We start from the raw sequence: 219,085 nt of genomic DNA on the forward strand, positions 1-219,085 counted from the left end.
TTTCCTTAAAACTCCGAAAACATTTCGATGTCTGGAAATTCAAAGCAAAACCGTGGGAAATGCATACAATTTTCGGTGGAAGAAATGGTTCATATTTTCATATATTTTTTTTTTACATTCTAATGAATTTCTTCGCCAAGTTCTTCCAAATCTTCAACAGAAATTCTTCTTCATTTCCAAAAATAGTTTTTCGAACATTCTAAGGAGTACACTTCAAAATGTTCAGTCTCCAGTTAGCCTTGCGAGCAAAGGCGTAGGATTGCCAAACCCGAGATGGCGAATTCGATTCTCGTTCCTGTCTAGGATGTTTTTTGGTGGGAAACATTCTCGACACCCTAGGTATAGTGTATCCATCGTACTTGCCACACAAGATATATAATCGTGCAATGGCTGGCATATTAAATCATTCAATTTATAACTGAGGAAATGCTAATAGAATATACTGAGTTGAAAATTAGACCAACTTCCAGTTGGAATGTGGAGCCATAGAAAAAGAAGAAGACTTCTAAATATTTCAAGATAAAATCTTCTAAATTTCCAAGAGATATTAAACAGCCAATGCCACATGAAACACTTTGATATTTCCGTTGATTTTTTGTTTTTGGATTTTTTTTTTCAAATTTGGAATTTTGAAATGAAAATTTCCCGGGATTATTTTTACGCTCTTCTATTGATTCTATCACATTTTTTTAAATTTTCCAAGTATTTTTTTATTCGAGGCATTATTTAGAACTTCCACGGAAGAAGTCTTCAAAAAATTCTTTGGATTTTCAAAGAATAAATCTTTAGAATTCTCAAGGTTTATGTTTTTTTAATTTGCACCATAAATTCTTCCAAAATTTCATCGGGAATTCATTCTTCTTCGGGAAGTCATTGTAATTTCTTTGTAGGTTCAGCTAAACATTGCTTTAAATCTTCACCATGCAAAGATGCACAGGAAATGATTCAGAAATTTTAAGGAATTTTCCAGAAAATTACCTAATTCATCAGAAAATCTTTAAAATTTTGATTTAAATTTTTAAGGAATTCCTACTGGAAATGCTTCAAAAGTACAACCTTTACAAGTACTTAAAAAGTACAATTTTTTCGATATTTCTACTTGAAAAAACATCAGAATTTTCTTGGAAAATTCATTATTGGTGTTTCAGATGAACTTTTTTCGATTTTCTACTGGAAAATCTTAGGAATTTCCATCGGAAATATTTTGGCATATTCCGAATAATTTCTTTTGGAAATTAAAAAAAAACAACTGAAAATTTCTAAGAACTTCGTTTGGAAAATGAAAAAATTTCCATCGGAGATTTAGAAGAATTTTCTTTGAAGATTCATTAAAGTTGCCCAGGATTTTAAAACAATTCAGTAAAAAAAGTAAGCTGGATTTTTTTTACCTAATTTATACTGGAAATTCTTCGGAATTTGATGTTTATTGGAATTTCCTTCTACGGATTCTTCTTTCTATCGAACATTTTTCGGAACATAGAATTTCGGAAAAAAATGTTGTTGAAATTCTAAAAATTTTTGGAGACTCCAAAGAATTTCTTGTCAATATTGCGAAGGGTTTCCCTTGCAACTCCAAAATATTTATTTTTTTAAATTCAGAAGATCTTGGAATTTAAAATAATCCAAGCAATAAATGTAGCCAATAATTTAGGCTTATGAAGCCTAGTTTTTATGATATTGAACAATTAGGATAATTGATAGAAAAATTAAATATTGTACCTAAATGTTCTAAATGCACAAAATTCTAGTACTGCGTATAAAGAAGCTTGCATTTAAAAAATCAACATGAAATTCTAAATAACGCTTTTTAACAAAAAAACACGCAAAATATAACCAAAAGTCCAAAATACATCATTAACCCTATATCCAATCACTATTCACTAAGCACACACATCTCTACCTGTAGCGACCTCTTGGGCGGCGCGCCGAAAAATACGGTGCAGGTACACTGGAGTCGGTTTTACGCGGGGGATACGTTCCGCGTAAATTCCAAAAACCGCGTAAAAAACGGCTTCACTAAAAATCGATTTATTGTGGTTCTCACGTGTTTCCCAACTTTTTTAAAAAACCGCGTAAATCGCGTAAAAAACAGCGTAAAACCGATTATTAATCAAAAATCGGGTTTTCGTGATTTTTACGCGCACCCAAAGGTCTATCGACATGTTTCAAATATGGTGCATGTTCCGTGTGCTACATAAAATAGAATGTGTACAAAGCATAACTTCTTGGCCATCCAAGAAATTCCTGGAGTAAGGCCTTGTGGGCCTTTATTAGCCGTGCGGTAAGATGCGCGGCTGGGGCCCTCCATGACCTAGGGTAAGCTACCCTGCGTGCCAAATGGACGACCTTTGTATCGCACTGCTCTCTGACGGCAGCGAAGACTTCGTGACGGCATTCGTGACCTCGTCCAGTTGCTTGTACTGGAAGGTCACTTTCTTCCCCCAACGACCTCACTTCGGCGTCGTCACCCAAGATCTCTTGGGCCAGTCGTTCTGCTAGCTTGCGCTCCACGTTTCAGCACCATTTCACCGGTCTTGGTGCGTCTGACGTTTCGCGCGTCATGTTCCAGCGTCGAAAGCTTTTCGGTCGCCTGCATCGACGTCGACGTATTTATCCTTATCAGTTTTCACCAACAAGGCCTCTACTCTGTCCTTAACTTGCTTTGCGGGTCGAGATGCGCTCGACTTCCGCTTTGAGCTACTGACCAGCTGCCAGGGATTTTCGGTCCCTTGTGCCGATGGCACAGGCCAGCTGGTACCCTCTTATGACCCGGCGACTTGCGTCTGGTTGGTACCTTTCGCTTTTTTGGGCCGAGATGTCTCCGTCTTGGGACATCGCCCTTCGGGCTCCACTACACCTCGATCTGCTCCGTCAAGGCCAAACGTCTTTATGGTCGCCTACTGTTTGGCTTTGCTCTGAGGACCTTCGCCGGTTTGCTGCCTGAGCCGTTTTTGGTTAGGCGCAGTCTTTTCCTCGTTTCTCACTTATCACTTCTCGCTTCTTATTTTGCCCCTATCACATCTCACATCTTTATCTCATTACTCACTTTTTACCATTAACTTGTCCCCTCTCACTTGTCACTTCTCATTTCTCCCTTCTTAATTCTCACTTCTCGCCTCTCACTTCACACTGCTCACTTCTCCCTTCTTGTTTCTCACATCTCCCATATTACTTCTAATTTCTCACTTATCACTTCTCACATCCCACATATAATTTCTCACTTCTCACATATCATTTCTCAATTTTCACTTGTCAACTCTTCTCGCTTCACACTTCTCACTTTTTACTTCTTACTTGTCACATCATTCTTCTTGCTTCTCACTTGTCACATCTCACATAATACACCTCATTTCTCATTTCTCACTTCTCACTTCAAACATCTCATTCGGCCCTAACGGCTGTGGCCAAATGACCTTCGGAACTGACGGCCTTCGCTCTAATGACCCAGCATCGTACCTCCATTAAATACTCTAAGTCAGTGATCCCGCGGCCCGCGGGCCGCATGTGGCACTCCAAGCCTTTTTCTGCGGCCCGTGAAGGTTTCCTGAGAATACACTACGTGTCGCCCATTGTTAAACATTATATGAGACGAAAAGCTTTTTATCATACCCAATATCTCGATGTACAGGGGAACCTGTCAAATTCACATTACTATGATGTTGAAGCACGATTTATATATCGTGAATAGTTGTATTACAGTACTGACCCGATTTTGTCACTCCCCGATTTTGTCTACCCCCGATTTTGTCTACCCCCGATTTTATCACGTTTTCGACCCGATTTTATCACGTCCCGATTTTGTCACGTTTTCGACCCGATTTTGTCACCCCAAAAAAATTTGTCATTCTTTTTATTTTTGTAAATAATACCAAAAACAACATTGATTTTCATGAAATAACTTTCACCGCCTGTAGTTTATTACGAACGACGTCTGAGTACCTGGGAAATATTCTGTAAGCAATTTCGACAAGAAATAAAGGGTGCCGTTCACGCATTTTGCCTTTCCAAGGCATAAAATGATTCATATTTGTGGAATGAATTAAAAAAAATGAAAATATTTTTTTTCCAATTTTGTCACATACCCTGTTTTATCACCCCAAAATTCACCAGGGGGGTGACAAAATCGGGATATTACTGTATTTCATTGTATCATTATGGCTCATGAAATTCATAACTTCATACATAGCAGTAAATACACTGCTATGTTGGGTTATGATAATCGACGCCTCGGGTTATGATAATAGCAACTTTTTTATTTAATCGCAGATTTAAAGGAACACAAGATATAAAAGCAACACAACACAGGTAAAAATAATGTTGTTATACACTGCTCCGTAATAATAACGTTTTTATTTTTCAAAAAATTAACTTAAATTTACGAGTTGGCCATTCTGCCCCCACTCGCATAACAGTCCCATTTGACTTTCAATTTTATTTGACTTTGACATTTGACATTTGACTTTAAATTGACGTCAATTTTAAGTTAATCCGTTTCGGCCCGGGCTACGATTTCAAATTATAAAATCCACCGTTCTCTTGTTTTTCAACCGATTTGCATGAAATTTGGAGGAAAGATGCATTAAACCCTATATCTTTGTGTAGATGTATTGATTTGGAGATTGGGTCCTTGGAGACGGTTTTACAGAGGGGGTCCCTTGGGTCAAATGGGGTCAAAAATAGGTCAACTTCCTTTTAATCGTAGATAACTAGTAGTAAATGCTCTCAATAATGATGCAATCGTTTTTATTTATCATTTTGCAATAGTGGAAATGGAAACTGCACATTTGGACCTATAAAATCCGGTTACAGATGTTCCGGGATCCTGGTTCCCCTAGGGAAGTGGTCACCTTTTGATTGATTCTGAAACCCAGCTTGCGACACATTAAACTTCATGATTTTGCAAGGCAAATACAGTAGAAGACATTTGCAGAACATATGAACGCATTGTTCACTTCCGGAGGTTCCCTGGGAACCTGATGCCCTCAGGGAAGTGGTCACTTTTTGAGTAATTCTGAAATCCAGCTTGCGACACATCAAACTTCATGATTATGCAACACAAATACAATAGAAGGCATTTGCACATCATCTGGGCACATCTGCCACTTCCGGAGGTTTCCTGGGAACCTGATGCCCTCAGGGAAGTGGTCACTTTTTAAGTTGTTGGGGACATAGAGTGTAATGTTTCTCGAATAATAAACAAGGTGGGCTTGCTTGATTGTGGGTATACAACAGTAAAGCATCCGAGAGATATTCAATTTGCAAAAAAATAGCTTTTCCGCAAACGTGACCTTTAAGTGGTCTTGTTGTGTAGGGGTTATCATGCCTATCTAGAGAGTAGGAGGTTGAGGGTTCAAGTCCCTCCAAGACACGTGAATTCTTTTTCGCAAATATCATATCAATTTGTCCATTTCGAAACATGTGCTGTGCATATGCACAGCCAAGACATTTAACAAAAAAGAAAATTATTTTCGTACGGCCGAGTTGCCGAATAATATGCAACTAATAGCAATACAAACAAAAATTTAGCTCGATTCAAGCCAATACTATAGTTGAATCAATCTAACATTTTCATTGAAATTTGAATGCCTAGTTTGAAAACACAACTAACTTAATCTAGTAGATGCAAACCAATGTTTCTTTGAAATAAACAAAAATATTAGTTTGTTCTATTAAAAATCGATATTATGATTATCGAACTATAATTATAATGATTATCGAACTATAATTCATCGCTCAAACACATTGGACCAACATTGACTGCGCCCCCAAGAAAACGCAAGTTCAACTTTTGGCAAGTCATTGAATTCAACTGAGTTGTTCAATTCACTTGCCCTGTCAAAACGTATAATTAGAATCAAGCAGTTTGAAAAAATAACCAACTTGTTGAAACTGCTATCAGCATCCATCGAAACGAAAGTGTGTCGCGGAAATACTGAGTGGCACATCTCCTTTCTCACCCCTTGAACATAGCCCAGAGTCGCAGCGAGTATTTTAAACAATTAGGTATTTATGAGAGTCACAAGCCTTAAATATGGAACCGTCAGCTACAATATTACAAAGGTGAAGAAACAGATGAAAATCGAAAGACTTTGCTTTCCATCACGGGTGGGGAAAATGTTCTCGCAGGTGATTTGAGGAACAAGGCTTGATGTTAAATTTACGTTCCGAGCTGTAATGAAGCGAAAATTCAAGGAATTCGCCCAAGGCTGCCGAAAAACTCGAATCCGGATGCAGGCTATAAAACAGAATTTTACAACCGAAGAGCTGGGATTTGCTGTCACGGCCAAGAACAGAAGGCCATCGAGTGGTTGTAAAGGCTGCCTTACACCTCGGGAAAATTTTCCGCCGGAATTTGGTCCTCGTGTATTTTAAAGGGGGCCGGGATTTTTATTTTCCGTGCCCAAATCCCGAAAACATTGCAAATGCAAAAATACCTACATGGGGAAAAAATCCGCGAACCAAATTCCCGAGGTGTGAGGCTACACGCAAGAAAATTGACTCCTTAAATGTATGTGTAATTTCTCATACTTTTCTAAAAGACGCCTTCTCATTAAAACTATTTGATGCTAATGGTCACCATACGTCCGGCACTAATTGAAAGTCCCCCAGGCATTCACCGACCAACCGACTGACAAGTTGGTAAAAACTGGCGTCCTGTGAAAATTTTCATTCGAGTGCGTCAGTTGACTAGCGGATCCGTATCGTTTGCGGTACAGTTTTGTTTGATTTGGAAAGTAATTCAATCTAATCATAACTAAGTACGGTTTGAGTATTAGTTGTAGAATTTGTTATTCTAGGTGCCGCTATTGGCATACGCCATACAAAGTTAGTCGGAGTCATCGATGGAATCTCTTGTGCGTCTCCAGCGTGCATTCCTGCTCTGGCAAACAGTTTTTCATTGAGAACAAGACAACTGATGCCAATATCGATGCACATAACCGTACGTCTTCACGTACGTCCCATCGTCAACATCCAGCAGCTTCTAAATGTCACACTACCGGAACTTGCAGATGTATGCATTGTACAGCCCATTGAACAACTACAGGCACTATTAATATTCCAGAAATTGATGGTCATGGAAGCACCACGAAGCACCATTTGCATACCATTTTTTTGTTGCATAAAAACGTTGCTTCTCCGTCGCATGACTCGCTATGATGATCGGCAAAGGTCCCTTCAAAAACTTCAATGAAGCAACGTAATGAAACAACCTTCTCAGATGCAAACAAACATTTTATCAATAAATTATCGGTCGTCTTTCACATTTGTAGTTTCATTAAAAAAAATCAAATAGGGGGAATGACGGCTTTGGCAGGTTTTGTTCTATTATTGTCTGGGGGGTTTTCTATAATTATTTATGCGAAATTTCATAAAATTTCGTCAACAAAAACCCCCCTGACAATAATAGAACAAAATCTGCCAAAGCCGTCTTTTTCTCTATTTCAATAACAATCCAGTAAAAACACAAAAATCCAGCGATAAGAATCATTTTCCTTACGCATATACTCTATAAACTGAACTTTTTAAAAGTATGTGTTAACTTTATAGATTCTATTTTGTTAACCCATGTTTTTAATATCACACATACTTATCATGAGTACAATTCCATTGCAAAAATCCATGTGGGTTGGCTCATGAATTGAATGAACTTTTTTTTTGTGTATTTACAGGTTCCATGCGAATATCTAGAAATGCCCACAAATCTTCAATGTTCCTTGCATATTATGCAAATAGTCAAAGAAGAGCTTAGCTTGATTAACTGTACACATAGTAGTTGCTAATCGTGATTGGGCGAGAAACAGCAAATATGCAGTATGCACAGCTCACCAATTAAATAATATTCTTGGGGTACAACAAAGTAATTCTTATTGTATACTTGCTGCCCAATAACGATGCTGATCACGTTCTTACAGTCAATTTAGGATTAGGAGAGGAAAATTTATTTAACATTTATTGTTATAAAAGACCAAGGAATGCTCTGCATCTCCGTGAGCGCTACGGGAAAGGTATCAGTAGAGAAGGTAATTCATGTTAAGCCCCTTGGTAACCGACTAAATATTTATTGTAAACGAAGTTATTTTGAAAACAAGAAGACGAAAACTGTGTTTCAAATCAATCCAACGCAAGATCAATGTGCATCGTTTAATAAGCTTCTACAATACGATCAATTCCGCACTAAATATGTTTGTGCTCTTGGATGCAGACATTAGTTATATCACTTCGCGTTCTCCCACACTAGCTGACGTGATCAGCATCTACAAGATCGATTGTATTACGCATTGCAAGAAAAATTTGGAGCCCTGGAAAATCCAAAGAGCCAACAATGAATAGTTTCCAGGCTAGTGATCAAAGCAACTCAAGACAAAATTTTCAAAACGACTTATCTGCTTTTGTAAACAAAGATTCAAACGACGATTTGACGAATCTGATAGCTCTCCCACGCAAATCAACACCATCAACAAGTAACGGAATCCTTCACCTACCGATTGATGAGATTCGTCAAATCGTCGTTTGAATCTTTGTTTACAAAAGCAGATAAGTCGTTTTGAAAATTTTGTCTTGAACTAATGCTATATTTGCGATGTTTTGTTTATATTTATAATTATGACATTACTAGAAAATATGCTTTGCTGAACAGAAAAACCCGTGATTTAATGAAATGTTGTAAAGCTTTGAAGTTTTGTGTGTCACAAGAAGCATTGCGCTTTGTGGCGGCCAGGCTTCGGAATTCTCACTCATATGAATAAAAACCTGCAATTAATCCATTTAGCGGAGTGTGATTTTTCATGGTCCCCCTGTGAGGAAGTATTCTCACACAACATTTTTATCCGGATAGAATGGCGGGTGATAAATTCGTGAGCGCCGAATCGCCGGATAATTTAATTTTAATCCACAAATTTTCCTTCTCGTCGCCTCATCAGATAAATTTTACAAGCATATTTACAAAAATTTAGGACCGCAACGGGATTCGAACCCAAAACAATTTTAAAATGTTCAGAGCGCCCACTAAAACCACGCCACCGCATAAATTGATTGAAAGCAAAGGGAAAACTGCTGTATTGAACCTTCTGCTTATCGTGGCGCATCGTCAGATTCAATCAGCTTGGAGAGGCAAAGCAAGCGGCATTTGATTTTCGCGAAACATGGGAAGAAGGATAACAATTTTTCGCACCATCGCTTGTGCCGGAGTTTATCGCATTGTAATTTATCCGGATAAAATGCATGGTGGAGTGATCAGTTGTCGCGTGAGTGAGTGAGAAATCCGAACCCTGGTGGCGGAATTTGACTACGGGCTCCGGTAACCTCTAGCAAGGTGTTTCTGTATGAATCTGAAAACTGGTTCAACTAAAGCGATATTGTTTCGCTCAGAAAGCACTAATCCAAATCTTAGTAATGATGGGTCTCTTAACAGAACCGACAAGAAGACCAATAAGCCGTCGATCAAACCAATTATCACGAACAGTGTAAGCGCCTTGGAACGTGTAATATGAACATTCTTTCAAATTTGATATGAAGTCGAGATTATGTAAAATATTTTATTGATTAGCTTCCCAAACCATAAGTAACTGAACCACTGGAAATACAATTTCTGTAAAGAAAACATCAATAAAGAACTAAACTGCGGTAAAATTGATGTTGATACATTAATTAATTCAATTTAATAAAATGGAGAGTGCTAAACTCGTCTTAGACGGTTGAATACATTCCACTAAAAAGAGTTTAAAATAATGTTTTTCTTAACGATTTTGTTTAGCGGCGCAGCTAAAATTTTTGATAATATAAAGAATGGTTTAAGTTTAAATTTGTTTCGAAATTCCACGAAATTTCGTTAGAAGCTAGTTTTTTTTAGCGAAATTTTTGCAATTTTACGAAACGAAACGAAATCAAGAAATGAGATTTCGCCATGCTCAAATTCCGCGGAATTTCGTTTTGAGCCAACTGAAACGAAATTTTTCGAAATACCGCATATGCTTAATTGAAAATATTAATTCAAAACCCTGATTTAGATCTGGCAAATACCTTTGCGACTGGAAGCTGTTCTGAAGAAGCAGCTTTGTCAGCTGAAAAGGCACTCGGGATTTTATGCCGCAACAAATTCAGTAAGCCGAGGATGTGTGGATGACGGAAACAGAACAGAAGCAAAATTTTGTGGATGAGATTCCCGAGCTTAATTTTTCTGTTTTTCTATTTCCCGTGCAAAGGTCGCATTGAACGCACTCTTCAGAGCATCGCAGTTAACTTCACTTTTGTTTAAACTGACGGCAGCCCAAAATAAAAATAAACCAATGACAGATACTGCTCTTTCGCAGGCACTTTACAGCAGCGGAAAAGAGAGACAACTATCTGGTGCAAGCGAGCAGCCTAGATGTAAAGAGAAAAAATAATCCCGTGTAAAGTGGTGATCGGTCGTGCTGCTAAAGTGTTTTGTCCGTGCTCGATAATTACGAAAATAGTGCAAATTCCTGCACATTTCTGGCTTTTGCTGTTGGATTAGCCGTATCTTCGTTGCAGGTAAGACATGTTGACGATGGTGGTAAAACAGAAAAGCATAACAAACGGAGCAGAATTGCGATGGAAAATGTCACAGGTGAAAATTTGCTTTGGTTCCCCTGTCCTCGCTGCTGTGTGACGAGAAGAAGAAAAATGTGATATAAAAAAAAACTTCACCACACAGGGAACCTCCGTCAGTTAGCGGGTGGAGAACGGCTGACGGCGATCTCGGAAGAGAGGGTGGATATTCCATCGTATGTGTGCGTGTGTGTGTGCGGTATCGTTCGGGCAAAACAAACGAGCGTGCAAGCGGGACAGCGAATGAGCAGCCCCCGCCTGGTGGGTGCACTGTTATCGGAGAAATTATGCAAGAAATTCGCCGTGATTAGATTAATCAGCGCGGCTTTCGAGTGGTGTAAGCCCTATTGAAAGCTATCGAATATTTATGGTTGGTTTTATGAGGATTCAGCTGGCGATAAATGCAATGGGAGTTGGCTTTCGTGGTATTTTTATTTATTTATTTGGTACAGGAAGTCCATCTCTGTTGCTCTTTCCTGGTCCTGTACCTATACCGATGTTGTTGTTTTGGTGACTATACATTTCTTCCTCTCAAAGTTCAAGGATATTTTGTCCTGAAAATCCTTGTGATGTTATTGTCCTTTGTTACAACATACTTATGACGAATTTGAAAAGTTTAATTAGTAGCTATTATATTCTATTTTTGGTATCAATAAACTCATTTTGAAAGGAACTCATTAAAATGTAAATTCAGGAAAAATATACTCATCTAACGTATATCATTAATGTTTTCAGGGATTGCGCAAATGGCATGTGGAGCTCTAAGCAATATAAAACTATGCAAGGCATAACGTGTAATTGTGAGGGAAGGCGATGCATCAATCAACTACATATGTTCCGATTAACACAATTTTGTGTGAATATGCAGTATTTGGTGACTTGACTGTTGTTTCATTTTGAAGGCATGAAGAAAACAGTATCGCCAATCGGCCAAGATAAGTGGGGCAACGTCCAGAGCTAATCGCTATTTGACGACAAGATACTCACATCATTAGACAGCTTAGAATTAGTACTCGTCGATAGAAACACTTTTTGCATGGGATGATATATGACCAAATAGTACCACCTTTCGTTTGCCGATGAAGAGGGATTAATTCCCATGCTAATACACCTCCCTTTCAGTTAAAAACTTGACAGAAAGAATTGTCGTTCGTTTGTTAACCGAAAGTACCGAGAAATTGTACATTTAAGCTTAAATAACGGTATTAGCATGTTCATGACACATTTCACTATATTTCAAGTTAAACCGCGATCTCAAATAGTAATAGAGTATGGTGACCTTTTTTGCAGTATCTGTCCAAAATGTCGAAACAAACAACTTTGCAGTAGCAAGTTTTGCTCTAGGGTGCTTTTATCAAAGGATACACAACTTATCTTGATGAGATTCAGCTATCTTTCTTTTTTTTTGCTTTTCGGTTTACTGGAGATACCGAATCATTTGAACGTATGCAGAGTCCAATAAAAACAGAAGTCTGCTTCAGTGCGTGATGTAAACCTACAAGCTGAAGCAAGCCAACAAATGGAACTCTTTTGCAGATACAAAATTAGGATTAAGAAATTCCACAGATGATTCGAAGAGAATGCACTCAATATAATTTCCACTTTTTTCCACTATAAAAAGTTATGTAGACTTTAAAATTTGAAACTTTCATCTCACTTACTTGAATCAAGTAAAACTGAGTATGAATTAACTTTCTATTCCATTTTTTGACCCCGTCCGCTTCTAGTGGACGGGATATTACTTCACTAACGTAGGGATATCATAGAAATGATTTTATTAAAGATTCACTTAAATTCATCATGCCATGACCAAACAAAATTTCACTTCAGCTTAATTAGCTTTTTTAGTGAATTAAGAATATTCAGTACCATCGCTAATGATTCATTTAACGTTTACATACGAAATCAACATTTAATATTTACAAGTCATGCTCGTTCTGCCTAGAGATGTGCACTGAGTCATTCCTGCCGACATTTTAGCATTGGTGCGCCGCTGCACAAAACTGAACGCTGGCGATATAGTTTATCTTTCTAAATCAATATTGTAAGAGATAAAACCTATACGAAAAGAAATCTGTTGCACAACTTAAGAACAAATTAAATAGTAAATTATTTACTAAAAGAAGTTATTCAGAACTTCAGACATAAAAAATGAAATTACGATGACTTTTCTTTGGAAATTCCAAAGAATTTCTCTTTGAACTTATGAAGTACTTCCCCCGAAGAACTTTTCTCGGAAACTTCCGAAGAATGTCCCTCCGAAAATTCCGAAAAATTTCCCCTAGGCATTGCAAAGAATTGATCTATACGTTGAGGATTGAGAACGACTACTGAAAAAGGCATGCTGACAGAACCGCAGCAGGGGCGACGAGGTAAAATTTAAAAAATTAATTTGCAAAATACTTTAGGCATAACATGTTTAGGTATTTTAATACCAAACGAGTAATAATTTGTTATGCTTTTGGTATTGTAATAACAAACTATGTTTGTTATTACACTAATTTGGCAGCCTTTTGCCAGCTACGTCTGAAGCTTTTCCCATAATTTGTTAAATTATTCGTTTCTTAGAGATTCCTTTTAACCAGGGACCAGTACTTTGCGATCGTATGGAGCTCCGGCGAATTTGGGGGGTTGGACTCCTTCGTGACAGTATTAACGCTATTAGCAGCGTACCAGTTTTGAGCCAGTTTTCCGTAGTGACAAGATGCTAGACCTGGCCAGAACAGAACTGTACCTTAATGTTTCCGAATAAATGGCAAGAGTCGTTTATTCAGATATTCATCAACGTACATTTGTGAATTTATTGTACCGATTGTGACGAAAATGTCGCTTCTGAGACCGCAGTCACATATTGCTTCCCATACGAGAAATTTATTTGGAACTACGACAGTTTTTTCTGCCTAAAATGTTCTGCGAATACTCCCCTTTGCTTCGATGTATAAAACAGTTATCCCGGATTTAGAGATATTCAACGACTTTGCAATGTCGCCGTGCGACATACCCGGATTTTCCACCTTCTGTGCAAAATGAGTTCGCGCACGTGTCATTGATTCGACGCCATTTTTCAAAACAACAAAGGCATGTTGCAAATGACATTTTTACCATTTAACACATACATTTAACGTACATTTAACTTCATATTGTGGTGTTGGTATTAACTTTGTGTGTACTGACAAAACTGTGTTGAGCAATTTTCGGTGACTACTTTTTGCTGTGCACATTATTTTCTCCTTCTCGGGCAGAGCAGCTTCCACCGGAGCCACGACCAGTACTGCAAAAGGTCGTAATCGTCATAAGACAAAGATTGAAAGAATCCATGGGACACCATGGTCTCGGAGAAATGAGCGAAAACGGAGAGCTGTTCGCAGAATTTTGTGGTAATAACGACATGGTGATCGGGGGATCGCTCTTCCCTCATCGACCGGTTCACAAGGTCACGTGGGTCTTCCGTGACGGCTTTACAGAAAATCAAATCGACCACATCTGCATCAGCCGAAAATGGAAACGGAGCCTTCTTGATGTACGGAATAAACGTAGTGCCGATATCGCGTCTGATCATCACCTCCTCATCGGCGAAATACGCCTGCGCATTGCGCGGATTCGTCGGCAGGAGGAGAGAGTTGGACGACGGTTCAACACAACACACGCCGACTGGAAAATGTCACGGTGAAAAGGTCCTTCGTTGAAAAACTGGAGACGCGTGCTGCAGATATTCCGGAAGGTGGCAGCGTGGAAGACCAATGGACCGCCATCAAGAATGCCTTCATCGCCACCAGCGAGAACAATCTGGGCGAACTGTGCACCCAAAGATAACAATGGATCACCGATGGGACCTGGAGGAAGATAGAGATGCGAAGAGAAGCTAAAGCCGCGAAAGAACGATCAAAAACCAGAGGAGCCAAAGTCTAAGCCCGTCAACGATACACGGCTCTTGAGAAGGAAGTAAAACGCTCATATCTACGGGAAAAGCGAGCGTGGGCAGACTCTCTGGCCGACGAAGGAGAGAGAGCCGCCGCAACCGGGGACATTCACCTCCTCTACGATATCTCACGACGCTTAAGCGGGGCGAAGATGAATGCAACGATGCCGGTGAAAGACGCGAATGATCAGTTATTCACCGACGCAATTGATCAGCTGAAACGCTGGTTCGAGCACTTCGAACAACTTTTTCAAGTGCCAGCCAGGCCATCACCACCTCGGCATGATCTGCCTAGGATCCGACGTATAACACGTGTCAATACCGAAGCTCCATCATTGCTAGAGATTCAAACAGCCATCCAAAGCATGAAATCGAATAAAGCCCCAGGGGTCGACCGCATATCAGCCGAGATGCTCAAAGCTGACCCCATGACATCCGCTCAACTACTACAGCGTGCTCTTGCCTACGCAATGCGGTCGGGTCTGAGCACTTGACACTTGATCAGTACAGTTGCTGATGAAGAATGTGTATAGCCGCCAGACATTCTAAATACTCACGCTCCTCTAATGTGGACGTGTACCATACACATGTGGAAGTATTGGCTTGAGAAATGGATTGCGAGTGATTTGACTATGCATCTAATATGGGAATCTCGAGCTTGTTCAGTAGCCGCTAGGTTGCGAAGGCCGACGGAGGTCCTTCGTAGCTTAGTTGGTTAAAGCACCAGTCTAGCGTACTGTAGGGTCATGGGTTCGAGTCCCATCGAAGGGAAAGTGGTTACCTCCAATACATTTTCCAAATCAATATCTTCCTCATAACGTACATATTCACATATGAGTTTCATAATATTGTAAATTAACGTCCAAGTCGGGTGGTTTAATCCCCGGAAATAGGCAATTAACTTTGATTGTACTGCATCGTTTATTTCGTAATATCTGGGATACCGGAACTTTCCCGGTCGACTGGATGCAAGGTATCTTAGTGAAGGTGCCCAAAAAGGGTGACCTGACTGTATGCGAGGCATAACTGGCGAGGCATTATGTTGCTGTGTACCGTTCTCAAAGTTCTGTGCAAAATTATCCTAGCCCGTGCCGGAAGATCCTGTGTGGACCATATTGTCACGCTCCGCATCATTCTGGAGCAGGTCGACTAACTCAAAGAGTCCCTTTACTTGGTATTCATTGACTACGAAAAAGCGACCGTCTCAATCACGAGAATATGTGGGGCGCCCTGAGACGCAAAGGGGTTAGGAATGGGCGATACCGATACGATATATCGGGAATCGATATTTTCGCTCCGATTAATCGATATTTCGTATCGATTTTTTTTAAGTTCGATATTTGACTGTATCGATTTTTTCTAGCGGATATCGGATTTCGATTTTTTGAATTCCAAAAATATAGCACATTAGACACAATCTGTTAAAAACTGCGAAACAGCGAAACTGTGATGTGCGACCTGAAATGAAAAATCTAAACTAACCCTGTTTTTTTTTTTTTTTTGCTCGTGCTTTTAATTTTTCGGGCGTATCGATATATCGGAATATCGATGTTTCAACGCCGATATTTTTCGGCATCGATTTTTCGACAATAAAAACATCGATTCGGCAGTATCGATATTTTTCCGAAAAACGCCCATTCCTAAAAGGGGTTCTTGAGAAAATCATCGGCCTCATCGAAGCACACTACGAGGCCTTTTTGTGTAGAGTGCTGCACAATGGGATCCTGTCCGACCCTATCCGGGTCGTAGCTGGTGTGAGGCAAGGATGTATTCTATCACCGTTACTGTTCCTCATCGTAATCGATGAGATTCTGGTAGATACGATTGACCGTGAACCAAACCGCGGGCTGTTATGGCAGCCCATAACCCTCGAGCACCTAAACGACTTCGAATTGGCGGATGACGTTGCACTACTCGCGCAACGGCGCTCTGATATGCAGAGAAAGCTCAACGACCTTGCCGATCGCTTCTCCTCGGCAGGTTTAGTCATCAACGTCAACAAAACCAAATCGTTGGATGTAAACACAGTGACTCCTTCCAGTTTCACAGTAGCCGGGCAACCAGTGGAGAATGTTGATATATATATAATATATCTTGGTAGCCAAATGGCGTCAGACGGCGGTACCAAGATCGACATAGGCAAACGGATCAAGAAAGCAAGGGCTGCCTTTGCGAGTTTAAGAAATATCTGTAAGTGAACCAAAATACGAATTTTCAACTCTAACTTGAAATCTGTGCTGTTATACGCTAGCGAAACATGGTGTGTATCAGTGGAGAACACTCAACGGCTGCAGGTGTTCATTAACAGATGCCTGCGGTATATAATTCGGGCCTGGTGGCTTACAACTGGATCTCAAACAACGAGCTCCATCGTCGTTGTCACCAGAGGCCGATAACAACAGAAATTCGGGATCGGAAGTGGGGCTGGGTCGGCCACACTCTACGTAGGGGCGGAAACGAAATCTATAAACAAGCATTAGACTGGAACCCAGCGGGACATCGCAGCAGAGGCAGACCCAGAGGCTCGATCTCTAACCGAAATCTAACCTGGCGACAGGTTAAAGCGATAGCCGGGCATCGCTCAGGATGGAAATCTTTCAAGTCGGCCCTTTGAACCACCGGAGGTGTACGGGATCCATAAGTAAGTAAAGTAATTGAAAGAATCGTGGGTTCTTTAATCATTTTTGCATGAAAGGCAGCCATGAAAGGATGTTGAAATTCCAGCACTGGCCACGACACTGCTTAATCCGATTCTATTTCTGCTGCTGTTGAACCTTCCAACTATCTATCTTGCTCCTCTCCAAACGACGCCATCATGAGTAGTGAACCCGCCATAACCATAACCAAAATCATTCAACCACCAACACACTACCGAAAATACCGCTTCTAATATTGGAATCGGTTTTCCAGCCTTAAATACTCCCAAAAGGGCACTTGATCCCAATGAAACTCGCTAGTTCACGGATCAGGTATCTGAGGGTCGTATATCGACTGTTCCACCTCATACACATTCTAAACAGCAGTCTTTATCTCGAAGCAGGAGTTCAATAAAGTTAACCTCCCACGGATGTTGCGATGGACTGAAGAACAAAGCGGAATCAGAACACAGGAGGGAAGATGATTGTCTAACTACCACTGGATCTCTCGAAAGGCGAGGCATGACGGTTCCTTTGTGAACCCGGGGACGCATACAAAACAAAGTTTGTGAAAGACTCACGATTCAAGGGCTGCCACTTCCTAATAACTAACTACCACGGTTTTCTACATACCAATTATCAATGTTTATTAATGACGTCACATATGGTTACTTGCTGTTTAGCTAATCGTTGCCGGATCCGGATCTGGGCTTGTGATGACCGTTGCGAAAGCTTTCGATGGTAGTTGTAATCGGGAAACCAGTGGTCCTCGTGGTACCGTTCGTGGCATTCGAGAAACATCGGCCGGAAGTTCGTGATTAGGCCGGATGGAGGGTTCACTTAATTAACAATGGGGTATTGCACGCCGCACTCGAAGCTTGGTCGTCCTGGCACCATGGGGAATCCACGATGTCGAAAGACGGATTACAATGGCGGACACGACATCGCCGAATCGGGGTATACACAGGAGTCACGGTTCGCTTACCGTGCTTCCGTTGGCAGCCGCTCGAAAGTTGACTGAAAAGTTAGATGCGATGCTCCGCCAGGATCCACCAACGGAGAGCTTGAAACGAGATTACAAGAAAAAGGCCCCTTGAACGGACCTTTTTCTTGGCGTTTCTAACATGTATGTTTTGGATGATTCTTTTGTTCGTGGTATAATCGTCTTCTTACATCTTTTTCTTTTGGTACTGTGACTAACACTTCTTTTTGCTTTCTGACTTAGCAACTGGACCTAAATATTAGAAAATAACAAACTTTAATTGTAAGACTTCACAAACTAGAGGTATTTGAATTCTAACCTCGAAACGGAAATTAACCACGCGCGCACTTCAACTCCGTTCGAGAATCACGGTTGGAAAGGAAACTTCTCATCGTACCCCCATCTTTTATATGGAAAACCGTTTTCCCGTCAAACCAAACTTGTATCTTCAACCCACATGCTAACATCTCTCTTGCTGCCGCCTCCAACGAGTCAAAATTCTGCTACATTGCTGCAAATCCCGAGGCGTCGCCTAATCCGGATAGAAGGGGCACCTTAGGACTGAAAGCCATACTCAAGCAGCACAATCAAAGCTAATTTGGTTGCTGCGGCTTAATTGTGACTAAATCTGGTCATATAGGATTTGCAGCGATCGATTTGAAATGTTTGTGTTGCTCTGGTACCCCAACCGGAACCTTTGGGCCGACCCCGGCGTCCGAGGATGGCCACGGACAAGCACTTTCGTGACGCCCTGGGTAGTCGGGACGCCATGACCCCGCCGGAATGACCCGAGCGACCTGCAGTGGAGAAAGATTCACGACACAACCCTTTTCATTGTGCGGACGTCATTCCCATACCGAAACTGAAAAATATTCCTCGGCACCGGGAGATAGATAGAAGAGGGACGCATTATCCCCATGCGAGCAATAATGCAAGCACAAGGTTCCAAGGCGATGTTTCTTCGGACGGCGTCGCGGCAGTCAAGCGATTCCTGTGTGGCATTATCGGAACGCTTTGATTTTGCCCGACGACGGACGCCGAAGGATGTAAGGTATCGAGTAGCAGTATGCTGACTGATCAACCAGGACCATCAAGCAGTTAGATCTTCGGATGCTGTGAGTACAATGAGCTTCAATTGGCATCCCGGGTCCTCCATTCCTGGTAAACATACCTCCAGTCGATTTCCGGGCATCCCGTGGACAACAACCCGGGTTATATGTCTCAACAGACTCATGCGTTAAGAAAATTATTTTGAGCTTTTTAGTGGAATGTCTTCACTTGTCATAAGACGAGTTTGTACAATCCCATTGAATTCCACCACTTAATTGTATCTTGACAGATACGTATTTCGACCTCAACAGTAAGGCCGTCTTCAGTGTCTCGTACTTGACTCGACTTAGACTCATGCGCTCAAAATCTAGTTCAGCTCCATTTGTCGACCCTGCCTATGGATTTAAAGGTCATCTAGGTTTGATAACCCGAAACACTGCCGCCGTGAAGAGTAGTACCCCTCCAGAAACCACCGATAGTAATCACTCCCACTCCAAAATCGCTTTCTTCTCTTATGATCAGTGCAGTGCAAATGATACGTCATCATCATCGCACCTAACTGCGTCAGGAATGGATCAATGCAACCTTCTATTCTTCTTTTCCACCCCTACGCTTCCACCGGACGTCAAAATCTGTCTTCAGTGGAATATTTAATGGATTTGGGAAAACCTGTTGAGCCGAATCTCACAAGCGTTCCTTCCACCACGTTCCTTTGAAGGCCAGTGGTGGTGATCGGAATCTTTCAAGAGATCCCCTTTGACGTACATCAGTTTAGCGAAGACCTCCCACACGCTGGTGTCCTTCACCGAGGTAGCATTATAATACGCGTTGTGCATGCCTGGTGAGTGACATCATCAGTGAGATACATCCGCGCCTTCTCATCTTGGGAGATGAACGCCTATCACCCGATCTGAGGAGATACAAGGTCGAATACCCGTGGTGTAGCATTACTTGAAGCTTTGGAGGTGGTCCATCTTCTTTTTTAACGCTCATTCTACTATCATCATTGATGGGACCACCATCATTCGGTCCCTTTTACCCGTGTTAAAGTGACAGGTTGCCTCTGACCTGTATGATAACCATTTCTTAATTCAGCGGCTCCCTCCGAGATGTTTCCTCCGAGATACCTTCCGCCGTACCTCCGGGCTACGGATCCTACTTTACCGGATTCTGGGACGACCACCAGGATGCCTTCGAGCAGGGTAAACACGCAGACTTAGTATACCTCGATTTGACGAAGGCCTTCAACCGTAAGTGGACGCCGTTAGTGTTGCAGCAGCTAAGCGAATGTGGCTCATAATAATGTTATGACGTTCGTGTTGTAATCATGTTATGACTCTCAGGTTATGACGTTCGTGGAATATATCAATATCAAATTTTCAAAACGACTTATCTGCTTTGGTAAACAAAGATTCAAACGTCGATTTAACGAAACTGATTGTACTCCCGCGCAAATCAACATCACCAATAGATAGCAAAAGACTTCACCTACGATATTGATGATTAACTGGTCGGGTAGGCGCTTCTCAAATTAAGGCAATGATGAATGTCACCTCTTCTTCAAAAATAGGCGTTTGCCCAGATTTTGGCAACGATACTGTTGGATTCGACCTTGCCAGAGGGCAAAGAGCAAGGGTCGGACCGGCTAGTAAACATAAAACGCCTCAAGACATACATAAATTGTGTGCAAACATTTTATTTCTTATGCGCTATCTGCTCTTCATCAATTTCCCCTGTGTATCTCAACTTCTATCCTTCCTGCCTGCTAATCTTCCTATTTCTGTTCCTCTACTTCCCTTCTTCATTCACATTCACTTGTCATTTGCCTCCACATCTCGTGGCTACTCACGCCTACAGCTTCCCTTCATTTGACTCCTACGGCCTTCGACACGGCGTACGGCTACCTCGCGAACACACCGCTCCATGAGCCCGTGCATGCACTGCTCCCGCTATTGATGCCGACTAGGGGAAAAACTTGGACCGCACATCGGTCGCCACTTTGACTGCGTCCTGGAGTGCCTTGGTGCACAGCGCGGGTGTGATCCTGTTCCCGGACTGCAATCGTCGGGAGAGAATGGCTTGCTGCCAAAATCGCACCTTGAGTCGCTCGTCGATCGCACCTTAAGCCACCTTTGTTTGCACGGCTTGATCCAGTCGGCGCCGAGTGCCGTTTCCACCAAAATCCGCAACGAAATAATTCCCAAACAAGAGCCCTGCCTAACGGTTTATGTCAGATATGTTTTATCATTTGCGTTTCAGATAAAATTACTCCTAGGAGGCTCTCTTTTACGGCGAATGTTTGATACGTTGGCTACCGGTCGCTATCCGTTGTGGTAGGAAGTTCCCGTATACTGGATCCTATGCACGTTCTGCCTATATTTCGGGATTATAACGGATTAAACGCCCATCCGTGCATTATTGTCTCACAACTAACCTGGCTTGCTCAATGAGCTTCGCTCGAGCACACTCCGCGCGGGGGAATTTATCCGCACCCGTAACTGTGGAGAAGTTCCTTCCGTGCCGCCTCAAGTCCTCTGCTGCTCTTGGTGTGTGTCCTGCTCGGTCTTATTCGGTCACGGCAAACCGAATGGTCAACCCTTGTCTGGAAAATGCCGAAATCGAAACCGATATTGGTCTGCTCTTTACGCGACCGCCAAATAGACTAACCTTGAACTATGTTTGGAGTTTCCTCTCCTGATGATCTGGCGATTTATCGGCTGCGTGGCACTTTTTTCCGTCTTACGAAACACGATGGGTTCATCCGAGGCCTCGCTTTCCGGCCCAGCCTTTTGTTGTCCAGGAGCACTCCACCGATGCAGCGAGCGTGGCAGTCGGAATCTTTTCTTCGTCCCCACTGGTGACCGTCAGACGGTATGTGTGTGCCGTGAACGGAAATGACGAATTTTCGTTCAGTCACGAACGACAGGAAAATTCTTTGTTGCTTTTTCGGATTCAATCCTAGTATCCCTTGCAGCATAACATTTGATCTGCAAGGTGACATAACGGTCATAACACTGTCATTGGCTGGGTGTTAACTAATGCTTCAAGGTTTGTTTTTGTATTTTGGTTTGCACACCTAACGTAATAGAGTGAGCTAAGCTCCTAAATTACGAACGTAACAATACCTTTTTCAAAAGTGGGCGCTTGCTTGGATTAAGGCAATAGTGTATGTGATCCCTTTTTTAAAGGTAGGCGTTTGCCCGGAATAAGGCAGTGCTGAATCTGATTCCTTCTTTAGAAGTAGGTATTCGACTAGGATACGACAATGATGAATGTGATCTTTGCTTTGGAAGTTTGTCGAGTTTGTCCGGAATAACTCACTTGTAGATATAATTCCTTCAATGAAAGAAAACAGCTGTCCAGTATGAGTTAAAGTGATATAAATCTTTTGCAGAAAGCAAGCATTGTTTTGGCATAAGAAAAGAATTCATGCTTTCGTAACGAGCACGAATTTCCAAGGCAATGATAGATATGAATCAAGGACCCTCCATAGCCATGCGGTAAGACGCGGGGCTACAAAGCAAGAACATGCTGAGGGTGGCTGGGTTCGATTCCCGGTGCCGGTCTAGGCAATTTTTCGGATTGGAAATTGTCTCGACTTCTCTGGGCATAACAGTTTCATCGTGTTAGCCTCATGATATACGAAAGAAAAAAATGGTAACTTGGCTGAGAAACCTCGCAGTTAATAACTGTGGAAGTGCTTAATGAACACCAAGCTGCGAGGCGGCTCTGTCCCAGTGATGGGATGTAATACCAATAAGAGAAGAAGATAGATATGAATCAATCTTTGAAATGAAGTCTGCGTCCGGAATAAGGCAAAGTGATATGATATCCATTCGTTAACATTTTTTGTGTATTATGGAAGTATTTCTTAGAAATAAAAAGAAATTGAATAGAATACATCGTTCCAAAAATTGTCTGTTATGTTAAATAATCCCTTTTACGGAAATGAATTATAGAAGAACCCTTCATTACTTAATCATGCCAAATATCCGTTATGAAAAATTATCTTCACTGTTGTCGCAATTCGAAGTAATTCCTAATGTTTCATATAAAAACTTTATGCCGAATGACTCAGACTCATGTTTCTTTCTCTATTCTGTAACTACCAATAATAATCGGAATTTCCTGTTTCCTGTTTCACTGTTTCTGACGAATGGCACATTCTGACATTTTGTTCATTCTGGCAAATTGGTTTCTGACAAAAATGTCATACAATCCATTAGAAGGCCGCAGCTACGTAAAAGGTCAAAGTGTTCCTCCGAGGAAGGGTCCATTGGGTCAGCGAAGACGTAGTTCACCTATTGTAGGCCGGTAACCTTTCGGAAATTTCTGTTTTGGAAAATGTTGTATTGAAAATGTTGTCCTTGGGCAATAAACGTATCTTCGTGTTAACTTTATGGTATACGAAGGCAAAAAAAAAATAACTTGAAAAGCTTGCAGTTAAGAACTGGTATCGAATCTGCTTGATGAACGCTCAAAGTAAGGTTACAATGTTCCATGCAATGCTAACAAAACATGAAAAGAAGGAAATTTATGAAGAGCATCAAAAATACAAAATAATCATCGTGTTACATTATCAAACAGCTCACCTTCCCGAACAAGAATACATAACAAAACTGTAACTAGGGAAGTTATTCATATCAGGAAAATATTGTAACAAAATTTGTTTTAAATTTGGCTGGTTATAGTTGTTAAAATAACAAAAATCCCTCTAGCCGTAACATAATTTTTACAGAAGCTGGTGCTTTTTATCAACATTATAACAAACGTTGATATAATTTATAATGTAGGAAAGTAACTTTGTTTCAGCCATGTATTTTGAACGGGGTTCAAAATTTTCTGAAGCTTCGACTTTTCCCCAATATCTACCATTAGCGTTAGCATAGAACAATTCGCACAAATTCGTAGGTGGTACAAGCCAAGACTATTGTACGAGAGTAGCATCACTTTCATCCGTTACCACAGATAATGATTTAGGACTAATCACTATCTCTTGGATGGAAGCCATGCACTTTCAAATAGTCGAGATCTGTCCTGACCACGTCCTTGTGATTGCTGAGGAATGGGGAAGGATGGTTAGTTGGACACCTACTCAAGAAAGATGCAGAGAACTCTACGACCTCTCATAGGTGCCACGGGAGGTTTTGGGATTGTAGAAGGTTATAACAGTAGGAATCGTTTTGGTAGAACGTGAAACACAGAAAGAATTAAGATAGATATACAAAGTAGGAAATGAACGAGCCTGGAATTGAACCCACTACCTCCTGCTTATAAGGCAGAAGCGGTAGCTACTAGACCAGGGCTCATCTTCGACTTTTTCCCCAATATCTGTGGACAAAAACAAAATTAAAGCCTGTCCACGTTAAATTTCGGACACCCATCTAATAATGCGATTTTTGAAAATTTTCACAGTTTACTGAGGCGATCAATTTACACAACAGCTGAATCTGTCTGGTTTATGTGCTGCTTTCAGCATATTTTGATCACGCCCAAATTGATTAAACGACGACAGATCGATTAGACATTAGCTAAGTGTCCGAAATTTAACGTGGACAGGCTTTAGGTTCTTTCGGAAAAAAATAAAAACAACCAATATTGTTAATATGTTAATATATGATATGCAATTAAACTGCAATTAATTTTTTTTCAAATTATCTAATTATTACACACGTTGTTTTTAATAACAACCATTGATATGTGTGTTAGATTTTTGATATACCTTGATGATCGGGTTTGTTTTACAAGACAGTTTCTTACTAATATTTGATTCTCGCCAAAAATGAAACAAATTCCTGTAATGACGCACTATTTATCTTCCTCATTTGCTATTGGTAGCGCAATTATCTAAATTTTGACAGTTTGCGCTTCCACTAATGGATGGATTTTTTGCGCCTTACACCTCTAAATCAAACGCAAACCTTTAGTAGTCGTAAAATTAAGTGTACCCCTTTTGCGTTTTTTTTGTTGTTGGTTACTCTCTTGCAGTAATGATGATGATGGGGATCGAGTTCGATATAGCCATCGCTTGAATAAACCGGTCCCGTGGATTGGCGTTTCGACGCGTTTCGTGGCTTCTGGTCTTGAGTAGGGTAAACGATCCGTTAGTTGCGATTCGATCTGGTATACGATGTAATTCATAATCATGTGGCATGTTAGTCTATTGATAGTCTTCTTTAATTTATCGACTTTGTGCATAACCTTCGGGGTCTCGCATGATTGAGGATAGATTTTTCATACATAACACCCAACCAAAAATTACGACAGTTATGCAAACAGTTTAACAATGGTTGAAGGTGTTTGTTAAGGTCAAAAACTCACATTTCGCATGAGTGACAGTTTTCCTCCTCTCAACAGATATTATTTGATATTATTTGATAAGTAGTATGAAGTAGGGCCACTTGTTCAGTACCACCACTATTGCCTCTTTCTCCCTAACACGATTTTCTCTTCGAGAAGTAGTTTTTTTCGGTTCGAACGTCTTACTCTATAAGACACACAGGGATTAAACTTTTGTTATTATTTTTATTAATTCTTCTGTCCGACAGCTAGCGAGAGACGGTCATTAAATCCTTTGTGCAAGTTTATTGTTCCCATTCATCACAATGATGGGACAAATCGGATTCGAGTGCCATTTAGCATAATCGATGTTTTTTTATGTTTCGATGTTTGGAAGAAGATACAACGTAACGCAAACATTTAAATTTCAACTGGTTAGCATTAGCATTGTTACGGTGTGATTCGTAGATTGAACACTAGTGATACTCATGTTTTACTTTTGAGATCCTTATCTTGAATGCTATCAGAAATCAAGAAGTGGAGAGGTCTTTGATTCCAGTCTTAGACAAAATTAACAAAAGCATGAGGATTACTTATACTGGCCACGCCCATCTTCACTGTAACTTGGGAGAGGATGGAAGTGTTGATGTGGGCAGGCTTGTAAAATGTCATCTGCATGTCATTTGAATAATTTATTCATAACTTTCTTCGGAAGCCAAATTTACTTCAAAATTTTAGATGCACGCATAACGCTTGAGTGGTGCTATATTCTTGTCCAAAGGTACATTACTCTAAATATAACATCTGAGGCTAGAGAGTGAAATCTCTCCAAAATGTCACGTGTCATTTGATATAATGTCATTTGAATGACATTTTGCCTCCCATGCCCCAGATTACATATTTACAGAAATTTCTTGTTCGCCATACTTGATAGTTGATAGCTAACTACCGAAAAAAGTTCTGGGAAAATTATGAAAAAGAATGCAAATGACATTTTACAACACTGGATGTGGTACTTACTTTACGAGAGGCCACCGATTTAGCGACACCCTCATAAGTACCATGGAGTTGAATAATGAGGAAGGTATTCGTTGGGTCAGGATTTGCCGGTAGCTGGCATATGTAACCGAGGTAGATCTTACCCCGTAACACACCACGTAAAGGTGTCAACCCGGCTTGCGGGTTCAATATAAATATGTCCTACTAGTCTCCGAAAAGTCAAGGGGAGGGGGGGACTTCGTATGATGGAGAATAAATATTAAAAAAAATCATCGGATTTGTTAAAGAATGTATTGAAAATCTTCAAAATTCCACGGAAATTTTATTTTTATCCCCTCAAATTTTTATTTTTGGGCAAAGTAAATCCGAGATGGAGGAAGACATATGCTTTAAAATGTTTGCATTGGCCTTATTATGGAGCCATTCATTTTTTAACCAGAATTATTATGAAAGGCAGTACTTTGTACCGCTGAATGCGCAAAACCGATCTATAAAAAATAAGAAACGATTCGTAAATAACATCTGAATGTTCCATAAAGTGCGACCATAAATAGTTCAGAAGGAAATAAAATAGTTCAGAAGTATCCATAAAGAATAATTAGAAGATCCATAACTGCACTAAATTTTAGCAATTAATTGGAAAATATATTCCGTTAGACATGATCAAAAAAAAAACGCATGATAAATGTTTCATGAATAATATATATTTCGATCGTCAGAAAATCAAATGATTAAGTAAAATGATTAAAAAAAATAAAATAAAATCACTTGAACAAAATATGGATCATCATCACGATAAAAATTGCTCATGCAACTCGTGGTTCATTCGCCTCCTCCACGTACCGTCCGCCATCTGCATCCCACCATAGATGGTACACAGCACTTTCCTTTCAAAAACTCCCAGTGCGCGTTGGTCCTCCACGAGCATCGGTCAAGTCTCGTGTCCGTAGAGTACTACCGGTCTAGTATGGGTTTTGTAGATTGTCAGTTTGGTGCGGCGGCGAACTCTATTCGATCGGAGCATTTTGCGGAGTCCAAAGTACGTACGATTTTCTGTCATGATACGACTTCGAATTTGTCTGCTGGTATCGTTATCGGCGGTCACCAGTGAGCCCAAGTACACGAATTCTTCAACCACTTTGATTTCGTCATCACCGATAGAAAATCGTGGTGGGTTGCTTACATTGACTTTGCTTGAGCCTCTTCCTATCATGTACTTCGTCTTCGACGTGTTGATGACTAGTCCAATCCGTTTAGCTTCGCTTTTCAGTCTGATGTAGGCTTCCTCCACTGAAATCCGTTGGAATCACTATTCGATAAACATTAATAAAATTCGAAAAAACGCGGCATTGTCCTAGCGTAGCTTACTTAGATAAATTCCTGGACATTCCAGAACATTCAGATAAATTCCTGGATTATCTTCCGGAGGATTTCCTGGAGGAAATAACGGAAGAATTCCTGGAAAAAAATCCGGAAGAAATCTTGGAGGAACTTTCGGAGGAATTCTTGGCTGAACTTACGGAGAAACACTAGAAGGCCTTTGGGATGAATCCTTGGAGGATCTTCCGCAGAAATTACTGGAAGAGCTTCCGGAAGAATTCCTGAAGGAACTTCCGCAGGAATTTCGGGAGGAAATTCCGGAGGATTTTCCGGAGAAATTCCTGGAGGAACATCCGGAGGAATTCCTGGAGGAAAGAACTCGTGGAGGAACTTCCAGAGGAATGTCTGGAAGAACTTATGAATGAATTCCTCGAGGAACTTCTTGAGCAATTCCTGTAGGAACTTACGGAAGAACTCGTGGAGGAACTTCCGGGGAATTTATTTATTTATTTATTTATTTCTTCGTCTTGAATTATAAAACTCCTCAGACTGCTTCTTATCTAATATTTCTTATTCTATTCTTAAAAGTTTAGACACATTAAAATCAAAAACAGCGCCTGCACTATTAAACGACCGAAAACAGTTTTCCAGAGGGTTGTTAAAACCATATGACGTCCTGTGACGCTGAATCATAATAAGATCGCGTTCACGCAGATGCCGAGAAGGAGCGTAAAACGTAACGTTTTGCATTAAATATGGACACTGCACGACATTTTTTAAAATATCAAAAACAAACAGCCTTTGCAGACGTCCGACGAAGCGCAAGTGTCTCCAGGCCTATAAGTTTGCAGCGGCTGGAATAGTCCGGGAAGTTTACAGGATCATTCCAGTGAAGCCGAGGGAGGGCGTATCTGATGAAACATCGTTGAATCAATCAATCCTGATAGATTGTGTCACGTGGTATGGGGACCACAGACATACTGCATACTCCAAGATACTTCGCACCGTTGAACAGTACAGTGCTTTGAGTGCATAGATGTCCGTGAAGTCCTTTGTATATCGACGAATGAAACCCAATGCAGCAAATGCTTTCGCTGTAGTCATGCTGATGTGCTCATTAAAACGAAACTTGAAATCGCGGATCAAATCTACACTTTCTAATTGAGTGGAACCTATCGTATACCCACTTTCGATACGTGTATTTCGTCGAGAAAACGATATAGCTTTGCATTTGCTTATGTTGAGAGCCATTCCATTTTCCGAACACCACAGTTGGAGTTTGTCTATATCGGCTTGAAGCGCACAACAATCGAGATGCGATGAGATTACTTTAAATATTTTTAGGTCGTCAGCATACAGTAACTGGCCCGATTTTAGCCGACTACATAGGTCGTTTATAAACAGTACAAAGATTAAAGGTCCAAGTACACTTTGGAACCGGACGTAATGGTAAACGCGCGTGAGCGAGAGCTATTCAATCTGACGAAGGCCTTTCTTCCACTTAAATATGAGTGCAGCCATTGCGTTATCAAGTTGGGAAAACCCAGATATTTGAATTACTGGATAGTGAGCTCGTGGGGAACTTTGTCGAAGGCCTTTTTTTTTGTTGGGGCGTAGAACCACTGCGTCCATTGAGTTGAACTTGGTATAAAGGCCTTAGAGAAGTCGAAATATAGGTCGAATATAGGCCGAAGGCCTTAGAGAAGTCGAAATATATTGCATCTACTTGATGTCGATCCTCGATCTGTTTCGAAATATAATTCACATACGACATTAGGTTCGATGTGGTCGATCGCTTCTTCACAAAACCGTGTTGAAAATCGGATAGCAGTGGCTGGGATGCGGCGTACAATACGTTATGGACAAGCTCTTCGAAGACTTTTCCCAAGCAGCATAAAATAGATATACCTCGGTAGTTTTCGACTTCGTGTTTGTCACCCGATTTAAATATCGGAGTGATGGCGGCCGTTTTCCATAGTTCAGGGAATGATCCCTCATGCAGTGACTTATTGAAGATCACTGCCAACGGTGCCTGCAATGACACAGCGCACTCAATGATGAACATCGGCGAAAGCCTATCCCTACCAGGTCCTTTTGAAATGTCTAATTTCTTCAATATTGCGAGGACATCGTTTTGCGAAACTACTAAAGGTGGTAGATTTAGATCGAAAGCAAGAATGTTTCCTAGACTTTCAGGAGCGAAATTCGGTGAAGAAGAACAGTGCACTCCCTTAAAATAATCGGCGAAAAGGTTTGCAGAATTTTCCGGTGTATCAGATGAGCGATTTTTTAATGTCAAGTCAGTCGGAATGGCATTTGATGGCCTACGATTGCGTATGAACGACCAAAACGAGGACGGATTGTGTTTAGCAGTTTCTTCCAGGCGAGCGACATAGTCACGGAATACGGCTTCTTGACGTTCGGTGTAGCTTGATTCTATTGAGCGGAGGCTGTTCCAGTTGTCTGCAGAACGTGTGCGAAAGAATCGTTTGCGAGCTTTCCGTAGTGCGTTCCGGAGCTGTTGCAGCTCTGATGTCCACCAGGGATGTTTGAAGGAAATTGACTTTCGTCTCCGCGGTACGTACTCGTTTAAGATACCATATAGTTTGTCATAGAAAACGCATACGGTTTCATCAGTGTTCTTGCCATTGAAGGAGTCTGTCCAGTCGATAGACAAAATGGCGTTGTTAAGATCAGCAAAGTTGCAGTGTCGGAAGTCAAATCCGTCGTCGTGATTCGGAACATCGGTATTTCTGTTGTTGTCATTCACACTGATCCGAAGAACAAACGGTTTATGATGGTTGTCGATACGAAGTAGGGAAGTAGGTGGTTCAAGAAATTCAATTATGTTGGGCTCGTTAACGAATGCCAGGTCAAGAATACGGCCATTTGAATTATGCAGGGAGTTGATCTGATGCAATCCAGAGGCAACCATCGATTCGACAAGGGCAATCTCTTGCTCCGATGAGGCGTTAATTGGAAGTAAAGTACTTATGTCTTCGTCGAATGACCACGTCAACTCAGGAAGATTGTAATCACCTACGGTGACAATTATGTCGGAATCCTGGGCTTGATTGCAAATCTGTGATACGGTCGCTGAGTGAGATAAATAAAGAGCAGGACTGGAATTTGGTCGGAGATAAATACCACAGGCGAAGATCGAAGAGGAGGGTAGTTTGATGCATGCGGCAACTTGTTCAAGATGGTCACTGTCGATTAGTTTAACGGATGTGCATTTTAACGTTTCCTTCACTGCAATAAGTACTCCGCCGCCGCGAGTTAAATTACTTGTAGCTGCGTTGCGATCACAGCAAAAAACAGAGTAATTGGATGCAAATTCGGAACTGGAAATGTCAGGGCGAAGCCATGTTTCGGTGAGGACTATGATATCATAGTCACAGCTGGACAACTTAAGATACAATTCGTTGGTTTTGGTACGCAGCCCTCTTACATTCTGATAATACAGTGTCATGGAATTCAGTTGATTACCGTTCGAAGTTAGTGGCCTTATTAGTGTAGTCGGCGACGATTCCGTTAAACTGCGTCACGGAGGAATTCGGCTCTGTGGTTGTCGTTTCCATCTGGATGTTCGGGACGCTCTACAATCTGGATTGGAGAGGCGGTTTCAAAAACCTTACGTGTAGCGTTTCTTTCTTCGAACTCTCGGAAAGAAATTCCAGAAGGCCATGTAGATGGTAGCATGGCTTTGTGTTTGAATTGTGATGGTATCCCAATTTTGAAAGACACGAAACTCAATGATCGGCCATCTTTCCCGCGGGGCACCAGTTTTATGACTTTCAAATCAACAGCTTCTACTCTTTGATGAACTAGTTCCGCAACACACTCATCAGGGGTATCAGATGAAATGTCGGACAGATATAACCAGAATATATCGCTGTCGCTCGAGGGGGCAGAAGAGGTTGATGGAGCGGAGTTGTCTGTACCACGGCGTAACTGAGATAATCTCTTCGGAGTCGGCTCAAATTTCCCGTCATTTTCTCGCTTCCGTTTTCCCGGGCCGAAAAATATTGGGGTTGAAACAGGAACTGGGGTTTTGGCACTGCTTCGATCAACTTCTTGAAATTGGTTTGGATTTCAAACTTGATTTCGTCGAGAACACAGCGGCGAATCTCGTCTTTCATCGAGTTGAAATCAATCGTATTGACTGCGTTCGAAGAAACTAAAGCATTCTTAAATCTCGCGTTCGCCATCATTTTGCTGCAAGCCTTGCACATCCAAAATAGGTTTGGATTAATGGAGACTCCTGCGCAGACTATCTTATGGAGGAACTTCCGGAGGAATCCCTGGAAGATCTTTCGGGGGAATTGCTAAGGAGTCTTCCGGATGAATTGCTGGAGAAACTTTCGAAGAAATTTTCTGAGGAATTCCTGGAGGAACTTCCGGCGGAATCGTTGGAGGAACTTTCTGAGGAACTTTGGAAGAACTTCTGGAAGAATTCCTGTGGGAGCTTACTGGGGAAGTGCTGGATGCTTGCGCAGATTTTTTTTTGTTGAAAATTATCCCACGCCGAATCATGCGCGACACCGACACGTGATCTATCACGCCGCCACCGATGAAATTTCAATCGACGCATAGGTCTAATAAAATACGTTTGGCCGAATAGATCATTTTGTCAAATACGCAGTTTGGCCAATGAGTGAAAAGTGGAAAGTAAGGAGCCAGAGTGAAGCCCGTCACTTTTTACTTCGAAGTTCTCACTTTAGTGAGTAAGGAGTAATAAGGAGTGAGAAGTAAGAAGTAAGGCGCCTCACTTCTCAGTCCTCATTTCTCACTTCTTACTTCTCACTAGGAAAACGGAGAAGTGCGAAATAAGATGTTAGAAATGAAGTGAAAATGATGATATAGAATTGAAAAGTGAGATATTTCACTTTCATGGTTTCTAGTGACTAGTGCGAAGTAAAAAATGACCAATGAGAAGTGAGAAGTGAGACGTCTCACTTCTCACTTATCACACCTCATTTCTTACTTCTCGATGTGAAAAGTGAGTAGACGTCTCACTTCTCACTGGACATTTCCATTCCTCATTTCTCACTGTGAAAAGTGAGTAGTGTGAAGTGAGAAGTGAGACTTTTCGCTTCTCACTTCGCCTGATACATTTTTTACAGTGAGAAGTAAGAATTGACGAATGAGATATTTTCACTTCTCACACCTCATTTCTCACGCCTTCTTTATCACGCATTATTTGTCACTTCTCATTAATCACCATAAGAATCGATAAATAATTAGTGAGACGGCTCACTTTTCACTTCTTATTATATTCTGTGTTGAACTTAATCCTAGAATTAAAAAAACACATTAATAAAGCTTAAAAAAAGCTTCTTATTATAAAAAGTGAGCAGGGAGACACCTTTGTCTGACACCAAACGGTCTTTCCCCATTTTTCGAAACAATCAGGTGTTGTTTATGGATAGTATTTCATTTTTTATAGATCATTCTTTAATATTTATATACAAACGCATGTTTTGCCATTATGAAACGTTTCACCTACTATGAGGATGATGGGCATCTGGGACAGGGATGACAGATACATAAGTCTGTATAAATCTTAGCAAAATGTCTGTTTTTGTCTATATGGTGTTTGTGTTCGGTTTAACATTATTTTTTATCTTTCTCCGTCAAATTCACAAACTCTTTGTATATAATCACTGCGAATCCAAAGTCAATTCGAATAACGAGAAAATCTTGCAAATCAACTCAACTCATTTTTAATAATATGGAAAGAAGAAGATTTCTTCATACCACAGATCTACAATATGTATAAGAATCGACTTCTTTTGGGTTTACGAACGGAGATCTTTTGAATTTCGGAACGGAACTATTTTGGGCTTCTAAACGGAATTATTTTGAACTTCCGAACCGAATATTTTTGCGCTTCCAAACAAAATCTTTTTTTGGATTCCGAACGGAATCTTTTTTACGCTTTCGAAAGATATCCCAAAAGTATTCTGTTCGGTATTCCCTATACAGAATTAGAAAGAGATTCCGCTCAGAAACCCAGAAGGCTCCACTTGGAAGTCCAAAAAGATTCCGTTCGGATGTGCAAAATAATTTCGTTCGGATGCCCAACAATATTCAGTGATGAACTTAATCAAATATTGAAGAATCACTCTGATAAAGAACTAAAAAACCAACCATACTCCGTTACGAGGTCCAAAAAAACTTCATCTGAAATCCCTAGAGGTTTCGGTTCCGAAGCCCAAAAGAATTGGAAAATTATGTTATTCGGGAGCCCAACAGAATTTCGTTCTGATATCCAAAAGGATTCCTCTCGAAAGCACAAAAGAATTTCGTTTAAAGGCCCAAAGAAATTTCGTTCGGAAGCCACAAAAATCCGTGTGGAAATCATAAAGATCATATGAATGTCTTTAGGGCTTAGGGGGAACGGAGATCTTCTTCAACCCGGACTTCTTTTGGGCTTTCAATCAGATTGCTTTTGGGCTTCCGATAGAATAAAAAAAGGATTCTGTTTGGAACTCAAAAAGAATTCCGATCAGAAGCCTAAAAGGCACCGCTCGAATGTACAACATGTTCCCGTTCGAAAGCCGTGTAGAATTCAGTTTAGAAACCCAAAATTTTTGAAATGACATATGTCTGTAAAAGTCTATAACATCAATCATAAATCTGTTTAATGGTTGTAATCTGTAGTCTGTATGTAAGACCAAATGTCTGTATGAATGAATACAAACATGTCTGTATGTCTGGCACCCCTGATCAGGGATCCCATTAGTTGAATGACATAATCCTGGGACATGACACTAGCTGAAATCATTCAAAAATCATCTGAACATATGTTACAAGATAATAGTTTTTAAACCTGGGAGCAATCATAGCAATCATAGAATAATGAGCAACCAAGGGAGCAAAGACTGAGCAATCCGGTCGTAGCCTACTAAGTTCTTCTCTCTAAGGCGAGAGATCATATGGCCTTCAACGAATTTTGCATATACACATACAAAGAGAGTAAATCCACAGATAACAGATATTTAGGCTAGAAGAAATTTTATTGAAAATCCTGTGTAAACTATTGAATTGATATACGTTGGCCCACTACTGCCATCTACTCAACTGATTGCGGCAGTATATACGGACGCAGCTGATTAACAACCGTCGAACGCAGCCAATGCATTTGACAGTCGCAATCGGGCTGCGTTTTCAATAGTAATGATCCTCGTGCCATCTCCAATCGATTGCAAAACGCGGTCCCAATTTAAAATACATTTGAACTAACGGTTGCGGATATTTACACACGTTTCGGATGCCAGCCTCAATATCTGTTATCTGTGGTAAATCGTAAAAGATTGTTGCATGAATTCCTACACGTAAAAGAATAACCATATATGTTTTGGCAAAAAAACCATTCGAAAATACTTATACTCTTTATTATGCCACCTAATGAATACTCCCATACGAAAAAGCTAATAACATTCATAAGTTAATAAAAAGTATAAGTTTTGGAAGGCGATGTATAAGTTTTTTCTCATATATATCATTGAGCACCTGCTTTGGCGAAAAAGTATTAGCCATCTTAATAATAACTAACTTTTTTTTTACGCGTGCACTCAAAAAACGAATCTTACAACTATTGTTTTAAACCTTGGCATATGCAATCCTACAAGGTTTCAATACAAGAAATGTAAGCTTTTCATATAGATACTGTATTAAAATAATACAAAAATTGTTAGATTTCCTTACATAACGGTTGTATTGAAATCTTCCGAAATTGTATATTCCAAATTTTTTTGGACAGTTTCTGTACGGTTCTTATGCAGAATTGTATCCAAATCTGCCATCAACTGGATGGGTGCAGTAGCTTAAACTTGTGAGAACTTTTCTGTAGCTCAGCCTAGCTAAATTTCCAAACCATACTAAAAATTTCTATATGATGTAAATATCATTGTGGGATGAAAATCAAATTTATTTATCTGATTATGGTATGCTGTGACAGCAATAATCATAATTTGGATTAGCTCACATAAGCTGCCATATTTCATAACACAACTAGATTGTTGAGGAATAAATTTTAAATTCTAAATTCGGTGTCAAGTTGTGACAAGTCGAATCACCATGTTCAAGTTGTCCGATCTTATCTTGTTTTCAACTAGATTAGTGTCAAATTTGTCCGAATAAGCCCACCACTTAGCGCACTTGCTAACTCACGTTTGTTTCCTGGCGTTTTTAAAAGAAACTCACGTTCAACACTTCATCTCCATAAACAAAAATGGCAGGATCTAATCGAGATTGAAGAGAATGATTAACAAAACACAAACACGACCAAATGACAATATAAAAATGCGACTGCATGCGCAGTAATTACCCCGCAGTCAAAAGCATCCAGAGAAGCATGCAAGAATAATTCGTTCTGCCAGCAGATGACGAACTCGTTATTAGCCCGCAATCAATCCATCACAGCGTGTCGACCGTGGTGGGCCAGTTCAGTCAAACTACTCAGTCACTTTAATATCGCATTTGAGGAGCCGAACAAAAAAACAAATCGCAGATTTACTGCAGTTCAATCACCCCAGGGCCAAAATTCGCCACACAAGAGCACCATATAAATGCATCCCCGTTCCGGCTCGCGGTTGCACTTTTTTTTCTGGCAAATCATGTCGCCGCCTCCCAAAATCTTGAATTGTCTGCAATGATCCCCGCTGCACCATTCCCTCCCCAAAGCGGGTGCTAGTTGCAAGCCACATTTACATATCGTAACGTGCAGATCGCCGAATAAAAGTGCGCACACCGAAGCCATCCCGTCTATAAATGCAATTTAATTAGCTAAAACTTCTTAAACGAAACGAGACACCGAGCGTTGACTGGATGCAGCAAAAAACAGTTTATGGATATGTCGGCGATGACAGCGACCCATTAATGGGCCAGAATTAATGACTGTTGAAGCCATCACTTTGTGCATACGTACAATGCAATGTACTCATCGGATCGCCAGAATTGGTCAGATGATGCCGCCAAATCAGATTTCGAACGAATGGATGCACGTTTCGTCAAGTGCTCGTAAAATCAGTCATTAAACAATGAACCAAAGACGACAAAAAAAAACCTACATTGTCGTCGGGCTCATGCGGATCTGATCGATCGGGGATTTTGAGGTACTCGAAACATCCAGAGGTCTTCAAAAATAGCAAAGATAGTGTGATACATACGTACTAAGCCCTGTTTACAGCCAAGCCCCCTAACTCGCAGAGGCCGTTGGGAGGGGTCGTAAAGCCCTTGGTCATAGTCCCTGCTGCCTCCAAAGTTTGTCCGAGCAGACGAAAATATCTCACTAATAGTAAATCGTGAAATGATAGCAAAATGAGATATGGACATAAGAGATAGCAACAATATCAAAATTTTGCTCTGAAATATCATGCAGATATCAGGTCATGCTTTTTGTAAGAAGTAACCAATATCAAGAGCTATTGGTTTGTTCTTAGCAATAGCATATCTCGATATTAAAACGATATTTCGGTACGGAACGTTGTCCTCCTTGATGATGACGATGGCGCCCATTTCGATGGTGACGGGTGGATTGCAACCCTTACTTGCATGGGACTGCGGGTTTTGCAAGTACTCGAGGTACCAGCGGCACCAAATCTGCTGCAGATGCTTCTGGGTGCGATCTCAGTGGTTTAAATGGTTGTAGGTGGTCTTCTTCCAGTTGGATTCCGGTACCGGTTGAAGAATGCTTCCAACAAGGAAGTGTCCTGTGGTCAGGACGTCTAGGTCAGTTGGGTCCTCCGGTATCAGTGTCAGGGGTCAAGAATTCAGACACATCTCGACTTGTGCCAACAAGGTCAGCAGATCTTCGTAGGCAAGGTTGACGTAGCTGACTACCTTTAGCAGATAAATCTTCGCCGATTTGATTGCGGCCTCCTAGATGCCTCCGAAGTGTGGTGCTCGCGGTGGAATAAACTTCCAGGTAATTTCGTTTCCGGAACACCAGTCAAAGATTTGTTTTCGTTCGGTGACTTCAATCTTCAACATGCGATAGACTCGGTTGAGTGCATGCAAAGCTTATTTGAAGCTAGTGATGTTGTCCGAATGGAGTTCGATGATCCTTCATCTGCGGGCGACTAAACGACGGAGTGCGGCTAGCTCGCTGGAGTCGATAAATCACTTACTAGCTCGATGTGGACAGCCTTGGTCCAGAACCAGACGAATATGGCCACGTAGACTCTCGTGGGGTCACGAGTACCTACTGCTGACTTCATGAAAAATGGTCCACAATAGTCGACACCGCAAACGGAGAACGAACGCGTCGAAGACACTCGCGATACCGGCAGATCGGCTGAGCTCTACTGGACCAGAGTGGACTTGGATCGAAAACAAGTGTGGCATTGTTGAAAGACGGACTTGACAAGATTTCTGCCGCCAAGGATCCAGAGCTTCTGACGGAGAGTGGCTAGCAGGAGTTGTGGCCATGCGTGTAGCAGGCTAATGTGAGGACTGCTAGCCAGTAGAGCAGACAGCGGGTGTTTGCCGGACAGAACAATCGGGTACTTGATTTGCGATGAGTGCGGCATTGCGTAGACGCCCACCTACGCGAAGAGTACCGTCTTTATCCACGAACGGTTTCAGCCACTTTTCATTCATTCATTTAGCTAACATCTCAACAGATAACAATGAATCAACAATTTTACGCCACAATGCACGGTTCGAGGCCGCATCTCTCCATCCTCGGATACGCCCCACGCTCGCCAAGTCGTTTTGCACCTGGTCTGCCCATCTCGCTCGCTGCGCTCCACGCCGTCTCGTACCTGCCGGATCGGAAGCGAACACCATCTTTGCAGGGTTGCTGTCCGGCATTCTTGCAACATGCCCTTCCAGCTTTAGCTACCTTCTGGATACTGGGTTCGCCGTAGAGTTGGGCGAGCTCATGGTTCATTCTTCGCCGCCATACATCGTCTTCTTGCACACCGCCAAAGATGGTCCTAACCACCCGTCTCTCGAATACTCCGAGTGCTTGCAAGTCCTCCTCGAGCATTGTCCATGTTTCATGTCTGTAGAGGACAACCGGTCTTATAAGCGTCTTGTACTTGACACATTTGGTGCGGTGACGAATCTTTTTCGACCGCAGTTTCTTCTGGAGCCCGTGGTATGCCCGACTTCCACAGATGATGCGCCTCCGTATTTCACGACTAACGTTGTTGTCAGCCGTTAGCAAGGATCCGAGGTAGACGAATTCCTCGACCACCTCGAAGGTATCACCGTCTATCGTAACACTGCTTCCCAGGCGGGCCCTGTCGCGCTCTGTTCCGCCCACAAGCATGTACTTTGTCTTTGACGCATTCACCACCAGTCCAACTTTTGTTGCTTCACGTTTCAGGCGGGTGTACAGTTCTGCCACCTTTGCAAATGTTCGGCCGACAATGTCCATGTCATCCGCGATGCAAATAAATTGACTGGATCTGTTGAAAATCGTACCCCGGCTGTTACACCCGGATCTCCGCATGACACCTTCTAGCGCAATGTTGAACAACAGGCACGAAAGTCCATCACCTTGTCTTAGTCCCCGGCGCGATTCGAACGAACTGGAGTGTTCGCCCGAAATCTTCACATAGTTTTGCACACTATCCACATCCGTTTCGATCAGTCTGGTAAGATTTCCAGGAAAGCTGTTAATTTTCCATAGCTCTATGCGATCTGTACTGTCGTATACCGCCTTAAAATTGATGAACAGATGGTGCGTTGAGACCTGATATTCACGGCATTTTTGAAGGATTTGCCGTACAGTAAAGATCTGGTCCGTTGTCGAGCGGCCGTCAACGAAGCCGGCTTGATAACTTCCCACGAACTCGTTCACTAATGGTGACAGACGACGGAAGATGATCTGGGATATCACTTTGTAGGCGGCATTAAGGATGGTGATCGCTCGAAAGTTCTCACACTCCAGTTTGTCGCCTTTCTTGTAGATGGGGCATATAACCCCTTCCTTCCACTCCTCCGGTAGTTGTTCGGTTTCCCACATTCTGACTATCAGTTTGTGCAGGCAAGTGGCCAGCTTTTCCGGGCCCATCTTGATGAGCTCAGCTCCGATACCATCCTTACCAGCTGCTTTATTGGTCTTTAGCTATTGAATGGCATCCTTAACTTCCCTCAAGGTGGGGGCTGGTTGGCTTCCATCGTCCGCTGAACTGACGTAGTCATCTCCTCCGCTGCCTTGACTTTCACTGCCTGTACTCTCTGCGCCATTCAGATGTTCCTCGTAGTGCAGCTTCCACCTTTCGATCACCACACGTTCGTCCGTCAAGATGCGCTCCCATCCTTATCCCGGCACATATCGGCTCGCGGCACGAAGCCTTTGCGGGATGCGTTGAGCTTCTGATAGAACTTGCGTGTTTCTTGAGAACGGCACAGCTGTTCCATCTCCTCGCACTCCGCTTCTTCCAGGCGGCGTTTCTTCTCCTGAAAAAGGCGGGTCTGCTGTCTCCGCTTCCGTCTATAACGTTCCACGTTCTGCCGGGTACATTGCTGCAGCGCGACCGCCCGCGCTGCGTCCTTCTCCTCCAGAATCTGTCTGCCACTTTAGTGATGATGATTTGGCAACACGTTTGCCATTCGAGAGATCCGACAGCTTCTCAGCGAATGTTTCCTTCTGCGCTAAGCGACAGAGCAGGCGTGCTGGAGCACGAGAGTGGTGAGTGGTACGATGGGCGATGAAATGACTCAGCTACTAATGATCAACGAAGGAACAGATGAACCGAAACTAGATGTAACTGGATCGCTGGATGTAGCGGTCGCAGAATGCAACCACACGACGTAATTTGTTGTAGCGAGAGTAGCGAGAAAAAAGATCTCTACAGAAATCTGCTTGTGCGGCGGTCATTGCCAAAATCGGTGCTTTGCACCCTTCTTCGGACGCTGAGGGGGAGTTCTCCTGGTTGATGAAGGTCTTGGCCCAAAATTCAGGTGACAGTGCGAGCCAGGAAGGGCCGTGCCACCAACGGGAACAGTTGATTATGTCTGTAAGGTTGCGGCCGCGCCAAATGTTGTCGGCTGGATTTTCGGAACCAGCTATGTGCCTCCAGTGGTCTATGGTTGTGGTAGCCTGGATCTTCGACATGCGATTAGCGACGAATGTTTTCTAGCGAGTTGGAACGGTGCACAGTGCGTATTCAGCGAGGCATCCCACATCTGACAGCGGCGCGACTTTTGCCTTCGATGTCAGCAAATGGACTTATATACCTTCTGTGCGGACAAAGCAGCAAGCTCCATACGCAACGGAGGATGCATCGGCGAAGAAATTCAGCTGGATAGAAGCACCGACAGACGAAGACACGAAACGAGGAACTTGAACTGCAGCTAGAATGTGGAGTGTGGTGTGGAACTGCTTCCACTCGTGTTGTAGCTGACCCGGCAATGGAGAATCCCACTCGCAGAGAACACCGCCATGCTTCAATGTCCATAAACGCTGCATGAAGAGCTTTGCCTTTATGTTGACCGTACCCAATAGGCCCAGTAGTAGGTCGAAAATCTTAGCGATGTACGACATTACCTTCCGATTGGTAAGGATGGCCGCCGGGAGAGGTACTTCTTTCTTGAATCGAAGGTCGTCGGCCTTTTGATCCCACAATAGGCCAAGCGTAGATATCATCTGCTCCTCTTGCGGATCATGGAGAGGTTGGATGATCTTTTAGCGGAGGAGAAGCCAGATCTTTTAGCGGAACAATCTGGAGAACTTCTGGAGTGTTCGACGCCCATTTCTTCTGCGTAAATCCAGCAGAACTGAGCATGGCAGTGACTTGGTATCGAAGTGCTTTGGCGGATGCCACGTCAGATGTGCCGGACAACAGATCATCGACGTAGAAATCTTCCAACACTGGGTTGACAGCAGCAGAATATAACTACGCCTGGTCGACGGCAATCGACTGGAGTGTCTTCGTTGCTAGGTACGGTGCGCTAGCCGTATCGTATGTCACGGTCGAACGTAGCGATCGTATCGGACGGACATCTGCGATAGCGGATACGAAGGAGAGTTGTGGTCGTCATGATGATGCAATACCTGCCTGAACATCTTCTCGGTGTTTGTTACTATGGCAATCTCGTGTAAATGGAGTAGAGGTCTAACAAGAAGCGTGACGTCCAAAGAATAGCCTGACCTTCGTTGACGTGCTGGATTTCTTGAGGCCGACGTGGTGGGGGGGTGTATGAGTGTTCAATCCGATCATCTACAGGCTCTGGTACCTCCTGCATGTGACCAACTTGTAGATACTCCTGCATGAATCGGTGGTATGAGTGCTTGGTAGCAGGATATCTATCAAGTCGCCGTTCCAAGCTCAGAAAGCGACGATCGGCAATCGACCTTGATGCTCGGAATCTTCAGTCCTCGGAAGACGCACAATGTACCGCCCTGTGGAATTGCGCGTCATAGTAGCAGCTTAGTGTTCTTCGCATAGACTTTCTTTGGTAGATCGAACTGGTGCCATAGAATTGTTTCCATGTCTCTTTCCATGCTTGCGGCTTCCAGTCGCATACATCGTCAGTAGTGGAGAGGTAGCAGAACCGTGGAATTCAGGTAGCCGAGCGAGATGCCGGACCAGTGACCGCCCAACCAAAGAGAGTTTCATCTAAAGTCACTAGATATAAAGTCTGGCGGAGTGAAAACCGTGGAATTTTGGCAGCCCTAGAAAAAGTTCAAGCTCTCGCACGATTATTAGCTTTTATAAGTTGCTTTCACAAAGTTAAATACTTTTTCCACATTTTATTCGCGAAAAATTAAAAAGAATGTTGTTCAACTAGTAAATCCAAGAACAAATTCCTTTACATTTTTCTTCGGACTTTGAAGCTTTTCATATTTTTAGAATAATTTTCCAATATATTTATCAGCACTATCACAATACTCTCCATTGCTTCAAATCTGAAGCATCATGTTCGATCTGATCCCGCAAATGACTGTTCGATTGGTGACCTGTCAGTGTCTCCGCCAGACTTTATATCTAGTGACTTTAGTTTCGGCTACCAACGGAAAACCTTCTCCTAGAGAAATCTTCCGTCCCGCGTGGAATTCCCAGTACGTTTCGCTACCAATGGCGAGGTCTACGTTTCCGGGAACATTGAACTGTGGATCTGCTAGCTCAACGCTTGGAATTTTCCGCGACGAAATATCGATCAGCGTAGTTGGCAGCTCCGACGAAGGCTGCTTCAGTACTGAAAATTGCAATTTTATCGAGATCGTTCGATCTCCCGGCTCGATGGATGCTATAATGGCACTACTGATTTTCTGTGTGGAGGATCCGATGTCTGCGACGGATACGTCCACTGTAAGTAGACAGGCGGCTGAAGAGGTTCTTCGCCAATGGCTTCGAAATAAAATTCGACATCGATGCCGAATCGAGAAGAGCACGAGCCTTGTACTAGATGTCGTGGTCGTCAACGATGTTGAGAACAACTGTTTCAAGTAGCTTCATGGTGCATGTAGTTTGGACTACCATGCTAACTTGGCGAGACGTGAATGGAAGTGGTTGCTGAACGGAGGAACTGTAGAAACAGCGGGTCTCGGCGACACAGCTGGCTCTTTTGTACTTGCTTGGATTGCTGACGTAGCTGATACCTTCACTGGAGTGAGCGGACAGGAGTAGCTGGGAGTGAATAAGGGTGATACATTGGCCGAAACTTTCTGTTTTGAAGCTTTTCTGCTAGAAGCTGGCCACCTTCGACGAGACTAATTGAAGACTGTCTGACCTGACGAAATTCTGTATTCGCACCCGCTGGTATAGAAAATCGACCAATTCTTCATATTTCACATTGTCCTTGTAGCTAGTATCCTCCTCCTAGGCTTGAAGGTAGATAGGTGGCAAGCTCGAAGGGTTTATTGGCTCTATTTTCGAGAGATTGGAGAATGTATTGGAGCTTGGTGACTGTGGGAATATCGCCGTTCACGTGGATCATCGATGAGAACGTGTCCCGGAACGAAATCCAGCGTGAAAGGCCCCATTGAACATCGGTTGGTCAATTTCCGGTAGACGGAGGTGGAAGTTTGCTTGATGTTGCTAAGGAGCGTGTACCGAATCGTTCAATGCCCACTGGTTGGGATCCCCGGCGTGCTTCGAAAGAAGGAAACCCTTTGCCTTGCAGTACCATTGCTCGCATTCAAAGCGTTCACTCTGCGAAGTTTTCCTTAATATTTTCCAGTAAATCAAGCCGCACTCACAAGTGGAAACTGCCCTAGTAGCACACATGTTCCACATAGGTTACTGCAACTCCTATGTGACCAGATTTAGTCACAATCAAGTCGCTGCAACAATTTTTGTCCGACTTTTGCTGCTCGGGTGTCACGATCATGATCGTAATCATGGAGGAACCGCTCAAGCGCATCATAAACTTTCAACAGTCTCTTGCGGTGAAGCTACCAGGCAGCAGCGTATCCTCTTTAGCAGGCATCACGTCCGAAAACGAACAGAAACGGAGACGAGAAACTAACCGTTTCAACACGAAACCGAACCGGCGAGGGTGATACACAATCGAAAGATTTTCTACTTCCGGTCACGGGGAAAAAACCTTTCGCGAAGGTTAAAATTTGACAGAAGTAGACCGTTTTATATCAAATCGACCTCTCCTTCCCGTCGCGAACAAACCCAGCCACCACGCGCGTTTGGTCACTTACTTACTTACTTAAGGTCCTCTACACCTCCGGTGGTGCAAAAGGTCGACTTGAAAGATCTCCATCCTGAGCGATGTTCAGCTATCGCTTTAACCTGTTGACAGGTTAGATTTCGGTCGACTTCTTTTATTTCTTTATTGAGGCTTCGCCGCCATGAGCCTCTGGGTCTGCCTCTGCTGCGATGTCCCGCTGGGTTCCAGTTTAATGCTTGTTTACAGATTTCGTTTCCGCCGTTTACAGAATTCGTCGACCCAGCCTCTCTTCCGATCCCGAATTTCTGTTGCTATCGGCCTCTGGTGACAACAACGCTGGAGCTCGTTGTTTAAGATCCAGTTCTGAGGCCACCAGGCCCGAATTATATACCGCAGATATCTATTAATGAACACCTGCAGTCGTTGAGCTGGAAATTCGTATTTTGGTGCATTCACCTATCTGCCTGTTTTTCCAGATATTTTTTAAACTCGCAAAGGCAGCCCTTGCTTTCTTGATAAGTGTGCCTATGTCGATCTTGGACCGCCGTCTGACGCCATTTGGCTACTAAGACATTGGAAGCTTTCAACATTCTCCACAGATTGCCCGGTTACTGTGAAGGGGTCAACCGTGTTTACAACCAACGATTTGGTTTTGCTGTTGATGATGACTAAACCTGCCGAAGAGGAACGCTAGGCAAGGTCGTTGAGCTTACTCTGCATATCAGAGCGTCGTTAAGGGAGGAGTGCAACGTCATCAGCCAATTCGAAGTCGTTTAGGTGCTTGTTTCACGGGTTTGGTTCACGGTCAGTTGCTCTCACCAGAATCTCGTCGATGGCGATGAGGTACAGTAACGGTGATAGCATACATCATTGCCTCACACCAGCTACGACCCGGATAGGGTCGGACAAGACCCCATTGTGCAGCACTCTACACGAGAAGGCTTCGTAGTGTGCCTCGATGAGGCCGATGATTTTCTCAAGAACCCCCTTGCGTCTCAGGGCGCCCCACATATTCTCGTGATTGAGACGGTCGAAAGTAAAGGGACTCTAGGAACTCGACGACGTGCTCCATAATGATACGGAGCGTGACAATATGGTCCACATAGGATCTTCCGGCACGGAATCCGGTCTGAGTCGCATCGATCTTCTCCTGAATCCGGGCTTGGATAACTTTGCACAGAATTTTGAGAACGATACACAGCATAATGCCTCGCCAGTTATCGCATACAGTCAGGTCACCCTTTTTGGGCACCTTCACTAAGATACCTTGAATCCAGTCGACCGGGAAAGTTGTGGTGTCCCAGATATTATGAAATAAAAGATGCAGTAGTTGAGCGGATGTCATGGGGTCAGTTTTGAGCAACTCGGCTGATATGCGGTCGACCCCTGGGGCTTTATCCGATGTCATGCTTTGGATGACTGTTTGAATATCTAGCAGTGATGGAGCTTCGGTATTGACGCGTGTTCTACGTCGGGTCCTCTGCAGATCATGCCGAGGTGGTGGTGGCTTGTCTGGCACTTGAAAAAGTCGTTCGAAGTGCTGGAACCAGCGTTTCAGCTGGTCAGTTGGGTCGGTCAATAACTGATCATTCGCGTCTTTCACAGGCATCGTTGCATTCATCTTCGCCCCGCTTAGGGGCGATTCAAATATGACGTCCACGACTTTTTGAGATTTCTAGACCCCTCTCCTCCCTCTGTCACGCTTTTTTGTATACCTTGTATATGTACTGTCACAAAATCTTAGACCCCCTCTCCCCCTAAAACCTGTGACATTTTTGTTGGCATTTTTTAACGACCCCTTAAGCATCGTGAGATATCGTACAGGAGGCGAATGTCTCCGGTTGCTGCTGCTTGTCCCGTCGACATGAGCGTTTTACTTCCTTCTCCAGTGCCGAGTATCGTTGACGGGCTAAGACTTTGGCTCCTTTGGTTTTTGATGGCTCTATCGAGGCTTTGGCTTCTCCTCGCACGCGCATTTGGTCAGATTGCTTTTTATTGCACTGCCGCGGGAATCACTTTGTGGTATGAAATGCCTTCAATCCGGCTCGAAGGACCAAATGATCACGATACTCGCCGTGTCATCACTCGAAGGACTTGCTTCGCTAATTGGTTATAATCCCCGAAGTGCACCGCGATTCAAAGCGCTCCAAACGAGCTACCAAATGCACTAAGTTTCGCCTGGGACTGTAACCGATTCTCAACACTTAGAAAAATTTTGTCATCTAGGGATCAAATAACCGACCAACCTTTGTGCTTTAACGTATAATTTGCTACTGACTATGTACACTATTTACGGTTTGCTGTTCCTTATCGTAGCCGGGTGATGGTTGACCATCGGCTATCGTATGCTGTCGTGCATGCGAACTACTCTCATATTCTCTTCTGCTTCAAAAAAATTGTCCATGTCATTTGGAACGGTACAAGTTTGGGTTCAGTTAAAACGAATTCAATTTCAATAATTATGCTTAAACCTAACATATCTCTTATATCAATCAAATCCATATCATGTTTCGTTATTCAGTTCATGGTTTATGCCGAAAAAATACGGTTGATCATAAACTCTGCCAAAACTAAATGCCCGGTGGCTGGCAGAGAACGTGGCAGTCCAAACGGTGTTGGCCCCGAGGTTCAAATGGATGATATGCGATTTGAGGTAAGGTCTACGAATTTATATATCTAGGAACACTCGTTAAGTTAGTGTGTTCAGCCGTGGAACATGGACGTTTAAGAATGTAGACTTCCGAATTCTTGGAGTGTTTGAGCGGACAATGCTGCGTTCAATAATATACTTGGGAAGTGGTAGAAAATGATGAATGTTGTTGTTGTTACAAATGATATCCTATGCATAAACATTTTATTTGATTCGCAATACTAAATAATCGAATTCTTTTCTCTTCTAGGTAGGTGGACATCTGAACCACGTTGATTATCTCAACCATTTCGCAAAACAGTAAGTAGCAACTTTTATTGCCTTGGACTTTTATTGCCTTGGGTGCCATATACAGACAAGTCTGACTTGCGTTTAGCAGCAGAATAGGCCTAGATTTAAACTTGCGAAAACAAAATCATGAAAAATGCTACGCGGAAAACCCGTCAAAATTAAATGCATTGTTCTTTGATAATCTCATTGTTAGACAAACAGATTTTTGAAGACAAGAAATATTTCTATGGTAGTTTGAGATCCCTTCCCCCTCTGCAGGGGAAGGGTGTCATACAAATGAAACACAAATTTCTGCATAACTCAAGAATCAGTCAAGCAAGTGGAATCAAATTAACATTGTGGAGGTTTTTGGAGACAACAATAGTTTCAATTGGTGATTTTCTGAAGGGCTTAATGAAAACGAATCGCAGAACAAACGCCTTAAATTTTTAAAACGTAAACTTTGCATAGAAAAAAGTGCTATCTAATCCATTTTGGGCGAGACGAAGTCGGCGGGACAGCTAGTCTCAATAAAAACCAAAAGCAGCCATTCGGTCTGATACGATTTGGGACCTCGGGAGTGACGCTTAGTCCCAGAAGAGGACCAGCCTAACCCCAATCTGCTGGTCTATATCCAACGGCAGCCTCCGGGGTGGGCACACAAGGCCTCTTTAGTCTGCCTTGTCCCAACGCGTATCCTCAGGGTCGTATATATCTACGGATTGGTCTCCGGGAGGAATCTTCTTCCCTAACTTACCTTAAACATTCAGTAGAACTCAAAACAAGAACAAAAGGGGACTAGACAATTCGGCTCAAGCAAACAATTTACAATTATACAATACATTTTTTTTAACAATAAGTTTATTTAAGGACGATAATGGGACTTAGCTGTCGTTGTGGCCATGATGAACGTTGGTCGACATGCGGTTTTCTTCGGACTTCACGATGGAGGGCAGTGACTAAAAGGTGGCGTTTTGTCTTCTGCTGGTGGGTTTGGTGGGTTGCTTTTAACTCGATCCTTGAACACGGGACCGGTTTTTTAATGTGTGACACTAGGCCTGTTTTAACGATTGGCCGACAATTGTTCCGCAGATCCGGGAGTTGTACCGAGCGAGCACTTTCTTCTGTGGTCAGAAACCCAACCGGGTCACGACACTTTTCGGTTGGCAGGTTACAGATTTGGCGAATCATCACACGATCCTCCGGCCACCGGAAAGGACCTAACCTGCCACTTCTGACCAAATTCACAATAACTGCGGGTATACCCCGTTAGGCATAAGTACATTAGGCATAATGGACAATAGGGATAACGGACCTTAGGCATAATGTACGTTAGGCATAAAATGACCCAAAGAACAGCCTATGACATAAAGAAGGCAGAATTATGCCAAATGTCCATTATGCCTAACGTACATTATGATCAACGTCCGTTATGGCTCTCGTACTTATGCCTAACGTCTTCATGCCAAACGTACTTATGCCTAACGTCGCGGACCCCTAACTGCAGTCTTTCGCACCACACTCGCTTGGTCACTGGGTACGTTAACGAACTTAGCCGACCTAACGCGACCAGCACTTGCTTTTGGGCGTGTCGTTCACTGGCAGTTGTGGTGCGGTCGAACTAAGTTCCGTACGGAATAAACTATAATGTCCATGTCCAATTATCTTCGGTGACGATACCACTGTTCACTTTGGCCGGATGTTGGTGGTTATTGGTGGTTACCACTGGTTATGGAAATGACCAACCACACGGAACTACCGATACGCATAACAGCAGGCGTAAACGGCAAGGTCACAGATCTTCACTCCTCCGGATCGAATAAAAAACTTCCCTCCTCTAGACTAGACTCCCGCCATTGCATTATCCCTTTTAGTTTTTTCGCTCAACCGCCATACCAAATCATTATGGAGGTCGAAGTGCAAAGCGGTTGCTTTTTTGCGAAGCTTTCTGTCATTTTTTAAATATTTCTAAAACTATGTGAATATTATTTTAAGGGGAGTCTTCCCTACGGACTTTAATGGAATTGTTACAGTAGGTGAAAGTGTTAACGAAGTGTTGGGAGAGTATTCCAATTCCTCAATGAAAACGCTCCGGTAGGGAAGACGGTCGTTTTCTATGACGAATTTGCCTTTAAATGGTGTTTGTGTTAAAATATAATTTATATATAATTTATATAATATAAGTTATAATATATATAATATAATATAATATAATATAATATAATATAAACTATATAATTTAAGTGGGATTTTAAAAGAAGAGCAATGGTTTAAAATTGTGCCGTGCAGGAAGATTATCAGGATACTTTATACGATGCATTGTCAAAGCAATGAAGAATTCTGTTCCGAATTAGGTATCTAGAATGGTGTGAAGTTTCTCGAAAAGATGATCGGAGTTTTGCGTAGGAGTTTGTTTGCCTTCGGGCTTAAGAATTTTGTTGATGGGTGGACAAGTTCCTGAAATAGACGACCGACAAGACGTCCAACAGTCTACATTGAACCTTGCTGGATTAAAACCTCCTAGTACTATCGGTGCATCACCCCGACATGGAGATCTACCACAGTGTGAAAACCCCTTGTTCTGAATCTTCCCGCCCAGTCAATTCAACACTGTTCGCCAGGAATTTTGGGAGTAAAGGCAAGTTAGGTAGGTCATTCAAATATTTTTTAAGTTCGATAAGTTCGGCAGCCAGATTGTGCCTGGTGAATTTACCATTGTATTTGTGAATTTGTGTATTGTATTGTGTACCACGTATTGATCCGATTTTTTCTCAATTCCTAATTTAGTCTATCCCCGAATTTTTCACGTTTTCGACACGACTTTGTCATCAATCAAAAAACAAGGCTCTATGTTCGAGTACACTCTTTTACGATTTTAAAGGACCGCATTGAGTTTTTCAATCGAGATCGCAGCGTCTCAATTATGTGTTGATTCTACAATTTATCGATTCTATTCTTCAATTATAAATCTATTCTATGTTTAAAATCATTTGGAGGACAATTTGTTGTTTTTACAAGCATGAATATCTATAGTTATCAGCTACCTGGATGAATAATTTGATTCACAGCACAGTGCCCTCACCACATCATATTATGTATAGGGAAAATAAGGCCAATATGACCCTCTAGCGATCCTATGGATTTAGGGGCGATTTCATCCGAAAATTGAATTTTCAAATTGTCTAGCATAGTAGTTACAAAATGATCCAAACAATTCAACAATATAACATGCAAACGGTTTTAATCCAAAATTGTGTATTTCCACCTAAAATGAACGATGCTTGGTCTCCCTAAACGCCTCCCTGAAAAGGCATTCCAAATATGCCAATATATTCCACTAAAATTGTTTCACTATTCTGCACAATCCTTCACATTAGTCAATTTCCGAGATTGATATTGATATTTTTTCTCATCTATGAAAAAGCGTTGAAGAAAGGAACCACAAATTAATTAAATCAAAAAGAAGTAAAAAACTTTTTTTTAAATATTTTTGAACATATTTTGACCAATTTACTTCGCATGAAGGCCAGCGTTGGTAAAAACTTAAATTCTCAAATCTCATCCACGATTCAAATCAAGCGCGAGGCAAACCTCACCCGACTCATGGCCCGGAGAATCCTCCATGATTCGACTCGGGATTTGCATCATTGCGTGATTTTTGCGTGTTCTTCGTTGAATTCATCGGAATAACTATATTTGCTTAAAATAATGGATAACAAATCCCTACCTTAACATAAAATACACTTCGATTGGGTATTGACACTCTTTGGAGCAAAATCATTTTTCGGCGAATAAGCGATACGATACGATTCTGTGTGAAAAACTCATGCGCGATGCTCTACATATAGAATCGCAAGCAAGTCAGCTCGCGCATGAGGCTTCGGTGAGTGAGATTTGAGCATGATTCTACCAACACTGATAAAGGCTTTAAAATATTTCTTATTATCAGCCGCTTTCAATCTTGTGACAAACTTAGGATTATTGATTTAAAAAAATAGTTGGTGCATTTCATACAGATCATCTCTACTTTTCAGTTTTTCGGCATTTTTGGAACAAACAAAAAGTGAGAATGCGCGTCCGATTATGTTTGAGCTAGCACGCAGAACGGTGCGGGTGCGTCAATTAATTTGCAAGTAAAACAATTTAGTGTGCGTTTGATTGTGTTTTCTTTAGAAAGCATCGCGATCATCGAAATGTTTGTTCTGCGACGATCGCGCAATCATCGAAATGTTTGTTCTGCTTTGTGTGGATAAGTTAATTAAATGGCAAGTAAAAAATTGAGTGCGCGTCCGATCGTGCTTCCTTTAAAATGCAAAACGATCGCTCGATCATCGAAATATTTTGTTATGCGTTGCGTGGGTGAGTAAATTTATAAGCAAATAAAAAATAGTACGTATTCGATCGCGTTTCCTTCAGCTTGCAGAACGATCGTGCGATCATCGAATTATTTTGTTTTGCTTTGTGCGCTTTGTTTAACCAACATTTTCCTACCCATTCCTTAATTGACCTGCATTCGGACACGGCCGGCGCTGGTATTGCTTGATTTTGGGTCACCAGTTCTAACACATTGAGGATACTGTTAGTCGACAAACATCTATTGCAGGTTGGTGGTTCTTTTGGGACTGGAACCCGCAGAGCACAAACAATTTAGTACAATATTTACATATGGCTGACGAGACGAACATTTAAATTTAAATCTTAACGAAAGAAAAAAAGAACGTAATATATACATTTAATTTGAACATTAATCTACAAAACTCAACATCTGCGTCAGCCAAGGGCCATTAAATATACAATAAACGTTCACTCAAACATGAAGACACGGAGCCTGAACATTTATTATACACTAGCGAAAGAAACCCAGCTTTGCCCGGTTGTTGCAAATGTCATTATGAACTATTTGCAGCACCGCGCTCTAGATCAAATTTTTGCTTTTGTTTTGTTTCCTCAACAGCTGACCCAAAAATTGTGTTCTAATGATTTTTTTACATTTCCCTGTTAAATTCACCAACTTTTTGTATATACAAGCCTTGCGAATCTCAAAACGAATCGGTTAGGAAAAAAATCTTGCAAATCGATCCCGTTCGCGAGTTAAATCGTCGGAAGGAAATCTCAACTCATTTTTGCCTTTCTCGTACATCAAAGTTGTACCAGAAGGCTATAATTTCACTCCAAAAGCCAAATTTTGATAGAAGGCTCGGAGACCCATAGTGTTATATACCAATCGACTCAGCTCGAAAAACTGAGTAAATGTCCGTCTGTGTGTGTGTGTGTGGATGTGTGTAGCCCCGGGAATTTTTTAATGTTAAACACGTTTCATATAGAAGGACTTGACCGATTCGAGTGCAACTAGTTTCATTCGACGGAGAATCTTGCCTAGTTGGACACTATTGTTTTTGTTTGTTAATAACTCATTCGGTTTGAATAATATTTCTATTTTTCTTTTAACAAATACGCTGTTTACATGCACACTTTAAGTCATTAATCAATTTAGCCGTGACGCAATCCATTCCTCTCATAGTTGAGTAATTCTTAAGTAGCGTGATATAATCGCATCAAAGCTTTTAACCGCTAAAATGTAGGCAATTTACGTTGCATTTATCATACTAATTCGAATTCAACACATTGAATCGAGTAAGGCATAATCACCACCGGTGGATAAATTTGGGTTTTATTATATAGATAGACATTAGAGTGGGGTGTCATGGTCATTTTTTCAAATCAATGGTTTTTCGAAGCCATTCTGGATCCTGAACAACTGTGCAGAATTTGGGACCGATTGGTTGCTTCCTCGCTTTCCGCATCGCGTTTGAAATTTGTATGGAAATTAGTATGGGAGAACGTATATTTTTGCATTTCTACTACTAGAGGTTTCAGTTCATCGTAAACCAAGTGGCACATTGTGTTAAAGTATAACCCAAAGGATGCCGAAAAACTTTGCTGAAGAAGGCACGTTGCTGGAATGTCCACGAAAAAAGTTATAACGGTTCGAACATTGAGTGTTCAAACCATATGCAAAAAATCGTTTATTCTGCCAGCACTGCCGTACTACGTAGACCAATAATTTAACTGAGTGTTATTTCAAAATAATTAATCTTATAGGGCTTTAGAGCTAATGGGAGCTATCCGGAATTATTTCACAAAGAAAAAAATCCGACAAGAAGGAAGATGGGTTTTGCCCTTCGATAACCATAGGTTGCCCGGTAGTGCTGGCAGAAACATTGATTTCTTGCATATGGTTTGAACAATCAATTTTCGAAACGTAATAACATTTTTTGTAGACCTTCCAGCTACGTACCTTCTTCGGCAAAGTCTTTCGGCATCTTCTAGACTATATGCTAACGTATTGAGTCACGTGATTGATGATAAACTGAAGCCGCTAATAGCAAAAATGTAAAAAAGTACGTTTTCCCATACTAGTCTCCATGTAAATTTAAAACGCGATGCGGCATGAGAGGTCGCAACCAATCGAGCTCATATTTTGCACAGTTGATTGGGGTCCCAAAACGATTCAGAAAAACCTTGATCTCACTTGATCAAACGAAGTTTGCGTTTTTCCATACAACTGCGCCCCACTCTAATAGACATTTACTTACAATATGACATAAAAAAATACAATCTTCTTAGTGAGCCGAATTGACCAAGTGTTTAAGGCAGTAAATTGTAACCTAGGAAAGTGACTGGTTACAGGTCATGGAATGCAGGGCTATTTTGTAGTGTTCGTCCATCGCGAATATAATTTTATGAAAGTATAATTTCCTCGTCGTGTTAGTACACAACTATGTGAGATATAACCATCGATAGGCCGGTAAAACATTCGAATTTACGAAAAGTCTTAATTTTCAGTTTAGTGAACTGTGGAGACTAACATGTGGCACGATTAGTAGTTACTAGATGCAAAGTTGAGGTTGACTATTCTCCGATGTTCTGGAACATGCATTTACATATGAGTCATCTATCCTATAATTGGTTTTTACGCGAACAAGGATCCGCCTCTGCTTAACACTGATGAAGAAATCGCAAAATTAGGAAAACCAAGTGTAATGGGTTTCATTCCTTTGTTTTTCATAGTAGAATATGGTAGCTAGAAAACAGAAACCAGAACAATCATCCTGATTATTATGTTAATGAAACTCAAAAAATAATATTTACCATTCATTAAATCAACCGAGTTCAATAAAGTGATGAAAAAATGAATTCAGTTTCCGATCCTCTTTTGATCGCCTCGCTCCGCCTCCACATCATTCAGACAGAAGCTGATTTTGCATTTTGCATCTCTGTACGCTGTCTACTGTTGGGAGTTACGTAGGTACCTACATGTTAGCAGTGCTGCAGTCAATCAATACCAAATTGAAAAAGTTTTTGCTGCGAAACTGTTGCTGCCACCCCCACGTTATCCGAACCCGACGACGACGATGCGACGTTTGCTGATGGTTATAGTGATGAATTATTCTGTTTCTGAACGATAATTACAAAATAACTAGCGACCTACCGTCTGGAATGAAGGAGTAATTAGGGTGAGAATGAATGCACTTCTTTCATCCAGCGAGTTTTTGACTTCTCAAGTGTATCAAAATTACAGACATCTTTTTTACTATTTTGTACAAGCTAAGAGACCTAACAGTCGACTTATCAATTCGCTTACTTCTATTAACGGTGGAGACTACCTATAATGTTTAGTTTCCTAGCTCTATAAAGTGGAACGAAACGAAAAGAACTTGAGCAATTTCTCAAATTATTACGTACTTAAAATATTTTATAACTATTTTTTTTATAAAATAAAGTCTACAATCTACTTGTGCCAAAAAAAAAAATACTACTGTACATATTGCATAAACTTTAATGTTTAATGCATCCTTATCCCCCATTGCAAGCGAAACTTTACACTTCGCGGTTCAAAGTCGAATAATTTCCAATCCAAATACAATATTCAACCGGCCGGAAATTGAATCCAAAACGCTCCGGTGCGATCTTGTTGGCTGTCAAAGAGTCATAGAATTATTTAAGGTTTCTGCTGATGGATCCACGCTCCCGAACACGAGCTGCTGGCTGCACTACTCCAGGCAGCCAGTGGTGTTTAACCCCATCGATCTGCGTTCACGCTTCTCAATTCCGCAGATGCGTACATAACAGAGGAGAGCGCACAACCGAAGTGCATGCATAATATCGCTCCCCTGCTTTTTCAGAGCCGTGTGCCGTACTGTGCACTGCAGTATCGCTAATCGGCACAGAGCGTGGAGACTAGACCGGTTCGAAGGATGGTTGCAGTTGGTTTCGCACCTGAAATTGTATGAAAGAAAGAGGGCGTAGTTTAAGATCAGTGAATTCACAGTTCACGAAGCTGTGTACTGAAATTAATCAACCCCTTTTGATTCCCTGAAATGTTTGTTCAAATTTGTTAAAAAAGGGACAACATAAGTAAATGTTGAGTAAAAAACTTCATTAAATGATGATTGCACTAGAATAAGGGTTTGTTGGCAGTAAATAGTGCAGGTGTAGGGTTGAAATATGTCAAAGTCAATGCAGTGAAAAACATGGATCTCAGCATATTCTCCGGTCAAACTCATCGCCGCAGTCGTGAGTGCGACTGTTGGGCAGCCTAAAAATCATTCCAGCACCAATTTCTCTGCCTCTCTTTGAATATCTATTTGCAGGTTCATGTCAGTCGTTCTCCACATATGTAAAGATTTCTCAAACTGTACAATATCAAGTGCCGTTTCATACAATCACCATTCTTCAGAATTTTGAAAAATCATTTTTTGTCAAAAGTTTCTTCCATCATCATATCATCAACAGGAAACCAAGGAGTGTAATTGTCGCTGAAAAATTAAAAAAAAAAACAAGCTACGACAGAGATGATCGATAAGACTTTGTCCTCACCTGCAGAGGATGAAGACAATGTTGCGTTCTATTTTATCTGCAACAAACATGGAGAGGTAATTGTTGTGAACTTTTTAAACTGCGATAACTTGTATATTTCAGAAGTAAAACACAAATCATTACGAAAATTATTTTGAGCTAATAAGTCGAGTCAAGTACTAGACACTGAAGGCGACCTTACTGTTGAGGTCGAAATACGTATCTGTCAAGGTACAATCAAGTGGTGGAATTAAATGGGATGGTACGAACTTGTCTTATGACAAGTGGACACAAATCATGTTAACAGATGATTAAGTTTAGGTCTGTAGGGATGTTGGGCCGTTACCTTCGATTGGCACTGGTTCCGGTTGATTTTTGGGTTTCGGTTGGTAAGGTTTTGGGTTTCTTGGATGGCTCGAGAATGCTGGAAATCGGAGGAGTTTGCTATCCGTTCCTCAGAACGGCACACAGAAACCAACAGTCTCAGGAATAGCACCAAAAAACAACACCATTTAACTTTCTCCTGCCCCACAGAAGGAAGAAACTGGTCTGTGAATCCTACTCACTCACGACGAATCGTACCGACGTACCAATGTTTCATCTACTTCATGCCCTCCAACGTAATCAGGATCGATTTCGGATACCAATAGAAATCGATTTGGTTTCACAAAATAGGTACAACTGCACACCTTTACTGAATGGTCGACCGAACGAAACACAAAACGTTGGAAACCCACAACACAAAACGACCGTACTATCTCTGCACGCTATCGGTGTTTATTTTGAACTGATTTCAATTTGCATGTGATGATGGTTCCAGAGAGCGCTGAGTGTGTAACCGATCAGGGTTCCTTCTTCGGTTTTTTCGCCTTGCACTTTTACACTGCCAAAACTACATTTATTTTCTCACGATACACAACATTTATTAATTTACAATTCATTACACATTTTAGACATTTAACTCTTAACATTTATTTCTTCTTACAGACTAGACATTTAGGTTTGTGCTATTCGGTTTTTTTTGAGTGGTGTGTTCGTGCTACTGTTTCGTCCCTTCGCCAGTTACGTAGCCAGTGACCGATTTTCGTCCTTCAGGACCACGAGGCTTCCAACGGTGATCTCAACTGGTGGTCTCCGACGCTTTATCCGGTTCTGTAGTAGCGACTAGTACTCCGTTCTTCACCTATGCCAAGACACCTGTACCCTTTGCTGAATCATCTGGAATTGGTTTAGTCGTTTCATTGGGAGGTGTAGAAGGTCCAGATCTACCAGCTTGCGAAGCGATGTTCCAATTAAAAACCCAGATTAATCCACCTAGCGGTGATGGCGCCTTTCTCGCGCAAAAAGGTAATAAATGTATCCTTTACGCTTACATCTCGATGATGTACAAGAAAGGCAAAACAGTTACACCGTCTAATGTTATGATAGAAAATTTACACTAGTAGACGACAGATGGCGCTGCCAAAAGTTTATCGAATTTCCTATGTTCGAATTTTGACTTTCGGACAACTTCATAGTACTATGAAACTGAACGAAGAGCATACCTACGCCTAAATGCGTGCAACACGAGCATCTTTATAGTACGATGAAACTCTTAATGGGAGAAATATTCATAGATGCAAGGCATTTTTCATAGCACATTATTGTTCTATGTGACTATGTCTCATCACTATTTTAATATTATCTATTTTTTGCAATTTGCAATTATTATGAAATTCAATAGTGATCAACAGCGTTTCAGTCTCTGTCGGATGCAACTTGTTGCAAGAAAATCGGTTAAGAGTTTCTATGTGAAAATTTGGCTAATGTTTTTTTATGGCATTTTGTGCACACACACACACACACACATACACACACACACGCACACTCGGTCATAGATACATTTGTTCAGCTTATCGAGCTGAGTCGAATGGTATATAACATTATGGGTCTTCTGGACTTCTATCAAAAGTTCGATTTTGGAGTGAAATGATAGCCTTTCGGTACAACTTAGTTGTACGAGAAAGGCAAAAATGGCCAGGTGTAAGTGGTTCAAAGTCATTCAGACAAGCCTCCACCTGCACCAGAAGAGTGTTAAAGTCCTCGATCGTCGCAGGGTTATCACCGATAACTTTCAGGAAGTGGATTTTTGCTGATCGCACTGCTGCCTCCCATAGGCCTCCAAAATGGGAAGCAGCAGGAGGATTGAAGTGCCATTGTATGCCATCCTGAGCACTGTCTTGGCTGACTCTGTCCTGATGATGCTTACTGCGAAGTAGATCGTACAACTGCAGCAATTGATTTATTGCCCCAACGGAATTTGTGCCATTGTCTGAATACACATCAGAACAATAGCCTCTTCTTCCAATGAATCTTCGGTACGCCTGGATGAAACCATTGGTCGAAAGGTCGGATACTAATTCCAGGTGAACATGCAGACGAAGAGTGCAACATCTAGACCAACATTTGCAAAGGGCGTAACGGCCAAAATTTATTCCTTCTGATTCTTTGTCTACATACAGCTTTATATGAGGGCGAAGAATCAGAAGGAATAAATTGTGGCTGTTGCGCCCTTTTCAAATATTGGTCTAGACATATCCTTTCACTGCGTGTGTCCGGGGTCCTGGGCGTATATGGACGGGGCCGAAATAATCGACACCGGTCTTCGAAAATGGCCTTGCGACTGTGACTCTTGCCGCAGGCAGTTCTCCCATGAATTGCTGCACCGCGGTTGGCTTTTCTCGAAAGCAGCGTTGGCAATTATGGACAACATTTCTTGCCACACTGCGCCCCCCTAGAGGACAGTATTTCTGCCGGATTGTTGCCAGTAGCAATTGAGGCGCTGCTGATATTGTTGGATTAGCATTCTGGTGAACAGATGACGAGCAGGTAGGACCATGGGGTTTTTGGCGTCATCCGACTCCTGTGAGTGACCCAATGTCCCGCCGACTCGGATTACATTGTCCCTTGACAACTTCGGATTGAACCATCGTAGTGATAAGCTCTTTGGTATTGGTTTCTTCAGAGAAAGAGATTTCAATTCGCTCGAGAATTCTTCTTGTTGAAGTTTGCGTATAATTGTGATTTCGGCTTCATCTAACTCCTTCACTGTTAGAAAACCGGTCGGCTTCGGATCCTTCATCCGCAGTATTTGAATCAAACGCTGCCAGATTTCTATTCTCAGCGTATCTGTGTACGATGGGAACTTGGAAATGTACCAGCCCACAAAACCTTCGGGCTTTTCATTAGCACAATGCGCTGTTGAACGAAACTCTGCTTCAACATCTTGTGCAACAGGAATTGCTGATGAACTTGGCCAATCATCTTTCATCTTCTTGAGCCAAGGTGGGCCTTCCCACAATAGTATACAGGTATGGATTTGATCGGGTCCAATACCTCGGGATATTAGGTCCGCCGGATTGTCCACTCCGGCAACATGATTCCAGGAATATTTCTCGGTAATTCGTTGGATCTTGGCCACACGATTGCCAACGAATGTTGTTAACGTTGAAGTATTTCCCTTAATCCATTGAAGAGCGCAAGTTGAGTCAAGCCAGAAGAATACATAGCTCCAGCCGGAGAATTGATTGGCGCCTCAATGGTGCCACCTTAGATTTTGACGTCAATAATGCAGTCCAAACTTTTCCTTGGGATTCTCACTCCGGATGTACGCACAAGTTCCATATGCACGCTCGGAGGCATCGGAGAAGATATGCAAATGAACCTACACTGCTTGTGGTAAAACAACGCAACGTTGTTTGATTAACTCGTTCAGCCGTGGTTCTGGCAGCAGCTTCGGGGATAAAGGCTGATCCCAGCCTAATCGGTTTCCTTCCTCATCTTCTTGCGTCCAAAGTAATTGCATGAACAGCTTCGCTCGCAAGATGACCGCTCCGATCAAACCAAGTGGATCGAATAATGAGGCTATTTTCGAAAGTACCTTCCGTTTCGATAGATTCTCATCAAAATTGGGAAATCCGATCTTAAATCGGAATTTGATACGATCGGTACCTGGTAACCAAACCAAACCTAGGGTTTTCACGGACGGCGTGGGATCTAACGATACTTCTTCGGTATTGGCGATCGCTAGATTTTCCTTGGATATACCAACACTTTTGAGCAATTCGATGCCCATTTCCTTAACGAAAATCCACCTTTGGATAGCATCGAATCGAGTTGGGTCCTGAGCTCCACAGCTTCATTTTCGGTGTTCGTACCAGTCAGGACGTCATCCATATACACGTCCTTTTTGACAGCCCTTGCCGCCATAGGGAATTGGAGTTGCTCATTTTTAGCTAGTTACTGCAGCGTGTGCGTAACTAGGGAGCAGGTTTGATACCGTAAGTAACGGTGGTTAGCTCATACCATTGGATTTCGGTTGGAGATGGTTTGGAGAGGAATGTCGTTTTGACAGATGAGAATTTAACGGAACATCGACAACCAACATAATGCGAACCATACGACAACGGAGGATTATTGATCGTTGGTCGTTCTGGATTACTGGCCCTACCAGCAATGCATCGTTGAGAGACGTTCCTGAACGTGTTTTGGATGATGCATCGAATACATCTCTAACCTTGGTCGTTGTGCTGTCCTGTTTGACGACTGGATGGTGTGGAAAGAAACACCTTTGGAGAGAACCCTCTTTTCCAGTATCGACCACCTTGCGCATGTGCCCGAGTTGTTCGTTTTCCATCGTGAACTGCTTGTACTGTTCGTGTAGCTCTGAATCCCTATCCAGTCTACTTTCCAACTTTAAAAGTCGTCGAAGCGCGATGTAGGTACCTTGACCCGCCCAATTTGACTAATTTATCCTGGTTCCTTGGATACGACTCGGTGTACCGTCCATTTTCGGATCTCCACATGGTTCGTTTGAAATGCCACTCGCATCTCTCCTCCTCTGGGGAATAGTTGTTGCTGGTTTCTAATTCTTCGCAGCTCCAAAACCGATTCCTCGAAACCGGCAGCCATTGCTGTGCAGCAGGATTTTTGGACTACAGCACCGGCATCGTTGACCACACCAGAAACAATCCAGCCAAAAAACAGAATCATTCAACGTCGGGAGCTCATCCCCTAACGATATCTTTCTGGATTTTATGAGATCGATGAAATGTTGGATACCAATAACCAGATCGACAGCAGCTGATTCGAAGAAGGATGAATCTGCCAGTTCTACACCTTCTGGTATTTTCCAATCTGCACGTCGGACACTTGTTGTTGGAAGCTTCGACGTAACGGTCGGAAGAATGAGGAACTCCATCCTCTGCAAGATGTTAGAATTCATTTGCTAGTAATCTAAAAAGTATTTAAAATTGCAATTCATCTATAATTAAACTATATACAAAAATATTTACAAGAACTATTTACACTTATGCCCACTCAGGGTCATTCCGGGAGAATCGTTAGGCAGACTTAAATCCCACACTTGCATTCATTCGCGACAACAAAAGCACGGCAAAAGATGGTGGAAAGGAAATAAAGCGTTAAATAATTTTACTCTAACTCTAAATTGTAATTAAGATTATAGGTTTTTTTTATTTAAAGGATAGCAAAAGTAATAATAAGGAGGAATTTGGGTTTATGATACCACTGTGCACTGTTAGCATTCACCTGATAGTGTCTGGTGTGACGAGCGGCTTCGGGGTCGGGATGACGTCTCGGATCAATCTCACCACCGTCGGCGGCGGCTATATCGACTTCAGGTGTTGGCCTTGGGTGACGAACGGCCGTGTGCTCTGCGATGGCTGCCGAAAACCAACTTGGTCACGTGTCTTGGCTGGGTCCACTCGTTTCGCCAGCTGGGCACGGTAGGACAGGGTTGTCTCCAATGGTCGCACTACACCAAAAAGGGCGTTCACTTCGAATGTCGATTTTTTTTCACTTTCCGGTAACTGGCGGCGGTTTTTCTTGGCTTTTACGCGGCACTTTCCAATTCGTTACTGTGGATTATAATACGGGGTTGAAATAAAACTTTCGAATTAACCACTTTGGAATTCGTTACCAAAAGAGGCCGAAACCTTCTCCTTCATCCCTATTTATCCTCTTCCGAACCGCATTCTAGCTCAGGTACAATTTGCTTCCAAACAGTTGGTGTTTTGCAGAACTGTGCTCACGGCGAATGGGGGACAATGGATTGGACTGAATGTTTGATACCAGGGGGTATTTTGGAACGGGATTTTTTTCAAATTCAAATTTAAATTCTTTTTTTTGGTATACTGGTATCTTAGGACAAGGAGTTCATTTTTTTCATTTTTTTTAGAGTAGAATTATTAGCTAGGTACAACAAATTAATGAACTATAGAATAATATAATAACAAGTGTGAGATTGTGACCTTAATAAAAGGTAACAAAGAATGGTGAAACTCGCGACTTGATTCTGGCTTCAACGCGATGTCTCACCTTCATATTTTACTGTCCGATTCCCACATCGTTGATGTTCGAGTGGTTTCGCTTAATCAGAGCCTGAATCTAGGAGCGCCTGAGTTGGAAAAGCTACTCCTTCATCGTCCTCCACTAGAACGATGTCGGTGGCCAGCAATACTAAAGCTGAATGGTTGATCGCCTTATTGGAAAATACTGTTGTATCGACTGTGTTGAAATAAGTCTCACTGATGAACTGTGCACTACTGGTGCTTGGTTGATCAGCAGAGGCACCCCTTCTTCTAGTGGTATTTTCAGAATGGAAACACACTAGTGTGTGATGCTTTCCCTTGCAGCTACGGCAGACATATTTCAATGTGCACTCGTTGGCCTGGTGACCACGTCGGAAACAGTTTCTGCACAGCGAATGGCTCCGTAGCAGTTTATCTCGAGATGACACAGACATCCTCTGAAACGCTGGGCATTGGAAGAGTGTGAGATTCTGAAAAGGCTATGCAGCGTAACCCAGTGTTGTAAACTGCATTGTGCCTCGATCGGGTGAGCGATGGTTTTCGGGAAGGCATCTTCGGTGTATCTCTTTTCTTGGAGGGTCTCAGCGGAAGGGACCCAAGAATCTTGATCCTGGTCTGCAGAAACTCGATCAAATCCTTCACCTTATCCTGCTCCTTTGTAGCAGAATTCTCCTCCCAACAGCGCTTTGTGGGGGGGGGGGGGTCCAATCAGGAGCACAGATTTCCACCGACAGCAAGTCCTTGTAATCTGCTGGCAGGATGATTTGATCCAAAGTTTGGACTTCTCCAGTAACGATTGAAGATCGGATGCAGACTCCTTCCCAAGAGACGGTAGTTTGAATAAGGTTCGTACCTGACAGCAACTTGCTGTCGTTGTACCGGTTCATAAGCGTCTTCCAGGCTACTTGGTAGTTGATATTGGTGATGGCTAGCGGATCTATCAACGACTTGGCATCCCCACCAAGCAGCCCTTCAGATAATGGAACTTTTCGGCATCAGGTAAGACCGCTTTCAGGTGAATCACGAAGTGTACAGGTCACGAAAATTGAGCCATTCGTCAATGTTCCTATCAAAGGTATGCAGCTTGATCTGCGGTAGACGCACGTTTTCCGCCACATCATTCATCCCAGAGACCAGTGCTCGATAGGAATGGACCTGTCTAAGTTGCTCTAGCTGCTTTAGTCAATCCAAAATCCTCGCTTTGTAGTCGTAATAGCGGTTACCATACTCTGCACGCTCCTTGCTACAGCTTTCGTCTCCCTCGGGATAATCATCATGGGTTTCGATTGCATTCAGCGCCTCGTTGATATTTTTCCAAAGCCCGTCGAAATTCTCCATTCGAACAGTCAGTTGATTCGCTTTAGAGTCTGCACTGATTTGATCAACGAAAGTGCAGATTTCGTTGAAGAGACACTGATGAGACTTCACCTTGGTTAACAGGATTTTCATCGACGGCAGCTTAGGCATGGTCACGAATTTCACTTGCACCACAGACACAAAGAAATAAAGACTTCGGTGTAATAACTGTGATTCGTCCTAGCTTCGACAGGACATAAACTGTAGAGTTTCTATTTACCTTCGGAAACAATTCGGTGCACTGCTCTACAGCTATGTCGAATGAATGCTGATGTCAATCAAATCTTCCTCAATGCTGCCGTCCAACATCTATATTTTACTTTATGCTGACGATATCGTAATGGTCGTCCTCGGAGACACATCCTGGCGTACCCGGATTAAGACGCAATTCGCAATACACGTAGTATGAGACTACATCAATTTGGAACATCCCATCACTAACCGTAAAATCGTAGAAGTACTTGATTCTCCGCCAGGTGAAAGTTTCCGCATCAATCAGTTTTATCTCGTTAGAATAAATGTTGCCCATAGCACTTGTATCTGGTTCAGTGACTTCCCGAGCAGCACAAGTCAAGCAAAATAGGTTGCAGCAACTTGTTTGTGACTAAATCTGGTCACATACGAGTTGCAGTAACCTAAGTGGAATATGTGTGCTGCTAGGGTTGTTGTGGTTTTTAATCGGTTGGTTACTCACTGAAGTATAAATCGATGTTGATACTTCCTCCATTTGGTAATCCAAATCATTCTTGAATTAAGATCTTGGGGGTCTACAAGACCAACAGAGTGATTCAAAGGTAACTCAGCTTATGTGTTAGTTGTAAAAACCGCATGAGACATCATTACACCAGTATATGAAAATTGAAACATTCCAAGAATATCTACGGTACTCCAAACGATTTTTGAGTTCAGATATTGGAGGTCTACGAGGCCAACAGAGTGAATCATAGGATCCTGAGCGTGTGTGTCAGTTGTAGAAACCCCATGGGACATCAATATACCAGTATATACAAATCATAACATTCCCGGAATATTTACGGCGCCATACATGAGTTCAGATATTGGAGATCTAAAAGACCAACATAGTGATTCATGGATTCTGAAGCTTGTTTGTTAGTTGGAGAACCATCATGGAACATCATTACACCATTATATAAAAATCTTGTTAGTTGGAATTGCTCAAATGGACATCATTACGTACACAATACGTAAGTACGAAAAAAAACGTGTTATTGTGATCACAAACATCGCATCCACATTTTTTTCGTTCCTTTTATCATCTATAGTGTTATATAGGGGCTCTCCTTAGCCGTGCGGTAAGACGCGCGGCTACAAAGCATGACCATGCTGAGGGTGGCTGGGTTCGATTCCCGGTGCTGGTCTAGACAATTTTCGGATTGGAAATTGTCTCGACTTCCCTGGGCATAAAAGTATCATCGTGCTAGCCTCGTGATATACAAATGCAAAAATGGTAACCTGGCTTAGAAATCTCGCAGTTAATAACTGTGGAAGTGCTTAATGAACACTAAGCTGCGAGGCGGCTCTGTCCCAGTGTCCAGTAGAGCTATTCCAACTCATAAAAATAGATGGGATAACGTAGATCAACATGAAGATCGATTTGAGTATTGAGATCTGTACTCATGGACAGTTTGGAGTGTCGTCGATGTTCAACGAGTTCTGTAATGTATCTACAATGGTGTATCGAAGTCCCGTGGAGCTATTTCCACTCATAGAAATAGTGGAGACCTCAAAGATCTTCGTGTTGATCGATTTGAATATTGAGATCTGAGCTCAAAGACAGTTTGGAGTGTCGTAGATGTCTAGCGAATTCTGTGGCGTGTCTCTAATAGTGTAACCAAATCCCGTGGAGCTATTACAACTCATAAAAATAGTTGAGACATCGAAGATCTCTATGTGGATCGTTTTGAATATTCTGATCTGTACTCATGGATAGTTTGGAGTATAATAGATGTTCAACGAATTCTGTTATGTATTTATAATGGTTTAATGAAGTCTCATGGAGCTATTCCAACTCATAAAAAGTGGGGACATCAAAGATCTTCTAGTTGATCGATTTGTAAATAGGGATCTGAGCTTGTTTGGAGTTTGGAGTGTCGTACATGTTCAACGAATTCTGTGGTGTATATCTTACTGTGTACCGAAGTTCCGTGGAGCTATTCCATCTCGTAAAAATAGTTTAGACATCGGAGATCTTCATGTTGATCGTTTTGAATATTAGGATCTGCGCTCAAAGACAGTTTGGAGTGTCGTAGATGTCAAACGAATTCTGTGATGTGTCTATAATGGTGTCACGAAATCCCGTGGAGCTATTCCAACTCATAAAACTAGTGGGGACATCGAAGATCTTCATGTTGATCGATTTGAATATTAAGACCTGTACTCAAGGATAGTTTGGAGTGCCATAGATGTCGAACGAACTCTGGTGTGCCTGTAATGGTGTTACGAGGTATCGCGGAGCTATTCCACCTCATAAAACTAGTGGGGACATCGAGGATATCTATGTTGATCGATTTGAATATTAGGATCTGATCTCAAGGAGAGTTTGGAGTGTCGTAGATATCGAAAGAATTCTGTGGTGTGTCTGTAATGATGTTACGAGGTATCCTGGAGCTATTCCAACTCATAAAACTAGTGGGGACATCGAAGATCTTCATATCGATCGATCTTAATATTAGGATTTGTACTCAAGGAGAGTTTGGAGTGTTGTAGATATCGAACGAATTCTGTGGTGTGTCTGTAATTATGTTACGAGGTATCCTGGAGCTATTCCAACTCATAAAACTAGTGGGGACATCGAAGATCTGCATGTTGATCGATTTGAATATTAGGATCTGTACTCAAGGATAGTTTGGAGTGCCGTAGATGCCGAACGAATTCTGTGGTGTATCTGTAATGGTGTAATGAAGAACCGTGGAGCTGTCCCAACTCTTAAAAATAGTGGGGACATCGTAGATCTTTTTGTTGACCGATTTGAATATTAAGATCTGAGTTCAAGAACTGTTTGGAGTATCTTAGGTATTGAAAAAGATCTGTTATACTGCAGGACAGGTGCGGGATATTATCATAAAGCATTTCAATTTCAATTATTTAATCAGAATGTGGTAAAAAATTGTGTTGATTCCTTAGAACATCAAAATTAGAACTCAAGGATAGTTTGGATGCTCTAGATCATCCTAGTGACCATAACCTGACCTGGGCAATATTTTTCCTGGATGGAACAGTTAATTTTGAACATTTTTGCTGAAGAAAGCAAGGCTCTATCTCTTAAAACTGATTTTCGACAACTGATTTTCGTCTTTATTTGTATTTGTATTTATTTAGTAAATCCAACTGACCACCAGGGTCTTATTGAAAAACTTATAACTAAAACATAATAAAGCACATTAGCAACAAATTTCATTATTGTACATTAAAGTCACAAACTTTACAATTCATTCACAATTTACAATCAATTTACAATTTACAAACTACAATCTATCGTTTTACCACAGCAAATTCCATAGGTACATTATACATTACACATAACTATATACATTCTCAAAACAGTATCATTACATTTTTATGGTTTTTATGGTCTTGGGTCATATATGACCCATCCGGATTGAATCGGTAAACGAGTAAAACCAAACCGTGTAAAAAAAAAACCTGGGTGTAATATTTACATGTTTCCTTCGCAATTTATGTGTTGCTTTCGAGAGGTCTCTTTCTTGGGCATTGGCGTAAATAGGGGGGGGGGGGGCTGGCCCCCTCCAGACCTACTTGTGCCCCCCCCCCCAGAAAATTTTGAAAAGTAATTCCAACTTAGTCAGTTTTATTTACATATTTCCTACATATTTCTTAATTTTGATTATGAATTCTATAAACATATTTTTTGTTGCGTTATCACATCTATGACCATTTGTTCAGCAAAGCATCGAAATATTTAAGTTGGACCCCCAGGAACATTTTCTCGATTTTTAAGCTAAAATCAATGCCGCTTCTAATTCAGTTGCTAGCTTAAAATAATAAATTTGTTCTGCATTTGTTTGACTAGTATCCTGGTCGCAGAAACATAAAAACATAATTGTATTAAGATATAAATATTTCTGTTCTATTAAACTACCATCTGCTTCAAAATGACTGAAGCAACTACATCAAAATGAGCACATGTACACAAATCCGGTCAATGAAATTTAGAACGATCTTCTTTCGAAAATCTTCGAGTTAATCGCAAGGTATGCCGCAAAACAGTCAATCAAATTCGTATGAAGCTTTTTGCTCTCGCTATATAATTCTGGCACAGAAAGATATAAAATTATAAAACTTAAGAATCTTTGTTACAATGACAGAAAAATCAACAACGCATTCCATGAAAGTATTAGGACAAAACTTAGGCAACCTTCGCACTCATAACAGGGATTGCATTAAAGAAATATTTTTATAATCCTCAAAAGATCTTGTTCCATTTGATTTTTTGGCGATTTTATAAGGATCATCGGAAAACTCTTTTGTGCCTGCTTTAGTTAGAATTTGTTTTTTAGGATAAAAAAAATTAGATTTAGAAACCAGTTCGTATCAGAAAACATTTCTTTCGCAGCACAATTCAGATCGATTTGGTTGCTTCTCAAGTCTCATTGATTTTTGCAGAGAAATCTCTCACCTATTCAGAAAACCATAATAAAGCCTCTTCCTAACGTCAGTAACTACAAAAACCCTATGTTATTCTGGAATTTGATTTATGACTCATGGAATTTATGACTCATAAAAAACACTTTAGGATTCCAAATTTGTGTTCATCGGTACTTAACTATTTCAGCACATAGCATACATTTTGGAATTGCATGAATACTTTTATTGATTATGACAAAATTTCGTAGAATTTATTCCACATCTAAAGAGTTTCAAAAAAATCGAGATCTTTATGCATTAAGTTATCATGGATATGCTTGAAAACTTTCAGAAATATACTCATATCGAATTTCATTTATAGATAATTCGAAGAAGATTCTTGAATCTTAGATTACACAGTTATCCACATTTAGTAACATGGAGAAGACAAGTTGACACAGACACAGCGTTTTGAAGCAATCACAGCATCATTGGAAATCAATTGTATTATTCGCGATTTTTTTTATGTTACTTCTAGGACGAATGAGCGATAAACTTAGTCAAACAATTTCTATTGCAATCCATGCGCACAGTGCTTTAAATCGCCTTTGAAAATTACATCCCACCAGCTGGTGCCATGCCCCCCCCCCTAGACCGAGACTCTAGTTACGCCTATGTAATCTCAAATTCGGTTCCTGTTATAAAAGATAATTATGTTTGATGCAGCAGATGGAAGGCTTAACCAGGCTTTGCACTATTTCAAAAAATTCAAATCTCGTTAGATCGGTAGTTGTATTCAACTGAACACCAATGTTAAGCGTATGGACCCGTCTAATGGAGAAGTGTATAGATTCCCGCAATGGCACAGGAAAGCGAAAAAAAAGAACACACTGAACAGCATTTGCACAACAAACTAAAATTAATCTTCGTGTTGACCCTGAACTTGACTTGCCAACCCACCAGGCCGGCGCGCGGCCAGCAGCGGTGTGCCAGTGGTAGTGGAGCGAGCGAACGCGGAGCGTACTTAGCGCAAAATGATGGATACCCACATGCATGCATTTGCCCCGCTGCCGCGTGCCGCTTGACTGCCACTGCCACCATCGGGAAGCGGCGTCGCGTCGATGAGCAGCTTGCTTTTGGGGTTAGGACGTATCTCTCTACATGGAACTAGTGGCAAGTAGTAGGAACCTGCAACTACTCTTCTCGATATTCTCCGGTCGCCAATTTGGTTTGCCGGTCTCAGCGGATGGGCCGTGCATTTATCAGCGGTATTCACTCTCGCTCGCTTTTTGCACCACGTTGATGTGCATTTTGCTGGATCCTGGTGGTAGAATGCAGGAGAGGATGATGTGAAATGCATCTTTTAATGTTTAGATTAGGCGGTTCAAGTCATTTGATTTGATCGTAGATCAACGCCTGAACATTCTCATGTAGATACAATTTGTCAATCTTTAAACACGATCATCTTTTGACAAATTATTAGAATTTATCTGAGAGAATTTATTCAATTCCAAATTTAATTTACACACTATGTGACACTATGGAATCATCAACTATAATCTAAGAATTGCAAATGGTCACACAGTTTTAATGATTTACGGAAGTAGCCGTGATAGGAACGAGCAGTTTCGCTTAATAAATGTATTTACCACCATTCTCCCTCATTTAATCACTTCTCTCTGTTAACCAAACTTAGTTTCAAAATTCAATTGAATATGTAAGAACTACACACTAACTTTTTCTTTCTCGAGCTCGGCAAAATCGGGCACCGCTGTAGCTCAGTAAATTTCAGAACTGAACTTCGGCATTATATTTGGTTTATTACTGATTTACGGCAACATATTTACCATATCTCAGCAACTGAAACGTCACTTTTACTGAGATCTCGGCAAAAATCATGTTTGCTGAATGTCGGCGGTGCCCGGACAATAAACGGTGGCGGAAAATAAACAAAAAATGCTGAGATCTCGGTGAAAAAAAATAAGTGTGTACTAGGTATCTATTCACAAGATGTAATAAAATAAAAATTACATATTAGTGCGCTTCGGCGTTTTTGTTTTCGAACGCCTTTAGAGAATCAATAGACATTGGAATAATCAGAAAAAAATATTCTAAGCTCTTTTAGTGGAATGTATTCAACCATCTAAGACGAGTTTAGTACTTTTCATTCAATTCCACTTCGTTTTGTTATCTTTTCGGATGCGTATTTCGACCTCAACTGTGAGGGCGTCTTCAGTGTCTCGTTCTTGACTCGACGTCGAAGTCAAGACGGCTTCACAGTTGAGGTCGAAATACGTATCTGCAAAGATAACAAAACGTATTGGAATTAAATGGAAAGTACTAAACTCGTCTTAGATGGTTGAGATTGGATTGATGTTAAACCGCATTGATTGATTGCTCAACGAAAGTTTTATTTTTTTATGTCTTTATTCGTGTGCTTTTTTTTTTTTTAATTTTACATTAAGTTCAACACAAAGCTCAACAAAAGAATTTGGGTAGATGGATCTTAGAATAAATTTAAAACGTAGTTATCTTCTGCAAGAAGCTGAAATTATGTTCGTTAGAAATGTTTGTACATGTGTTAAATTGTAAAGGAACCAATGTGCATTATGTACATGTGTCCTGCAAAACTAATATGCATCCTACATGCGCTACTGACAGTGACACAGTTCTGTTCTACGTAATGATGGCCTAACGATGATAATGATTATGATATTGAAGAATCACGATTCGGAATGGAGTCGATGTAATGTCAATAATCGGGAATACGGACTGTTTCGTAGCTCCCATCTACAAATTCATGATGTAACCAACCACAATCTCTTAAACGGTGCAACGCAGCTGCAATTATATTACGCGTTGCTTTTCGAGCATAGGACCTTTTCCGAAAATACTTATTTCTATCATAGCACATAATTTCAAATGAAATTCAAAGCTGATTTCATATGGATAAATCTTCAAACTCCCTCGCAGTTTTTGGAACCCCTTTGACTTTTAAGGTAAATATTGTGAATATCACTAACGAGCGGCATTGGATGGGAATCATTTTCTCATATATTTAGTTGATTTTTCCCAAAATTCAGAAGAAATGTCCATTTTTTATCAATTCTGAAACCTGGTTTGCAACGTGTCAAACTTCATGATTTTGCAAATCAAATCCATATAAACGTGTTCTGACTCAGATACTTTCGAAAGTATTCCCAATTAAATGCCTGGGAATCTTTTTACATTGCTACCGCTGAGCAGCCGCTAATGAATGAAGATGAAGCGCCAATATCATCACCCCTTTTCCACTTGACGAAACAAAAAATAATGTGAATGCCATCTCTTTTTGACGTGTACTGTGTCAAGTACAAAAGTGTAATCGTCTTCCCTTTGTAACCAGTTGGACCACGTCCTGTAGATGGGCAGCCAGTCGACAAAAAGGTAATTTTTGAAAATACTTTTTCGTTAGTAAAAACCATAAGTGTTGTGTCCAGTCTCGCGTCGAGTTTTGTGTGTGTGATACAGTTCTTACGTTAGCACACATCTCAAAAAATAAGTGAAACTATGGCAAAAGTCGCCGTAAAATAAAATCGATCAATGTTGAACTCAACCACAATCTGGGGCGAATAATAACTCGTTACATCAGGTCTCCTTTTCACGATGCATTGGTGAGCCAAATTTGGACGACACTGTTGACGACACAACTTCCGGTTAAGGACGCGCAACAACACCTAGCACATTGGAAGCCTCGAAGCCCCCCATCACTGTCAAGACCATGCAGCCAGCGTTCATCAGTCGTCCTGGTCCTGTGTATGGGCTAGGTCTATGGGTCTTCCAGCATGTGCATTCAGGCAAGTCTCAACAATTTCCGAACAATATCTGCTCTGATGAAATTACTGGCCACAGCTCACAACAACCATCTGCCAATTTTCCATCACCGGGATGCTCGCTTGCAAGCCGTTCGGAAGCCTCATATCCCCTCGTCGTAGTCGTGCCTTTCCAGTCAGCGTCCGACAGTCATCTCGGTTCTGTGTTTGAGAGGGATAAAAGGGGCTTCCAAACTCAACACGCAGATCGAACAATACTCTAACAGTAAAAATATCAATTTCAGTTGTCGTCGGAGCAATGATCCGAATGGATCTTCGGCTGCAATCATCTCGTGACCTGTCCTGTCCTCATCGTGAATTATATTGGCTCCTTTCAAGAGGCTCGGAAGCCTCCTTTCAAGAGGCTCGGAAGCCTCCTTTCAAGAGGCTCGGAAGCCTACTTTCAAGAGGCTACATTAAAGGCTACAATTAAGCAACAATATAAAAATAATAATAATAATAATAATAATTGAAATTGAAGTTGAAGGGCCAAGCCGGCCGATCACTGTACATGTTTAAAAATAATTGTAGAACAAAAAATGTTTAAATAAAGAAGAATTTTACTACTTTACTACTTCAAGAGGCTCGGAAGCCTCTTTCCAAGAGGCTCGGAAGCCTCCTTCCAAGAGGCTCGGAAGCCTCCTTCCAAGAGGCTCGGAAGCCTCCTTCCAAGAGGCTCGGAAGCCTCCTTCCAAGAGGCTCGGAAGCCTCCTTCCAAGAGGCTCGGAAGCCTCCTTTCAAGAGGCCTGGAAGCCTCCTGTCAAGAGTCTCGGAAACCTCCTTCCAAGAGGCCTGGAAGCCTCCTTCCAAGAGGCTCGAAGCCTCCTTCCAAGAGGCCTCAGAAGCCTCCTTCCAAGAGGCCTGGAAGCCTCCTTCCAAGAGGCTCGGAAGCCTCCTTCCAAGAGGCTGGAAGCCTCCTTCCAAGAGGCTCAGCCTCCTCCAAGAGGCTCAGAAGCCTCCTCCAAGAGGCTCAGAAGCCTCCTTCCAAGAGGCTGGAAGCCTCCTTCCAAGAGGCCTGGAAGCCTCCTTCCAAGAGGCTCGGAAGCCTCCTTCCAAGAGGCTCAGGAAGCCTCCTTCCAAGAGGCTCAGAAGCCTCCTTCCAAGAGGCTCGGAAGCCTCCTTCCAAGAGGCTGGAAGCCTCCTTCCAAGAGGCCTGGAAGCCCTCCAAGAGGCTCAAGCCTCCTTCCAAGAGGCCTGGAAGCCTCCTTCCAAGAGGCTCGAAGCCTCCTCCAAGAGGCTCAGAAGCCTCCTTCCAAGAGGCTCGGAAGCCTCCTTCCAAGAGGCTCTGGAAGCCTCCTTCCAAGAGGCCTGGAAGCCTCCTTCCAAGAGGCTCAGGAAGCCTCCTTCCAAGAGGCTCAGAAGCCTCCTTCCAAGAGGCTCAGGCCTCCTTCCAAGAGGCTCAAGCCTCCTTCCAAGAGGCTCGGAAGCCTCCTTCCAAGAGGCTGGAAGCCTCCTTTCAAGAGGCCTGGAAGCCTCCTTTCAAGAGGCCTGGAAGCCTCCTTTCAAGAGGCCTGGAAGCCTCCTTTCAAGAGGCTCAAGCCTCCTTTCAAGAGGCCTGGAAGCCTCCTTTCAAGAGGCTCAGGAAGCCTCCTTTCAAGAGGCTCGAAGCCTCCTTTCAAGAGGCCCGGAAGCCCTCCTTTCAAGAGGCCCGGAAGCCTCCTTTCAAGAGGCCCGAAGCCCTCCTTTCAAGAGGCCCGGAAGCCTCCTTTCAAGAGGCCCAAGCCTCCTTTCAAGAGGCCCGGAAGCCTCCTTTCAAGAGGCCCGAAGCCTCCTTTCAAGAGGCCCAGAAGCCTCCTTTCAAGAGGCCTGGAAGCCTCCTTTCAAGAGGCCTGGAAGCCTCCTTTCAAGAGGCCAGGAAGCTCCTTTCAAGAGGCCCGGAAGCCCTCCTTTCAAGAGGCCCAGGAAGCCTCCTTTCAAGAGGCCAGAAGCCTCCTTTCAAGAGGCCCGGAAGCCTCCTTTCAAGAGGCCAGGAAGCCTCCTTTCAAGAGGCCAGAAGCCTCCTTTCAAGAGGCCCGAAGCCTCCTTTCAAGAGGCCCGGAAGCCTCCTTTCAAGAGGCCCGGAAGCCTCCTTTCAAGAGGCCCGGAAGCCTCCTTTCAAGAGGCCCGGAAGCCCTTCTTTCAAGAGGCCCGGAAGCCCTTCTTTCAAGAGGCCCGGAAGCCCTTCTTTCAAGAGGCCCGGAAGCCCTTCTTTCAAGAGGCCCGGAAGCCTCCTTTCAAGAGGCCCGGAAGCCTCCTTTCAAGAGGCCCGGAAGCTTCCTTTCAAGAGGCCCGGAAGCCTCATTTCAAGAGGCTCGGAAGCCCCCTTTCAAGAGGCCCAAGCCTCCTTTCAAGTGGCCTGGAAGCCTCCTTTCAAGAGGCCCGGAAGCCTCCTTTCAAGAGGCCAGGAAGCCTCCTTTCAAGAGGCCAGGAAGCCCCCCTTTCAAGAGGCCCAGGCCTCCTTTCAAGAGGCCAGGAAGCCTCCTTTCAAGAGGCCCGGAAGCCTCCTTTCAAGAGGCCAGGAAGCCTCCTTTCAAGAGGCCCGGAAGCCTCCTTTCAAGAGGCCAGGAAGCCTCCTTTCAAGAGGCCCGGAAGCCTACTTTCAAGAGGCCCGGAAGACCCCTTTCAACAGGCCACGAAGCCTCCTTTCAAGAGGCCCGAAGCCTCCTTTCAAGAGGCCAGAAGCCTCCTTTCAAGGGCCCAGGAAACCTCCTTTCAAGAGGCCCGGAAGCCTCCTTTCAAGAGGCCCGGAAGCCTCCTTTCAAGAGGCCCGGAAGCCTCCTTTCAAGAGGCCCGGAAGCCTCCTTTCAAGTGGCCTGGAAGCCTCCTTTCAAGAGGCCCGGAAGCCTCCTTTCAAGAGGCCCGGAAGCCCCCTTTCAAGAGGCCCGGAAGCCTCCTTTCAAGAGGCTCGGAAGCCTCCTTTCAAGAGGCTCGGAGGCCTCCTTTCAAGAGGCTTGGAGGCCTCCTTTCAAGAGGCTCGGAAGCCTCCTTTCAAGAGGCTCGGAAGCCTCCTTTCAAGAGGCTCGGAAGCCTTCTTTCAAAAGGCTCGGAAGCCTCCTTTCAAGAGGCTCGGAAGCCTCCTTTCAAGAGGCTCGGAAGCCTCCTTTCAAGAGGCTCGGAAGCCTCCTTTCAAGAGGCTCGGAAGCCTCCTTTCAAGAGGCTCCGGAAGCCTCCTTTCAAGAGGCTCAGAGCCTCCTTTCAAGAGGCTCAGAAGCCTCCTTTCAAGAGGCTCAGAAGCCTCCTTTCAAGAGGCTCAGAAGCCTCCTTTCAAGAGGCTCGAAGCCTCCTTTCAAGAGGCTCAGGAAGCCTCCTTTCAAGAGGCTCAGGAAGCCTCCTTTCAAGAGGCTCAGAGCCTCCTTTCAAGAGGCTGGAAGCCTCCTTTCAAGAGGCTCAGAGCCTCCTTCAAGAGGCTCAGAAGCCTCCTTTCAAGAGGCTCAGAAGCCTCCTTTCAAGAGGCTCAGCCTCCTTTCAAGAGGCTCAGGAAGCCTCCTTTCAAGAGGCTCAGGCCTCCTTTCAAGAGGCTCGGAAGCCTCCTTTCAAGAGGCTCAGAAGCCTCCTTTCAAGAGGCCTGGAAGCCTCCTTTCAAGAGGCTCAGGAAGCCTCCTTTCAAGAGGCTCAGGCCTCCTTTCAAGAGGCTCAAGCCTCCTTTCAAGAGGCTCCAGCCTCCTTTCAAGAGGCTCAGAAGCCTCCTTTCAAGAGGCTCAGAAGCCTCCTTTCAAGAGGCTCAGAAGCCTCCTTCAAGAGGCTCGGAAGCCTCCTTCAAGAGGCTCAGAGCCTCCTTTCAAGAGGCTCAGAAGCCTCCTTTCAAGAGGCTCAGAGCCTCCTTTCAAGAGGCTCAGAAGCCTCCTTTCAAGAGGCTCGGAAGCCTCCTTTCAAGAGGCTCAGGCCTCCTTTCAAGAGGCTCCGGGAGCCTCCTTTCAAGAGCTCAAGCCTCCTTTCAAGAGGCTCGGCAAGCCTCCTTTCAAGAGGCTCGGCAAGCCTCCTTTCAAGAGGCTCGGAAGCCTCCTTTCAAGAGGCTCGGAAGCCTCCTTTCAAGAGGCTCGGAAGCCTCCTTTCAAGAGGCTCGGAAGCCTCCTTTCAAGAGGCTCGGAAGCCTCCTTTCAAGAGGCTCGGAAGGCCCCTTTCAAGAGGCTCGGAAGCCTCCTTTCAAGAGGCTCGGAAGCCTCCTTTCAAGAGGCATGGAAGCCTCCTTTCAAGAGGCTCGGAAGCCTCCTTTCAAGAGGTTCGGAAGGCTCCTTTTAAGTTTGAAAAATTCCTATTCAATACTGACTTATTGTCATTTTCAATTTCCAGGGATATTTTTTTATTTTTCGTTTAACGAGTTGGATAAATATTTTAGAGTGACACATTCATCACTATTACAGACTATAACCATCTATTGAATAAGGTTACTTGTAGAAAAATACTGAACTACAAATAATTCACTCTCCAAAGGTAAACGAACAAAAATACGGAGGAACAAAATATTAATCAATTTTCAATATTATAAAAAAATAAATGTGTAGAACTTTAAAAATTGACTTTAAACCACATTTAAACATGCATTAAAGTTTATATTATTGATCAAGATCAAAAACTTTTCGAAATCTGATCAATTAAAAGCTACAAAAACTAATCAAACCACCTCGTCTAAAGAGGGCTTGGGCATTAGAGGGTTAATGGTAAGTAAAGCTGCTTGATAGTTTTTTTTGACGTAGGACTTACGTCTCTCTTTACTATACCGGGTGTCATTTCAAAATATTCAAATCGACCGCGTTACGCTATGTTGAAAGATTTTAAACGTTAATAGCGTTCGGCTCAGTGGACGAATTTCCGCGGTAAGCCCCTAAATCGACAGATTTCAAGTATGCCTTCCATGTCCATGCTTGATAAGACCCGAAAAACTTGTTTCAATAGGCATGAAACTATTTTCAATGAAAAACATTGAGATCAAGGGAACCTATAAATATGGGTACCGCATAATTCTTGCATCATTCCATTACCACGTTCTGATTGGTGCAGACACCAGCGAATGAGCAGCCGCTGGGTCTGCCGAGAAGCCATCAAATAGCGCAACGCGATTTTTTCCTTTCATTCTGACCGGGACAAGCGAAGCAACCGCATCATCGATTGAACAGCACTCACACCTTTTAGCAGGGAATGAAGTCTGCACCGACTTTGCACCGCTTTTTCGGCTCGACACCATCGAGGCGACCATCATCAGCCGAAACCTAGCCAGTACATCAGCAGTCCACCCTATAGACCCGACAAAGCAGCAATGCTGAGCAGATACCGGCAGCAGCAGCAGAGTCGAGCCGAGACCGGCCGGCATCGGTGCTGAGCGGAGACAGGCTGAAAAAGCCACATGATGCAGCATGTATGTCCAAAAACAAACGGTTCTTCAGAGAGCCAATAATAGAGATCAATATCAATGCTTTCAATACCCTTCAGGATAGAAATTGTACTTGGGTGCCAAATCCAATATTCTAGAGATAAAATTTTATGCGTGATTTTCATAAATAGCGTCAAAACTAACAGTGGATAATTTTTCTGATTTAACCGCGAAGTGGGCGAAGGACTTCGCTTGACCATGCCTTTAAAGATTCATAAGATGTCCAAATCTTTCACATAATCTTATTTGGATAAAAAAAACACCGATAACAGCTCAAACATTAATAAACTCTCAATCGATTTTTCATCAAATGTTGGATTTTTTGGCATTGATAAAAAAATATGTAGATAAACATTGTTTGATACTGACCGCACACAAAGCGAACGTGACTGAATGATTGTCCCATGTTACCAATTCTAAATCTTATCACCCGAAATCCCATGTCCGAGTGTTTCCTTCCTTCTACTACTAACAATGTTGTCTCAGAAAAGAACACGTAGGGACACGGCAGGTATTTCCGTCCATCGTCGTAGGGGCTAAAACCAATGAAAGCAACGTACATTTGCTAGAACTCCACTATAGCAGAACGTTTCTCCTGAGCCTACGATTTGGTACGTATGAGTTTTACAAAAAAGCGTCTCTTTTATTGGTTTTCGAGACTATGACGAACAGACGAAAATACCTGCCGTGTCCCTACTTCCCACCTGAACTGCAATTCTAAGCTCGCTTGCCCGGCTTATTGGCCTGTATCTAGCGAAAAGTCCCGTTAGGAAATAGACGCCAGCAGCGAGCAACAAGCGTAAAAAAGAAGAAGCCCTTCTCGAACGCGTTGATGATGATGACGCTTTGGCTGACAAAGAAGCGGGATACAAGACACTAGCTGATTGGCCCACCAATTGAGAAGAAGAGAAGATTCAAAATAAGGTATAAAAGAAAAGTGCATTCGCTCGCAGAGCATTCAGTCTTTTTCATACCATCACTAGAAATTCGCGGTTATTTGAAAATATCGTTTTCTTACTTTTTGCACTTAGCCGGAGCAAACAGCCTTTTTCAAGGCTCTAAGAGTTAAAAATAATGTTCTCCTTCAGTCGTTATCGCACGGATTAGAAGGCTCTTCAGTGAAAGGGCTGAGATACAGTCTACATCCCCTGCTGAGCCAACTTGTGGTTTATTTCAGGCAGTCCTTCATTGGGAAGGTTGCCACTGTCGAGGCTAATATTTCGTGACCGGACAGATACTTCCTGAATTTTTTTGATGATTCTTGTTCGAGGTAGATTTGATTTCTGTGTCGGTTTGATGAGAAGATTTTGCCAAGGAATGGTATGCAACGCCGATTATGTATCCAAAATAGTTGATGTGAGAAATTTGACATATTATGTATCTTAAAGGCATTGTCAAGTCAAGTCCTACGTCCACTTAGCGGTTATGTCACAGACATTACCCACTGTTCGTTTTTTTCTTGTATTACAACCCCCACTGAGACATTTCCGCCTCGCAACTCGCTGTTTATAAAGCACTGTCACTGTTTTCAACTGCGTGGTTTAAATCCATGTTACCATTATTGTATACTTATCATTCATATGAGGCTTTCACATGACCTCTTACGCATATCAGTCCTATTTTCGCTAAGTTTTCAATTCATATGGGGCAAATATGTGATCACAGCCAACATAGGATAGTCGAAAAAACTTCCTAGACCTGACCGTAGGAATCGAACCCATCCTTATTTTAGCACCGTCTTGCTCTGTGGTTGTTCATCTTTGCGCTAGCCCAAAAGAGGCCCTCTGGGTCCCCCAACCAGCAGAATATAGTGGAAAACGATTTCGCCTTCATCGCCACAGGTCGCGTGAGTATTGTAATTGTCAGTTAGTCAAACTCTAATTCCGCACTCATCATCCGATCTGCATGACAGCCATGAAAATATTTACACGCGATAACAAATCATGACTGACGTAACGCAACGTCCAAAACACGTCCAAACTGTTCGGCCGGTATCCAGTCCAGCCAGCAGCCAGCGGTACTATCGTTCGTATGGATCGGATTGGGCGCCCGGCCGGAGACGACCCCACAATCGGAATGACGCGACACAGAGACGACGGGGCAGGAATGGGGAGGAACCACGAACATTTGCCAATTTTTTGGCGTGATGTGTGCATCCGCAGTTTTTGTTTTTTGTTTTTTTCTTCTTCAGTATGTGCTGCATCACAAAGCGAGGTGTGGTGTGACTGGAGCACAGTGGGGAGCGTTTATATGCCATTTTTCTCGCAGTTTGAGAATTTCGAAGTCACGAAAATCAGTGTGAAAAACGTGCATCAGCATGGTTCGTTTGTACCAGCGAAGGGGATAATGATCCAATGTGAACCGTTCAAGACTCTGTTGTGAAAAGTCAGGAATTATAGATAAAAAGACAGCAAAAAGTCGATTATCTGAACAACGCTGATATTGAAGATGGAAGAAAATGAATAAGTTACACTTATTTATTTGTGAAAGGCATCAACGTTTAGTTCTAATTTTTATTTTTAGACCATCGTCCTCTATGCATTTTATTCCTCAATCCGTTCAGTTTCTGTGAAGAAACAATGCACTGCTAACACAAAGCGGATGCCGAAGTTAGGGTACGGTGCGGTCGGTGGGGGCGCGAAAACGGAAAGGTATAATTTCGGTTATTGGGGTTTTCCCGCCAGTAAGCCAATTACAGTGGATGATTTTATGCTCTATCGATTGAAATTTCAGTTTTCAAATTCAATTAGGCTCGCAATTATTGCGTTGTAATCCTTTGCAATACCGTCAATGGGATCCTGAAATACAGACAAACAGCTGTAACGATTTTTGTTCCACACTTTGATAAAATGATGTCGGGTGCCACGTGCAAACAGTTATGCAAGAATTGCGTCTAAAAGACTAAATTTTTAATTAGAATGTATTACACCCAAAATCTGACAATTATTGTATAAAATCTGGGGATATACAATTATGTAAGCTTTTTATACAAATATTGTATTAAAATATTACAAATCTGTGCTATTTCAATACAATAATTGTATTAAAATCTTCCGAAATTGTATATGCCCAATTATTATACAGTTTCTGTAAGGTTCTTATGCAGAACTGTATTAAAATCTGCCATCCGCTGGTTGGGAAGGAATCTAATATCCAAACAGTATTTTTATCAAATCGAATTACTTGTTCCTTCTATCAGTAGTGAGTAACTATTTAAATTAACCATGAATATTATCGTATCAATTCAATTTAACGACTGCTGTGCCAACATCACAGTGCTGCGAATAGTTTTGCAAAGCCTTAGAAATTCCTATGCAGCTTGCAATTTGGAATTGATAGTCTGTGTTTTATGAACAGAGTAGGTATCTGATTGAATTTGTTTCTAGAGGTACTATCTGCCCCATCTATTTGTCGTAAAACAAGATTTTTTTTCTTCTGATTAGCAACGCCGCAAATTGTGTGAGTACTCACATGCAATGATTTAGAAGGCAAGATTCCCCACGTCTCGGTTCGCCTGCTGCTAAACTTTTCGGTGAATTTTTCGCCCGCGTGAATCTCTTCGGAGAAGAATGTGGTGGAACAACAAGAACCGACAGTCTGGCGATCGACGAAGACGACAAAAAATGTGTCAGTGTGTTACCGTCAAGTTTACGAGCGCGTGGAAGCTTTTTATCCACCACCGAACTGTGGTGTTCTTTTTTGGACGATATTATGTGATCTGCGATTGATAATGGCGGTAGGACAGAAATGGAAAGCGGGGAGTACGAGTACTTCTAATGTGGATAAATATGTATAAAATAAGCAAAAACGCATGTCGCATTGTCGCGTTGCATATATCAGTCCCTGCAGACGATGTAGTTGGCCTTTCTTAGCTCGTCCATATCTGTGAGCAGAAGGAAGAACATGTTTTCCACATTGATAGAGAGCAGTATTCAATGCGCAACTTTAAATTGGGAATTCGGTATTTGGAAGCTGTAAAAGCACTAGAAATTATTTCCATTTTCCACCCGAAATTCAGCTACGGATTTTTGACGTAGGACTACGTCTGTGTTTTCTATATTGGGGTACACTTTACGATTGCGAAAATCGGAGACCGTCACGAAAATATGATAGACTTTAAACTTTAATATCTCAGCCATTTCTCGATGGATTTTCAATTGTTTTGGACCATTCGATCAAGGATGAGTCAACGCTTCTTTGTATTTATTTGAAAATACTGATTTTTAACTATTTATTATCGATAATTGATAAAAAGTTTAGAAATAGGTAAACTAACCAATCACGTACATGCATCACTTGCACAGACATCAAAAATCAATCACTTGCGGGTGTGGATCTAATCCTCAGTTTGAACAAGATTTTACGCATAGCAGACGCATCAAAGCGATCGTAGCGCAGCGGACACAGCATCACGGAGGCGCTAAAAACATTTTAACCCTTAAAGGCGCAAAGCGATTTTTTTAGAAATCGTCGGAAATATTTTTAACGTAAATAACCATTGAAATTATTAACATTAAACGTATTTTCGGTTTGTTGTTTTAAAACAACATTGCGCATTTAAGGGTTAAAAGAAAACCCATCGCATTTGTGGTGGTGCTCGATGTGTTGCTGCAGATCATTCAACCTCAACGAACCAGAATTTCTTATGGCGGAAAGGTTAACCATAAAAATAGCACTGTGGCGACCCGCACCATCAGTGCCGATGCTGAAAATTTATTACAAATTGTGGTGTTAGTTGTTTGGAAAGGAACATTGGGAAAAGAAAATTGGTTCTTCTCAGGAAAAGAAAGAGTTAATTGCGAAAATGAACTGTTTCGGTGGCATCGGGTTTGGCGTGGTAGCTTGGTTGCTGTTAGTGATCCCATCCATTAAAATTCACTACATCATCTCCCTCCGACGCGCTATCAAATTCGCTATTTACGATTGAGTTTTGAACTTTGAAGAAAGTTTATTTCGGATAGTCGGATCAACTTTCTTTTGTATAAAATCAATGAAGACGCCACCTTTGTGAAAACTATCTACCTACAGCAACTACCCATTAGTGAACGTCGCTTGGACAGACAGATGCCGAAAAATAATGTTGGTAATATGAAGAAACTTCGTCTTTAGTCAAATTTCGGTTGTCATTCCTCGCAACAATACGCATCTTAGATAAACAACATCTCATAACCAAATTCAGAATCTTGCGAGAAAGTTCCATTGGATTCTTAGAATTCATCATTCTCCGAACGGTCCGTTGTCTGTGGAAACCCGATCGAAATGGCTCGTGCGCGCCGAAAAGCAGCTTTCTTATATCTAATGAAGTAATTCCATTAGCCCCGCCCCTTCATTAATCGTTATGAGTGCACATTATATTTACATCATATCAGTTCAAAAAGGGGCGGGGCTTACGGGTTTAATTTATTAAATACAAGAAAACTGCTGTTCGGCGCGCGCGAGCCATTTTGATCTGGATCCCACAGAAGGCGGTTCAACATTCGATGCAGCGGAGCGGACACAGCAGCACGAAGTGGGTGGCAGTGTGGCAATGCTGCAAATTTATTTCAACCTTTGGAGGCTCAGCGAAAAATCATCAAGTGGCTGTCGGACAGATGCAACGCAAGGTGTCGACAAGCGATTGGATGCAGTTAGTTATTGGACAGAAGGCGCATTGGGAAAAGAAAATTGGTTCTTCTCAGGACCAACATTTTATGGAAAGAAAGAGTTAATTGCGAAAATGGACTGTTTCGGTGGCATCGGGTTTGGTGTGGTACCTTGGTTGCTGTTAGTGATTCCATCCATTCAAATTTACTGCATCATCTCCCTCCGACGCGCTATCAAATCCGCTATTTACGATTGAGTTTTGCTCTTTGAAGAAAGTTTATTTCGGATAGTTGGATCCTTCTAATGTATAAAATGGTGGCTTTTGTATAAAATCAATGAAGACGCCACCTCAGTGGAAACTTTACACAGCAACCACCCATCGGTGAACGTCGCTCGGACAGACAGATGCCGAAAGATAATGTTTGGTAATATGAAGAAATTTCGTCTTGAGTCAAATTTCTGTTGTTACTCTTCGCAACAATACGCATCTTAGATAACCAACAGCTCATAACCAAATTCAGAATCTTGCGAGAAAATTTCATAAGATTCTTAGAATTTGTCATTCTCCGAGCGGAGCGGACACAGCAGCATGTAGGCGGTCAGACAATTTCAACGCAAGGTGATGTCAAGCGTTTGGATGCAGTTAGTTATTGGAAAGACGCATTGGGAAAAGAAAATAGGTTCTTCCCAGGACCAGCATTTTATGGAACGAAAGAGTTAATTGCGAAAATAGATTGTTTCGGCGGCATCGGGTTTAGCGTGGTAGCTTGGTTGCTGTTAGTGATTCCACCCGGTCAAATTAATTGCATCATCTCCCTCCGCCGCGCTATCAAATTTGCTTGTTACGATTGAGTTTTGCACTTTAAGGAAAGTTCATATCGGATTGTCGGATCAACCTTCTTTTGTAAGCATAAACACCTTTTTGGAGGACACCATCCTCAAAAATGGCCGAAATAAAGGAGAAATAATCAGAATCAGAAGTGGCGTGAAACCAAACGCAAATAGATTTATATGCAACGTTTGGTTTTCGCCCGCGATGTAAGCGCTCGTTACAAAGTAAGGATTGTGATGTCCCCGACTGAAAGCCAGTCGAGTAGCTTCAGCGGCCAATAAGTCATGTTAATTCCACGGTTAGAGACTTCCATCCAGCTGGGAACAACTATTCGATCTCTTGATTCAGTTGGCCTCCGAGCAGTTTGCTTAATGTTAATAAAACGACACAAATTATTATGGCAAATACTATCAATTTCGAATAGCTACGTAGTCCTACGTCACCTTTGCGTACAACCCGATTGGGCTGCACCTTTGAGTTTTTTTTTAAATCTTGCAGTGGAAATTCTTTTGAATTTCCAACAAAAAATGCCTCGAATTCCAAAAGGAATTTCTTCTGATTTTCCAACTGAAGTCCTCTGATGAAAATTCTTATGAGTTTCAACAGGAAAGTCTTCCGCGCATCGGCTAGCAATTTCAACAAAAATGCATCTGAATTTCAACTGAATGTTCTCCTGAATTTCAACTTGATTTTTTTTTCTGAATTTGAAAATGATATATGGATCGAGGTTCACCCACGTCATTTGACCGAACAAGTCGATCCGCCGAAAAAGTAATTTAGCCGAAAATGCTGTTTGACCGAAATGTTCGTTTGGCATAAGGGCCATTTCGTCGAAAATATCGTTTTGCCGAACAGATCATTTGATCGAAAAAATCATTTGACTGAAATACTCGTTTAGGGCAATAGATTATTTGGCGGAAAATGCCACATGACACGTTTGACCAAATGGTTTGAATGGTCGCTTGGCGGAAAATGTCATTTGGTCAAACGTTGTAACCGTTCGTAGCTTCAGCTCGAGGTTTATGATTGAACGGTGGCTTAAGTGCCACTTCCGGGATCCGGAAGACCACCGGTCGAGTTCTTTTGCCCGACTAATACTCGACTTCTCTCCTCAGGGGTCACTCGAACGCTCGCTAGCTGAAACTTAAAATATTGCTTTGCACCAAGTGCTTCTCCAATTTGGCCACCTCCCAAGTTACGTTACCCTCAAACTCTTCCAACCCGCCAATAAATCCCGGCAGAAATTATGAAAAGCGAGTGATCAACGTAGTCAACGGAACGGAACGGAGTGATCTCTCAGCGATTACTGCAACTAAAAAAAACTACTCGATCTTCTTACTTTCAATTTGTAGGGTTTATTTATTTCAGGTTGAACACATTTGGAATTGGTACGGATATGGAAATGTTTATCTAGATCATGACCATGTCTACAAACTAGTCACATACCTGCGCAGGTTTTCTTCTTCGTCGACTTGCTGGGTCTCGTCGGCGCGATGGCGGCGAACCTGTTCGGAACGATGGCGTCGAACCTGTCCGTGGCGATGGCGGCGAAGCTGTCCTTGACGATGGCGGCGACAGAAGAATCGCCTAGCTGCAGGATGGTGCGCAGCTGATGAGCCCGTGCAAATATGGCCGAACTAAAATTGCGAAGTGGGTGGCGGCTGGACGGAAGGCCTCCGATTTTCTCGTGAGAGCTGCGTCGACGGATGTCGCGCTTCCCGGGTTGATTTTCCCCTCTGGACAAGGGCCATCGTACCTCCGCACGGCTTCGCTTTTTACGGCTATGATCGCCCGTGATGAAATGAACCCACGCCTTCGGTTCCACTCCAATCACTTTAATTACCTCGACGAACTAAACTTTACTCAAATTCTCTAAATAAAACTCTTAAACTCGCAAAACTTCTAACTGCCAGCCGTTTCACAGGGTAACAAAATTTAACTTTTTGCGGGTCCTCAGAACCAATTGATGTGTCTTCAGTAGATTTTGGCTCGCTGAATCCGAATCTGTTCTTAGATATGCTCTAACACGTCCAAATTTTGAGATATAGCTAGATTAATACCGCTAATTTGAAGAAATTGGCAGTTTTCGAAGGACTTTCATGAAGCTTATAAACATAATTTTAGATCAATCAATACCCTAAACGGTATAAGCACATTTGATCTGATGAATTTCCATCAGATTTGTACGTTACAATTGTTTTCTATTCGGTTTTCCTTGAATTTACGTTCAGTGAATTTAATTTAAAAACATTCCATGCAAGTCCGTTTCAAAAACTTGCATGCAAACGCCATCAGCACCAGTTCGAAGCCACCAAAAATTCAACAACATGCGGCCAGAGGAACTGGGATATGAAAATGTTGAATGAAGTATAGAGATACTAGTCAGTTTGTAAATATACATATGTTTCATTCGACTTTTGATAAAATATACTTTTTTTCCATTTTATGCTCAACATTTCTCCTAAAATGTTATTCTGCTCGACTTCTGGTTCTTTTCGATCAACTTCCAATAACTACACGTAATCTGTTATCATGTTGCAATTGTGTTGTGCTAGAATATAGTGCGAACATGATGATCCAGAAAGTTCCTTTCTTTTAATCAACAAGGAAACAGATCGGATTGCAATTTGAACAAATTCAAATCCTCTACTAGATCCCCTACCAGAGCTTTCAAGCCACATAGACTAATAAAATACATTCCAGCACTCGGAAAATAAGTTGAAACTTAAACATTTTGTAACTTCATCGTAAATTTTCTCATACATGCCGTTGTTTTGTTAAATTAGAGAAATATCAGAGTGCAGAATTGGCGGAGCATTCAACCATATGCTCGGGTAACTGTAACATGTTGAACAGCACACAAGTGGAGCAGAGCCCAATTTTTTTTCTGGTGCATTACTTTGCGTCTTAGCACATAACAAAGCTTGATAAAAGTAGTGAACTTTTTCCCGTTTCACTGTTATAAACTGACCATAGATAAAAGAAATTGCATTGGAAGCACTGACCATAGATAAAAGAAATTGCACATCCATGCAGCATTTTCAACGCGAATCAAATAAAAAGTTCCCACGCGCGAGTAGGTTGTTGACGTTTTCCGGTTTCTGTTGCGTAGCCGTCAACGTCGCTTCAGCTTGTATGCAATCATACACAAGAACGATCGAATGCAACTTATCGATTCGTTGATTGATTTTGCTAATTGATAGTTTTCCACCCAAATTTCAATCATAGGAATATTGGGGGGTGCTTGGTGGCTTTGTGTCACTGCTTCTGCCTCATAAGCAGGAGATTAAGGGTTTGATCCCAGGCCCTTTCCAATTTCCTATTAGATAATTTTCATTAATCATATAACTCAATCTCTTTGCAAATCAAATTCTCATTGCTAGCAAGTATGATTCTAAATATAGAATTGTTATAAAAAAAAGCTGCCTGTTACTTAGTAGCAGTAAATAAAATGTAAAAATAGATTGGTATTCATTTGTACCCGCATACGATTGCTATATACGGTCGCTATGCTCATGCAGGCCTCATACAAGTAAGAATGTGTGAGGTTGATGTGCGGGTAGCGATGGTATGGTAGACGTGTGCGTGGTATTAGAATCCAATAGCATTCAAATTCTAATTGTAAAAAATGAATCCCATTAGAATTCACTTTAATACTTTCTCATTACTCTAGTACTTATAATTCTCATTCATGTATTCCTATCCCATAGATCGCATCACTTACCAAAGTGAATCCAGATAATATATCCCTTCATACTAACACAATATCCTATTCTAAGACTATCGTGGAGATGCAGAGGTATACTCGGTCTCTAGTAGCAACGAGAGTTGAACTAATAATCCTTCCTTCCCTTGATGACCGTAAGGACGTGGCCGGCGCCGTAATTGACTTAGTAAAATGCATTGAATTTCCGAAATTTGCACATTGAGAATGATAGCTAAACCCAAGCTCCATTCAATTGGTTCCCTGTGCAATTTCGCAAGTTCCAGTCAATCACGGAGTAGCAACTACTAATTGTACGGTTATCCTGCTCATGCTCATGCTCATGCTCAAATTTCTATCGTAGGAATATTGGAATGATCATAAATAGCAGGAATAATCAAAACATATAGAACTGCGTATTGTTCTCGTACTGGCTTTATTCGAATGAACATAATAAAGGAGCTTCAATTGACAGTAATAACACCATATCACTTGAGCAATTATTGAAAATTTATCGCGCCAGAGGAAATACAATATCATATTTACATTCAATAGAACATACTTAAATGAAACCATTTTTTTTTTGCTTGGACAAACTATTATATTGAATTCTTTTTACTTTCCTCTCAAAACCGTTCACAGATAATTACCAGGCTTGTATACAAGTCTTCGAAAAAGGCTTGCATAAAACATATTTTTAAATAACTTTCACTTACTAAAATTGTAGATAAATCACACTTATTATGTTTAACTTGTTCAAAATGCACCACATTTCGAAAGATTAGATGTTTGTGATCCATTTTGGACCTTGATTGACTAGTAATTCTTTCTATAGGGTTAACGATGGCTTTTCTAAAATGCTCAAAATCATTGATTTTACGACATTTATTGAGGTATATCTCAAAATCTCGACGTGTTAGAGAAAATCTGAAGTCAGATTCGGATTCAGCGAGCAAAAATCTACTAGGGACACATTATTTGGTGTTAGGGACAAAATATTGTTGAGCTGTGTTATGGAAGCGAAATGACCGAGTTTGAGTTTAATTGTTCTTGAGCAAGAAACCTTCTACAACAATTAACCCATTATTTAGCAATTGCGCCAATTTAAATTTCAAATGGCGACATAGAGTTCGCGCCTTCGGAAACTTCGAGCTAACTTTACTACATAGAACATTACAAAGTATCGTTGCCATATTGAATATGGCTGTCGTCATAGTACTCAAACATCACAACATTAAGTCGAGACACAAACCATGTCGACGAATTGCTTTCTCGTTGACACGTATCGAATTTAATTTGAATTTGAACATTATTTTACTTATAAAGAAAAAAACGTCAAAAACTACAAATATTAAATTCAACTAATATAGACTATTTTCAAAAACTTATTTACACTTAATTTTGCTTAAAAAGATAAAAACGTCTGAAGCAACGGAAATTTACGTAAATTTAAAACGGTGGAAAACGTAAAACGTTACAACGTGTCATATGGTGAAAAGTGTTGATTGGCCGAACAGATCATATGGCCTAAATTGTCGTTTGGCCGAACAGTGGTGAATGTGAAAAAATGTGATGGGATTAATGACAATTGATAAATGAGAAATGAGCAGTGAGACATCTTACTTCTTTTCTTCCCATTTCGGCCAAACGATTTTTGCAGTCAAATGACCTGTTCAGCCCAGCAATATTTTCGGACCTGATCGGCTAAACGACATTTTAGACCGTATGACTTCTTCGGTCATATGAAATTTTCGCCCAAATGACCCTTCTACTGAGCGAGCATTTCCGGCCAAATGACCTATCGTGGCCAGAACGAGGTTTCAAAGCTCGACCGTTCGTCGCAACAATACTCAGCAAACTGAACTCTGTTGTCGATCTGTTCTGACACGAACGAAAAACCGAAAGCATTTTTGCGTTACCATGGAGCTCAAGTTAGCCCTACACGGTGATTAAAAACAATCAATAAATCAGTACAAATCGTTACAAGGTAATAATCTTAAAAGAATTTTGTAATAACTCCTCATTCCAATCTTATCCACTACATTCTTTCCCTCCTCTACTCTGGAGGTGTATAATAAACATAAAATACCATAAACATAAAAAAGAAATATCATTATCGATTCCTTTTAAATCAATATTGAATTACAACAATGAAGAAAAATATGCGAACGACTCAATATAATCCTAAACTAATTCAAATTGTATTCAAACCCCAAATCTAATCTAAATACATTCAAAATACAATTCATATCCAATCCAAATTCAATTTAATTTCAATCCAAATCAAATCCATGTCCAATCTAAATCCAATCCAAATTCAAACCAAATTCAAATTGAATTTGTTCGCATAAAATTCAATTTAAATCCAATCCAAATTCAACCCGAGTCCAATCTAAATAAAAAAAATCGATCTAAATCTAATCCAAAATCAATCTTAAACCAATCCAAAATCAATCTAAATCCAAATCCAATTCAAATCCAGTCCAAAAACAATGCAAATCTAACCCACATTTAATTCAAATCCAATCCAAATCTATTCCAAACCCAGTCCAACATAAATGACACTCCAATCCAAATCCAATTCTAAACAAATCCGAATCCAACCCAAATCCAATCCGAATTCAATCCTATTCTGAACCAAATTCAATCAAAATCCAATCCGAATCGAATACAAATTCAGTCCAAATTCAATCCGACTTCAATCCAAATCCAATCCAGATCCATTCCAATCCACTCATAATCCAATCTTAATTCAATCTAAATCTAATCCAAATCTTATTCAGAACCAATCTAAATCCAAATCCAATCCAAATCCAATCTAAATCCAAAACTAATTCAAATTCAATCCGAATCTAATCCAAATCCAATCTAAAACCACTTCAAGTTTAATTCCGAACAAATCTAGATTTATATTCAATCCAAATTCAATCCAAATCTAATCCAAATCTAATCCAAATCCAATCCAAATCCACATCCAATTCAAATTTAATGCAACTCCAATCTAAATCCAACTCGAAACCAACCGAATCAAATCCAATACGAAATCAATCCGAACAATCTAAATCAAATCCTAATCCAATCCAAATCCGATCCGAAACCATTTTAAATCCAATCCGAATTCAATCCAAATCCAATTCGAATTCAAATCCAATCTAAATTCAATCCAAAATTAATTCAAATCAAATTTCGAAACAATGGGAATCCAAAAATTCAGTCTCAATCCAATCCAAATCCGTTTTAAATTCAGTCCAAATTCAATGCGACTCCAATACAAATCTAATTCAAAACCAACCGAATCAAATCCAAATCTAACCCAAATCCGAAATCGATCTGAACCCAATTCAAATCCAATCCATGTCATATCTAAATCCAATTCAAATTCAAAAAGAAATTCAGTTTGAATTTGTTTGCAAAAATTCAATTAAAATCCAATCCAAAAATTAATCTAAATCCAATCCAAATTCTAATTTTGTCTTATGTTCGTTGTTGTTTTTTTTTGTTTTCATTCCGCCAACTTTTTGTTTCTTCATTTTAAAAACTCTCTTGCCTTTTAGATTCATTTTTCTTATTTTGTCTTTTTTGTGTCTTTCATTTTTTTTGTCACCCGGCCTACTCCTCTGCCCTACTGCTGGAGAGTCTACCGGGGATGCTAGCAGTCATTTGCTTTTTTTCTTGTGCTTTTTTTTAATCTTTCTTTGCCACTTTTATGTTTTGTGCCATTTGTTTTGCACCTTTTCTTTGCCACCCGGCCTACTCCTCTGCCCGAACTCGAACCCGACGGGTTCGGGTCGGGTTCGGGTTTGGAAAATTAGAACAATGTCGGGTTCGGGTTGGGTACGGGTTTGTGAGATAATAAAATGTCGGGTCTTGGTCGGGTACTAGTTTAAGAAATAAAGTATTGAATATTTTTTATTCGCTTCTGGTAATTTTAAGGCTTGTTCGTTGTTTGGGCCTATACACGCTAACTTCCACCTACTCAGTGACTGAGTAAAATTGTATTGCTCTCTCTTTCTATACCACGGAAACTTTACTCAATTTCCGTTAAAAGCAGGACAACTCAAAACTATGAGTAATCCTGCTTTTTACGGAAATTGAGTAAAATTTCCGTGGGAAGAAAAGAGATGGCAATAAAATTTTACTCAGTCACTAAGTAGGTGAAAGTTAGAGTGTATCCTTTTGAGTGTAATGAGAAATTAAAAATATCTAGCTTGAGTTTTCCGCCAAAAAAATTTTTCGGGTCCAGCTCGGGTTTAAGACTGCCAAAATTGTCGGGTACGGGTCGGGTTCGGGTTTGATAAGATTTTTCATTCCGGGTTCGGGTCGGGTCCGGGTTTGAAAGGAATTCCTAAATCGAGTTCGGGTCGGGTTCGGGTTTACAAAATGTGAAACCCCGACCATCTCTATTCGTCGCAACAATACTCAGCAAACTGAACTCTGTTGTCGATTCGTTCTGACACGAACGAAAAACCGAAAACATTTTTGCGTTACCATGGAGCTCAAGTTAGCCCTACACGCTGATTAAAAACAATCAATAAATCAGTACAAATCGTTATAAGGTAATAATCTTAAAGGAATTTTGTAATAACTCTTCATTTCAATCTTATGCACTACATGACCTTTTTGGCCAACAATTTATACTCGCTAGCTAATGGTTAAGGAACCCAAGCAGCACACATATGTTGTAGAGGAGTTAGAGTCACTCATATACAACCGAGTTCGGTCACATTTGAGTTGCTGCAACCAAATCAGTGTGGATTGTGCTTCTTGGGGAATCTAAGGGGCAAGCCAGAGTAAACGCGACGTGCGATGCGACAGCCTGTTGATAACTTCCGGTCTACGGAGAGTCCGTAAATCGTCCTCCACCTGATCGATCCACCTCGCTCACTGTGCACCTCGCCTTGTGCCCGTCGGAGCAGATTCCCAGAGGCTATAAGCACTTTTCAATGGAACCCTAACAATATGGGTATTAATCTTCATGAAATGATCTAAGGGCCTTGTTTCTCATCTTAGCTTTTTTTTTATCTATCATACCACTCATTGATCTCTGTGACCCTAGTACAGGGTTTGCAGAAATGGCTCTCAATAGATAACGAGCAACGATAAAAGAGAGGCAAAACTGTTCCGAATCATAACAAGCCATGATAACAAATTTATCAAACTTGTATACAAGTGCGAAAAAACAGAATCGGATAGGCCGCCTCCACAGAAAAATGGTGATTCACGCTTTGTTTTCGCTACATTCGTGTTGGTTACTGCACAGCACAGGACTGTTCAGTTTATAAAAAAAACACTTTGTATTGTCGATGCTTTTAAATCATCAATCTTTTTCTAAATCTGTTTTCTTTTTATTGAATATATTGTCTGGCCTTCTAGATATGGAATCCAATTATCAACGAAACAATACTTACTTAAAAATTCGGGATATTCATAAAAATCTAAATTTTCTTCAACCGTTTATATTCCGTGTTTAGGCTGTCACAGGCTCTACTGTTTCTAGATATCGACAAATCATTGACAGTATGTTTCTTTCCGATCTTTTTGATGATTTTGTTGACATGCCGATTTACAATTTTCTCACAAACTGCTTGACGACCGACTGGCAAATAGCTTACACAACCTCACTTGATCAGTACCGTTGCTGATGAAGAATGTGTATAGCCGCCAGACATTCTAAATACTCACGCTCCTCTAATGTGAACGTGTACTATACACATGTGGAAGTGTTGGCTTGAGAAATGGATTGCGAGTGATTTGACTATGCGTCCAGTTTCAGAATATCGAGCTCGTTCAGCAGCCGCTAGGTTGCGAAGGCCGACGGAGGTCCTTCGTAGCTCAGTTGGTTAAAGCACCAGTCTAGCGTACTGTAGGGTCATGGGTTCGAGTCCCATCGAAGGGAAAGTGGTTACCTCCAATACATTTTCCAAATCAATATCTTCCACATAACGTACATATTCACATATGAGTTTTCATAACATTGTAAATTAACGTCTAAGTCGGGTGGTTTAATCCCCGGAAATAGGCAATTACCTTTGATTGAACTGTCAATTTTGCTTATAAAAAATTCTGTTCGGAAGCTTATGTTTACGTGAAATTTGAGAAGTTTTGACAATTGGTGCCATTTTGTTGGATTTAAACTGTTTTATCTCTTTTCAAAAAGTACGGTTGATTGACAGTATATTATTATATACGATAAAGCAAACTTCATCGAAATTGATCAATCTATCTGCATAATATCGTTATGCAAAACTGTCCTCTCAATAAACTGAACAGTCCTTAAGTAGAACAAGTTCTACCACACCATCTACCACAAAAGTTCAACTCAATGGACGCAGTGGTTCTACGCCCCAACAAAAAAAAGTAGAACAAGTTGAAATGCATCATCAGAGCCAGTGCTCCTCGCATTTGCAGCTGTCTAAAAGAAATTTATCATGGCGAATAGCCTCCCGAATCAGTTCTCTATCATGACAGCTTGTGAAAAAAAGTCTCTCGCGGTATGCTACATATCGTATATGTATACAGAGATGATAAGTGAGAGACTTGTTCTTTTTCTTTAGGATTCAATCCCTGCCCTAGTAGTCTTCCGGAAGTTCTGGAATATCCGGAGAACTAATCGATTATTCCCAGTAAGATGCAGCTATTTCTAATCATTGACCTCAGGTTGCCACTAATAGGTCCTCCGGGAGGACATCCGGAGCATTGTTCATTTTTTGAATAGCAATATGAAGGCAAACTCATTTTCAAGGACCACCCATTGATCCCCGAAGACCAGTAAATGATCCTTCGGTAATTCCGGATCATCCAAAGAAGTTGCCGATTCCAATAATTTGTCTTACAAAACTGCGACTTTTTAGAAATAGAGTGTTGTAGCATAAGCGAGAAAAAATCAATACAAGGACTCATTTATTTCGGATGGCCACTAAGTGATTCTTCGATAGTTCTGGAACATCCGAAGAAATGATCAGTTGAACAAGTTGAAGCTGCGATTTTTATAAATCGATAATTGACGTAATGTGAGAGCATAATCAATGCATAGAACGACTCATCGACTCTGGATGGCCAATAAGTGGCCATTGAGAAGTTTCAGAACATCCGGAGAAGTGGAAAACGCTGGAATTCCGTCCAAGAAAACCACAACTTCAAAGATCCCTTATTATAGCATTGTGAGAGCAGAATCCTTGTAAGGACAACAAATTGAACCCGAATGGGCATCAAGTAATCCTATGGAAGTTCCGGATCACCCGGGGTAGTGACCAAATCCGATATCGTCCTAGATTGCTGTGACTTTTTATACACTATTTGCTCTAGCATTCCGAGTAAAGGACAATTTTTTAAGTTTGTCTTCAAAAAGTAGTGACTGGCTCGCAGAACAATTTTTGTATCAAAATTAGAGCAACATCTTTGCAAAAACCATCCATCCATTCTGGAACATCTGGAAATGTTATCATTTCTAGAAACTCGCTTTAGAAGGGATGCATTTTTTTACCGTGCTAGAAAGTTGTGCGTTTTTATAAATGAAATATTGAAATAGGAACGAAGAAAATAATATTAATCACATTATTCATCGCAGTTAATTCAGAACGATTCCTTAAAAATTATGGAAGAATTCCTCGAGAAACTTCCGGAGGTATTCCTGGTGGAACTTCCAAAGGAATTCCTGGAAAAACTTCCGAAGGAATTCCTGGAGGATTTTCCGTAGGAATTCCTGGAGGAACTTCCGAAGTAACTCCTGAAGCAACTTCCGTAAGAATTCCTGGAGTAACTTCCGGAAGAGTTCCTGGAGATCATTCCGAAGGAACTCCGGGAGGAGCTTCCAAAGGAATTCCTGGAAAAACGTCCGAAAGAATTCTTGGAGGAACTTCTGAATTTCCGGAGGAATTCCTGGAGGAATTCTTGGTGGAACATTCGGAGGAACTCGTGGTGGAACTTCTGGAGGAACTCTTGGTGGAACTTCCGAGATGGGATTCCTGGTGGAACTTCCGAAGAAATTCTCGGAGGAACTTCCGAAGGAATTCCTGGAGGAACTTGACAGGGTTCAACCCGACCAACCGCATGCTATCTATTGCATACTAAGACCTGATGGTGGCAGAATAACTGGGCGTTGGATTTACCAATAACATAATCCAAACCATACCATCTGTTTGTCTGTGCGTTCAGTGTTGTTACGATCACCCTAGATTCCATGAAGACCTACGAGAAGAAGATATCACTGCATCATACGATCATACATAGTCTATTTGTGGTTATAGCGATAATAATTTCTATGGCTTACAGCGCCACGTTAATCACTAGAAAATCTGAGCATTTTTAATGTTTGCATAATAATATACAATCTCCGCGAAAAGCAATTGATAACGTATCAGCATCTTGTAAAAACAGAGCGAAGTAGTGCCGTGTTTAGAGAACCCTTGCGATCGGCTCCTTCATTGGTGTAGGCACGGAAGGTGCGTACGCACGGTCGGAACAGCATTGACAGACAGCTGTTGATCGATTGTTGATAATCGGCAACGTGATCTGGTCGCGGTTGGTTTGCCATTCGATTGATTGGTTATTTTCGATAATAGCTCGTGAGGGTTTCAGAAACTGATATTAGCCAGATTGCTGATAATGTCAAACTACTTTGTAGTTTTTATTGGCACTAATTAATTGGGGCAGGCTTAAAAGATTTGTGTCAAACGATCGCATAAGGCAACGCCTATCTAAATCTGATTCACATCGTATCATTTAGAAACAGCTGGACGCTTCCGTCAGATCAATGAAGTTCCAAAACCGCGTTCTTGCATTGAAGCTTCGAGGATTTAGAATGTGCAATAATCTCAATTACCCTAAAACCTGATTTTCGATAGAACGATTTTTTGCTGCGAATAGCTGATACGGGCTTAGATTCATTTTTTTCCATGCAAATGCACGAGTAAAATGAAAGAGAGATACAAACCACAAGGCAGGCAAAAAAAGATTAATGACTATCGTTTTTTATTACTGTCGGATTATTTAATTTTATTTATATATTGCGTCTGCCGAGTCTGGTAGACTATATAATGTATGTACATGCAATTTGGATATATCTTTCCTTACGTTAGTCTCCCCATTTCCCTGCTACTGTTGGTGGACTTCCATCATTTGCTGCTGCTTTTTTTTCCTCAAGTCCATCCGGATTTCGGGTGAGTGCGTGAGTGAGAAGTTGGGCGAATTTACAATTCGAAACGATCGAAGAATGTGGGGCTCGCCTCCAGCTGTTCCAACCCGGAAAGCTTGCAGCTCGGGATAAACATTCAGATCGATTCTGCCAAATTGTTAATGCTATGGAAATCATTTGTACCGAATTTGGGCAAATTCAAACGGCTGCACAGAAGTGCTCAGCTTCAGGGGAATAATGTAACCTTGTCCTTGAAATTCCCACGACAGAGCAGACGGACGCCGCCTATTTATAAATCCCGCATTCATTGCCTTAGTTCGCGATAATGCGCAAGTCGGCCCTCCAGAAGAGTTTGGGTACTTAAATTCCAGAGCATGTTAGACATAGAATTGTACGAGCATCATCGCATTTAAAAATAGCAATTACAGTTCTGCATGAGGTTGAAAAAATATAAAAAGTGGAACTCTTCTTCTTTCCTGAAATTCTATCCTGATAAAATGTACTTCCTTCTCCGACTTGAAACACAGCAAAGTATGGTGACGAACCTTACAATGTGTGCAATTGAACTTGGACTGGCATTCCTTAAACAAATGGCCTACTCTGAATTTTTCGGTCAAATAACCTGTTCGATCAAACGCAATTCGCGATTGAACATGTTTCGCATCGGATGCGGATCCGGGTGTTTAGTTCTGTTATGTTCGGTCGGAAAACAAATTAATTAGTTCGCGATTTAATATGTTTCGTATCGGACGCGGATCCGGGCTAGACCAACATTTGAAAAGGGCGTAACAGCCAAATTTTATTCTTTCTGATTCTTTGTTTACATATATAGCTACATATGTACATATGTAGAAACGTTCAATTCGGTCATATGGACTTCAGCCATATGACTTTCGGCTCTATGTTTTATTTGGCTCAGTTGTATTAGGTTTAATGGTTTTCCCACGAATTACTTTCGGCCAAACGACCCTTTGCCTGCACTTTGGCCGAATAATCCATTGTCCAAAGATGTCATTTCACAGAACAACAACGCGGCCGGAAATGTCGTTTGGTCGAATATGTCATATGGTCGTCCAAATATGATGTTTTTCTGTAGTCAGGAAATGTGACTTAATTCCAAATTCATCCTTCTTCAGACGATATTCTTTGGGGAAATCAGGCCGTTTCTGTCGATTTATTTGCCTCACAAAAAAATCGCGCTGCTCATTCATTATTACTTTTTTTCATTACTTTTCACAAGTTTTTCTGATTGTATTGCTACATATCTTGGTAACTTCTTTTTTCCAATTTAATTGCACTTGTTTTTGAACATTTCTGGATTTCCCGCCCAATAAATCGATCATCAAGATCAGTTGATGCCCGCGGACGACCATTTCTTTTTTTCTGCAAAGTTTTTGTGGCGCTGAAGCGATCAATCACCGATTAAACTATCTAACGGGGCTATTGTCGCTATTTCGTAAGCCAACTAGCACTGATTAAGTAGCCGAAGGATGAGTTTTCTTTCATCAGGGCTCGTCTGTTTTATTTTCTCGATCCATTTGAGGTTTCCATTAGAAATACTACAATAACAGATCGGCGAAGACGCCATCTTATTTCCAATCGAACCGTCAAAAGCGGTTCCAATTCGATTTGTTTACACGGACAGATAAATCAACCCAAACTTTGAGTTCAATATACGCACTAATGAGAAAATCGCAGAAAAAATTTACCCAAATTTGGGTAGTTTTACCTTTTTTTCCATGATTGCTACACGGTTAGATGACTTCACCCATTAATGGGTACTATGTTATTGTTGATATTATTCCCACCGTGAAAAATTCACCCATTTTCTTGAAAAAGTGCCACTACCCATTTTAATGAGTAGTGGCGCTTTTTAAAGAAAATGGGTGAATTTTGCACGGTGGGAATAATATCAACAATAACATAGTACCCATTAATGGGTAAAGTCATCTAACAGTGTATCAAAACTAGAGCAAGATGCAAACACCTCACCGAGATTGCTCAGCGCAATGACCCAAATTTGAGTAAATTCAATATTCTCTATTTTGGGTTGATCAAAGTCCGCTTTGGATAAATTAAACTCAGCTTTGGGTAAATTGTTTACATGGGATTAAAGGCAATCTACCTAGTGCCAGAAAAGTCATTTTACTCAAATTTGGGTTTTGGCCCAAATCACGGTTTTAAGTGCAAACACCCCACTTTTGGGTAGTTTTGGTTTTCAGTGTACATGTTGCTTCCATAAGAAGCAAGCAAAAAGTTCAAGTGATGTCAGTATTATTTTCACGATTTCATGCATATTCATACGTTGCCATTTCGACAGTTTTTCACTCCGCCGGTCTCTGGTTATAGGATTGCTAGTTTCCATTACAACACCCTATATTGTGCACTTAGACCAAAACTGTTTGTATGACGCTGATGAACTAGGCAACTAGCAAGGCCCACTTCCGACGAGATCCACACGAAAAAATAAAACAAATATGCAGCACTGTATATTTATGTCGAGCTTGTTTCGCGGAACAACGCGAGAAAATAGAAAAAATCGAACCGGGGTCCGATGGTCGACTATCGGAAAGTCAAATCACTAAAAAATGTTGGTTTACTTTTTCGGAATGTTGATTATTGGTACTTTCAATTCATTTCGTCATATATTTATGTGATTTTGAAACAGATTAGATTTCTCGAATATTCTTGATAGGGTAAAATGCCTAATAGTGGACCCCCTAGTAGCGAAATTTTGCTCTTCCTTGCATAACGAGTGGAAATATTCAACATATTAATTTTGCGTGCTATCTAATATCAAGCTCTTCATCTCCTCTTTACGATACATACATAAAACACTCAAATACTCAACGTTATTAGTTGAAATTAACATTTTGAAGTCTGACTGAATACGCCCTATAGTAAACCCCTGGGGATCATAATAGGAAATTGCTTCCTATAGTCGACACTTCATTTGATTTTATGTTCCGTTTCAGGACGTTCTTCTTTCCTATTATGGACCCCCAAAATATTCATATAATGGACACTCTCGTGTTTATTTTTTATAGAATTGTAAAAAATCATCTAATTTTACTTTCCATAGGATTTCCAATGCATGTAGTCAAATCATAGTAGTGTAAGGTAGGTTCTCCCGATGGAATTTTATAGCAAAATGTTTACATTGTGCTGTAATAATGCAAAAATGGCTGGAGGGTCCACTATTGGTTGGGGTCCACTATTGGGCACTTTACCCTATAAAGAATTATCAATTGTGCGAACAACAGTAAATGCCATTTGAAGTTTCTGACACTAAGGTGCCCGCCAGAGTAGACGCGACGTGCGATGCAACGCGACGCGACTCACGTAAAGGAATAACAATCATTATCAACAGGCTGTCAAATTGCACTGTCGCGTCGCGTCGCATCGCACGTCGCGTTTACTCTGGCTTCGCCCTAAGTCTTTTTCTTCTTCTTTGCTCCGCATAGTAAGAAATTTTCTCGTTAATTTTGTAAAAAAAACGCTGCCATCACTTGCCGTAGCGTATAAAAAGAGAGAGAGTTTTATAAAATAGACTGCGAAAGCTCGACTACGTGCTTGGTGCTGGGAATTTGGTTTCAACAGTACCCACGAAGCTGCGGGGAGGTCCTTCGTAACTTAATAGGAAAAGTACCTGTCAAGCGTACTGGTTCCGTGGGATCAAACACACATGCATTGTATATGCATAAATCGAGTTTCAGACATATTGAAAAATATGCAGATAGATGAATACTTTTTGGACCCACTGTATGACCCTCACGGTGGTTGAGAAGACTTCCTTCATTGATAAACTTGTTGACAGAGTTTCCTCCTTCCGTCGCTTAAGGTCATTCCTGACGGAATCCAAGTTTAAAAGTGCTCGTGTTTTCGGGGGCACACCACTTGATACGGAAGCAACGCACAACTGTCATTTTTATTATTTCACGCATGCTGCGACGCAGCAAAGCTAAATCAACAAAATTGACAGTTGTGCACCGCCTCTCGAGTGGTGTGCCCCCGAAAACGCGAGCACTTTAGAACTTGGATTCCGTCTATGAGTTGCTAATAAAGCTGAAAATTAATCAAATTATTAAAGTAAATTTGACAGCTGAGCAAGTATTGGAGAAATGTCACTTTTCCTTGCGGTATAATGAGCCGGAAAAATTTTCCGCAAGGAAATCAGATATCAGGTATCAGAACGTCGGCTCCAGGGGCACGTTCACCTCAATTTGGGAGATTTGTGCCATCGCCTTCACAGCCTTTTTCATCACACACCTGACGGAAGAGGAAGTGAACAAAAAGGAAAGGAATGTGGATGGGAGAACAAAGGGAATGTTTGGAAAAGGGTCCTTGAAGAGGGCATACAATGCATAAGCGTACAAGAGCTTATAGCTCCTTCCAACAACGGGTTATGAACAACATAATACTCCGAAGGTTCAGGTTTCTGAAGACAATTTCACCAAATAAGTGTTTATCAAATATTGGGTAATGCGATTGCGCTTAAACTGGGCAGTTACACATCAGATGATAAGAATTTCCATAATCAGATTCACAACTATCACAAACAGATGATTCAACGCGTTGAATATTTGCCATGTGCTAGTTCAGTCGGCAGTGACCTGTCAATGCCTTGATTAAGACACTGCAATTCTGTTTAGACAGATTAGCTAAATAGCTTGCTACTACCGGAGATGGCTAGCGGATGTACAATTTTGTTTGATGACATGAATCCAGACTACTCCAATGCCATTTGTGCTGAGTGACAGCCCAAGAGTTGATCAAAAGCTTCACCCAACACTTGGATATTGGAATAGCTGGCTCAGGACCAATAAAGTCATGCGATGCTCCATTACGAGCAAACTCACCAGCCAATTCGTTTCCAGCTATGGAAGAATGTCCAGGTACCCATATAAGGTGTAAAGTATTAACTGAATTCAGTCCCTCAATTCGAGTTCGACATGCGATTACTTACTTCGACCTTGAGTTGGCCGAAGCGAGAGCTTTGATGGCTGCTTGGCTATCTGAACAGAAGTATATTACTTTGTCCATAATACGTTGCTGCAGTGCATATTGCACTCCACATATGATAACACACATTTCCGCTTGAAATACAGTGCAGTGTTTAACCTGTGAGTGTTCCAATCTCAACTCACGCGAATAGACGTCAGCACCTGCTCTACCTTCGAGGAGTGAGCCGTCAGTGTAACAAACAATGCCGTCCGACATTTATTTATTTATTTATCATCAGACTAAGGCCGGAGTGGCCTGTGCTGCACATAAAAGACTTCTCCATTCAGCTCGGTTCATGGCTGCACTTCGCCAACCACGCAGTCTGCGGAGGGTCCGCAAGTCGTCCTCCACCTGATCGATCCACCTTGCCCGCTGTGCACCTCGCCTTCTTGTTCCCGTCGGATCGTTGTCGAGAACCATTTTTACCGGATTACTGTCCGACATTCTGGCTACGTGCCCGGCCCACCGCAGTCTTCCGATTTTCGCGGTGTGAACGATGGATGATTCTCCCAACAGCTGATGCAACTCGTGGTTCATTCGCCGCCTCCACGTACCGTCCGCCATCTGCAACCCACCATAGATGGTACGCAACACTTTCCTTTCGAAAACTCCCAGTGCGCGTTGGTCCTACACGAGCATCGTCCAGGTCTCGTGTCCGTAGAGAACTACCGGTCTTATAAGCGTTTTGTAGATAGTCAGTTTGGTACGGCGGCGAACTCTATTCGATCGAAGCGTCTTGCGGAGTCCAAAGTACGTACGATTTCCAGCCACTATGCGTCTCCGAATTTCTCTGCTGGTATCGTTATCGGCGGTCACCAGTGAGCCCAAGTACACGAATTCTTCAACCACCTCGATTTCGTCATCACCGATAGAAACTCGTGGTGGGTGGCTCACATTGACCTCTCGTGAGCCTCTTCCTATCATGTACTTCGTCTTCGACGTGTTGACGACTAGTCCAATCCGTTTAGCTTCGCTTTTCAGTCTGATGTAGGCTTCCTCCATCCTCTCAAAGTTACGTGCCATGATATCAATGTCGTCGGCGAAACCAAATAACTGGACGGACTTCGTGAAAATCGTACCACTCGTGTCAATCCCTGCCCTTCGTATTACTCCTCCAAAGCGATGTTGAATAGCAGACACGAAAGACCATCACCTTGCCGTAACCCTGTACGGGTTTCGAAGGGACTCGAGAATGCCCCTGAAACTTGAACTACGCACATCACCCGATCCATCGTCGCCTTGATCAACCGTGTCAGTTTATCCGGAAATCCGTTTTCGTGCATTAGCTGCCACAGCTGGTCCCGATCGATTGTATCATATGCGGCTTTGAAGTCGATAAATAGATGATGTGTGGGCACGTTGTATTCGCGGCATTTCTGCAATACCTGACGTATGGCGAACACCTGGTCTGTGGTAGAGCGTTCACCCATAAATCCCGCCTGGTACTGCCCCACGAACTCTCTTGCAATTGGTGTTAGTCGACGGCATAAAATTTGGGAGAGTACCTTGTAGGCGGCGTTCAGCAATAAGATTGCGCGGTAGTTGCTACAATCCGGCTTATCACCCTTTTTGTAGATGGGACACACGACACCTTCCATCCACTCCTGCGGCAGAACCTCATCCTCCCAAACCTTGGTAATCACCCAATGCAGCGCTCTAGCCAGTGCTTCACCACCGTGTTTAAACAGCTCTCCTGATAGTTGGTCAACTCCAGGGGCTTTGTTGTTTTCAGCCGGTCGATCTTCTCCTGGATTTCCTGGAGATTCGGAGCCGGAAGTCGCATGTCCTGCGCGCGTGCTCCTAGGTTCATTACCATACCGCCACCGTTGTCTGCCATATCGCCATTCAGGTGCTCTTCGTAGTGCTGCCGTCACCTTTGGATCACCTCACGCTCGTTCGTAAGAAGGTTCCCGTTTATGTCCTTACACATATCGGGCTGTGGCACGTGGCCCTTACGTGAACGGTTCAACTTCTCATAAAACTTTCGTGCGTTATTAGCGCGGTACAGTTGCTCCGTCTCTTCATGGTCTCGATCCTTCCTGAGTTTTGTCTGTTCCGCGCCCGTTTGTATCGTGCCTCGTTCGCCCTCGTGCGGTGTTGCAGCAATCTCGCCCATGCTGCATTCTTCTCTTCAACTAACTGCTCACATTCGCCGTCATACCAGTCGTTTCTCTGATCCGGAGCCGCCGTGCCTAGTGCAGCGGTTGCGGTGCTTCCAATGGCGGATCGAATATCTCTCCAGCCATCTTCAAGAGATGCTGCGCCTAGCTGCTCTTCCGTTGGGAGTGCCACTTCCAGCTGCTGCGCGTAGTCTTGGGCTAGTCTACCGTCTTGTAGCCGCCCAATGTTAAGCCGCGGCGGACGACTCCGACGCGTGTTGATCACCGTCGAGAGTTTTGAGCGCAGACATACTGCGACGGGGTAGTGGTCGGATTCAATATTCGCACTGCGGTAAGTGCGTACGTTCGTGATGTCGGAGAAGAATTTATCGTCGATTAGAACGTGGTCAATTTGGTTTTCCGTTACTTGATTAGGTGATTTCCATGTGGCCTTGTGGATATTTTTACGGGGGAAGAAAGTGCTTCGGACTACCATTCCGCGGGAGGCTGCAAAGTTTATGCATCGTTGGCCGTTGTCGTTCGATACGGTATGCAGACTATCCGGTCCGATGACCGGTCTATCCATTTCTCCCTTCTTACCTGAGCGTTCATGTCACCGATGACGATTTTGACGTCCCGCAGTGGGCATCCATCGTATGTCTGCTCCAGCTGCGCATAGAACGCTTCTTTCTCGTCGTCGGATCTCCCTTCGTGTGGGCAGTGCAGTTGATGATGCTATAGTTGAAGAAACGGCCTTTTATCCTCAGCTTGCACATCCTTGCGTTGATTGGCTGCCACCCAATCACGCGTTGGCGCATCTTTCCCAGCACTATGAAGCCGGTTCCCAGCTCGTTGGTGGTGCCACAGCTTTGGTAGAAGGTAGCCGCTCGATGCCCGCTTTTCCACACTTTCTGTCCTGTCCAGCAGATTTCCTGCAGCGCTACGACATCGAAGTTGCGGGGATGTAATTCATCGTAGATTATCCTGTCGCAACCTGCGGAGCCTAGCGACTTTCAGTTCCATGTTCAAAGCTTCCAATCGTGATCCGTTATTTGTCGCCTAGGTCGTTGCCGATTGTATCGAGTCGTATTATCTTTCATGTCGTTCGTAATGGTTGTTTTTAAAGACGGCTTATTAGGCCTGCGCGAACCTCCTGTTTCGTCAGAGGGCCGTCGTGTCAGAGCTATTTAGCATCCCACCTAACGCCAGGACTTGGGCTTGTGCGCTTTGAGCAGCACACGGTCGCTTTGGCGGAGCCTACTTGCGGATTTATGCAGCTTTCTATAAAAGTTTAACAGAGTCCACTGTCGAACCTCACCACATCCTAGGCTCAGACCGCATCGTGCTTTCGTGCTGTGCGGTTCTTTCTCTCTTTGCGGAAGGAAGTTTTTAATACTACCCGAAGCTATTTTAATTTCAACGGTGCTTCTTAGCGCTATTTGTACCCACTGATCCCGTTACGATCTTTGCAAGGACCCGTGCCTTCGTTTTACGTTGGACCCGTTTGCGGAAGTAAAATTCCGACAAGCGGTGGTAATCCTGCAAGGACACCGTTCTGGGAAAAACCTCTTAGAAGGTCACGTCTCCACGCTCAGCAATGAGTATTAACAAAAACAAGAGGAAGGGGAGTCTCTGAATTCTCCACTTCCTTCAAAGAAACAAGGTTTCAAGACCGTCCTGCCCAAGCGCGGAAAAAATAGAAGGAAGCTGGAGAATTCAGATATTCCTTCTAACTCTAATATCGGAAATAATTCTTCTCCAATCGAACTGAGCAATCAGTTCGATTTGATTAATGATGAATTGAGCAAATCGAATCTACCTCTAGCCCAGGTGATTCGATTCATGCGAAAAGCAAAGGATTCCGCCAATTGTGGTATCTGTTGCCGAGTTTTCTGGCTTCCGGAATGAGATTTTGAGTAACCTTCAGGGGATCAAGGTTTCATTTCAGATTGCTAGGAAGGGTGACTGCCGCGTTTTGCCGGGATCCTTTGACGATCGCAAACGTCTTCTTCACTATTTAACTGAGAAGCGCCATAAATTCTTCACATACGACGACAAAACTGAGCGATTGTTCAAAGTCGTCTTGAAAGGTCTCCCCAGTGATGACAAATCACTGGATGAGATTAAAATTGAAATTTCTCAATTACTTGGATTTTCACCAGTCCAAGTAATTAAGATGAAAAAGAAATCCCATTCTGGAACTTCCCAGAGGGGCATTTCTCAAGAATTTTATTTAGTTCATTTTAACAAAAGTGAACTAAATAATATGAAAAGTTTGGAAAAGGCCTGTATTATGTCTCATGTCCGTGTTACATGGGAATATTTCCGCAGGCCTGGGGGAAATTTCCAAAACCCTACCCAGTGTCGTAAGTGCCAAAAGTGGGGTCATGGAACCAAACATTGTCACATGGATGCTAAATGCATGATTTGTGGTGGAACCTCTCACGCCAAGGACGCATGTCCTGTGAGAGAAGATTCCAATAAATTTAAGTGCGCAAACTGTGGGGGCAATCATAAATCCAATTTCTGGGAATGCCCTTCACGCAAAAAAGTTTTGAATTCCCGTGCAAAATTGATGACTGGAAATTCCAATCGGATCCCAGATTCGACGGGTAGAAATTTTTCAAACGCTCAAATTTCGAAACCGGTTACCGGTCGAGCAATTCATACCCACCACAATTCACAAACAAATTTTGCCGCTCGTCAACGGGTAGCAAGCACTTCAATTTTCACACGCACTTCCAATTTTTCCAATGTACCTACGTATGCAAACATCGCTGCTGGTAGACAAAATTTCTCTTCTCAAAATGAGGTTTATACCCATGTCCCAACGCAAAATAACGGTCATGTTGCCGATTCAGGTAGCATGACAGCTTCCGATTTTGATTTTTAACTGAACAATTGCATCACATGATTGATGCAATGTTCAAAGCAAATACCATTCCTGAAGCTGTTCAGGTTGATATAAAGTACACACAGAAAATTGTTATCGGACTCCGTTTCAATGGATCCAAATAATTGTGTGAAAGTTCTAAATTGGAATGCCCGCTCTCTAAAGGGTAAGGAAGATGAATTATTCAACTTCCTTTCAGTTCATAATGTGCATATTGCCATTATAACTGAAACGTATTTAAAACCAGGACTCTCCATTAAAAGAGATCCAAACTATTTTATCTACAGAAATGATCGTCTTGACAGCGCCTGTGGTGGGGTCGCCATTGTCATTAATAGACGTATCAAACATAAATTATTTTCTTCGTTTGAAACCAAAGTTTTGAAACCTTGGGAGTTTCTGTTGAAACAAATTTTGGACAATTTTCCTTCATTGCAGCCTACTTGCCTTTTCAATGCAATGGGCAGCAAAAAGAATTTGTTGAAAGCTGATCTTCAAATTCTGACTCGCAACAAATCAAAATTCTTCGTAATTGGTGACTTCAATGCCAAACACCGTTCATGGAATAATGCTCAAAGCAATTCCAATGGTAAAATTTTATTTGAAGATTGTTCTGCGGGATATTATACTATTCAATATCCCAATGGACCAACTTGTTTTTCTTCCAGTCGAAATCCTTCTACAATTGATTTAGTTTTAACGGATTCAAGTCAGCTGTGTGGCCGATTGGTAACTCATGCTGACTTTGACTCTGATCACCTTCCTGTGACATTTGAAATCTCTCAAGAAGCCATTTATAATCCAATCAGCTCTACTTTTAATTATCATAGAGCTGATTGGGATTTATATAAAACGTATATCGATAGGAATTTTGATGTTGATATTCCTCTCGATACCAAAAGTGATATTGATAATGCTCTCGTATCTTTGACAAATTTAATTGTCGAAGCCAGAGGCATTGCAATTCCGAAATGTGAAGTTAAATTCAACTCCATTATTATTGACGACGATCTTCAGCTACTGATCCGTCTTAAAAATGTGAGAAGAAGGCAATACCAAAGAACTCGCGATCCCGCGTTGAAAGTTATTTGGCGAGATTTGCAAAATGAAATTAAAAAACGTTTCGCTATTCTGAGAAATACCAACTTTGAGAATAATGTCTCGAAGTTGGATCCCAGTTCGAAACCCTTTTGGAAATTAACAAAAATTCTTAAAAAACCTCAAAAGCCAATGCCAGCGCTTAAAGAGGGAAATAAAATTTTATTAACAAATGGCGAAAAGGCTCAAAAACTTGCTCAGCAGTTCGAGAGTGCCCATAATTTTAGTCTAGGTCTCACTAGTCCAATTGAGGATCAGGTTACGCCGAGTTGCAAAGACATTCTCAATCAAGAGGATGTTTTTGACCCTTTATTGGGAACTAATATGGATGAAGTGAGATCTATTACTAGAAAATTTAAAATTTGAAAGCCCCGGGTGATGATGGTATTTTCTACATACTTATTAAAAAAACTTCCTGAGAGCTCTTTATCCTTTTTGGTTAATTTATTTAACAAATGTTTTCAATTGGCATACTTTCCAGATAAATGGAAAACGCCAAAGTTGTTCCAATTTTGAAGCCGGACAAAATCCAGCTGAGGCTTCTAGTTATTGCCCAATCAGTTTGCTTTCTTCAATAAGCAAACTGTTTGAAAAGATTATTTTAAGTAGAATGATGGTTCATATTAATGACAATTCTCTTTTTGCTGATGAGCAATTTGGCTTTCGCCATGGGCATTTAACCACTCATCCGTTATTAAGAGTTACGAACTTAATTCGGCTCAACAAATCTGAAGGATATTCGACTGGAGTTGCTCTTCTTGATATAGAGAAAGCATTTGACAGTGTTTGGCATGAAGGTTTGATTGTAAAATTGATGAATTTTAATTTCCAAAATTATTTATCAGATCGCTCGCTGCAGGTAAACTATCCGAATTCTAAATCTGATAGATTACCCGTAAGAGCTGGTGTTCCCCAAGGCACCATACTGGGGCCCATATTGTATAACATTTTTAGTTCTGACTTACCTGATTTGCTACCAGGGTGTCAAAAATCTTTGTTTGCAGATGACACAGGCCTCTCAGCCAAAGGGCGAAGCCTTCGTGTCATTTGCAGTAGATTGCAAAAAGTTTGGATGTTTTATCCACTTTTACTTACGAAAATGGAAAATTTCCCCGAATGCTTCCAAAACTCAGCTTATAATTTTCCCACATAAGCCGAGAGCTTCTTATGTGAAACCTTCTAGAAGACATATTGTCACTAAGAATGGGGTTCCAGTCAATTGGTCTAGCTAAATATTTAGGACTTCTGTTAGATCAAAATCACATTGAAGGCATGCAAGCTAAATGTAACAAATATATTAAGTGCCTATATCCACTTATAAACAGAAAATCAAAACTTTGTCTTAAGAACAAACTTTTGATTTACAAACAAATTTTAGACCTGCCATGTTGTATGCTGTGCCAATATGGGCTAGTTGCTGCAATACCAGAAAGAAGGCACTCCAGAGGATTCAAAATAAAATTTTGAAAATGATTCTGAAGTTGCCTCCGTGGTATAGTACCAATGAACTTCATAGAATTTCTAATATTGAGACATTGCAACGAATGTCCAACAAAATAATTTCCAATTTTAGACAAAAATCGTTGCAATCTTCTATTGCAACGATTAACTCCTTGTACCCTTAGTATAAAATAGGTTAAGTTTAGTTTAAGTTGAAAACATTGTAATTCCTACATGGTTCAATTCAACCAGAGGAAAAATTCTAACTGCCAGAGGCAATTGAAATGTATTAATAATAACTAAAAAGTAACATAGCAAATAAGGATGATAGTGTTAAGAAAACACGGAACACCTAGTCTAAGAGATGAATGCATGTATTAGATAATTAGCAAATAAAATTAGTTAAAAAAAACCCTGATTAATCCACCTAGCGGTGATGGTGCCTTTCTCGTGCATTATAAAAATAGTATTTTGGCCATTACTTTTGAGCCCATAGTCCGATCTGGCCAATTTTCAATAGGAAACAATGGGAGAGTATTCTGCGTCGAGTGAAACATGTTGCGAGTAAATCGGTTAAGGATAAGTTCCTGAAAAATGAGTGACATTTTTTTACTCATTTTTTAATAAAAAAAAGTGGTATTTTGGCCATAACTTCCGAGCCCATAGTCCGATTAGACCAATTTTCAATAGGAAACAATGGTAGACTATCCTGCGTCGAATGCAACTTGTTGCGAGTAAATCGGTTAAGGATAAGTACCTGAAAAATGAGTGACATTTTTTTACTCATTTTTTCTATAAAAAGTGGTATTTTGGCCATAACTTCCGATCCCATAGTCCGATCTGACCAATTTTCAATAGGAAACAATGGTAGAGTATCCTGCGTCGAGTGCAACATGTTGCGAGTAAATCGGTTAAGGATAAGTGCCTGAAAAATGAGTGACATTTTTTTACTTCTTTTTTTATAAAAAAAGTGGTATTTTGGCCATAACTTCCGAGCCCATAGTCCGATCAGACCAATTTTCAATAGGAAACAATGGTAGAGTATCCTGCGTCGAATGCAACTTGTTGCGAGTAAATCGATTAAGGATAAGTACCTGAAAAATGAGTGACATTTTTTTTACTCATTTTTTCTATAGAAAGTGGTATTTTGGCCATAACTTCCGAGCCCATAGTCCGATCTGACCAATTTTCAATAGGAAACAATGGTAGAGTATCCTGCGTCGAATGCAACTTGTTGCGAGTAAATCGGTGAAGGATAAGTACCTGAAAAATGAGTGACATTTTTTTGGGTGGGTGCGCAGTGCACAGACACACACATACACACACACACACACACACACACACAGACATCACCTCAATTCGTCGAGCTGAGTCGATCGGTATATAACACTATGGGTCTCCGGGCCTTCTATAAAAAGTTTGTTTTTGGAGCGATCATATAGCCTTTACCGTATACTTAGTATACGAGAAAGGCAATAAAAAGAAAAAACACATCCTAGGCAGGCGCCACAACTCGCAGATGGCCTGGGGAGGGATCGTCAAGCCCTTGGACATAGTCCCTGCTGCCCCCGTCCGACACACTTCTCTCCAAATAGCCAGATGTCCACTCATCCCGCGAGGGGAATTGAGTTGAAAATGTTCTATAAGGAAAACTACTAACGTGTGTGAGATCACTTGGAGCAAGGAAAATTTTGTCCCAATTAACCATAAGCGGTAACAACAAAGTGTGTGTAGAACTGCGGTTTACAGGATTCTCTTCCATAAAACGGAATACCTATAGTCGGTAAGTACAAGAAAATGCTTCTTGTTTGAGATGTATGTGTAGTGGGGCCACGTCGAAGAGAACTTTGAGAGCAGCCGTGGGAGTTGAAGAGAACGCACCAGTCATTGCCATTAGGCACATTCTTTGAAGATGGCTTAATTTAGACTGAATTGTCCTCACTTCCCCCTTTTGCCACCACACAAGACATCCATAAGCCAAAATTGGTCGTACAACTGTTGTGTAAATCCATTTGATATATTTGGGTTTAAGACCCCAAGTTTTACCAAAAGTTCGTCGGCATTGGCCGAAAGCCATACACGCCTTTTTGACTCTGAACTCAATGTTAGGAGTCCAGGAGAGCTTGGAATCAAGAATTAGTCCCACATACTTTACCTGATCCGTTACATTGATTTCAGAGTCAAAAAGATGTAATGGGCGAATACCATTACGGTTACGTTTTTCCGTGAAAAGTACAATAGATGTTTTATTCGGATTAACCGAAAGGCCATATTGGCGACACCAACTTTCGACTGCCTGAAGAGCATTTTGCATCAGGTCGAATAAAGTAGTAATACACAAACCGGCTATTAATATTAGATAGTCGTCGGCAAATCCATAGGTAGGAAAACCGCCATTATTGAGTAATCTCAATAGCGTATCTGCAACGAGGTTCCACAAAAGTGGAGGTGATACTTCCCCTTGAAGGCGTCCACAGACAATTGATTTCCTAATTGCTGCTTGACGTAATGTCAAGTCGGTTTTTAAGCATCTGAGGACTCCATTTGGTTATAATATTAGGTAGCCCATGACAACGTGCGGCTTCCAATATTGCATCTAAAGCACCTTCAATGTCTAAGAAAGCACCCAAGCACGATTGCTTTTGAGCTAATGCTTTCTCGAGATCGTACACAACCTAGTGTAGTAGAGTCACGGTGGACTTTCCAGATTGGTAAGCATGTTGGAAACAATGGTAGAACACACGGAAGTTCTTATTACTGAACAAATTCTCTTGCTTGAAATGGTCTTGTAGACAGAGCTAAATCCCGGGTTTTCATTGTTTACTGGTGATATTCTAGAAGCAAGACAAGGATGTGGCTAGGGCTCCGATGCATGGCCAAAAACAGTATTACTGTTCTGTTTTCTCAAGAAAGGATTGATTTCCTATTGATAAGGGGCGCGCCTTCAATGGGATTGCTCTCTATGAAGGGTCTAAATAGCGGGACCTTGTCATGGTGGTCTTGAGAAAACAAAACAACAACTGTATCGAAACCGATACTGCATTGCTTCTCAATAGCACTGGAGTAATTCGACATGCACTTAAACACAATAGATCTACAATAGATCTAATAATTGGTCGCAGTGGCACACCCGAACAGGAAAAAAGCATGTTGATTAACATGAAGAGGCATGTTTGCCAAACAGTCATCACGAATGTGATGATCGATAATACGTTCTAAGCATTTCAGAAGAAATGAGGTCAGACTGATGGGTCTAAAACTCTTTGCTTCTTCATACGAAGCACGTCCTCCTTTTGGGATTCCTCCTTCCGTCGCTTAACGCATTCCATCGCCTACTGTCTATGAGTTGCTAATAAAGCTAAGTGCGCTGTTCACACGGAAGTTGATCAAATTATCAAAGTAAATTTGACAGCTGATCAAGTATGGGAGAAATGTCACTTTTCCTTGCGGTATAATGAGACGGAAAAAAATTCCGCAAGGAAAGCTTCATTTACTTTACATAGCAGGTGTATACTTGCCAGTTAGGCGAAAAAACTATCAAAATAATAGATAGGAAGGTTGGAAAAACCAAATTTTTTTCACATTTTGATGAAACATCTAACATTTTGACGAGGCAAAACGCCCTGGAGAGACTATCCTACAATGTACAACGCGTCTCCACGCACTGTCCATGCCAGAATGCTAATTCGCCGACGCGAGGTGCGTTGTTCCCTAAGAGCTGCCGGCTAAAAGACATTTTGTTTCATGAATTTTCCGGCAACTAATTTTTTTTATTCCTTTCTTTATTTGGTAGGCACAGAAACACAGAGTTTTCTTAACCGCTACTGTACCGTGATCTACTGTGGCATTCTGCTGAACAGAATCCACACAGAATCTATTTTAGACATTCATTATTGTTACCGGGGTCCATCTCATCGTTAGTCCATTGTGTCCATTATCTATTATCCATTTGCTCGTTGCATTGTTGGGTTGCCGTTTATCAGGGTACGTTGGAGGAATGCCTTCGAGAAGAACAATTTGTCAGTCGTCATCGGGCAGCCGTGTCGGTAAGCAACCGTTTTGGGCTGCACCTCCGGCGACTGACAAGGGTTTAGTGGAGGGGCTGGGAATCGAACCCATGACCGTCCGCTTATAAGGCGAACGTGTAGCCAACTACGCTACGGGACCCCCCACCGGCAACTAAATATCACCACTATTTTTAATTGCGAATATTATCGATATGATTGACATTTTTTACAACTTTAAGATGAATCTGTATCAAAAAGGTGGAAGGTCAAAAGGTCGAAGGATAAAAGGTCGAAAGGACAAAAGGTTGAAAAGAAATAAGGCCGAAAGTACAAAAGTCTAAAGGTCGAAGGTCGAAATGACAAAAGGTCGAAGGGAAAGAAGGTCAAAAAAATTACAAAAATTGATGGAAAAGAAGGTTGAAAAAATAGCTGGGTCAAAAGATTCCATTTATTATTCATAGGCAGTTCTTACGAGTTAACTCAAACACCCAATTTTTTGTTTTCGCTCAAAATCACTATTTTGCTTTCTAAAACCGATCTGAACATATTTTAGGCAAAAAAAAAATCAATTTCGCGATTTCATCAATTTCACCTTTTTAGAATTTTGTTTTTCTACCCTGTCAGCAGAAATCAGGCAGAATTGGTTGCTACAACTCAAATGTAACCGAATTCAGTTGTATATAGGTTACAGAAACCTCTATACCACAAGTGTGCTGCTTGGATAGTTAAGAATTAATCTTCAACTAGTTTTTAAGAAGACATGAACTTATATTATTGATTGATAAAAAACTTTTTAAAATTTGAACAATTGAAAATAACAAAAAAAATATTAAAGAACCCCGTTCAAAAGCGGTGTTCAACGTTAGAGGGTTACTAGCTGACTTCATTAAATGAAACAATAATAAGGGTCCATTCACAAATTACGTAACGCAAATTTGGGAAATTTCATATCCCTCCCTACTTTACAGCGTAACGTAACGGTTTCTAATAATGATATGGAAATGCTAATATAATCTTCCAAACTCAGACGTACATGTTCATGATAGAATTAGAGGCGAAAGTATAGAATTGATAGTTCCGTTAGGATACGGCAGGCATGAAGAATGTTTTTATACAAGTCGATTTGAAAGCGAGCGGAGGGCAATATTTGTGATGGCACATATCACACGACCTTCCTTCTGCCAAACTCCCGTATGAAGGGGAGATATATCATCTTCCACACTGATATTCTTCCCTCCCCCTTCATACTATAGACACCATAGGTTCCATAGACGAGCTGAGGCGAAGGCGAGTGTAGCCAAACGAACTGTCAGTTCAAGACAAAATTTTCAAAACGACTTATCTGCTTTTGTAAACAAAGATTCAAACGACGATTTGACGAATCTGATAGCTCTCCCACGCAAACCAACACCACCAATAGGAAGGTGAAGGTTTCCGCTACCTGTTGATGGTGTTGGTTTGCGTGGGAGAGCTATCAGATTCGTCAAATCGTCGTTTGAGTCTTTGTTTACAAAAGCAGATAAGTCGTTTTGAAAATTTTGTCTTGAGTTAGTGTAGCCAAACGACCATGACGTCACTATTGCAACCCAAGCAACGCAGCGTGTGACGTCAAATTCGCGTGGTACACTGTGAAAAAGTGGAAAAACACACTTAATCGAAATAACCCAACCGTGCCTGCGCTCGTCTATACTTCATACGGGAGTTTGGCAGAAGGAAGGTCGTGTGATATGTGCCATCACAAATATTGCCCTCCGCTCGCTTTAAAATCGACTTCTATAAAAACATTCTTCATGCCTGTAGTATGTATCGTACACGGAAGAAATAAACTACCCAATAGTGAGTTTAATTCACCCAACCTCGAACATCCGTACGGGAAGCCAAAATTGAGTAAGTAGGGTCGAAGTAGTTTTCCTTTACTCCCATGTTAAAAAAGTACCCAACGGAAAATTTATTGACCCAAATTTAAGTTTAATTCACTCAACTTCGACCTCAGGTAATAAAACTCAAAATTGGCTTCCCGTATTGAACTGGCGTCGTTGGATTGTTTGGCTCTTTTGTTTTTGACAACAAGAGAAAGCGTGGAAGAAAGCGAAGAGAAAAAATAACTCAAAAGTGAGTTTAAAAGTACTCAATTTTGGGTACTTTTTTTCTTCCGTGTATAGTGTATGATTATGATTGTCAAAATTATACTGCTTCACAAGAGTGGCTGAGTGGTACAAGGGTAGAGTATCTGCCTTTAGATCCAGTGATCGAATGTTCGAGACAGTGTTGTTTACATCTATAGGCTCCCCCAGACCTAAGCGATTTCATCGCCGCGACGGCGACAACTAGTCGCCGCGATTCTATCTTTGGGTCGCTGCAGCCAATGTTCGATTAACGCTTCCATACCAACGGCGACAGAATCGCTGTCGCCAAGCGATAGAATCGCGTCGCGACTGTCGCGTCGCGTGTGTTTGGGGGAACCTTATTTCTTATATTGTTTTCACTGGATCGTAATAATGCTTATGGAAATTCGTGAAACTCGTTATTCAGTATGTATATGGCCTCCACTTTAGTAGGTATATGGCGATTCTGTGCATTATATGCAAATACGTTTGTTTGTATATGATTACCTATATCAATAGCTATACATATCAAAATGCTGACGGGATCTGCTTTTGTAAACAAAGATTCAAACGTCGCTTTGATGAATATGATAGCACCCCCACGCAAACCAACACCACCAACAGGTAGCAGAAACCTTCAGCTACATATTGATGGTGTTGATTTGCGTGGGAGTGCTATCCGATTCGTCAAATCGACGTTTGAACCATTGTTTACAAAAGCAGATAAGTCATTTTGATAATTTTGTCTTGCTTTGTTTACAAAAGCAGATAAGCCGTTTTGAAAATTTTGTATTGAAGTAAAAACCACCTCGGCACAATAACCTCTAGACACACCGTGCTGCTAACATTTTAGTTGCTATTTCAATATAAAAACAATTCGTCATCGTTAATAGGTAAAACGTCTAATACGTTGCCTTTATCGTGTAATTTATAATTCTTTTAATTCTTAAAAGTTTATCTAACATTGTTTTCAAGTGTTTACAAAATATGTCTTCTTATTATCCACATATTTCCTAATTCAACATATTTCTTTTCTTCTGTTTTCAGGTATGAACATCCAAGGCCTCACAACGTCGTAGTAGCTAACTAGCTAGCTAACTGATTTGTTGGTAGACATATTAAATTAAATATTTACAGTAAAATATATTGAATTTCGTGGTAGATAATAATGGCAAAATCAACATAGAATTACAATCAAATGTTTAGCATTTTTAAAGAAAGGAAGAAATTTTTTCAGTTTATTTAATACCAGCTTTTATCCGGCGCGCTTTGCTAGAATTACTGGATGATTCTGGTGGAATTTCTGGAAAAAAATTAGTTGGAACTCCTGAAGTAATTTATGGAGGAGTTCAAGGTGGATTTCCAATTTTGTTTTTCCCGATAGCATTCCTGGAGTGATTCTTGGTGGAATTCTTGGAGGAATTTCTTATTGAATTCCCTGTAGAACTTCTAGTGGAATTTCTGGAGTGGTTCTTGGTGGAATTCCTGGAGAAATTTTTGTTGGAATTCCTGAAGATTTTCCTGGTGGTATCCTGAAGTTTTGGTTGGATTTCCGGAAAAATTTCATGTGGAATTCCCACAATAATTCCTGGAGGCATTTCTGGTGCTATTCCTGAAGTAATTATTGTTGTAGCTCCAGGAGCAATTCTCAGAAGGATCCCCGATGCTATTGTAAAACTAGCTATTTAAAAACATCATTTGAAGCGATTATTTTTCCATGGAGGTTATCAAACTATGGATTTGGCCGAGAGATAGAAAATTTTGCATTCTCAAAACATGCAGGAGACTTGATCCTCACATCGGGGAGAATAGATCCTTCTATGAGCTACACATGTTTAGGTTCTTTCTAATGAAATGAATGGCCAATTTATTTTATTCACAAATCCAAACCATTCTTCATAACCTAACCTAAAATCAGTCGTATGAAAATGAAATAATTTTGGTAATGATTAAGGCAATTATTATGGTTCTCGAATAGAGTAACAGTGGTAGATAGAATGTCTGCTTTATCAACACAGTGTGTATGCTGGTCTTGATTTATCTCCTAGAACAGCGGTACTCAACCTTTTTCTTGGGAGGTACCCAATTTTTTTTTCTGTGGATGAAAATAAGCGTAACTTATGCCAGGAGTAGTAATCCTCATGCTTTTTTTCGGAAAGCATTCTAGATAGAAATTTCAAAAGAAAAACTAGAGTATCAGTAGTGTTCAATTTACGAATTACACCGTAACAATGCTAATGCTAATGCTAATGAAAATAAGCGTTACTTATAAGAAATATGGAAGGGAAGTTCCGAATCACATGAAATCACAAATCTTAAAAGTTTATCTAACATTGTTTTCAAGTGTTTAGAAGGAATTTTATTGATTGCATGTATCTTAACAACAAACAAAAATTATTACGACCAATGTCATCTGGCATCACGTTGTCGTACCTAGCACATCTATATTTTTGTTTACGTCACATTTTCTACCGTGCCGAGAGAGAATGAGAATTTAAGATGTTGAGATCGTGGGAGAAATATGAATGCTGTTCAATGAGCAGATCGAAGTTGTTCCCGTCCTGCTCGTTCTTTTTTGTCAACAAATGGACATGAGTACTTCGACCTACTTCGAGCTGCTCATTGGACAGCACTATTGTTTATACCGACTTGTGTGTGTGCCACATTCGAGCATTCCAGTTCGTGAAAGCTGCGCCGCGTACGGACGTTTTTTTGCTCGCGTATTTTTTCGAAGTGTTTTTTTCTCGTTTGTTCGCTGTTTACGTTTTCGTTTCGTTACGTTGGCGTTATTTTCTCCCGGACCCGTCATGGGAGACTCGGTGGCCGATTCTGTCACGGGGAAAGTGCCTAAGCGCACTGCTCTTGGAAGTGCGGGTAACTCTCCCAAGTAGCTTTTACAGAGTAACGTGTCCTCACCGTTGTCGCTTGATGATCCGCCGAAAAAGAGAAAGAAGTAGCAATCACAGTTGCCGCAGGTGCAAACTGAGCGGATGAAGAAGTGCCCGTCAGCTTATTGCAAAGGGCCTCAAGTGCACGTTCTGGCTTCGCAGCGAGGGAGTCAAGGTGATTTCTGATAATCAAGATCACCACAAATCTATCGTGGAGTTCCTACAGGTCCACACGTATGAGTTTTACACTCACGACCTCCCTGGCCCGAAGCCGCTCAAGCCTTCGCTGCGTGGGCTCTACGATATGAAGGAGGAAGAGCTTATCACCGAGCTAGAAAACAGTGGACTCAAGCCTATCGCCGTGCACAAAATCGCTCGCCACGACAAGGCCAGAAAGCACCGAGATCAGCTTTACCTGGTCCATCTGGAGCATGGCTTCATCTCCAAGGTCCTGTAGCTGATCGTAGTAATAAACTACACCGTCGGGGGCTGGGAGCGATACCGACCTGTGCACCGTGACGTGACATAGTGCACCAAATGTTACAATTTCGGGCATGGCAACCGGAATTGCCACATGACTGCGGGCTGCAACAAGTGTGGCGAACTGCACCTGACGGATGAGGGCGACAAGATGGAGGTAGAGCCCCGGGTAGAAACCGTGATATTGATAACAAAATATGATATTAACTTGTTTGAAATAAGAGTAAAAATAACTAGCGAAAATAACAAAAAACTGCACTGAAATATCATAAAAATATCGGGTTTTGCTATTAAAAAGAACAAAATAATAGCTCAAGATATTGATAAGTTCTTGTTAATAACAAAACCTGATATTTTTATGATATTTCGGTGCAATTTTTTGCTATTTTCGCTTGTTATTTTTACTCTTATTTCGAACAAGTTAATATCATGTTTTGTTATCAATTTCACGTTTTACTGTTAATGAGCCATTTTCGTCTACCCGGGAGGTGAGCCAGCCAAGGGCTGAACACCTCTCAAATAAAGACAAAAAAAATATGGAGGTGGCCGATCCGAAGTGCGCCAACTGGGGCGAAAAACATCGGGCCACTACGAAAGGCTGTCCGAAACGCGCAGAGTTCCTGGAAATCCGAAGGAAAGCATCCACCAAAGCCCATCCGAAGAGGAACCGTGTTCCAGTGATCGACGAGGTGAACCTTCCTATCGCACTTCCGCATCGTGCGACTCGACCGGCCGTCCAGGGGTGTGGCCATCACACTTCGATATAACATCAGTTGTCGCCTGCTGCCAAGCTTCCAGCTGAGCATCATCAAGGCCAACGGTGTCAATGTGACTACTTCCGTCGGTACAATCACGCTCATCGCGGCGCGTACTGCCCAACTCAAGCTAAAGCCGGCGATGGTTTATCGGCCGCCCTTCGGAGGGTCATCGTCAAGCTAACGCGGAGACAAGGGCAGTACATCATTGCCGGTGATCCAGAACGCCAAACATCAAGCTTGGGGCAACAGTCGCGGCAATCGAAACGGCACTTTCTGGAGTAAAGACATGGAGGGAGGCCACTACACGATCCTGAGCCCGGGTTCCCCACTCGACTGAGTCGGTCCGGTGTCCACGCAACCCTTGACCTATACAAAATTCTCCGGAACGTTAAAGGGAAACTTCTTAAGAATTTTGTGCGAAGGATTGTTCAAAATGTAGATTTCAATAAAAAAATTTGGATTTCAACGGAAAATAGCTCGCATTTTTTTGACTTCTACATTTAATTCTTTGTACAGTAGACATTCGATAACTGGAAGTCATTTTACTACAATGCTTTTAACTGCAATTCGATAGTTAGATCAGTTTTGCAGTTATCGGACAGCTGAACTTCAAAACGATTTCAAAGTCGATGATAGCTGCATTGCACTGCACAATCAGGTGCACTTCTGTTGCATCTGATGTCGTCTGACAATCATTTGACGTCTGAAATGCGTCACAGTTATCGAACGGCCTATGCATACTGAAACGAAAACATGTTGCAGTTATCGAACGACTAGTGGATTGTCCATAAAAAAAAATCTTGGGAAATTCCATTGGCCGAATTGGTAATTTGGCTGAAAAAGTCGTTTGTCATCAGCCCGAAACTGCCGTTTGGTCGAAGTGGTCGATTGGCAGAATGTGCTATGTGGCCGAAAATATCGTCTGGGCCAACAGGTCATACTGCCAAATGTCAATAACTGAACGCAGTGGCGTAGCCACGGGGTGGTTTTGGACATAAAACCCCTTCCCCAGAGACAAAATTTTTAGTTGAAGAAAGACCAATTTTCTGGCTACGCCACTGACTGAACGGGTAATTTAGTCAAAAATATCCATCCGTTTGGCCTAATGACCGAAATTTCGTAACCTCTGTTCTTTTTAGGTCGACACTGACCTTTAAGCCAAAAGTCATTTAATCAAATCCCAGGAAATCGAATTGAAGCAAACTGTTATCAGGTCGAAAATGGTTTGAACGAAAGCGACATACAGCTGAAAAAAAAATCATTTAACCGAGTAGATCATTTGACCAAAAATGCCGTTTGATAGGAAAGGCCTTTTTTCATTTAGCCTGGATATGTCCTTTCTGCAAAACTATCCTTTCATCTAAACGGAATTTTCTGTCAAATGACCTATTCAGCTAAACGCCATTTTGCCAAAAAGGTACATTCAGCCGTACGACACTTTTCAAAGAAGGTTGCAAAAAGGACATTTTTGGGCCAAATGGCTCTTCCTGATAAATGACAACCCAGAAGACCCCACAGCGCATAAGAATGCACGTTTAAAATCGTTTACCGATCCAAATTTCATCAAAATCGCATTGTGGTGCACAGATCATAAGTTTATTTATAAATTTTCCTGCACAGTAGGCTATTTTACGAGTTTATTCCAGTTTCATTTGTTGACATCGCATATTCCAGCAAACAAACTCAAATGAAATCGGATTATCTGTCAAGCAGAGCTTGTTATCACAAACTATATCGCAATGTATAACAAACAAACTCGCTTAAAAATCGTGCACATCGCATGCATTACCGTGCAACGTCGTATAAGAAATGTACATATGTCGTCTCCACTTTTGTACGTAAAAAGCGTTTTCGGGTCTGGTATACGATTAAATTTGTGCACTTAGGCATCGCGTTTTTGGTCAGATGATCTATTCGGTCAAATGACTTTTTCGGCCGAACGGCATTTTTAGCCAAATGACCTGTTAGGGCAAACAACTTTTTACAAGTCCGGCCAAATGTTCCTTTTCGCTGTACGTCGCTTTCGGTCAAACCAGTTTTGACCTGATAACAGTTTCCTTTAAACGTTTAGTTTTGCTAAATGGTACTTAGCTGGATGTCTTTTGGTCTAAAGGCCAGTATCGAATTAAAAGTAAAGAGGCTACGGAATTTTGTTCAATGGTCAAGTGACAAAAGGCCATTTTTGACAATATTACCCGTTCAGTCATTGACATTTGGTCGTATGACCAAATGGCCCATTCTGTCAAAAATCCTTTTCGGCTAAACGGCATTTTCGGCCAGACGATCTGTTAGCGTAAACGACTTTTCGGCCAAATTGCCAGTATGGCCGCCTGTCGCTTTCGGTCAATGGAATTTACCAAGAATTTCTTATCGAAAATATAAAGGATTTTCTGCAGAAATAAAAAAAAAAACGTTTAAAATTCCAAGCAATTTTTCCGTTGTTTTAAAGTTGACTATGCCAAACTAACCGTCTAGTGATGAATTAATAAATGATTAAAAAACTAGCCGTTTTTAACAATCTAGATCAATCTAGATCAACGTTAAAGCATCCCTTTTACTAGTCACAATTTTCTGTGAAAATTTCAAAGAATGCTCAACACAAACTCAATAGGAACTTTCTGTGGATATTTTCTGAATTTTTTCCTGTAGAAATTTGAAACAGCTTCCCGTGAAAACTCTGAAGAGATTCTCATGTAAATTCCAAACAATTTTCCAAGCAGCTCCTATTGGTAAATCCAAAAAGATCTCGAAAATTGTAATTGTGGAAAATCTGAAAATAATTTCTAAATAAATATTCTGGAAAAACTTGAAGAATTTCTGGGGAAGTTCATAAAATGTTCGAGATGAAAAAAAAATCTCCCGTTAATATCTTGAAAATATCCAAAATGACCAATTCAGCCGAACGACACTTTCGACCGAATGTCCATTTCGGTCAAATGGACCTTTCGGCCAAACCACTAAGGGCGTATTCGGCTATTATGCAATTCGGCGTTTTTTTTCTCAATCAAATGAACTGTTCGACCAAATAACCTTATGCTAGATACCTTAGCAAAGTCATGAGAGCATATAGAAAACATATTTTGATTTTGACATCAAATTGATTTATAATTTGTTTTCAAATATGAATCATCATGATTGATTACATATTTTTATCTCATTTTGCTGTATATTACTAAATAGAATGGTAAAAGACATCGAAATATTTAAATTAGTTTTGGATATCAAATTAAGTAAACATAATCGAAGATTTCACAACATTAAAACAAGTTATCGAATTGCTCTCAAGCTTTGCTTCTACCAAATAGTCTTTGCGATCAAACTACATATTCGGCCAAACAACTTTTAGCCTTGTGGTCTTCGACCAAATGGCTTTCTGCCGAACGACTCTTCAAATTCAATTTCAATGATATTTTTTTAATTTCAACGGGAAATCCTTCGCAATTTTTACACGAAGTTTTTAGCCTAGGTTTTATATATTTGTATTTTGCATTTGTATTTGTAATTTATTCATGGGACTGTGCTGTCTACATGGAATTCTTAAATCTATGTGTGGTCAAACATTAAAAACATTACATACGGCTCAGCAAACGACAGCGAAATCTGGATGTTGAAATCTGGAAATCACTTCGTTGAATCGATGAATCATGGCGACAATGGAACTGTTAGCAGCATAGTTGCTTGTGGCTCCTCGTGTAGCAGCGCTCGCGCTCGAAGCGTTCGGACAGGTGCGTGTAAACTAATTCTCGACAGCAACTCAGGAGCATCGTATTCGGATGTTAAAATCTTGGCAATAAAAACACACTGACCAACATTCCTCCGCTTGACTAGAGTATTCAACCCGAGTAGACGACAGCGATCAGCATAGGCAGGCAAATTCAACGGGTCATTCCATGGAAGGCTGCGCAAAGCATATCTGACGAATCTTCTTTGTACAGATTCGAACCGATCACTCCATACAGCCTGGTAGGGATTCCAAACAGCAGATGCAAATTCTAGTATTGAGCGAACCAGGGAGCAGTACAACGCTTTGTAACCCAACGGATCTTGGAACTCATTGGAGATTTTGAACATTAACCCAAGCAGGCGATTGGCTCTATCGATGGTATTTGAGAAGTGGCGGGTGTAGGTAAGCTTTTCATCCAAAATAACTCCTAGGTCTTTTACATGATCAACCCGTTGAAGTGGAGAACCAGCAATGCTGTAGTCAAACTGTCAACCTGAGAAGGCAAAAGGCCCGAGAATACACTTGAGAAGTGTTTAGCGAAAAGGCTGCATTTATTCTCAGTATTCAGCGCAATATCGTTATCGAGAAAAACACTTGATGGCAGTCCAGATTCCTTTCTTTTAGAATTTACGAAAGACCTAAACTTCTTAGGGTGTCGTCGAAGATTTTGTTGCGTGAGATGAACATAGTGTTTGTAACGGAGTTAATTATAGCACCGATAATCATTGCTGGCAATGTTGAAGTTCCGTTTAGTGAAGACACACCGTCGGATGGTATAAGCGCGAAGAGCTCTAGCGCGCACTCTTTTCAGGTTCCGTAAAAGAGCATTAGTCCACGGAGTTTTCCTAGGAGGCTTTCGTTTCGGTACAACGACTGAAACGCTATCACGTAGCAGACAGCTGAAGCGGTCTACAGCTGATTCGATATCCAGGCGATCTAAAACATTCCAGTCAATACGAGACAAGCATTGTCGGAGCTGTTGAAAATCGGTTTTGCGAAAATTGAGCCGATCGTCACTCATAGGCCAAAGCGAGATGATAGTTATCAAGCGGCACAACGGCGTCCGGAGCCTCAACGACAGTGCATTCATGCAGTGAAGAATCATTGATAAACACCAAGTCGAGCATGTTTGATTGAAAGTTCGAAATCTGATTGATTTGGCTGAGTCCAAGAAAAGCAATCCCATCGACTAGTTGGCGGCTGGCAGGTGTAGTTGCAGACAAAAGCGGATCAGGAAACAAATATCCGTGGTGGGAGAGAGACCAGACAAGTCCTGGTTGATTGAAGTCTCCAAGCAGAATAACCACATCCGATGATAAGGCCAAAGCGGAGGCAAATTCAGTAGCACCAGTTGTAGTTGTATTACACTGCAATCATGTCGTCGGTCGGGAGGAATGTACGAGGCGCCGATGAAAACGTTGCGACTAGAGAGACTTATTTTGGCCCAAACAGTCTCAATTGAATTGAATTGTCCTACGGCGATCTGGCAGGAAACAAGTTCATTGGAAACAGCAACTAGAACACCACCACCGCGCACGCGAGAGCTATTGGATATACTGCGGTCCACTCTATAAACAGCGAAATTGTCACCGAAAAGTTGGAGTGAGTTGATTCTCCCATCAAGCCAGGTTTCGGTGAACACATAAACATCATACTCGCCGTCAAGCACAGCCAGATAAACGTCGTCCAATTTGGTAGAAAGTCCTCTAGTATTTTGATAATATACTCGTAGACTCCTAGAGGGAGCGGTGTCCATGACAGAAGTCGAAACTGAGCTGAAAAGCGGCGAATTTTCAGGCAGCGACAGATCATTAACGTGATTATACTCGCCTGGTGAAGAAGATCGGAAGTCCCGTATACCATCACCGACCACAGGACCGGGACGACGACGATGGCGGGTGGCAGTGGATAGCACGACTGGGTCGGGAGGAATCCTCAATACTAGTCGAAGGTTGTCCCGGATCAGCAACAGTAGATTGTATGTTTTGTTCCAAAATCCAGGACTAGTTTTTTGAGAAATCAACAAACTCTCTTAACCGGATTCCTCTGGGCCAAGACGATGGTTCGAGCGCCATTTCCTTGAGATTAGGATCCAATCCGATTTTGTAGGACACGAAAGTCAAGGTGGTCACATCTCTGCCTTTGGGAACAAGGCGAACCACCTCCGCAGCGCCCGAAATATTTAAACAGCGAGAAACTACTTTCTGCACGTCGTCATCATTAATTAGCGGATTCAATCCCGTCATGTACAGCCAAAATTTATCCGGTTTGGCGGCTTGCATAAAAGACGGTACGGAAAGTTGAAATTCGCTGAGATCGATAGTTTTCGTTTGCACTCATGCAGAGCTTTCCGAAATTTTAACAAGATGTTGTTGAGATCTATCAGTAAATTATACGGAATTTCCACTGAATCTTCGGAATTTCCACCGAAAAGTTTGCGGATTTCTACATATTTCAATCGGCGTGGAAAATTATAGATGTCGGCGGCGTGGCGTGGCGGCGCACACTTCTATTCCGAATAGTATAAATCATTAGTTTCCTGTACAGTGTGCCTATAATTGGTCCGTGCGCCAAAGTAGTGATTTACCCTAATTGTTTTCTAACAAAAAAAAGTATAAAAAGCAGGTGCTTAGGTTTGACGAAAAAAAGTTATTCAAGGTAAATATAATCCGGCGAACATATGTTCACAGATTGACGCGCGCGTGATTCTTTCCGCTTCGTTGAAGAAGTGATTCTTTTCTGACTGATGAGGTGCTGCGTGTACCGAACTGATACACTCGCTGATAGCCAATGTAGTGCTAGACTGTTTCTATACAGAATTACCACTTTCAGTTTTTTCTTCTTTTCAATCCATCCGATGGGAGGCGTTGGTAGAGAATAGCGAGATAATATTTATAAGGGTTATGCAATTGATTGCACGTTATATGATAATGGTGGTATAATCATTTGCTAGGCGTAGGAATGAAATCGATATTATTATTATGGGGAGGATATTGCGTCAAAACAGTGTATCTTTGAGGATGTTATAGAATTCGATTAATTAAGTGAATTTATAATGCATATTTAACAATTGATCTGGTTTTCCAGATTCTAAGCTTATCGAATTCGAAAAGTTTTAAACTGATAATGCCTTGTTTCATTGCATTGTCATGCTTTCGCGAATATTCACCTTTCAGTAAGTCCCGCGGCTACAAATCAGACTATGGTGAAGGTTTGAAGGTGTCTGGGTTCGAATACCGATTCGTTCTATAAAGTTTTGTCGGCGTCCCTGAGAATTATTGAATACGTGCTAGTCTCATAAGTTGGAAGATAGGCCAAGCTAAATTAGAAACGTAAAACCACAAATAAACCGATTTGTTGTATAATCCGCTGCAACACGCTTCAGAACACAAAAACGACTGGAGCAATTCGTTCCAACGTCACACTGGCTATCAAATCTGCTAACACATGAGCCGTCTGTACCCCCCCGAAACCCGATCCCACAATTGCAAATTGAATGCTAATTTGGCCGGAATGGATGCTTTTTTTTTGGGTCGCTTATTCCGAATTTGTCTTCTTGGGAGCCGAATTCGCCCCCCTATGAGACAGATTCGGATATTAGGTCTTGCATATTCCGCTCGTCTGTCACCAGACGGAAAGCGATCTTGATCTTGAAAGAAATGCTAATCCGGCGACGGATGGGTCATATTTGTTGGTTACAATTAATGAATTGGTTAAGGCCCATGCAGTATACAGCTGTTCGATTTTGATCATTGATTTCTTGTTTGTTGATGACGATCCCAGAAGGCATATATTCCACTTCCTCTCGCTTGGAAACCGAAAACGATCACTTGTGTTCCTGGCGAGCGAATTTTCGGTGCCGAATTTTGCTCTCGTTTTGCATTTTTTGGCAGTGAATTACATTTCCATGGCATTATACTGGCCCGACGGTTCGGTAGAGGTCTCGGAAAGGTCTTGACTGAATCGGTAACGAGTCGGTGACTTGATTTGAATACTTTGAGAAAGTGATCTTGGCGTCACCTTCTATGGTGCATTTTTCGGCCCCTCCAGAGTGTGTGGCGCCTCCACAGAAGCACCGGGGAGCAGTGCGATCGCGTGTCACGTTCGATCGAACGTGGATGCACTTTTCTTCTGGTTCAGCTGCACTTCGTTGGTAATCAATAGTAGACACGATCGATGCTGCTTCTGATAGGATCGCTGACGGATGAATAATGTGTGTACAAAACCAAGTTTGCCAACGGCGATAGATTAGCAGAAATGTAGCTAATCGCAGAGCACGTTGCAGATTCTTGCTGCCTGGAGGAACTTTCACGCTATGTATTGATATTGAAGATGTAATATTTACGTCATTGAGGTTAAATAAAATTGGCTTTGGTTTCTATTTTTGACTGATTATTATTGCGAGTCATAAAGCACACTCACTGCTAGAGAAAGCTGAAATTATTGTACACGTGACACACCCATCTAACGTTACGGGCAACACGTTCCGGATGATGAATTTTATTTTTATAGCTACTGAAACAAAGTTTATAGTTTTCTAATATTGTGTAAATAACATATTGGAATCGGTGTTTTTCCACTAACAAACAACATCCCTACTGAATTTCCATATGGAGAATGTTGATATTTGTTGGTCTTCGGTTAAAGTTTGTGCTAAAATTGACAGCAAAATAATGGTTGACATCAATAATCGCTTCCACACTCGGTTGTTTTAAATTATATGACCAAGTTGTTGGAAAATATCCCTGTAGTAGTGTAGTCCTACTCCGAAAGTTGCAACAACTCACATACGACTTGATGCGATCGTAAACTATCTATGATCGTATGTAAGTCCCATGTGAATAAAACATCAATTGGAGAATATGAGAAACAAACATCTAGCCTACTTGTCTCATCTTGAAAATGACCGCCTAACAGTACTATTATTGTGAATAAAGGGGCTAATATTGGGTCATTTTCCATCTGGGGAAAACCTGAGATGAGATAAGACATCTCACTGTCCCTTTTTGAAACCATTTGCCAATTTTTATTGGGCGATTCGACAGACGCCAGCAAGGGAAGCGTTGCTTTATTTTGCGGTGTTGCTAGTAGTCGGGGATTTTTCAACTTTTTTTTTTTGAAAGTAATAGGGTAAAAGACCCAATAGTGGAGGAACTAAGCATGTTCCACAACTATTTGTTGGTTCACACCAAGCCTATACTTCATTTCACTTACCTCAAGGGTGCACATGGAAGATTATTAATTATATTTGATGCGAAAGGGGTCCTGATTGCAGTAGCATCCATCATTGTTACCTAAAATGGTACCTCCAATTATTGATACAGTGTTCCAATAGATGCGGTATTTTTTAATTCGTGTTCCTATAGTTGCGAATCCCATTGTTTTCAAATGGGACTCGCAACTATAGAACACTACCTAACTATTGACCCAAAGCAGAGAAATGGAAAAGGTATTTTAGTGACACTTTACCAATTTTGATGCAATTCTCAACCTGTTTTCCTGTATTACGTGTAATGACAGATCAACAAATTGATAGACTATATGGGTTGCTGCGTTAAATACGTAGATTGTATAAAAACAACACTACCGCAACTATAGGAGCACCCACGACTATCGGAACTTTTACCCTAAATCAACAAGAACAAACGTTTTCATTGCCAATTTGAAAGCGAAATGGAATTAAAAAATTGTTTTCATCATTCTGACTATGCAGCAATTGAGGAACACATTTCAACTGCTCAGCATTAATTAATTATTGATATAAATTAATTCGTCTTGTTAATTTTTAGTTGGTGTAAAAAAGATGGTCACACTGGAACTGCCCGTCGCGCGGAGCGAGCATAAATTATGAGAAGGCATTCAGCTCCGAGTTGTCTTATCTCATCTCAGGGGAAAACTGACTTGATATTTTTCCACCACAACCAATCCAATTGCATTCGATAATATTATGATAAATATGACCGTTACAGATTCTAGCTCAAAAACGACGAAAAATCACATGGGATTGATATGCGATCATAGACGGTCGGTTCAGAAGCCACAGAAAATCGTCACTGACAAGCGTTGTTTTCGATTGCTGAATATGAAATTTATTTTCGAAGGTAAAATTTAAGAATCTTGAATAATGCAGTGTTCATTATTCATTTAAAACTGTTCCGGAAGGGGACACTTTTTACTTGTTGCCACATTTTAAATACCTAATTCCAAATTGTAAAACTTGTTGTTGTAGATAATAATGTTTCAGAGCATCAGGGCATCATTCTATGATAAACGGATTTCCAGTAGTTTCAAAGTATCAAGATTAGACTGGCCCAGCTTAGTATAGGGAGACAAAAATGTTGTCGAATTCCACGAGGCACCCCCCAGGATTGTGTCTTTTGGTGAGAAAATCAATCTCTCAAAATTTCAGCTCAATCGCTTGTTGCATAAGCTGGCGCATTTCGGCCAAAATATGTAGGAAAATGCACCTCCGTCGCTCATTCGATCTGGAAATTGATTCTGATTGCTCGATTGAGCTCAGCATCGCAAAAATGGCAGTTGCTATAGAACAATTTCACGCTACAGAACAATTTCACATTTCACAATAATGCAGTAAGTGTCAGTTTTTTATACATGCGTTGTTTAAAAAAAATCGTCTCTTGCAAAATTCGTTTGTATCAGAACTCAGCCATTTTATAAATGTGCAATTTCCAGAGTGTCAACTCAAATATTAGAAAACAATTTTTTTGTAAAGTATCTGTTTTAAATAGATAAATTGATATAAAATGTACGAAAAAGAATCCACGTGTCTTGGAGGGACTCGAACCTTCAACCTCCTACTCTCTAGATAGGCGTGATAATCCCTACACAACAAGGCCACTTCGCGGGTCCGAGGAAAGCAGCCGAGGTCTATTAGGGAAGTGTTGGCAGGTCTTGATCTCGAATACATGTCCCTTGTCCACCGTTTTCTAAAAGTGGCTGATGTTAGACTGTAATCGTCGTCCACCCATCCCTTTCGTTGCCGTAGTCCTTTAAGAATGTCTCCCTCTTGTTGTCTACCTCTCGCTGCTGTCTTCCAAAAAATGTTTATTTCGTTACAGATGTGAATCGCCAATGATATCAACTATGTGCATATCAACATCGTATGTAATTAATTCAAGCACCCTAAATTCCCTTCCTTTCCTTCAATATTATTGTATTCCCTAACCTCGATCAAACCGCGAGTCTTACGGTTCCCCAAAACTAACATTAGTGTATAATAATCATGATAAACTCTAGACCAACATTTGAAAAGGGCGTAACAGCCAAAATTTATTCTTTCTGATTCTTTGACCACACATATAGCTTTATATGTAGACGAAGAATCAGAAGGAATAAATTTTGGTTGTTACGCCCTTTTCAAATGTTGGTCTAGAAATGTCGATTATTTGATTTAAAGGTCGAAATTGGGCATGATTTGTTTGATGTTAATTTGTTATGAATAAGGTACGATTTCGTAGTTGCCTTTATCGAATATAAAAGTTTAATTTTGATTAGATTTCAGGTGAATCAATACGTTGCGAAACAATATAATTTACGAATATCAGACGAACCTCTGCCCCTCGACCCTAACCCAAAAATTCCAACAAATTCTGCATGAACTCCTGGCAAGTGCAAAGGAATATTCGGTTTGCAGTACGCGAGTAATTGCATCATCATTTCCTTCCCCTTCCCTTCGTTGACTTGCATTCTGACGAGGCAGGCGCCAGTGTGACCTAACAAATGAGATCACCAGTAGTTGTACTACATTGAAGATGAGTGCTAGTCCTAAGCAAACATCTGTTGGCTCTCTGTGCAAGAACAGCTGATCTGGGGCCTGTAGCATAATCGAAATTTTACTAATAATATTAGTAGAGTAGCTTGTAACTTGTATTTTTCTGTTGCATAATGAATCTACAAGTATCAATTTGCAAGTCTAATATTACAAGTAAAGCGCACTAATAATATTAGCAGAATTTACAAGTAACTGTTGCATAAAGAAAATACAAGTACAAATTATTAGCGTTGGCTTGTAGTTTCTTTTACAAGTATGAATGGTGCTGTAATTAAATTTACAAGTAGCCTTTGGCTCAATAACCCATTTTTGTGTAAAATAACTTTTCTAACACCACGTAGTTTACATTAATCCACGTAAAAACATATTACCCAAAGCAAAGTTTAGTAACTTTAGTTTACCTAAAGTTGAAGTCAAGCCAAACCCACAAAAGTCCCGCAAAACACGTAAATAGAAACCCGCAAGTACAAATCGCAATAATTAAAACCCAAGTCAATCTCAAAATCCGCATATTAAAACCACATAAAAAATCACTCCAGTGTGCATTACTTTTTTTTTGTAAAAAATGCCAATACCACAAAACCGGATTGAATCAATAAATTAAAAAGAGAAGGATAATAAATTCGTGTTCCGTGTATACCTATCGCAGTATTTCATGCACAAACTTGCAGAAAAACATAAACAAATCATTTATCTTCGCATTGACAGTGAACTGTCGGATGAATTTTGACTGGTAAATGAACCTGGCAGACTTGTCATTTCAACCTTACTAATAATACAAGTACTAATATTATTAGTTGGCGAATCACTTTTATGCAACACAAATTACAAGTACTTGTAATTTTTTGACTTGTAACTTGTAGCTAATATTATTAGTCTGATTATGCTACAGGGCCCTGGTCATAATGGAGTAGCAACTGCGGGCAGTCAATCAAGCTCAAGCTCAATAAGCATACAGCTTGGTATGATGGAAATGGAAATGATGTCCACCCTAATTTACGAAGAGCAAATAGCAGTAAAAATTGCTTTTGTACAGATTGTAATCTCTCTTCGTGCGTGATTGAGAAAAAAGGCCATACAATACTGCAGTATTCCATTATGGATCTAACATCAGCTACATAAAGTGTTTTTGTGTTGTAAAAAAAAGGAGCGAGTAGGACTCCTAACTGATAAAGAGCGCGTAGGTCTCTAGAACAAAAATGAGGAGCGAGTAGGTCTCACATTGCATATTTTGTTGAGTGTGCAGGTCCTAACAAACTGAAAGTAGGGTCGCAAGCTGATCTGTCACTATGTGTCATCGTTGGAAAATTTGCTAATAAAAAAGAAGGAATTTTTTGTACTAAAATTTGGTTTTGAGAATGGATAAGGATTTGATTTGGATTGAACTTGGATCGGAATTAGATTTAATCCGAGTTTGAAATGCATTGGATTTGAATTGGGTTAAGAAATGGAGTTGTATTGGATTTTTATTGAATTTGAATAACATTTGGATTGAATTTGGATTGGATTTGAATTGGATTTGGATAGGGTTTGGATTTAACTTGGATGAGATTTGCATTGAATTTGAATTAGAAATAAATCAGATTTTGATTAGATTTGGATTAAGATTGGATTTAAATTGGGTTTGGCTTGCATTTTAATCAGATTTGGAATGGATTGAAATTTGATTTGGATTAGATTAGGATTTGATCTGGATTGGATTTGGATTGGGCTTGGATTGAACTTGGATTGAATTTGAATTAGATTTTGATTGGGTTCAGATTTGGATTGCATTTGAATTTAATTTGTATAGGATTTAGATTGGTTTTTGATAAAATTGATTTGGATTTGATTTGGATTGGATAGGGATTTTGTTTGCATCGGATTTGGATAGGATTCGATCGGCTTTGGATTGGGATTTGATTTTAACTGAATTAAGATTGAATTAAGATTAATTTGGGATTGGATTTGTATTGGACTTGGACTGAACATGGATTGGATTCGATTTCGATTAGATTTTGAATAGATTTCGATATGATTTGGATTAGATTCTAATTGGATTGGAGATCGTATTTGGATTGGATTTGGATTGAATTTAGATTGGACTCGGATGGGATTTGGATTGGGAATGGTTTTGGATTGGATTTGTATTGGATTAGATAGGAATTGGATTTGAAATGAACTAAAATTGGATTTGTCTTAGATTTGGAATGGATTATGATTGGATTTAGATTGAATCTAGATCGGATTTGGATTGGATTAGGATTATATTTGGATTGGTTAAGGATTGAATTTGGATATAATTTGAATTGGATTTGAATTGAATTTGGATTAAATTGTATTTGGATTGGATTTGACTTGAACTTTGATCAGTTTTGGATTGGATTGGGATTTGATTTAGATTAAATTCGGATTGGATTTGGGTTCGATGTGGATTGGATTGTGATTGGATTTAAATTGGATTGGATTGGATTTGACTTGAATATAGGATTTGATCTGGATTGGCTTTGGGTTGGGTTTGGATTGGATTTGGATTGGATTTGGATTGTACATGGATTGGATTTAGATAAGATTTTAATTAGATTTGGATTATATTTGGATTGCATTTGGATTGTTGTTGGAATGTGTTTGGATAGGATTTGGATTAAATGTGTATTGGACCAGATGGAGATTGGATTTGGATTGAATTCGAATTGGATTGGGATTGGATTTGGATTGGATTTGGATTGGATTTGGATTGGATTTGGATTGGATTTGGATTGGATTTTAATTGGATTTGGATTGGATTTGGATTGGATTTGGATTGGTTTGGATTGGTTTGGATTGGTTTGGATTGGTTTGGATTGGTTTGGATTGGTTTGGATTGGTTTGGATTGGTTTGGATTGGTTTGGATTGGTTTGGATTGGTTTGGATTGGTTTGGATTGGTTTGGTTGGTTTGGATTGGTTTGGATTGGTTTGGATTGGTTTGGATTGGTTTGGATTGGTTTGGATTGGTTTGGATTGGTTTGGATTGGTTTGGATTGGTTTGGATTGGTTTGGTTGGTTTGGTTGGTTTGGATTGGTTTGGATTGGTTTGGTTTGGATTGGTTTGGATTGGTTTGGTTGGTTGGTTTGGATTGGTTTGGATTGGTTTGGTTGGTTTGGTTGGTTGGTTTGGATTGGTTTGGTTGGATTGGTTTGGATTGGTTTGGATTGGTTTGGATTGGTTTGGTTGGATTGGTTGGATTGGTTTGGATTGGTTTGGATTGGTTTGGTTTGGATTGGTTTGGTTGGTTTGGATTGGTTTGGATTGGTTTGGATTGGTTTGGTTGGTTTGGATTGGACTTGGTTGGTTTGGATTGGTTTGGATTGGTTTGGATTGGTTTGGATTGGTTTGGATTGGTTTGGATTGGTTTGGATTGGTTTGGATTGGTTTGGATTGGTTTGGTTGGTTTGGATTGGTTTGGATTGGTTTGGTTGGTTTGGATTGGTTTGGATTGGTTTGGATTGGTTTGGATTAGATTTGGATTGGTTTGGATTGGTTTGGATTGGTTTAGTTTGGATTGGTTTGGATTGGACTTGGATTGGTTTGGATTGGTTTGGATTGGTTTGGATTGGTTTGGATTGGTTTGGATTGGTTTGGATTGGTTTGGATTGGTTTGGTTGGTTTGGTTGGTTTGGATTGGTTTGGATTGGTTTGGATTGGTTTGGATTGGTTTGGATTGGTTTGGATTGGTTTGGATTGGTTTGGATTGGTTTGGATTGGTTTGGTTGGTTTGGATTGGTTTGGATTGGTTTGGATTGGTTTGGTTGGTTTGGATTGGTTTGGATTGGTTTGGATTGGTTTGGATTGGTTTGGATTGGTTTGGTTGGTTTGGATTGGTTTGGTTGGTTTGGATTGGTTTGGATTGGTTTGGATTGGTTTGGATTGGTTTGGATTGGTTTGGATTGGTTTGGATTGGTTTGGATTGGTTTGGATTGGTTTGGTTTGGATTGGTTTGGTTGGTTTGGATTGGTTTGGTTTGGTTTGGATTGGTTTGGATTGGTTTGGTTGGTTTGGATTGGTTTGGTTTGGATTGGTTTGGATTGGTTTGGATTTGATTTGGATTGGTTTGGATTGGTTTGGATTGGTTTGGATTGGTTTGGATTGGTTTGGATTGGTTTGGATTGGTTTGGATTGGTTTGGATTGGATTTGGTTTGTGTTTGATTTGGTTTGGATTGGTTTGGATTGGTTTGGTTGGTTTGGATTAGATTGGTTTGGATTGGTTTGGATTGGTTTGGATTGGTTTGGATTGGTTTGGTTGGTTTGGATTGGTTTGGATTGGTTTGGATTGGTTTGGTTGGTTTGGATTGGTTTGGTTTGGTTTGGATTGGTTTGGATTGGTTTGGATTGGTTTGGATTGGTTTGGATTGGTTTGGATTGGTTTGGTTGGTTTGGATTGGATATGGATTGGTTTGGATTGGATTTGGATTGGTTTGGATTGGATGTGGATTGGTTTGGATTGGTTTGGATTGGTTTGGATTGGTTTGGATTGGTTGGTTTGGATTGGTTTGGATTGGTTTGGATTGGTTTGGATTGGTTTGGATTGGTTTGGATTGGTTTGGATTGGTTTGGATTGGTTTGGATTGGTTTGGATTGGATGTGGATTGGTTTGGATTGGTTTGGATTGGTTTGGATTGGTTTGGATTGGTTTGGATTGGTTTGGATTGGTTTGGATTGGTTTGGTTGGTTTGGATTGGTTTGGATTGGTTTGGATTGGTTTGGTTTGGATTGGTTTGGATTGGTTTGGATTGGTTTGGTTGGTTTGGTTGGTTGGTTTGGATTGGTTTGGATTGGTTTGGATTGGTTTGGATTGGTTTGGTTGGTTTGGATTGGTTTGGATTGGTTTGGATTGGTTTGGATTGGTTTGGTTTGGTTTGGATTGGTTTGGATTGGTTTGGATTGGTTTGGATTGGTTTGGATTGGTTTGGATTGGTTTGGATTGGTTTGGATTGGTTTGGATTGGTTTGGATTGGTTTGGATTGGTTTGGATTGGTTTGGATTGGTTTGGATTGGATTTGGATTGGTTTGGTTGGTTTGGATTGGTTTGGATTGGATTTGGATTGGTTTGGATTGGTTTGGATTGGTTTGGATTGGTTTGGATTGGATTTGGATTGGTTTGGATTGGTTTGGATTGGTTTGGATTGGTTTGGATTGGTTTGGATTGGTTTGGATTGGTTTGGATTGGTTTGGATTGGATTTGGATTGGTTTGGTTGGTTTGGATTGGTTTGGATTGGTTTGGATTGGATTTGGATTGGTTTGGATTGGTTTGGATTGGTTTGGATTGGTTTGGATTGGTTTGGTTTGGATTGGATTTGGATTGGATTTGGATTGGTTTGGATTGGTTTGGCTTGGATTGGATTTGGTTTGAATTGGATTTGGATTGAATTTGGATTGGATTGTTTTGTTTTGAACATAGATTAGTTTTGAATTGGATTTGTATCTTATTTGTTTTGGATTTGAGTTCAATTTGAATTTGATTTGGACTGAATTAACATTGTATTTCGATTATATTGAAGTTGGGTTTGGAATGAATGTTAGTCAATTTTTATTGTGCTTAGATTTGAATAAATTTATATTAACTTTCATTTGGTTTGGAATAACCGAAAACAACTTTAGCTTAATTTGGAATTGGTAACGTTTTACTCTGTAGTTTTTGTTAAATATTTTTTTAAGGATTCTTTTTGCATTCTAAAACAAAAAAAGCTTCCATATTGGAATCGCATGGATTTGCACAATTTATTAGTTTTTTTTTAATTCAAAGAGTAGAGAAGGGGAAAGATGTAGTGAATACGATTAGCCATCTGATTACTTAAAAGGAATTAAGACAACATAATTCTTCTGTTTAAGATTGTCAAAATGAAAACATCGTAAAAGTCAGTTTTCTAAAAATATCAAAGGTGCGGCATGTTTCTTTTTTTACAAGGGAGAATGCATTTACACATTAACCCAGCACACGTGCATTGTAGTGGCCAAACTACCACGGAAGTGTACTGGAGTGTCGAACTCAACCCTACACAGTTAAAAATGTGTTGTGATTTTAAATGTATTTTCATGCACATATTTGGAGCATGCAAATAAATGTAACATTCAATCGATCCCACTATTCTTTTAAATCGAAATAAATTTAAACGGTGCATGCTTGTAAAACTCAATCAAATTTAATTGAATTTCGAATATTAATTCGTTTGATGGGGTGAGCTGCAATATTACACGTCGTTGAATTTTCAAAATTATTTGCTGTGTACCGGTAATACCGACTAAACTCCCTTGGGCTCCGCCATCATAGCCAAGTAGTCATAGGAACCAACATTCCTGCGCTACTCCCAGCACACATATTCATTCACACTTCTGCCATGCTTCGAGGTGACGATTTCGGTTGCCACCCGCTGCGCCATTACCTCTGCATGGGCAGACCATTCACACACTTCTCCGCGTTCGGCACTTTTCGCTCTAACTAACCAATCACGAGTTAGCACTGCTTGTCCATTGCTGCTCGACGCGCCAGATTCTCTGCAAGCAGCAGGCAATCTGAGTGGTTGCAGTCGAGACTGCGTTCCACTTCTCCACCGCTTGACACATCCTCTGGATAAGGTTATCCGGAGTTGTGTCTCGGCCGCAAACGTCTAGCATAGCTCTTCTGTCGACGTCAACACGAGGACATACGAACAGTATGTGCTCTGCAGGTTCGTCAACATCTGGGCAGTCAGGGCAGACGGGAACCTCCGCGTGCCAAAACCTGTTGAGGTACTGCCGGAAGCAACCATGGCCTGACAGGAATTGTGTCAGATGCAAGTGAACTTCTCCATGGGGTCTCCCCACCCAGCTTGATATGTTAGGAATCATCCACCTACCTTTCGAGGAGTTATCCTACTCGCGCTGCCATCTGGCAACCGAAGTCACCCTGGTACGCTCGCGGGCTCTTCTGGTGCCACGTAGCTTAAAACACTCCTCGTCTTCCCGGATGACCAGCCCGACCGGCATCATACTCGCTATCACGCAGGATGCGTCGTGCGATACCGTGCGGTAGGCCGATATCACTCTGAGACTCATCAAGCGGTAGGTGCTCTCCAATTTCTGCAGGTAACTGGTTAACCCCAGTGCTTTTGCCCATGACGGGCCTACGTCTACTGGCGCACACCTTGGAGCTGTTGGACATCATCCTCGATAAAGCCGCCACAGCAGTCGAAGCCTTCTTGCACGCACATTTGACATGGCTACCAAAGGTAAGCTTGTCGTCTATGATGACCCCAAGAATCTTCAGACTCCGCTTTGAAGTGGTCGCGACGTCTCCCACGTGAACAACTGCAGTTTAGTTTGACCGAGGAAGGGAAATGGTCGCATTACGTCTGATAATAGCTGAAGAATAGTAGGCCGAAACGCGTAACGTGAAAATGCCTTTTTGATTTCATCGTCACCAAAAAAAGCCAATCAATTTCGATTAATGAATTCCACGGTGATTAGCTCAAACCAGAAAACTGCATGTTGTGCCGACTTACGGTTACTGACGATAACCACCTTCGTCTTATGTTGCGCGAGCTCAAGGCCTCTCGCACTCATCCAGTCCGCCCAGCCAACACACAATCGCATATGGTAGCGAATAAGTGTACAAGGTGGAGGCGATATAGGCACATTCCTCTATTTGACTGCGTGCAAAATGCACGTATATGGCCTCCACTTTGTACACTTATTCGCTATGATATACGATCTTGCGTTTGCTGGGCGCCACAATGCTGATCGCGTGTTCTGCGGTTAGTTCTACTTCGGGGATTGACTCCCCGTAGACCTCTACATCTTCAGCAAAGCCGACGATCTTCATACCAGGAGGGTATACATCAGGTTCCATAGTACCGGGCCCAGGATTGACCCTTGCGGGACTCCTGCGGTAATGGGAACACTTTTCTGACCGGCATCGGTCTCATATAGCAGCACACGGTTCTGGAAGTAGCTTTCCAAGATCCGGTACAGTCCCACCGGCAGCCGGTGTAAGGAGAGCGCGATGGCATCCCAGCTTGCGCTATTGAATGCGTTCTTCGCGTCCAGTGTCACCAACGCACAGTATCGAATTCCTCGCCTTTTCCGTTGGATCGCTACCTCTGCAGTCTTTAGCACTGAGTTGATAGCGTCCACCGTGGACTTACCCTTCCGAAAACCAAACTGGTTGCTCGACAGGCCATCCGTACCCTCTGCGTACGGGGTGAGCCTGTTGAGGATGATCCTCTCGAGCAGTTTACCCGTCGTGTCGATCAGGCAAATTGGTCTGTACGCTGATTGGTCGCCCGGAGGCTTCCCGGCCTTCGGCAGCAGTACCAACTTCTGCCTTTTCCATCTCTCAGGGAAACGACACTCATCTAGGCATCTCTGCATAGCTAGCCTGACATGTTCACTCATACGGTACGCGTGCGGCATGTGGAAGAGTGAATCAGTCTAATTACCAGATTTGATTTGTTTCGAACGGTTGTGAATTGCTTCCAAGTAAATTTTGTTTTATGTTTTCATTCGGCTGCTTAGGGCATATGTATACGACAGTGTTCTACGAAAGAAAGTTTAGAGTCTAAGATTACTCCTAAGGGGTCGTACACTAATAACGTAAGCACTTATGGGGGGAGGGTGGGTCTGTCCTTTTCTTACGTTCCATGTAAATGAAAAATGATTTGTATGGGTAAAATCTTACATGGAGGAGGGGTTGAAAATCCCAGGAAAAATGCTTGCTAAGTCCCTTACTCTTTCAATTTTTTCCAAAATTTGGATAATAAATGATATTAAGTTGCATTCCTGTAATAAAATGCAAAATACTGTGGGGCATCGAAATCAGCACACTTAAGCACTTCATTATATGTAACAGTCTCTACACCCAAAACAATTCTGTGTGACATTCTTTGTTTTAAGCATTTTGTATCAAATCTCGCATACAAACCGATCAGAGAATGTCATACTTGTAAATACAGCTCATTGCATTAAGTCGGTTTATTTGGTTTCGATCAATACATCCAAACAAATCTTGTTGGCTCCTCCTAGAACAAGTATATGAATCGTGTACAGCAATATAACTTTAACCCACACAATCTTCCTGATTCCATTTAGCTTGATAACGGAAAAGGACACAAATATGCATGGTGCGTATGCCATTCGTATCACTTATTGCTATCCCTGTTACCCTTCCACTTGTCACATCCGCATAGCATGAAACGTGGATTATGATTGCCTTTGGTCGCGTCTTTCCTCATTTGGTAAATAGTCCAGATGGTTAGCGCGTCAGTCTAGATGTGCTAAGGGTGGAGGGTCTGGGTTCAATTCCCGTCTTTGATCGATTTTTTTTGTATGGTTGCTGAGATTGTGTGAAATGCTTAATACAAAGAATGTCACACAGAATTGTTTGGGGTGTAATGTCAAATTTGTTTTAAAAAAGTTCCAACCTGAAGAACATGATCTAAAAATAAAGAATATGATCTAAAGAGATCTTATTATGTCTGGGAATACCCTCTGCATCATCGTTGTAGTAGAGGCAAAGCAGGTGTGGAGGTCCCTGCTGGAGTCCAGTAAAGAGGCGTGCGAAAGATCCGCCTACTTAATGAGGAGAAAACTCGGCTTCTTGCTGAGGAAAAACAGCTGGTGAATCACCAGATTGCTGAGCTCCGGCCATAGCTACAACTCCTAAGCTCAGTAAAGTCGGGTTGGAAGCCTATCAGAAAGGAGCTATTGCCAAGCCAGTACCACCAGAGATAAAGGATACGGCCGAACGTCGGGAAAAGGTCAGGAAAACGACTGCCCCTAAGGAGCGGCGGGGGCAAGTGTTTCCACCGAAAAAGTGCTGAAGTTTGCAGGGAGAAAGGCCTTTCATGGAGAGAGGAAGCCGCAAATAAATGGCTGAGAGAGAAAGAAGCCGTGGCCAAGAAGGGTGACGTCGTATACAACAGGGCGCACCTTCCAATGGTCGTAGTCGAAGGGACAAAGGCGAGGCAATTATTATCAAACCCGCGAGCTAAAGCTACGACGCTGTACTGATGGCCATCAAATCAGAAGCGATAAAAAAATCGCTGGCATGAGCGAGAATGTCAACTGCGCCCGCAGAACGCAGAAGGGTGAGATGATTCTTGTCCTGAAGCGGGATGCTGCGCAGAAAAAGCTGACAGAAGAGTTGCTGGGTAATGCATGTTTAAACCCTATACCCAGTAAAAGTAGTCCAGTCTCAGGGGCCTGGATGAAATAATCGAAGCCGGAGCCCTGGTGGCAGCACTAAGAGATCAGTGTGGTGTTGAAACACAGGTTGCCACATTGCCAAGTACCCAAGTATTAAGTCAAGAAGGTGCTGGATAAGGCCAAGTTGAAAGTGGGATGGCATAAGTCGTATGACTCAGGGGTCCATACCGGAGTAGGCTGTGCCGGAGATGTGGAGCTGAACAACACAATTCTCAAACCAGCCAGACTGCACTGATGTGCGCTCCTGGCGTAGACAACAAACACCTACCACCGGATGGGCTGGCCTGTCCGGCTTCCAAACGGGTTCGGACACGCCTATAACTCAGTTATAGAATTCTGTTCATTCACAGAATAATTGAACTATTTCCTTAGATGTGCACTTATCTAGTCGTAACTGCTTCAGTAGTCCATAGATTCACACACAGTCGCGTCTTGATTTTAAGTGTCATTAATTGTGCCCTCCATAAAATTAAAATCAGATGTGAATTTCGTATGCAATGTTTCCAAAACTCAGATACCTCAATACACCTTTATTGCTGTGCGGATAATAAATCATAGAACAAAATGTGTTCCTCTGTTTCTTATCTCACCGTGTCGCACCTACCAGGCAATCCACTAGTCCACGCGGATACCGATCCAAGAATTAAATGCGTAACGATAATAACTCCCATCGGTGATCAACCATAGTGTAAAAGCCGGTATTTTTTGGTGAAAGGAACTTATAACCGGTATAATTATTCCTGCAAAGAAGGAGCATAGCACAAACAGAAGAAAAAAAAACAAGATGTACACTCAAACCATCCGGAGTGCTTCTCGAATCTCGATTCTCAAACATTGGAATCCAAACGTGCGCGCGTCCATCCGTCCGCGATGGGCCGTTCCGATCGTTGTGTTAGTCCCGCACTTTATAGCTTGCTGTTAGCTCGGGCCGTTCAGGGTGGGTCTCTCCCCCAACCTACACCACACCGTCAGCTGTTTTTTGTGATCGGGATCATTATCATCATCGTCATCGTCATCATCAGTATCATCGGAAAACGTCTGGTGGAGCTCGCAATGTTTTTATTTTCTTTCCGATCTGCCATTCACAAGCGCCACAGCCGAAGCTTTCCGCGTATGTGTTGGGACTTTGGAAGCCAGTTTTTCAATAGCGAGGGGTTTTCAAGATGAGTTTGGTTTGACCTACCATAAACTCCAAATTTTATGCGTTTATAATTTTTTTTTCATTGTGATTTTCTATTATAAACATAGTTCCTAATTCAACATAATTTTCTCTTCTGTTTTCAGGTATGTACATCCCAGGCCTCACAACATCGTACAAGAAACTAGCTAAATTATTTGCGGGTAGGCATATTAAATTAAATAAAAGTGAAATATGTTGAAATTCGTGGTAGCTAGTAATGCCAAAATCAGCATGGAATTACGATCAAATGTTTAACAGTTTTAAGGTAGAACAGAAAACTAACCGACGCGTTTTAATATTATTCCTGGAGTAACGTTTTAGTAGAATTCCTGGAGGAATATCTAGACAAAATTTATTTGGAACTCCTTAAATAATTCATGGAGGAGTTCAAGGTGAAATTCTAGCAGAATTGATTCTTGGTGGAATTCCTGGAGGAATCTCTTATTGAATTCCCTGAAGCCTCATTCACCCGTTGTTCAAAATCAATTCCAATTTACTTGATAATGTAAAAATAGGTGATATATCGAATAATCATTTGGCATTTTTTTCTGAAATTTTTAAATCTATCTATCTTGATTATTTAAAACCCACTAAAGCAAAAACTGATTATGAAATGGAAAACAAATTGAAAAAGGGGGATCCGTTTCATTGCAAACCTCGAATTTTGTCTTTCGATCAAAAAACGCAAAGTTGACGCAAAAATCAAAGAGCATTTGGAAGAAGGCATACTTAAATTAAGAAATTCACCTTTTGCTAGTCCAATATGTAGTGCTAATTCCTAAAAAAAATGATGATTTTGAGTCATTCCACGGGGGCATGTCAGTCGATCCTGAGCGACCATTTCGAAAATATTTGAAACTCTGCACAGTTTTTCAATTTCATCTAAATCGTCATTTTTCGATATCAAATCTTCATATTGAGTCACGACTAACTTTTCAAAAGGGTGTATGTGAAAATGGTTCAAAAAAATTTAAAAAGCTGCACAGCAACTGCAAGTTAGACAACTAAATGGTGATTCTTAAGAAAATGTGCACAGTAAAAAAAAATTTTTTTTTTTGCCTTTAAAAATATCATTTTTGTCACAAAAACTCAAATATCTCAAAACCCTATCTTTTTTCGAACGTAATTTTTTTAGGGAAAACGGTCCATTATATTAGCTATCTACCATAAAAATTTTGTGATGGTAAACTAATAAACAAAAAAGTTATGACATTTCAAACATTTCACAATTTTCACATATAGTAAAAAAACATTTTTTTCTGTGTAAGTTATTTCGAGAATTGCAGTTTGATGCAGATTTTATTGTTAAGGGACGTGATTTAAACAAGTTGTTTTCATGATATTTTGATTTAATTATTCATAGCATCTATAAGAAACTTAGACACGATCCAGTGTTGTGATCAAAAGTATTGATAGTGTCATAATTTTCATTGCACGTGACTGGCGAAAAATTCTTTTAATAGTGTTGAAACCTGTTGATAATAACGTTGATAGAAACATATCAGAAATGTTATTTTTAAGACAAAAGCTGCAAAATCAAAGATTTATATACACGTGTACGTCTATAGTTTACCTGCAAAAATATACCTCTTAGAGAATAGACTTTATGATCGGGAGGAAACAGGTATCTTCAACAACAACAAATGCATGATAGGTACATACCATGACAATGCTCACGAAAAAGCAAAAAATTACTACTACTAAGGTTGTTAAAGATCTTATAGTAATTTTTTCTTCAGTCAACAAATGACACCAAACTAGTCAGTAAAAACTTAAAAGTGATTTTGTTTATTGAAATATTACGAACAACATGAGTAGCCGCTTTCTCAACTGTTGTAGGCCGTTTGATGGAAAAAGTGTTCAAAAGAGTTACGAAATCTCACCGAAAGCACCATAGATAAACTGAAAGCGACTGGTTATGCTCCAATGTCCACATTGAATACAAATTTACGCATTTGCACGTCCTGCCGTCTAAACGTTGACAAAAGAGCAATCTGTATATCATCGGTTGAGCAGAGCGCAGGAAGTTCGAAAACGACAGCAACTGAGGAATTGCCAGATGTATCGACAACAACTGAGGAATTACCAGAAGTATTAAGTGCTGAGAGCCTTGCCACCGTACCATCAGCGAAATCTGTTTCAACAAATCAATCGGAAGATGAGTGTATCCAAAAGGTCAACATCGAACGCTTTAACGAGGGCATAGCTGGGATAAAAGTGACTCCGATTAAATGGAGTAAGATGGACTACGTTTATTACCCGGAGAAAAATACCGTGAAATAAACGAAGCTGTACGAAGAAACCTCTTCAAATTAGGACCTGATGATGTGGAAAATACAGACTACGATGAGGTAATTATAAATATGAAGGAAAGGTTCTCGAATGCAGCCACGACAAGGAAAGAAAAATTATTGATTTTGTCGATGCTGCCAAGTTCGTGGTCTATTCAGGATGCCATTGATGAGTTCAAAACCAATAGAAATACAGTAAAAGAGGCAAAACAATTGAAGAATAACTGTCTTTCAACCAAAAATACTAGGTCTAGTACTGCATTAACAGATGAGACAAAAGAAATAGTAGTTCAATATTTTGAAGATGATGAAGTAAGTCGAGCTATGCCTGGTCAAAAAGATTATGTATCAGTAAAAAAAAGATGGAAAGCGTCAAGCAATCCAAAAACGATTAATGATGACGACTTTGAAAGAAGCGTACACACGCTTCAAGGAAATTCACGATAATATTAAAATAGGTTTTCCTCATTTGCAAGCCTTCGGCCAAGGCAATGTAAGCTTCTTTCCAATTCAGGAACACATAATGTGTGTGTGTGTGCACAACCCATGAGAATATTAATCTTATTTTACATAGTTTGAAAAGAATCAATTTAACAAAGGATATTAAAATGTAAACTGATGGTCTTTTGTGTGAAAATACAACATCAAATTGCTATCTACGATCTTGTTCGGATTGTCCAGATTCTTCATCATTGGAAAATACTTTATTCGCTGAGTTTGAAGAAAAATATATTGATCAGTTATCATTTGAGCAATGGGTGACCACGGATAGGTGTGACATAGAAACTATTGTAAAACCTGTAGATGAGTTTGTGTCATATTTTTGCTTGAAATTAGAAAGTTTAATCCTCACGATTTCATTAAAACAGAACAATCCAGCTTTTTAAAAATACGAAAAATACATTACAAAATGGTGAATTTTTAGTCATTTGTGATTTTTCTGAAAATTACAGCTTTGTATTGCAAGATGAAGTGCAGTCCCATCACTGGAACGTACAACAAGCTACAATTCATCCATTCGTTATTTATTTTAATGGAAGTACGCAAATTGAACACTTAAGTTTTATTATAATTTCCGAAGATTTAAGACACGATTCAGTATCCGTAAACTTGTTCATTGAAAAATGATTAACTTTTTACGCGTTGATAAGCATAAAGAAGTCAAAAAGATATATTTCATGTCTGATGGAGCAGCGTCGCAGTACAAAAATCGTAAGAATTTTCGAGCCTATGTCAATTTAAATCAATGTACGGAATTGATGCAGAATGGCATGTTTTGCTACATCACATGACAAAGGTCCTTGTGATTCTATTGGTGGAACGATAAAGCGCATGGCCACATGCGCAAGTTTAGCCAAAGAACGTGTGCATCCAATTAAAACTGCGAAAGAACTTTTTGATTGGGCAAATCGTAGAAAAGAAAAGATTTAACCAAATTATCATTTTGTTTTACTACTACTGAAGAGTACGAAATAAAGGCTTCAGAGCTCAGCGAGCAATTTAATAACGCGAAAACGATCCAAGGAACCCAAAAATTTCACTGTTTCATTCCATTGTCGGAAAATAAAATTAAAGCAAAACTATACTCAAACTGTGCTGATAATAATTCAAAAGTGTTCGATATTTTAAAAAATTGAATAAAAATAAATAAAAATAAGTATTAATAAACTGTTTTCGTGATATCATAACCCATACCAAAATTCAAACCCAAAACTCTTAGAGTTTCTATAACAACATTGTGTAACTGCCACATTTAATTTAATACTTAGGATAATATTTATTCATTTTTATTTATTTATACATATAATATACATAATATCGATGAATACATAAATATGGAATATCATACAAACAACTTGTTTAACTCACGCAAGGCCCTTAACAATAAAATCAGCATCAAACTGCGATTCTTGAAAAAAATACACGGAAATTTTTTTTGTTTACTATATGTGAAAATTGTGAAATGTTTGAAATGTCATAACTTTTTTGTTTATTAGTTTACCATCACCAAATTTTATGGTAGATAGCTAATATAATGGACCGTTTTCCCGTTATTACGTTCGAAAAAGATAGGGTTTTGAGATATTTGAGTTTTGTGACAAAAATGATATTTTAAAGGCAAAAAATTTTTTTTTTACTGTGCACATTTTCTTAAGAATCACCATTTAGTTGTCTAACTTTGCTGAAAAATCATAACAATCGAACATTCCGTTTTTGCTGTGCAGCTTTTAAATATTTTTGAACCATTTTCACATACACCCTTTTGAAAAGTTAGTCGTGACTCAATATGAAGATTTGATATCGAAAATGACGATTTAGATGAAATTGAAAAACTGTGCAAAGTTTCAACTCAATAGAAAATCATGAATTAAAAATTTTCTTAAATTTTGATGCTGTTGCTTGGAATCGCTCTTTTAGACTTTGGATTGATTACAGATTGATTACTGCGTGGGACAATTTTCCACTGCCGGTTATTGAAAATTTATTTGATAATTTAATCTTTAATCTCTATCTTCTTCTTCTATCTATATCTATATCTATCTATATTCTATATTCTATATTTTTTCTATATATAAAAAACCAATCTATGTATGTATGTTCGCTAACTACTTCTGAACCACTTGGCCGATTTCAACCAAATTTGGTACACTCATTCTCTATCCTCAGGAGAAGTTAACAAAGAGGTGGGAAGGTCATTTGGAAAAGGGGGAGGGGTGGTGGGAGGGGTTTTGTTCAGAAAACGAACAATTCTGTGTAACTTTCAACTCGCAGGACCGATTTCAACCAAATTTTGTACACATATTCACTACGAGGCGGCGATCATATGGGAGGGGATTTGGGAAAGGGGGAGGGGTCTGGAGGGAGGGGTTTTGTACAGAAAACGGGCAATTCAAAGTAAATTATGAACCCCTGTACCGATTTCAACCAAATTTGGTACACACATTCTATCTCATAAGGAAAAGATAACAAAGGGGGTGGGCTGGTCATTGGGAAAAAGGGGAGGGTATAGGGAGAGGTGTTGTTTTTGGAAAACGAGCAACACAGTGTAACTCCCAACCCCCTGGACCGATTTCAACCAAATTTTGTACACATATTCACTATGAGGAACCGATCGTATGGGAGGGTAATTTGGGCAAGGGGGGAGGGGTCTTGTTATTGTTCAGAAAACGAGCAATTTAGTGCAACTTCTGAACCCCTGTACCGATTTCAACCAAATTTGGTAAACACATTCTCTATTCCAAGGATCTATCCCCTTTGTGTTAAATGGTCATTGAGAAAAGAGGGAGGATACGAGGGAAGGGGTTGTCTTTAGAAAACGAGCATTTCAGTGTAACTCCCAACCTCCAGGACCAATTCCAACCAGATTAAATGATTAAATCATTCAACTCTATGAGTAAAGATTATGATTAAAGATTTTTTCATTTTTGACAATGATGACTGATAATTAACGATTAAATTTATTTTGTACAATGATTAACGATTATGAATAATGAAAAAACCGTTGGATCGTGATTAAATGTTGACACACTATGTGTATGATTAATGATTAACGATCGATACTTATGATTAATGATTAATGATTATAAATGATCAAATTGAATGATTTGCATAGTGATCAATAATCGAGTATCCTTTATTCCAAATTTTAAAAGGTATAAAAATTATACGATTATGATTAAAGATTAATGAATAAAGGCAAGGTATGTAATGATCCAGCATAACTTCTGTACCCCTTCCCCGATTTCAACCAAATTTGGAACAAACATTCTTTTTCTTAAGAAGGCGAAGATGATAGGGATGTTATTTAGAAAACGGGAAAGTTGTGGAGGAACTGGCATTGTTCAACTCTCAATCACCTCAGTGTAACTTATGATTTCCCCTTAGCCGATTCAGTCAATTTTCGAACACACATTCTTCATATTAGGGAGACGACGATAGTGGGTTAAGGATGGAAAAGGGGAGGGTGTGGGGGAGTTGTATTGTTTAGTTATCGATCAACTCAACACTTCATCGAAATCATGGTTTGCCCAGTGAAAAGCAATGAATAATGTGTTTCCTTCTGTTTGGTGAATGTGATCCTTTCTCCGGAATAAGGCATAGGTGGATCTTCTTTAGGAATAGATGATTGCCCTGAATAAAGCGATTTTGGGTTGGATCCCTTTTTCAAAATCAGTCAATGTTTTCAAATGAAATCTGCCTTCTTTTAATCAAATGATGATCAATGAGAAAACACAATTATTCTTTCGACCAATTGGTTTATTCATTTTCCGATTGTGAAAAAACTGCGAATCAAACTGGCAACTCCGAGCAAGGCCGGGTACATACAGCTAGTCTGAAAAATAAATCTTATTTCTCAATCCTTGATATAAAATCTGGTTTCCATGAGATAAAAATAAATCAAGGGAGTACTCAATACACTTCTTCTGTAACACCCAGTGGTCAATACGAATATCTTCGTGTGCCTTTCGGATAATGTAATGCACCTGATGTATTTCAACGTTTTATATATATATATATATATTTTTTTTTTTGATAAGCTATAATCATTATTTGGTATTGCACCATAGATTATCTTGTGGCAATTCTTTTGGAATTCTCAGAGGAATGCCTGGTGAAATTCCAGGTCCAGCTAGGACATTTAACGATTTGTGACGTTTGTAGAAAAATAATTGTTATGAGAACAGAGCAGAATTTTCTACAATAATTGTAAGATTTGTTTTTTGGTTTATGCTTCTCTAGGACACCAAATAGTTCTCCGACGATCCCGTACCGCTGGTTGTCTTTTGATAGGAAGAGAAACTTAAGGCGTTCTCAACTAAATGGAAAACTCGGCCCTGAAGAAAATTTATCATTATAATTATATACAACTCGGAATATAACTCCAATCGCAATAATTGTATTCTGTGATGGACTCAAGGTCGTTCTACTGGTCGAGAGGCCGGACGGAATAACTGGAACATGCTTGCTGGCTCCGAATTGTTACGAGATGACCCCGGTAGTGGTTTCAGAGGTGTCACTTCTCCTGTCTGAATTGGTTTGTTTGAAATACTGTCAGATTGTCCGTACCAAATTGCTTAGGAAGTTTGCTATTGTTTTCGTTTCCGCTGTACAAGGACTTTGATTCTTTGAATATTTTCTCATATTCACTTCATCATTTTTTCATATGTTCTGCAATAGATAGGAGAGATGGATATAAAAAAAACATACATATCCATTCTTGCGGAAGGGTATTCTTTTGTGATTTCAATAGGAATACTACGATGAGAGGGTCTCTGGTAGCCATGCGAGCAAAGGCGTAGGATTGCCAATCCGGAGATGGCCAGTTTGATTCTTGGTCCGGTCTAGGATGTTTTCGGGTTGGAAACTTTCTCGATACCCTGGGCATAGTGTATCCATTGTACTTGCCACACAAGATATATACTCATGCAATGGCGGGCATATAAAAGCTTTCAATTAATAACTGAGAAAATGCTAATAGAATACTAAATTAAAACGTAAGCCATGTTCCAGTGGGAATGTAGAGCCATTGAAGAAGAAGAACTACGATGAGAATCCTTCTGGAATTGCCAACGAAATCTTGCAAAGCAAATAGTTTTTAGATTCCATTATTCCGAAGAAAATCCAGCCGAATTTCCGATGGTATCCAAATAAATTATATTTATGTAGGAAATGCTTACTTCAAAGGGGTTTCAAACTTCAATGGGAATTCGAAGAGAATTCGTGTTGGAATCCGAAGAAAATCTATAATCATCGAAGTTATAATGAGACCTTTAGACATTCCTTAGGATAAGCTTCTGGGATTACGAAAAAAGCCTTAAATTTAGAAAGGAATCATCTTGTAAATTCGAAGGAAAACCTTCTGGGATTTTGAAAGGGATATTACTTGATTCCAAAGATTATCCCTTTGGGATTTCACATTTTTTTCTACGATTCTGAAGAAAATCTTTTTGGGATTCCAAAGAAAATCCTTTTGGGATTCCGAATAAAATTATTGTGGGATTCTGGAGGAAATCCTTCTAAAAATTAGAAGAAAACCAATCTGGAATTTCGAAAGGGATTCCGAAGGAAATTTAGGAAAAAAAACTACAAACTTATTTTTTTCCGGGTCTTAGCAATTTGTTAAACTTTAATCGAGATTCACACAGCCGAGCTCCAGCAAACATTTTTTTTGCTGAGATTTCTGTCAAAGTTGCTGAGCATCAGCAAATAATTTGTTGAAAATCAGCTTATAAACGTACAGCGCACGGCAGTGCGTTTTTTTTGTCGCGGTGCAGAAATGAAAATTGAGTGAGTATTTGAAATGAAACTCTCTTGAAATTTCGTAGGGAATCCTTTTGGGAGCCCTGAATGTTTCCGTTTATAATTACAGGAGGATTGCATTGCAAAAAGACCGTGTTTTTAATGGATAACCATTAAAGGATTTCCGTTAGAATCCTCAAATAATTCCCGTCGAAATTCACAAAGCATAATCGTCGGAATCATCAAAGGATATCCGTCGGAATCGTAAAAGAATTCCCGTCAAAATAGTCGGAAGATTCCCGTCGGAATGCCTAGAAGATTCCCGTTAGAATCTTAAAATATTTCCCGTCGGATTCCTTAAAAGATTTCCGTTGGAATCCTCGAAGCAACTCTTTCGGAATCCACGAAAAATGTCCACCGGAATCCCAAAGGTCTTCTTCTTCTTATTGGCATTACGTCCCCACACTGGGACAGAGCCGCCTCGCAGCTTAGCGTTCATTAAGCACTTCCACAGTTATTAACTGCGAGGTTTCTAAGCCAGGTTACCATTTTTGCATTCGTATATCATGAGGCTAACACGATGATACTTTTATGCCCAGGGAAGTCGAGACAATTTCCAATCCGAAAATTGCCTAGACCGGCACCGGGAATCGAACCCAGCCACCCTCAGCATGGTCTTGCTTTGTAGCCGCGCGTCTTACCACACGGCTAAGGAGGGCCCACAATCCTTCTATTGGAACCCCAGAACGACTCCCGAAGGATTCCCGTAATAACCCTCAAAGAATTCCCGTCGGAATTCTCCAAGAATTCAGAATCCTGAAAGAATTCCCGACGAAATAGTCAAAGAATTTTAATCTGAATCCTTACAGGATTCCCATAGCAGTGCTTATAGCAATTCTATCGGAATCCACGAAAACTTCCCATTTCCGTTGAACTTCTCAAAAGATTCCTGGAGGAATCCTTAAAGACTTCCCGGTAGGATCCTCAAAGAATAAAGAATTCACATCATAATCCTCACATAGATAACTGTCGAAATAGTCAAAAGATTTTCATCAGAATCCCTAAAGGATTCTTGTCAGAATCCTCAAAGCAATTCTATTGGAACCCCTCAAGGTATTCTCGATAGAATCCTTAAAACATTCCCGTCGGAATAATCAAAGGATTTCCATAGGAATTTTCAAAGTATAATCATCGGAATCCTCGAAGAATCCTTGTTGAAATCCTCAAAGGATTCCTCGAATAATTCCCGAGGGAATCCCCGAAGGATTCTCTTCGGAATATCCAAAGGATTCCCGTCAGAATCCCCAAAGGATTTCCGTCGGAATCCCCAAAAGATTTCCATCGAAATCCTGAAAGCATAACCATCGGAATGCTCAAGAAATTCCCATAGAAATATTCAAAGGATTTCCGTCGGAATCCTCATAGGATTGCCGTCTGAGTCGTCAAAGTACGACCGTTGGAATCCGCATTGAAATGGTCAAAGGATTTCCATAGGAATCCTTGAAGGATTTCCATAGGAATTCTTGAAGGATTTCCGTACATAGGAACATTTTAGGGATTTCATAGGAATCCTTAAAGGCCTTCCTTCAAAAACCTTGGAGGATTTCTTTCGGAATCCCAAAAGATTTTTTTCGGAATCCTCGAAAAAATCCCGTTGGAATCCCGAAAGGAATTCCGTTAGAATCCCCAAATGATTCCCAACGGAACCCCAAAGAATTCTTGTCGGAATCCCCAAAGGATTTCCATCGGAATCCCAAAAAAGAATAACATTCCCATTCTCGTCGGAATCTTCAAAGATTTCCAAAAGAAATCCCCAAAACATTCCTGTCGGTGTCCCAAATTATTCTCATCATAATCCGTAAAGGATTCCCATAGGAATGTCAAAAAATTGCTATCCCTAAAGGATTCTTTTCTCCGAAGATTCTCAACGGAATCCCCAACGGATCCTCAATACTTAACCGTCGGAATACTCATCGGAATGTCTAAGTCTAAGTCCTCAAAGTACAACCGTTAGAATCCGATAAAGATTCCCGTCGAAATAGTCAAATCATTTCCACATGAATCCTCAAAGGAATTCGCATCGGAATCCCAAAAAGATTAACACCTCCAAAAGATACCCGCCGGAATCCTTAAAGATTTGAAGGATTCCCATTGGAATCCTCAAAGTTTATCCGTCGGAGTCCTCAAAGTACAACCCGTCGAAATAGTCAAATGATTTCCATAGGAATCCTCAAAGGATTTCTTTCGTAATCATTAAAGGATTTCCTTCGGAATCCTTGAAGGTTTTTTTTCGGAATCCCTAAATAATTTCCGTCGGAATCTCCGAAGGATTCTCGTCAGAATCCCAAAAGAATAGGCATCGGAATCACCAAAGGATTCCCATCGGAATCCCAAAAAGATTAACATCCCCAAGAGATTCCCATCGGAATCTTCAAAGCTTAACCGTCGGAATCCTCAAAGGATTGCTATCGAAATATTCAATGGATTTCCATTGGAATCCTTAAAGGGATCCTGTCTGAGTCCTCAAAGTACAACCGTTGGAAACCGCTAAGGATTCTAATCGAAATAGTCAGATGATTCTCATAAGAATGCTTAAAAGATTTCTTCTGTAATCCTCAAATGATTTTCTTTTAGAATCCCCAAGTAATTACCGTCGGAGTCCCCAAAGAATTTCCATCGGAATCCCAAGAAGATTGACAACCCCAAGAGATTGCCGTCGGATTCCTCGAAGATTTCCGAAGGAATCCCCAAAATATTCCCGTCATTAGAAGATTTCTGTTGGAATCACCCAATTACCTAAAGACCCTAAACTTTTTGTTTTTCAACTCCTGAAGAAGTTCTGTCGATATCCTTTTAGATTATCGCCATCGAATATATAGGAAATTCTTTTGCGAACCGGAGTAAAATATGTACTTACTGGTCTAACACATTGCAGATTTCTTCGTTTGCTGCTTCCAAGCCTTTCGATGAATGTTCAGCACCTTACAGGACTTACGGTTTCCCTGTCTAAATATCCTAATCTACGGACAAAAGAAATTAGATCAAATTGAAAAATGAACTAAAGTGAACTCTCCCTAACTCGATATTTTCCCTTAATCGATGAAATTCAAAGTCCCTTGAATGTAGCATACTGCGTTCCCTCCGTAAGTCGATATCTCCCTTACTCGATATTCTCTAAGTCGAAGTAATTTTCCAATGTATTTTTACCTCGCTAACTCGATGTTGTCTGAAACAGTTACATGCACGATATAATAAGAAGTTAGAAGTGAAAAGTGATAAGCGATGAAGTGAGAATGAGAAGTGGGAAGTGAGAAATAAGAAGTTAGAAATGAGAAATGAGAAGTGAGATGTGAAAAGTGAGAAATGAGGAATGAGAAGTGCGAAGTAAGAAGTGATTAGTGGCGATTGAAAAATGAAAATTGAGAAGTTAGAAGTGATAAACCGGAAGGCAGGAGAAAAAATGTGATGTGTGAAGTGAGAAGTGAGAAATGAATAGTGAGAAGCAGGGTTTCAACTTTTCGTTTCAATGAGACCAAAGCAAGCGTTTCTCAGGCCAAGGGAGAATCTTTTTTCGTTGTTTATGTTGAGGATCATCTTTCACCCATCAATCTTTCTCTACAATTAGCCTTGGATGATAAACGAAAACCATGCCTGTTAGATGAAAATTGTTTTTCGTTTCAACATTTTTACCCACTCACTCACTTTTCGCGAGAATTATCGCAGAATAATTACAAAATTGTATGGCCGCGCCGGGATTCGAACCCAGAATAGTAACAATAATAGCCGTAGGGATGCGCTTACTCTAGCCACATCACCACGCTATCTGTATGAAAGCATTCAGTTGTTTGTTCTACATAAGCTACTACCATTTGCATTGAAGATGCCACGAAAAGACTCGAATATGAAAGAAAAAGAGCAAACCAACGTTTGGCGGCAATCGAAGTAAGCGAAAAATGGTTATCACTCTCCAGGCTGTTTTTCTTTCCCGAAAAGTGATTTCTCCCCGAAAATTTTCGTGAGGGAGCAACCTGTGCTCCTGAGATTTAGTGAGCGATACGAACCCTGGCGAGAAGTAAGAAGTTAAAAGTGTAAAAGTGTGCAGTGAGAAATTCTAGATAAGTGGTGGTAGTGGTGAATTAATAGTGAGAAGTGAGAAGGGAGAAGTTAGAAGTGCGACATTTGTAGTGCGAAGTAGTACTGAAAAGTGAGATGTGCGAAGTAAGAAATAAATAGTGAAAAGTGCGAAATGAGAAGTGAATAGTGGGGAGAGGGAGGTGAGAAGAGAGAAGTAAGAAGTAAGTAATGGGAAATGAGGTGTGAGAAGGGAGCAGTAAGAAGTGAAAACTGAGAGCCTAGAAACGAGAAGTGAGAAACGATTTTTTTTCTGTTTCCTTCTTTTTTATCAACTTCCTTGTTGTGTCTTCCTTCTTCTTCATGTCTTAAGCAGACCCCAGACGACAGGAAAAGTTTGACAAACTCTTGCATATTGAAGAAAAAGATTGATGCTGTGAGTACGATCCCAATATATTGAAGTAAATATTGATGGAAATCAGAAAAGTTAGATATTCTTTTCAATATTTCTCCTCATCGCCTCCGCAGTTTGCCCACAGGAGTCGATGACGGTTGAGTGTGTGCGTGTTTTGTGGGCTATACCGCTATTTGATTCGTAGTAAGGACTGTTCAGTTTATAAAGAGGACACGTTGTATTGTCGATGTTTTTTAAACCATCAATCTTTTTAGAAATCTGTTTTGTTTCGTTGAATATATTATCTGACCTTCTAGACATGAAATCCAATTATCAACGAAACAATTCTAACTCAGAAATTTGAGATATTTATAACAATCTCAATTTGTTGGATTTTCAACAGCTAAAACCGTTTATATTCCTTTTTCGGGCTGCCACAGGCTCTACTGTTTCTGGATATCGACAAATTAATGACAGTGTGTTTCTTTCTGATCTTCTTGATGATTCTGTTGACATCCCGATTTACATTTTTTATTATAACTATCAATTTAGCTTATAAAAAAAACTTATGTTTACGCGAAATTCGAGAAGCTTTGACAATAGGCGCCATTTTGTTGGATCTAAACTGTTTTACCTCTTTTCAAAAATTACAGTTGATTGACAGTGTATTATAATATATCAAGCTCTATCTGGTAAAAGGGCGAATGTCGCAAGAGCGAATTCTCTTCGTCGACTTCCCCTCTTTTAAATAAAAGTGACAAGCAGAGGATTTCTTTGCAGTTTATCACCTCAGAATGCAAGTTCGCATTGTTTTCTATCGTGCTGAGGTGATAAACCACAAATAAATCAGCTGCTTGTCACTTTTATTAAAAAGAGGGGAAGTCGGCGAAGAGAATCCTCTCTTGCGGCATTCGCCCTTATTCCAGATAGAGCTTGATATTGTGTATTATAATATAAAGCAGATTCTATCAAAATTGATCAATTTGTCTGTTTTTTATCGTCATGTAAAAGTGTCCTCTCAATAAACTGAACAGTCCTTAATTCAAGAAAAATTTAAATTTTTCTTCAGCTCCACGCCGGCTAATCTGTGAAAATATTGAAGACAAGTATGATGAAAGGTTTGATGAAGAAAGTATTGTCAATATATCTCCACTCACTTCTCACTTTTCAACATCTCACTTCTCGTTACCCAATTATCATCTCTCATTGCTCACCCTTTGCTTCTGTTTATCTTACTACTCATATCACACTATCCTCACTTTGCAACTATCACATCTCACTTCTCATGTCTCACTTCCCACTACTCACATGTTACTGCACAGATCACACTACTTAATACTCACTTCCGTTTCTCAGTACTCACTTCTCACTACTCTGTACTCATTTCGAACATCTCATTTCTCACTTCCCAGTACTCGCTGTTCACTATTCACTCTGAACATCTCACTTCTCATTTCACTTTATAAGGAAACAAATTTAAACTGTTCGGCTAAACGGCATTCGGCCAAATATAAATATATTCCGTATCTCGAAACCTCCCTAACTTGATGGTCCCTTCAATATCGAGTAAGGGAGAGTTCACTGTACCTTCATTGTTTTTAGAACTTCTTCAATTAACCACATCATGCTCCACAACAGATCGTTTGCTAATTGGGGCAAGACCTCACTCCAACTATCGAATGCCGTTCGTTTATTGAGGCGTTTTGTGTTAACTTTTTGCATTGAACAAAGGAAAATTTTACCCGCCAAGAAATACACGGAAACAACGTGGATTTGACATCACATTTCGACGTTTAGCTGCTTTTTAATTGGATTTCGCCCCAATTAACGAACCCCCAACTAAAAAAAAAATTAGCGTACGTTCACTGTACTGTTAAATGTTATTGGTTTTCATAACAAACGGACAAATTAGACAAATTACATGCAAATGACATAATACAACCCTGCTTCGCAGATCATGACCTGAAAACCCCTATCCAGCACACAACAATAATGTTCTAATGGTGAGCTCCCCGACAACTGCGACTTCAGCTCAGCTTGGCTTATTGGCACCACCGTAGAACACCATGCACAAAAGTACGGGAGAATTATCGTCATCGTCATCATCTGCACCATCAGCCGCGCGCCGGCCGAGTCGAGAATTTTATTGTAGCAGAGACGACTACGCGGCGCGCGGTTCTATACGACAGGCACCACAAACAACCAACCAACCGACCAACCAAACAAGCCAGCCATAGCCATCAGCCGTAACCAAGAAGAGCGAGAATATATGAAAAATAAATTCGCGAATCGGTATCTCCTTCAGTACGAGACTTCATGTCGCTCGGTTCGGATCTAATTCTCTCGTCTTTCCGCCGTGGTCGTTAGAAGCCGAAACGGCAATTATCGCTCGAGTCTCAAAACTAATTTGTTGTTAAATTGCTATACAAACCAGAATCTCCGAGAGTTGAAAAACGATTCGAAAATCGTTGACTATCATTGCATAGAGTCTGTTGTCGCGAGCACAGGTAACCTGGATCAAGTACAGTGCCTTACAGCTGGTTGCTACTACGGAGAACATCCGTATTACCCCAAGTAGCTGGCTATCACCATAGTTGAAGTTCCTGTATCCGAAGTATAGTGAAGTGATTCGGAAAATAATCCAGTAGTATTACGGAAGATCTATTCGATTTTTAATCTACCTCAAGCTGCGTAGAACCATTCGCAAACAGAAGTGCCTCCCTCATCCAGATACAGCGCGGATAAACAGCAGAAAAGCCGGTGCGCGGTGGTGGTGCGGCGGAAACCGGCAGTCAGTCAGCGGTGGAGCCGTAAAATTTAATAACAATTTCGCGTTTTTCTCTATCTTCTTGGCGTTCCTCTGCGAGTGTGTTTCGTTGTTGTTTTGCTGCTGACTATGCAATAACGAGAATAAAAGTGAATTTTCGGTCGGTTGGCTTCTTTACGCCTTCCCTTTCGATTGCTGGCTCGCTAATGCCGTGTACCGCGACGGCGACGACGACGACAGGAGGTAGTTTAGTTTACGTTAGTTCGCTCGTTCGTTTCGATTAGTTTGCCGATGCCCGCATGCCTCAAGTATCTACGATTTCTACGGTAGGGAAGTGTCGGGCTGTGTAAATTCGATAGACAGCCAAAAGTGGTGTGTTTGTCCGGCCGTCATCGCGGGAATACCTGCCGGGGTTCTGTTGGAAGAGGGATACTCGCACGGGAGGAGCATTCGACGGATTGTAATTATCAACTGGTACTGTATCTCAGAGTATATACGCTGCCAAGAAGGTGCTTCGTGTTTGTCTCGTTTTTGTGTTTTGATGGTTACGTAGATCGCGCGGTTCGGAAAACAGCAACTGCCGGTGGTTCAGCTTTCTATATACCTCTTTCGGTAGGACTTTGGATTGTGTTACATTGGCAGTGGAGTGTGTGGTCTGTAGAATTCCGGAACTGGAGAAGATAAATAAATAGACGTGCCTTTGCACAATTAAGTGGTGTTCTGGAGAGTTCTGCTGGGAAGGAACTGGTGGTGGATTGGAGCGCTGACGTCGGAGGCTGCTAAAGCCCGAAAATGATGGATAGCTGGATGCAAGAAGTGGTAGGTGCTAGCTCATATATGGTGTTGTCTATATACTGGATCAGTAGTGTGTTGAAAGGAAAACCTTTTCATCATTTTGTAATTAAAGTTATTTGCGTTGCTATTTTGATTATTGTTCTTGATTTTGATTATGTGGGGTTCCTAATAATAAGGAACTTCCGACTTATACGTAATTAGTTTTCCTTAATAAAATTAGCTTCTAACGTGAGTTAAGCCATCTAATAACTTCGGGCGCCGAATCTGATTACATCGATCCATTTTAAGAATAGTGTAGTGACTAAAGTCATATAGCCATGGTCATTTTTTCGTGTTTTGGGGTTCTCGTGGAAAGATTGAACGGATACTGAAATGCATTCCCTCAAACATGTGCACTTCACGATCCAATCATATTCAGAAATATAACCAATCATTGAAAAATTCAAAAGATTCCCAAAAACTCCAGGGAATCCAGGATCCATAATATATGAAAGTTAAAAAAAGCCCAGATTAATCCACCTAGCGGTGATGATACCTTTCTCGCGCATTATAAAATGTATAGAGGAAAGTACTTAAGGATACACACGTGCTTTTTCGCTAGTGTTGTACTAGGCTAGGGCTAAAAACCTCCTAAATAAGGACAATAATAATACAACAGTGCAAGTCCTCGAGGGTTAAGAATTATCTACAAAACTTTCATTGAAATTAATATTTCAGCTACACTGCTTTGACGACAAATACACTTTCAGTGAACGTTTAGCTATCCGGTACAAAATAAGCAGCGAAGCCAGGAGAAAAAGCCGGTGAGCTACTCATACAACTCGGGCGTGGAAGGTCGCCCACTTCGACGGTGGGACCTCCTGCGATACCATGGGTCTGGAAGAAAACACGAGAAGTTTTTCTTCCAGACCCACAGTCATGTGGTCATGTTACCGAAACCTGGCAAGCCACCAGGAGACCCCTTAGCTACTGAAAACGTTAATCCTGAACAGGCTGTCGCCGTACGTGGAACAGGCGGGGGGATTGTCGAACGTGCAATTCGGCTTTCTGAATCCTCGTCCAAAAATACATATTGAAGCAAAAAATACGGAAAAAAATTGTTCTGGAATGTATGAAATTTTGGTTGTTTTTTTGAAAATTTACAAATGTTCACCTACTTTGAAGAGCAATTATGAAGTACTGCTTACAGCTTTTGCACTGGAAGTGCCCCAGGGTGTTGAGTTTAGCCAAAAACTATTGATCTGTATCAAACAAATTGTCAATTTGTTTAAAACCATTGTTTTGTTGTTTTCTCGAAATTGTGTAAATAAATATATGTAGTTTATCAAACATATGATTACATTCCAATCGAAACTCATTAATAAAGTTTGTAACTACTTCCTTTGGCGTCCGTACGCCTGCGGAGTGGACGTCCTTACGTCTCCCTCACTAGCTCTCTTTGCTCATAACTTCTCAGGGTGGGCACGACACCTGCTTGGGGGAACACACGACACATAAACTTTGCAGAAGCGGACTTGACAAGAAAGTCAACGGACTGGCTTGCTACCTAGAGCTGAGGGAATATTTTAAAAGATTTTTTTAAATACATTTTACTTTGTTTATTGTAGGTTCATTTGGTAGGGTTAGTTTTGGGAAGGATTAGAATTTGTTGCGGCCGTTTACTGACGTTGGGTACCTGATGGTGTATTCATGCGACTAAGGGGATGCGCTGGTGACATACCTTGGGTGCCGTTCCACGGGTTCATACGTCCGGAACGATAGAATGGGTTCGATGGGTTGGCTGGCCCGGAAGGAGGGCCAAGATGAAGCCGACGGTGAACACGTGGCGTCGATTGGTTGTTCGCCGGAACAAGGGGCAGGATGCATGCGACAGCGAGGACGTGGCGACACCTAGTAGGTCGCCGGAGGCGTTCAATGGGTTCGTAGACTCGTTACCTGGCTGGGTTCTTTCGACGGGTTCGTTGGCTTGGTCGGCGTCCGACGGGTTCGCTGGCCCGCTTCCCGGAGCAGATGTTGGTCGTGTCAATTTACACGTGGCTGGTAGGCGTCCGACGGGTTCGTAGGCCCGTTTCCCGAAGGGGAGGTTGGACACGCAGACGTATTGGTGGCTTGCTTGGCGTCCGACGGGTTCGATGGCCCGTTTCTCGAAGGAAAGGTTGGACACGCAGAAGTATGGTGGCTTGATTGGCGTGACGGGTTCGCTGGCCCGTTTCCCGGAGCGGATGTTGGACTCGCAGACTTGGTATTGGCTTGGTTGGGGTCCTACGGGTTTGCCGACACGTTTCACCACGGAGCTGAGGATAGATATCGACAACTTACACGTGGCTTGGAGGCGTCCGACGGGTTCGTAGGCCCGTTTCTCTAAGGAAAGGTTGGACACGCAGAAATATGGTGGCTTGATTGGCGTCCGACGGTTTCGCTTAACCGTTTCCCGGAGCGGATGTTGAACTCGCCGACTTGGTATTGGCTTGGTTGGGGTCACGTGGCTTGGAGGCGTCCGACGAGTTCGTTGGCCCGTTTCTCGATGGAAAGGTTGGACACGCAGTCGTATGCAGGGTTGCCATTATGCCAGATATATCTGTCACTGCCAGACTTTTTTTTGGAGCGAAAAGAGAAACCACCACAATGCCAGACTTTTCAAATTTCAGACAGACTTTTATTTTTTGAGAATTATGAACTACATAAACATTTTCAAACATTTTTATTGTGTCATTCAGTTATTACTTTTATATTCATTCAATAACTGAAACTCATATTTATCAATGGCAACAGTTGAAATGTTCAGCAAAAAACATGCCGTATGTATGTATACGTTCGCTTCACAAGACAGCTTCACTTCTCAAGAACCTAAATTATCACCCCATTAGTTTAACCTTTCTAGTGGATTAGAGTCCATTTTGGCCCAAAAATGATTTAAAAACGTTGTAGTTTGGTAATGAAATGAGTTAAGGCTTTTACATTTTTCAACTTTTCCTAACATTTCGAAACAAAATTATTTTTACTTCCAGCGACGTCTAGGAATCCCTAATAGCACAGATCTGACGGCAGCAACCTTTATGTGTCCAGAATTGGTTAAATTATGAATCACAGAAACTCGTCTAAGCTACAGCAAAAACAGTTATACCACGTTATACACAGTGCATTAGCAAGTTAAAAATGACCGCAACTTCATCTCGCTTCCAAAAACTCATGTTTGAATCAATTTCAATCTTTTATAATCAAAGTTATGGTTTCCGCGGATGTTGCAGTTTGACCATGCTAGTTCCCAGAAATCAATTTTGAAGGTATCTTTCAATTCCATTTTTGGCCTAATTTCTTGCTTTTCGAGTTCTGAAAATGCTTACAATGATCCCAAAAATGTAATCATTGTCTGTTTCCATGGCTTTCTACATTCCCTGGTTATTCGTTGAATCGGCGTCCTTCTGCAAGATCCGAAACATCATTAAACTCTTTTTAAGTCCTGATTAGCCACTAGAAGTCCTACGGAATATTCGGGGCATACGTATTAGTTAACAGTTCTTAAAACTCATCCGTCTCTGAATATCGAATGATTTGCGTGGTCCGTTCTCATGAATTTGAGTGGCCACCGGAATTCCTGCGGAAAATCCGGAACCTTCGTAAATGTGGTCAATTCATGATACTCAGAGCGCAATATTGTTCAATTTTTATTATCGTACTCTGAGTAACAAATGATTGTCGTAACCCCTTCTCATGGACTTGTTACGCTTCGGAAGATCAAAATCCTCTGCTATTATGGACAATTCATAAAAAAAAATTCAATTTTTATCTATGTTTATTAATATTGTTTTTGAAATACCTATGGGCTTACGGGTACCGTAGACCGTTTTAAATCTGAATACTTTTTAATTTGAGCTCCGTTTGATAGTTAATCGATCAAAATAAAAAAATAAAAAAATAAAAATTAAAAATGGTTTAAACCATTTGTTGTGTCATTTGTTGTTACTTAGAAATTGGAAATAAAAGCGAACCCCGTTATTTTGAATGAAGTCAAGTTTCGCCAATAATTATTTATATTATTTTTATAATTTTCAGATATTTCAGAGCGCAGATTTCATTCAATTCTATTTACATTTTCTGAATTGCCTAAAATGGTATGATTTTAGGAATCTAATTTTTATGGATATCAAATAGTTTCAACAAATACTGGAGGTGGAAGAAGATATTCTTTTTAAGAATAAATTTTGAAAAACATACAGCAAGAGCAAAAAGAGGGTAAAACAGATTTTTTTAAATATTGGCACAAATAATTAGATGACATTTTTAGTTAGAATCTCTTATTTGAAAAAAAATATACAGGCGAATTTCTTCGCCAGATTTTGCCAGATTTTTAATTTGTAGCATGCCAGACTTTTCCCAAAAAGTAGTGGCAACCCTGGTCGTATGGTGGCTAGATTGACGTCCGACAGGTTCGCTGGCCCGTTTCCCGGAGCGGATGTTGGACTCGTAGACTTGGTATTGGCTTGGTTGTGGTCCAACGGGTTTGCAAGCACGTTTCACCACGGAGCTGAGGTTGAATATCCAGAACTTACACGTTTACAACCGCTCGCGTCCACTCTCCACCACTGACTCCACGATTCAAACTTTTTTTTCCTCTTTCTTCGCTGCCCCTTTCGTTCAGTTCTCGGGTTGTCGCTTTTTCGCTCCAAAAATGTGGGTTGCCCGATTTTATTTCGCCGGTTGTGGAAAATGTCCAGGGGTGTGTTAGTTACTTTTTTTTTTGGATGGGATGGGTTTTTTTTGTTTGGATGGAATCAGTATCGTTGACCATATTGTTACCTCATTCGGTAACAAGTTTTAATAATTGTGTATTTTTAATTTCAACATATTGTCTTGTACATTATATGCAAGGCGATTAGTAAACTAAAGCCAATTGAATCCTGCCCTCCACAACCAGCACTATGTATGAAAGGCTGCGGAACAAAAGATCAAACGGGCAAAACGTCGAATGATCTATGACGAATAATATGTTTAGTATATGCTTCTGAACTAAAATGTTGGATCTAAAGGTTCGGAAGCCTAAAGCATAAAGGTTTTTTTTTCGGACAAAGGTCGGTTGCTTCGTTGCAAGAGGTTTAGAAGCATCCTTCTACAAACTCAGTTTTTAATTTTGCAGCTCGGCAAAAATCCGCACAGCCGTCTGCCCAGTAAAATAAAAACTGGTATCCCGGCAAAAATGACGTTTGTTAGCTGATTTTCAGCAAATTATTTGCTGATTTTCAGCAACTTTGACAGAAATCTCGGAAAAAACATGTTTGCTGGGGCACGGCTGTGCGAAACTCGGTAAAAGTTTAACATTTTGCTGAGATCCCGGTAAAAAAAATTAAGTGTGTACGCTTGAAACGAGAGGATTGGTGTAGAATCCGTCGTTTCAAATAGTAGCGTTAGAGAAGGTACGCCGTAATAATAGGCAAGGTAAAAAGTGCTCGAATCGATTAGTTGTATGTATTAGAGAGGGGGGTTACTATACAAATAACAAGTGGGTGAAGTCATGAACAGGAAATTTTGATGACTCGGAAAATTTTAATGATGAAAACCAAAATCAAGCAAGAACCGGAAACCCTTAAAATTTTATCTGAAAAAGAATTAGAAGTTTCTTGGCGAGTCAGGAAGACCTAATCGATCTTTCCTGTTTGGACCGCCGAGCTGAAAAGTTAGTTTTGAAGAAGTGAGAAAATTTAAAGAAAAGTTTAAGTAAGTGAACAAATTAGAAAATATAACAAAGAAGTAAAGTTTTAATGTTTGAAATTAATTTTCAGAATTTGAGATAGCTGCCAATAATAAATCCTAAAAAAATCGTGAGTCGTTAATAATAAAATTGTTTTCAAAAGTAAGTTTAAAAAAGTAAATGATGAATAATGAGAAATTAACAAAAGAAAATATTGCAGGGAAATAAGAGTGAAGAAAGTGAGTCGTAGAAAAACAAAAAATAGTGAAGCAGGCAGCGGGAAAAAAACGGTAAATTTGGTGAAATAAAAGTGTAAAGCGTGCGATTGGTATTAATCGGATATTTTGTGTAGCCACACTCCGGTGGTGAATCCATCTTGGGATCCTACGCTGCGGGATCGGAGCCCGAAAGTGTGAGGTTAGAGTAGTGCGAAGTCGATCGGTCCTCACCCAAAAGGATCAGTTAACCCATCGGACGGTATCCGGCGTGATTACCCTGGTGGTACCTATCGTCTCGTGGTTGCATACCACTATAGGTACCGTCAGAGAGCGTTGGTCATCGGTACGAATCGCTTGGCCCACGTGCATCACGCGTTACCTGTGATTGCCCATTCGTGGGTAGGTCCCATCGGGGAAAGACTACCAACGCCCGAGTAATCAGCCCGACTCACGTACTCAAAATCGGAGGCCCTCCGTAGGATACCCTCCCAGAAAAGCGATTACCAACACTACGTCGATAGACATCGGACGTTTCGATCGCCACCCACCCGCACCACCTCACACTTCTCAAGCTAGCGTGTTCCCGTGTGCCACCCACTAGGCGCACTGTATCGAATGCCGAAGAGTCGGTGGAATATTTGCAATGAGTGCTTGTACAATTATCCTGGCTCGATCATCATCGGTCGTCATCACTTCGACGTACAAAACCACCCAGGGGGTGGTAAACAGGTATCGACTCGTCGTCAACAAGACCAACTGTAAGTACGCGAACCTTGACACACACCACTACACCAAAACGAGTAGGGAATCACGATTGTAAATAGTAGGGGAAGAAACGAGGAATAGGGGATTGTTAAACATTTTTGAAAAAAAAAAACGAAACTTAAAATGTTCAATGCTTCGACTTTTTTATTATTTACAAAATTTGTATTTAGAAGTTCTCTAATAATTTTTTCTCTAGGCACTACTAAATAATTTCTTACTCTAAATTGGAGGAATGAATATCTCGAATAACCGCGAATAAATTTATTGGAATTCTTGGGATTATTGGGAATTTAGTTAGTTTGAGTTGGAAAGACACGAGGAGAAGGATTCTGTTGGTGGGCGTAAACAACGCTAGCTGGGCAGCCCAAAACTTGATTTTGGAAGACGACAGTGTCGTCTGGCGCATAAGCCAATTATTTAAGAACCCCCCAAAGGAGCCTCCTTACACGCTTCTCGGAAGTTTTCTTCCAAGCAGCTTGAAGGCCTTTTTTCAAAAGGCCTGCGAGCCTCCTTTCAAAAGACTTGGAAATCTCCTTTCAAGAGGCTTAGAAGCCTCGTTTCAAAATACTTGGACGCCTCATTTAAAGAGAGCCGTAATTCTTTTTTAAAAGAGCTCGGAAGGCTCCTTTCAAGAGGCTTAGAAAGTTCTTTTCAAAAGGCTCGGAAGCCTTCTTTCAAGAGGCTCGGAAGTCTGCTTTCAAGAGGCATGGAAGCCTTTTTTTAAAGAAGCTTCGAAGCCTTTTTTAAAGAAGCTTGGAAGACTCCTTTCAAGACTAATTTCAAAAGGCTCGGAAAGCTCCTTTCAAGAGGCTTGAAAGACTTTTTTCAAGATGCTTGGAAGTCTCCTTCCAAGAGACCCGGAAGCCTCATTTTAAGAGGCCCGAAAGCCTACTTTCAAGAGGCACGGAAGCCTCCTTTTAAAAGGGTCGGAAGCCTTTTTTTTAAAGAGGCTTGGAAGCCTCCTTTCAAGATACTTGGAAGACTCCTTTCAAGACTAATTTCAAAAGGCTCGGAAAGCTCCTTTCAAGAGGCTTGGAAGACTTTTTTCAAGATGCTTGGAAGTCTTCTTTCAAGAGACCCGGAAGCCTCGATTTAAGAGGCCCGAAAGCCTACTTTCAAAAGGCTCGGAAACCTCATTTTAAAAGGGTCGGAAGCCTTTTTCCAAAAAGCTCGGAAAGCTCCTTTCAAAAGGCTCGGTAAGTTCTTTTCAAAAGGCTTTGAAAGCTCCTTTCAAGAGGCTCGGAAGCCTTCTTTCAAGAGGATCGGAAACCTCCTTTCAAGAGGCTCGAAAGTCTACTTTCAAGATGCTTGGCAGACTCCTTTCAAGAGACCCGGAAGCCTCGTTTTAAGAGGCCCGGAAGCCTACTTTCAAAGGGGTCGGAAGATTCCTTTTAGAAGGGGCGGAAGCCTTCTTCCAACAAGCTATGAAGGTTTTTTTTTCAAGAGGCTCGGAAGCCTTTTTTCAAGAGGCTCGGAAGTCTGCTTTCAAGAGGCTTGGAAGCCTCTTTCAAGAAGCTGGGTAGCCTCATTTCAAGAGTTTCGGAAGCCTCTTTTTAAGAGGCTCGGAAGCCTTCTTTCAAAAGGATCGGAAGCCTGCTACCAAGAGACCCGGAAGCCTCGTTTTAAGAGGCCTGGAGGCCTACTTCAAGAGGCTCGGAAGCCTATTTTTAAAAGAATCGGAAGCCTTCCTTCAAAAAACTCGAAAGGCTCCTTTCAAGAGGCTCGGAAGATGCCTTTCAAATGGCTCGGATAGCTCCTTTCAAGAGACTCGGAAGGGTTCCACCAAAAGGCTTGTAAGCCTCCTTTTAAGAGGCTCGTAAGCCTCCTTTTAAGAGGCTCGGAAGCCTTCTTTCATGTAGTTCGAAAGCCTCGCTTCAAGAAGCTCGGAATTCTTCTTTCAAGAGGCTTGGAAGCATTTTTTCAAGAGTCTCAGAAACGTCAGATGCAAAGGAAACCTTCATTTAAGTGACTCGAAAGCTGCCATTCAAGAGGCTCAGAAGCCTACTTTCTCGAAAGAAAGGTTGAGAACCGCTGATCTACGAGATAGATGAAGTCTTGGCCAGCGCCCCCATCACGGCACGTCTACTTGAGGAATAGTTGCACAGCAAGAAGCTACGGTTGGTGCATCATAAAACGGAGACGATAGTCGTCAGCAACCGGAGATCGGTGCAGGAGCCAACAATTAGAGTCGACGGCTGCGACATCACCACCAAGAGATCTCATAAAAAACTGGGGGTGATGTTCGACGATAAGTTGAGCTTCAAAAGTCATATCGACTAAGTCTGCAAGCGCGCGGTGACCGCGATAGCGGTACTAACGAGGATGATGACGAACAGTTGTAGGGTGTGCTCCAGCTAGCACAGATTGCTGGCAAGTATGGCGGTTTCAATACTGCAGTACGGTAGTCCAGTCTGAGTGTCGGCGTTGAGCGCAACGGCCGAAAGCTGGATAGTAGGTACTCATAGGCTGATGCGCCATCTGCGCATATTGAACATATCTCTTTGGTTTAATTTCAATTTGTGTGTTTTGTTTCGAAGCTGTTTTTTTGTAATATAAATTGGGTAGGATTAGTCGAAAATAAAATGTTAATTTAAAATTGTTATTGTTCGTGTTATGTTAATGTTGAAATTGTTATTAATTTGTAATGTGAAACCGGGAATTTTTGATCCGCCTTGAAACTTGAGAGCAAGCTCGTAAGTCTAAGATAGTCTCAGTGTTTTTTTTTTTTTTACAAGGGAGAATGCATTTACACACTAACCCAGTACACGTGCATTGTAGTTGCCAAACTACCACACGGAAGTGTACTGGAGTGTCGGACTCGACCATACCGGTAATACCGACTAAACTCCTTGGCTCCACCATCGTTTCCCCAGGAACTACCTCCCAGTACTACTTCTGGGGATGGCAGTACTAAACGTACTCGCTCATTATCGCTCACACAGGCACCCGTCCCATGCGAGACTGACTTGGGTGCTCGCACACCATTCACACCATTTGAGTCTTACTTGGATGCTCTCCCAGGCGCTACGCTGCCATGCCTCGAGGTGTCAATAGCGGTAACTGCCTGGGCCTACAGATATTACGCTACGACACTCCTGCCTCAGCACGAGCAGATCAATCACACCACTGCCGAAGCAGACCACACGCTACCCTGCCGAAGCAGGGACACTCCCCATGCACCACATGTGCACAACTGTAGGTGTGTGGGTACAACCCACTGCTACCCTGCCGCCGAAGCAGCTTCTCCAAAGACCATTCGCTCCATGTGACCCTTATTCGGGTGCTCACTCTAACACTCCACTGCCATGCCTCGAGGTGTCGATAGCGGTATGTAGGGACCAATCAACGATACTACGCTACGACACTCCTACCTCAGCATGTGCAGTCCATACTCAGACTTCTGCTGCGCTTCGAGGTGACAATAGCGGCGACGCGCTATGACACTCCTGCCTCAGCACAAACAGATCACTCACTCCCTGCCGAAGCAGCTCACGCGGTACCCTACCGAAGTAGGGACACTCCCCATGCCAATTGGCACTCCCTGGGCTTGTGCTTTTGAAGCGGCACACAGTCGTTTTGATAGAGTCTGATTACGGGCACTTGTGATTTTTTGGGAGGGATTTTAGCAGAGCCCGATGCTAAATCCCACCACGCCCTAGGCAGTTCTCCCTGACTCACAGACAGCTGGGGAGGGGTCGTCAAGCCCTTGGACATGCTCCATGCTGTCCCTGCTGCCCCCAAGATAGTCTCAGTGTGTCGGCATGGATTAGCAGACCTCATTGGAGCTAAACTTTGGCTTGACCCATGCTTCAGCTGGTAGCTGCACAGGTTCGGACATGTGAATTTTCCCACCTGTCTGCAATGCCCAGACGTGCGGGAGCGCCAGCTATCAACGTCGCAACTGTTGTCAGCTTGTGGCGAACGCGTAACCGCGGAACCTGGCTGTATAGCCGGTTTCGGGGGAGCTCTCGCATTTGGGGAACTCTTCGTCGGAGTATGATTGATCCACCGCCGGGGACTATCCGAGTAGTCCGCGACCAAGGCAAGAGCTCTATGGCTCAACGGTTAAGCAAGAAGTCGAATGGCACAAGTGCACGGGAAATCGGTTAATCAGAGTAGGCTAGCTGCCCCGCCGGCAACAAGTTGAGTTGAATCTATGAATATGCTGACAAGGTGAAATCGTAATGTTGGTAATGTAATAGCCTTCCACAGATGCGGGTCGTCGGTATCGCCGCTGCCCTAGCAGTACATGTGCTCCACATAGGTCACTGCAACTCATATGTGACCAAATTTAGTCACTTTCAAGTTGCTGCAACCAATTTTGTCTGACTTGTGCTGCTCGGGCGAGGACCCTCTGAGTACCTTGCGAGTTGAATGGCACAAGTAAAAGATAAAGGGCTTGAGGACTCTAGTCGTCTGTGTACTTATAGGCATAAACAAGGGAGCCTGCGGGAATGCGTACGACCAATGAAGCCAAAGGGCTCAGAAGTTAAGCAGAACATCAAATAGAGGTACCGTGTAGCGTGTCGTTTTGTGAGGAGTATATCTAGTACTGCCTATCCCCCAGAAGTAATACTGGAAGCTGGTCCCAGGAAAAAATATTGTTAGGGACCAAGGTGGGTTTAGTAGCACACTCCCGTGCGGTAGGTTGGCAACTACCATAGCACGTATGCTGAGTCAGTGTATAAAGCATTCCTTTTCCGTAAAAAAAAAAGAAAAATACAGAAGCCATGCACATGGTTTTTGGCATGTCCTAATCGGATGTCCTCGGTTCTCCAAATCATTCGGGAGTTCAAACCAATTCATCTTTCTAATTACCTAGGCTGGGTACAATACAGGCCCTTAGAAACCATGCGCAAGATTTACCATTAAGATATGCCAACATTGAATGTTCTCAATGGGTCCGCGATGTTAAGCATAAGTACGTTAGGCATGATGGACGTAAGGGCAAGTCAGAGTAAACGCGACGAGCGATGCGACGCGACGCGACTCACGTAAATGAATAACAATTATTATAATTGAACTGTCAAAATGCACTGGTCGCGTTGCATCGCATCGCACGTCGCGTTTACTCTGACTTGCCCCTAAAGCAGCATAATTCTGTAAATTCTAAAATGACGTAGAACAAAACAGCGTGAATCTTAGAAAGCAATTGATCAAATTTGAAACACAAAACGCGTATTTTAAAAAAGCACTTGGCCCCCAAAACGTGCGTGAAACATTGCGCAGAACCCAATACTCACTTGAAAAAAAAATCCCAAAAACAACGTGAAGAAATCCGTAAAAAGCCCGTGAAAAACGATCCTAGTGTTACAGTTTTGGTTTTGTACCGAGCCCGGTTGACGTGGTAGTTTCCTTCCGGATATTGTATGCAGCACTTTTCGCTCGAAAACGAAAGCTTTCCGGTTCACCTCTTTTAACGTACATGTCCGTAAAGGGCCGCTGGTAGAATCAGAGATTTAAACAGAGCAAATTTCGTTCCGGCTGCATGTTGTGGGACCTAAGCTGGTTACGTAATTGCGTAGAAGGCCCTATTCGCAACAGCAACACGTCTTTTCACTTCCCAAGAAACGTCATTGTCACATGTCACAATTTCTTCAACAACTTCAAGGACATTCCCATCAAGCACTACCTCAGCACCTCTCTGCCTGCAACCGTGTACTTTGTCTTGGTAGAGTTAATGGTTACAGGTTAAGCGTATCCTTGCCGTCTCTTTCTTCAGTGGGACAGAAGCCTTCACTGCCTGCACTGCGATCGATTTTAGTGATGTCGACGTCGTCCGCAAAGAACAGGAGCATATGCGACCGTGTGATGATAGTGCCGTTCCTCTGCACGCCAGATCTCCTAATTGAGGCCTCGAGTGCAATGTTGAACAGTAGATTCGAAAGTGTATCACTCTGTTTCAATTCTAAGGTCACAAACGAGGTTGACATTTCGTCTGTTATCCGAATACTTGATTTCAAGCCATCAAGCGATGCCGAATCGGTTTCGCCGGAAAACCATGCTCATGCATGGTTCACTGAATTGTACGAGCCTTTGAAATCAATGAGCAGGCGGTGAGTCTGCAAGTTATACTACCGGAATTTTTCAGGCTAAGCAGGCTAAACATCTGGTCCGTCGTTGATAGGCCCGTACAAAAATCTGCCTAGTATTCACCGACGAATGACTCCTCAAGCGGTCTCAGTCTGGAAAAGTGAATACGCCATATAACTTTGTACGCCGAATTCAAAAGGGTGTTTCCTCTGCAATTGGCACTCTAGTCTATAGTATGTACCCTTACTTATAGATCGGGTATATAAGGGCAATATAACCAGTCGGTAGGCACTTCTTCATCCTTTCATAATTTTGAAAAATGTTGTGAATCGATTATGCAGCTACTCACTTCCAAGTTCAAGAAGCTCGACTGGGATCTTGTCCTTGCCAGCAACTTTATTGCTTTTTAGCTAATTTAGAAACTATTATCTAGCACTCCAGCCGTTGTGGTTCCACAGCTTGACTGGTTATGTCCATCCTGCTCCTTAATGTACCTTCGTTTTCTGCCGTGACTGCCACCATAGTGTTGTCTAATAGCAAATTCCCCTCTCAATCATGGCATATGATGAGCACTGGCGCAATCTTAGGCCGCACGCCATTGACAGACCCGCAAAACCTCCGCATATCGTTTCTATCCATGTTCTTCTGCGCTTCAGCTATCACAGTCTCGTCGTGCTTCCTTTTAATTCTACGGTGGATTCGTTCCTTTTCTGCCCTTGCTACGCCGTACCGTTCTCCATTGCAACGGGTACGAGCCACTAGCATCCGACTCCTGGCAGCATTTCTCTCGCCCGTCACTCGCTGGCACTCCTCATCAAACCAGCCATTTCGTTTCTGTCGGTACTGTTCAGCAACTTCTTCAACAATCCGAGTCAATATTCGGGACTCTGAAAATGACTTTACATCTAAAACGTACGAAAAATTTCGTCCACAAATCAACACGTGGACTATTTGTGAGTAAGTGTCGCCACTCGGATATTGCTAGGTGTATTGTTTATTGCCATCCCACTAGCAGCAGTAAAGGTTATCATAAGTAGCAGACCATTATCTTTGGTAGCGGAATGAAGGCTTTCCGTACCAATGACATGGCGAACAAAGCATTCTCTCCCGATCTGTGCCTTTGCATCCCCGATGACAATCTTCTTCACACTCTCCGTAGGCCTTATTAAGGCTCTCATAGAGAGCATCCTTTACGTCATCAGCCTTACCGTTCATTGGGGCATAGATGCTAATCAGGCTGTAGTTGAAGAATCTGCCCTTCATTCTCAACACACAAATGCGGTCGGTTATGGACTACCACCGAATGCCTCGCTTCATCTGCTTCCCGATCATCATGAAGCCAACTCCACGTTCAGCTCTGTCACCGCCGCTACAGGAGAAGGGTACTTGAATGAAGTGTTTGTGATGGGATCCATCACTCGGAATTCACGTTCTTCGGTTTTGGGCCACCGTATTTCCTGGATTGCTGCTACTCTCACGCGATTGCTCCACCGCACAAGCCTACGATCCGAATTTCCAATCGTTGTTCTTTATTCGTTGCCGAGTCTCTATTACCGTTGAATCCATCCGTTTGCTCTACTTTTGCCTTCCTTGGCTACCTCACTAAGGTTACGTTACCTACATCGCGTTGAAGGGGCTGCCTTCTCGATCCTGACACGAAACAGCATAGTGTGCACAGTTTTGCTTAGAGTCCCTCGCTGGCACTTGGACAATGATCATGGGAAACAGACGCTGTTGTGAGCCGTTCCTGGCATGGAGAATAGACGGTACGGATAGGAGTTGCTGGGTAAGAAGCTAAAGACCGCAAAATGGCTTAAGGTTTGTCCGAATGCCATTTGGCCGAATAGTTGAATTATGTTTCAATATAAGGTGAAATGAGAAGTGAGAAGTGATTGGAAGTGGAAAGTAGAAGCGAGAAGTGAGCAGTGAGAAGTCAGAAATGAGATGTTTAAAGTGAAATGTGAGAGTAAGAAGTGACAAGTGACAAGTGAGAACGGAAAAAGTAAGAAAGAAGAAGATAGAAAAGGAAAAAATACAATGGAAGAAGGAAAGAAAAAGAAGGAAAAAGGAATATGGAAGAAAAAGAAGAAAGAAGGAAAAAGGAACAAGAAAAAAGAAAGAAGAAGGAAGAATGCAGAATGAGAATAGAGAAGGAATAAAGAGTAAGGAAGCAGTAGGAAAAAAGAAGGAAGAATGAAGATGAAAGAAGAAGGAACGACAGAAGAAGAAGGAAGAAGAAGAAATGAATAAAGAAGAAGAGAGAAGGAAGCAGGAAGAAAAAATAATGAAGGAGTATGGAAGAAGAATGATGGAAACAGGAGGATGAAGAAGAAAGAAGAAGGGGAAAAGGAGGAAGAAGGATAAAAAAAGAAGGATAAGGGAGAAGGATAATGAAAAAGGAAGAAAGAAGAAAGAATAATGAAGAATGAAGGAGAAAGATGGAAGAAGAAAGAAGAGAGAAGAAAAGGAAATAATAAAAAAGATGGTAGAAGGAAGAACGAAGACGAATGATGGAAACAGGAGAAAGGAAGGACAAAGAAAAAAGCAGGAAGATGAAGGAAGATGAAAGAAGGAAGATGAAAGAAGGAAGTAGGAAGAAGAAAGATGGAAGCAGGAGGAAGGAAAAAGGAAAAGAAAGGAAGGAAGGAAGACAAAGGTAGAAGAGAAAAGAAAGAAAGTAGGAAGAAAAAGAAAGAAGGATGATGTATGAGGAAGGAAGAAGAAAGAAGGAACACTTAAAAGAGAAGAAGTGACGAAGAAGAAGAAAGAGGAACGAAAAGAATAAAGAAGGATGACCAAGAAGCAAAAAGAAGATAGAAAGAAGAAGAAGGAAACAGGAAGAAGAGAGAAGGAAGACGAAAAAAGAAGAAGAAATAAAAGAGAGGAAAGAGAAACGTAGGAATAAAGAGGAAGGAACATGAAGAAAGAATGAAGAGGTAAAAGGAACGAATGAATAAAGATAAAGAAACTTGAAAATGAAACTAGAAGAAATAAGCATTAATTTATCATTTTCCAATACTTATTTCACACCCCACTTCTCACTTCCCAATTCTAACTTCGTAGTTCGTATTTCTTGTTTCTTGGTTCTCACTTGTCGATTCTCATTTCTTATTTCTGAGTTTTCAGTTCAGTTCGTACTTCTCAGTTCTCAGATCTCAGTTCTGAGTTTTGAAGTTCCCAGTTCTGACTTTTCAGTCTTCAGTTCTAAGTTGTTATTTTACAGTTTTCAGTACTCAGTTTTCTGTTTTCAGTTCTTACTTCTTACTCCTAACTTTTCACTTCTCACTAAGCACTGTCCACTTCTGACTTCTCAATTCTCATTCTCTCATCTCACCTCTCAGTTCTCACTATTCACTTTTTCGCATCCCGCTTCTCACATATCGCTTTTTTAGTAGCCATCGGGGAAGTAAGTACAGTGCGTGTGTTATTCGTCGCGGGCGGGAGCAAAAATATCTATTTGATATTCGGTGGATAATGCGCTTGTATTGCGCTTTGGTCCGGTAAAGTAAGGGCAAGTAAGTACAGAATACTGCACGTCGGTTCGATCGACAAAAACGCAATCATCCACAGTTTTCATATGTTATCGGATATGCATGGTGACTATTTTACATGCTCAGTTCATAGACACGTCGATAGATCTGGTTGTACTTTGTGCATTCGAGAAATAAATCAATTGATATGCGTTTGATCGTGTTCCTGCTCGGTGTGCAGGTAGTTAGTTTGTTCTGCTTTGTGCGGCATGGTCGTATTGCTTATCAGAGTGAATCCATATCCAACGATACCAACCAACTAACTGATAATCTTTCCTGTGGTTTTCGTGGAGACGCAGAGGTAGTTACGATCTTCAAACAGCAAAAACCACCTACTAATATTCTTTCCCTCTTCCTAACTGACTACAAGGACGTGGCCGGCGCCGTTATTGATCATTTGAATATTAGAGTCACTGAAACTTGCACTGAGAATGCTTGAACACTCTCAGTCAATCATTCTTTTTTTTTTTTCCAAGTTCGTTTATTTGGTAGGCTCAGGCGTGTATAACACTTTACGGAGCCATGGTTCTTTGTGATATATACAATCAATATCATTTTATTATACAGTTAATAAGAGAGGGGAAGGAGCCAGCGTACTCGTGGTGACTCGAGGTTAATTTACAAAGTTTAGGGATGGACGGGGCTTAGGATTTGGGATAAGGAAATTTCAGCTTCTCATCCGGGCATTTGGCGTCAGTGACGATGTGGCGTGTCGTCATGCTCGAGGAATGGTTCGACTGAGAGCATCTTCCGGATGGCAAGAGCTATGGAGCTCTACGGAACAAAAAGGCAGAGACTAAACAAAAAAAAAACTTTGAAGAAAGAAGAAAAAAAACAAAATATTAAATTTTGATGTCAGAAGCACAAAGAAAACTATAAATGGCCTGCATATAGACAACATCACGATCTCCCAAAACACCTCGAACTTCCCTGAAGGGTTGTTTACCTCGGGCCACAAGGGTATCCAATAATTGCTCTCTGCATCATTTTCCGAGCAGGACCAAACTACGTGATCCATGTCATCATAACCGGCTCCGCACCTACATAAGTTGCTATCGACAAGGTTTATTCTGTACAGATGTGCGTTTAGTGAATAGTGATTAGACATAAGTCTCGACATCACGCGAATGAAGCCTCGACTTAAACCCTCACCTCTGAACCACGCTCGCCCAGAAACTTTTGGAACTATAGAAAATAGCCACCGTCCAAGTTCGTTGTGTGTCCAATTTCTTTGCCAACTTTGAAGAGTACTCTGACGGACTAATGGGAAAAACTCATTGCTCGAGAATTGTCTATCATAAACCTCACCTTCCTGAGCGCCCACCTTTGCCAGCGAGTCTGCCTTCTCATTGCCGTAGATTGAGCAGTGAGATGGGACCCAAACAAAGGTAATCTTGAATGATCTTTCGACCAAAACACGCATCTGCTCTCTTATGTTTGAAAGAAAGTAAGATGCGTGCTTAACAGGTTTCATCGACCGGAGTGCCTCGATAGAACTAAGACTATCCGAGAAGATGAAATAATGGTCTACGGGCTGATTGGAAATTATCCCCAAAGCGAAGTTAATTGCTGCCAGCTCAGCAACATAAACCGAACACGGTTCCTGAAGTTACATTGAAAACACCGAAGCCAGTGGATCCGTTGATGCGAGAACCATCAGTGAAATATCTGTTGTTGCAATTGACATGTTCATATTTTTCAGAAAAAAGTGAGGGAATAGATATTTGTCGAAGATGATCTGGTATTCCTTGAATAGCGTGTTTCATGGACAGATCGTATTCAATTGAGGAACTGTCGTTGACGAAGTGAACTCGAGGTGGATTATAACACGGAAGACAAAGATCTGAAGAAATGTAGTTGAGATAGACTCTAAGGAATCTTGAACGACAAGTCAGTTCAAGCATTTTATCGAAGTTATCTAAGACAAGTGTGTTACTTGTTCCACATTTGACGAGTATTCTAAGTGAGAGCTCCCAGTAACGGTGCTTTAAAGGAGTGACTCCAGCAAGCACCTCCAGGCTCATGTTATGCGTCGAATGCATGCAGCCAAGGGCAATACGCAAACAACGATACTGAATTCGTTCCAATTTGATCAGGTGGCAATCAGCTGCTGAGAGGAAGCAGAAGGAGCCATACTCTAAAACAGAGAGAATAGTCGTTCTATAGAGTTTGATGAGGTCTTCCGGGTGAGCACCCCACCATGTTCCGGAGATAGAACGTAGAAAATGGATCCTTTTCCGGCATTTCTCTATCAAATACTCAATATGAAGTCTCCAGGTGCATTTGGAATCAAACACGACCCCAAGGTATTTAGAAGATAAAGATTGGTTGATGTCATCATTCAACAGCTTGAGTTTCAGTTGAGCAGGATACCGCTTCTTAGTAAACACAACCAACTGAGTTTTTTGCGGTGAAAACTCGATCCCTAAATGTCTGGCCCAAACAGTCAGATTATCTAAGGTACTTTGCAGTGGTCCTTGCAAGACAGCTGCACATGGACATCTGAGAGAGACCACGGCATCATCTGCAAGTGGTCTGAGCGTGCCTTGTCCTTCCAAACAATTGTCAATATCTTTAACATAGAAATTATAAAGCAAGGGACTTAAACACGAACCTTGGGCCCATGTAGCTATTTCTGGAAGTTGTCAGAGTGCCGAGTGTGAAGTTCATTTGTTTTTCTGACAACAAATTGTACAAGAAATTATTCAAAATAACGGGTAATCCACTACTGTGCAGATTGCCTGACAGTACTTCTATGGAAACTGAATCAAAAGCGCCCTTAATGTCCAAGAATACTGAAGCCAATTGCTCCTTGTGCGCAAAGGCCAGTTGTATATCTGAAGAAAGCAACGCTAGACAATCGTTTGTTCCTTTCCCTTTTCTAAATCCAAACTGAGTATTTGAAAGCAATGCATTTTCTTCGACCCAATGGTCGACTCTTGAAAGGATCATTTTCTCCAATAATTTTCTCATGCATGATAGCATGGCAATCGGTCGGTATGAATTGTGATTAGACGCTGGTTTCCCAGGCTTTTGAATAGCTATTACTTTGACCTGTCGCCATTCTGGTGGCACAATGTTGTACTCCATGAAACAGTTGTACAAGTCAAGTAATCGTCTTTTTGCGATATCTGGGAGGTTTTTAAGAAGATTGAATTTGATGTTATCGCATCCCGGAGCAGAGTTATTCGATGAAAGAAGAGACATAGAAAGTTCCAGCATTGAGAATGGTCCACCCAAAGAACCGGGATCAGTGACTGATTCTCGAAATAGCGGTTCTGCTGGTACGGAATCTGGACAGACCTTTTTTGCGAAGTTGAATATCCATCGATTGGAGTATTCTTCACTCTCGTTGGTGGAAATTCGGTTCCGCATGTTGCGGGCCGTTTTCCAAAGTGTTGTCATTGAGGTTTCTCGTGATAGTCCCTCGACAAAACGTCGCCAGTAGCTACGTTTTTTGCCTTGAGAAGATTTTGAGGTTTCTTTCGAGCCTCAAATACTCTTCAAAGCTCGGACCTTCCGTGTTTACGGAAGGCCTTACAGGCATCAGATTTCTCAGAATACAACTTAGTACATTCATCATCCCATCCAGGAGTGGCTGGTCTTCTTATGACAGATGTACTAGGAACGCGTCGTTTCTGAGCTTCTAGTGCGCTTTTGAATCAACTCAGTAAGGAATCGATATTCATCCAAAGGGGAAAAGTATCAGTTGATTCAATACCAATATTTACCGCCGATGCAAATTTTGCCAGTCAATGTTCTTCGTGAGATCGAAAGGAACATTAACTGGCTCAGATTGTTGATAGCCACTCTTAATTGTGGTGACTATCGGCATATGGTCACTACCATGGGGATCTTGAATTACCTTCCACGTGCAATCTAATGATAGTGAATTTGAACATAAAGACAGATCAATACGGCTTTGTTGACCATTTGGTCCTAATCGAGTTACTTCACCAGTGTTCAAAATATTCAAATTGAAATCGTCACACAAATCATAGAAAATAGGCGCTCTATAATCGTCATACGTTTCGCCCCATCCAATACCATGTGCGTTCATATCACCCAATATCAATACTGGAGATGATAGGAGGGAGACTGCGCTCCAAAAATGTCGACGATTAATAGAGGCATTTGGAGGAATGTACACTGAAGCTATGCAAAGATCTTTATTCATCACATTTACTTGGCATGCGACGATTTCTAAGCCGGGAACAGTCGGAATGGGAATTTTGTAGAAGGAGTAGCATTTTTTGATCCCCAAAAGAACACCACCATAATGATCATCCCGATCTTGGCGAATAATATTAAAATCGTGGAAGTTGATTTCATCTTCTGAAGAAAGCCATGTTTCACAGAGTGCAAATATATCGCAATCGGAATTGCGAATCAAAAACTTGAACACGTCTAATTTATTTTTCAGACTGTGACAGTTCCACTGCAGCACAGTGATTGTATCTTCGGTGTTGGCCGTATTATCCATCGAAAGATACAATTTCTGCAAGAAGGGGCCATGAAACAGTCAATTGCTTCAGATAACTTTCAACTGTTGGAATAAAGAGGTCAATGATTGGCCTCAATGAATTAGGAATATTGAACAAGTTCAAAAAACGGTCCACAAGGTCCTTAAGGGAGATCAATCCTCGCTTGGACGGAATACTTTTTCTAGAAGTGCGATTTTTTTTCTTTCGTTGATTCTCCTAGGCGGATGTTTCTTCGAATCATCGGATTTAGGCAATGGCGGGAATGTCTACTGTAACTAGGATCAAAAGAAGCAGTAGGGACAGATTGCTTCGGGATTTTGAATAAACCTCCATTACCTTCAGATTTTGCCAAGCTTTTATGGATGATTTTTGTTCTCTTGCGGCGCGATCCCGGGGAAGACGGTTGCTTCCTCTTTTCGGGCACGTGTACCTCCGCAGGATCATCCATATCGGCTGCGTCAGAGTCCAATTCATCAATGGATATGGAATCATAATAATCACTCACACGAACGGTGGCTGAAATAGCAGTCGATGCAGTGGCTGTGGCGGATGTGTCTTGCGACTTAACCATTTCCGCATACGACTGCTTGGAGCGCTGTACCAACGAGCGCTTCACTTTTTGGGTGCGCTTTTTGTACACCGGGCATTCCTGCAAACCATGGGGAGGATTCAAACCACAATAAGCACATTTTGTTGCTTGTTGCTGGCAGAACTCCTCCCGATGTCTTTCTGAGCATTTGCCACAACGTGGTTTGATGTCACAAAACTCGGCAGTGTGACCAAGTTGTTTGCAGTTGGTACAATTAAATACCCTTGCCACAAAAAGACGCACCGGAAACAACATATTTTCTATATCGACATACTTTGGAAGCATCGAACCGGCGAATGTCACCCGAAGCGAGCCTGACTTGGAATAAACCTTTTGCCATCTACCGTGGCTGCTGAATGCAATTCCTTGCAGTCCAGAATATCCACGGTAGATTGCAGAGCATTGTTTAGGCGACCTTTCCCTGCAAGCACATCCTTGCAAGTCAAGCTCGCTGCGTTGATTACGCCTTCTATCTCGACCTCCCACGAGGACATATAAACTAAATATTCAACATTGTACGCCCTGTCGCCAGCAATTTCATTCGCCACCTGGTATGTAGGTGCGGTGATGCGTAGTTTGTTCCTGTTGATTTGGCTGAATTCAAGCTTCGTAAAACGACGCGTCAAATCTCGTTTTATGCCCAGAAAATCTAGGCTCTTCACTTTCTGCCGAAAGTAAACAACCCAAGGCCCAGGCGAAGCCGCATGGTACAATCGTGTGCGCCCTGCATCTTTTGGAGGCCCATTGCCTTCCACAGTCTCTGTTTCCATTCTCACCCCGCAAGGTGGAAGGATGATTTTGCTTATGTTAACTTAAGACTAATAGCTAATCAGAAAAAAAAACTTAAAAAAACTAATTTTATTTATTCTATCAGTCCCACTCCGAATCAAGCAGATGGGAGAACAATAAAAACGTTTCTACTTATCTGCCCCTGCTGCTGTAGGTAGCAGCAGTAACAATAGCCTGCTTCACTGGCGTCACCAGAAGCAGCTACTTCACTCGCCGACAGCGATCGCCTTGGATCCGTAGGTAGGCACCACACAATAGACTCGCACTACCGAACACAATCCGCGATGAGACACAGCACACACGTCTGGCTCGTTCGAACTATCGGCACGGAATGACAGTCAATCATTCTGTTGATTCTTTGTGCAATTTCACTGATTCTGGTCAATCACGGAGTAGCAACCATAGATATGTGTGGTCAGTCAAAGCTAAGCTAAGCCGCTTCTCACATATCGTTTTTTACTTCTCTTTCCTAAATAATCACTTCCTATTTCCCACTTCTCATTTCTTATGTGAAGTCCCATTCCTCACTTTTCATTTCACAATTCGCAATTATCTCTACTGACTTCTCATTTCTCACTATTCAATATTCGTAATCTGAGGTGAAATATTTCAACTATTCGGCCAAATGGCATTCGGCCAAGTGGCCTGACACCCGCAAAATGGGGTCTATTTCATTACTTCATGCAAGGATGTTAACGATCATTCAATAATTTGCGTTCGATCATTTAGTAGTTTGTCAATAACACATTCCAGAGACTGAATTTCAAAATAGGTTGTATGGTTGACTTCTAGTGCGAAGGTTTTTCTACAACTTTGCCAAATGGTTCGTTATTAGAGTTCAACTATTAACGGATTTAGAGCGCTAGTTGCAGTAACTCAAACTAAATGATTGGAATTTTGTTATCATTTAGTCTAAGTTACTGAAACTATAGCTATAACTCCGTTACTAGTAGAATTCAAACAACGAACCATTAGGCAGAGTTGTAGAAAAACCTTCGCACTAGAAGTCCACCATACAACATATTTTGAAATTCAGCTTCTGGAATGTGTTATTGACAAACTATTAAATGATCGAACGCTATTATATTAATTATATTAATTAACATCCTTGACTTCGCGAAGTGCCATGCCGGGTTTTTGAACCTACCTTCATAGTAAACTTGCACTTTCCGCCGAGTGCGAACCGATTATCCTCCGGCAGGTCAATGACCCACGGCGGGCTGTCGTGCGTTATCAGCTCGAGGCTGGGAAGGTTACTCCATAAGCCATTGGTGTTACAATGGAGACAGAGATTGACCTCCAGCGGAAGTATGTGGGTTGGGAAAGGAACAAGCAAACTACCTCGATCCGATCCGGTGGAAGGTAGGGGTAATGTTTTCGACGCATCAGAGTTGTGCTGGTCAAGGGGGGAGAAACCAGGTTGTGTGTTGGGATGGTGTCCCCCGGATGTATCACGAGGGATGCTGTGATCTACGGGTGATTCTTCAGCTGTCAAATTTGGGTTATTCCTGGACCCGGAAACAGGGCCAGAAGAAGGGTCGAATGATGATGCTGAAAGATGTAGGAGGGCTAGGAGGGCTAGCAGCATCGGACATTCAAACAGAAGGACAGTTGAACTGCATGATTGAAACTATTCACTTCAATGTTTTGACTCCCTGATAACCTGATTCCGGAAAATATTTCAGTACAAAATACCGAATGTTGGCTGATTTTTTATCTCTCATGTGAATCATGCCTATATCTCAAACAACGAAGTTTTTTTTCTAAAATTTTCTTCAAGATCAAAGATTCTTCCATGAATTTAAATAATACTAAGGTAAAATACTTTTTCATGGGTTTCTAAGAAAAATGTGTATCTATATACATAAAAATGAATTTCTGTCTGTCTGTGCCTTATAGACTCGGAAACTACTGAACCGATCGACGTGAAAATTTGTATGTGGAGGTTTTTGGGGCCGGGGAAGGTTATTAAGATGGTTCGAGACCCCTCCCCGCTTTGGACAGGGGGGCTCCCATACAAATGAAACACTAATTTCTTCATAACTCGAGATCTACTCAGAAAATAAATCAATTTTAGGCGAAACGAAGTTCGTCTGGTCTGCTAGTATAAAATACATATGATGTGGGAGGTATATTCAGCGCCTTCATGGGTTATAATGTTCGTCATAAGTAATAAGAACTATAATGGCCATTATCCATTTCTACAAGGAATAAAAATGAATTACATATTTCAACACAAAACAATCTCAGATCATCTAAAAAACAACACAAACTAAAAGCAGTGATTCACTCCTCTCGCTTATCCTGCACGAACCAGATCGAATCAGGTTAGTCTACATATTGAGGAATCGCCCAACGAACGACTCGGCGCGAGCGTCACCACAGTCACAGACGCGAAAACGACTATCGATAGTGTGTCGAAAATCATTGCACTCCCTTCGCACCGACTTGTCATCGCTCCATAGAGTGAACACTGCGGAGTAGAGAGCACCAGCTGTTTCCGATCTGGTGTCGGTTGCTGTTGCCGAGTAGATATGATAGACTGACTGCTGACCAAACGGGAGATGATGAGCACTGAGACTCAGGCGAGACTATTAACACAGGCGCGCGCCGCCTGATCGACATCATCGATTCGGTGGACGTTTGCTGCACCAGGGCGATAGAACGAACGAAGAATTGCAAATATAAACCGGCGGCAGCGGCGTCCGATAATGACATCCGACCTTAAGCTGCCGTGTGCCATCATCGCCGGTGGCGGTGTGAGTGGGCAGTACCGAGATTGGGCAAGCGCCGCGATGGTCCCGGAAAGGGAGAGTAGTTAGCACTGATACAACAGGAGCTATTATGATTCAAGTTAATGGTAGCTGATGTAATACTGTACGAAGTTCAAAAATTTTATAATCCATTCATAATGGTGTGCAGTGTTGAACAATATCAACTCGTGTCATGTGGATGTTACTACTTGGTCGAGACTCTTTTTCAGGAATCATTTTTGAATCACTATTTTTGATAACCTGCATAACACTTTGATGATCTTCTAACTTTGTCTAACAGGACACAAATTTGAAATCTGCGGCGCGAGAGCCAAACATCTTGTCATTTTTATAATTTCGCTATCAGATCCCTTACTTCATATTTAGAACAATTTTCTATTTGACATCTTTTTTCATTCTTCATAAAAGTGAAGTAAAAGTTATAGGTCCCTTGAAAAAATGATTACTAGAAAACAGTTCTCGACAAATTACAAAATGTTTCATCCCTGATGGTGTGGTGTTTAATGAGACAAAAAGTCATCGACCGAGTTTTGCAACACCGCCTGATGATTTGCCGCTCAAAACAGGGAAATTGATAATAATTGAATATAAATGCACTTCACATAACTTGGTTGGTTCCTCGTCTTGAAGTCGATGACCAGATTTCAATTAAAATATATCAGCCATTATTATTAAATGCAGCTTTAGTGCTCGAAGTACTTTTACATCATGTTAACATGTAATTCAGAATAAGTCTTTGAAAGGGAAAAAAAGCGGTCCCATTTTTGACTACTTTTCCTTATCGACAATCAATCCCAGACGTTAGCAACGGCGTCGAGGAAAACGCGCGTACTCTATGCGCACTCGACCCACTTTATTTTGTGGTTGCCTTTTTGCAGAGCCACAGTATGGGACGGAGACCGACCAGCTGATTCTGATTAAGCTGCGTTCAGAATTTCAGGTCGTGATCGTTTTGTTTTCAAACAATCGAAACACGAGCTGTTACTGAACGGCGGAATAATGGAACGGACGGACAGAACGGTCGATTATTATATGTCTGAATGTCAAAGATTAGTGAACTATTCTGGCTGACCGGAGTAAGTATCTCCCATGAACTGTAATGTTGTTATCTGGCTGTTTTTATGTGAAGTATAGTTAGTAGCTACATAACAGGTGCACACTAGATGTCTAGATGTCTCAAAATGATTTTGGCTAAGATTTAAGTGAAAAGCATTTCAGGTTTTGTTTGTTGAGAGACGAAAAATATTGCACATAATAATATACGGAGAAGTGTTAAAATATTCATCATGATTCACGAGTATTAGAATTAGAAATTCTCCTAAGTGATCGCTAATTGATGATAGTTTGAAAACGGCAGTGCCAGGGTCTTTCGAAACGTCACAACTTCGTGGAATTATACAAAATATGCAATTTAATGCCTCCACTTCATCTTTTTATTTATCATGTGCAGCTCTTGACGTTGAGCCAGTAAAAAAGAACGAGAATGCTGCTTGCATGCTGCAAAAGCACTTAAAATGTGCAAACTCACTACATCGGACGATAAAATCATCCTAATGAAAAAAAATAATGAAACGACTGTAGTTACATATAAAGCTGAAATTTCACGGCACTTTTTCAGAATCTTCCAACGTACTCGCGATCCGTAGCCTTTATTGCCATTAATTTTAACACCAAACGGTTAAACGACGCATTGAGTAGCATACAACACAAAAAAAAAGGTTCCAGCATTTGTTGATGAAGATGTTTCGGCACTTCTCAAGAGGCATAGATACTTTGATGGATTCATTCAGTCGATGAATCTTATTTACCTTCCTTGTGTTAAACGTTCTACAGTAAGTTTCCAACTATTATATCTTTTATACTTCATATCAGTTTCCAAACTATCCGTCACACCTATGAGAGTCGTAAAGTTCCTTGTATTTTCAATAGGAATGTGTTCAGTAGAGTGATTCAAATTTTAATTTTTTTGCCCCGCGATGCTTAAACGATTGCATTAGCAAATGTTGTAATTGACTGTAATTTGATTGTGCACACGTCATTTAAAGTTTGTATGGAAATTACTGTGAAAACTGACCCTTATGTGAAAGACCGTTCCGTGAGGTGGCCCATGATCTATTTAAATATAATCAACACATTAACTACACCACAATAGATCAACCAACTGGTCGCAGTGGAAAATGTACCCAACAAGGAAAAAAGCTACACAGAATACTTCTCAAGCTGAAAAGTAGTTGTTGTTGCGAAGCAATTTCTCGTTTGGAAGCAAATTTCTGAACAGAAATGCTCATTATTGATGTTGATGTGATTCTTTTACATATTAAATTGAATTTCTCACGATTTAGTATATCCTTAATAACTTTTCTTGCAAGCATCAAATTGTTTCGCAACGGCCTGTTTCCTTGTAAAATTTCCTATGTTGCCGATGTACTCATATGTTTTTAGAGCTTAAAGTGGAGCGCTGGAGAACGGGGTTCCATAAAAGTTACTGCTTTCATAGTAATTTTCATACAAACAAACAAAAACCGCGTCACTCAAATTTTATCCAAATTAGCTAAAAATTTAGGAAGATTATTAAAAAGGCATATGCAATCGTTTAAGCATCGGGGAGCAAAAAGTCTATATTTGAATCACTTTCATATTTAGCTAATGGGCCGTACACTAATCACGTTTTTTGTTTTTGGTTTGTCGACTCCGCAACTCCGGATTTGCGGTCCCTTGTGCCGATAGCATCGGCCGGCTGGTGCCCTCTTGCGGCCCGGCGACTTGCGTCTAGCTGGTGACTTTCGCTTTTTTAGGCTTGCTTTGTTGCCACGCTTCTTACCGCACGGCTAAGGAGGGCTCTACGTCTTTATAAATACTTATTTCGACCTCAACTGTGGGGCCGTTTTCAGTGTCTCTTACTTGACTCAAGTCGAGTCGAGTACGAGACACTGAAGACAGCCTCATGGTTGAGGTCGAGGTACGTATCTGTAGAGATAACAAAACGGAGTGGAATTGGGTGGAAAGTGCTAAACTCATCTTAGACAGTTATTTTTTCCATTTACTTATTTATTTGTTATGGTCTATTCCCAAGAGTTCCTTCAAAAATTTAGCTATGGATTCCACTAGAGATTCAATCAGGAGGGCCTTCTAAGATTACTCTAAGACGTCTTACTGGAATTCCCGAAGAAGTTTATCCTGGGACAGCAGTTTCTCCGAAGTAATTGGCAGCGGCGTGAATCAATTCCGTCCATTTTTTGTTTTTTTTAAACTTATCCTTCAGGAGTTCCACTGGAAATTTCGCCAAGAATTTCTCCGAAAGTTCGTTCAGAAATTCGTCCAGGACTCATAGGAAAGATTTATAGATCTACGTCATGAAAAACTGGCGATTTGCGACTAGCCCCATCCTAAAATATTGCCAAATATTTCTCCGTTAATTCTTTCAATTATACCCAAGAAAATCTCTCATTTCTTCGGTGATTCCCTCAGTAATTCACTTAGGAATTCCCTTAGAAATTTCCACGTCTCCTTCCACCAGAAATCAAACAGAAATTCCCATGTAGACTCCTCTTGACATTCTTCTTTGAGTTACTCCAGAAATTCCAAGAAGATCTCTTCACTAATTACTTCGAGGTCTTTCCAGAAATTTACTTTGAATGTCTTAAGAAACTCACGTGGCAGCCCTCGATAGCCACCTCCCACCGACGCTCGGGAATTTATTTATTTATTTTATTTTATTTCATCTGACAAAAAATGTCCTAAAGAAATAAGGATGGGGAAAAGCTTCTTTGAGATGACGATGTGCTGTACTGAAAGAGGCATAAAAACGCCATATCTTTTAACAAACATTACAAAAACTTATTCGACAAATTCACAACAGATTAAAACTATAAATACAATAAAAATATAAGAATGGTCTTAGTGTTAAAACAAAATAAACACATCTTTAGATTCATTGTCAAGTACTCCATCAGGTGTCGTATCCATGTCGCAGACTGAGAAGAAAAAATGCCAAAAAAATACCAACTCTTTCAGTATATTTAAATTGGGCGACATCTCACCTGATTCCGTTGCGTAACATACGCACCAGCCGTAGTCGGAAGGCGTTGGGCGTAGAGTTGAAGTCGAAAGCACTATAGTACTCATTGAAGCGTAATGACATGCACCGAACAGGATCGCGTAGTCCGTAATTAGCAACACGTGGTGGAAGGTAAAGGATGTTTCTGGTTCGTACTTCGTAGTGGTCGTTCTGGTGCATACATTTGAAAAGCAGCAAGCATTTCAGGAGAATCTATTTCAACTATAAGAATTTCGCGACAAAAACAGCTTGAGCTATCGATCTTCTACGCTTCAGAGTGTCTAATCTCAGTAGCTGACATCGATGTTCATAGGGCGGTAGGTTAACAGAGTCGTTCCAAGGAAGATGACGTAGGACGTAGCGAACAAATTTCTTTTGTACGGTTTCCAGTCTATTTATCCAAACTCTCTGATACAGGATCCAAATAACTGATCCAAATTCGACAATCAATCGAACTAATGAGCAATACAGTGCTTTCAGGCAAAAAGGGTCCCGAAATTCATCGGCGATCTTAAAGATGAATCCCAATTGTTTATTAGCTCTAGTAACAACATCCGAATAATGCGTTTTGAATGTAAGAGCTGAATCTAGCATAATACCAAGATCCCGTACTGTATCAACACGCTGCAGTGTTAGATCGTTAATTGTGTAATCGAAATGAATTGGGTTTTGCTTTCGGTGGTAACTTATCAAATTGCATTTTGATGATACTCAGCGTAAGGAAGGAGGTTCCTGCTGCACTATTCGCTGACATCGTTGATGAACTGCTGTAGCTGCAGGCAATCGGCATGGTGTCTGATAACAGCAAATATCTTGACATCGTCGGCATCCAGAGGGAAGGACGAATCCAAAGTCGTTCTATAAAATTGAGAACAACAGCGCCCCAAATTGCTACCCTGGGGTACTCCCGAACAGCATGTGAAATGTTCGGATTGTGCCGATCCAATGTTTACACAGAGTTTGCGGTTTTTCAGATACGAATGTACTAAATCTGGAGAGACGCCTAGCTTTATCAGTTTCGCAAGCAATATACCGTGATCAACTCGATCAAAAGCAGCTTTCAGATCTGTATATTTAAACTGCATCCACTTGGTTTCCTAACTATATATTACGCAGGCACAACGACACAAATGGAACGAGATTAGTTGAGATCGACCTTTTAGGGTAGAATCCATGCTGATCAGGTGATATAAACGATTTACAGGCAGCAAACAGTGCGTCATTCACAATTATTTCGACAATTTTGGTTCGTAATCCACGCACATTCTGGTAGTAGACCAGGAGACCATTAGAACCAATCAGAGGGGTTTCGCTAGACTGCTGGGAAAGGCTAACATTTCCAATGCAGCCTTCCAGAGCCGAGGCTGTCGGGGGTACATTGCATGGTATCACTCGATCACTAGACGAGGAATAACTGCAAACGGAACGAATATCAGTGCTCGTTAATGTCCCAGGGTTACAGTACTTGCCTAGGACAGCAAGGTGGGTAAGCCCATTTCCAAGTCCGAGCACAGCAACGGAATGACTTGTATGATTGTAATCGACATTAGGAATTGGTGAACACAGAAGCTCGACTGTGACGAATGGCATAGGGGTTCCCATAAGGCTGTTTGGTGCGCGTTCCGTTGATGAACTCAGATGAGGAGTAGAGTCGATGCAGCTGCTATTGTCGCCAAACGGGTTATCGCTAGGATCAGGGCGAGATTCAAGGTTCGGAAGTTTTCACAACACATCAGTACTTTGCTTGCGCAGGCCGGATGGAAAGCCCCTCCACCAAATCCGAACACAGGTACAGAACGGCTTAACTGACTCGTGCAATTGTCAGGAAGAGGGGCATTGCAAAACTCGACTGTGTCGGACGGCTTAGGGGCTTCCGCTGAATAAGGCTGTTTGAAGTGCGTTCCGTAATTGATAAAATTTCATTACGACAGGGATTGCATGTGAGTTCAACGGCTATGTTAGATTGTCTCGCTGAAAAGACATTTTAAGTAGGATGGGACTCAGAGTTCAAAGGAGTGCTCATTCTATGATACCTGCCTGAACTAGCAAGGTGGAAAGCCCCCTCGCCATATCCGTACACAGGAACGGAACGACTTGGTAGGCAGGAACAGACATCATCATTTTGAAATCGGCCAAGCATCTGTGACGGATGGCTCAGGGGCACCCATAATGCTATTAATTGTGCGTTCCGTTGTTGACGAAGGTTGATGTACAGTGTTACTTGTATATGAGGCGCAACTGATATCGTATACAGTGGAAATAACGTTGCAATTGGAACGAGCTTCAGAGTTCGAAAATGTACTTGTGTCAGAATACTTGCCTGAACAAGCAAGTTGGAAAGCCCCCTCACCAGATCCGAACACAGGAACGGAACGGCTTTGCAAATATAGATGGCGAAAATACTCGACGGTGTCGGGTGGCTTGGGGGGTTCCTTCATGCTATGTGACGCGCGTTACGTTGCCAGTATCATAACCGGAGCTCCTACAACTGAGACAGGGTTGCCAATGCATCCAGTGATGGCAGTCCGTTGTCGATTCCTGGGACTTTGGATGGTCCCCAAAAATTCCGCTCAGATAGCAGATCCTCGAATTCTCGAAAGTCGAAAGAAAATCCCCTTCGGCCAAATTGATGGATCCAATGCAGTGTGCTTCAGTTCTTTGTGGATCCCAACTTTAAAAGAGATGAACGCAAATTGCTTAAGATCAGCATCTTTCCGAACAATCTTTATGACATCGACTTTATTATCAAATTGTAGGCAGTTTATAACCAGTTCCGAAATGTCGTCCTCATTCACGTGGGGAGCAATTCGGGATAAGTAGATACAGAATTTTTCCGGTTGCCTCGCAATGGTATCCAAAATCAGACTTCCCTTTTCAACCGATCTCGTACCACCAATCAAATTCACATCAGGGCGAGATATCGGCGTGTTCCTGGAAGCAGTGTCACGGAGTCGCTTAGTGCTAGGCCACGGTCGGATGCGAGTTAGTCCGGACGAGTCAATCTTCTTGTTATTATCCACAAGTGACTTGGTTAGTTCTTTAGTTTCCAGAACGACGTTTTTCAATTCAGCTAAAGATGCATTGATCGATTCCGAAATTGCAGTTACTACATCCACTGTTGTTTATAGAGGGTTATTCTTGAAGGATTCAAGTTTAACGATGCAGTTGGCGCAAAACCATCATAAATTTTGTTGATCGTTGATAATCCAATAATATAGCCTCACAAAGGGATCGATTTGCAATCAGTTGAAATTGGCACAGTACACGAACAAAACAACACGCAGGTAGTAACAGCGATTGAACGAAACGTTTTCAAATCAATAAAATACACAGAACAATTTATGAAGTATATCGCCAGGAATAATTCATAAACAAAACAAGAGCCACAAATTAATACGATTTTCACCAAGCAGAGTTGCCAGAACTAGTTAGGTTAGAATTCTTTCGAAAATTCCTCCAAGAAAACTCCTGGAAAATTATTCAGAAAATTTTTCTACGGGTTTTTTCGGAAATTCTTTGAGAAATTTGTCTGCAAATTCATCTGAGTATTTTTTCAAATATTCTTCCGAAAATTTCGTCAAAACACTTCTGGAATTACCTTCAAAAATTCCCCTTGAAATATCAAAGGAATTCTTCCGGAAGATCCTACCGGAGTTTCTGCTGGTACTTCCCCTAAAATTTTAACAAAAAAACATTCAAAAATCCCTTCAGGATTTTCCGAGAAGTTTTTTCCAGGAATTCGCAGAAATATCCTAAAACAATACTCCGGACATACTTTTAAAAGCTCGCCCTCCCTCTTCTTCCAGAGATTCTTCCATGAATTCTCCCAAAATTGCATGAAGAGTTTCCCCGGAAATTACTTCAACGATTCCTCCAGAAATCCCTTTACCAGTTCCCCTGCAATTTTTTTCAAGAATTCCCCGAGAATTCGTTTCGGTAGGGATTCCGAAGAAAGTTTTAAAGCTATTCTGCAGAAAATTCCTCCAAGAACTGCTCCGAAAAGTTCCTTTTTCAGGAAGGATTTCCGAAGGAATTTTTTTTTGCAAGTATTCGAAGGAGTTTCCAAAGGATTTCCTAAAGTAATTCCAGAATTAATTCGCGATGGAGTTCCTGGTCTTAGTACAAGGAGATTTTTTTAGATAATTTATTGATGGATTTTGGAGAAATTTTCGGAGGAATTCCTGGAAGAGTATCCGAAACAAATCTAGGAAAAAAAGAAATTCTAAAATAGGATGTTTTTTTTTGTTTCAAAGAAAGCTTATAAGGAATTTTCAGAGGTTTCTATGTACAGTCAATTAAATGATACGCATTTGGCATTTTTTCTAATACCTAATATTATACTTAAATAGACTGGACATGATTGCTTTACGCAAAATGCATTTTACAAAATTTATTATTTGTATTATCTCATACTCTTTTATTTGAAAATGGTATGGATTTCTTGATCGCACACGAAAACTACATAGCTTACATCGATGTGCTCTACGCGTTGTTTTTTTACATTGTACTCTGTGTTTTACCTTTGGCGTTTTCAAAAGCCCTCCTCTATGGCTTATTCTCCGGCAACCTGTTCCATTGTCCTTTCCAACTTCATTTCCTTTTTCTTTTCTTTTTTTATTCCTTTCCTTTTTTATTTTCTTTCCTATCAGATAAATGTTGAGATGTATCTTGTTTCCAAACATAGCACATTGCACAATGGGTCACGTCGGGAAATTAGGAGAAAAAAAATATTTTCACCTTGAAGATAATATTTTAGGAACAAAGTGTCTTCAGCAATGTCAAAGCTTATTATTTAAGCTTTATTTTGAAGTTTGTTGCAATAGGGTGGTCCCCAAGGTGGTCCCACTACATTTTGAGATACAATTTTTAGCTTCTTTATTTTTAATTTAGGCATTCCACGTTCTTCTATGTTCTAGAAAGTTATTCCTTATTTAATTTTGAGGAACTTTCCTGAAGAAACTATTATTGTACGTTGTTTGTATAACAAGTTATGACAATTTTAAAAAATAATGCCAGGGTGACCCTTGAAAATCAATATTTCGATTGTAACTTTTTTGTTTTAATTTTTTTCGAAATGTCGTCTTCTACAAAGTTTTAGAACATGAAAAAATGCTTTGGTTACATAACAAAGTAAATAAATTGGTGATTTGCAGAGATATCACCATATTTCTTGAAAAAATCCTGCAAAAATATCGACGGCGGCAGCGGTACACACCCCTTTTCCTGAGTTAGTAAAGTGTAGGCCTCCTGGTTACTGAAAACATTCTGTTTTTGATGAATTAGACGGAATTTCCGGTTTAACAACACGTATTGAAATCATCATTTTGATTTCCTCGTAAAAAGCCATTTTTTTTGAAATGATGGAACAACCTCAATTTTCCCAGTTCTAAAATATGCAGAGCAATCCTTAACCCTTCCTCTATCTAATCCAGGGAGAAATGCATCTCCCTTTTTCCCCCATTCCAAAATACATCCACCAATGTATTCACTTGGTTATGTAACCAAAATGCGCATTTTTTCATGCTCTAAAACTTTGTAGAAGACGTCACTTCGATAAAAATTAAAACCAAAAAGTTCAATCGAAATATTGATTTTTTAGGGTCACCCTAACATTATTATGTAAAATTTTCATAAACAATGATACAAACGACGTACAACAATGGTTTCTTCAGGAAAGTGCCTCCAAATTGAATAAGAAACAACTTTCTAGAACATCGTGATACTTACTACAAGAACATCGTACAATGCTTAAATTAAAAATATAGAAGTTAAAAATTGGATCTCAAAATATAGTGGGACCACCCTATTGCAACAAACTTCAAAATAAAGCTTAAATAATAAGCTGACTTTGCTGAAGACAGTTTGTTCTTAAAATATCATCTTCAAGGTGAAAATATTTTTTTCCTCCCAATTTCCCGGCGTATCCCATTGTGCATTGCGCATTGGCAGCAGCAGGAACACCAAACATAGTAAACCCGCGCCTACATCAGACGAAATATATGGCTATTCGCGTATTTGAATGCCAAACAAACTTCTGAAAGATTCGGAATTTTGTTGAATGTGTAATATTCGCTTACTAGCCACAATTGCTATATAAAATATAATATTCATTTAATTAGGCCGATACAAATATTTAAAATTATTTATTTCTCCGTATTTTTTGACCAAAAATAATAATTTTAGGGGGCAGCAATAAAATTTTTCGGAAAACTTTGGAGATTCTCAAAACATTCTTTAACAAATTCGAGAAGTTTATTTTTTATTGTTTTCGTTTTAATACATATTTATTTTTTACTAGTCGAACCTGTCCAATCTTGCTTGGGTTGTTCTTTTTTTCTACCAGATTTAATTGCAGCGTCGCACTCTAGACTAGATCAAGTTCATTTTGAGTTTGATGGCTTCCTTCATAATACTTGAAAACTTAGCATTTTTACAATTTTTTTATTTTATATAAAGACAGCTGATCCCAAGACGATCAGTGAGGGAATCTTGCAAATCGGTCCATCCATTCGTAAGCCTCAAAAGCAGGGATTGAATCCTTAAGAGAAAGAACAAGTCTCTCACTTATCATCTCTGTATCTCTATATACGATATGTAGCATACCGCGAGAGACTTTTTTCGCAAGCTGCCATGATAGAGAACTGATTCGGTATGCTATACCCCATGATAAATTTCTTTTAGAAAGCTCCAAATGCGGGGATCAGTGGCTCTGATGATTCATGTCAACTTGTTCTACACAGCTGTGCAGTAGACCTCTTCATGTTTTCAAGAAGTATCAAAAATTCATCCGGTCAGCCCAGAATCACAATTCTTATGCTGAAATAAGGCTCCTGTCAAATTTTCAGCTAATTCGGATAAAATTTCGAGGTGGCTCAAGTCGATTTAGTGTTTTTGGGCTATTTTCAATTTTGAAAAAAATCTAACGAGAGATATAAATGCCGAAAACTATCGCAACAACCTCTATACGGAAGCTTTAGGTATGCTCTACAAGTCTTGTGAACAATGCGATTCGTTTCGTTCATGTTTTGACCATGTTAAAGTGATTTTCGAGCTTTTAAGTGCATAAAAACACTGTTTCCCCTAAAAGTCGTTGTTCTATGAAATTCTTGAATTCATGACAAATCATTGCTAATTTATTATATTATTATTCCTCTTTTTTTCCTGGACATTTAAGTAATATAATTGCCAATGTGCGATTTACCGTTAAATTCTTAAAAATCAGAAGCTAAACATTTGAAATTAATATGCACGTTAGCAATGATTTGTCATGAATTCAAGAATTTCATAGAACAACGACTTTAAAGGGAAACAGTGTTTTTATGCACTTAAAAGCTCAAAAATAACATGGTCAAAACATGAACGAAACGAATCAATTGTTCACAATACTTGTAGAGCACACCTAAAGCTTCAGTATACAGGTTGTTGCGATAGTTTTCGGCATTTATATCTCCCGTTAGATTTTTTTCAAAATTGAAAATAGCCCAAAACACTAAATCGACTTATGCTACCTCGAAATTTTATCCGAATCAGCTGAAAATTTGACAGGAGCCTTATTTCAGCATAAGAATTGTGATTTTGGGCTGACAGGATGAATTTTTGATACTTCTTGAAAACATGAAAAGGTCTACTGTGCAGTAACCAACACGAAAGGAGCGAAAACAAAGCGAGTATCACCATTTTTCTGTGGGGGCTGCCTATCCGATTCTATTTTTTCGCACTTGTATATAGGGGAAGGTGGGTAGACTTGATCCCCGGGGAGACTTGATCACCCCCTGTTTTATCGAGAACTAAAGTAGTTTTGTTCTAGCGTATTTTTAGTGCAGATCCTCTAGACAAATGACCTTTATGTAGAGAGTTATTTTTTGCATTCACAACCTTATTAATTCTGCACGGCGGTTTTTATGTTTTGACCTCCCTAAAGCTTTTTTTTATTGCCCACGCAAAACTTGAACAAATTTTCATAACAATGACCAAATGCTTTCGTTTTTTCACAGCATAAAGCCATAAATGTTCTTAATGATTTGCACTGATGAAAATGTCAACATGCCATCAATGTTTTAGGATATTTGGATTTGACGTTATTGCCTCAATATAGGGACACATTAGTCACCCATACACCCATACACATCGGCGAAAAAATTCAAAAAAATATAAATCTGTTCACAGGCTTCTAATTTTTTGTAGATTTGACAGATTTGATGAAGGGCTGTCAGGAAAAATTATTTATTGCATAGATATCATAGAAAGGGAATCAAATCTCCCCAAATTTTAAAATTTCAAGTGCTGCAGAATTCAATAACAAAAATCGTTCATGTATACGCACAGCAATTCGAAAATTGCGCGTATTTTGAAGGAAAAATATTTAAAAAATCTGAGGGCACCTTTCTAATTTTATCAAAGCAAGTTCTTGGAGAGGGATCAATTTCCCCCGAATATTTTAAAAGTAGATTTTTGACAGCACTCTAAAAAATCGATTGTGTATCAATAACAACAATAATTTAAGGACTGTCATACATCAGTAAAGTTAAATACTATATTTCTTAGAGAGTCTGTGTGGAAATCGCGTATGTTTATTTATTTTTGGCTGTGATACATCGGAAATTAGAAAAGGGGATCAAGTCTACCCAGTCTCCCCTACAAGTTTGATAAATTTGTTATCATGGCTTGTTATGATTCGGAACAGTTTTTGCCTCTCTTTTAACGTTGTTCGTTATCTGTTGAGAGCGATTTCTGCAAACCCTGCTCAAAGGAAATGTAAACTCATTATTATATATCTAGATCAACATTTGAAAAGGGCGTAACAGCCAAAATTTATTCCTTCTAATTCTACGTCTACATATAAAGCTATATACACACTTAACTAATTTCACAGTATTCGGTAAATTTTACCGAAATCTCAACAGCAGATCTGTTCGGTAATTATTTTTACAGATTTTTTGTATTTTTTCCCATTGCTCAACTGTCAAAGTCACCGAAAATCAGTAAAATTATTTACCGAACAGTTCTACTGTTGAGATTTCGGTAAAATTTTACCGAATTCAGCGATTTATTTTAAGTGTGTATGTAGACGAAGAATCAGAAGGAATAAATTTTGGCTGTTACGCCCTTTTCAATTGTTGGTCTAGATATGAACCGTTTGTTTGAGAAACTGCATATGTGACATTTTTGACCAAAATGAGATTTTTGCATTTAGATTTATGTTTATGATTTATATTTCAAAAATTGACGTACAAATTGGTTTGTTTTGATAATTAGGTCACTTTGTAGAATTCAATACCTTTAAGAGTGAATTTATAAAAAATATATAAAATTTAAAAGAACAACAACGGAACGAAAAAAAAACACGTTTGCTCCTCAGCTTAGCACTGTTCCACAGAAATCATCATTGTTGGCTTTAGCAGCTCTAGGCTGGCTCATTTTCATTTTCACGTCTGATTCATTCGAATTTTCACAAGGAATTCGGTCGAGCTTCAACAACAAAATTCTTTCGGATTCATACGGAGTTTCACTCAAATTTCCCTGAAAATTTTCATCAGAAATTCATACTTTCACGGAAAATTCATTCTATTATCCATTGTTCATTCAAATTTCCAAAAAAAAATCATTCGAATTTTAATATCAAGTCTAATTCCCACTGTTTTTTTTTCTTTTTCCGGCAAAAAGATTAAGATTCGCACAGGAAGTTCATTCTTTTTCCGGCAGAAAAATTTCTCCAATTTACACAGAACTTCAATAGGATTTCCACAAAAAAATATTGGAATTTCCAATTCAAATTATTCGAACTTAGATCGGAAGTTCATTCGGACTTCAACTAAAATTTCATCCAATTGTCCATGGGAAATTCATCTGAATTCAACGGAAAATGTATTCGAATTTTTTATGGTACATTTTCAGAGACAAACATTCGCATTTCTACTGGAAATTTATCAGATTTTTTTTTTTAAAATTTCTGCGGTGAATTATCTACGGTTTCCACGAAAAAAAAATGTCAATATAAAAGAATTTCGAAAAAAAAAATTCCCGCGCTGATTCAATGGTATTCTGGGATATTTCTCTTTTCGTCAATGGCATGAATGCCCATGGCCGCCTTGTCCCATTTTCCTCATCCCGTAAATTTCGCTATTTTCGCTGTTTCCAACCGTCTTTTTTAGCGCATTGTTTTGTTCAAAACATGCATCCTCAAGGTTCATCCCGCAGTCGGACGAATTTTCCCCAAAGAAAACAAGCCGGTGTCGCCGGTGGGAGACAGTTTTTAAATTTCCCCTGCGTCCAGTTTTAGAACGCAAACAACCACTCGCGTTTTCTCACGTGCCATCCAATCACGCCGCATGGCTGACCACATTTGTCACGCTGCTGTCGCTGCAAACAGAAAAGTTATCGGCTTCTTGCACATTTCTCCTCGTTATTGGTCGCTAACCGCGAGTCGGGCACATCTTTGATTGGTTGTACGATCAGATCGGGCTGACTTGCGGTTAGCGGCAGTTCATTGTTGATCTTGTGGAAGCAAATTTGGATCACATGAGAATAAAACGTTTTTTAACATTTTCTTATCATTGAATCCATTTATTAATTCTTCTTGCTTATAGTTGCATAATAAACGGTACAGGGTGAACATCTTTTCATATACTTTCCTTTCGCAAGATTTTTTTTATTCTCCGCAAAATATCATGTCTATCAAATCTATTCCACAGTGTTTTTTGAAAACTTTGCATTTGGGATTTTAGAATTCTACTCAGCATCCATGAGGAAACTCTATAATTATTTCAAAAATATTCTTCTATTTCAAATTAGAGAACTATTTTGAAGGGTACAACCGTTCTTCAGAGTTTTTCGGCACCGGCTTTGTAGCAACGGTAACATCGCTTACAATGCTTAAAAACTCGATGTGTATATGCGTAACGTCCATCCTTATCCTTCGGTAGGTGCTTCGGAAACAGGTGCTTTGTCGCCAATATACCAATTATTTTTGTCATGCTGGGGCTCGATATAGAAAAACTAGATATAACTACCTTTAGGATTGATGTGTTGAAAGGACCGACAAAAAAGGTACAAAAAAACAAATTTTCAACCGTTGGATCTAGCATTTGCCATATGGCAAAACGCCCTCGCGACACTAACCTACGACATATCACGCGCCTCCACTAAAAATAGAAGAGCGTACAAGTGGTGCGTGGTTCCCCAAATAATATCAGCCAAAATGCGTCTTGCCTCAATATAAAGTTTCCGGCAATGATACACATCCATTTTCTAGGAATTCGAAAAAAAATGTTTGTCAACCGACCTATGAGACAACAGCTCAATTTTTCAAATTTGGAGCATATTTGTCATTGATTACTACTGACGGACAACTGTCAATAAATATTTCCAAAAATCGTTCCATTATATATTTAAAAATACAAAAAAGGTAATCATTTTCACAACTCAACCCAATCATCATTCTTCGTTAGCTTATTGTTGGCTGCTGGCCGAGCGAAATTAGCAAGAATATCAATACACATAACAAAAAAGTAAACTAATACGTAATGTGAGTTTCCTTTTCACTCTCTCCGGTTTATTTTCTCTCAAATGTAATGATCGATATCTCTCAGGCTGCTGCCACTGCCACTGATAATGATGACGATGTTGACGATGATCATGATGATGATGAGTGTCCAATTCACAGTGGTATTGCACATGGCATAGAACGAGCCTACCCGCAGCGTTGATGACGAGATCCACTGTACTGCGAGAGTGGAAAGTGATATAAAGCGCAGCGATGGCAAAAGTGGACTAAACATGATATAGAACTATTGAAAACTGGTTTCAACGTTCGACAAATCTTGTCATCATCATCGTCAACATAATCAGCACTTCGGAAGCATTTTCTCGTGTGACATCATATTATACCATGTCCCCTCACTAGTTGTTGTTTGCCTTGAACTTGACCAAGATAGTTTTTTTTTCATTTTTCTTCAGCATTTCCCTTGCACATATTTACTCAATTGCGGATAATTGGACTTTCTCTTTCGCTCGCACAACATTTATCACTTCATTCACACCCCGCAATTGATGGTGGGAAGGGGATATGGATCGTTTGTGTGTCGAGCGTAACGTATGTGGTAACTTGTTGGAGGATGTTTAGAGCTCATAGAACGAGGTGGTGCTTTAAATTATATGATGCAGTTTTTCGTATATTATGACGAATAGGGTTTGTCACAGAGGCATAATTCGACATTGTTGTTTCAAAAGGGCGAAAGTCGCAAACGTAAACATTGACTTCTTCTGCTGATGTCAGGAAGATTAGAGACTTCTGGCGGTATTTTGCACTTCCGTTCGATAGAAGGCGCGGAGCGCCACCAGTTTCAATTGGTTGTTAGCTGGGAGCGGTCCTAGTTGTTGAGGAATTTGCAGGAAAAGGCATTGTTTACGTTTGCGACATTGGCCATTATGAAACAACAGTGTCGAATTGTCTCACATACTTGGAGCAAAATACAATCAACGTAATTGTCACGAAAACATTATCGCGGAGTGCTAAATGTACTGTGTCTGTTGTTTTGTTTTTTTATTTGTCAATTATCTGAATATCTAATTCATGTATTCATCTCTAATACTATTCCACGTATGATCAACACGTCACTTGTCAAATAAAATAATTTGCTGACCAGACTGGCTCCAATAGAAGACAGATTTTTTTTAACTTTATTTAAGTTTTTTGTCAGTTACATTAATACCAAATAATAACAGAAGAAAGATGTACAGACCACCCCAAGGCTCTGCAGAGGGACCCCCCGACCGCCTTGGAGGAGAATAACATGAAATTTTAGACCGAACGGTTATTAGGCGGAATGATCATAAGGCCGAATGAGAAGGGAGAAGTAGTGTAGTAGTGAGAAGTCAGTTCTACCTTCTTTTTTTTCTCCCTTTCTTCTTCCATTATATTTCTTCCTTTTTCCTTCTTTCTACTTCCTTTTCCTTCTTTCTCTATCCTAATACCTTCTTTAATTTTTACGTCTTTCTTCCTTCTCCCTAATTAAGTTTTACCTTTCTTTTTTTCCTTCTTTATTATCCCTTCTTCATCCTTCTTACTTCCTTCGTTCATCTCCCTACTTTCTTCTTTCTTTATTTATCTCCCTTTTTCCTTCTTTATTCTTCCCTCTTCCTTCTTTCTTCTTCCTTCTTATTTTTTCCTTCCTTCGTTTTTTTCCTTTTCCTTCTCACTTCCTCTTTTCTCATTTCTCATATGTCAAATCTCATAACTAATTTCTCATTACTTACTACCCTAACTTCTTAATTCCCACTTCTTACTTCTCACTACTCTCACTAATTCTCTCTCATTTCATTATTTTTGAACTACAGTGAACTCTCCCTTACTCGGTAAGGGAGCTGCGAGAACTGATAAGTGAGAAATTAGATATTCGCAACAAGTACAGAGTAGTGAAAAAAGGGTACTAAAAACGGAAGTGAGTAGTGAGATGTGTGCAGTAACATGTGAGTAGTGTAAAGTGAGAAATGAGAAGTGAGAAGTCAGTGGTGAAAAGTGAGAAGTGATAGTTGCGAAGCGAGAAGTAGGATGTGAGTAGTAACATAAACAAGAGCAAGGAATGAGAAATGAGAGATGACAATTGGAAAGTGAGAAGCAAGATGTTGAGAAGTGAGAGGTGAGTGGAGAGATAAAAGACAGAAAGAAGGAAGAAGAAAAAAGAGGAAAGAAAATCTCGTTTTTACTTCTCGTTCCCCGGTCCACACTTCTTCCTACTCCCTTCTCACAACTCACTTCTCACTCCTCATTTCTCACCCTCCTCTTCCCACTGCTCTCTTCTCATTTCATACTATTCATTTCTCTTCTCACTTCGCACTTCTTACTTCTCATTTTCCACTCTTCACTTCTGCCTAACATCTTATGTCTCACTTCTGACTTCTCATTTGTTCTTTTCTAACTTCAAACTCTACTTTTCACTACTACTTCGCACTTCAAGTTTCTCACTTCTATCTTCTCATTTCTCACTTCCCAATACTAACTTCCTACTACTAACTTCTCACTTCTTACTTTATACTTCTCGCTTCTCATATTTCACTTCAAATTTTTCACTTCTCACTTCTTTCTATTTATTTCTCACTTCTCAATTTTCACTTATAATTTCTTATATCTCAATTCTGGCTTCTCATTTCTCACTAATTACTTTCCACTTCTAACTTTTCACTACTCACTTTTACTACTTACTTTTCACTTCTCACTATTTACTTCGTATTTTGAGTGTCTCACTCCTAACTTCTCTCTTCTCTTTTCTCACTTCTCACTTCTAACCTCGCATTTCTCACTTCTCATTTCTCACCTCACACTTCGAATTTTTCACTTCTTATTTCACTCTATTTTATTATTTATTCATTTATTTATTACCAGACTAAGGCCGGAGAGGCCTGTGCAATACATAAAAGTCTTCTCCATTCGGCTCGGTCCATGGCTGCACTTCGTCAACCACGCAGTCTGCGGATGGTTCACAAATCGTCCTCCACCTGATCGATCCACCTTGCCCGCTGTGCACCTCGCCTTCTTGTTCCCGTCGGATCGTTGTCGTGAACCATTTTCACCGGATTATTGTCCAACATTCTGGCTACGTGCCCGGCCCACCGTAGTCGAACTACGCACATCACCCGATCCATCGTCGCTTTGATCAACCGTGTCAGTTTATCCGGAAATCCGTTTTCGTGCATTAGCTTCCATAGCTGGTCCGGATCGATTGTATCATATGCGGCTTTGAAGTCGATGAATAGATGATGTGTGGGCACGTTGTATTCGCGGCATTTCTGCAGTACTTGACGTACAGCGAACACCTGGTCCGTGGTGGAGCGTTCGCCCATAAAACCCGCCTGGTACTGCCCCACGAACTCCCTTGCAATTGGTGCTAGTCGACGGCATAAAATTTGGGAGAGTACCTTATAGGCGGCGTTCAGCAATGTGATTGCGCGGTAGTTGCTACAATCGCCCTTTTAGTAGATGGAACACACGGCACCTTCCATCCACTCCTGCGGCAAAACTTCCTCCTCCCAAATCTTGGTAATGACCCAGTGCAGCGCTCTAGCCAGTGCCTCACCACCGTGTTTAAATAGCTCTCCTGGTAGTTGGTCAACTCCAGGGGCGTTGTTGTTCTTCAGCCGGCCAATCTCCTCCTGAATTTCCTGGAGATCCGGAGCCGGTAGAATTATGTCCTGCACGCGTTCCCCCAAGTCCATCACCATACCGCCATCTTCGTTTGCCACATCGCCATTCAGGTGCTCTTCGTAGTGCTGCCGCCACCTTTGGATCACCTCACGCTCGTTCGTTAGAAGGTTTCCGTTTATGTCCTTACACATATCAGGCTGTGGCACGTGGCCCTTACGTTAACGGTTCAACTTCTCATAGAACTTTCGTTTGTTATTAGCGCGGTACAGTTGCTCCGTCTCTTCACGGTCTCGATCTTCCTGCTGGCGCTTTTTCCTCCGGAAAATCGAGTTTTGTCTGTTCCGTGCCTGTTTATATCCTGCCTCGTTCGCCCTCGTGCGGTGTTGCAGCAATCTCGCCCATGCTGTATTCTTCTCTTCTACTAACTGCTCACATTCGCCGTCATACCAGTCGTATCTCTGATCCGGGGGCACCGTGCCAAGTGCAGCGGTTGCGGTGCTACCAATGGCGGATCGAATGTCTCTCCAGCCATCTTCAAGAGACGCTGCGCCTAGCTGCTCTTCCGTTGGGAGTGCCACTTCCAGCTGCTACGTGTAGTCTTGGGCTAGTCAAACGTCTTTAGCCGCCCAATGTTTAGCCGCAGCGGACGACTCCAACGCGTGTTATACACCGTCGAGAGTTTTCAGCGCAGACATACTGCAACAAGGTAGTGGTCGGATTCAATGCGGTAAGTGCGGACGTTCGTGATGTCGGAGAATAATTTACCGTCGATTAGAACGTGGTCGATTTGGTTTTCCGTTACTTGATTAGGTGATTTCCATGTGGCCTTGTGGATATTTTTGCGGGGTGAAGGTGCTTCGGATTACCATTCCGCGAGAGGCTGCAAAGTTTATGCATCGTTGACCGTTGTCGTTCGATACGGCATGCAGACTATCCGGTCTATACATTTCCTCCCTTCCTACCTGTGCGTTCATGTCACCGATGACGATTTTGACGTCCCGCAATGGGCATCCGTCGTATGTCTGCTCCAGCTGTGCGTAGAACGCTTTTTCCTCGTCGTCAGGTCTCCCTTCGTGTGGGCCGTGCACGTTGATGATGCTATAGTAGAAGAATCGGCTTTTTATCCTCAGCTTGCACATCCTTGCGTTGATTGGCTGCTACCCAATCGTGCATTGGCGCATCTTTCCCAGCACTACGAAGTCGGTTTCCAACTCGTTGGTGGTGCCACAGCTTTGGTAGAAGGTAGCCGCTCGATGCCCGCTTTTCCACACTTTCTGTCCTGTCCAGCAGATTTCCTGTAGCGTTACGACATCAAAGTTGTGGGGATGTAATTCATCGTAGATTATTCTGTCGCAACCTGCAAAGCCTAGCGACTTGCAGTTCCATGTTTCAAGCTTCCAATCGTGATCCGTTATTCGTCGCCTAGGTCGTTGCCGATAGGGTCGAGTCGTATTATCTTCCATGTCGTTCGTAATGGTTGTTTTTAAAGGCGGCTTATTGGGCCTGCGCAAACCTCCTGTCTCGTCTCGTCGTGTCAGGGCTGTTTAGCGTCCAACCTGACACCAGGACTTGGGCTTGTGCGCTTTGAGCGGCACATGGTCGCTTTGGCGGAGCCTACTTGCGGATACATGCAGCTTTTTATAGAAGTTTATTAGAGCCCACTGTCAAACCCCACAACAACTCGCAGATGACCTGGGAAGGGATCGTCAAGCCCTTGGACATAGTCCCTGCTGCCCCCAAAGTAGTAATGAAGTAAATCAGGCTGTAGCTTTTTGAACAGATTTATCATATTAATGCCCATTTTTCGTCATAACAAAAAATATTGTTTGGAACTCGTTGAAAAAAAACATTTATTTTTTCAACACTCGTAGTAGTACTAAGGTACCGTCAATACATTTCGCAGACACAGCAGGGAGTCCATCATCGACGTGACGTTTTGCAGTCCGTTGCTGGTGAGAATCGTGATCAAGAGAGTTTGTGAGGACTACACTCATAGCGATCACCAAACGATTCGGTATAGTGTTGGAACACGACCAACGACGACTCGAAGAGGGATAAGGACTAGCGGGCGAAGATGGAAGACGAAGGATTTTGACAAGTAGCTTTTCATCGAAGCACTTCGAGTTAACAACAAATCTGGAAGCAGATGAACTGACAGAAACGTTAGCGATTGCTTGCGATGCGTCGATGCCAAGGAAACTGGAGCCATAGGACAGCCGACGCCCAAATTACTGGTGTAACGATTTTTTTGCCACTCTCTGTGCTACCTGTCTCAGGGCCAGGAGACGTTTTCAGAGGGCAAGGTCTGAAACGGTAAGAGAAGAGCGTAAGATAGTTTTCCGGGAAGCTAGAGCGGCTTTCAAACGGGAGATCAAAGTCAGCAAGTCCAACTGCTTCAAGCAGTTGTGCCAAGAAGCTGACGCTGATCCTTGGGGCAATGCTTATCGGGTGGCAATAACGAAAATCAAGGGTCCAGCGACGCCAGCGGAGATGTGTCCGGACAAGCTGAAGATCATCGTGGACGGTCTTTTCCCGCAGCATGATTCTACGATGTGGCCGCCGGCACCGTACGAAGATGAAGACCGAGTCACCATTGCAGGTATGCAAGTCTCCAACGACGAGCTGTCATCAGTGGCGAAAGGTCTGAAGAAGAAGAAAGCTCCGGGTCCGGATGGAATTCCAAACGTGGCTTTAAAAACTGCGATACTGGCGTTTCCAGATTTGTTCAGGATGGTGCTGCAGAAATGCCTAGCAGATGGCTACTTTCCGAATAAGTGGAAGATTCAGAAACTGGTGTTACTGCCGAAACCAGGAAAACCGTTGGGGAGTCCAGCTTCGTATAGGCCCATATGCCTGCTGGATACACTGGGGAAGCTTCTGGAAAGGATTATCCTTAATAGGGTGACGCAGTTCATGGAGGGCGAGATCGGCTTGTCGGCGAAGCAGTTTGGATTCCGAAAAGGCAGATCGACGGTGGATGCAATTAAGGCGGTCGTTGAAGTTGCAGAGAAAGCATCCAAGAAAAAGAGGTGCGGCAATCGGTTCTGCGCCGTAGTAACAATTGACGTCAAAAACCGCATTTAACAGTGCCAGCTGGGAGGCCATCGCCGTAGCGCTGCATGGAATGTAGGTTCCTGGCTATTTGTGTAGAATCCTTAAGAGCTACTTCGAAAACCGGATTCTGGTCTACGATACGAACTCGGGGCAGAAGTCGATTAGGGTTACGGCGGGTGTTCCGCAAGGCTCCATACTTGGCCTAATGCTGTGGAACGTTATGTACAACGGAGTTTTAAAACTGAAGTTACCCAAAGCAGTGCAGATCTTCGGATTCGCGGATGATGTCGTTCTAACGATAACCGGAGAGTCGCTAGAAGAGGGAGATATGCTGGTGGCGGAGACGACCGACGCAGTTGAAAACTGGATGAATGGGGTCAAGCTGCAGCTTGCTCACCACAAAACAGAAGTGATGCTGGTCACTAACTGCCGAATCATACAGCGAATGCAGATTATCGTCGGAGAGCACGATATACCGTCTGTGCGGGCTTTGAGACATCTAAGAGTGATGATCGACGACCGATTGAATTTCTACACCCATGTCGGCTATTCCTGCGAGAAGGCGGCTAAGGTGGTCACTGCGCTTGAAAGGATCATGCCGAATGTCGGCGGACCGAGAGGCAGCTGTAGGCGTTCCAGCATGGGGAGTTGCGCTCAAGACGAAACGTAATCGCAGGAAGTTGAATAGCATGTTTCGTCTAATGGCCATTCGAGTGGCGAGTGCGTGGCGAACCATTTCGTCAGAGGCAGTTTGCGTTATCGCAGGGATGGTTCCAATCTGCATAACCTTAGCAGAGGATATCGAGTGCTACCAGCGGAGAGGTACCAGAAATGTGAGGGAGACGGTGAGACTGGACTCTATGGTAACGTGGCAACAGGAGTGGGACAATGCAGACAGTGGAAGGTGGATCCACCGGCTCATCCCCAATGTGTCGACGTGGGTGAACAGGGAGCATGGAGAGGTGAACTTTCACCTCACTCAGTTCCTATCCGGACACGGTCGTTTCCGCCAATATCTGCACCGGTGTGGCCATGCGTCATCGCCATTCTGCTCGGCGTGTATCAACGTAGAGGAACTCCATCGCGTGTTATTCGATTGTCCGAGGTTTGCGGAAGCACGTAGAGGAATGCCTGCCCTAAGAGTGGACAACATCGCAGAGCGAATGTGTCACGAAGAAGACACGTGGAATGAAGTAAGCCGAGTCGTGATACAAATACTGTCAGAGCTGCAGCGTAGACGGAGAAAGGACCAGCAAATAAGCGTCGGTTCGGTGGAAAATCCATCGCAGTGAGCAGTGTTTGACCTCGGGTCGTCGAGGCACCGCCGGTGAACCGGAAGACTTCTGCCAACCAGAATCGTCGGACCGACCTCGGCACTCGATCAGCCAACCTGCCGAAGAAAGAAGAAGCAAGTGCTTCGGGTATGTAGGGCACCGCCAGTGCGGACGTCATCCACCACCGGAACTCTCGGACCACCTCTGCAACCCAGAGACGAAGACGGCGTAATGCGCGAAAGCGTCACCTGCAATAACAGCCGGTTGTCGGCGCACCATCAGTGCGAAAGTTTCCTTCACCGGAACTGGTGGACCCCCCTCGACGCCGGGGGAAGTCAGAAGGATTCGAGTGAGGAAGTTTGTGGCATGACCGCCGAGGGATCGAGACAACGTAGCAGTGAAGCTCAGCAAGCCAGTCGGTTAACTAGCCTAAGCTAGGGGCCGGAATTTTAGTTAGAAGAAGTGCATGAGCACAAACTTCACCCCCCCGTAGGCGCAGCATCCCGTGGTTCCGGGGGATAGAGGAAAAGGAGGATAAGGGACCCGGTTCATCCGGGAGGCACATTTTAGCAGGTCGGGAGGAACCCATCCCTCTTCGCCTTCGAGCATAGTGTGGATGCTCGAGGTGTCTGTCGCGCAGATTTTTGATGGCCTTTAACCCTTTAAAAAAAAAAAAAAAAAAAAGATAGATAGATAGATTCATAAATAATTCAAATCAAAATTTTTAATTTTGCCGTCATTTTCATGCTCCAAGATAAAAATCTAAAATGTTTTATATACCAATCGGCTTGAGGCTCAAATTAGAAAACCATCGGTCTTATCGAAAGGCTCGCCATATACGAAGCTCTGTTCACACTTATCAAAAATTATAGCATCAATAGCATTATAACAAGAAGCGCATTTGTTTCCAGATAAGTTATTTTGCTATCAAAAAATTGCATCTCGTTTTACGTTGTCTTGTTTTGTTCTTTCATCTTTCAAACTTATTGAGCTTCCCCTTAATGCTGCAAGCTGTACATTTGTATTTTGAAGTTTAAAAATCTTGAATGAATTAGTTAGTTCTTCACCATCATTGAGATGTCATTTAACGCCACATCTTACCGAATAATTATGATTGATCAAGTTGCCTTTAGTTACCCACTGTCAGCGCCATGATTTATCTTTGTAAGCTCGAAGCTTTTAAGGTGGGATTCGTCACCATCCATAATCGGTGAACAGCAGCACCAGTCTCCACCACAGTCATCCACAGTGCCAAACTGGGTTGCAGTGCGCACTGCACATTTGGGTAGGATGACGATCGTATTTTTTTTATTCCCTAACGCTTTGCCACTTTACTGCAGCGTAATTTCCGCTCATTTTTATTGCGGTTGAGTATCTCGTCGCTTCACACAAAATGCATCACTTTTTTTTTGCCGCGGATTAATCGCTTCGTTGCGTTTGTGGTCGTTTCGCCCAATTTTTCTCTCATTATTTAGCATTTTATTATAATCTTCCTCCGTATCCGTTCGACAACGTAGGAAAGAACAACAAAAATCATTGTACCATTTGTGGGTCCAACCTGGCCATATATTTTTTCAGGTGCATCCAACAACGCGTGGAAGATCATTCATCCGAATCATTCTGTGTTCTGATCATTACAACGATGAGATCGTAAATTTGTGTTGCATTTCAAATTTCGAATTCGTGTTCCCCGCGATACCAGCTCTGTTTTTTGTTTGTTTCGGGGGTGGTTGTAGATTTACGAGAGGTCAACAGACACTGTCAAGGCTTCAGGGGATTGTATCCGCGCCACGAGTCGATCGTTGAATGCATTTCGATTTTCGTCGAGACTTCGGTGGATATGGTCGTGTGCCCGGACCAGGATCCATCAATCAGTTGTGTGTGCATCCAACCACCTCCGAAGAATGCACCCGAGGAATAAAAATGATAATAAATGAAGCCCACAACTCAATTGATCGAGCTTTAGTGCAAATCCATGCACACGAGCGAATCAAACGACTTGAAATTAATTACCGGCTATTTGTAGCCAACGGCGAACCATCGTCTCCACTTCTTTGGCGTTCGGTTTTTGCACATTAATCATAATCACTGCGACGGTTAGGATTCGGATAAAAAGGAAGTGTGCTATGCATCAAAAACTAATTGTTCTTCTTATTTCTGCTGTTTTTTCCCCTTAGGTTTCCATGATGGCAGGCGACGGGACGCCCGCTCGAATCAAACAGGAATTAATTGAAACCTCCTGCTGCAGTCCATCGCCTTCGTCAGGGGGAAACTTGACCCAAAGTTTGCTCTACGGTTCCTCACAGAATTCTAAGGTAAGCTTTACTAAACAAAAATCGAGATTTTTACGAAAACTGGGGTTTTCAACTTCTTAGATGACTTGAAAAGGGTCGACGACGGATCGTCAGCTATGATATCCAATTCTTCCGATTTCCGAGAAGTCGTTTGAAGTCAGCCAAAGGTTGATTTCGTGCTCATTGGCGGCAGCTGTATTTAAAAAATTAAAGATCGATGCGTTAGACCTGCCTTCGTTTGACTATCAATAGGAAATGCATTTATTCTCGAATCTGCTATATTGCCTCAGAAGAGCGCAGCTGTCCGGTTGTTGTATTCAGGAGTATCAGACTAGTCCTTGGAAGTCTATAATCTCATCGACCCTATGGAATGCAGGTTGATTGACCGAGGATCCCACTTTGGACCCACCAGATAGTGCAGTGGTATGACCGTAGTTTCTGGTAAACCACTATTTGAGAAATGTTATCCACTATTTTGTAGTACTGCAATCAAAAGCTTTCATGTTGTTCTGTTGATTGCGCTATTCAAATTAATTCATGAAAAAAATGTTACTTAGGTCCTTTTGAAAAGTTAAGCGAGAAATGTTCAGTGAGATGGAGATCGGGTCAGTTCCCCTAGTTTGTTTTCTATTTTTTCGTAGCAACGTGCAATACACGCTAAATTTCTCTTCCACAAATTCCCCGACAATTTTCACCAAGAGAGCTCCGGAAGCTTTCCGTAAGTTGCTCAAGATGTGCTCCGAAAGTTTTTTTTTGTGTCTTTATTAAGGAGACTTTCAGCCCGAGGCTGGCTCGTCTCCGCGATGCTCCGAAAGTTCCTCCAGGGATTCCTCCGGAAGCTCCTCCAGGAATTCCCCCGGAAGTTCCTCCAGGAATTTCTCCGAAAATTCCTCCAGGAATTCCTCCGGAAGTTCCTCTGGGAATTCCTCCGGAAGTTCCTCCGGGAATTCCTCCGGAAGTTCCTCCGGGAATTCCTCCGGGAATTCCTCCGGAAGTTCCTCCGGAATTCCTCCGGAAGTTCCTCCGGAATTCCTCCGGAAGTTCCTCCGGAATTCCTCCGGAAGTTCCTCCGGGAATTCCTCCGAAATTCCTCCGGAATTCCTCCGGAAGTTCCTCCGGAATTCCTCCGGAAGTTCCTCCGGAAGTTCCTCCGAATTACCTCGGAAGTTCCTCCGGGAATTCCTCCGGAAGTTCCTCCAGAAATTACCTCGGAAGTTCCTCCGGGAATTCCTCCGGATGTTCCTCCGGAAGTTCCTACGGGAATTCCTCCGGAAGTTCCTACGGGAATTCCTCCGGGAATTCCTCCGGAAGTTCCTCCGGGAATTCCTCCGGAAGTTCCTCCGGGAATTCCTCCGGGAATTCCTCCGGAAGTTCCTCCGGGAATTCCTCCGGAAGTTCCTTCGGGAATTCCTCCGGAAGTTCCTCCGAGAATTCCTCCGGAAGTTCCTCCAGAGATTCTTCTCAAAGATCATCCAGGAATTCCTCCGGAAGTTCCTCCAGAATTCCTCCGGAAGTTCCTCCGGGAATTCCTCCGGAAGTTCCTCCGGAATTCCTCCGGAAGTTCCTCCGGGAATTCCTCCGGAAGTTCCTCCGGGAATTCCTCCGGAAGTTCCTCCGAATTCCTCCGGAAGTTCCTCCGAATTCCTCCGGAAGTTCCTCCGGAATTCCTCCGGAAGTTCCTCCGGAATTCCTCCGGAAGTTCCTCCGAATTCCTCCGGAAGTTCCTCCGAAGTTCCTCCGGGAATTCCTCCGGAAGTTCCTCCGGGAATTCCTCCGGACGTTCCTCCGGGAATTCCTCCGGGAATTCCTCCGGAAGTTCCTCCAGGAATTCCTCCGGAAGTTCCTCCGGGAATTCCTCCGGAAGTTCCTCCGGGAATTCTTCCGGAAGTTCCTCCATGGTGACTACTCTTACCAAGGCAGGCAAAATAACACCGATTTCACCCTACTATTATGCTGTTTGGCGCATGAGAATAGTTCTACTAAAATTTCGATTTTTGTTCGCTTCATACTTGTCGCTCGCTTGTGACACCTATCCATACTGTTCTTCATTGTTGCGCTCCCGCTTACTTTGAGCTTTAGATGTTGTACTCACCGATAAATGCCAATAAATCAATAATGATTGAGTCATGTACGGTGATCAAAAAACTTTCCCAAAAGTGACATTCGTGAAAACTAAAAAAAAATAAGCAGATCTAAAATATTCATCCTAGTAAATCAAATTGCTCTAAATAAGTGAGATGTATAACAATTCCAAACAAAACTTATTGATAAAGTTTTGATCATTGTGTATTTTTTTTATCAAAAAGCTTTGTTTTGTAAATAAAGTGCATGGCGATCAGTAAATCAAAGCTAATTGAAACCTGCCCTTCACAACCAGCCCAGAAGGGCTGTGGGACAAAAAATCAAAAAAACAAAACCTCGAATGAACTGATTTAAAAAATCTTCAGTGCAATGTTGAATAATATGTTAAGAATATGCTTCTGAAGTAAAATCTAGAATCTAGAGGTTCGGAGTTCCATTTGAGAGGTATGATAGCGACGGGCACAAGAAGGCGAGGTGCGCAGCGGGCAAGATGGATCGATCAGGTGGAAGATGACTTGCGGACCCTCCGTTGACTGCGTGGTTGGCGACGTGTAGTTATGGACTGAGCCGAATGGCCACTTCGGCCTTAGTCTGATTAAATAAATAATGAAGGCTTTTTTAAGAAAAGCTACATTGCTTCGATGCAAGAACCTCTAAGCAGCTCAGCCTCTTTTTAAGACGTTCGGAAACCTACTTTCAAGAGGCCTGGAAGCCTCTTTTCAAGAGGTTCAGAAAACTCTTTTCAAGAGATTCGGAAGCCTTGTTTTAAGAGTCTCGTAAGCCAATTTTTCCAAGATACTCGGGAGTTCGGAAACCTTTAAAGAGGCTCGGAAGCTTCCTTTCAAGAGCCTCGGAAACCAAAATATGAAAGGCATGAAAGCTTTTTTACGAAAAGCTTAGTTGCTTCGTAACAAGAGGATTGGAAGCATCCTTCTACGCTTCTCGAAAGCCTCCTTACGAACAGTTTAGCCTCCTTTTAAGACGCTCGGAAACCTCGGAAGCCTCCTTCTAAGGGATTCGGAAGCCTTTTTTCTAGAGCCTTGGAAGCCTCGTGTCAAGAGGCCCCAAAGCACCCTTTCAAAAGGCTAGAAAGCCTTCCTTCAAGGGATTCATCTTTCAAGAGGTTCACACTTTTTCTTTCTAGGGGCTTGGAAGCCCACTTTCAATAGACTCAGAAACGTCCTTTCAAGATGCTTGGAAGCATCCTTCTACGCTTCTCGGAAGCCTCCTCACAAGCAGCTCCGCCTCCTTTTTAGACGCTCGGAAGCCTACTATCAAGAGGCTCGGAAGCTCGGTTATCGAGATATTAAAAACACACTACCCTTGAACTACTATGCATGAGTTTTCTGTCAGCGCCTTTCTCACGATTGCTTTCCATTATTTCTCCTCCTCCAGATGGACTACAAATGCTCCAGCAACAACGACCTCGGCCAGCTAACGGAACTGCACAGCGGAAGCTCCGGCAACAACGGCGGTCCACACTCGCCCGGTTCGCCGGATCGACAGTTTTGCAGTTCGACCACCTCGGCGATCGGTGACTTCGGCAGCGACAGTACAAACCAGGATGCGATAAAGGAAGAAATACCCCGCCGGTTGTGTCTCGTGTGTGGCGATGTGGCCAGCGGATTCCACTACGGTGTGGCGAGCTGCGAGGCGTGTAAGGCATTTTTCAAACGGACCATTCAGGGTGAGTTTTCTTTTGCGGTGACGGATTTACAGAATCGTTCGTAGAATAATTGTGATTTAATCGGATTGTAGGAAACATCGAGTACACCTGCCCAGCTAGCAATGATTGTGAAATAAACAAACGACGACGGAAAGCGTGTCAAGCGTGTCGATTCCGCAAGTGTCTTCTGATGGGTATGCTGAAGGAAGGCGTCCGATTAGACAGGGTGCGTGGAGGTCGACAGAAATATCGACGGAATCCGTGCGCCAATCCATACCAGCTTCAGCTGCCGCAATCTAATTCACAGTACACGCCACAAACGTTGGAAGATATTAAAATCCTGGAAGTATTATCGTCTTTCGAGCCGGACCCGCTTACCATTGGTCACGGATTTGATCTTATGAACAGCAACGGCAGCAGCAGTAGTGACCATGACGGTGACGTGAAGCCCAACGACTCGTCGCGGATGGTCATGGGCGCGGACGCACAAGAGATGCTGAGCGTGCTGAGCGATATCTACGATAAGGAGCTGGTTGGGGTGATCGGTTGGGCGAAACAGATCCCCGGGTTCACCGATCTGCCCCTGAACGACCAGATGCGGTTACTACAGGTCAGCTGGGCGGAACTGCTGACACTGATGCTTGCGCAGCGGTCGATACCCTTCACCGGTCGGCTGTACTTCGCGACGGACTTTTGGCTCGATGAACGATCTGCCAAGGAGTGCGGTGCGTTGGATCTGTACAACCATGTAAGTGTGGTGATGAGGATCGAGTGTTCAATATCATAATTGTACCAATTCGAATTACAGCTTTCGCAGATTACCCAGCGATTAGAAAAGATCTCGGCAACTAAAGAAGAGTACTACCTTCTGAAGGCGCTATCTCTTTCGAACTGTGATATCCGGTTGGATAACTACGGCGCGTTGAAGAAGATACGAGACAGCATCCTGTTCGCGCTCAACGACTGTGTGCTACTGTTGAGGTAAAACCTGTTGCTCGATTCTTCGAATGAAAATAAAACTCAATAAGTTTGATTTGATTCTTTTAGGCACAACCAAGCAGTTTCCCATCAGCAGCAGCTGTTGCTGCTTCTACCGTCGCTTCGACAGGCCGATTACATTATCCGCAAATTCTGGACAAACGTGCACATAGAGGGTAACGTTACCATGAACAAACTGTTCGTCGAGATGCTGGAGTCGGTGTCGCGATAAGCCGATCCCCGTTCGTCCCCGTAAGCGAGACGGACTTTTTAAGTAGGTGCTCGGGCCCACCCCCAGCGCTCCTTGCCAGAACCTTTGCGAAGGTTACGGACAAAAAGGAAGACCCGATGATCTCCTTCATCACGCTATCACATCCAACAGCAATACCTTCGCGAGAAGGCGAATAACAAGTCATTCACACATCCCACAGTTTCCTTTGCGTGCCCAGTGCTTTCGTTCGTGAGTTTCCTTTCAAACTCGTACATTTAGGAATAGTCGTAGTATATCTAGCGGTGAGGAAGTGACCGGAGGGTGGAGCTTCGGGCCAGAAAAGTTTTACAGTTAAAACGTTCGTTATGTTTTATTTTAACAAATAGATTTAAGCTATAAGAGACACTAGCTCCTAAGTCAGCTCGTTAAAATGTGAAGCATGAGCTTAGAATTTGTTTTTATCAAAATAGAACGTTTTCTGTTTTTAAATTTGGAAGTTTTTAAATGTGCTACCTTTACTTATGAAATGAAGTAATGTCGAAATTCGGTTGAATGTTGAATCTCCAGTGCGATTACTTTTATACGCCACTTATCAACGCAGACTTTCATTACGGAATTCCATACTTATTCCGTCTTCTTGCATTATTATGATAAAACAAATGACACTGGCAGAATGGGAATTACATCAGAGTTTTTGAACGAATTAGTCTTCAGTAATCGCTAAACAAAATCACAAAAAATGCTAATCAAACGTTGCATGAAAACTCAAGCATTACTTCGGACTTGGTCCTTAGTTTCGGTGAACGGGACAATTATTAGACACTAAGTAAACTGATTTGCTCAGCTTTATATCGTCTTTACATGGCGCTCGAGCACACCCATGTTATCGTATCCATAGAGGAGCTATTTTTAACTATTACATGCTGCTTTCAAATCTATGAAGAGAAGGTGCTTGCGGGCCTGATATTAACGATATTTTTTGGAGGATTCGCCGTACAGTAAAAAGGTGTCCCACAGCAAATTGCATCATAAAAAAAAACCTTTGTGGAAAACTACCCAGTTGACCAATCCTTTTCAAACTTTCAGACAATATAATATAAAACCAATAGTAAGCTTCTGGCATATTTATTCCATTCAACTTCATTACCGCACCCTACGCCACTCATTAGGTTCTGTACAACATCTGGATACAGCTACTTCTGTACCGAAACCCACTTTTTCATCATGTCTTCCTCAGATTTGACCTCCTGGGGATGCTTCCGCAGTGCCTGCTTCATAATAGCCCATTATTATTTTATGCGCCCCAGGCTCCGGTGCGTTGGGGAGGGGAGGTTCATGTCCTTGGATGCGAAAGTAAACATTTGTAAAGTGGCACGAATCTAAATCCGACCAAAAGATCGTGAGGATCTTCTGTAGCTTCCACAGTGGAAGCAGACGCTTCTGTAGACACTTGATGTAGATCTCCCCGTTTACAGTCCCGGTAGTCACGAATGGCGCACTTCGTTTGCCTCATCCATGAGCAGATCTTGTCAAAACATGTAGTTTTTTGCAAACTTTGAAAGTTTCTGCTTCCTTACTTCCTACTTCCTCCGGGATTGAATCCAAAACAAAACAAAAATCTTACACTTATCCTTTCAGTCACGATATGAAGAATAGCGTGAATGACGTTTTTCGCAAGTTGCTATGACAATGGACTGATTTGGGGGGGCTATACTCCCCCCAATTTTCCTTCTGACTAAATAGTGTTTTTACCGTCGAGTGTTTTTACTAATCAACTGATTGGTTCAACGACGCTTACGGAAATTTATCATTGCTGTAGGCCAACGCGAAAGTTTTCGAAATTGGGCTTCGATAACCGACAGAATCGGTTGTTTTGCACATTTCAGTGTTCTCACCTGCGATTTAATATGCCGGTTAATCGGGAAATAATTTTTTTGGAAGCAATTCTATCACAGAGAACAGACGTTCATATTCATTCGCGTGCTTGTGTAAAGTTTTTACTGGTCATTTTGAAGTATGTCGTTATGCCCCGTTGCGCGGTGCTAGTGTGCTGATAAATACGGCTAAAATTTGACGTGTTTTTTTTTTAGCGCTAGTGTTCATTTCGAATTGCCCCTATTCTCACTCCTAGGTGGCAGCACTACATTGTTTATGTAGTGTATGCCAACGCCATCACTTAGTGAGATCAAATTTTTATGTCGGGCAGCCTGCGTTGGCGGCGCTGAGGTGCGATTTAAATCTTTACACACGTTTTTACCGAAAATTTGTTCGAGCATCCATGTCTGTTCTCTGTGATTCTATAACGGACGAAATAGGTCGTCTAATTGGTTGATGCATGGCACTGAAATATACCAATGGAATGGGTCGATAAATTGATTGTTTTGGAGTAGTAATGGGTTGATATAGAAATAGTCAATATACTTAAACAAATCATCTGTTTATTCAACGAATAAAGTGGCTCAGGCCAAAATAATTTTTAATAAAGGTCGAAACAATTATTTACGCTTAATTCTTTCTCTTCAAAGGTGAATATTCCGGGGATTCGATTTCTTAATCTGTTTCTTCTGAGCGTGCCCCATTAACGGAATGCGGAGGGTAGACGTTATCGGATACTTGTACAGATTCCCCGTAACAATCTTCGAAATTGTTATCGCTAGCTTCTTCACTTGATGTGTGATTATAGTGAACGCTGGATACGCCCTTGAGTTTGATCTTCAATACGCTCACGGGTGGGGAATTGAAGCTGATTTTAGATCGGGATTCTTTCAAGGAGTCGCCAGTGGAGTTGGAGGATCTGCCCTGCTGATCTTGGTTAGAGACTTTCTTGGATGTTTACTTAGAATTTCTCTGGTGCTCTAAAATGGAGATTGCCGCGTGGGGTGGTGCAGTTGAATGTGCTCTGGTGATCACAGTCACTCTTGGATCCCCCAGTGAAGTTATCCTTTGGGATACTTTTGGAGCTTTTTTCTCTCATTCCTTTGGCGTTGTGTATACACTCGATTTTTGGCTTGGGCCACCACTGCAGTGAAGGCTTTATTGGCGGTTTTGGTGATATTACATATGGAAAAAAACACATTTCAAAACAACTCAAGTTAGTTAAACAATAACAAACTGACTTGTGATATGTCTTATGATGTTTGTTTGACGTATCTCTTCAGCCAAATAGAAGCCTCTGCTCACTTCATACGTCAGAATAGCACGCAACCAGTCCTCCTCATTTGCACTGCTGAGTGGGTATGCGATCATAAGATTTCCATTGTGTTCAGAGTCTTTAAAGTTCCTCGTCACGTCACCAAAATCATCTCGTGTTTGATCTGGCAGAATCATGTACGTCTTCAGATGATCCTTTACCTCTTCGATTCCATCAAAACATTTAGCCAATAATTCGCGGCTGGTACCCCAGGTAGCACATTTCTATCCAAGCTGGTTACAGCAACTTATTTGTGACCAAATTCGGTCACATAGAAGTTTCGGCAACTGGTTTGAACCATGTGTGCTACTCGGGACGCTGCTGGTGCGCAAGAATGTCCCTGTTTTGCTGTTCAACTGAAAACAAAAAAAAAAAACAATTTTTGTTTTTGTTGTTAATTATTAAATATCTCACCTTTTGTGATGCGAGCATGGAGGCGCTCGAATTCCCGTTTGAGAAATTGCTTCATAGAGATTTGGCTCGACATAACGGAGCGATAATTTCTGCGGCCGATACGACGAACTTCCTCACACAGAAAACTGACAGTGACAATCATGGCGACAATTTGGTTTCACAGTGTGACGTCACACGTATGAAGCCAAGGCTGCGTCCTGGTGAATTTCTTCCATATTTGACAGTTATTGGTGGTTATATAAACAAAGGTTCATCCGCTTGCTGCGGGAGATGGGATGAACATCATGAACCTACCACGGATAAACGTCAAATTGAATTCATTTAATTGAATTTTTGAGGTTGTGTTTATTTGGTGTAAAACCTAATACAGTATACCCCCGCTGATCCGACAAATGTATGGCCGGACTACCGGGGCTTCTCTCGTTAATCCGACTGTCAAATCCATACAAATGAATTAAAACAAAATCATAGCACAAATTTGAAAACTGACAGCATAATGTGTTTAAATGGGTGTTGATACTTTTTTATCCGGAAAATTCCGAATTAGCGAGATTCGGACTAACGAGTCGTCGGACTAGCGAGGTCCGGATAAGCGGGGGGATACTGTAGATGGAATACGATTTTTCAAAAGGATGTAACCAGCACAAACATGCAGATGCACAAAAACACAAAAGCTAAACAATAAATACAATTGTATATATTGTGTCGCCAGCACTAAATTGAATTCCG

At 41.4% G+C, this 219,085-nt stretch overlaps 2 protein-coding genes and 1 long non-coding RNA gene across 6 annotated transcripts; 1 reads left to right on the plus strand and 2 right to left on the minus strand.

Moving 5' to 3' along the window:
• Window positions 1-10,355: 10,355 nt before the first annotated feature.
• Window positions 10,356-215,264, plus strand: LOC134204721 (steroid hormone receptor ERR2). Of its 4 annotated transcripts, none has more exons than XM_062679510.1 (7): window positions 157,860-158,808; window positions 158,951-159,153; window positions 209,699-209,836; window positions 213,293-213,584; window positions 213,656-214,311; window positions 214,372-214,544; window positions 214,611-215,264. In XM_062679510.1, exons 2-7 carry the CDS (start codon window positions 159,127-159,129, stop codon window positions 214,771-214,773), a joined length of 1,449 nt encoding a protein of 482 aa, XP_062535494.1. In that variant the 5' UTR covers window positions 157,860-158,808; window positions 158,951-159,126; the 3' UTR covers window positions 214,774-215,264. The 4 variants fall into 4 exon arrangements, with proteins under 4 accessions (XP_062535513.1, XP_062535494.1, XP_062535504.1 ...); XM_062679520.1 differs by having other exon boundaries at window positions 157,860-158,074; XM_062679529.1 differs by lacking the exons at window positions 157,860-158,808; window positions 158,951-159,153 and adding an exon at window positions 10,356-10,512.
• On the minus strand, window positions 20,837-22,044 carry LOC134205244 (uncharacterized). Its single transcript, XR_009978099.1, has 4 exons — window positions 21,824-22,044; window positions 21,591-21,758; window positions 21,426-21,529; window positions 20,837-21,369 (listed from the first exon to the last, which is right to left on the minus strand). It is a non-coding gene; the product is annotated as an uncharacterized LOC134205244 (long non-coding RNA).
• Window positions 28,636-38,292, minus strand: LOC134206415 (uncharacterized). Its single transcript, XM_062682131.1, has 4 exons — window positions 38,123-38,292; window positions 29,663-30,876; window positions 28,736-29,046; window positions 28,636-28,665 (listed from the first exon to the last, which is right to left on the minus strand). The coding sequence occupies exons 1-4, from the start codon at window positions 38,290-38,292 to the stop codon at window positions 28,636-28,638; spliced, it is 1,725 nt and encodes a 574-aa protein (XP_062538115.1).
• Window positions 215,265-219,085: the final 3,821 nt, after the last annotated feature.

Source organism: Armigeres subalbatus, chromosome 1, assembly GCF_024139115.2.
Source record: "Armigeres subalbatus isolate Guangzhou_Male chromosome 1, GZ_Asu_2, whole genome shotgun sequence".
Taxonomy (NCBI): Eukaryota; Metazoa; Arthropoda; class Insecta; order Diptera; family Culicidae; genus Armigeres; species Armigeres subalbatus.

Coding starts and splice junctions, on each gene's coding strand:
- LOC134206415 (XM_062682131.1), bottom strand. CDS start 38,292: ATGCCGCACTCATCGCAAATCAAGTACCCGATTGTTCTGTCCGGCAAA. Junction 30,877..38,122: donor GGCGGCAGAAATCTTGTCAA/GTCCGTCTTTCA, acceptor ACCAAATTCCAG/TCCTGCTCTTTATTTATCTC. Junction 29,047..29,662: donor CGAAGTCGAAAACTACCGAG/GTATATCTATTT, acceptor GTGCGCTTCAAG/CCGATATAGACAAACTCCAA.
- LOC134204721 (XM_062679500.1), top strand. CDS start 159,127: ATGATGGATAGCTGGATGCAAGAAGTG. Junction 159,154..209,698: donor ATAGCTGGATGCAAGAAGTG/GTAGGTGCTAGC, acceptor TTTTCCCCTTAG/GTTTCCATGATGGCAGGCGA. Junction 214,312..214,371: donor CGTTGGATCTGTACAACCAT/GTAAGTGTGGTG, acceptor TTCGAATTACAG/CTTTCGCAGATTACCCAGCG.